This window comes from Ranitomeya imitator, chromosome 8 (assembly GCF_032444005.1).
Source record: "Ranitomeya imitator isolate aRanImi1 chromosome 8, aRanImi1.pri, whole genome shotgun sequence".
NCBI lineage: Eukaryota > Metazoa > Chordata > Amphibia > Anura > Dendrobatidae > Ranitomeya > Ranitomeya imitator.
The window spans coordinates 166,503,897-166,792,254 of NC_091289.1; the positions used below are offsets into that span (position 1 = coordinate 166,503,897).

At 42.4% G+C, this 288,358-nt stretch overlaps 1 protein-coding gene across 3 annotated transcripts; it reads left to right on the forward strand.

The window, feature by feature from the left end:
* The first annotated feature begins 20,593 nt into the window (after positions 1–20,593).
* On the forward strand, positions 20,594–205,256 carry SEC16B (SEC16 homolog B, endoplasmic reticulum export factor). 3 transcript variants are annotated; one of them, XM_069737793.1, is made up of 27 exons: positions 20,594–20,658; positions 27,942–28,038; positions 31,321–31,638; positions 41,456–41,562; positions 41,872–41,983; positions 44,754–44,829; positions 47,970–48,093; positions 50,307–50,461; positions 58,447–58,508; positions 76,498–76,633; positions 79,441–79,668; positions 83,274–83,371; positions 83,791–83,872; positions 91,835–91,952; positions 98,956–99,067; positions 100,855–100,960; positions 104,512–104,649; positions 115,219–115,332; positions 126,887–126,962; positions 127,661–128,209; positions 134,048–134,118; positions 149,669–149,785; positions 159,745–159,846; positions 160,379–160,475; positions 163,344–163,423; positions 163,505–163,579; positions 204,984–205,256. In XM_069737793.1, exons 3-27 carry the CDS (start codon positions 31,337–31,339, stop codon positions 205,056–205,058), a joined length of 3,312 nt encoding a protein of 1,103 aa, XP_069593894.1. In that variant the 5' UTR covers positions 20,594–20,658; positions 27,942–28,038; positions 31,321–31,336; the 3' UTR covers positions 205,059–205,256. The 3 variants fall into 3 exon arrangements, with proteins under 3 accessions (XP_069593894.1, XP_069593893.1, XP_069593895.1); XM_069737792.1 differs by lacking the exon at positions 20,594–20,658 and having other exon boundaries at positions 27,915–28,038; positions 79,441–79,672; positions 83,278–83,371; XM_069737794.1 differs by lacking the exons at positions 20,594–20,658; positions 58,447–58,508; positions 76,498–76,633 and having other exon boundaries at positions 27,915–28,038; positions 79,441–79,672; positions 83,278–83,371.
* Positions 205,257–288,358: the final 83,102 nt, after the last annotated feature.

The following is a 288,358-nucleotide window of genomic DNA, read 5'->3' on the forward strand; positions in this document are numbered from 1 at the left end:
TTACTACATTGCATTAATTGGAAGTTCAAACTAATATTCTAGTGTTGATGCTGGTAACCCTGTAAGTTTTTGTTTTAGTAAGCAGTAAGGCAATAAGATGTTTTTTACAATTATGAAAAGATACATTAAAATTGAAATATTTTGTAAGGTCACCCTATTAGCAATCCAAATTTTATTAGCAATATAAAAAGTGTGCAGCTAGAAACTGGAAAATATTAAACATTCTTAGCTGGGAAGAAACCATAAATCACATTAATTGAATAGTTAAGATGGAGGAAATTAAGTTTTCATTATTCTGGCAAAACAATTATTGAAGTACGTTTGTTACAGCTGGAAGAGATCTAAATATACTAACTCTTCAGATTATTTTTATGCATGTGTGTCCATATCTAGTTAATGCGTTTGGCCAGTTTATAAAGTGCTAAATAATAATAACCTAAAAAACCGATTGGTCTAATCAGTTTCTTCTGATGTTGGGAGACTTTAGGTTAGTCTACGTTCACACATTCAGTATTTGGTTAGTATTTCATGGAACGCCGGCCAGGGCCGTGGGGTACATGGTACCGGGTCCTGTACTTAAAGGGGATGAGTCACGGCGGTTAGCCGGTCCGTGGCCCTGGGTGCCCAAGTAAAAGGGATGGTCTTTAAAGGGATTTGAATAAAGTTTGTAGAAATAGGAAATGTTTGTGACGCCACCTGTGGTACTCAGTCAGGAGTGACCAACGCTGCTTAAAGGGGTCCTCTGGGGGTGATAGTACTGCAGCAAAGATGGTATCGCTTCCCACAGATGAAGCTGGGTCCCCAGGGCTCCTGGTGTGTTTGGGCAAAAATGGTGTGGTGCCAGAAATAAACGGAGTTTATGGTTCATGGTTGCAGTCTCTTTACCTGGTTTACTGATGTAGACAGTCTCAGTCCAGGCTACTAGCAACAGCAACAGGTGTTGGTGTGGTCCGGCCGGTGTGGAGGCAATGGTGGATCCCTCTCCCAGGTGAGGTTTGTAAGCCTTCCTTCTCGTGCTCTCATGCAAGGACCTTGCTGCCTGTGGTTCCCTTACAAGTTCCTCTCTCTCCTGTCCTGGGACAGTACCCCGTATTGTGGACAATGCGAGCCTTTTTACAGGGTCTCTATCACAACCGGGGCTCTCTGTGTACTGCTGCACCTTCGGGTTTGGGTGCGGACAGACTACATAAAGTCTTCAGCCCTCCGATTCTGCTGCGGGACATGGAGTGCGACACAGCCTCGGGCTCCCATTGCCTGATTCCTGCGCTTCAGCTCAGAGGGTAACCAGTCACAGTTCCCCACAGTTCAAGCTCCTTTCTTCTCCTTTGCTTCTCCCCTCATACACTTGCTATCACTGCAACCCGTCTGGTTCTCTTCTGTCCTGGAGCTGCAGCACACATGTGGCTGCACGGCCCCACTCTCTCCACACTCCTCTCTCCTTCTCTCTCTGTCACCAACTGTCTCCAACTAACTAACTCCTCCTCCAGACCAGAATACATATATCTGGGGGAAGCTCCCCTGAATCCGGGTTCAGAGCTCCCCCTTCTGGTCTGGATTCAGAATGTGTTGCATGTAGGTGTATTACCTGTTACAGGGAATCCTCCTTGCCTGCAGGCATGACATCACCCTCTCTGAAAGGAAGGCAACATCACTGTAACAACCGGTTACCTCGGGTGTTACATTTCACATCAGTATTTGTAAGCCAAAACCAGGAGTGGGTGAAAAATACTGAAGTGGTGACGTGTTCCTATTATACTTTTCCTCTGATTGTTCCACTGATATTGGTTTAGGAATACTGATGTAAAATACTGACCAAATACTGAACCTGTAAACATGGCCTTAGGCTAAAAATGGTGGCATCTCCAATCTGCAGCCAAAAGTCCCATGTCCTGTAAGAAACAACTGCGACTGTCTTTATTTTTTTATGTAATATTGCATTCCCATTATTGTCATTGGCCCACATTATTTTATGACGTTATCCTACATTAGTTGGTTGACTAATTTTTTGACTGGCCTCATTCTATATACTGTATATAAAATTGTGCCAAATAAAATAAATACTAAAACTGTCCATTTTTCATCAACCATGCCGGATCCTTGCTCGGTTCCTGCCTTGTAAATAAAGCAATAGAAGGTGCTGTCTTGTAAGGCAACGAGGAGACGAAAACTCTTTTGAGAGCCTGAGAGGTCTCTCCTTTTTCCAGGACTCTCCTAAATATTCAGGGAGAATAAGAATGTTGTTATGCCACAATTGGTGAGAAGGATTCACAAAGTTTAATTGCACAGATTTTGGGAAACATGGGCAGAAGCCGCTGGTACAGCAGGTCGATAGTTGGAACGATAGTGGCGGAAGTTTCTGAACGGGAGCAATGGCAACTGGAGTTAAAGAACAGGGATCACAGTAGCTGAAGAAAACAGAGTAAACTCAGAAATGAGGCATTGGAACAGCAGAGCTGAGTCAGCAGAGCTGGCCAAGTGATGTACCAGAGTTGACTTAGCAGTGAGGAATCAGAGTAGCAGACCTGAGTCAGCAACAAAAGTTCAATGAAGCAAAGCTGGTCAAAGAATGTTCGAGAATCTGATCAGTTGTCCCTGTAACCGTGATGAACCACAAGTATGAGTACATATTGCTTTATTAACTTCCCCAGAAGTACATTTTATTAAATGTAGCAGGACCATCTTTTCTTTGTTATATAATCTATATCTAAGGCACCTAATGTTGATTCTCATAGACAGGTTATTAAATATATTACGCCAACTACGCTGCTAATTGCACTTTGTCCTGCAGCACATACATTATCACAATTTACCTCTAGTAGATCTCTGTGGAACAAGTTGCTTTAATGATTTTTTCTAATGAGCAAAAGACTTTCATCAGCTCCGTACTTGTCATTGTTTTCCACCGCAGTCCACGGACACTTCATTGTACCAGACAGATTTATTACTATAGTAAATAGCGATGCAATTACACACCTGGTTGCTGCGTTGGTCTTCTATTGCAAGACAAATATATATATATATATATATATATATATATATATATATATATATATATATATATACATACAGTACAGACTAAAAGTTTGGACACACCTTCTCATTTAAAGATTTTTCTGTATTTTCATGACTATGAAAATTGTAAATTCACACTGAAGACATCAAAACTATGAATTAACACATGTGGAATTATATACTTAACAAAAAAGTGTGAAACAACTGAAATTTTGTCTTATATTCTAGGTTCTTCAAAGTGGCCACCTTTTGCTTCGCTGACTGCTTTGCACACTCTTGGCATTCTCTTGATGATCTTCTAGAGGTAGTCACCGGGAATGGTTTTCACTTCAAAGGTGTAACCTGTCAGGTTTAATAAGTGGGATTTCTTGCCTTATAAATGGGGTTGGGGCCATCAGTTGTGTTGTGCAGAAGTCTGGTGGATACACAGCTGATAGTCCTACTGAATAGACTGTTAGAATTTGTATTATGGCAAGAAAAAAGCAGCTAAGTAAAGAAAAACGAATGGCCATCATTACTTTAAGAAATGAAGGTCAGTCAGTCCAAAAAATTGGGAAAACTTTGAAAGTGTCCTCAAATGCAGTTGCAAAAACCATCAAGTGCTACAAAGAAACTGGCTCACATGAGGACCGCCCCAGGAAAGGAAGACCAAGAGTCACCTCTGCTTCTGAGGATAAGTTTATCCGAGTCACCAGCCTCAGAAATCGCAGGTTAACAGCAGCTCAGATTAGAGACCAGGTCAATGCCACACAAAGTTCTAGCAGCAGACACATCTCTACAACAACTGTTAAGAGGAGACTTTGTGCAGCAGGGCTTCATGGTAAAATAGCTGCTAGGAAACCACTGCTAAGGACAGACAACAAGCAGAAGAGACTTGTTTGGGCTAAAGAACACAAGGAATGGACATTAGACCAGTGGAAATCTGTGATTTGGTCTGATGAGTCCAAATTTGACATCTTTGGTTCCAACCACTGTGTCTTTGTGCGATGCAGAAAAGGTGAACGGATGGACTCTACATGCCTGGTTCCCACCGTGAAGCATGGAGGAGGAGGTGTGATGGTGTGGGGGTGCTTTGCTGGTGACACTGGGATTTATTCAAAACTGAAGGCATACTGAGCCAGCATGGCTGCCACAGCATCTTGCAGCAGCATGCTATTGAATCCGGTTTGTGTTTAGTTGGACCATCATTTATTTTTCAACAGGACAATGATCCCAAACACACCTCCAGGCTGTGTAAGGGCTATTTGACCAAGAAGGAGAGTGATGGGGTGCTACGCCAGATGACCTGGCCTCCACAGTCACCAGACCTGAACCCAATCGAGATGGTTTGGGGTGAGCGGGACCGCAGAGTGAAGGCAAAAGGGCCAACAAGTGCTAAACATCTCTGGGAACTCCTTCAAGATTGTTGGAAGACCATTCCCGGTGACTACCTCTTGAAGTTCATCAAGAGAATGCCAAGAGTGTGCATAAAGCAGTCATCAAAGCAAAAGGTGGCTACTTTGAAGAACCTAGAGTATAAGATATATTTTCAGTTGTTTCACACTTTTTTGTTAAGTATATAATTCCACATGTGTTAATTCATAGTTTTGATTCCTTTAGTGTGAATTTACAATTTTTATAGTCATGAAAATACAGAAAAATCTTTAAATGAGAAGGTATGTCCAAACTTTTATATATAAATATATAAACAAATATGTACAGTGGGGAAAATAAGTATTTGATACACTGACGACTTAAGTTTTCCCACCTACAAGGGATGGAGAGGTCTGTAATTTTTATCATAGACACACTTCATCTGTGAGAGACAGAATTTAAAAAAAAAATTCCGGATAATCACATTGTATGATTTTTACGTAACTAATTTGTAGTTTATTGCATGAAATAAGTATCTGATACAATAGAAAAACAGAACTTCGCATTTGGTACAGAAACCTTTACTTGCAATTATTGAGGTCAGACGTTTCCTGTAGTTCTTGACCAACATTGCACACACTGCAGCAGGGATTTTGACCCACTCCTCCATACAGATCTCCTCCAGCTCTTTCAGGTTTTGGGGCTGTCGGTGGGCAATATTGAGCTCCAGTTCTCTCCAAAGATTTTCTATTGGGTTCAGGTCTGGAGACTGGCTAGGCCACTCCAGGACCTTGAAATGTTTCTTTCGGTTGCCCTGGCTGTGTGTTTCGGATCATTGTCATGTGTGACAGGGTCACTGGCGTGGTATATGAGGAGAGATATGTGTCACAAAGATTGCTTTCTTCCGTGATCTATAAACCCATAAGTGTCTCTCCATCATGCCATGTTCTGAAGGAGTTAATCATCCATGTTATGGAATGGGTTTGTAGGTGAGTAGGTAAAAGATGGTCGTGATGCCTATACACCATATCTCTACTTCAAGGGTGTGGCTGGGATCTTAAATGTACAGCCACTGTTTTTTTTTCTCTGTGTTGTGTTTGGAGAGGAGATGACCCCAGGTGGAACTGAAAACACATGGTGGTCTGAGCGGGAGAAGCCCTCAGATATATGTACTTTGCTATATATTACCTTTTGTTTTGCTATTATGCCAGTAAGGCCACTTTTACTTTGCTGAACCTTGCTATGTTTTATGCTGTTCCATAATAAACCAGCAGGTGATTTACCACAAGTGTTCCTGTGCCTACCTTTGAAAGCAGCTGATTGAGTCAACCCCTCACACATGCTGGAAGACACAACCACGACCCATCTTCAATGCTCTTACTGAGGGAAGGAGGTTGTTGGCCAAAATCTCGCGATACATGACCCCATCTATTCTCCTTCAATATGGTGCAGTCGTCCTGTTCCCTTTGCAGATAAGCACCCCCAAAGTATGATGTTTTCCACACCATGCTTCACGGTTGGGACTGCGTTCTTGTGGATATACTCATCTTTCTTCTTCCTCCTTACATGGCGAGTGGAGTTAATACCAAAAAGCTTTATTTTGGTCTCATCTGACTACATGACCTTCTCCTATGCCTCCTCTGGATCATCCGGATGATCATTGGTGAACTTCAAATGGCCTGGACATGTGCTGGCGTGAGCAGGGGGACCATGCATGCCCTGCAAGATTTCAATCCATGACAGGTTCAATCCTCTAGGTTCATTGATGTTTTTGAAATGTAAGAAGTTATATTTTCCAAAATAGTATCTGGCTTGAAATCACTTTCTAGACCACAGCATAAGTGCAGAAGGGAAAAAGCCTGATTCATCATTACTTTTGCGCCTGTTTTTGTCTAGTTATGTGTGTTTTGCGCCATTTTTTCATCTGCACCCAATTCATTATTCTATTTGCATAATTTTTTAAGTTTTTTTTATGTGCTCACCTGTTTTTCTTCCGTTTTAAGGGTATAATTTCATGGTTTTCACCTGATTCATCAATTGTGACTTTTTAAAAAGTTGCAAAATTTGTCGCAACTGCACAGTTTCCTCCATATATATTTTTCAGTATGTCAAAATTTTTGGTAGAATTTTTGCAACTTTCGGTGGCAAAACAACACAAAACAAGAAATAAGTCAATTTTTTTTAAATCTTGAACCAAACTCATGATTGGTGTGTGCCATTTTTATTATTTTTGGTGCTAAAAATGACAACAAATACCACAATAAAAAAAAGAAACTGACTTAACCCCTCCCCCAGCAAACGATAAATTGGAGCCAAAGGAGTCCTGATTCATTGTTGCATATTTTCTTTGTTTGCACAAAATTCACCTTCCATTTGTGCCTTTTTTAAAGATTATTTTACATGTATTCATATGTTTGTTTGTTTTTATATAATTCGCCACTGTGAGCAAGGTTTAGGTTTTCTGAATGTTTTCGCATAATTCTTCATGTACAACTTTTCAAAAAGTGGCAAAATGTGTCAAAAAAGGAAAACCAGTTCTCTTCTGTAATAATTTCATGTACACCAGAAATTCTTGAGCATTTTTTTTTTTAATTTTCTACTTTTTGCTATACAATGTCTTAAGACAGAAAAAAATGAGCATACTTGACTGTATGCAAAATTCATTAACCGTGTGCGCTATTTTGATGCAAAAATATCAGCGAATACCATAAGATAAAAAAAGAAAAGCGACATAAAAAACTGAAAATGCTGAAATGCTCAAAACCTTCCTGACGCATAATATTTGCATTACCATACACCCTAAAGTGCACACATATGGGAGAAATTTCTCACAGTGAACTCTGGTGAACTCACTGAGCTGAGCTGCAGTGAACTCACTGACTTTTTCTCACGGTGCTAAGGTCACCGCAGTTCAGCCCGGCTGGGATAGCAGCCTCATTGATCCGTGGTAACCTCAATGATGTCACCGCTAGTCACTGATGCTGCGCTCACAGCAGCTCATTCCTCAGTGGTTCTCTGCCTGGACGGTCGCATTATGGCATCTTCCAGGTTGAAAACAGTTTAACTCGCCCTGACAAAAATTACTAATGACCTACTTACAGCCAAAGCTAACGGACAATGCTCTGTACTCCTCCTTCTAGACCAGTCCTCTGCTTTTGACACAGTTGACCACTACCTCCTACTACAGATCCTCTCCTCCTTTGGCATCAAAGACCTCGCCCTATCCTGGATCTCCTCATACCTTTCCAAGCATACATTCAGTGTCTCACACTCCCACACTACCTCCTCATCCCACCCTCTCTCTGTTGGAGTCCCCCAAGGCTCTTTTCTAGGACCCCTACTCTTCTCAATCTATGCACTTGGCCTGGGACAAATCATAAAGTCCCATGGATTCCAGAACCACCTTTATGCTGATGACACTCAGATCTACCTTTCTGGCCCAGACGCCACCTCTCTGCTCTTCAGAAACCCAGAGTGTCTATCAGCCATATCCTCCTTCTTCTCCTCTCCCTTCCTCAAACTCAATGTGGACAAATCTGAACTCATCATCTTTCCTCCATAGATCTTCCTTACCTGACCTATCTATCACTATTAACGACATCACGCTTCCCCCGTACCGAAAGTCCGCTGCCTCAGAGTAACCCTTGTCTCTGCCATATCCTTTAAACCGCACATCCAAGCTCTTTCCACCTCCTGTCGCCTCCAGCTCAAAAATATCTCCAGAATCCGTCCTTTCCTCAACTGTCAATCAACTAAAATGCTTGTGCATGCCCTCATCATCTCCTGCCTTGACTACTGCAACATCCTTTTCTGTGGCCTCCCTGCTAACACCCTTGCACCTCTCCAGTCCATCCTTAACTCTGCTGCCCAACTAATTCATCTCTCTCCTCGCTACTCCTCCGCTTTCCCCCTCTGCAAATCTCTTCACTGGCTCCCATTCCCTCAGCGTATCCAGTTCAAATTACTTATACTAACCTACAAAGTCATCCATAACCTGTCTCTTCCATATATCTCTGAACTAATCTCCTGATATCTTCCCTCACGTAATCTCTGGTCCTCCCAAGACCTCCTTCCCTCCTCCACACTTATTCGCTCCTCACCCAACCGCCTCCAAGACTTCTCCCGAATATCTCCCTTCTTCTGGAATTCTTTGCCCCAACACGTCTGACTATCAACCATATTCGGATCCTTCTTACGGAACCTGAAAACCAACCTCTTCAGGAAAGCCTACAGCATGCACAGACCCCGCTGCCTCCTCACCACTACCGAAGCTACTGCCTCACCAACACCGGAGCTCCTGCAACCCTCAACCTATTGTCTCCTTCCCCACCATCCTGTAGAATGTAAGCCCGCAATGGCAGGGTCCTCGTCCCTCTGTATCAGTCTGTAATTATTAGTTTGCTTACTGTAAGTGATATCTGTAATTTGTATGTAACTGCAGCGCCCCAGAGACCTGGTCGTTGCAGTATGGCCCCAAGGCGAGTAGCGGTACGTCCGATGGCAATAAAGAGTTCTCCTGACCAGGTATCACCAGAACACATTACACTTCACACTCCGGCCACTAGGGGGAGAAAAAGGCTTTATTTATTGGGCCACTCCTCACACTGGTAAAACTAGGGGCTGGGGAGGAAGTTAGTCAGAAGCTGACTGGGTTGGAACCAGGCAACATCCCGTGGCAGGGGGTGTTGCAGGGAGAAGACGCAGGGGGGTCCCTGTCAGGCGTGGGAACCTGGCAGGTGCCTAGCGAACAGAACGTGACGGAACCGCGCCTGCACACCTTGTGGCGGTATCCTAAGAGAGAGACAAGAGGGGAAGAATATTGTGGAACAGTGTAAACGAGATCAGCACAAAGGAGAGCCAGTAAGAGTCGTGCCGAGAGAGGAAAGCAACATCTTACTGAGGCGCGTAGTCGGTGGCCGGATCACAGTAGGAGTAACTGACATCAGGCCTTACTTCAAATTCCGCTGGACAGTTGATTATAGGTTGGCTGTCTACCTTTTACACCTACGAAGACATAGGGGGCAACATTGGGAGAGGGGCGTCTCTAGGGTCCCGGAAGACCTCCAAGCCTTCCCGTCAAACGGGTGGCGTCCTAGCCATAACATATCTGGGGGACGTTAGAAACTAGCAACATCTGGAACCAAAGAACGAGAGAGAGAGAAAGCTGTAGAGAACGAACTAAGGAGAACAGCAGTTGTGAGGACTATTCCGAATGCTCAGCAGGGTAGGACTACAACACACAGGCGCTATTGGTAGGCAACGATTTCCATCTGCGAAGGAAACTCTGGATGTGCCCATCGGACCGGCCCGTCTCTGATAGCCTGGTTGAACGTGCTCTGGACTGAGTGTATTGAAGCCTTCAGTAAAAAGGTAAAGAGACTGCAACCTGGTGTCCTCGTTATTGACTGCACCTCACACCATTATCATCCACCTTACTGGGAAGCCCTGGGGACATACTTCACCTGTGGGAAGGTATACCATCCAGCTGCTATTCCATCACCCCAGCGGACCCCACAGCAGCATCGGTCACCCTGACCGAACACCACAGGTGGCGTCACGAACCCCTGACAAACTGTACTACCACTTTCATTGGACGCCCCTTAGCAGGGTCACGACCGGGTCCAGCCACCGTGACAACCGCATAACTGAGCAGAAAGGACCGGTACCGAGTGACTAGTGGCCCTGTGTCTGGGGGCGCTCCATAACCCCTTCTCATGTACAGCACCATGGAATTAATGGTGCTACATAAATAATAATAATAATAATAATAACTCCAGAAATGGATTACGGCATGGGACAGAATGACGGACAAGTGAGGGATATTGATGTTTTTTACTTTTGTTTTATTACGGGAGACGAGGGCTTCATCGGAATGGGTGTTAGGTGAGTATAACTGTGTTTGTTATTTTTAAATAAAAAAGGAAATGTGTCTTTTATTTATATTTCAAATTAAAGACTTTATACTTGCTGTGTGTTTATTTACAATACAACTATAGGATTAGTAATGGATGGTGTGCTTAATGTCACCAGGCAATACAAAGGTAACATCAACCCCACAGATATGAACCCCACTTGTCACCACCATAGGGCAAGTTGGAAGAGCTGGTCAAAGCGCCAGAATTGGCACCATTTCTGGGCAGTTACAGGTTGTTATATTTAGGCTGGGGGCCAAATTCCATGACCCTTTACCAGCCTTAGAATACCAGCCACCAACTGTCTGTTTTAGCAAGGCTCTTTGTTAAAGATGGAAGGGACCCTACAACATTTTTTAAAAACATCTATTTTAAAAATTAAAAACCAGTGTGGGGACCCCTCTATTCTTGCTAACCAGCCTTGCTGAAGCTGACAGCTGAGGGTCGTAGCCCGCAGCTGTCAGATTTGCCTGGCTGGTTATAATAAGTACCAGTACCACGCCGCCTTTTAAAAAAGTATTTATTTATAGTGGAGGCCGCGGTAGATGAATACTCCGTCAGCTGCAGCCTGCTTTCGCTATTATCAGTTGAAATAGAACTCTCAACAGTCTCTCCTGCTAGCTAGCGCTGATCGTCATCCGTGTGTCATTCTTTGTGCACGTGTGCGGGATGTTTTGCAGCCCATGTTGCTGTTAAAAAAATCAGATATGTCAGTGTTTTTTGCACACGGACACACGGTTCATGGAAACACACTGACATGTGCACAGATCCATCACTTGAATGGGTAAGTGTCTCTGGTACGTGTGAAAACTGTCCCCACGTATACCGGACACACTGACAGCTGAAAGAGGCCTTACTGGGCACTTGCTATGGTCTAGAAGGAAAGTCGCCTATTTTGGCAAAATGATCACGCGGTTTACAAAGATGATTTTCAACTACTATGTCTGCCGAGGATCTGCGATGCCAAAGTATAAAAATCCTCCTCAAATTAAATTTTACTTTCCATTAGAATGAAACTAATAAAAATCTAAAAAAAAGTAAGATGTATTGCAACGTGTTTTTTATTTTACAGGTAACGATTTTTCACAGGAAGTCAGGACAGATCTCTCAGCGGGTCCCTGTCACTCTTTTCAGAAAATCACAAGTGAGAGGAGACGACGTGAGCTGGAGCAAAGCCGGGCCGGCAATTTACTGCTGGTGGGGCTGTCATTGCTATCATAGGCTTATCACAGCTGAAAATATCCTCGTGCCCCAGCTGTAAGCTTTGGAGGTATTAGCTGTAGAAAGACTGTGCTGTAGAATCAACCGCTTTAGTGACCGCCGTAAGGAAAGGTTTAACATACTGCAACCGCAACGTTTGAATAAACCTTATGACTTTCATCACATATAGTTTTCCAAAATTTCCATGAGCTTTTTAAAAGAACTTTGGGTTTTACTTTTTCTTTTTTCTAGAAAATGCATGAAAAACATGGCGCTGTTTTTGAGAAAAAAAAAGAGGAACCCAAAAGAGGCAGTGTTCTCACATAGTGTAAATAGTTTTTTCGGCTTCCTCGGACGTACATCCAGCTGAAACGTATTGCAGAGCAGAGACCCGTCAGGTCCGTGCACAGCAATACATGTTGGCGGCCAATCACAGAGGCCAGCAGCTGATAACGGGGTGCATGTGACTGGGCCCTTGGCAGTAGCGCTATGGACTAATGTCACTTGCACGCTGAAGTCAACTGCCGGCTTCAGAAGAGGACGCAGCGCAAAGCTGGAGAGGAGGGAAGGTGAGTGTAATGGTTTATTTTTTTTCTATGCATTAAAGAACAGCGGCAGAATGCGGGACATATATACCAGGATGAGGGATATATATATATATATATATATATCATGATGGAGGACATATATACCAGGATGGGGCCAAGATGAGGGATAAGATGTATATGCCAGGAAGGGACCCAAGACTGGGGACATATATGCTAGGATGGGGAATATATATACCAGAATGGGCCCAGGAAAAAGGACATATATACCAAGATGGAGGACAAATATACTAGGATGGGGCCAGGATGAGGGACATAATACATATACCAGGATGGTGCCCAAGTCAAGGGACATATACTGTATATCAGGATAAGGGACATATATACCAGGATGGGGCCCGGATAAGGCATATACATATCAGGATGGAGGATATATATACAAGGATGGGGCCAGGATGAGGCATATAGTGTATATACCAGGATGGGGATATATATACCGGCATGGGGCCCACGATAAGAGATATATACCTGAATGGGGGATATATATATCAGGATGGGGACAGGAAAGGAAACATATACAACAAGATGGGGGATAACTGTATATATATATACCAGGATGGGGCCTAGATGAGGGATATACAGTATATGAGGAAATATATGTATATACCAGGATGGGGACGGTCTAGTCCAAATCTTGCATCGGGGCCCATCGGACTCTACGCCACTGCTGAAAGCAATGATAAGTTACCTTCTGGGAAAATATTTTGTGTTTCTCTATGATCCAATGATCCGGAATATCTTTTACAAGATCAGCGCAGTTCTGTCTTGATGTGCAAACATATTACAAGTCAGGGAAGTATTATTACATAAGTCCTGGGCTCAGGGATAATTCAGGGAGGAATTGTATTAGGATTACAGGATAAATCTGACTGAAATCTAACAAGATCGGCATTAGGGAAAAAGGTGTCTCGTGAGAGCTGTCAGTCAGATGAGAGGGACGTGTTGCTTTGCCGACATCATAGGACAGTAACTTACCAGGGTTGTCCATTGGGTGCTGCAGGAACCATTCTTTGTGTTATCTGTGTCCCTTTTATACAAAGATTGTAAAACATCAGAGACAGCAGCGATCTGTCTCTTTCAGTCTTTTAGGATGTGTTCACACTGCATCTTTTTCAGCCGTTTTTTAAAATGTGGGTCCAATGAAAAAATGGCAGAAAACGCAACCAAACGATCAAAAGAATGGTCCTATTAATTTGTATGGAAAAAACAAATTGCACGGCATATGTTTGGAATGTGTCGGAAAGGCTTCAGGCTTTCAAGCAGACGTGAAATGTCCATTCTTCTGCTCATTTCTTTACAGTAAAAGTTAACTGGAAGCTTAAAAAAAGGCCAGAAGTCGTCTGAGCGCCTTTTTGAGCGTTTTTTCAGCGTTATTTGCTTAAAAAAAGTTAGTGTTTTTTATTATGTGTCTAATAGATTTAAAAAAAAATGTCTGGCGAATGCCAGTGAAAAAACACCCTAAAAAATGTAAAAAAAAAAAAAAAACTGTAAAAAACATAAAAAAAGTGCTCAAGAAATAGCAAAAAATATAAAAAAAAAAAATCTGCTTCAGCTTTACAAATCTCCGGAGAAAAGGGAGTGATTCTGCTTCAAAATCGGAAATTTTTTGACTGCTGGAAAAAGATGCAGTATGAACATACCTTTACTCTGTAGCTTCATTTTCTTACATACAACACCTTGGAATTTAGTAGCATTATAAAATAATAATATATTAGAAAATAAAATACTAAATCAAAAAGATAACGCTTATAATGTTACCAAAGGGTACAGGTAAAGTTTCAATTGTTTCACCATGTGACCACCAGATGGCATCTGGAAACTATCTTTTGGATGTACCTGTAGTCACCGATGACTGAGATATTACAGTAAATGTTAGGACCCACAGCATCTGAATGTTTTATAAGAAAATACTGAAAACTTCCACCTCAATTAGCTAAATATATTTATATAAAAAGTTATTTATTTAGTGTCTTACATATGAATTGATTACAAATTTCATGAAAAAAAAAACCTGACATACCGTAGGACTAGTATATCAACCAAATCAAATCTATTGAAATCTTAGATCAACACAGAAAACCAAAAAGACAAGGATGCCTAAAATATCACTTTTAATGAATAAAGTTTAAAAATATTCCAAAATTGGAGACAAAGCAACAAATATTAAAAAGTTACCATAGGGAATTAAATGTATCTCAGTAGCGTGTCCTACTGTGCCCTGCGGGTACACTATGCTGACCCCTGCCTGACAGTGGAGGTTGGCACCCTAAGTTTCAGCGGTAGCTGCCCCCACTCAGCGACGGCTCGCCCTGATGACCCTACAAGTCCCTATGGTTACTAAAATAGTGTAACAATACACACATTGCCCATGTGAAAAGAAACACAAAACAATGTAAAAAAATGTAAAAAAAAGCAAAAATTTGAAAAAATGAAAAAAAAAAACACAATAAATAGAGGGGATATTATATCCTTAACCCCTTCATGACTTTAGCTTTTTTCGGTTTTGGGTTTTCGTTTTTCGCTCCCCTCCTTCCCAGAGCCATAACTTTTTTATTTTTCCATCAATATGGCCATTATTTTAGCATGTCTTGTACTAGAAAACGGGAAAAAAATTCCAAGTGCGGTGAAATTGCAAGAAAAAGTGCAATCCCACACTAGTTTTTTGTTTGGCTTTTTTGCTAGGTTCACTAAATGCTAAAACTGACCAGCCATTGTGATTCTCCAGATCATTACAAGTTCATAGACACCAAACATGTCTAGGTTCTTTTTTATCTAAGTGGTAAAAAAAAATTACAAACTTTGCTAAAAAAATTGCACAATTTTACGATACCCGTAGCATCTCCATTTTTCGTGATCTGGGGTCGGGTGAGGGCTTATTTTTTGCACCCAGACCTGACGTCTTTAATGATACCATTTTGGAGCAGATAGGTTCTTTTGATTGCCTGTTATAGCATTTTAATGCAATGTTGCGGCGACCAAAAAAATGTAATTCTTGTGTTTCAAATTGCGATCAGGTTAATCCTTTTTTTTATTGATAGATCGGGCGATTCTGAACACGACGATACCAAATATGTGTAGGTTTGATTTTTTAAAATTTTGAATGGGACGAAAGGGGGGTGTTTTAAACTTTTATATTTCAGCATTTCAGTGCGAAACGCGCGTCGGGTATGGTGGGTTGCCCGGGTGTGCCTCCTTGGTAACTATGCCTTATTTATATTAATTTAGCTTTGTATACCTATGTCTTACCGGTGTTTCACTAGACACTGTCATTTGATTTCTTTCGCCTCCTTTGTGCAAATATGGACACGTTCTTGTTCTAGATATATTTTTACCTATGTGTTCACACTAATATTATTATTACGGTATATTAATTGATTAGTTATACATTTTTTACATTTTTATTATTTTTGATGTGCCCTTTTTTGCATACGGAAGGTGAACTATTCTATATGTTATCTTGTATGCAGCATCTGATATGATGCGTATAACAGTGTAAAACTTACTTTTTGGTAACATTTTTTAATATTTTGTACATTATTACATTTTGTCGAATACCTTGTCTTAAGGGGGTTTTCTCCGTGGGTGGCCCACCGTTTTTCTCTTGCACATGTGGTACCTGCCTTGTTTTTAATGGTTATTATATATATATTTCAATAAAGATATTTTTTTATTATAACTTGGCCTTATGTGAAGGTTTGTTGTTGGTTTTCATATGGTTTTTCTTCATGGCCTTAGAAGGGATATAATTAGGTGTTTCCATAAAAGGTTCTATGCAAAATCACAATGCATGCAGTAAGCAATTATAATGGCGTCTGATTGTGCAAGACATAGTGCAGTAACCATGTATTCATTTGAGCTATGATGGATAACAGTCGAAGCAGAGATCACCATCCGCACTGAGCCACCGGTCAGACTCTATACAAATAAGATATAAAGATTGTGCTTTTGTCTCATCATCTTAGTACATAATAGTATCAAGGACAGAGCTCCGTGAATCAACAGCTCTTTAACCATGTATTACCCATAATAGGGCTTTATACATAATCCTAATGCATGTAGTAGATGGTTGCAATGATGTTTGATTTATACCACATATATTGCAATAACCATATTGCAATATGTAATGTAATGCACCAAACCAAAGGCGGAGATCACCGTCCGAACTGAGCCACCGGTCAGACTTCATATAAGAACGACATCCCTAACAATGTCCAACGCGTCCCCCCCTCCCCCCGTGGGAATGGCGGGGGTTCATCAGGGGATGCTGGCCATCAAGATGAGAAAAGGCTGAAAGGAGGCCCACTCACCCAGTTAATATATACCTCTGTATGAATGTAAAAGCAGGCTTATCAGCATCATATTCCGGAAATAAGATCAGATGGAACGCAAATGCGTTCCACCGAACACCGGAGGTAGCGCTGCATACAACTGCCCCTGTCTAAGACCGGAAGTGATGTCGCTGGTTAGTAGCGTGGAACGCAGGTGCGCTCCACTCCATGTCGTGTACCGGACGTGAGGACACATGGAGCGCACCTCCAGAAGTAGCGCTGAATTCAAAGATCAATAACCCTAATTAATGACAAGTGACGCAAATGCGCCCCATCATTAGTACCGAAAGTAGCGCTACACACTTAAGACTAAATTAGCCATATCCTTGGTATGTGAAGCAGTACCATATTGACTCCATGGGATACAAAGCACTCCACGGTATGGGCACTAAGATATAGAGCTCTATGGAAAGAATATATATAGCCCCATTCATAATTAAAAATAATTGGAAGGGATCACAATGGACTCAGACACTATTATTGCCTCAATAGATGTGTAGGCTTTAGCAGTATCCGACATCAGGATGGCCTTAAAGCCATCAAGTTTTATCTGAGGGGTAACATAGTAACATAGTAACATAGTTAGTAAGGCCGAAAAAAGACATTTGTCCATCCAGTTCAGCCTATATTCCATCATAATAAATTCCCAGATCTACGTCCTTCTACAGAACCTAATAATTGTATGATACAATATTGTTCTGCTCCAGGAAGACATCCAGGCCTCTCTTGAACCCCTCGACTGAGTTCGCCATCACCACCTCCTCAGGCAAGCAATTCCAGATTCTCACTGCCCTAACAGTAAAGAATCCTCTTCTATGTTGGTGGAAAAACCTTCTCTCCTCCAGACGCAAAGAATGCCCCCTTGTGCCCGTCACCTTCCTTGGTATAAACAGATCCTCAGCGAGATATTTGTATTGTCCCCTTATATACTTATACATGGTTATTAGATCGCCCATCAGTCGTCTTTTTTCTAGACTAAATAATCCTAATTTCGCTAATCTATCTGGGTATTGTAGTTCTCCCATCCCCTTTATTAATTTTGTTGCCCTCCTTTGTACTCTCTCTAGTTCCATTATATCCTTCCTGAGCACCGGTGCCCAAAACTGGACACAGTACTCCATGTGCGGTCTAACTAGGGATTTGTACAGAGGCAGTATAATGCTCTCATCATGTGTATCCAGACCTCTTTTAATGCACCCCATGATCCTGTTTGCCTTGGCAGCTGCTGCCTGGCACTGGCTGCTCCAGGTAAGTTTATCATTAACTAGGATCCCCAAGTCCTTCTCCCTGTCAGATTTACCCAGTGGTAGAGGAATTCACCTTGAGCCGCATAATATGTTTTTGACTGAGCTTTTGGACTTTGTTCTTCAGCGGAAATATTTTCTCTTCAATGGAAAATTTTACCACCAGCTCAGGGGTACAGCGATGGGAGCCCCTGTGCCCCCACATATGCTAATTTACTCCTGGGCTGGTGGGAAGACACTTTTGTGATCAGAGACAAGGATGAAGTGTGGGGCCCCAGAATTATTTTCTGGGGCCGCTATATAGACGACATCCTCGTACTCTGGAAAGCGGCATTTAACTAGCGCTTCCGGCCATCGGGCCGGAAATGAGTGCATCTCTGACCCCGTCACGTGATCGGGGGTCAGCGATGCATCAGCATGACAACCAGAGTCTATTGAAAACCTCTATGGTTGTTGATGCCGGATTGCTGTGAGCGCCATCCTGTGGTCGGCGCTCATAGCAATGCAGCAATTCTACTACATAGAAGCGATCTGAGCATCGCTCCGATGTAGCAGAGCCGATCGAGTTGTGCCAGCTTCTAGCCTCCCATGGAGGCTATTGAAGCATGGTAAAAGTTAAAATTTAAAAAAAAAAATAAGAAAAAAAAATATAAACAAAAGTTTAAATCACCCCCCCCTTTTGCCCCATTCAAAATAAAACAATACAAAAAAATCAAACCTACACATATTTGGCATCGCCGCGTTCAGAATTGCCCGATCTAACAATAAAAATAGGATTAACCTGATTGCTAAACGGTGTAGCGAGAAAAAAATTTGAAACGCCAGAATTACATTTTTTTGGTCGCTGCAACATTGCATTAAAATGTAATAACGGGCGATCAAAAGATCGTATCTGCACCAAAATGGTATCATTAAAAACTCCCACTCGGCAGGCAAAAAATAAGCCCTCACCTGACCCCAGATCACGAAAAATGGAGACGCTTCGGGTATCAGAAAATGGCGCAATTTTTTTTAGCAAAGTTTGGAATTTTTTTTTACCACGTAGATAAAAAAGAACCTAGACATGTTTGGTGTCTATGAACTCTTAATGACCTGGAGAATCATAATGGCAGGTCAGTTTTAGCATTTAGTGAACCTAGCAAAAAAGCCAAACAAAAAACAAGTGTGGGATTGCACTTTTTTTGCAATTTCAGCGCACTTGGATTTTTTTCCCCGCTTTCTAGTACACGACATGGTAAAACCAATGGTGTCGTTCAAAAGTACAACTCGTCCCGCAAAAAATAAGCCCTCACATGGCCATATTGGCGGAAAAATAAAAAAGTTATGGCTCTGGGAAGGAGGGGAGCGAAAAACGAAAACCCAAAAAAGCTAGGGTCATGAAGAGGTTAAGGATAAAATATCCCCTCTAGTTATTGTGTTTTTTCATTTTTTCTAACTTTTTTTTTTTTTTACATTTTTTGTGTTTCTTTTCACATGGGCAATGTGTGTATTGTTACACTATTTTAGTAACCATAGGGATTTGTAGGGTCATCAGGGCGAGCCGTCGCTGAGTGGGGGCAGCTACTGCTGAAACTTAGGGTGCCAACCTCCACTGTCAGGCAGGGGTCAGCATAGTGTACCCGCAGGGCACAGTAGGACACACTACTGAGATACATTTAATTCCCTATGGTAACTTTTTAATATTTGTTGCTTTGTCTCCAATTTTGGAATATTTTTAAACTTTATTCATTATAAGTTATATTTTAGGGATCCTTGTCTTTTTGGATTCTGTCCATACCGTTCTAAGAAAATAATAATAGTAATAATAATAATAATGCAAATAACAATAATAAACGATGATCCAGAATTGTTGTAGTGCCCATCAGTGCCTGGGGCGACACAATTACGGTGTTCAAATGGGTTGACATGGCAGCCAGTTGCCTATAATAGACCTCCCCTCCCCCATTGCTGCCATCTTTATACTTCCATAATGCTGAGCCACAGGCTGACATATTCCAGTACATAGGACAAGCGATCAAATAATTCAATGACTCAAGACCACAATAAAAAATTAAAATTGATAAAGTGTTTTAAAAAATATTACAACATAAAAAGATTAAAAAATAAAGATTAAATCACCTCCTTTTTCCCGAAATAAATAAAAAAATAACTGATTTATTATCTCTGAGTCTGTAAAAGTCTGATCTATGAAAATGGAAAATTAATTAAACCATACCGTAAATGCAGTAAAGAGAAAAATAATCTAAATACCAGAATTGCCGCTTTTCAGACACTGCACCTTTAGGAAAAAAAAAATGCAATAAAAATGAAAAAAAAAAGCAAAAGCCGAATGTGCTCTACATGGAGGTAAAAAACAACCCTTTTTTATTTAGAAAGTTCAGAATTTATTTAATAACTAAAATATATAAAAAAAAATACAATTTTGGTATCATCATAATCGTACTGATATGAAGAATTATACCGCCAGGTCATTTTTACTGCACAGTAAATGCAAAACAAACAAAAAAAAAAACTAAAGTAAAAACTAAACCCAAAAAACAATGGTGGAAATGCATTTTTTTTATTTCACCACCATTGCTTTTTTTTTGTTTTTCAGTACATTATATCATAAAATGAATGGGATCATTCAAAACTATACCTCGTCCCACAAAAAAAAAGCAGACCTCGTACCCCGACGGAAGAATAAAGAAGTTATGGCTCTTAGTTGAAGAGCAAAAACAAAAACAATGCAGGATTCATTTTTACTCTGCAGGTCTGAGACTTTGACACAAATTACAGCTAAAATATTTTATTTTGCGGAAATTTTTGGCAAGATTTTGTCCTTCTCAAGGTTTTGACCTTCTCAAGATGGCGCTAGAAGCAGTCCGAAGTGCACAATATTTATTTGCCCGTACTGAAACAATGGTGCGCCTCTCTGTGGTTCCGGCTGATGACGTGGCAGTCAGCTAATGGGCGGAGTCAGCCGGCTGATAACGCTGCTACCTGCCGGCTGCTGGCAGATGCTGTGAGTATCCGTGGCGGCGCGGCCGCAGATCAGTGACAGCAGCAGCAGCAGCAGCAGCGCCGACTGCCCGGATCCTGCTGCTGTGCCGGGATTACACAGGAGGAGAGCGGCGCCTGCGTGCGGTGCAGAGCAATGACAGACCAATAATGCAGAGCCACGGAGAGTGCAGAGCCACGGAGAGTGCAGGAGTTCTAGATAATAAGGCAGAGTCACAGCCTGGGTATTACTAATGAGAGAGGGGAGAGGAGACACAGAGAAGGGACAGGGAAACTGATCATATATACATAGAGAGAAGGGACAGGGAAACTGATCATGTATACACAGAGAGAAGGGACAGGGAAACTGATCATGTATACACAGAAGGGACAGGGAAACTGATCATGTATACACAGAGAGAAGGGACAGGGAAACTGATCATGTATACACAGAGAGAAGGGACAGGGAAACTGATCATGTATACACAGAAGGGACAGGGAAACTGATCATGTATACACAGAAGGGACAGGGAAACTGATCATGTATACACAGAGAGAAGGGACAGGGAAACTGATCATGTGTACATAGAGAAATACATGGATACTGTAGATACAGATAGTAGACAGATAATAGATGGATTATAAATAGATAATAAATAGATGGATAATAGATACAAGGTAAACAGATACTAGATAGATAATAAATAGATGGATAATAGATAGATAATAGAAAATAGACAGATAATAGATAGATAATAAATAGATGGATAATAGATAATAGATGGATTATAAATAGATAATACATAGATGGATAATAGATAATAGAAAATAGACAGATAATAGATAGATAATAAATAGATGGATAATAGATGGATTATAAATAGATAATAAATAGATAGATAATAGATAGATAATGGATACAAAATAAACAGATAATAGATAGATAATAAATAGAAGATAGATAATAGATACAAAGTAAACAGATAATAGATAATAAATAGATGGATAATAGATAGATAATAGAAAATAGACAGATAATAGATAGATTAATAGATAGATAATAGGTAGATGACAGATAATAGACAATAAATAGATAGAACATAGATAATAGATAGATAATATATAGATAATAGATTGATAGATAGTCTAATAGATAGATTATTAGATAGATGATAGATAGATTATAAATAGATAATAGATAAATAATAGATGATAAACGGATAATAGATAGATAATAGATAGATTATAAATAGACAGATAATAGATAGATAATAAATAGATAATAGTTAGCTAGAGAATAGATACTGTAAATAACGAGAGATATATAAATGATAGACAATATATAGATAGATAATAGAAATATAATACATTTATACTATAGATAGAGAATGAGCGATAGCAGATAGATGAGAGATATATAGATAGCAGGTAGCTGTGGGAAAAAGATAAATAAGTAGATATAATAGACAGAAAGACAGATGGTAGATAGATTTATAGATATGGATAGAAACACTAAAAAGATAGCTATAGATAAATATATAGATATGGGATATAGACATAGATTGATTGATGCATAGGGGATAAGTGATTGCTGATTGATAATGAATGGACTGGTTAATAGACAGACCTGACTATGTGGATGGATAAATATGATTAGACAGAAAAAATGTTTTGAAGCAGCATAAATGATATGGTTTATGGGAGGTTCTTCCATTTTTAGATAGATATGAATAGTTTGTTGGATAAGAAGTGAACAGATATAGAGATAGATATGTGATAGACCGATCCTACCTGCCCTTCACACTTGTATACTATACATGTCTGATAAATATTAGGATTAGGGTTCCATCAAAGAGATGTCGCCATGTCATGGCTGATGGGCTCTCGTTTCCAACTTGTGCGCTATTTACCTTCATTTTCTTAATATTTCTATACAGCAGTAGTTTACCGTATATTCCATGTATTCGATGATTGCTTACATGTTAGGGCACACAGTAAGCGCTGTACTCCTTGGTTTGTCTATTAGAGATTCACAGCAGCTTGCCACCTGTACACACTTTGCCTTATTTTGTTAGGAGATGCTGATAGTTGTTTATTTTTTTACAGATTGATACATATGAATTGATAACATAGATAAAAAATAGAAATTGAAACAGCACAAGCTATATGGTTTAGGGGACTTAGCTGTGGGTGGTGGGGAAAGCTGCTTCCATTTTTAGATAGATATGAATAGATTGATGGATAGGAGGAAAACAGATATGAATAGATAGATACTTGAAAAAAAGCAGCACAGAGAAAAAAAATGGATGCAGACCATGTATCCTTCAAGCAAAGAAACAGGCAGCTGTGACGGCGTGACTGCTGGATATCAGATGTGCACCTATACTGACCCTCAGGCTAGGGGTCTCTGGCTATCCCTGTTCTAGGATTACCTCTGAAGGTGGAGAAGCCTGGGCCTCGTTCCTTCCTATGCTTCTAAGAAGCTCTAATCTGTACAGTATATGGGAAAATACAAGACAGACAGGGTAGAAACTGAAGCGTAATCACACAACACTATGCCAGGGAACTACACAGAGGAATGTAAAGTGTACAGCCCGAGGCAACAAAGTTATATAATGATGCTTAGAGGAAAAGGAAAGGGTTAACCAAACACACTTTCATTATTTGGTCAATATTTTACATCGGTATTTGTAAGCTAAAATCAGTGGAACAATCATAGGAAAAATATAATAGAAACAAGTCACCACTTCTGTATTTATCACCCACTCCTGGTATTGGCTGACAAATACTGATGTAAAATACTGACCAAATACTGAGCGTGTGAACGTGGCCTTAGGACAGTGTGCAGCTCTCACGTGCTCTCTAGCTCCCCCTGCAGCATCTTGCTCACTGGCTGCCGTTCTCTGGCTCTTCTTTGATTGCTTCCTTGTTTGTTTGTTTGCCTTCAGCAGATTCCTGTAATTGCACGTCTGACATGTTTATTATGATAGATAGATTAACTAACAATAAATATAAAATGAGATTTTACCGTCACAATGAATACAGAGTACAGGTTTATAGGAGAAACAGTGTGCGGTAATAGGAGAACGCAGCAGGAAAAGACAAGTAATGAAATTCTAATTATTCAAGCACCAACGGATTTTTCCGTGTCCCTATATATGAGGTTGGGGGTTATTTTAGGGATTATATGCAATACACCGGGAACCTGCCACTCAAAAATGCCGTAGCCTATTTTATGCAGCATGGACGGCCAAAACTACAATTTTTTTTTCTGACGATCTGACTTTACGAGTCCAGCACAATGGTTTGTGTTGATGCACTACAACATTCTGTGCACTTATAAACATAAAACTATTAGTATAGAAACGTGATAAGTCACGTCCTAGTTAAAGACGATCTGTCACCAGATTTTACAATGCAAAAAGGCATATATTATGAAATAGATCCCTGATGAGGCCGATATATTTACTTTGAAAATCCATGTCAAAAATGGTTGTTTAATCCTAATAATAAGATGAGTCCAGCTAAAGTGTGAGAGAGCTCATGAGTCCAAGTGTATTCAGGCTCCGACCACCCAGCCTGACTGACAGCTGCAGCTTGTACTGAGCAGCGTGAGATCTCAGCAGCAGCAGGGAGGAAAAACACTGAAGAACTGTCAGTCAGGTTAGGTGGGCAAAGATGGAGTTACATTTTCAGAAAGAATTATACAGTCATTTTGACATGGATTTTCAAAGTAAATACAGCAGCTTCACCAGGACAAATAAATCTATTTAGTATTATATTCGGTTTTTGTTGGGTGGAAATACAATGACTGATCCACTTTAAGCTGTTAGGGTCCCTGTGTGAGGGGCAGAACTTAACTTTTCATTAGTGGGCAGGTTTTTTTTATTTTTTTTTTATATTATTATATAGTTTTTAAAATATTTTTAGCACGTTTTCCCAAAAGGTCATAAAAGCCCTATTTGTATAGATTATCTCTATACTCCTAATTCTAGCCAGTGTAGTCAGTGATATTACACACACAGTTGTTATATGAGCAATGTATAAACGGCGTTCGGGAAGGCAGAAGCGGTAAGATACCACGTACAGTGGGTGCGGAAAGTATTCAGAGCACTTTACATTTTTCACTCTTTGTTTCATTGCAGCCATTTGGTAAATTCAAAAAAGTTCAGTTTTTTTCTCATTAATGTACACTCTGCACCCCATCTTGACTGAAAAAAAACAGAAATGTAAAAATTTTTCCAAATTTAATAAAAAGAAAAACTGAAATATCACACGGTCAGAAGTATTCAGACCCTTTGCTCAGACACTCATATTTAAGTCACATCCTGTCCATTTCCTTGTGATCCTCCTTGAGATGGTTCTACTCCTTCATTGGAGTCCAGCTGTGTTTAATTAAACTGATAGGACTTGATTTGGAAAGGCGCACACCTGTCCATATAAGACCTCACAGCTCACAGTGCATGTCAGACCAAATGACAATCATGAGGTCAAAGGAACTGGCCAAGAAGCTCAGAGACAGAATTGTGGCAAGGCACAGATCTGGCCAAGGTTACAACAGAATGTCTGCAGTACTCACGGTTCCTAAGAGCACAATGGCCTCCATAATCCTTAAATGGAAGAAGTTTGGGACCACCAGAAGTCTTCCTAGACCTGGCCGTCCAGCCAAACTGAGCAATTGTGGGAGAAGAGCCTTGGTGAGAGAGGTAAAGAAGAACCCCAAGATCACTGTGGCTGAGCTCCAGAGATGCAGTAGAGAGATAGGAGAAAGTTCCACAAAGTCAACTATCACTGCAGCCTCCACCAGTCGGGCCTTTATGGCAGAGTGACCCAACGGAAGCCTCTCCTCAGTGCAAGACATATGGAAGCCCGCATAGAGTTTGCTAAAAAAACACATGAAGGACTCCAAGACTATGAGAAATAAGATTCTCTGGTCTGATGAAACGAAGATAGACATTTTTGGTAATAAATAATTCTAAGTGTTGTGTGTATTAAAAACCAGGCACTGCTCATCACCTGCCCAATACAATCCCAACAGTGAAACGTGGTGGCAGCATCATGGTATGGGGGCGTTTTTCAGCTGCAGGGACAGCATGACAGGTTGTTATTGAAGGAAACATGAATGCGGTCAAGTACAGAGATATCCTGGATGAGAACCTCTTCCAGAGGGCTCTGGACCTCAGACTTGGCCGAAGATTCACCTTTCAACAAGACAATGACCCTAAGCACACAGCTAAAATAACAAAGGAGCGGCTTCAGAACAACTCTGTGACCATTCTTCACTGGCCCAGCCAGAGCCCTGACCTAAACCCAACTGAGCATCTCTGGAGAGACCTGAAAATGGCTGTCCACCAACGTTCACCATCCAACCTGACAGAACTGGAGAGGATCTGCAAGGAAGAATGGCAGTTGATCCCCAAATCCAGGTGTAAAAAACTTGTATCATTCCCAAGAAGACTCAAGGCTGTACTAGCTCAAAAGGTGCTTCTCCTCAATACTGAGCAAAGAGTCTGAAGACTTATGACCATGTGATATTTCAGTTTTTCTTTTTCATTAAATTTGCAAAAATTTCTGTTTTTTTTCAGTCAAGATGGGGTGCAGAGTGTACATTAATGAGAAAAAATGAACTTGTTTGAATTTACCAAATGGCTAATGAAACTAAGAGTGAAAAATGTAAAGGGGTCTGAATACTTTCTGTACCCACTGTAATATATTTTATTATATATATATATATATATATATTTTTTTTTTTTTTAACTGTTTTTACTTAGTCCCTCTATGAGTCTTTAACTTTTTTACTCCACTGATATAAAGCATTGCAATGCACCAGGAGTGCAATGATTACACCTGTCAGTGCCGCACTGACAGAAGCCTCTTACACCATGCTCTGAGCTGACGTGGAGATAGTCATGATGGCAATGATCGGGCCCTCACAATAACGTCACATGAATCAGACACAGATCTGCGGCAAGTTTTCCAGAAACAACAGTTACAGTTTTCCATAGAACTCCATAAGCACCAACTATCATCTGCGATCTCAGTCATTTAAAGGTCTGTGTTCACTAATGACAGATTTTACTTGTGAATTGCAAATTGTCTCTTCAGAGAGGAAGAGGACTAGAACTAGTGCCACCTATGGGAAGTAGCAATCCTAACAGTCAATGTCGACCCTTTAACGAGCCTTGTCACATGACTTAGGATAATAGCCAAACCAGAACCTCAATTTGCAGACACTGTGTTTCGGGGTACTGCCCCTCATCAGTGCAAAGTGGAGATCTGGTTTGGGTGATTGAGAGGCGTCTGACCGGGATCCAAGAAGTATCATATTTCCCAGAGGAGCATTGCGGCTTTAAGTCTCCTCACCTCGACATGCTTATCATGTCACTCTCCACAAGGAGAAACGATACTTCTTAGATCCCGGTCAGACGCCTCTCAATCAGCGAAACCAGATCTCCACTTTGCACTGATGAAGGGCAGTACCCCGAAACACAGTGTCTGCAAATTGAGATTCTGGTTTGGCTATTATCCTAAATCATGTGACAAGGCTCGTTAAAGGGTCAACATTGACTGTTAGGATTGCTACTTCCAATAGGTGGCACTAGAGTTCTAGTCCTCTTCCTCTCTGAAGAGACAATTTGCATGTTTCCCAGAGGAGCATTGCGGCTTTAAGTCTCCTCACCTCGACATGCTTATCATGTCACTCTCCACAAGGAGAAGCGATACTTGTGAATTGAGAATGAAGGATCAGTCCAGGAGAAAGAAGCAGATATCACTGATAAGATATATTACAAAGTTTATTATTTTCACTTGTATTATTGATTTACAGGGGAAAAAAAGTAACAATGGCTACGAAACTGAGTCTTCGTTTTGAGGTGATAGACTCCCTCACTTCAAAGTTTGCATTTAGGAAGCAAATCAAAAAATTCCATTTGAATGTGTTCATAGCATAGCGATGGGTCTATCCATTGAATTCCTATATAAAGCATTATTACAGTGTATTGCATGTTTCTTCCTATCACGCAGTCAGTCAGTAATGTACTGTATTACAGGCAGGCAGATCCTTTTACTTTCCTCGTTCATTCTTTCCGGGATTTAGACACTTTTACTCCAGTTTGTTACTCTGATGTGATGGGTCTGTGATTGAGCAGGACGATCCCCGGGAGGGTCCTCATGACGTTCTCTATTTCTTCTATGTCAGCCCAGTCGCTGAGATTCCCCTTTAGTATTTTTAGCTTCAGGCCGGCTGAATGAGTTTGTCATCATTCGCATGTACCTTGACCCTTTATTATTTCTTGTCTGTATACAAAGACTTGCAGCTAATCCATGACGCTCCGGAGCTCATGTGGCAGATGGACTTTAGCCCGGTTCGCTCAGAATCAGGCCTCCGCTGTCGTGACTGACGCAGGTGAGTCTCTTCGTGATTTATATTTTGTAGGTAACAATCCTCTGTTTTGTTTTTTGGGGGATTTTTTAGTTGCACCTCTAAGGCCCAGATTTGAGCTTTGGATCCCATAGAACTCTGTATTATTATCTACATCACCTTAATTGACCTGTAAGTGCCTGGTCTACATTGCTATGGAGGTAATGGTATACGGATAACTTCTAATATGGATATTGGGTAGGTGTACTGTTTTTAAAGGATTGTCCAGGGTTGGATACAAGTCTGCAGTCACTCTACGTGACTACAGACTTATGAGTCCTCACTACGTGCACAGCACGCACTGTTAGAATTCTCCGGTGCCGGCACTGGGAGCAGACGGACGCATGACTGCAAGTATGCAATTTGCATACATGCAGTCACATGTCGACTAGACGTGCGCGACCTTTCTAAGTACCAGGCCATTAGGTCAGATTAGACACGTCTAATCAGAATGTGTCTGGAATTATGCAAATTGGGGTTCAAGTGTGGAGTCACTCTACGTGATGGCGGACTTGTGAATCCTCACATGGCGCATACTACACGCTCTCAGAATTCTCCGGTGCTGAGACTGGGCAGGCGGGTGACAAAAATATGCGATTTGCGTACATGTGGTCACGTGCAGACTAGACGTGCACAGCCTCGCTTAATACAAGTGAATTGAGCAAGGCCAGACAAGTCTAGTCAGAATGTGTCCAGAAGTATGCAAAGTGCATGCTTGGAGTCACTTGACCAACACTCCCACCTTCGGTACTGGTGAATCCTGACAGCGCGCCATTGCACATTGTGAGGATTCACAAGTCTGCAATCACATAGAGTAACTGGAGACTTGAGCCCCCAGCCTGGATAACCCCTTTAATTAATGGACTATTCATTCAGGATCCTCATCTAGACGGGACAGAGGCTGCACAAAGAGGAGAGGACCCATCACATCTGTATATTACATTGTTTTCAGTGACAACTAGGTTCACACTTGCGTTGTGCAGTCCGTTCAACACATCCGTTAAACGGACTGCACTCGCGCAAGTGCCGACGTTTGCACAGCGCAAGCGCAGATGGAGCATCTGCTAGCTCCATCTGCGCTAGCAGTGACGGACCCGGAAACGCTGCAGCCCGCGTCTCGGGTCCGTCACTCAATGACGGCACATCGCTAGCGCACGCCCATTGTGGGCGTGCGCTAGCGATGCATCCGCCATTGAAAGTAATGGTGGCATTAACGGACTACGTTACACCGCGTTATGCCGTGGTGTAACGTAGTCCGTTAAATGGGTCACACTAACGCAGTGTGAACCCAATTAGGATAGGTCATCAATAACAGATTGGTGGGGATCCTACACCGATCAGCTGTTTTCCATTGTTACACAAAAATATGAAAAGAGAAACAAAAAAAAAATATTGCTACATCTGTAATGATAAAAATATGAAAATATTATTGTATATTTGCTAATGTAGCGTCATCATATTCCACAGCAAAATATCACATTATTTAAAAAAAAAAAAAAAAATAGTAAAAGTGATTAAAACGTTATATGGACTTTAAAATGGCACCAATAAAAGCAAAAACAAACTTGCATAAAAAAAATACCCACACCTTGACGGAAAAATAAAAAGGTCGTTATCTCAGTACCTATACTCACCTACCGAATAAGGCTGGTGGGACTATAAGGCGCTTTTGGCCGTGATGTAAGTCGTGCTGCCAAAATTCGATATATGCTGCTTTGACATTGCAGCATAATGAAAGTGCTTGGGGGTCGCATCCCAAATCCGCAATATACCAGGAACCTTGGTTATTTGCAATTACCTTGGGACGCTTGCGGGTCGCAATATAACCTCATTCATTTCATTGGCCTTGCAAGCTCCAGGCTTAAAGGGGTTGTATGATGGAAACAAGTTATCACTTATCCACATGACAGGTGATAATTCAGTGATCGGTAGAGGTCCGACCCCTGAGATTCACATCAATCGGGAAAATAGGGAACTTTTATCCCTGACGGGGCACTGTTATTCCCGTAAGAGAATGGAGCAGTAAGTTGGATGCACAGGGTTAGTGCTGTGCTTGGCAGCCTCACTGGGAGTGAATGGAGCGTTGGTCGAGCCACGTGCACTGCCTCTCCATTCTAGTGGGATAAAATTTCCCCATTCTTAGGTCCCAGCTGTCGGACCCCCACCGACCGGTAAGTTATCTCATCCTTCCCTAATTACACTATGGTATTACTTTTCTATTTTTTTGCCTAGTTCCTTTTTGATGACATTTCGATTGAGAATTCAAGTGCATACTGGAATACTCAAATGAAGCGTCACTAGCGGGGGCAGAGCCTGTGGTCACTGCTGTAGCCCCTGCATCCTCCCTGAAACGAGGCATCATCAGTGACGTTCATTTCACTGGCTGGGCTAGTGCGATGTGCACAATGACAGCACACTCTCTGTTGTCGTCTCAGATCAGTAGTGACAAGCTGGCAACAGAGCGTGTTCAGAGACCAGCACATCCCCCACAAGTGTGGTCACTGGTCTCTGCACGCTGGGTATTCTGACACCGCTCTGTTGGCAGCTCATTGTTACTGATTTAAACTGACAACAGAGAGTGCGCTGTCATTGTGCGCATCACACTGGAACTAGCCCAGCCCATGAAATTATGTCACTAAATAGATAGGGATTTAGAATTAATTGTGCCATAAAAAACTATTTGTTCCACAAAAACAATAGCCCTCATAGATCTATGTCAACGGAAGAATAATTATGATTCTTGGAAGCCGAGGATTAAAAAAACAAAAAATGTTGTGTTGCTTTTATGAAACTACAAGACCCTTAAGTTGGACCTCCAGTGTACATGGCAGTGGCTTCATCTATGAAACATGTAGGCTTTCATACCATAGAAAACAGTCTAAAACGCATCAATATTCTGCTGAATTCCCAGAAGATTATTGTTTGGAAATCAAGCTCAGCTATTTATGATTTTCTATCGCACTATTGCAAAAGGAAAACAAAGTTTATAGATTAATATAAGGGAATATCTTGCAGTATTTTAACTTACAGGGGTTATTCATGATTAGAAAAACATAGCTGCTTTCCTTCAGAAACAGCGCCACCCTTGACAATAGGTTATACGTGGTATTGCAGTTTAGCTCCTTTCACTTCAGTAGGGCTGAGCTGCAATACCAGACGTCAGGCAACAAATCAGCCATGTTCTTCTAATCCTTGACAACTACTTTAATAAATATTGAGTGCTAGGATAATGAACAAGTGACCAACATTACATTATTGAACTTACAGGTGACAGTTGACTGCAATGGACCATGGGCCTCCGCCTCCTCATTGGTTCAACCAACCTCCGAGCAGACCCCCAGAAAATATGGGCCAGTGGAGAGGAATGTATCCGCCACCACCTCCACCTCCACATCATTACAGAGATGGCGGCTATGGATATTACCCTCCTTATCCAGTGCAAGGAAGTCATCAAGCATGGCCTGCCCCGTGGAGGGACTATTATTCCCAATACCCAGCAAACATTCCTAGACACATAGATTACAGGCGGCCGGCATCTCGAGCTGAGATATACGACAGAAGTGAAGCATATCGGCCATTGTCCCGGTGAGTTTCTCCCATTTCATTACATCATAGATTCTCAGACTAAAATATTAAAAAATGTGTTGCAGTACCCCGGTATGACCACCAGAGTAGGGTACTCTAATCTATTTTATTCATAGAAAGTCAGGTTTTTTAAAGGGTTTATCTCCTGAAGGCTGAAGCCACCCTCAGCTGGTCAATGCTTCTCCATCCTGGAAAGAATTGCTTCAACTTTGCAACTGCCAACTTTTTAGGAGCATGATTGGGGCTGGGTACTGAAATGTTTTATAGCCGTACCCCTTTTTTTAGGCTCTGCCCTCCCCAACCAGTTAACCTCCCTCCCCTTTTCAATCATAGAGCATAACACAATAATCACAATAAACTTTCTGGACCCCCAACAAACCCAAAACTAAGACTCTGCCATCCGGGATCCAGGCTTTGCAGAGCCCCATCTGGAATAGAATCATAGAATGGTAGAGTTGGAAGGGTCCTCCAGGGTCATCTGGTCCAACCCCCTACTCAATGCAGGATTCACTAAACCATCTCAGACAGATGTCTGTCCAGCCTCTGTTTGAAGACTTCCATTGAAGGAGAACTCACCACCTCTCATGGCCGCCTGTTCCACTCATAGATCACCCTCACTGTCATAAAGTTTTTTCTAATATCTAATCTCTACTCCCTTTCATTCCATTGCTTCTCGTGTTTCCATGTGCAAATGAGAATAATGATGATCCCTCTACACTGTGACAGCCCTTCAGATATTTGTAGACAGCTATTAAGTCTCCTCTTAGCCTTCTTTTTTGCAAGCTAAACATTCCCAGATCCTTTAACCGTTCCTCATAAGACATAGTTTGCAATCCACTCACCATCTTGGCTGCTCTTCTCTGAACTTGCTCCAGTTTTTGATCCCTCACCCTCCGCTTCATCCATTGTCTATGGGACTACCGGAAACATCTGAATCCAGGAGTTCCATTGATAATGAATGGAGCGGAGGGGACAATTTTCTATCTTAGGATTAACTTTTATCATTTACATATCCGGAGAGGCAGTGTAGTTACAGGCGCAAGGGAATATCTTTTATTCATGTGGTACCAATCTCATTATAGCCTATGGCGATTTGTGGGGACTTCTAGGAACATGATCTCACCTAATTAATCAGATAATGGCTACCTGCATTATTTATAATGGGAGATGAGACATCTTCATTTTACCTGTTTTTTTTTAGATTATTTTCTGAATTTTATATGTGTTTAAATATAAGATTGTGGAATTTAACTCTTTTAAGCGCACAGGCAATTTTGTCCTTTAAGAGGCAGGATTTTTTCCCATTTTTGCTCATCGTATCCATGAGTCATATTATTTTTTTGTTGAGGAGCAAAGTTAAAAAAGAAGTAATCAAGTGGAATAAATTTTTTTCTATTGAATTATTGCCTGTCTTGTATCTAATAGGCACCTTCTGGTGACAGTCCTGGGGCCCTCATCACACTCTCACATCTCATCAGCACCCTGGAATGGGGTGGTAGCAAGCAGACTGCCCACCCTTTATTTAGAGTTTTAGGCACTGTGGTGCGGTAACCCATGTTACAGCCAGGGAGCGCTGTGTGTGTGCTTCAGGATTCGCTTGGAGGCATAATTATGGTGATGAGACAAAGTCCGACAGGATTGTAAATGGCCGGTATGTGTCGCAGAGGTGCTCTGCGCTGTAAGCCCAAAATGATATGGTTATGCTGGGACTTATAGTTCCACAAGAGTTTGTTGTGTTTACTTATGAGGGCGGGCTTATAGGGTTAGCTGACGAGCTGGGCGGGACTGGCTAACCACACACACTCCCATCTAGTGGAGTGGTTACAACCATGTAATGTGACGGAGGTCTGGTCACATGATCAGAGTGTATGGATCTGTTTGGTCCATGTGCAAGGTCCTGGACGGTTGGTGTTGGAAGCTCCTGTGAGTGGAGTCTTCCTGGAAGCACCTGAGAGACCGTGGAACTGGACCGTCGGTGTTGGAAGCTCCTGTGAGTGGAGAATTCCTGGAAGCACTTACAAAGACTGTGGACCTGAATGCTCAGGGTGTTGGATTGTCCTGGGATGGACTGCAGTCCTGCAAGCACCTGGTGAGAGTGTGAGTTCTGAACGCTCAGGGTGTTGGATTGCCCTGGGATGGACTGGAGTCCAGCAAGCACCTGGTGAGAGTGTGAGTCCTGGAATGGTCAGGGTGTTGGATTGTCCTGGGATGGACTGCAGTCCTGCAAGCACCTGGTGAGAGTGTGAGTTCTGAACGCTCAGGGTGTTGGATTGCCCTGGGATGGACTGCAGTCCTGCAAGCACCTGGTGAGAGTGTGAGTCCTGGAATGGTCAGGGTGTTGGATTGTCCTGGGATGGACTGGAGTCCTGCAAGCACCTGGTGAGAGTGTGAGTCCTGGAATGGTCAGGGTGTTGGATTGTCCTGGGATGGACTGGAGTCCTGCAAGCACCTGGTGAGAGTGTGAGTCCTGGAATGGACAGGGTGTTGGATTGTCGTGGGATGGACTGGAGTCCTGCAAGCACCTGGTGAGACCATGGACTGATGACCTGTGTGTTGGAAGTGCCTGTGATTGGACTTTCTGGAAGGAGAGGCTCCATCTACAGAGCCTGAGACGGTTTCTGTGTTGGGGAAGCTACAGTTCCTACTGTGGGTCTGGACTATCTGAGGTGCCCTGGTCACAAGGACGGTGATCCCATTGAGGCAGCTTTCCCCTGTGAACCAGCACTGGCAGGAGTCAGTGTGTGGAGCCGGAGCTCCTGAAAGGTAATATATGGCAGAGAAGTTTATCTGCTGCATGAACAGACTGGTGGTCGTGATAAGTTTATGGATGTAATGAAATAGACTGTTATGTGGTTTATGACGTTTAATAAACCGAAGAAGACTGTTTACGTGGAGAAACCGTGCCTGAGTGCTTAAATCCCGTGCCAAGCGAGTGTTCCCAACCCACTCAGGTAGTGTTTCACCACAGTACTGAAGTCATTATTGACATTGACATACAAGTAATGGTTTTCCACCTTTGGGGACAATTATTTTTTTTAAAACGCTTGTATTTGAGGCTAAAAATCATGTTTGCATTTGGATTTCATTACAAATATTGCACTGCTTGCCTTATATGTTCTACTATCTGTTCCTGGCTGGTGGGAAACCCCAAGATCAGAACTATTTCTGATTCCGACTGCAAATTACTGTTGATAGCACTAGGCGCAAATTATGTCTTACCTTTGTGTGCATGTAAGGTGGGGTATGTAAGGGCTCAAACAGGCACGTTAAACAATGCTAAATTTGGTGACAATGAACTTGTCATGTTGAAAATGGAACCCGATCTGCAGGTAGGATGTTATAGAGAAGGGAAAAGTTTCAGAAAAACTTGCATTTTATTCGTAGAAATCCCTGGTGTCTGTACACACGAGTCCAGTGGGCGGTCCTACACAGTGATTGACAGTCTTCCCTGTATGGCTGCATGCAGATAGCTGTCAGTCACTCGTAGGACCGCCCACTGGACCCATCAATAAAAACAGCAACGATTTCAATGATTAAATACAAGTAATACTAAAACTTTTCCAGCAAACAGATATATCATTCTGCTTGGCTTCTCCTTCTCTACACCCTGCTGTCCACAGATCGGACTGTATGTACAATGGGACAGGCTCCCTTTAAGCATGTCAATATCACCATTATTTGAGCTGAACTTGCCATATAAGTCACCTTTAGAATGAAAAAATGAGAAGCAATATAAGATTTGTTTATGCCGCCATCTCTGAACAGCGGATAATGATCAGGTTAGACTTGTGCCTTCACAGCCAGAGGGGAGCTGCCGGCTACAGAACGCTTTTTGCACACATTTACAGCTATTATAGAGATGTGCGGTGCCATCATCAACTCCTAAGATTCTGAAATATAAAAGTGCCGGGTTTATTTTTAATCTATCGATCTGCTGCTTGCTGTTCAATTTGTACCTGAAGTGCTCACTTATTCATTTAAGTGCTCAGTTTCCCACTGACATTTTGGACAGCCATTTGTGCGGCAACTTTCGGCTGGATGGATGCAACAATTTAAGACCAAGTTCAGATGAACGCTGAACGCAAATTATGGATGTGACCGGCTCTGTGTGCCCATAGCAGATGGGTGCAGGATCTGCCCACTATTCACATGCACTGGTCAGGTCCGTAGCCCAGTCCAGACTATTGCATGCAGCAAAATTTTCTTCCAAGTGGCCAAGTGGACCTGAGGTCTGTTTGGAAAATCACCCTTGTGCACTAGCACACAGACTACAATGGCTGCTTGTACAATTTATTGCACGGCACATTGCAAATACTGACAACTGACAAACCAAGATTTTATTTGTGTGACTGTCTCCTAATACAGAGTTGTAAAATTACATAGAGAATCTGTTGCAATCACAAATGCTCCTTAATTAGAATAATGTGTAGCTACCAGAAGAGACACAGATTCCAATTACCTTATATACTTGAGTATGAGCCGACCCGAGTATAAGCCGACCCCCCTAATTTTGCCACAAAAAGCTGGGAAAACTTAATGACTCAAGTATAAGCCTAGGGTGGGAAATGCAGCAGTTACCGGTAAATGTCAAAAGTAAAAATAGATACCAATAAAAGTAAAATTAATTGAGACATCAGTAGGTTACGTGTTTTTGAATATCCATATTGAATCAGAAGCCCCATATAATGCTCCATACAAAATACACCCCTTACAATGCTCCATAAAGTTTATGATGGCCCCATAAGGTTCTCCATATTAAAATATGCCCCATATAATCCTGCATAAAGGTTAGTAATGGCCCCATAAGATGCCCCATAGACACATTTGCCCAATATAATGCTGCACAAACCTTGATTATGGCCCCATAAGATGCTCCATACAGACAATTGCCCCATATAATTCTCCACAAATGTTAATTATGGCCCCATAAGATGCTCCATAAAGATATTTGCCTCATATAGAGCTTCACAAACGTTATGACCCCATAAGATACTCCAAACAGACATTTGCCCCACACAATGCTGCACAAACGTTAATTATGGCCCCATAAGATGCCCCATACAGACACTTGCCCCATATAGTGCTGCACAAACGTTATGGCCCCATAAGATGCTCCATACAGACATTTGCCCCATTTGCTGTTGCTGCGGTCAATAAAAAAAGAATCACATACTCACCTCTCCGTCACTCAGGCCCCCGGCACTTGCAATATTCACCTGACTTAGTTCTGGCGCCGCTCCATCTTCAGTGTCTTCTGCACTGACGTTCAGCAGAGGGCGCGCACTAACCCACTAACCACGTCATCGCGCCCTCTGACCAGAGCGTCACTGCAGAAGATGCTGAAGACGGAGCGGCGCCGACCCCTGGGTATGACTCGAGTATAAGCCGAGAGGGGGACTTTCAGCCCAAAAAAATGGACTTAAAATATCGGCTTATACTCGAGTATATACGGTATGTCATTGTTACCTGTGGACTTACCTTCACTCCCCTGTAGAAAGCTGACAAATTGCATCTGGGAGTCCTGAAGTCCTACAGTTCTGAGCTTAGGAGTCCAGTACATACATGGCAATATAAGGCACAGACTGTTTACCCTAAATTGTAATGCATCTTCTAAGCTCATAGACATAGAACAGTAGCGTGAAGCAAATAATTTGTTTTTTTCTTTTCCATCCTCCTTCCCAGGTATCTAACAACCCATCTGATGATCACATGACCTTGATATCACACAGGTCCTGTCAGAACTCTGCAAGAGGAGATACAGTGGACCCCCTCCCACCCGCTCTATGGAGGTCCACTAAAACCAGCCCATAACATAGGTTCCTATTAACCCTCCGAGCACTTAGCATACTGGAGGCAAAAACACTCTGGTTTTACATCACTGATCGCAGTATGGGCGATGCCCAGTAGGGCCTTGGGGTACTCGGAACCGGGTCACACAGTTCTTAAAGGGGTGGTCACAGCAGCGTTGACCCGGTCCGTGGCCCTGGGCGCGCAATGAAAATGAGGAAGTGAGGAAGTTTATAAGGGATTTTAACGTGACGCCACCTGTGCTGTTCAGCTATAGATGGCCGACGCTACTTAAGGAGACCGCTGGGGCCGATGGTGATGTAGCTGGGATGGTTCTGCTCCCCACAGGTGAAGCGGGGCCCCAGGGCTACCGGTACAGTTTTGTAAGGGGATTGTTGATGTTGTGGTGCAGGACTGAGGGTGCAGGAAATGACTAGAGGACAGAAGGGCTGCAGTTTTCTTTACCTTTAATCCCTGGTTGAAGGTGCAGTCCAGGGCACAGGTAACAGGTGGTAATGGAGATCCGGGCAGCCTGGAAGCAATTCAGAGTCCACCTAGCCAGGTGGTGCTGGACTCCTTCCTACTGCGCTGTTTTCTGGGTTCTTGGTGCTTTATGCTCTACTCAAGTCCCTCTCTCACTCTGTCAATAAAATGGAACACTACCCGCATGGCAGGTAGCTTGATCCTGTTACAGGTGTCACTCCCTCATGGCGACTCCGGGCTCTGGTATGCTGCTGTGCCACCAAGTGTCAGATGGGGCCAGGAGACCTGCAATCTCCTGCCCTCCAGATTTAGTTGCTGGGCCTGCAGTACCCACACAACCACAGACTCCGGCGTCTGGTCTTTGGCGCTCAGTTTTGGGGTGAGCTCAGTCACAGCTCCAATCCCCCAGGTTCTCCTCACTTGCCTCTTCCTCCTTCACTGTCTGCTCTCTCTAACTCCTTCTCACACACTAACTCCGCCTCCAGGCCAGAACTTATGGGGGAAGCTCCCCTGAAACCAGGTTTAGAGCTCCCCCTTCTCATCTGGAGTCAGGAAAGGTGTTGGATGCTGTGTTACCTGCTAAGTGGATCTCTCCTTGCTTCCAGGCATGACATCACCCCCTGTGAGGGAGGCAATGCCACTGTGGCAACCTAACTCCTGGGGTGCCACATATGCACAGTGACACGTATTTCCCTTCACATTCTATGCCAGTGACTCTGTCACATATTCTCCCATTCTGCCCAAAGCTAGGGGTTTTGGCACCTTCAGATATCAAGCAGGGAATTTGGGAGAGAGCATCTGCATTACCATGTATCCTCCCTGGCCTATGCTCTACGCGGAAAGTGAAGTCCTGAAAGGCTAAGAATCACCTAGTCACCCTGGCGTTCTTACCCTTCTTCTCTCTCAATCATCGCAGAGGGGCATGGTCTGAAACTAACTTAAACCTGTGGCCTAGCAGGTAGTACCTTAGGGTGTCTACGGCCCACTTTATAGCCAAGCACTCTTTCTCGGCTATGGCTTAGTTCTTTTCACAGGAAGAGAGTTTCTGGCTCAGGTTTAGAATGGGATGCTCTTCACCATTTATTTCCTGTGACAGCATGGCCCCCAACCCAACCTCTGAAGTATCGGTCTGGACCATAAATTCTTTGCTAAAGTCTGGTGCAATCAGAACCGGGTGCTTGCACAGAGCCTGCTTGAGTTCTTGAAACACCATCTCTGTGTCAGGAGTCCTTTCCACCATGGTGCGGCAATTATGGCAAAGTTCCGTATAAAAAGCCAGTAATACCCCACAATCCCAAGAAACGCCCTCACTTGTTTCTTGGATAGCGGCTGTGGCTACTTCTGAATTGTCTGTATATTATTCAACTGAGGCTTGATCTTGACTCGATGATGTAGCCTAAGTACCTGGCCTCCTCCTTCCCTATTATAGGGCAGCACGGTGGCGCAGTGGTTAGCATTGCAGCCTTGCAGCACTGGAGTCCTGGGTTCTAATCCCACCCAGGACAACATCTGCAAAGAGTTTGTATGTTCTCTCCGTGTTTGCGTGGGTTTCCTCCGGGCACTCCGGTTTCCTCCCACATTCCAAAGACATACCGATAGGGATTCTAGATTGTGAGCCCCATCGGGAACAGTAATGATAATGTGTGCAAAAACTGTAAAGCGCTGCGGAATATGTTAGCGCTATATAAAAATAAACATTATTATTTATTCTTTGGATTTATGGTAAATCCCACTTTCCTCAATGCCTCGAAGATCGCCAATACCTTGGGCAAGTGTGAACTCCAGTCAGGGCTAAAGATGACAATGTCAACCAAGTAGGCTGCGGCATATTTCTTACGTGGAGCCAAGATTTGATCCATCGCCCTCTGGGCGTTAGCTGAAGCCCCCTGCAGTCCGGAGGGCATCCTGGTGTACTGAAAACACCCATCCTGCATCAATAAGGCTGTCTTCTCTTTGGCGCTCTGGGACATGGGGATCTGCTAGTACCCCTTCCTCAGGTTGAGGGTTGTGATGTACCATGCGCGTCCCATTCACTGAATGAGTTCATCCACGCGGGGTATCGGGTACACATCAAAACCAGACACTTCATTGAGCTTGCGGTAGTCATTACAAAACCACCATCTGGTTTAACATTAGTGACCGCAGTATGCGCAGTGATACATATTTCCCTTCACATACTATGCCAGTGACTCTGTCACACTATCTATCTATCTATCTATCTATCTATCTATCTATCTATCTATCTATCTATTATCTATCTATCTATCTATCTATCTATCTATCTATCTATCTATCTATCTATCTATCTATCTATTATCTATCTATCTATCTATCTATCTATCTATCTATCTATCTATCTATCTATCTATCTATCTACAGTATCTATCTATTATCTATCTATCTAGTCTCTCTCTCTCATAATAAACAGCACAAGTCCAGAGTAGTAATTGCTGCACACCCACCAGTTGTCGCTCAAACAACTCTTACGTTAGGAAAATCCAAAGATCTAGGCAGCACTGCAGTAGACTTTTCAGATGCAAAAAATAGTGAATTATTCGCCATTGTGGAAAATAGCAATGTTTCAGCTCATAAGTCCTTGAGCCTTTGTCAAGCAGTGCAAAGAGTGTCAGGGTGGTTGAAGGCTTATCTGAGCCAAAAAGTCTGCTGGTTTACAATTCCATTGTTAGTAGTTTTACCTGGATTCACTGGGAAATTATTGGAACTGAGTGAAGGGATTGGCAGAGGCGAGAGGAGCTAGTTGAGAAATGGATTAATCGAGCAGCAGATTTAAGGACGGACTGGAGAGGTGCGAGAGTGTTGGTTGGTAGGCCACAGAGGAGAATATTGCAGTATTCCAGGCGGGAGATAATGATGGCATTCACTAACTTTTTAGATTATGAGGTTTGTTTTGTCTTTATTCAGTATTAGGAAGCATGATGAGAAGGAGTGTATGGCTGATAGGCACTCTGGTATTCTGGACAGCAGAGAGGTGACATCTAGGCCAGTAGGGAAGATCAGAGTATCATCAGCGTACATGTGGTTCTGAAACCCATGGGACTCTAGGAGTCCCAAGCCAAAGGTATAGATGGAGTAGAGTAGGGGTCCCAGGATAGAGCCTTGAGTTTTGCTTTCTTCTGGACCTGTATACGGATGGTTGCTGGGTCATGGCTGAGGGATTTACACTCACAGTGTCTATTTATCCATCTATCCCTCCATCCATCCATCCATCCATCCTTCCATCCATCCTTCTATCCATCCATCTTTTTACCTATCTATCATTTTTACATTTTCTGTCTACCATCCATCTATCTGTTTGACATATATATGTTTCAGTTGCAGATAAGATGGTGACTGAATAAAGATGACACTAAACCTTTGTTGTTGCTGTAGGGATTTAGCTTTATATGTTCATCTTGTGCCCCTGATGTATCTTGGAGTGTGTTTTTGCAGAAACATATGACTGTTACATCTAATAAGAACATAACTTCAGAAAAAAAAATCTGTCCTCTTCATGCCGTATTTGCTTGACCTCTTCCTATCTTCTCAGGCAGGGATATGATGAAAGATATGGATTTTGCGAGACTGTACATAGAGAAAACTATGGCAACAGAGAGTATAATTATGAGCCTCCAGTTGGTGTTTCTCGAGAGAAAGGTACAGTGCACTTCCTTGTGGCTGTTTTCGGCATCTTAGTGTTTCCATTGCTTTTATAGTCCTTTGAATTAGATTTGTCGAGGACATGTAACCTGCGCTTTTCCTAAAGTTTTAAAATTAGATTTCTGTTTTCTTAACTTAAGTTGCGAAAGGAAGTTCTTCTCCTCGTCTCCCAAATGTATCATGTAACCTACTTTCCTCATTAAAGAGGAACTGCTAAATATTAATTATCTTACAGTCATGGCTGCAGTCATTTCTCAGAATGATTTCTTAATCTATTTATACCTCAGATGTTTCTTCATTTCACAGATGGGAGAAGAATTTACAACAATCAGATTGAGCGCTGGGTGCAAAATTCCTCCAAAACGTGCGCCGGTGACCAGAACCTGGGGAGCGTCCACCCACAGAGAGATGTACTCAGGTAGTGCAGCACCATAATGCCTCCCATGCATCTTCTGGATGGCTGGATTTGTTTTTTCTTATACAGGACACAGCAGCCAATCTGAACAAGCAAAGCTGCAGTGTAAAACATGGGAGAGGAATAACATAGCAGCATGGGCCTCTGATGGGTCAGGTGGGGAATTTCAGACTCCCAATGTACTATAGTTGTACATTGCATAGAATGGTACAGTATTAACACCTTCACGACATGCGCCGTACTAATACTGCGCATGCCATGTCTCCCTCTTTGATGGGGGCTCCGGCACTGAGCTCACATCTTTCCCGGCACATGTCAGCTGTTCTGAACTGCTGACATGTGCCTCTAACAGCTGCGGGTGGAATTGCAATCCAACCACGGCCGTTAACCTGTTAACCCGCTGTCACACTGCATGTGATTGATGGGTCTCAAAAGCAGGCTGTGGGAGCCGGACTAGTCTAGTCACCAGATATGGATTTTTAAAGTCTATTTTGGTATTTCAGAGAAAAATATACCTGTCTGCAATCGATTGGGCAGCAGTTATCAAGTGACAGGTTAGGCTGGTTTCACATTTGCGGTTGAGTCCGCAGCGTATCATCCGCAACTGCAAACGCATGGAAAAACAAATGCAAACGCATGATAATGCTGCGTTTTTCCCCCGCATCAGCATAAGCATGACGGAAAAAAAAATGCTGCATTTGCATGCATTTTTTGCATGCGTTTGCGCTTTTTATGCGCATGCGTTTGATATTTCCAGGAGGGCGTGTCTCAATGGGCGTGTCTAAATCAAGTTCCTGAACATGCGCAGTCAGAAGAACGGAAGCTCATCGAACGCATGCGTACGCAAAGACATGCGTACGCATGCCTTCCCATAGACAGTAATGCGATTTTTTAACGCACTCATCCGCATGAGCGTGCCTGCGCATATATGATGGAAATTTGCCGCCTCAAAAATTGCAACATGGTGCGTTTGCTGCACCCAGCCGCACATCGCGAAACGATGCATGCGTAAGAAAACGCGGGCGAATGCATACAAACGCATGTACCTGCGTCTACAATGTTAAAGATATGAAAACAGGACGCATGCGGATGTATGCATCAGAAACGCTGCGGACATAACCACAGCCTTACTTGTAAGTGCGGCACATAAAGTAAAATACCACATTTACTTACCTCCTAGACCTGTGTCGCTTCTACGATGCCGATGCTGTGATATCCGAAGGTCAGGTGACATTATTATGACGACCTTTGACATGTTGATCACTAACTCTTTATGAGGTAGAGTGGTGGAGTCAGAGGTGCTTGATTCATTAAGAAGATCACTCCTCATAATAAATCAGGTTCCTCCTAAGGCCATGTTCACACATTCAGTATTTGGTCAGTATTTTACCTCAGTATTTGGAAGTCAAAAGCAGGAGTTGAACAATCAGAGGAGAAGGATAATAGAAACACCTCACTACTTCTGGATTTATCAACCACTCCTGGTTTTGGCTTACAAATACTGAGGTAAAATACTGATCAAATACTGAATGTGTGAACGTGGCCTAAAAGTGACACCTCCATGCGCCTCGCCACAAATGAGAAACTGGAGTATGATTTGTGGAGTAAGGTACTCCTCCGCAGCTCGTCATGTATTGTATGCGAAGGCGATACCATGCTGTCACGCCCCAGCTCAGCCCAAAACTGGCGTCAAAAAGCCAAAAGTTGCTTTTTTTTTTCACAGCCTTACATTTCCCAAAAATTGTGAGACATTTCATTGTGTTTTACACCAGATTTGTGTCATAAATACTTTGATAAAAATGGGGCCAAATTGTCTCATTGAAAAGACTGTGAGGCTTAGCGCAAAGTGCAGCTCTAATCGTTAGAGGCTTCTTAGATGATGATCACAATTCCAGATGGTAAATGAGAATGTATACCTCAGATTATTGTAAAGCATGATCCCATTCTCGCCCCTCACCCCCACTTCCTTCCTCGCCGCATATTCTCTGTTTAGTTTCAGAAATGTTAAGATGACTGCAGATTAGGTATTTTTACCACTTGTAGTGTTAGGTTCTTCTCATGTCACCAATTGTCATCTGTTTGTAACAGATCCAGTATAAAAAAAACTGAATCTGTTGCACATTTTGGCTTCCATTTTTCATCCATTTATGTTCCGTTCGTAACCAGAGGTTTCGTTTTAATACCTATAGTCATAGAATCATAGAATCCTAGAATGTTAGGGTTGGTAGGGACCTTTTGGGTCATCATGTCTAACCCCCCGATCAATGCAGGATTCACTATACCATCTCAGAAAGATGTCAGACTCTTGGCCTTCTTTTTCTATAGCACACCGACAGCAGCAACATAGAAGATGTTATACAGCGTACAGAGCTGTGTAGCTGTGAATCCAGCACTAAAGTGGAATACATTAGGTTCATGATTCAGCTGGATTTACCTTTGTCTGGCTGGTCTATCACTATCCTGATTGCTTCTCACTCATCCTCCCCTCCATTATCCATTAAGTTTAATAGTCTCTTTAACCTGACACCTCAGTGGAGCTGTCAGTCCATCTTTCTTTGACCAAGACATATTAAAACTGTATTTTAGAATGGATTGTGCATTCAGAGGCAGGTTGGAAAGGAAAAAATTGTTCATAAGTGGAGAAAGAAACATATTTCACTGATAAGATACATTACAATGTTTCTTATATTCACATGTACTATTGATTTTGCAAAGTTTGTTGAGTGAACAGTGACCATTTAGCTTTTCTTTAACATTTGCCTTGCTTTATAAGGTTGCGCCGCTATGAGGATAATAGGGCCCAGCACCCAGCAGAGAGAAGATGTGATTCTGCGTTGGATAGATTAGAGGTAAGAATTATTTAAAGGGAACCTGTCACCCCCAAAATGGAAGTTGAGCTAAGCCCACCGGCATCAGGGGCTTATCTACAGCATTCTGGAATGCTGTAGATAAGCCCCCAATGTGTAACTTGAAAGATGAGAAAAAGAGGTTAGATTATACTCACCCAGGGGCCGTCCCGCTGCGGTGGGCGTCCCGGTCCAGGGCCTCCCATCTTCTTACGATCACATTCTCTTCTTGTCTTCTCGCCGCAGCTCGGGCGCTGGCGTACTTTGTCTGCCCTGTTGAGGGAAGAGCAAAGTACCGCAGTGCGCAGGCACCGGGAAAGGTCAGAGAGGCCCGGCGCCTGCGCACTGCAGTACTTTGCTCTGCCCTCAACAGGGCAGACAAAGTACGCCTGCAGCGGAGCTGCGGCGTGAAGACAGATTCCCTTTAAAGGATAAAAAAAGTCTCTAGTACAATCATTAGAATTCATCATACTTTTATTAGACTTTTTGCCATCAAATTCTTATTGTGACTATAGTACAGTGTGTGAAATAAGTATCGAACTTGTCACCAATTTTCTAAGTAAATATATTTCTAAAGGCACCATTTACATGAAATTCTCACCAGATGTCAATAGCAACCCATCCAATCCACACAGGCAAATAAATCAAAGCATAGATATCCATAAATTAAGTTATGTGTAATAATGAGAAATTACACATTGAAAAAGTATTGAACGCACATACTGAAATTTGTTTAATACTTCCTACAAAAGCCTTTGATGGTGATGACAGCTTCAAGACGTCTCCTGTATGGAGAAACTAGTCGCATGCATTGCTCAGGTATGATTTTGGCCAATTCTTCCACACAAACATTCTTCAAATCCTGAAGATTCTGTGGACTCCTTCTATGAATTCTGAGCTTTAGTTCCTTCCATAAATTGTCTATTGGATTCAGGTCAGGTTCTTGGCTCAGCCACTCTAGCAACTTTATTTTCTTTCTCTGAAACCAATTGACAGTTTCCTTGGCTGTGTATTTGGGATCAATGTCTTGCTGAAATGTCCACACTCATTTCATCTTCATCATCCTGGTAGGCGGCAGCAGATTTTTATCAAGAGTATCTCAGTACATTTGTCTGTTCATCCTTCCTTCAATTACCATATTTTTTGGACTATAAGACACATTTTTTCTCCAAAAGAATTTGGGAGGAAAATGGGGAGTGCGTCTTATAGTCTGAATGCAGGCTTACCGGGGGGTTGTGGTAGTGGTGTAGCAGCGTCCCTTCCTCAGAGAAATGGCGGCGGCAGAAGTGTCGTGATGCTAAAGCTCGCTGTCCGCGGAGTGCATCATTGGTTTCCCTGCAGCCATCTTCCTGAAACCATGAGGTGCTGGAGGCGGTGCGTTTGCTCAGATTGAGATCTTGGCTGGGCCTCTAGCGCTCCAATTTCCTGAGACTGTGGGCTTCTGCAAAATGGCCGCCGGAGGTCGCGCTTGCGCAGATTGAGGTCTCGGCAGCCCTCAGCTTCAGGAAAATGGCTCGGCTTCAGGAAAATGGCCATTTGAGGCCACTTGTGAGCAGATTGAGATCTTGGCAGCCCTCGGCTTCAGGAAACTGGCCGCGGAGAAACCAATCATGCCCTCGTCTCTGCTCATCGTGAACACCGGGCCACAGCATCGCCACATTTCTGCCGTTGGTATCCTGAGATAGGACCCTGCTCCATGCAACGCACTCTGCTCTTCCTCACTGCCGGCACGGGACCCGCAGCATCGCACCGCTGGGATACCCCAGGACTGCAGCAATGCCCACTTCTGTCGCCGCAGGCTTCCTGAGGAAGGGGCCATGCCTCATGTGACCCCGCTCTACCACCGCCAGCCCTCAGGTAAGATATCTTAAATTCGGATGATAAGACGGACACCCATCTTATAAAAATCTTTTTATACTATTTTCCACACTAAAATTTGCAGCATTTCTTTTGGTCCGGTACGTCTTATAATCTGATAAATACAGTATATGAAGTTTTTCAGTGCAATATGCTGAAAAAAAGCCCCACACCATGATGATTCCCTCTCTTAACTTAACTGTTGGTATGGTGGTTTTGGGGTGATATGTAGTACCGTTTGGCCTCCAAACATGGTGTGTATTATCGCAAACATAGAGTTAAATATTGTTCTCATGTGACCAGATTATATTTTCCCGTACACAGACTTGTCTAAATATTGTTGAGCAAACTTTAAAAGCACTTGAACATGCCATTTGTTCAGCAATGGAATCTTGCATGGTGAGCGTGCACATAGGTGATGAAAATTGAGTGCATTACTTAGTTTTCTTTGAATCAATTGTACCTGCTGATTCCAGGTCTTTCTGTAGCTTTCCACATGTTGTCCTTGGCTCTTGGACAACTCAACTAAATATTATTTTCACTCTTCTGTCTGAAATCTTGCAGGGAGAACCTGGTCGTGGTCGGATTATTTAGAAATTATGTTTTTTTCCACTTACGGATTATGGCCTCAATAGTGCTCACAGCAACCTTCAGTAGTTTAGAAATTCTTCTGTAACCAATGTCATCAGTATGTTTTGCAACAATAAGGTTGTGAAGGTCTTGAGATAGCTCACTGGTTTTACCCATAATGATATGTTTCTTTTGTGTCACCTTGGTAATAACACACCTTTTTAAACGCCATCAGTTGAACCACCTGACATTATTTTTCAAGTGGCAGAATTGGTTTCTAATTACTGATAGATTTCAGCCGGTGTCATGACTTTCCATGGCTTTTTGTACCTCTCTTTCTTCACGTGTTCAATAGTTTTTCCATGTGTAATTTCTCACTATGACATGTAACTCATTTATGAAAATCTATGGATGATTTCTTTGCTTGTGTGGATTGGATGGATTGTTACTGACATCTGGTAAGAATTTCATGTCAATGGCACCTTTAGAAAAATGGTGATGTTTTCAATACGTATTTCAATATCTTATGACCTATTGAAGGCTGCATCCTTTGTTCTAGAATTTGAGGTGGTGACACGGAGATATAGTTATAAAAATCACATTCTTTTGACTATTTTTCTTTATATAAAAAATCCAGGGACTAGTTTTCAGAGCAGGCAACTTTATTCTATGTTGTCTTCAGATATTAGATATCATAGAACCTGCCTATACCTTAGTATTTCAGTTCATCTGAACCCAGTTTGCTGTCCCAGTACCGAGACTCTGGAATGTCATCCAGTAGCTATGAGTTGAGTCAGTACATGCAAGATCCAGCAGACTCCTGGAATCCATTGCAGGATGGTGAGTATTGATTGATATTTATTACGAATTTGAATTAATATCCCTATTTGTTTATGGAAAGCTATTTGCTATAAAAGAGCATTATACTTTCTAATATTATATGGCAGCAATGATAGGTTGTAGCTACTGTACATGGCATTTCACATTCACTGAATCGGCAGCTTTAGTTAACAATATAAGGTAAAGCATAGAGCAATGGTGTAGCCTGAGTTGCTGTGTTTGCTCTCCATGAGTCCCATCCACCGGTCCAGTATTGAACCCCTTATCTCTCAAGCATATACTGTATAATGTAATTTGAGGAAAATACTTACAATATTATAGTTTGCACTCTAACTTCCAAGTTTTTTTTTTTTCTTTAAAAAAACATGAAATATAAAAATTAGAAAGTTATACTTGTAATTTTTTGCAAAGTAACAATTGTATAACCCCAGCCCTATTCCTAACCCTAGCCCTGACCCTAGACATAAGCCTAACCCTAAACCAATCCCTAGCCCTAACCTTAACTCTACTTGCTATAGTTAGAAAAAAAAAAATGTAAAAGTGTCTTGTACTAATGAATGAAGTCAGTATTTAATCATGTGTAGTTGCTCATCTTCTGTCATCTCTGTTACTGTATATGCAGAGCGGAGCAGCCGAGATGAGTTTGTCAACGGCTGCTGTGCTCTACATAAACAGAAACTGAGAAGACAAAGCTTGTCTGGTTATATTGAGCTTCGTAATTTCGTTTGATGCCTATACAGAGCGCAGGAGCCTATGACAAACTCATCTTGCTTGCTGCGCTCTGCATAAGCAATTCTACGTGTGCAATCACTTCATGGCAGTATGCTGGTGCCGATCACATGACAGTGCGGTAGGCTCAGGCAAAGAAGGGGGAACAAAATTTTGAACCCCCTGTGGTAGGTCGGCTCTCTCAGCTGCACACAGTGGTAGACACAGGTACACTGTCTCTTTAGATCTTCCACAGGTTTGTTATATACATACGGCATAAACCAGTGCAAAGCGAAAATAAACTGGGCCTTCGGGCAAAACAGGAAAGCTAAACAAAATGGTGTACAGTCTCTGCAGCTGCCGGAATCCACCTGCTCAGGGTATAACAACCGGGTTCAGTACGGTCTAACACAAATACTTTTCTGGAGCTCCCAGCTCCAGACACACTGAACACCGAATGACTCAGAAGGCTGCCTATTTACCCTCTAAACCCCACCCTTTGAAGGAGATATGGTGAACAGCCTCCCACCCGCTCCCTCTTCAGCTGTTCACTAAAATGCTAAGCCCTTAAAATGGCCGATTAACCCCTCTCAGCACTTAGTGTGCTGGAGCAAACCTCTAGGTTTCAGATCACTGAAGCTAATAGCCTCCGTATCTCCCCTCCAATACTTTGCCAGTGACTTTGTCACCCCCATATACTTTGGTGGCTACTTCCCGCTACATCACTTGCAAGGAGGACTATTACCCAGACACCTTTACAAAAGAGTAAATGGAATACGCATGTGTCTCCTGTGCGTCATACAGGACACTTGAATTCTGTCTGAACGATGCGTACGAGGCTTTGATAAAAAAAAAAAATCATTTCTAAACTTCAGCTGTAAAAAGAACCCGAGCCATTTCATAATATTAAAAACAGCTAAGTGGTGTTTAATAAAAGTTTAAAATGCAATATCATTCGAACTGAAAGACATCAAACAACATTTAATTATGGAAATTAAAAACCCAGGCTATTGAGCAACATATCACAAAGCCAAGAAGGAAATGCTAGATCTCCCCTTTAATCATTACCGTTACTCTCACAGTTCTGTAATACCCAAAAGGCCTTTGCTGCTGAATTATTATACAAATTACCCAACATGCCATCCTTTTAATGAAACCGTCACAAGTCTCGCCTTTCATCTCTGCCAGTCTCAGGTTCTCACAGTAAAAGCCAAGTTAATCTAAGCAATCCAGGACTGGACAAAGCAATTTATGTTGTAGTAGTCAATGCCAGGCCCATACCATTCATTGCGAATTTAATGAATGATGATAGCGGTCATATTGGCACCATGGTGCGTTCCGGTGCATTAACTAAACATAGCAGTCTGGTTCTTACGATGGTATAATAGATAAAATGTGATTTTTTTTTTTTTCATCCTCTTCTATTATTTAGATCGTTGCAGTTTGCTGGAAGATCACTGTATTTGATCCATATGTTCTTTTTTGTTCCCATTTTTTTTTAAAAGACACCTTGGAGAAAACGCCGCAACCAACAGCTCGGATGAAGTTCTCTTTGCCCCACGTCACTGTGTGTTTTGGCGCCCGGGGGCAATTGATAAGAGTTTGTCCTAACTTTCCAGTTGAGGGTCAACCGGCACTTGTGGAGATTCACAGCATCGAGGTAACAAAAATAACATCAGAGAATACAAATCAATAAGTTATGAACACTTGTTATACGGACGTTTATTCGTCTCGGTACTGAATCCTATATACACCGCTGTATTCATTTAGCGGCATTGATTTAAAGGGGTAATTTTTTTTTAATTAAATGTAAGAGATGATTATAACAATGATCTTTCAAATTTACATGTATTAAAAAACCTGGAGTATATTTCCATTTTTTTGTCTTTTTAGCAGGGAAGCTTTGTACTTAGTCCCAAAACAAAAAGAAATATCCTGTGTAGCATGTGACCTGCCTCCTTAACCCCTTTACCCCCAAGGGTGGTTTGCACGTTAATGACCGGGCCAATTTTTACAATTCTGACCACTGTCCCTTTATGAGGTTATAACTCTGGAACGCTTCAATGGATCCTGGTGATTCTGACATTGTTTTCTCGTGACATATTGTACTTCATGACAATGGTAAAAATTATTTGATAGTACCTGCGTTTATTTGTGAAAAAAACGGAAATTTGGCGAAAATTATGAAAATTTCGCAATTTTCCAACTTTGAATTTTTATGCAATTAAATCACAGAGATATGTCACACAAAATACTTAATAAGTAACATTTCCCACATGTCTACTTTACATCAGCACAATTTTGGAACCAAAATTTTTTTTTGTTAGGGAGTTATAAGGGTTAAAAGTTGACCAGCAATTTCTCATTTCTACAACACCATTTTATTTTAGGGACCACATCTCATTTGAAGTCATTTTGAGGGGTCTATATGATAGAAAATACCCAAGTGTGACACCATTCTAAAAACTACACCCCTCAAGGTGCTCAAAACCATATTCAAGAAGTTTATTAACCCTTCTGGTGCTTCACAGGAATTTTTTGAATGTTTAAATAAAAATGAACATTTAACTTTTTTTCACAAAAAATGTAATTCAGCTCCAATTTGTTTTATTTTACCAAGGGTAACAGGAGAAAATGGACCCCAAACATTGTTGTACAATTTGTCCTGAGTATGCCAATACCCCACATGTGGGGGTAAACCACTGTTTGGGCGCATGGCAGAGCTCGGAAGCGAAGGAGTGCCATTTGACTTTTCAATGCAAAATTGACTGGAATTGAGATGGGACACCATGTTTAGTTTGGAGAGCCCCTGATGTGGCTAAACATTGAAACCCCCCACAAGTGACACCATTTTGGAAAGTAGACCCCCTAAGGAACTTATCTAGAGGTGTGGTGAGCACTTTGACCCAACAAGTGCTTCACAGAAGTTTATAATGTAGAACCGTAAAAATAAAAAATCATATTTTTTCACAAAAATTATCTTTTCGCCCCCAATTTTTTATTTTCCCAAGGGTAAGAGAAGAAATTGGACCCCAAAAGTTGTTGTACAATTTGTCCTGAGTACGCTGATAGCCCATATGTGGGGGTAAACCACTGTTTGGGCGGATGGGAGAGCTCGGAAGGGAAGGAGCGCCGTTTGACTTTTCAATGCAAAATTGACAGGAATTGAGATGGGACGTCATGTTGCGTTTGAAGAGCCACTGATGTGCCTAAACATTGAAACCCCCCACAAGTGACACCATTTTGGAAAGTAGACCCCCTAAGGAACTTATCTAGAGGTGTGGTGAGCACTTTGACCCACCAAGTGCTTCACAGAAGTTTATAATGTAGAACCGTAAAAATAAGAAATCATATTTTTTCACAAAAATTATCTTTTTGCCCCCAATTTTTTATTTTCCCAAGGGTAAGAGAAGAAATTGGACCCCAAAAGTTGTTGTACAATTTGTCCTGAGTACGCTGATAGCCCATATGTGGGGGTAAACCACTGTTTGGGCGGATGGGAGAGCTCGGAAGGGAAGGAGCGCCGTTTGACTTTTCAATGCAAAATTGACAGGAATTGAGATGGGACGTCATGTTGCGTTTGAAGAGCCACTGATGTGCCTAAACATTGAAACCCCCCACAAGTGACACCATTTTGGAAAGTAGACCCCCTAAGGAACTTATCTAGAGGTGTGGTGAGCACTTTGACCCACCAAGTGCTTCACAGAAGTTTATAATGCAGAGCCGTAAAAATAAAACAAAATTTTTTTCCCACAAAAATTATTTTTTTTAGCCCCCAGTTTTGTATTTTCCTGAGGGTAACAGGAGAAATTGGACCCCAAAATTTGTTGCCCAATTTGTCCTGAGTGCGATGATACACCATATGTGGGGGGAACCACTGTTTGGGCACATGGGAGGGCTCAGAAGGGAAGGAGTGCCATTTGAATGCAGACTTAGATGGAATGGTCTGCAGGTGTCACATTGCGTTTGCAGAGCCCCTAATGTACCTAAACAGTAGAAACCCCCCACAAGTGACACCATTTTGGAAAGTAGACCCCCTTAGGAACTTATCTAGATGTGTGCTGAGCGCTTTGACCCACCAAGGGCTTCACAGAAGTTTATAATGGAGAGCCGTAAAAATAAAACAAAAATTTTTTCCCACAAAAATTATTTTTTAGCCCCCAGTTTTGTATTTTTCCGAGGGTAAAAGGAGAAATTCGACCCCACAATTTGTTGTCCAATTTGTCCTGAGTGCGCTGATACCCCATATGTGGGGGGGAACCACTGTTTGGGCGCATGGGAGGGCTCGGAAGGGAAGGAGCTCCATTTGGAATGAGGACTTAGATGGAATGGTCTGCAGGTGTCACATTGCATTTGCAGAGCCCCTAATGTACCTAAACAGTAGAAACCTCCCACAAGTGACACCATTTTGGAAACTAGACCCCCTAAGGAACTCATCTAGATGTGTTGTGATAGCTTTGAACCCCCAAGTGTTTCACTACAGTTTGTAACGCAGAGCCGTGAAAATTAAAAAAAAAAATCTTTCCCCCCAAAATTATTTTTTAGCCCCCAGTTTTGTATTTTCCCGAGGGTAAGAGGAGAAATTCGACCCCAAAAGTTGTTGTCCAATTTGTCCTGAGTACGCTGATACCCCGTATGTTGGGGGAAACCAACGTTTGAGCGCATGGCAGAGCTCGGAAGGGAAGGAGCGCCATTTGGAATGCAGACTTAGATGGAATGGTCTGCAGACGTCGCATTGCGTTTGCAGAACCCCTAATGTACCTAAACAGTAGAAACCCCCCACAAGTGACCCCATATTGGAAACTAGACCCCCCAGGGAACTAATCTAGATGTGTTGTGAGAACTTTGAACCCCCAAGTGTTTCACTACAGTTTATAACGCAGAGCCGTGAAAATAAAAAATCTTTTTTTTTCCCACAAAAAATATGTTTTAGCCCCGAGTTTTGTATTTTCCCAAGGGTAGCAGGAGAAATTGGACCCCAAAAGTTGTTGTCCTATTTGTCCTGAGTACGCTGATACCCCATATGTTGGGGTAAACCCCTGTTTGGGCACACGGGAGAGCTCGGAAGGGAAGAAGCACTGTTTTACTTTTTCAACGCAGAATTGGCTGGAATTGAGATCGGACGCCATGTCGCGTTTGGAGAGCCCCTGATGTGCCTAAACAGTGGAAACCCCCCAATTATAACTGAAACCCTAATCCAAACACATCCCTAACCCTAATCCCAACAGTAACCCTAACCACACCTCTTACCCTGACACACCCCTAACCCTAATCCCAACCCTATTCCCAACCGTAAATGTAATCTAAACCCTAACTGTAACTTTAGCCCCAACCCAAACTGTAGCCCTAGCCCTAACCCTAGCCCTAACCCTAGCCCTAACCCTAGCCCTAACCCTAGCCCTAACCCTAACCCTAGCCCTAACCCTAGCCCTAACCCTAACCCTAGCCCTAACCCTAGCCCTAACCTTAGCCCTAACCCTAGCCCTAACCCTAGCCCTAACCCTAACCCTAGCCCTAACCCTAGCCCTAACCCTAGCCCTAGCCCTAGCCCTAACCCTAGCCCTAACCCTAGCCCTAACCCTAGCCCTAACCCTAGCCCTAACCCTAGCCCTAACTCTAACCCTAGCCCTAATGGGAAAATGGAAATAAATACATTTTTTTAATTTTTCCCTAACTAAGGGGGTGATGAAGGGGGGTTTGATTTACTTTTATAGCGGGTTTTTTAGCGGATTTTTATGATTGACAGCCGTCACACACTGAAAGACGCTTTTTATTGCAAAAAATATTTTTTGCGTTACCACATTTTGAGAGCTATAATTTTTCTATATTCTGGTCCACAGAGTCATGTGAGGTCTTGGTTTTTGCGGGACGAGTTGATGTTTTTATTGGTAACATTTTCGGGCACGTGACATTTTTTGATCGCTTTTTATTCCGATTTTTGTGAGGCAGAATGACCAAAAACCAGCTATTCATGAATTTCTTTTGGGGCAGGCGTTTATACCGTTCCGCGTTTGGTAAAATTGATGAAGCAGTTTTATTCTTCGGGTCAGTACGATTACAGCGACACCTCATTTATATCATTTTTTTATGTTTTGGCGCTTTTATACGATAAAAACTATTTTATAGAAAAAATAATTATTTTTGCATCGCTTTATTCTCAGGACTATAACTTTTTTATTTTTTTGCTGATGATGCTGTATGGCGGCTCGTTTTTTGCGGGACAAGATGACGTTTTCAGCGGTACCATGGTTAGTTATATCTGTCTTTTTGATCGCGTGTTATTCCACTTTTTGTTCGGCGGTATGATTATCAAGCGTTGTTTTTTGCCTCGTTTTTTTTTTTTTTTTCTTACGGTGTTTACTGAAGGGGTTAACTAGTGGGCCAGTTTTATAGGTCGGGCCGTTACGGACGCGGCGATACTAAATATGTGTACTTTTATTGTTTTTTTTTTTTATTTAGATAAAGAAATGTATTTATGGGAATAATATTTTTATTTTTTTTTTCATTATTTTGGAATATTTTTTTTATTTTTTTTTACACATTTGAAATTTTTTTTTTTTACTTTTTTACTTTGTCCCAGGGGGGGACATCACAGATCAGTGATCTGACAGTTTGCACAGCACTCTGTCAGATCACTGGTCTGATAGGAGTGCAGGCTGCTTCACAGTGCCTGCTCTGAGCAGGCTCTGTGAAGCCACCTCCCTCCCTGCAGGACCCGGATCCGCGGCCATCTTGGATCCGGGGCTGGAGGGAGCAGGGAGGGAGGTGAGACCCTCGCAGCAACGCGATCACATCGCGTTGCTGCGGGGGGCTCAGGGAAGCCCGCAGGGAGCCCCCTCCCTGCGCGGTGCTTCCCTGTACCGCCGGCACATCGCGATCATCTTTGATCGCGGTGTGCCGGGGGTTAATGTGCCGGGGGCGGTCCGTGACCGCTCCTGGCACATAGTGCCGGATGTCAGCTGCGATAAACAGCTGACACCCGGCCGCGATCGGCGGCGCTCCCCCCGTGAGCGCTGCCGATCGCATATGACGTACTATTGCGTCCTTGGGAAGTAAAGCCCACCCCACATGGACGCAATAGTACGTCTAATGGCAGAAAGGGGTTAAAGGCACATTTATAAGATTATCTCCCCACAGCAATATTTTTTTAAACACATCCAATTGTGGAAATTATTATTATTCCAAGATCTATTGATTAAAATAAACTTTTGTTCGCGGGACTACCCCTTTAAGTCTCCACCCCCTGGTCAGCACTGTTCAGTCCTCCCCACATCCTTTTTGTTTCACCCCTGCGCTCACAAGACTGCCTTCCCGCTGTGACCAGCGTGCAGTCATTTATATCTTTATCATTTTTTACATATTCCATGAAAATCTTGTTATTTTTTGTTGATGTTTAGTTGTGCCGCTCGTCTGTTATTCCTCTTGGAAAGGTATGAGCACATCGACAATTACTATTCCACTAGTTTAAAGGTTGTGTCCATACTATTTTTGATATTGTCCAAAAAATCGCACACACATTTTTTGCATAAATTTCCAGGAGGAATAATTGAAGTGCTCCAAATTTTTTTATTTCATGTGTCTATGGCATCAACTATTGTAAAAAGTGGGTCCTGTGTTATCTACTGTTCACAGAAGTGTTATGAATCATTGTACAGGAGGAGGAGGAGGTGAGCTGTGACAACATCACCATCATATAATGGAAAATTGAAAACAACATAAAACAAACAAAAAAAAAAACATTTAACATAAAAACTTGATTTAAAAAAACAGATAATTTTCTGATGACACATTCTTTTTAAAGGGGACCTCTTGCCCCAATAACACTATTTATCTGCAGATATAGTGGTAATCTGCAGGCAAATAACTTGTCAATCCCGTTTTGCCGGTTTACTGGAAACACAGCTGCAGCAAGAAAATGAAGTGATATTCTCCTTGCAGCTGCTGACTTTCAGTCATCGGGGCGGTGCAGGGAAGGGTAACTGTCTCTGCTCACTAAACTGTAATCGCGCCCCGGTACCGTGATTGACAGGCCACTTTGCAGCGTGTGTGTGCAAAGCAGACTGTCAATCAATGTAGCGAAGGTTGATTACAGCCAATCTGAGTATGTAATGAGCGGTGATTGTAACGTTCCTTGCATTGTTCCGATTGGCCGAGAGTGGGTGCAGGGAGAATGCGATTTCATTTTCTTGCTGTAGATGCGCTTCCATTTTTTACCTGCAGATTACCACCTGTGTTTTTCTCTGTAGGGGATCCTTACTTTAGGGAAGATGCTAATAGTCACATTTTATTTATTCAAATGGTATATAAAAATTCAGAGTCATTGGATATATTACGCAGGATCATATTAAAGAGCCTATAAACATTAACTAAGGGTTAAAAGTTGAAGAATATTTATCATCACTGTGGATCTTTATTGCTCTGAGTTATATAGACTTCATGTTAAGATAAATTCTATAATGGAAGAAGGTGGTGTCATGTCTTACCAGACCATTAAACATATCTCGCCTGTACTTAACCCCTCCAAGTAGGAGCCTAAGGTCAAATTTACATATTTAGCTCTTACTGCACATTATTACTGGTGACCTCCGGCAATATATAAATATGGCTTAATGAGTACATTCACCTTTGAGTACCATTTCCATATAGGTATAATATACTTATAAAGTCGGACAGCGTTGTAATACATTTCATTACTTAAGTTGTACTACTTTTTTTTCTCACCATTCTTTAGCCAATTGTCTTCCAGAGCTGCATTCATAATTCAGTCATTTTTCGGGTCGGGATAGAAATATATTGTGACCCGAAAGGAGACGTGATCACATTTCAGATTAATTCAGCGCAGTAAAGTGCTTAACTCTGAGCTTAGATCATAAGAAAAATTGCAGTTGGACAAAACCGAGAATAAAATAAAAAATTACTACAGTTCTACATGTTGACGCTTATCAATCAAATCACACTCACAGTGTCCGTGTCCAGCTAAGAAATTTGCACAATTTAAATTTGTTTTTATTTTTTTTTCCATTACCGAAAAACATTTATTTGATAGGAATAGTGACAAATAATCAGGACCCTTTTGTCGTGTTCACACGTTGCAGCTATTTGTGAAAAATGGTGCCGCAAAAAAAAATGCAACTTGACCATAATTTGATGGCTACATTATAATTTTGAAAATTTTGGTGTCTAATGATTCATTCCTTGAAACATTCGGCAGGTTCTGTATCTCCCATTTATTGTAATTAAGAGTTACCACATTTAGCTATAGTAACTACCTTTTTGTTGGAAATGGGAACCATTTCTCCATCTATGGGGTTTATGTTTGCGGGTGAACCTCCTCCTTCCCTTAAGTTACCTTTCCCTCTTATCTTTTATAAATCTATTATTTTTGGTTTAGGTTTTTGAATAAAGTGGTATTCCAGTTATTCCAAGTCATCGCCCATCCACAGGACAGGTGTTAACTACTAAATCCCCGAGGTCTGACCACTGAGAACTTAATGGTCACCTCAGTAAGGGAAGTTCCCCGTATTGGCTGTTGTTGTGGGGAGAAGAGGTCGGATATGTGAACATTTCCGATATCTGGAATTCTCCTTTAATTTTACATGAAGCAGAATACATCTCTTGACTGTGACTCATTTGCTTTGTCTCTAGATTCTGCTTTGTGATACTTTGGAACAAGAGGAGATGAGAGAATTTCCAGGTCCTATGCAGAGGTGAATGATTGAAGAGAATGTATTGATTACAGTGTATGCTAAAAACACCCAACCAACTAAACAATCAATCAAATAAGACAAAGAATTGAAGGGTTGTTTCCTAAGGGTTACCATTTTTGTTAGGATTCCATGACAAGAAGAAGATTAATTTCAGAAACCCAAGTAATTAAAGTGAACCTGACAGCTGATATATGGTGTCAGAATCCCGGTAGGGCGGCATGAATCAGAATCCGGCTTGGTCATTTTAGCCAGATGGGTTGTTCTATATTTCAGACAAAACATACGCTTAAAAGGCATTTGGGCCCATTCCGCTTTTGAGTGATCAGTCTAAGAGGCTGGAATCGGAGACTTCTCTCCTTCCTGCTGTCATTGAGTCTCCGTACAAATATGTAGGGAGAGACCCGTCACTCCAGGAGGGTGGGCAGATAGAAGCCACCATTGACCATCTTTTTGCACTAGTCGATCAAACGGCATGGACCCCAGATGGATTTTAAATGTATGTTTCCTACAAAACACTACAATGTTCCAGAACTGGACTTTTGTTTAAAGCTGCCCATGGTTCTGGCAGCATATATCAGCTGTCAGGTTCCCTTTAACTGTAATCGGTAAGGAAATCCATTTGGAGATGATCAGTTCCCTCAAGGAAAATATAGCACTACATATTAGTTATTGAGGATCAAAAACACGTCTGTCTAAATCTGAGACATGGTGGGTTCTCCAGAAAAGCTGTTTTTAGCTTTGTCTGCTTGGTCAACAGGTGGGTCCTAAATTAAAGACCCCCTCAACTGACTGTCAATGGGAGTTTGCCAACAGTTTTCCCGATGTGAGAGACTTGAAACACAGTTTAAACATACCTGTGGGTCTGGTTTGATATCAGCATCATGAAAGTGAAGTAGCAATCTGGCGCTTTCTGCTCCCTCAAGCGCGTTGAAGGCTCCATTCCTTCTACACTTGATTGTTGACTGTTGTGGTCTTCTGATTGGATGCTCCAGCTGTTATTCAGGAACACTGGTGAGGGTTGTGGACCACCGTCCGAGCACTGTAACAAAACATCTATTTCACAGTGATGTTGATAATTAAACCATATACTGCACAGATATGTTATAACTATGTTCTAGGTCTCCTAACTAACCCTGTGAACAGTTTTGCAGGACGAAATGTGAACCGAACAATTCCTTTAAATGGGCTGTTCTAATTGGACAAAATATTTTTAGAATTAAGAATTCTGCACTTCTGTTATAAAAACTGACCAGACAGATGGGATAAAGGTAAAATAAAGAAAAAATCCAGGGCCACCATCCCCACTTTAGGTCCTGAAGTGACTGTAAGGATGGGAAAATCATCACTTTTTGCCCTGGATCTAATCCACTGGAGCAACGGTGCTGAAACATTGGATATCTGAGGATTAAAGAGGTTGTCCGCTACTTTTTAATTGATGGCCCATCCTCAGTATAGGTCATCAATGTCTGATCGTCGGGGTCCGACACCTGGCACACCCGCCCATCAGTTGTTCACAGCGTTTGCTGTGGCGGCTGCTAGCTGGAAATACTCACTTGCGCAGCTGCTCCATCTACTGATAGTGGCCATGGCTGGCTACTACACATCCACCTTCTATTGATTTGGATAGGAAGCGCACATGTAGTACCCTGTTGCTGCCACTATCAGTAGATGGAGCAGCGCCACAAGTGAGTGTTTCTGGCCGCCAGCACAGACACCGAGAACAGCTGATCGGCGGGGGTGCCGGGTGTCAGACCAAGACCGATCAGATGTTGATGACCTATCCTAGGGATAAGTCATCAATGAAAAAGTAGTGGACAACCTCTTTAAGTAAAAGTTTTTTCTTTATTTTACTGCTATCCCATCCCTGTGGATGCTTTTAGAAAATATGGAAAGCTTTTTTAACCCACATATCACAATAGGGAAAGTGTTACATTTGAAAATGCTATTTACCTGCAGATATGGGATTAATCTGCAGATAATAGCATTACAATGTTGCCTGACAACTTTACTAAAAGTGTGGCTACCAGGAGAAAATAAACTTACTTACTACCTTCCACTATACTGTAAGCTATGGCTGTAAGCACGCCCCGGCATTGTGATTGACAGTCGCCTCTGCAGCACATCTATGCGCTGTGTGTGTTTCAGAGTGTTCATTTGTTACATTTGATTCCTTTTAACTAAAATTGAACTCAACCTGCAGTGCATCTTACAGTTTAAATCACAATAAATGAAAAAGGGATCACGATAATTCTTATGTTCTGCATGTGTTTGAGGTCTTGCAGATTTTATAATAATCAGACAGAATTTACAATGCAGCCATGAAGCTAAAGGTATAATCATGAAATGATGTCAAACAGAGCAAAATTACAATGTATAAAAAATAATTTTATAGATAACACATCTCATTAAAAATAAGCTAATGAGAAGTAGAAGAAAGCTCACGGTTGAGTTTTTACTAGGTGCATATAAAAAAAACCCCAGTCTTATGATTTTGCCTCTGGATTCTCACTTTAGACATTTGTGGCCCTTGACAAGTATAGGGTCTGTTACTCAAATTGCCATGGACACCTTCTAGACTTGTTCCCAACACCTATTTCCACCCTTTGTTAGATAGAACAGTGACATAAACATTCTGTTTGTTTCCTCTTTTGTGAAGACCATGAAGACCATGGTTAGTGGTTACTACCACTTTTAGGGGATGGAGTGCCAGGCTGACCTGGGACTCCTTTTGCTTGGTCCTACAGTAGCCAAAGGTCCATATAAGTTTCCATATGGCCATAATACATAGCTACATTTGCACAGTGGCATAACTTGAAGCTTGTAGGCCCCAATGCAAAAGCTCCAATGGGGCCCCCAACTATTAAGTCTTTAATAGTAATAGTCTTTTTATATAATCCAAAGGCACCTTTTGTGCCCCCTATGCTCAAGTGCCCTGGTGCAATTGAAAGCCCTGCTCCCAAGGGTGCCACCAAGAATTTCATAGCCCCATACTAGCAAAATTAAGCCCCCTTGAGACTTCACCCAGGCTCAAACTCAGCTCTGCCACCACCCCTTGAACATTCCACAGTCCCACCGCCCACTCGTGGAAAAACTCCACTTCTGTGCCATGTCCTCACCAATCACACATTAACAGTTCCCATCGAACACCACAACACATACATAGCCATCAGGTTATATTTTGGCCAAAAGATTTTTTAAGCCTCCACCACCAAGATATCATCAAGGTAGACTCTTTTAGCCGGGCCCTACACTAGTCTAACATATTAAACATTTGTTAAAATATCCAATACTCTTTTTAGATATATTTTTCTTTATTTTTCTTTAAGGGAATGTGTCACATACATTTTTTTTTAAAAAGGAACAATAATACTATATACAAAGGACAAATACCGCCACACCATGGCCAGACCACAAGTTACCGCCACATAGTGTTAGGGCTAGCGGAACGCACCAAATAATAAGACAGACAGAGTATGGTGCGTTCGCAGCCCGGGGTCCACCGTGCAGAGATGGAACCTGCTGCCAAGCAATGATGGACTATATGGCGGTACTCATAAGTATACACACGTGGGTTAAACTTCACCCAGCGTGAAGGAAGCGATCCTGTTGCGTCACAGGACCGCGGTACCGCACATAGAGCGCGAGCAAGTAGTCAGCGAACTCAACCCCAACTAGGATTGAAGTCCGATTAGACCCTTGCTGGCACAACACCGCAACTGGGTGTGTAAGGAAACTCAATAACAATTTTAAGGCACAAGAGTGCATGCGGTGCCGCACTGACGAACGCCACTAACCACCCAGGCTTTGGTAAGGAAAGCACAGAGGAAGTGCACGGCGCCGTACTGGCGGTCACAGCAACTGGACGCTGTAATGTGTGATTAGTGCTGTAGGCTAAGTCGGGCGCTAGATAGCAACCATACACCTTCCGCGAACAGACATTCAATAGGGTAGGGGTATCCAAGGACGACTTGCACTCACAACATACACACATTAACAATTGTACACTAGCGCATGGCCGTGCGGTCATGCGCAGTTTATATAGTTGCAGCACAGGAAGTGGCCACAGAAACTTTGCCCTTCCAAGACCTGCCAAGAGGACCAATGGAATGTGCTGCAGAGCCTGAGCACATGACCCTCGATCTCCAACGGGAGATCTTGCCCTGGGCATGCTCAGTGTGTGCAGACAAGGACTTAATCCCAGAGGAGTCCGCTCGCTGCTGACCAGCACTGGCTTTAATGGCAGAAGCTGAAGAAGCAGCAGTAACTCTCAGTACAGAGTGAGACTGAGCAAGACGCTGGGACCGACGTCCTTGCTGAGCAGACTCCACTGCGGCTGGATGAGAATGGGAGACCGCAGCGGAGATGGCTCGAGATTCCCCCTGTGCAGAAGCGGGAACTCAAGACCTAACATTACCCCCCCTCCTAGGGCCCCCCCCTCCTTGGGCCTCGCTACGCTCGAAGGCAGCAATGAGCTGTGGGGCCCGAATGTTTTCAGCAGGCTCCCATGACCTGTCCTCCGGGCCATAACCCTTCCAATCCACCAGATAGAACTTTTTGCCGCGTACCACCTTGCACCCCAAAATAGCGTTCACCTCGTAATCGTCCGTAGACGAACCCGATGTCCCGGCAGATGACTCAGAAAACCGGGACATGTATACGGGTTTCAAGAGGGACACATGAAAGGTGTCGGTGATACCCAAGCGTGGAGGAAGAGCCAAACGGTAGACCACAGGATTAACCCGTTCGAGAACCTTGAAGGGACCCAAGTAGCGAGGAGCAAACTTAGTGGACTCAACTCACAGCCTGATGTTACGGGCGGAGAGCCACACCAAGTCGCCAGGAGCAAAGGTCGGAGCGGAGCGCCGATGAACATCGGCGGAGGACCTCATTCTCTCCTTGGAGGCCCGAATGGCATCCTGCGTGCGGTCCCAAATGTCCCGTGCCTCCACAGCCCAGTCTGCCACCCTGGAGTCAGCAGAAGACACAGGCATGGGCACAGGAACACGCGGATGCTGGCCGTAATTTAGGAGGAATGGAGTCTGACCGGTGGAGTCGGCTACGGCATTGTTAAGTGCAAACTCTGCCCACGGTAGCAAGGATGCCCAGTCATCCTGCCTGGCAGAAACAAAATGTCGTAAATATGTGACCAAGGTCTGGTTGGCCCTCTCTACCAACCCATTCGTCTCGGGATGATATGCCGAAGAGAGATTTAACTCAATACTGAGTAGACGACAAAGCTCTCTCCAGAATCGAGACGCAAACTGGGGACCCCGGTCACTAACAATTTTGTCTGGCATACCGTGTAGGCGAAAGATATGCTTGACGAACAAGACAGCCAACGCCCGTGCAGAAGGTAGCCGTGGAAGAGGCACCAAGTGCACCATTTTGGAAAAATGGTCGGTGATCACCCAGATAATGGTGCAGTTACGAGACTTGGGTAAGCCCACCACAAAGTCCATCCCGACCATCTCCCAGGGCCTGTCCGCCACCAGCAGAGGATAAAGCAAACCAGCTGGCCGTTGCCGAGGAGTCTTGTTCTTGGCGCAAGAGACACACGCCCGAACATACTCTGCGACATCACGAGCCATATGCGGCCACCAGTATGTCCTCGCCAGTAACTCAGATGTCCTTTTGGTACCAAAATGTCCACCCACCCTGGACGAGTGTGCCCAAGAGAGAACCTCCGGTCGCAAACTGGATGGAACAAAAGTCTTGCCCGGGGGCACAGACTCTAGCGAAACCGGGGCCACAGTTCTCAAGCTCTCGGTGGGGACAATAAGCCGAGGCTCCTCCTCCTCCTCTGCAGATGACACAACGGAGCGAGAGAGAGCGTCGGCCCGAATGTTCTTCTCCCCAGAAACAAAATGGAGGGTGAAATGAAACCGGAAGAAGAATAAGGACCATCTGGCCTGGCGAGAATACAACCGCTGGGCTGTCTGCAGGTACACCAAATTTTTATGGTCTGTGAAGACTTGGAAGGGAAAACGTGCTCCCTCCAAGAGATGTCTCCACTCCGAGAAAGCCAACTTCATGGCTAGCAACTCCCTGTCCCCGATGGAATAATTCCTCTCTGCTGGTGAGAAGGTCTTGGAGAAAAAGAAGCAAGGATGCTTCCGACCTTGAGCATCCTTTTGGAAGAGGACTGCTCCAGCACCAACAGAAGAGGCATCCACCTCCATGATAAATGGCTTATCAACATCGGGGCGATGTAGGATGGGAGCGCTAGCGAAGTGTGACTTTATAGAGTTAAAGGCCTTGGAGACCTCCTCAGACCACAATTTGGGATTCGCCCCCTTCTTGGTGAGGGCAACCAAGGGAGCTACCAAAGTTGAGAAGTGCGGAATGAACTGGCGATAATAATTAATGAACCCCATAAAGCGCTGCACCGCTTTAAGAGAATGGGGTTCCTGCCAGTCCATCACAGCCTGTAGTTTAGCAGGATCCATAGCCAATACCTGGGCAGAGATGATGTAGCCTAGGAAAGGTAAGGACTCCTGCTCAAACATACACTTCTCCAACTTGGCATAGAGGGAGTTTGCCCGTAGGAGGTCGAAGACTTTGCAAACATCTCTCCGGTGGGAGTCAATATCTGGAGAGTAGATGAGAATATCATCCAGATAGACTACGACCGAGGTGGAAAGCATATCCCGGAAGATATCGTTCACAAAGTCTTGGAAAACGGCCGGGGCATTACAGAGCCCGAAGGGCATCACCAGATATTCATAGTGCCCATCCCTGGTGTTAAAAGCCGTCTTCCATTCGTCCCCCTCACGGATGCGAATCAGGTTGTAAGCACCCCGCAGATCTAGTTTAGTAAATACCCTTGCTCCCCGAAGCCTATCGAAGAGCTCAGATATCAAGGGCAAAGGATACTTATTTTTAACGGTGATGGCGTTAAGACCCCTGTAGTCTATGCATGGACGTAGTTCCCCATTCTTCTTCTGCACGAAGAAGAACCCTGCCCCAGCAGGTGACACTGACTTCCTAATGAATCCTCTTGCCAGATTTTCCTGGATGTACTGTGACATTGCCTCCGTCTCCGGGAGAGATAGCGGATAGACTCGACCCCGGGGAGGCTCAGCACCAGGCAAGAGATCAATAGGACAGTCATAGGGGCGATGGGACGGAAGGATCTCCGCCGCCTTTTTGAAGAACACGTCTGCATACGACCAATACTGCTTGGGGAGAGAGGAAAGATCTGCGGGTACCTCAGTAGTAGCAACCTGAACGCACTCCCTCTGACACCTACCCCCACAAGATTCGCCCCATCCCAGGATTCTGCCAGAGGACCACTCGATATGAGGAGAGTGGTACCGTAGCCAAGGTATTCCCAACAGGACCTCATCAATTCCCTCAGGAATGACGAGCAGAGATATAATCTCCTGATGAGATGGCGACATGGACAGAGTAAAAGGGATGGTCTGGTGTGTTATCTGTGAGGGCAGTGTCGACCCATTCACCACTCGTACCGTTACTGGTTGAGCTAGCATAACCAGGGGTATTGCGTGACGTTGGGCGAAGGCAGAAGACATAAAATTGCCCTCCGCCCCAGAATCCATGCAGAGCTCTACCGAGTGGGAGAATGAGCCTATAGTAATTGTCCCCTTAAAGGACAATTTAGAGGCAAACGTCGCCGTGTCTAGTGCACCTCCACCTACTACCACTAGACGCTGACGTTTCCTCGACCGCTGAGAACATCTGGTGGCTAGATGTCCCAACTGCTGGCATACATGACAGACCTTGAGTGCACCTGCGGTCCGGGACTTAGATCCCGCTTGTGACACTTCCCTGGCCTCATGTGACTCAGGAACCAGAACCGGAGATTCCAGAGGTTTGGCGAAGGTAGGAGCCAGCCGAAACCTCTGCCTACACTGGGCTCGCTCTAACCTCCGCTCGTTAAAACGGAGGTCAATTCGAATGGAGACAGTTATTAACTCCTCCAGTGTGGCAGGAATCTCCCTAGTGGCCAGAGCGTCCTTAACGTGGTCAGCCAGGCCCCTCCAAAATATGGGGATAAGAGCTTTATCCGACCAATCCAGCTCAGAAGCCAAAGTGCAGAATTGGACGGCAAAATGACTGACCAAGGACTCACCCTGAGTTAATGCCAGCAGTTGGAGCGCAGTATCATGGGTGACTTGAGGTCCTAAAAAGACTTGTTTCAGAGTGCTCAGAAACAGCGGAGCACTCTGCACCACATGATCGCCACGCTCCCACAGCGGCGTAGCCCATTCCAACGCCCTGTCCGACAAGAGAGACACTATAAATCCCACCTTAGCCCGCTCTGTGGGAAAACGTGCAGCCAGGAGCTCGAGGTGAATAGAGCACTGACTCACAAATCCCCTACAAAATTTGCTATCACCAGAAAATTTTTCTGGCAGCGGGAGGCGAGAAAATGTCGGAGCAGGGGTGGCAATGGACAGGGTTGCTGCAGCCACGCTAGCAGCCTGTACAGCAACTGCGGTAACATCCACAGCTGAGGTTGCGCTCTCAAGAGCCGCCAACCTACCCTCCAGCTGCTGGATATACCGCAAGGATTGCTGTTTGTCCGTCATTACTAGCCAGACCCTGGCGCTAGTGTAATGTTAGGGCTAGCGGAACGCACCAAATAATAAGACAGGCAGAGTATGGTGCGTTCGCAGCCCGGGGTCCACCGTGCAGAGATGGAACCTGCTGCCAAGCAATGACGGACTATATGGCGGTACTCATAAGTATACACACGTGGGTTAAACTTCACCCAGCGTGAAGGAAGCGATCCTGTTGCGTCACAGGACCGCGGTACCGCACATAGAGTGCGAGCAAGTAGTCAGCGAACTCAACCCCAACTAGGATTGAAGTCCGATTAGACCCTTGCTGGCACAACACCGCAACTGGGTGTGTAAGGAAACTCAATAACAATTTTAAGGCACAAGAGTGCATGCGGTGCCGCACTGACGAACGCCACTAACCACCCATGCTTGGATAAGGAAAGCACAGAGGAAGTGCACGGCGCCGTACTGGCGGTCACAGCAACTGGACGCTGTAATGTGTGATTAGTGCTGTAGGCTAAGTCGGGCGCTAGATAGCAACCATACACCTTCCGCGAACAGACATTCAATAGGGTAGGGGTATCCAAGGACGACTTGCACTCACAACATACACACATTAACAATTGTACACTAGCGCATGGCCGTGCGGTCGTGCGCAGTTTATATAGTTGCAGCACAGGAAGTGGCCACAGAAACTTTGCCCTTCCAAGACCTGCCAAGAGGACCAATGGAATGTGCTGCAGAGCCTGAGCACATGACCCTCGATCTCCAACGGGAGATCTTGCCCTGGGCATGCTCAGTGTGTGCAGACAAGGACTTAGTCCCAGAGGAGTCCGCTCGCTGCTGACCAGCACTGGCTTTAATGGCAGAAGCTGAAGAAGCAGCAGTAACTCTCAGTACAGAGTGAGACTGAGCAAGACGCTGGGACCGACGTCCTTGCTGAGCAGACTCCACTGCGGCTGGATGAGAATGGGAGACCGCAGAAGCGGGAACTCGAGACCTAACACATAGTGGCTGAATAATACCTTGTGTAAGGGATAAATACCACCACACCATGACAAGACCACATATTACCACCACATAGTGACCAAATAATACCACATACAAGGAGCAAATACCACCACAACATGACCAGGCCACATATTACCACCACATAGTGACCAAATAATACCGTATACAAGAAACAAATACTGCCACACCATGACCGGACCACATATTACCACCACATAGTGACTGAATAATACCACATATAAGGAATAAATACCACCACAACATGACCAGGCCACATATTACCCTCACAGTGACCGAATAATACCACATAAAAGAAACAAATACCGTTAAAAACATCATGACCAGACCACATATTGCCACCACATAATGACCGAATAATACCAGATACCAAGCACAAATACTGTTACACCATGACCAAATCACATATTACCACCACATAGTGATTGAATACTACAATATTGATCATTAATAAAAAAACAATATTAATATTACCATAAGTGCCATTATACATAGGAGCTTTGTACATAGTATACAGAGAAAAGTATCAGTGTACATGTAATACAGTGATCATCAGTGACATTATAACAGTAGCTCTGCATAGAGCATATAGTGTACAGGTAATATAGTGATCACCAGTGACATTATACACAGGAGTTCGGTGTATAGTGTATCGTGTACAGGTAATGCAGGGATCCCTAGTGACATTATACACAGGAGCTCTGTATATAGTGTACTATAGTGTACTGGTAATACAGTGATTACCAGTGACATTACTGTACACACAGGAGATCTGTATATAGTGTATAGTGTACAGGTAACTTAGGGATTACCAGTGACATTATACAACAGAAGCTCTGTATATTGTATCAGTGTACAGGTAATACAGTGATCACCAGTGACATTTTACTCAGGAGCTCTGTATGTAGTGTAGAGTGTACAGGTAATACAACGATCCCTAGTGACATTATACCCAGGAGCTCTGTATAAAGTGTATAATGTACAGGTAATACAGTGATCACCAGTGACATTATACCAGGAGCTTTGTATATAGCATACAGTGTACAGGTAATACAATGATCACCAGTAACATTATACACAGAAGCTCTGTATATAGTGTATAATGTACAGGTAATACAGTGATCACCAGTGACATTATACACAGGAGCTCTGTATATACTATATACAGTGTACAGGTAATACAGGGATCATCGGTGACATTATACCAGGAGCTCTGTATATACTATATATAGTGTACAGGTAATACATAGATCATTGGTGACATTACACCAGGAGCTCTGTATATAGCATATAGTGTACAGGTAATACAATTATCACCAGTGACATTATACACAGGAGTTTTGTTTATAGTGTGAGTGTACAGTTAATACAGTGATCACCAGTGTGCAATTTGTACAGCCCCCGAAGGATGGTATAAATATCCAAATAGCCCTTGCCAGAAAAAAGGTCCCCCACCCCTGATATATGCCTACTCTTGGTCCTGGTGGAACCAGAAACCAGAAATGCCCATTTGTTGGTGGAATTTATGTAAAGCATCCATCTCTTTTCAAGCTAGGGACACCATCAATTTTGAAGGACTGCTTCTTAAAATATCAAGACATCAGCAGAAATTCAAGACATGTCAAGTTGACTTGTACTGTATACAGAGGGTAGAGGAAATAAATGATCAATTAGATCAGCTGTATGAATGAAAAAGTTAAGAAGAACATTTTAAGTGAAACCTTTTTTTTCAATCTGTTTATTAAATATATATATTAAGAATAAAGAGAATTTGTGCTTAGATATCCATCAATAAGAATTTTAATATTATGTGTAACTGTCACAAATAACTCGACGCTCATGACTTCTGCCGACGTTCCCTTTGCTCTGCTCCCAGTAGGCTCTTTTTCCCACAGACATACATGTTAATGGAATCTTGCTTAGATACATAGCCCCTGTCCGTGTGGGCTAAGAGATAAGAGGCACTTTGGGGAACTCCTGGATTGTCTCACTGTGAACGGTAACAGATATTAAATAATGATTTCTTAATATTAAATTTTATAGTTTTTTTTCTTGCGGATAATTTTTTTAATTCAGATCCCGGTAATAGTGTCAGAACGATATAAAACATCTGTTCTTCACACCATTAATATTGCTGGTCCTCAAAAACTAAGTTATTCTGGTATGGTATATCAGAACTGAACCATAAAGCTGTCCGGATATTACTCCTTTAACCCCTTCCCTACCCAGCGATTTTCCATTTTTCGTTTTTTCTTCCCCTTCTTCCAAGAGCCATAGCGTATTTATTTATATGTCGATATAGCCTTTTGAAGGCTTGTTTTTTGGGGGCCGAGTTGAAATTTTGAATGCCACCTTTCATTCTACCATATAGTGTACTGGAAAAGGGGAAACAAATACCAAGTGCTTCGAAATTGCAAAAAAGTGGAATTCCACAATTGTTTTTTGTGGGTATTTTTTTTTCATGTTCACTACATGTTAAAACTGACCTGGCAGTATGATTTCCCAGGTCAGTTAAGGTACGCAGATATCAAACATGTATAGTTTTTTATTTTTATTTAGATGGTGAAAAAAAAAATTCGAAAATTTGTGAAAAAATAATTTTGCTTTTGTTGCCATTTTCCTAGGCCCGTAACACTTTTATTTTTCATAATCTGGGACTGGGTGAGAGCTTCTTTTTTTTTGCGCCTTGAGTTGATGTTTTTAATTTTACCATTTTGTAGTAGATACGATGTTTTGATCACCTCTTATTGCATTTTATTGCACCGATGCGGCTGCCAAAAAAAACGTGACTCTTGTTTTGAGATTTTCTTGCTATGCTGTTTACTAATCGGATTAATTTATTTTAGATTTTGTTCTGACTTTTCTGAACGCAGCAATACCAAATATGTGTATTTTTTATTTTTACCTAATTGTTTCACTTTTAATGGGGGCAAAATTTGAACTTTAGTTTTTAAAAATTGTTTTCATGTCTTTAAAAACTTTTTTTTATTTTAGACTTACTTTAATAGTACCACTAGGAGACTTAAAGCTGCGATCGTCCGATTGCTTGTCCTTTACAAAGCCGGCCGGCGTTCACAGGTGGCTTGTAATAACAGGCACGGGGACCATCAGCAGACCCCCCGGCGGTCAGGACAACCCATTAGCACTCTGCGAACATGTGAGGGGGTTGCCGATGGGTGGGATGAGTAACAGCGGCACTTAACTGGTTAACAGCTGCGGAAAGAGTTCAGCTCCACCCGTGGCTGTTAGAAAGATGCGAGCTTGGCTTATGAGCCCCCATCACAACATTTATGGGGTCCTGCTTTTTGCAGGGTGAGTTATGATTTTGCATGACACCATTCTTTTTGGCATATAATGGACTGAAAAATTGGAAACATTTCCAAATGGTGAAAAATTGCAATTCCGCAATTGGCTTTTGTTTTTATGTTATTCATTGTGCGGTATAAATGTCGTGGTAACATGGTACTTCAGATCAGTAGGTTCCTGGGATTCCAAACTAAGTTCTTTTTTATTTTAATGGTTAAAGAATTAAAAAAATTGAACAAAAAAAATTAGTTTGAGTCATCATTTTCTGAGACTTGTAACTTTTCTAATTCTTTTGTCAATGGAGCCGTTTAAGGGCATCAATTATATGTTTACCATTTTGGTATACATATAATTTTTTTGGGGGGAAAAAGCTCCTGAGCTTCACACAGTGATAGCGAAAAGCCACCAATTACCGTATGTGTTACAATGAGAAAAATATTGAGTCAAGCTTTAGAGTAAGAGATCTCATAAGTCTGAATAGTCAGTCAGTTCGTGAATTTATTCTCAACCTGACTGATGGCTGCAGCTTGTACTGAGCAGCATGAGGTCTCAGCAGGGAGGAAGAACACTGAGGAGCTATTAATAAAGTGGGCGAAAATTGGGTTTAAACTTTCAGAAAGGATTACCGAGCAATTCTGATATGGATTTTCAAAGTAAGTACACTAGCCTCATCAGGTCTAAAAAGAGCTGTTTAGTAACATACAGTTTTAATTGTAAAATCTGGTAACAAATCCACTTCAATTGTATGCTGCTGTCAAAAAGTATGATAGGTGATGATCCGTGATCCTCCCCCGATGTGCCGCAATTAGCACATATATATCAGACTAAGCAGTTTTTGATTGTCAGTGAAACAATAGAGTAATGTAAGTGTAGATCAGATGCAGTTGCAGAATGAATTATGCAATATTCCTTAAGTTCAATGAAGTAATAAAAACGGCTTCTCCATGTGTTCTGTTCATTTCATACATTATATTATCATTATCATCATCTGCCTGTAACAACTCTCTGCACGTCTCCGATACTCTGACCATAAAACATTTCTGACAATGAAATTCTGGCATGGAACCAGATCAGTTTTAACACTTATCCTGTAAATAATTAAAACATAAAATAAAATTAAAGACTAAGCCAGAACAAATGGGAAAATATGCAAAATGAGATTGTAAATGTTCGCTAATTGCATTTATCTCAATAGCAACAAAACACTGACAGCCAAAATAGAATGAAAAAGCAAAAAAAAAAGTCACAGTAATTGAGACATGACACTGGGAATACAATAAACGATAAAACATTGTTGGTAAAACATAAAATAACGTTTAAGAACTTGAGATTATAGTAATTAATGTGCACCTGTCACTAACATACTTTGCCCCTGTTGCAGTCCTGATTGTCTTTGTCAGTCAGTAGTCCTTTAATCCTGGTGGTGGGGCTAATAGAAACACCGGTCAGCACAAACACCACCGAGCCAGAATGATTGAAACTTCAAAACTCGTTAGTCTGGTTGACTGTCCAATCAAAAGGAACAGAAGGCCAATCAAGGTATAGGCTTGGCATCCAATAAGCTCCATATGCAGCCTATTTAAATCCCATGTGTCCTGACCTACCTATTGTATACTTTTTGCTTACTTCCCTGTGCACTTCACAATTTCTACTCTGTGTTTTTACCCCGACTGCCCTCACTTGTTTGACAGCCTGGATTCTGACCCTACTAACCCTAACTGGATATGGATATGGATTAAATTTTGTCCTTGTTCTTGAATCTTTGGTTTTGATGTTGCTTGCTTGTTTTTTATTTCCTCAGTCTTGCTCCACCAGCCAGCAACTGTTCCAAAGATTCAACTTAAGGGACCCTGTTCTTATGTAGAGATTTAATTTTGCAAACCAGCACACCCCTAAACCGTGATAAGTTGAATGCCTTAGTGTTATGTCTGGCCATGTAAGCCCTCTTTGGTATTGATGGTTGTTGTAACAATCCATCAAGTCAAAGAACAAAGGTTCCTCTCTGAAGCTGCTCGCTTGCTACACTACCAGGTATATCATGGTAGCAAGCGGTGGCTGCAGAGAGAGACATGGGAAGAGTATGTACCAGCCCACATTGTGTGAATGCCTGTATTGATTCCGTGTGCACACGGTTGACTCGGAGAGTGTTAGTGTACATGCCCAGACTTGCGGCTTCAGTCCAGGCAGTGTTCGATTTGGGTAAGTGAGCACCATCAATCAGAAGCTGGGGAAATTCTCAAAATTAAAATTGAGGTGGCATAATGGTGCATTGAGCCCAAGTCCCCTGTGACTTTCTCAGGCACTGTACCACTAACATGTACAGTGATTATATGATTTTTATAGAGGCTAAGTCCCCTACATCCCTGAACAGCCAGTTTGTTATATGAATTACAGCGATATGAATTCTTAGTGTGGATCTTTCCCTGATGCAACCTGCATGCACTGTTAAATAGATCCCTGAAAAGACTGATGTACTTATTGTGAAAATCTACAGTCATGGCCAAAAGTATTGACACCCCTGCAATTCTGTCAAATAATACTCATTTTCTTCCTGAAAATGATTGCAAACACAAATTATTTGTTATTATTATCTTCATTTAATTTGTCTTAAATGAAAAAACACAAAAAGAATTGTCCTAAAGCCAAATTGGATATAATTCCACACCAAACATAAAAAAGGGGGTGGGCAAAAGTATTGGCACTGTTCGAAAAATCATGTGATGCTTCTCTAGTTTGTGTAATTAACAGCACCTGTAACTTACCTGTGGCACCTAACAGGTGTTGGCAATAACTAAATCACACTTGCAGCCAGTTGACATGGATTAAAGTTGACTCAACCTCTGTCCTGTGTCCTTGTGTGTACCACATTGAGCATGGAGAAAAGAAAGAAGACCAAAGAACTGTCTGAGGACTTGAGAAACCAAATTGTGAGGAAGCATGAGCAATCTCAAGGCTACAAGTCCATCTCCAAAGACCTGAATGTTCCTGTGTCTACCGTGCGCAGTGTCATCAAGAAGTTAAAAGCCCATGGCACTGTGGCTAACCTCCCTAGATGTGGACGGAAAAGAAAAATTGACAAGAGATTTCAACGCAAGATTGTGCGGATGTTGGATAAAGGACCTCGACTAACATCCAAACAAGTTCAAGCTGCCCTGCCGAGGGTACAACAGTGTCAACCCATACTATCCGTCGGCATCTGAATGAAAAGGGACTGTATGGTAGGAGACCCAGGAAGACCCCACTTCTTACCCCGAGACATAAAAAAGTCAGGCTGGAGTTTGCCAAAGCTTACCTGAAAAAGCCTAAAACGTTTTGGAAGAATGTTCTCTGGTCAGATGAGACAAAAGTAGAGCTTTTTGGGCAAAGGCATCAACATAGAGTTTACAGGAGAAAAAAAGAGGCATTCAAAGAAAAGAACACGATCCCTACAGTCAAACATGGCGGAGGTTCCCTGATGTTTTGGGGTTGCTTTGCTGCCTCTGGCACTGGACTGCTTGACCGTGTGCATGGCATTATGAAGTCTGAAGACTACCAACAAATTTTGCAGCATAATGTAGGGCCCAGTGTCAGAAAGCTGGGTCTCCCTCAGAGGTTATGGGTCTTCCAGCAGGACAATGACCCAAAACACACTTCAAAAAGCACTAGAAAATGGTTTGAGAGAAAGCACTGGAGAATTCTAAGGTGGCCGGCAATGAGTCCAGACCTGAATCCCATAGAACAAAATGGCAGTTTGGAGAAGGCACCCTTCAAATATCAGGGACCTGGAGCAGTTTGCCAAAGAAGAATGGTCTAAAATTCCAGCAGAGCATTGTAAGAAACTCATTGATGGTTACCAGAAGCGGTTGGTCGCAGTTATTTTGGCTGAAGGTTGTGCAACCAAGTATTAGGCTGAGGGTGCCAATACTTTTGTCTGGCCCATTTTTGGGGTTTTGTGTGAAATGATCAATGTTTTGCTTTTTGCTTCATTCTCTTTTGTGTTTTTTCATTTAATACAAATTAAATGAAGATAATAATACCAAAGAATTTGTGATTGCAATCATTTTCAGGAAGAAATTGAGTATTATCTGACAGAATTGCAAGGGTGTCAATACTTTTGGCCATGACAGTATGTCATAAGGTCTATGTAATAAATTTATCATTATATTAGAATGAGCAATATATGAGTACAGCTTAAAATGTACAGACTGACAGCTCTCTGTAGTCTAACTTGTTTATTGTCAAAAGATGGCTGTGTAGAACCAAAATATATGTGGTAAAACTACAAGAATACAAATAACAGGTATAAGTATTGAGCTTAGAATATCACATATGACATTTATAATTAACAGTAAAGCACAAAGCAAGGTGAAGCTTGCACATGTGAACACATGACCTAGCAACAATCACCTGCTGATTTAACAACAACACCACAAGAACAGAGATTGTCCCCTTACCAGATATACTTTATCCAGAATAATGGAGTTTAAGTAAGATAAAAGACACACACGCAGGTGTCTGGAAAACTTCTGTATCAAAATACTTCTAGCCAGCATGCATAGGACTCTCCTGCAATGCAACTGACTGTTTTACAGAAAAACAACATACAATACAATTAAATGTCACCAGATGTTGGGATTACCACATTAGGCATCATTAACAGAGTATTACAGCTTATTAAAGTAACAACAGTATTTTAAAATCATCTTTTACCCCAATAGGCAAAACACTGTATTGTGAAATCTGGTGACAGATCAGCTTTACACATCTGTTTATTTCTAAACGTCTATGATAGTCCTGTAATATTATATTCTTTTCTGTAAATTATTAAACAAAAAGAAATAAAAAGCAAACCCTTATTCACCGAGTACTTTGTGTCAGGTATCTTATAAAAATACTGAAGATGTACGGTACATTAAAAAATAATGGTAAACTATTCCATGTGTCATCTATACCCAGTGCAAGAATCAAACAGAAATCTAAATACAATATTTGGCATGAAATGCGTCTCTTTGTAAAGTTCTCTATAATGTATAGTCGTCTTAGACTGTTTTTAATCAAATGGGATGTTATTTTTTTCCATAAAAATCCACTTAATCAACAGGCATGTAGGTATCCTCTGGACTAATATCTCTCCTCTTGGCATCCTACAGGGAGGATTTACATAAAGTAGATGTAATGAACTATTGCCAGCAGAACGTGAGCCAGTGTCTGCGCTCGCAGGGTGCAAAGAGCCGCGACAACGCATTGCTATGGCAGGTGCTGTTGCAGATGTGTCGGCAGAATGGGGTATGTGGAACACAATATTGCAAATCTGCCTTGCATTAGCAATGAACAAATGTCACTTTGCAACATCCATGGAGTGCTGTTTCAATATACATTTATAGCACAGTCGATCATATATTATGTAAATATGGTTTTCCGTAATTAACATTATGCAGATTGCTTTTATGCATGTGGTTTTCAGCCAAGAGTCCTGGTTTGTAGTAATTAATTGCTTTGTTTGTATGATAGTGTTTAAGTGTCTGGGAGGATTTAACCAATCGTTGTGCAGTTTTTAGTTAATATTTAAAGGATCTGGAGGCTCGTGGATTTCCACCACCTGTCCTCGGACATTTTACTTTAAAACTTTATAAACTTCATCTATTTAGGTTGGTAAATACATAGAAACTGTAAAAAGAAAGTCTGCTGTGTGTTGCTTCTACTCAGAATGATCTCTTAATTTTTTTTTATATTTACAGACATTTATGGGGTTGTCTGGGCCAAAAGAAAAAAAAAAGTTCCCCATGGGATTATAGCTGTAAAAAATAACAAATTAAGTGATGCCTCCCGGTAGTCATCCGGATCCAGTGTAGGCCTCTATGTAGTCTGCTCTGACACAGGAAGAGGAAATGTTGCGGCCTGTGATTGGGTGTAGCAGTCAGGTGACTTGAGCATCATCACATCACCTGACTGCTGCAACCAATCACAAGCCGCAGTGGTCCTGCTGCAGTGGTCCTGCTGCTGGTGGAACGGTGACGTTTCCTCTTCCAGTGTCAGGGCAGACTAGGAAGCTGCCTGTGATGGATCCTAGTGGGTGCTGGTAAGTGAGCATCAGTTAGTTTGGTATTTTGTACAGCTCCAAGCCCATAGAGAACTTTTCTTTTTGCTCGGGCAACCCCTGTAAAATATTGAATGATTTCCATCTTCTTTGTTTTTTTGCATTATCTCTCTATTTAGACTTTAGACATATGGAAATATACTTAAAATATTTGACTTTTAAACTGAATCATTTAGGTCCAACGTTCTGTGCTAATTTTTGTTTTTTATATAATTTATTGATTTTGCATATAGTGCTCCAAATCACCAGCTTAAAGGGAACCTGTCACCTGAATTTGGCGGGACCGGTTTTCGGCCATATGGGCGGAGTTTTCGGGTGTTTGATTCACAGGTTCCCTTTAACCATAAAGATAAAGCAGATCTGTCACCAGATTTCTAAATAGAAACTACATAGAACATTAAGTAGATAACGCTGGTGTATTTAATTTGAATCTTCATGTCAGAATTGCTGTACAGACCTTTTTTAAAGTTTTCCTTCCTTAAACGGGTAGTCTCATCTCCAAGATCCTATCCCATTATATAGTAGGTATAATAATAATAATAACATCAAATACCTCCACCTGGAAATGTAGAGTAGTTCTGTGACCTGTTACATCGCTCTTGTGTTAGCTGGGCTAGCTGGAAGTCACTTCTCAATGTAAGTCTATGAACGGGGCCAGAACAAGGCTCTCATAGACTTACTTTGAGAACTTGTGACCATTAGTTCTAACTTCTGGTCTGTCAGCACGGGACCAGAGCGCTGCCGGGGACAGCTGAAGACGGTGGCTGGTTTGTAACTTAGTTTATTAGCACCATTCCAGCGCTGACATAAAAAAAGTGGTGCTTTAAATAAAAGTGATCATTGTATCACACTTCACAGTACACACTATATAAGGCTGGAGTACTTACTTTGAAAATTCCTGGCTGAATGGCTCAAATTATAACGAGCATGTATGGCAAGGAAAATTTCACATATACAGTCATTCTGAAATGGATTTTCCAAGTAAGTACACCAGCCTCATGAGCTCCAGCGAAACTTTTTAATATTGTATGCAGCTTTGTATTATGACATCTGAAGACAATTCCAGGACTATTTATATGTAACATACTATTACACTTGTAGTAACCTATTTCCACCGATCTCCATTTTCCAACCTGTGTTCCGGGATTCTCTTTGGACCTTGTGTTGGGATTTCCTGTTGTATGGCACGTCATCAGAGCTGCGTCTAAAGGGGTTTAGCCAACTGTACATTTCAATGGCTAAATCAACTGCCTTCTCTGTTAATGTATGGGCTGTGACAGCCCAGCTAGCCACTACAAGTGCCTTATTAAGTTATATGTACCGTAGTTACAGTAGAAACACATTATTTTTTTGGGTGGTGATTGAACAACCCTTTCTACTCTCCCTATATTGTCTTCTTGTAATCTTATTGACTACGACTGAAGCCCTGTCAATTTTTGACATTGAGGTTGGGCACCCAGGGGTAATGTATGACCGCTGTAGACATTACACCCAGCTGGCCATACCCAATAGATCCATGTGGCAGCAATCTTTTATGTATGAGAACAGCTCAAGAGACTCTGGGCTTTGGTAGACAATGGAATGACAACTCTTGGTGGCTGTTATACCCTGACGCTTCCTCAACTCTAGTTGCTTATTCCTCCATTGAAAGACATGTAGTTTGGCCAAGTCTGATTGGCCATAGCCCCAAATGCATGTTCATGGACGTACTTGAAAAAGATTGCTGACGGCTGGACCAGCACCCATCAGCTCATTAATATGGGTGGCATAAACTATTTGGTATCTTACAAGATTTTTCTGTGTGATAATTGTTTAGTTACGATAAGCTGTAGACTAGGAAATACTTCCCTACCGGAAGTAACCAAAATGTTATCTGCATTGTTAGAGAAGTGCACAGTCATTGCCGCCAACTGGATAGAAATATCCTTTCCTATTTATAGTTACAGATTTGTTTTATCTATGACATTGTTTTTTCACAAGATCGTTCTTTCTTTAGTGTATTACTGGGACTGACCTGGCTGAGCTATTACTCCAAGACTGTAAGCGGGAGAGATACCGAAAAGAGCAAGAGCACAGCGAGCTCATCTCTCTGGGTGATGGACCACCTCTCATTCCTAATGGCGCACAAATGGATCTTCTAACCGGAGAGATTCCATCTAATGCTGAAACAACTGCGCAGGCTGTGGAAAAATTCACAAAGTTGCTCTACTATGGTCGAAAAAAAGCAAGTTGTCCATCTTAAATTCACAACATCATGCTCTTTATTGGCTTCTTAAAAGTCTCTTATGATACTTTAGCCTTTTTGAGGATCACAATTAATTTTATCAACCAATTTACTTCTGTTTTTGGCTGCATTCTAATTCATGAGTCAAGCTTACCTTCCCAGATACTGATCATGGATATGAGTCTTTACCTGAGGTTGTTCATAGAATCATAGAATCATAGAATGTTAGAGTTGGAATGGACCTCCAGGGTCATCGTGTCCAACCCCCTGCTCATTGTAGGATTCACTAAATCATCTCAAGATGTCTGTCCAGCCTTTCATATACATTGAACCTATTCCACATTGATGACCTTAAAGGGAATCTGTCACTCCATTTTTCGTATATAAACTGCTGCCACCGCCATTAGGGACTTATCTACAGCATTCTGTAATGTTGTTGATAAACCCCCGATGTAACCTGAAAGTTAGATTATACTCACCCAGGGGCGGGCCCAATGCGGTCCGATGGGCGTCGCGGTCTGGGTCCGGCGCCTCCCATCTTCATGTGACATCCTCTTCCTTTCTTCCTGTCGTGGCTCGTGCGTTTATATGCCCTCTTGAGGGCAGAGCAAAGTACTGCAGTGCGCATGTGCCGGGAAAGGCCAGAGAGGCCCAGCGCCTGTGCGCTGCAGTACTTTGCTCTGCCCTGACAGGGCAGATAAAATACGCCTACGCCGGAGCCGCGACAGGAAGCAAGGAAGAGGACGTCATCGCATGAAGATGGGAGGCGCAGGACCCGGACCGCGACACCCATCGGACCGGACCGCACCGGGACCGCCCCTGGGTTAGTATAATCTAACTTGTTTTTCTTATCATTCAGGTTACATCGGGGGCTTATCTACAGCATTATAGAATGCTGTAGATAAGCCCCTAATGGCGATGGCAGCAGCTTATATACAAAAAGTAGGTGACAGATTCCCTTTAAGTTGGGATATTGATTAGTAAATGATGATCACTGAGATCTGCTCTGTGGACAGAGGTTAAACTAACTTCTAAGACTTGAAGTCATCATAAGGACTTACTGTACGTAAAGCTTCCCATACACATAAGATAAAAGTTGTCCAAAATTGATAATTTTGATCATTTTGCTCAATCAACTAAGTTTTTTGGTCACAAGCAGACTATTTGTTGCCAAAAAATGTCACAGGTTAGATTTTTTTTTTCACAAACTGCACAGTGTTTTTGCATGATTGATCAATTTGCACCTTGCATAGATCCTCTGTCGTTTTTAATACTGTCTGCCTGATCTGGCATTTTTGGCTGCCATGTTGCTGGCTGGATTGATCCTATGAACGCTCCAACAGACAATTGATCAGCACACTGGGTGATTACAGTCTATGCGTGTTGCCAGCTGATTTCACAATATACTTCCTTTACTATTCTATACTTTCCAGGGTTCCTGTTCCTACTTCTTCTCTGGCCTCTGAATTATCTCTGTTGCTAAGAAGACTCTGATAATCTTTATATGTTGTTCTCTGCCTTCCAGTCTTCAGTTGGAGACACATCTAGACGCATGCCTTTGATTCTTAACTTATCACACATCGTAATTTGCAGGGCAGTTAAGTTAATTTGACTTTTTGACATAAAATGAATTGACCACACATTTTTTTCAACCATGAAGAACACCCTAAATAAAAAAATATACAGTACACGACTTATCGATCTCTTGCTGCTCTTCCTCCAATTCTTCCCAGGTCATCGTTGTTCTACATTCATGCTGTTCCATTTGGATGTGCTTGTGACCACTGCAGCCAATGATGGGCTGCAGAGGTGTCAGCAAGTCACCCCCAGTCACATGTCTATTTGTTATCTGGATCAAATAAGATATGTGAAGAACATTGGGGACCTAAGCAGCCTGGGAATGGGAGCAGCAATTTATTGATAAAGTGACTATCCCTTATTCTTTCAATTAAGAGCAGAGTTGCACAACCTTTTTCAGTCCAAGGGCCATATTGTCAGATGGAACCCAACCCAAGGGCTGCAATATTGCCACAGTATTTACCTTTTGAGTCATCTATTGCATATTAAAAGTAATCACCAAAAATGTCTAATAGATGTTGGTTCCGTTTTAGAGCTCCCAAATATCATCAAGGTAGAGGTACCTTCTCATGGTTTTGCAGTCCAGAAAGAAAGAGACCATGCATTCAGCTCTCTCCACTGTATATGCCAGAAGTTGAAACAGTCAAGTGCTTTGCTTCTTCCATGAACTACAATGTATATAGCATAACTCATGAACTGCCTCCTGGGCTACAGGGGACAGGACTCACCCATTCTGCCAAAATATAGCTGTCCCAGAAATAACCAGGCAGCACACCATTCATAATTACCTGTCCTCACGGCATTATGCAACACTAGTCTTGTCCATGACATGGAAAATACTTGAGACCAGACATTATCATGTCTGAGAGCAGATGGTTGAGAGCCACACAGAAGGGTATTGTGGGCCTTAGGTGGCCCCCTGACCGCAGGTTGTAAACCTCTGCTTTACGGCATTGTGTTTCTGAATGTTTAATGCAATGTTTTTGTAAAACTCATTAAAGGGAACCTGTCACCTGAATTTGGCGGGACTGGTTTTGGGTCATATGGGCGGAGTTTTCAGGTGTTTGATTCACCCTTTCTTTACCCGCTGGCTGCATGCAGGCTGCAATATTGGATTGAAGTTCATTCTCTGTCCTCCATAGTACACGACTGCACAAGGCAAGATTGCTTTGCGCAGGCGTGTACTATGGAGGACAGAGAATGAACTTCAATCCAATATTGCTGCCAGCATGCAGCCAGCGGGTAAGGAAAGGGTGAATCAAACACCTGAAAACTCCGCCCATATGACCCAAAACCAGTCCCGCCAAATTCAGGTGACAGAGTCCCTTTAAATTAAAGAGGTTATCCACTACTTTAGCATTGGTGATCTATTCTTAGGATAAGTCATCAATGTCTGATCGATCAGGGTCCAACACCCATCACCTCCATTGTTCTTCGTGTTGGCGGCCAGAAATGCTCACTTGCGGAGTTGGCCATCTTCTGATAGTGGTCACAGCATGGGACTACACATCTACCTACAATTCAAATCAATAGGAGGAGGATGTGCAGTACATGGCCGCTGCAACTATCGAAGATGGCCAACTTTGCAAGTGAGCATTTCTGGTTGCCAACACAGAGAGCACCTGATCGGCAGGGGTGTTGGACCCCAACTGATTAGACATTGATAGGATAGGTCATCAATACTAAAGTAGTGGACAACCTATTTAAATCAGAAAGTCTAAATTTCATTGTGATGATGTACAGGGGCTCCATTATGAAAAGTTTGTCACCTCCCGAATACTTTTGGACATAAATATATATATCTGTACAATACATATAATATACATTGTAATTCCGAACTCTCAAACTCTGTTTTTTTAAATGCTGATCACTGTCCTTGTCTTTTCCAACACTCACTAATTGCACAGATCTATAAACCTTAGGCGTTAGAAATAAACCTACTTCGCCCACTCAACTTTTCTTTTGTACTGTGTTTTTTTCTTTGAAGTATTTTGCACTTTCTTTGCTAATATGTCACATTTTACAAGGAAGCCGTTGATTGGGCGATGAAAAGTCAGCTTTGGGGGCACGCTTTGTTTCTCGCCAGCAAGATGGATTCAAGGACCTACAGCTGGGTAATGGCGAGGTAAATGCACTTTTGTCTGATCTGTTATCATCCTTATCTTCCTAACAGCCACAGACAGGAAAGTGTTATTATGAGTTGTAATTTAATAGCGGCAGAAGGGGAAGGGATTAGGCTGCCCTGCAGAGAGGATAGTAGGAAATTCTTGTAATTAGACAGGAGATGAAGCAGGGCTGTAAGACCAGCGATTACTTGTAAAGAATCTAGTTGGAGGAGGTCGCTCATTACTTGTAGGGAATGTAATTGATTGGGCCATGACTGTACGGAAAATTATTGAATAAGCATAACAGTCCGGGTTGGGAATTGATCACACATTACTTGCGGATGGAATAATCCTCACAGCGTGCACTATCTCTCATCCCATTTCCTTCTCGGTAAGGTTACTAATTTAGTATCAATGATGGTTTTGTTGCTATTTTCAGGTTTACTAGCACTTTGGCTGTCAATGACCCATTACAAACCCTGTTTCAGCTAATGACTGGTCGTGTACCGCAAGCTGCATCTGTGAGTTTGATTTTTCTTCTTGCTGCAACATACAGACTAAGGGTAGCCGATACGCCGCGGTTTGTAATGCCTGATATCCGGCAAGCTGGGAAAAATTGCCCCATGATATGGAGAGATAATAATATCTCTAAGTGCCCAGTAACAGAAAAAAAGTAATTTTCCCACATTAAAATGTTCTGCTCCGTAATCAAGATCTGTCCATTTTCACACCATGTATGAGGATGGGTCGATGTTTCATCAACAGTTGTGCCGAATATCTCGTCACTCTGGTAGAGATGAGCTGATCGATTTGTGACAAATCAAAATAGTAATATGTTACAAACAAATTCAGATTCACCTGAATCCAAATATTTCATGATTTGATTTGCACAAATCCAGCAAAATTGTGTCAGACTAGGTTTGGAAAGGCCCACCAGTAACATTGATTATTATTATTTATTTATATAGCACCATTAATTCCATGGTGCTATACATGAGAAGGGGTTGCATACAAAGTTACAGATTTACAGTAAACAAATTTTACAATGACAGACTGGTACAGAGGGAAGAGGACCTTGTCCTTGCGGACTTACATTCTACTGGATAATGGGAAAGAGACAGAAGGTCGGAGGTGCAGCAACTTCGGTGACGGTGAGGTGGCAGCTCGGGTAGTGGATAGGCGGCAGCTCGGGTGGTGGTGAGGAGACAGAATGGTTATTGCAGGCTGTAAGCTTTCCTGAAGAGATGGGTTTTCAGGTTCGGTCTGAAGGATCTGAGGGTGATGGATAATCGGACATGTTGAGGCTTGGAATTCCAGAGAATGGGGGATATTCGGGAGAAATCTTGGAGGCGGTTGTGTGAGGAACGAATAAGTGTGGAGGAGAGTAGGAGGTCTTGTGAGGATCGAAGATTACGTGAGGGAACATATTGGGAGATTAGTTCAGAGATATAGGGAGGGGACAGGTTGTAAATGGCTTTGAAGGTCAGTGTTAGTAGTTTGAACTGGATTTGTTGGGGAATTGGGAGCAAGTGGAGGGATTTGTAGAGGGGAGAAACAGAGGAGTAGCAAGGAGAGAGGTGGATTATTCGGGCAGCAGATTTGAGGACAGACTGGAGTTGTTTAAGAGAGGTAGTGGGGAGGCCACAGAGGAGGGTGTTGCAGTAATCAAGGCGAGAGATGATGAGGGCATGCACTAGAGTTTTAGTAGATTGAGGGCTGAGGAAGGGACGGATTCTGGAAATATTTTTGAGTTGGAGGCAACAGGAGGTGGCAAAAGTTTGGACGTGCAGTTTGAAGGATAGGGCAGAATCGAGAGTTACTCCAAGGCAGCGGATTTCAGGTCAGGGAGAGAACCTGATGCTGTTTACCATAATAGATAGGTCAGGTAGGGGAGGTACGTGAGATGGAGGAAAGATGATGAGCTCGGTTTTGTCTACATTGAGTTTTAGGAAGTGAGAGGTGAAGAAGGAGGATATGGCTGATAGACACTCCGGGATTCTGGATAGCAGAGAGGTGACATCTGGGCCAGAGAGATAGATCTGAGTGTCATCCGCATACAAGTGGTACTGGAAGCCATGGGATTTTATGAGTTGTCCTAGGCCAAGGGTATAGATGGAAAAAGTAGGGGCCCCAGGACAGAGCCTTGAGGGACTCCAACAGAGAGAGGGTGGGATGAGGAGGTAGTGTGGGAGTGGGAAATGCTAAATGTGTGGTCGGAAAGGTATGAGGCAATCCAGGACAGGGCAAGGTCTTTGATGCCAGGGGAAGAAAGAATCTGTAGCAGTAGGCAGTGATCGAATGTGTCGAAGGCAGAGGACAGGTCGAGAAGGAGGAGGATGGAGAACTGTCTGTTAGCTTTGGCTGAAAGTCATTAGTAATTTTGGTCAGGGCAGTTTCGGTGGTGGGGGCGGAAGCCAGATTAGAGAGAGTTAGATGAGAGGTGGGAGGAAGGTTGAGCATGGACATGCTGCTCAAGGAGTTTGGAAGTAAATGGGAGCAGTGATATGGGGCAATAGCTGGGCATAGCAGTTGGGTCAAGATTAGTTTTTTTGAGGATGTTTGTGATGGTGGCATGTTTGAATGCAGATGGGAAGGTACCAGAAGATAGCGATAGGTTGAATAGATGGGTTAGGGCTGGAGTGAGCATGTTAGTGAGGTTGGGGAGCAGGTGGGAAGAGATGGGGTCGAGTGCACAAGTGGTGAGGTGTGATTTGGAAAGGAGGTGAGTGAGCTCTCCTTCACTGATGTTGGAGAGGGAGGTTATTAGGGAAGGGCAGAGGTCTGGTATATGGAGTGGTTGGGGTGGTAGAACAGTAAAGGTTTGCCTTGTTTGGTCGCTCTTATTTGTGAAGTAGGTGGCAAAGTTCTTGGCAGAGATGAAGGGAGTTGGAGGTGGCAGTGGTGGGCGGAGGAGAGAGCTGAATGTGCTGAACAGTTGTTTTTGGATCTAGGATAGTGAAGATACAAGGTTTGTGAAAAAGGTCTGTTTAGCAGAGGTGTGGGCTAATTTGAAAGCAAGTGTAGCTTGTTTGAAGGCAGTGAAGTTGTCTGGAAGGCGTGTTTTCTTCCTACGCGACCATGGATGCTTGTCATTGTTTTTTGGGGAGATTGTTATGCCAGGGTTGCCTATTAATTTGTTGCACTTTGCCATGCAAGAGAGGGGCGACTGAGTCTATGGCTGATGTGAGGGTAGCGTTATAGAAAGCGGTGGCGCTGTCCGTGTCGTGGAGTGAAGATATGGAGGACAGAGGTAGAAGAGAGTCTGTGAATGTCTAGGTGTGCAAGGTTTCTGCAAGGATGTGCTAGTGGCTGGACATGGGGGGCAGGTGAGGCGGACAATGATAAGAAGGTGAGTAGATGGTGGTCAGATAGGGGGAAGGGAGAGGTTGTGAGATTAGATAGGGAACAGAGGCGGGTGAAGATGAGGTCTAGTGTGTATCTGTGTGGGTGGCTGTGGAGGACCACTGAGTAAGTACAAAGGATGAGGTAAGGGACAGGAGTTTGGAGGCTGCTGGCTGGCAGTTGTCAGTAGGGATATTAAAGTCGCCCATGATGATGGTGGGGATGTCAGCAGAGAGAAAGTGAAGATGTCAGGTGGAGAATTGTTCAATGAAGGCAGTGGCTGAGCCTGGTGGTCGGTATATGACAGCCATTTGGAGATTAGAGGGAGAGTAGATATGGACAGAGTGAACCTCAAAAGAAGGGAGGATAAGGGAGGGTGGGGGTTGGATAGGGTTGAAGGAGCAGTTTTTGGAAAGAAGGAAACCCACTCCTCCGCCATGTCTGTTGCCAGAGCGAGGAGTGTAGATAAAGTGGAGGTCACCTTAACTCAATGCAGCAGGGGAGGCCGTGTCGGGAGGCGTCAGCCAGGTCTCAGTGAGGGCCAGGAAGGAAAGGTTGCGGGAAGTAAAGTGATCATGGATCACGTGGAGCTTGTTGCAGATGGAGCGGGCATTCCAAAGTTCCCCAGAGAGAGAAAGCAGGGGGTGGGGTTCAGTGGCATAGATTTTAAGTGTGAGCAATTGCGGTAGTTTCTCTTAGTGTGAGAAGTAAAGGGGTGAGGATTAGTGGGATGTATGAGGTGGGGGGGGGGGCAGGATTGGGGGATATGTCACCAGCAGTGAGAAGAAGCAGAGAAAGGGAAAACAGATAGGTGAAGGAGACTGGTCGGCCTATATTATATTTTAGTAGGAGAGGTCTGAGGTTAAGGAGCAGGTCTGCAGATGAAGTGAGGTAGGGGGTAAGAGAGAGGGGGAGATAGTTATTTGGTTCGAGAGTGCAGGGGTTTGGTGATAGCGAAGGAGGATGAGGATTAGTGGAGCAAAATGGTGAGGGCAAATGTGAGCATGGTTGATGAGCAGGTGAGAAAAGAAAAGGTAAGTAAAATTAGAAGACAGTGATTAGTCTTACCGTCTGACTGATTTCTGGACTATTTCTGGTATATTTCTGATGTTACACTTAAAAGATGTAATTTCAAATTATGTCATATCTGACCTGCTCCATTCAACTTATACCATTCAAGTGTCCATGAAATGAAGCCAGGTGAAAGAGAGGGGTGGAGGAGGGAGCAGGACAATTTGCAGCAGGGAGCAATTAACAGATTGCAGTTAATAGAACATTTGACTAGCATCAAAGATGAAGACAGAGGCAGGATAAGATCGAACGATGGGGTTAGGAGCATAGATATGTCAATATGCATTCAGTAAATTTGCAGTATCATATATGAAATTAAAGGCAAGGAAGCAAGGAAAAAGCAGCAGCATACCAGTTAGAACAGAGGGAGAAAAGTACATGGGGTTCTGGGGTGCAGTGGGTATTCCAGATTAGGAGATAGTTCAGACATACCAGTTAGAGCAGAGGGAGAGAAGTACATGGGGTTCTGGGGTGCAGTAGGTATTCCAGATTAGGAGATAGTTCAGACGTACCAGTTAGAACAGAGGGAGAGAAGTACATGGGATTCTTGGGTGCAGTGGGTTTTCCAGATTAGGATATAGTTCAGACGTACCTGTGGATGAAAGCAGACGGATCAGGGCATGACAGCATGAAGGAGAATATACCTTGGGTTACCATTCTGGTATATTTCTGATGTTACACTTAAAAGATGTCACTTCAAATGATGTCACATCTGACCAAGGTCATATCTGACCTGCTCTATTCAACTTATACCATTCAAGTTTCACATTGAGTATTGGGGACCACTCTTCAGCTATAGTACATGTAAAAACCTGACCCTAGGACACAAATTTTCTTTTGCTTCTATGTAATATTAACTTGTTTAATCAATGATTAGATTATACCTTTTCCAGCAAATTGCAAATATAGTGCAACAGCGCTGCTCATCAGCACTCCTTCAAAAGACGGCCTACCGGAGGATTCTCCTGTTCTCCTGTAGGCCAGTCCGAACTTGACTACCATGTTGATGAATTCTTTGTATTGCTGGTAAAGACGTAGATAAATCATAAAAGCTTATACTCATTTTCCTGCTGCCATAGTTCCCCACCGGGACCTCCATTTGCTCCTTCCGGTCACTCTTAGGATCTTACAAAACCAGGTCTCACGTGGTCACATGGCATATGTCACAGTCTGTTGTGAATTCTGCTCTTGGGTTCCCTCCAGTGGTTGTAGGTGGGAATGCAGTTGTCTCTGAGTCGCAGTCCTGGCCAGGTGTATCTGCTGATTACAATTCTGACTGGAATATTTAGGTGTGCAGGATTCATTAGCCCTTGCCAGTTGTCAATGTTCCTTGTGAAGTGTTGGATCACTTTCTGGCTTCTCCTGCTAGCTGCCAAATTCAGCAAAGATAAGTGTTTGGTTTTTTGTGTCTGTGGCACACTGCTGTGTGCTTGTTTTTGTTTGTATTCCTGCTCTGATTGTAGGATTCGCTGGAGATGCAGATATACGCTCCTACATCTTTAGTTAGATGTAGGAAGTTTTTGTATATTCTGCTGTGGATATTTTTGAAGGGTTTTAATACTGACCGCACAGAACTCTGTCCTATCCTGTCCTGTTTAGCTAGAGTGGCCTCCTGTGCTAAATCCTGTTTTTCTGCCTGTGTATGTTTTTTCCTCTCCGACTCACCGCCAATATTTGTGGGGGGCTGTCTATCCTTTGGGGATCTGCTCTGAGGCAAGATAGTATTCCTATTTCCATCTTTAGGGGTATTTAGTCCTCCGGCTGTGACGAGGTGTCTAGGTTTGTTAGGTACACTCCACGGCTACTTCTAGTTGCGGTGTTAAGTTCAGGATTGCAGTCAGTATAGTGACCACCTTCTCCAGTGAAAGTTCTCATGCTGCTCCAAGGTCACCGGATCATAACACAGTCCATGTGACTGCTTTGGGTAACGTTTGTAGTGCCCAATGTAACTGCGTGATTCCTAGTGCCAGACGATTGAAAGAGAGGATGAAGACTGGTGAAAGATTCAAAGAGTAGCTGACAGAGTGAGCAGAGGACGGAGTATCTGGGAGAAGAACAGGTAAGGACTTAGGGCAGGTGAATATGAGGTATAATCATTTTTTTCCCGTTTCTGGCCCTAAGTTTATTATTCTTTGGGGCCTGGAGAGACCATAGCAATTTCAGACTGGCCCACAGGAAAATAGGTGAATCCCTCAGTGGGCCCCTGTGCAGCAGTGGGGTAGTTAGGGCAGCCTGGTGGCTCAGTGATCAGCACTGTAGTTTTGCAGCGCTGGGGTAACAAACTACCAAGATTATATAGAAGCAGAGGTAAATTTGTGAACAAGGGTAGGTAATGTTGAATAGTGGTTCCCCAGATTCAGTGTCACTGGTGGGCCTTTCAGCAGTTTCGATTCAGCAAAGTTTTATTCAGATCAAGTAGAATTTACCGTCCTGAAACGAATTTTAGTAAATTTGCTCAGGAGGGTAAACACAACTGTAACCAGTTATAAATTAAATCACACCCTCTGACTTTACAAGTATTGTAAGAATAGTGAAGGGATTGCAGGTTCTTTCAGGGGATTCATCAGGTTGAAAATGCCGTCCTATATGCATGTAGCATGAAATAGAGCAGGAGGAGCTGAGTATATTGATATAAGGTTTTGTGGGAAAAGATTTATTTATATTCGCATAATATTGATCTAAAACTCTGATAATTTTAAGGGTTGGATAGTGAATAGTCTTAGGCAGTGTACGCACACGAAATGCAGTCAGTCATTGAGTGAGACCATCCACCGGACTCCTAAGCTCAAAATTAGCAAAGTTAAAAAAAAATTGCAAGAAATATAGATTGTTTCCCAAAAAATGAATAATCAATCTGCTTAACTCTTTCTGCTCAGTCCTTTCAAAATTTGGAGCCCACTATGATGAGACATGTTTGAATAAATTTTCTTACAAAAAATGGGAAAAATTAGAACAATTTCTTTTAGTAAATAAAGCTAAATGATAACTTTGAGAAACAATAGCATTTTTTTTCCACTTTTGACAAACGTCCTTGCCAGCATTTCCTTTTAAATTTCCTTTTTTTACATTATGGCAGATGAGCGCTAATTTCTGATCGTGACCTTACAAAGTTATTGTACTTTTTGCAGCTAAGCATCATAAGCCGGGTCTGTTTTTTTTTTCCTTTGTCTTTTACAAGCGTGACCTTCATAGACAATCACGTTGAAGGGCTTAGCAGGGACAAATATTCTAAAATACGGTATTTGTAGGACTTTTTGTCTATAAGAAACTATTCTGTTCTCATCCATAATCATGATTCTGTAAAATATTGGCTATAGATCTCTTATAAAAATAAAATTTTGTAGATTCATAAGACTTCTGGCCTTAAATAGGGAGAAATTAAAGAACATGTGTGTGTTGGAGGCACCAAAATTTTTTTAAACCCCAAGGTGTCCAAAATGTTTCTTAATTACAGTTACTTGGCAGGTTACGTGGATAACACAGTTGGTCCTTAAAATACATTGGAGCACAGATGGTAAACGCAGTAGAAGTAAAGCCAAAAGGTTCCCATGGTCATTTGAAAAACAAATACTTAGCTAAAGTATCCTTAGAAAACAAAAAAGTTACTTCTTTAACTTTTTTTTTATTACAAACTAATGAGTAGAAGTGAGCCTTCACCCTCGAAATGACATATGGATCCATTGTCTCCCCAGTAACCTTCTTAAATTTCACATTTGCCCCAACTATTGTTTTGCAGTGTACCAATAACTAAAATGGAAATGAAAGGTTATTTCATCCTAATTTAAGTTTTTCTCTTGGTCTCATGGGACAACCCTCACCCATTTGACCTAGCAGATCTTTTGGATAGAGGGGCATCCCAATCGGAAGATTTGATGCCTCCATGTGCTACATTTCATCTTAATGTTTGCCATATAATGCCACATTTCCCATGTTGTTTAGATTCTTTTAGGTTTGGCTATATACACTGAACTTTCTGGAAGAAACCAATATTTATATACTGTAGGATGCCATATCTACCATTTATGAATTCCACAATCTTTGACAATAATATCATATTTTATGTAAAACAGTTCGGTGGGGATAAAAAGTGGGGAGACTGGAGACCTCATTTGGCCGTGATGCTGTCCAACCCAATGTCAGATCCAGAGATGAACCAGCGGGCTATTATTGCCATGGGGGACAATCTAGGTAGGTTATGTCCTCAATTCCCTAACTTTTGAAGTGAAGTGTCTAATGAACATGTACAAAGATCGTTGTGACGGGAGGAGAAGGAGGTCAGTTGTGACATCATCTATTGTAATTTGTGGATCCTATTTTATCAAGTTTGTATAGAGGTCCTACCTGTGATTATTTTGCCTTGCCTGATGAAGGGACCTGTGTAGTCTCGAAAGCTTGCAATTTGTTACCATCTTTTCAATTAGCCATTAAAAGGTATCAACCACTGAGGACTCTCACGTCTAAATATGTTTCTATCTACTGGCTAACACGGTACGAAGTTATATATCTTTCCTGTATAAGGGTCTGGTTAGACAGGTCGACCAGCAGCACAATATGACCGGCGACTGGTAAACTCTACCGATCTGTGGTTATTTCAATGCCTGTTTACACAATCAGACCTAATCAAACTGAGCAATGTATACTAGATCGTTTAGTACGACTAGGCTGCCATAGTTCTCAGCAGCTCACTCGATGAACAAATGTGTTACTCGTCCATCGTGTGATTGGCAATCGTGAAACGAGGTTTTTAACAATGCTCGTTCATGATTATCTTGCAGTGTAAATGCCATTTAAGTTAGTCCAAGTAGCCAATAGGAAAATATCAAAATTTCGTGATATGAAAAAAAAACCCAAAACATTTGCACTTTAAAAAAAAACAAAAAAAAACATATACTACAGAAACCTGACTTAAACATTTGGTAAATTTCTGATGATAGCTTCCTTTTAAGTCAGTGTCTGACCCGTTAAAGAACCTTGACACGTGAGTTAGAGATAGAAGCCTATCCGGAGACACCCATCCACCGACGGCCCGTTTCAGAGTTCCAGATCCTAGTCAATGCCGAGCATAGTACCTATTCTGAGTCTGTGACTAGGCTGCGACTGTGGCGCTCTGGAGACAATATTTCTATTGATGTCTGTATTGACCATTACTCACACCAAGAACTTCATCAGATAGCTTCAACTCGACTGTGGAGGCATGTAAGAAGATTCCAGAAGAAGTTTATTCTCATGATGAATTCTTGTATTATGTTTAATAGTAACTGCAATAATTGCAGTAGGTAAAAAAACAATTCTGAACCAGAGATGAGCCTGGAAAGATGGCTGACAAACACTAACTGGGGACGAAGGATGGGGTTACATACATCAAAGCTCGGATACAGGAAGAGAGACAGGACAAACTTCTAAAGGCAAACCTGACTATACAGCAACGACAAGGCAAGGATAATGAAATACTGTATGATTCCCAAGTTTTGGGACATGACAATAACTTTTTGGTCACTTGAGATGCTTTTAATGCACCTGCTGGAGAGGTCTCCATGAGGACATCCTGATATTGTAGGAAGCTTTACAGGCTATGCTTCTTAGAGAAAAATGCTCCACGAGTGTGTGATCCTCACCACCCTTCCAGATTCTTCTGTGGGTGCTGTCCTTTATATCCACTAAAATAAAAGCCTATGCGATAGCTGTTTTAAATGTTCAGGGAGGACATAGAGTTCAGGAGAGTTATCAGAGAGTTTTAAGACAGTCTTTGAAAATGTACCTCTGAAGCTTTAAAAGACATTTCATTATGCAGGAACTAAAAATATGAAAAAGGACATCTTTGAGATCCTGTTATTAGATGGTTTAGGATTTGTGAGCTTTTAAAGATGTCAGGAAAAACTCCTCTGTCCTGAATTTAGTGAGTAATTTATGCAGTGAAAGATGGCGGAAGAGCTGCAGCTGCCTTTATAGTCCATACTATACAGAAATAAGGGACACCTCTACGAATGAATTCCAGATCTAACGTATAAAAATCTCTGGCTGACAATTAGGGAAAGTGCACTATATGTGACACAGATTTTTCTACTGCCAAAAATAGAGTGTTGGGACCAAACCTGTCGATAACGGCGAGTTCGACCAATGTTCTTCTAATGTGCATGGGACCATAAGGTTCACTGATATCCCTAGACCTAGGCAACTTGGGCCCCTGCATAATATCCCTCCCTGATAATAATATATATTCATCTTTTATATTAAACCTCAATATAGTTAATAAAAGTTCTGTCTCAACATGGACATCCCCTTTCAAGATGCAGGCCTCATGGCCAACCAAGCACTTGCCTTGTAGTAGAAAAATGTAGACTTGCTTGGCCGTCTGTGTAATAAAAGGACAGCTTGAGCCTGCCAGAATGGGAGCAGCTTTTACTGAACGACTCCTCTTGTCTGACTTAGGCTGGATTCACACATCCAAAATTCATGGTCTGATAGTGGATCGTGATGTCCAGACCAGCCACAAGTCTGCTGGTCCAAACACAACATCCTCATAGGTATAAGTGAGGCTGTTGGGTTTGAGTCAAGAGACCAGCTACTGTTTTTGACATTGTGGTCCACATTCATACTGTGAGTTTTAGAACAAAAAAAAAAGGAGAGTCCATCAGTAAAAGGAGCTCTGGTTCTGGCGGACTCAAGCTATCCTTTTATTGTCGGACCAGCTTTATAGAGGAGGGACCAGGGCATATGGACAGTGATTTGCTGATATATGTAGCGTGGTGAATAATTATAAATGTGTTGTGTTACTTCTCTTTCACTGATCCTTATTTAGAACCAGAATTATATGTCAGAGCTGAATTCACAATTCTGCAGGCTCCAGAGCTTAAATCTACCATCATTCCCTTCTGGTACAATATAAGCTTGTTCTAGTCAATTGCATTTTCAGTATTTTATTCCTTAACATTCGCTATACGATAATTGCCTCTCAGTCCTATTTACTTGAATAAGACTAAACTTCAATACCAGACATTGACACTAGAGAAGAGTGGTGCTGTGTCTGGAGGAAAAAAAATATTTTTTTTTATTATAATCTTAAACATTGCAGTTCACTGTTAGTAAATTCTGAAAATGAATAACTTTATTATCTTGGGTCCTCGCTGTACCTAGATACGTTGATTAAATCTCTAATGTCATTGGAATATCCTTTCTCTCAATAGATTGGATAGTTTTGCTAATGGGTTAAACTCTGACCTTTTTTTTTAAAAGTTTTAATATTTTTACTGTCCTCCCTTGCGATCAGAAAATGGGCATCAAAACTATGGCAACCTGATGGTGACCCCTAGAAAAAAAACAATTACCCCGGAGAATAATTAGCGGCCTATATACGATGTTTGTATCCTGCGCGTCTGCATCGAATATGCGCTATCTATAGGTCAACTGGGGACATAAAGCTACCTGATTATTTTTTTTTTCCTTACAGTATTAATTGGCTTTCAGATCACATCTAGGAATAAAAAAAAAAGTATAAAACACGAGCAAACGCATTTACATGACTGCAGTTTGGACCAAAATACATTAGCAGCACTTTTGATCTAATCTATGAATCAATTTGCATCTGTTTGCTAGCAATTTGCAAGAGTTCTGTCCTGATGCTCTTCTTTGCAGCATAACTTTTATGTAAAAGAGCAAAGCTAAATTTTCCCAGTGTTCTTTGCCAGAATACCATAAATCGGCGGTCATTTGGGTTAGATGTTAAATGTATTTCAACAAGGTATTGAAAGTATTGATTTAAGAGAACCTAACAGAGTCATATTAGGCTACGCTCACATTTGCGTCTTTGGGCGCAGCGTCGTCGACGGATACCGACGCATGCGTCATGCGCCCCTATCTTTAACATGGGGGGGCGCATGGACATGCGCCGGTATGCGTTGTGATGCGTTGTACTATGCATGCGTCATTTTGGCGCACCAGTTAGGGCGCGGGCGACGCTACATGTAGCATTTTGCCTGCATCAAATTTCCAATCAAAAACGCATGTAATGCACTTGCGTCGTACATGCGTAAAAAAAAAACACATTAGTGTCTATGATATACGCTTAGGGCTCAGGTGCCTGCGTTGACCTGCGTTGTACAACGCATGCGCCTTTTGAGAAAGAACCCATTGATGAAGTGTCTACACATAAAAGCATTTGAGGACAATGCATGCGTCAAAAAACGCTGCATTGTGTATATGCGTTTTGCGTTGCGTCGACGACGCTGTGCCCAAAGACGCAAATGTGAAGGTAGCCTTAGGAACACCCATTGTACATTTTTCGTTTTATCCCTTGTGCCCGTGATATGGGTCACTTGCAAGTCAGTTGGAAGTCCATGGCAAGAAGAAGTAGAATAAAGCAGCAGGTTGCACAGGCGACCTGATGCCCCACTCAAATCTATGGCAACTCCATTCAACTCCTCCTGCCCACGGTCTTAGGCTTGGGGGAAATATGGGAGATGAATTCCCCCTTTCTTTGAGGATTCCACCAATCTAACAATTAATCACCAAGATGATGATTATTGTAGTTGATAATTTGTCCACGCTGTTTTATTTTTTAATGGGATTTTGTGTTAAAAAACTCATTTTTTAATACTCTCCCAGTTCTTGATTTTGATGCCACGCTTGTTTGCACGTGAAAAAAAGAAGTGTTTTACATCCACAGCAAAATGAATGAGATTTCCAAAATCTTATTCACAAGGTGCTTTTTCTGTTCCTCGTGTTTTTTTGTTCTGTGATGCATTTTTTTTTTTAAATTTTCAATTGAGATCAAATTTTCTTAGCAACAGAAAATGTGTAAAAAAAACCCCCACAAAAAACTGTATAGGCGCTATAAACTTTATATATTTGTTTTATAGGCAAAAAGGGTGGAGGGATGTAGAGGGAAAACAGGAAGTTGGGAAGGTCCACTTTAATATTTGGCCATGCAAAGGGTGCACAGAGTGCATGTGCTTGGTTTGAACAGTCATTCTGTGCTGACAAACTTTAAAGTGTATTTTCAGGTGGAAGTTTTCAAAGTCTACAACAGAAAACTTCCTATGGGTATATTCACACTGAGGTTTTTTATGTGTATTTTTAAGCTAATCCACTTCAAATTCCACATCAAAAACTGCCCCAAATATTCTTTGAATACTCATTGAGATGGATTTTAAAGCAGATTGGCTTCAAAACCCATGTAAAAAAAAAACCCTGTGTGAACATAGCCTTAGAATGAATTTAGAAAGCTCATTCCTGATTACCCATGTAAAAATGGTGGTGATCACCCGACAAACGAATAAAAAGCTGATTCATAAGGTGATTAGATCATTTATGCTGGCAGAAAATTCATAATTATCAGCAGCACATCACCCAGTGTAAGCAGGGCATGTGCTGCGATAACATGATGTACGGGGGCAGAGCAATCGTATTAATGATCATTCTCTTTCCAGTAGTACTCGTCAGCTAGCATACGCCAAACAGCTTGTATATAGACAATAGATACTCGTTAATAGGCTGAAATCGGCCTATGTAAATGAACCTTAAAGGGAATGTGTCATGAGAAAATTATATATTGTTTATATTATGTTTTAATTTTACAGGTTTTGTTATATTAGGTTTTTGTTATTTTTTTTTTTTTTTACAAATTTGGGGATTTGTTTTCATGCCATGATCTGTGTTTAAAATTAGTAATCTTGCTGCTTTCCTTCCTGTCCTTTCAGGAAGAGTTTTCAGCACTCTCATTATGATAACAGACAAAATTACAATGACTGATAACACCTCTATACACAGCTGATAACATAGTATCCGCCAATCACAATAGGTGATGTCTCACCTGACCTTGCTCTGTGGCCCCCAAACAAGGAATCATGATTACAACTATTGTGTCACACCTTTAATTGTGGGTATAGGGGAGCCTGTTACTGAAAATAAATCTCCACACAAGACCCAGTACTAATATTACCACCATATAGTGACCATATAGTAGTAGATATCAGTTTTGCAGATCATATAGGAGATTACAGTACAGTTATAGATGGTGACTTACAGTTGACGTTCTTCCTGATGGTGTTGTTAACTTTTCCTTCTTTTTCATCTGGCCCAGACCGACATGACAACTTCTCCAGCCAAGACTCGTCGGCAGAGATTACAACAAAGACACATTTCACTTCTCAATTTCCAGCCATCACCATCTATTCCCAACCTGCACAAATTCCTAATTCTGTTGTCACCCCAACACTGAGCCGCTGCTGCTGTATGTGACCCTGTTACTGCACCTACTTTGTGGTCCAAAAAAACGTGCTCCACCACTGTGCCTCTTATATAGTAATAGTGGCTCCTTTGCGCCCTCTAGATGGTAAAATTGCCCCCTAGAAAATATTAATGCGCTGTTCAAGTGCCCAGGAAAACAATGTCAACATTTTGACCATAGAAAGTGACAATGCCCAATGTGCACCATTGATGGTCACAATACCCTAAGTGCCCCCATAACAATAATGGTTCTTAAGTGTCCACTTAACTGTTAATAATGTCCCCTGAGTCCATGTACAGCTCCCCTATACACAATGTGATCCCCCTACACCTCCACAGAACAGTAGTACATAGAGATCGTGTTTGCCTGCTCTATTGCAGAGATTAACTATATTGGCATGCCAATGTGCATGTCAATATAGTTAACAGCACAAGTAGCTCCGAGTGCGGGGCCTGAGACAAAGACACCCTTTGCCTCCCCCCGGTATCTACGCTTCTGCCCTTTTCCCTTCACAATGACCTTTGCACACGCTCATTACGGTAGATCAGTCAATAAAAAAAATAAGGTTGAGGTATTACCTTTGCGGCTATGTGCATGTGTTGTTTCCTTAAACAACAAGAAGTTGGATTCTAGGATAGCCCAGGTGGCCAGTGTGAGAATTTCAAGATCTCAAAATGTTGTATTATTATAAAAAATATTGTATTATATAAAAAAGTGTATAAAATATATTACATATACAGTATATATACATATTGTGATATTGAAAAAAAAACAAAAATATAAAAGAAAATATGTTTAATACAAAAACCTTATTTAAACAGTAGTCATTTTCTGATTCCACATTCCCTTTAAAGGTGGGATTTGCTACACAGCTTGCAAAAGTACAATAAAAAAATATAGCGCAATGAATACTTTCTAACTGTTTTCTAACTGAGCACAACACTTCTTATCTTTTTATATACTTAGTTCTTAAGGGTCTTACAGAGGCAGGACACTGCTGTTATCTGACAGCTGGCATCTCCCTTGGCAAGATCTCTGAGAAATCAGACCGTCTAGTTCTGCTGGGCAGTAATCAAAAGTAAGTCTGCGACTGTACTGCGAAAATAACAATCACATAATGTACTTGAATGCTCGAGTATTTACTGCTTAAAAGGGGCTTATAGTTTTTGATCAATAATGCGAAAAAATAAAAAGTCAGAAATGTCCAAGATCACTAAAATATATCATATGCTTCAGTTTGCCACCACGGTCACTGATATCAGCCATTGGGTTCCAGTGCTTATTTACATACATATTTACATATAGACCAACGTATAGTTTAACCCATTAGCGACTGAGGAATTTCAATTTTTGCATTTTTTTCTTCCTTTTCTTCCAAGAGCCTCAATTTTTTTGTTTTTTTCTGTTGACATATAAGGCTTTACTATACAATTTAATGAAAAACTGGAAAAAATATCCAGGTGTGGTGGAATTGCTAAAGGAAATGAAAGGAAGTGAGCGGCCACCCGCTGCTCTCACTTCCTGTTGATTGCTTGTAGGTCCAAAGGCGGGGACAGTGACGCTAGCGCTGATTTGTCATAGCGCTCACTTGTCAAAAGAAGTGCACAAGAGACCTGGGAATGTGAGTGCTGACAGCGCAGGAACGGCGCCGGCACAGGAGGGAAGTAGAAGTGTTTTTATTTTAACGGGGGCAAACATTCATATTGAGAAGGGGCTGTCTTATTATGGAAAACTGCTTTAATACCAGGATTTGTAGGACTGAGTTAGGAAGTAGTTGCAGATTATTGAATAGTAGGAAGGAGTTTACTGGAGAGATGAGATGACACCGAGAAGTGAAGTGGATGATGAAGCAAACTGCAATAATGCATGTGGTAAGTGAAAGCTATGCTTCCTGAATACTCAGGCAGCACATGGCTGCCTGAGCCAGCCTTAAAAAGTCTGGGAAAACTAGTAAATTTGCATGGACTAGTACAATGGGATCCAGCCATAGAGAAAGGAAACAAGGTCCGTCGCCTGAGCCTGTAGAGGTGACTAACATCAGTAGGGCAACTAATTTATGCCTTTATTTCTTATTTTCTTTGCATTATGTTTATATTATTAGCTACACAGGTTACAGAAAGCGTTTCCAATGATTTTTGCAATCCAATCCCATATGCTAAGTGTTAAACTATATTTAAATTGACCCTATGTTATAAAATCATTCATCGCCGCCCAAAGTTGCTCTGGCAGCACAATCACAAATCATCTGAAATAATTCAGATACTGTTGTGTGTCTCTTTGAAATAAACGCAAGCGGAGAAAGGTGTGGATGCGATCCAAGGCCGTTATTGTTGTCTGATGGACCGTTCTTCACAGCGTGGTGTCTGCATTGTCGGCCTCCGTCTGATGTAATTTCACATTGTATCTCACAGGTGGATTTTCGACTGGAACAAAAATAACGATCTGGGTTGCTTTCAAATGAAAACTACAATTAATTTTATCCCCCCAAAAAATGATTGAAATGTCAGTTTTATAAATTATAGCATATGAACGACAGGAGAAACATAGAGGCCCAAAATGTGAGGAAAATTACATGTTTCATATTTATTGTTTGACAAATTATACAAATTCCGACAAAATATGGAAACTCAGAGTATGAAACATGTAAAGAATGTTTACCCAGTACGCTACGGATTTTCCACTGGGGGGCAATGTCTTGCTTTAGATTTGCTCTCACTATAGGAATATTATTAGATCTATGTCATATTTGTATTTTTCCTGTAATTTTTTTTTCTTGGATTCTTTGTGTGCGATTCAATGTCTGCAGCCTCTGCTGTGCCCTTTGTACATCTATGTGATAACTATCTTTTTTCTGCTCTCTTTCAGCCAGAGCTTTAAGAAGTTTGCCAGCACGGCGAACATCCAGCGCGCTGAAATTTTGGAATACTGCCAAATTTTGGGAAAAATCAGTCATTTTAGCCCCTCGTTCCAGGTACTGATTTCCTGTGTAACCCTCAAAGACCTTATTTTTATAATAATTTTCCATACACAAAGAATTTCAGGTCGTTTATGACTGCTTGGTTTCTACGGCTTCTTTATCTTATTTGTATCGTGTGTCACACCTGCTTCTTAGACAGAAGAGTTAAAGATCTGTTGTATGTGATGTAACTTCTCATATGTTTCGCCTTATGCTTTTCTTTGCCTGCTTAGAACAGACACACGTTCTTCAGATTTGTTGTAACATCTTAATTTTGGCAGCAGTGGATAGACTTTTTGTTTTAGATATATTTCACTTGCTTTGTGTTGGGCGTATTCGTTGAGATTCTCCTTCCTTTTTGGTCTGTTGGGTCAAAATTTCTGATAGAATCCAATGGAAAATGTTTGACCGGAGGTCCAACAAACAAATATTTTTCAAAAAGATCAAAGTTACATATGAACTGATCAAATTTTAAAAACAATGTCAGTAACGCTAGTCTCTCAACTTACGATGCCATGGATCGTGCCGATGTGGTAAAGTCAATCATCACATTGGTTTGGGGATGAGTAGACATCCATCAGAATTATGGACTGTAGACTGGAGTTGACCAAATCCGAACATATTCACTCAACTCTACTGTAGACATCTATCACTGATAATCTTAATGACTCATTACGATTTTCCAATGTGTCCGTAAAATTTTTTTTTCCGTCCATGATATTTTGATAAGCCGTCCAGAAAAAATAACAAAAAGTCAAGTTGACAACTTTAATGCATGCGCCAAGAATATATCTGCGTCTACATGCCGATACCTATATGTCAAGCACAAACCAAAAGCGCCTGCCCGCTAATTTTACATCTGAGTCTTTTTTTTTGTTCTACTCAGAAAAGTATTGCCTGCTATGCTTTTTAAACATCCGATCTGAGCAGCACAAAATTAGTATTCAGCATAACACAGTGATTTTTCAAAAGTGTAGCTTATAAATGAAACAAGTATGATTTATGTCAGGACTCTATGTTTGGTGCGTGAGAAAATTTTTTAGACAAATGTACTGAATGTGGATTCCAAACTCACAGTGAACAGAGCCTTATATTATTGTTCTCATCCTGTGCTAGATATGCCTGGGGGAATGTTAAGTGTGTAGATCCCCACTCTAAAAAAAATAAATAAAACACTAAAAAGGGTTAAAATGTATTACCATTTACAAAGACCACACTACAGCTACTTGGTTTGCCAGTACAGCATAGAGTACATACAGTACAGTAGATAGTGGTGTTAAATTCTGTACTTTATATCCATGTACCCTATAACCTACCTGTTGTGCCCTGCTCAGATGTATGCTGGCAGACACCACTCCTATATTCAGCGACTTCTGTCAACGTCACGTCGATGGGGCTGCAGCTTCTCAACCTCTCTTCTCCATTGATTGGGCGTGACTGCTGTCATGCTGATTGACAGCCAGCTTCCCATTGCCTAACTGTGGGGAGACAATTGTCAATCAGCATGACATCGGCAGACAACCTGTGTCGACAGATCACCCCAGAAGAAGAGATGTTCTGTTGACATGGAGCTGGTAGTTGTCGTTTAACCGGGCTCTTTCTCTATTACTGGGATATAACAGCCATCTGCAGGAGAGTGTTTCTTTTGTGTACAGGTATTTGTGTGTGTGACATGTATGTATGTGTGTGACATCCCAGGAGTTCAGCCATCACACTGATATTGCCTTCCTCACAGGGAGGGTGATGCTATGCTATGGAGCGAAGAAACATCCCTGTGGCAGGTAACACATACATGCAACATGTTCTGACTCCAGGCCAGAAGGGGGAGCTCTGATCCACTTTGTGGGTGGCTCCCCTATACGTATATATTCTGGCTGGAGGAAGAGTTAGTGCAGACTCAGGAAGAGAGGGGCCGTGCAGGCTTGAAGATCTGCAGCTCCTGTGAGGAACGTTGGGGCCGTGCAGACACGTGGTTCTGCAGCTCCTGGAAAGGAAAGAGAGGAACAGAACAGTTTGTAGAGAGTGTGAATGAGGAAGGAGCAAAGTAGAAGTGAAGAGCTGGAGGGGAGTTGCGACTGAGCTTCCGCCTCGTTGAAGCGCATTAAACCGGTGGCCAGAAGATCGAAGTTGTGGGGGTAACTGTATGACCCACAGCAGAAACCGGCAGGCAGGAGATTGCAAGTCGCCTGTCCACCATTACACCTGAAGGTACAGCAACACATAGAGCCCGGAGTCATCTTAGAGACACCTGTAAAAAGGCTCGAGTTGCCTGCCATGCGGGTAGTGTCCTACCTAAAGGGACAGAGATAGAAAGTGAGGACCTGGTGTGAAGCCTTAGGCAGCAAGGGACTACAGTAACACAGCGCACTAAGGAAGGCTCCCAACCCCACCTGATTTGGGGGGTCTCTAAATCGCTTCCAGGCTGGCCGGATCGCACCATCACCTATGTTCTGTACCCTGGACTGTGGCTGCTTTTCATCACAAGTAAAAGGTAAAGAGACTGCAACATTGTGTCCTCTGATTCTTTCTGGCACTACACCATCTGTCATCCTTGCCTTCTACACTGGGAGCCCTGGGGACTAAGCTCCACCTGTAGGAAGTCATACCATCCCTGCTTCAGAACCATCACCCCAGAGGACCCCTTTAAGCAGCGTCGGTTATCCCTGAGCGAATACCACAGGTGGCGTCACGAACAAATAACTTTCATAAACTTTATTCCCCATTCACATCCCCTTTCAAGGGACTCCCAGGGCCACAGACCGGGTCACAGCCACCGTGACACATCCCTTTAAGAACTGGCTCGTTTCCGAGTACCCCACGGTTCTAGCGGGCGCTCCATTTGCATAAGTATATATGAGTGTTACTAAATGTGTGGGTATGTGATGTGTATATAAATTAATGACAGGTATAGCAGGGAATAAATGAATATTTTGTGACTGTGGCACCTGTTAAGAGGTGAGATACATTAGGCAACAAATGAACAGTGAGCTCTTAAAAGGAATCTGTCACCAGGCTTCTACCATCTATTCAAAGAACAAAATGGTGTAGAGACAGATACCCTAATTTCAGCAATGTGTTACTTACTAGGCTGCTTGCTGCAGTTTTTATAAAAGGAATGTTTTATCAGCGGCAGATTATCACTAAAGGACAAGTAAAGCTGCTGCCATGTAGTCCTCCAGATTCATAAGGTCCGTATAACTCCGCCCCCACTACTGATTGGCAGCTTTCTGCCTATGCACAGTGTATGCAGAAAGCTGACAATCAGTGGTGTGGGAGGGGTTATGCAGAGCTCAGCAGTCAGAGACATATTGGCAAATCCAAGGATCTGAGCCAAATTGTGATGGCCGGACAAGTGGACCTGAACATTTCCAAAACAGCAGATCTTGGGTGTTTGAGGTGTGCGTTGGTTAGCACTTCCAAAAGGTGGTCCCAAGAACTGGTGACAGCATCATGGCTATCCGGGGCTTATCTTTGTGTGTGGGTAGTGAAGGCTAGCCTGTTTGCTTCTTTTACATATTTATTATTCTAAGCATTGAGGATTTTTTTTATGCTTTTTCCCATTTCAGACCTACAAGTTTGTGTATGCCTCTCGGCTAGTGGATTACGGTTTGACATCCGTTGCCCTGCATTATTGCGAGTGCATCGCCGCCGCCATCCTCCTCTCCAACTCTGGATCGTTGGTGTTGATATCGGAGTTAATCAAGGTGACTTAAGCCTTCACACACGTCTTAGATATCCGAGTCCCGGCACTATGGCTCGGGAGATTATTGGCTTGGGAGATTATAGCCCTTATTCCGTATGAGCAGAACAGCCGCCATGGCAGTTTTCTTCTTTATTTCCACCTCCGTCAATGGGAGTTAGCTGTAGAAAACCGTTCCATCTGTTTTTCTCCCCGTATATAACGTCCAACACGTTTCAAGCTAAACATTATTTCAGAGAGAATGCGGAATGCTCATTTTAGCAGGAATTCTGCCATTTCCCTGTTGACGTAAAACTTCTGGGAATAAACATTAATCATTAATGACTTCTCTGCTCGAATCGCCTGCAGTGAAATGTGTTTAACGCTTCAAGCAGAAGAACTGGAATTTTATTTTTTTTTTTTGCTTAAAAATGGTAAATGATAGCTTCGGGTCTCCAGGGTGTATTTCTCTTCATGCCTCTAAACCGTGCACATTGCATTATTATCACATTTGCTGGAGATGGTAAAATCTTGCATTGTTTCAGAGCAGAAGTCTGCACCTTTTCACATGCAAATTGCAATGAAATCTCATACTCTTTCCCTGCCGATCGTGCGCAGGGAAGATGGAAAGAGAACCACAAAAAAACACTGTGGGCAAAAAAAAAAATGATGCATATATTTCTTATGCTTGGATTTATATAGAGCGATGCATAATAAAAGCTCTCTTAAAGGGGCCCTGTCATCTCTCCTGACATTTTTTAGTAAGCAATTGCATTCCCGGTGTGGAATAAATATTTTTTTAGAGCCGTGCATTACACTGTTCATATGAATGAGCTGACAACTGAGCATTTTTATCAATCTTGGCGATAGGGCATGTCCCAACACAGTGTACAATAAACAGTGGCTAAAGTGACATTTAAAGAGGTTTTCCTCTTAAAGGGAATCTGTCACCAGTTTTTTGCTATGTAATCTGAGAGCAGCATGGTGTAGGCAGGAGACCCTGATACTAGCAATGTATCACTTACTGGGCTGCTTGCTGCAGTTTTGATAAAATCGCTGTTTTATCTGCTGCAGATCTAGCAGTTCCCTGAAGGCTGAGCTCTGTATAGCCCCGCCCACACCACTGATTGGCTGCTTTTGTGTACAATATGCGTAGGCAGAAAGTTGCCAATCAGTAGTGGGGGGCGGGGTTACAGGAGGAGCAGAAGGGCTACATGGCACTAGACACATAGTCGTATAGTGATAATCTGCTGCTAATAAAACACTGATTTAAATGAAACTACAACATGCAGCTCAGTAAGTCATACATCCCTGAAATCAGGGTCTTGGCCCCTACATCATGCAAAACCTGGTGACAGATTCACTTTAAAGAGAACTTTTCACACCATTCAAGCTGCCCAAACCAAAGCAAGAATTCATCAGTCATGTAGCCCGATTGTAGTAAGGTATGTTTTTCTCAGAAACACTCCAACGTTTCAGAGAAAACATAGTTTGAAGAGCCAGTTAGGGACCATAGGAAGATCGGGAAAAGTCTGCAGCCACCAGCCGGCTTCTCTCCGCACCGCTCTAGTTGATTGACAGTTCTCTTCCATGTGTGAGAGACCTGTCAATCAAGTAAAGCTATGCGGGGTGAAATCGGCTGGGGGCTGTGCCGGACTGACCAACTCTTCAAATTATATTTTCTCTGCAATGACTGAGTGCCTTCAGGTTCTGTTTCATGCTGCCAGTGGTTTGGGCAGCGTGAATCAAGTGGCTGGTTCCCTTTAACAACTTTTATCACCTATACCTGGGATAGGTAAAAATGTAGGGTTGCTGTAAGCTCCGACATCCATGAAAATGGGGGTTCCGAACTCCCTTTTGAGAATGGAGTCGTAGTGCTCATACATGTGCAGTTATGAAGTACTAAAAGAGATAGCTAAGCTGGGGTGGAACCTCCAGTCACATGATCAATGCTTGACCTCAGCGATCATTGTCTACGGGAAACCCCTTTAAGGCCCAGATCACTCTTACCCTGCTCTATTTACAAAAAAAGTTTGAAAAGTATGGAAAGGGCACAAACATTTGAGCAATTCCAGCTTCTGTAGGAGCTCACATGCATTTGCTTTCTTTTACTTCTCTAGGATGTTACCAGATTATTTGTAACTATTATTGACTGCCATGTTGGGAGTGTCTTGAGGTTTTGGAAATTAAGATACATGTTTTTTTTTTTGTGTGTGTTGCTCCCAACTTTATCCCAATGGCATATGTTGGGTGGAAAAAAAGATAGGACATGCTGGAATTCGGACATGCTGGAATTCAACATGACCAACCTTTTGTTTCTATGGGAAATAAACCATAGTCAGAAGGAATCGTGCAACATCTATTGCTCACTCCTCATTGAAGTAGCTTTTTCGCTCAAGAATTATTTCTCGTTTATGGTCACCTTTAAAACTTTTTATTAACTAACTGTGCAAACCTGCTTCTTGAATGATAAGAGGAATCTGGATAATTCAGGATGTAAGAAAATATTTTTAGGAGAAGTTCAAGTAATGAAAATTACAATTCTAGGTGATATTCTCAGAATGAATAATGGCCATAGGTTCAAGTACTTAGTTGTCAGCCTATACATTCAACTGGATGTTTTTGCAGTGACCTAGCTCGCTTTATAAAAGAAAGAGCGGTGATATGAATGTAAGAAGGACATTAAAATTTACAAATGTGACACATCAAACGAGGACAGTTCCTAAAGTCTCCTTCTTCTCGTAACTTATTTATGGCCTGAATGAGACTCGAATGAGCAGTATTTGAGGTGAAAAATGTAAGTTGTAATTATTTAAGGTTTTTTTTTCTACGACTGATAGTATGCGTGACTTTCAAGTGACATTTTTAAATCCGCACACGTGTACCTATATGTGCGTCTGGGCCTCTGATGAATAACTGCACAGAATGTCTGTAAGGAGAGGTCTTTCGAGAACGGAACATGGAACAATCTTGGTTTATGCAAAGGAAGGTGAAATACGCAAGAAAGCTGAACGTAAAGCTCTCTTCCAATATGTTTTAGGGTTTCTATGTTTTATAAAAAAAAAAATTTCAAATATCCTATTAGCACTTTATTTCCAAAAATAGTTATTCCAAACAGTGAAAAGTTATCACCTATCAATGAGATGATAACTGGCCGCCTGCAACAACCATCACCGATCCTATGAACGAGGTTCTAAAATAAAGAACTCAGTGACCATCCCTCTATTCCGAAGGACAATTAAGAGCCCCCTTTTTCGGTATCGGGGGGGCTGAAAGGTGATAACTTTGAATGTCGGGATAACTATTTAGAATGCTTAGAAAATGTATTATTATAGCTAATCCAATATAAAGATGTGATACTTCCGTCAACGTAGTCCTTTGTCAAACTTAATTGTCACAGGATGGAATGATTAAATGCACTGTTGCAGTGCCAGATAGACTAGGGGTAAATCCTAGCTTGGCAGGCTTTTATTAGCCGCACCTGTCCAGATTTGCATAAAACAGGCTAGGTGTTCATCTAAGGTAGTCAGCTGGAGGGAAGCTGACCAGGGTGGATTTGTGTTGGAGCTAAAGAGAGGGACAAGTTAGATTGCGGCGTTGTTTATTTAGCACCTGGACAAGGCTAGGGATTTATATTTGTGATTATATTTTAGTGCTGTGCAACCTGTGGAAATAAACATGACATTGTTTGATAATAGAATCCAGTGCCTGTGTGAACGTTACCTACCCTGAGATCGTGAATCCCTACAGGACCGTGGCATATTGACAGCCACCAATGATGGTTCACTATACCAATAAGATTTTTTTTTTTAAGTAATTTTGGAAATGCGTCCATTTTTTAATGTTATTTAGGGCTGGGACCTTATTAATGCTCGCCCTCCACCATGGCAAAGTTGTTTGAACCTCAAACTTTGAATGTGTTTGTTGCAAAACTGATAAAAAGTGTGTCTTGCACGTGATTCAACAAAATTTAAGTGCTTTTAACCCCTTCCCGACCTTTGACGCATACGCTGCGTCATGAAAGTCGGTGCCATTCCGACCCATGACGCAGCATATGCGTCATGGAATGATCGCGTCCCTGCAGATCGGGTGAAAGGGTTAACTCCCATTTCACCCGATCTGCAGGGACAGGGGGAGTGGTAGTTTAGCCCAGGGGGGGTGGCTTCACCCCCTCGTGGCTACGATCGCTCTGATTGGCTGTTGAAAGTGAAACTGCCAATCAGAGCGATTTGTAATATTTCACCTAAAAAAATGGTGAAATATTACAATCCAGCCATGGCCGATGCTGCAATATCATCGGCCATGGCTGGACACACTAATGTGCACCCACCCCACCCCTCCGATCGCCCTCCCAGCCCCCCGATCTGTGGTCCGCTCCCCTCGGTCCTGTGCTCCGCTCCCCCGTCCTCCTGCCCGCTCCCCCCGTGCTCCAATCACACCCCCCGTGCTCCAGTCAAACCCCCCCGCACTCCGATCCCCCCCGCACAGCGATTCCCCCCCCCGCACAGCGATCCCCCCCCCGCACAGCGATCCCCCCCGTGCTCCGATCCACCCGCCCGCACAGCGATCCCCCACTCCGTGCTCCAATCCCCCCCCCGTGTTCCGATCCACCCCCCCGTGCTCCGACGCCCCCCCGTGGTCCCCCCCCACCCCATCATACTTACCGATCCAGCCGGGGTCCCGTCCGTCTTCTGCCTGGGCGCCGCCATCTTCCAAAATGGCGGGCGCATGTACAGTGCGCCCGCCGAATTTGCCGGCCGGCAGATTCGTTCCAGAGTGAATTTTGATCACTGAGATATAACCTATCTCAGTGATCAAAATAAAAAAAAAAAGTAAATGACCCCCCCCCCCTTTGTCACCCCCATAGGTAGGGACAATAAAAATTTTTTTTTTTTTTTCCACTAAGGTTGGGGTAAGAACTAGGGTTAGGGTTAGGGGTAGGGTTAGGGTTAGGGGTAGGGTTAGGGGTAGGGTTAGGGTTAGGGGTAGGGTTAGGGTTAGGGGTAGGGTTAGGGGTAGGGTTAGGGATAGGGGTAGGGTTAGGGTTAGGGGTAGGGTTAGGGCTAGGGTTAGGGCTAGGGTTAGGGTTTCGGTATGTGCACACGTATTCTGGTCCTCTGCGGATTTTTCCGCTGCGGATTTATGGCGGATTTACCATGTTTTTTCTGCGCATTTCAATGCGGTTTTACAACTGCGATTTTCTATTGGAGCAGTTGTAAAACCGCTGCGGAATCCGCAGAAAGAAGCGACATGCTGCGGAATGTAAACCGCTGCGTTTCCGTGCAGTTTTTCCGCAGCATGTGTACAGCGATTTTTGTTTCCCATAGGTTTGCATTGAACTGTAAACTCATGGGAAACTGCTGCGGATCCGCAGTGTTTTCAGCAGCGTGTGCACATACCTTTAGAATTAGGCCATGTGCACACGGTGCGGATTTGGCTGCGGATCCGCAGCAGTGTTCCATCAGGTTTACAGTACCATGTAAACATATGGAAAACCAAATCCGCTGTGCCCATGGTGCGGAAAATACCGCGCTGAAACGCTGCGTTGTATTTTCCGCAGCATGTCAATTCTTTGTGCGGATTCCGCAGCGTTTTACACCTGTTCCTCAATAGGAATCCGCAGGTGAAATCCGGACAAAAAACACTGGAAATCCACGGTAAATCCGCAGGTAAAATGCAGTGCCTTTTACCTGCGGATTTTTCAAAAATGGTGCTGAAAAATCTCATACGAATCCGCAACATTGGCACATAGCCTTTAGGGCTAGGGTTGGGTTGGAATTAGGGTTGTGGTTAGGGTTAGGGGTGTGTTGGGGTTACGGGTGTGTTGGGGTTAGGGTTGTGATTAGGGTTACGGCTACAGTTGGGATAAGGTTTAGGGGTGTGTTGGAGTTAGAATTGAGGGGTTTCCACTGTTTAGGCACATCAGGGGGTCTCCAAACGCAACATGGCGCCACCATTGATTCCAGCCAATCTTGTATTCAAAAAGTCAAATGGTGCTCCCTCACTTCCGAGCCCTGACGTGTGCCCAAACAGTGGTTTACCCCCACATATGGGGTACCAGCATACTCAGGACAAACTGCGCAACAATTACTGGGGTCCAATTTCTACTGTTACCCTTGAGAAAATAAAAAATTGCTTGCTAAAACATCATTTTTGAGGAAAGAAAAATGATTTTTTATTTTCACGGCTCTGCGTTGTAAACGTCTGTGAAGCACTTGGGGGTTCAAAGTGCTCACCACATATCTAGATAAGTTCCTTGGGGGGTCTAGTTTCCAAAATGGGGTCACTTGTGGGGGGTTTCTACTGTTTAGGCACACCAGGGGCTCTGCAAACGCAACATGACGTCCGCAGACCATTCCATCAAAGTCTGCATTTCAAAAGTCACTACTTCCCTTCTGAGCCCCGACGTGTGCCCAAACAGTGGTTTACCCCCACACATGGGGTATCAGCGTACTCAGGAGAAACTGGACAACAACTTTTGGGGTCCAATTTCTCCTGTAACCCTTGGGAAAATAAAAAATTCTGGGCTAAAAAATTATTTTTGAGGAAAGAAAACGTATTTATTATTTTCACTGCTCTGTGTTATGAACTTCTGTGAAGCACTTGGGGGTTCAAAGTGCTCACCTCACATCTAGATAAGTTCTTATCGGGGTCTAGTTTCCAAAATGGGGTCACTTGTGGGGGGTTTCTACTGTTTAGCCACATCAGGGGCTCTGCAAACGCAACGTGACGCCCGAAGAGCATTCCATCAAAGTCTGCATTTCAAAACGTCACTTCTTCACTTCCGAGCCCCAGCATGTGCCCAAACAGTGGTTTACCCCCACACATGGGGTATCAGCGTACTCAGGAGAAACTGGACAACAACATTTGTGGTCCAATTTCTCCTGTTACCCTTGGGAAAATAAAAAATTCTGGGCTAAAAAATTATTTTTGAGGAAAGAAAACGTATTTATTATTTTCACTGCTCTGTGTTATGAACTTCTGTGAAGCACTTGGGGGTTCAAAGTGCTCACCTCACATCTAGATAAGTTCCTTTCGGGGTCTAGTTTCCAAAATGGGGTCACTTGTGGGGGGTTTCTACTGTTTAGCCACATCAGGGGCTCTGCAAACGCAACGTGACGCCCGAAGAGCATTCCATCAAAGTCTGCATTTCAAAACGTCACTTCTTCACTTCCGAGCCCCAGCATGTGCCCAAACAGTGGTTTACCCCCACACATGGGGTATCAGCGTACTCAGGAGAAACTGGACAACAACTTTTGGGGTCAAATTTCTCCTGTTACCCTTGGGAAAATAAAAAATTGCGGGCTAAAAAATCATTTTTGAGAAAAGAATTTTTTTTTTTTTTTTCATGGCTCTGCGTTATAAACTTCTGTGAAGCACTTGAGGGTTCAAAGTGCTCACCACACATCTAGATTAGTTCCTTTGGGGGTCTAGTTTCCAAAATGGGGTCATTTGTGGGGGATTTCTAATGTTTAGGCACACAGGGGCTCTCCAAACGCGACATGGTGTCCGCTAATGATTGGAGCTAATTTTCCATTTAAAAAGCCAAATGGCGTGCCTTCCCTTCTGAGCCCTCCCGTGCGCCCAAACAGTGGTTTACCCCCACATATGGGGTATCAGCATACTCAGGACAAACTGGACAACAACATTTGTGGTCCAATTTCTCCTATTACCATTGGCAAAATAGGAAATTCCAGGCTAAAAAATCATTTTTGAGAAAAGAAAAATTATTTTGTATTTTCATGGCCCTGCATTATAAACTTCTGTGAAGCACCTGGGGGTTTAAAGTGCTCAGTATGCATCTAGATAAGTTCCTTGGGGGGTCTAGTTTCCAAAATGGGGTCACTTGTGGGGGAGCTCCATTGCATAGGCACACAGGGGCTCTCCAAATGCGACATGGTGTCCGCTAACAAATGGAGCTAATTTTCCATTCAAAAAGTCAAAAGGCGCGCCTTCCCTTCCGAGCCCTGCCGTGTGCCCAAACAGTGGTTTACCCCCACATATGAGGTATCGGCGTACTCGGGAGAAATTGCTCAACAAATTTTAGGATCCATTTTATCCTATTGCCCATGTGAAAATGAAAAAATTGAGGCGAAAAGAATTTTTTTGTGAAAAAAAAAAGCACTTTTTCATATTTACGGATCAATTTGTGAAGCACCTGAGGGTTTAAAGTGCTCACTAGGCATCTAGATAAGTTCCTTGGGGGGTCCAGTTTCCAAAATGGGGTCACTTGTGGGGGAGCTCCAATGTTTAAGCACACAGGGTCTCTCCAAACGCGACATGGTGTCCGCTAACGATGGAGATAATTTTTCATTCAAAAAGTCAAATGGCGCTCCTTCCCTTCCGAGCCTTACCATGTGCCCAAACAGTGGTTTACCCCCACATGTGAGGTATCGGTGTGCTCAGGAGAAATTGCCAAACAAATTTTAGGATCCATTTTATCCTGTTGTCCATGTGAAAATGAAAAAATTGAGGCTAAAAGAATTTTTTTTGTGAAAAAATAGTACTTGTTCATTTTTACGGATCAATTTGTGAAGCAGCTGGGGGTTTAAAGGGCTCACTATGCATCTAGATAAGTTCCTTGGGGCGTCTAGTTTCCAAAATGGGGTCACTTGCGGGGGAGCTCCAATTTTTAGGCACACGGGGGCTCTCCAAACTTGACATGGTGTCCGCTAAAGAGTGCAGCCAATTTTTCATTCAAAAAGTCAAATGGCGCTCCTTCCTTTCCAAGCCCTGCCGTGCGCCCAAACAGTGGTTTACCCCCACATATGAGGTATCAGCGTACTCAGGACAAATTGGACAACAACTTTCGTGGTTCAGTTTCTCCTTTTACCATTGGGAAAATACAAAAATTGTTGCTGAAAAATCATTTTTGTGACTAAAAAGTTAAATGTTCATTTTTTCCTTCCATGTTGCTTCTGCTGCTGTGAAGCACCTGAAGGGTTAATAAACTTCTGGAATGTGGTTTTGTGCACCTTGAGGAGTGCAGTTTTTAGAATGGTGTCACTTTTGGGTATTTTCAGCCATATAGACCCCTCAAACTGACTTCAAATGTGAGGTGGTCCCTAAAAAAAATGGTTTTGTAAATTTCGTTGTAAAAATGAGAAATCGCTGGTCAAATTTTAACCCTTATAACTTCCTAGCAAAAAAAAATTTTGTTTCCAAAATTGTGCTGATGTAAAGTAGACGTGTGGGAAATGTTATTTATTAACTATTTTTTGTCACATACCTCTCTGGTTTAACAGAATAAAAATTCAAAATGTGAAAATTGCGAAATTTTCAAAATTTTCGCCAAATTTCCGTTTTTATCACAAATAAACACAGAATTTATTGACCTAAATTTACCACTAACATGAAGCCCAATATGTCACGAAAAAACAATCTCAGAACCGCTAGGATCCATTGAAGCGTTCCTGAGTTATTACCTCATAAAGGGACACTGGTCAGAATTGCAAAAAATGGCAAGGTCTTTAAGGTCAAAATAGGCTGGGTCATGAAGGGGTTAAGGTCAGTCCTTTGATTTTGATAGTCAGTGGTATAATTTATTGCTTAATATTTCATATAGTCGTGCAGGAGTTGAAATGAATATTTGTTTCCAGATTCTATTCTAAAGATGCCCATACACATGAGATAGTTGTCAGCCGACGGTTATCTCCCACATCTACATGAATACTTTACTTGGCTGAATGGTAATGTGTCGTTTTGACAGCTCTTGGTATGGCTTATCACCCATGTGAACTAAAGGAGGGGTATTTGGATTCAAACTGGCCAACCTCTTTCTCCCCTAGCATTGGTGGCTCAGTGGTTAGCACCGCAGCCTTGCAGCGCTGGAGTCCTGGGTTCAAATCGCACCAAGGACAACATCTGCAAAGAGTTTGTATATTCTCTTCGTGTTTGCGTGGGTTTCCTCCAGGCTCTCCAATTTCCTCCCACATTCCAAAGACCTACTGATAGGCAATTTAGATTGTGAGCCCCAACGGGGACAGCGATGATAATGTGCAAAACTGTAAAGCGCTGCGGAATATGTTAGCGCTATATAAAGATTATTATTATTTTCATCTATGGAGAGGTGACCATACACATTAGGTGGTTTTGTCTAACGTGTATGGGAGTCTTAAAAAATATATATGACCATTTTCTACTCTGCTGAGACCACCCACATACACATTCGATTAATGTTGGTCGAACCCACTGACCAACAGTCTAATATGTATGGGGCATCGGCCGACTGATCATGATGAAGATGCGGCTGGGGTATATCTGATTTTGGACTGCCAAGCACATTACTTTATGGAGATAAGCCGCTACCAAATGTGTAGCCACTACTTTCTCATAGAGAACACAACGGCCCTCAGCCAAACTAACACTTCACTGTATGGAAGAGCTGGTAGCTGATGGCCAAACGATCAGCGAAAGAATCGTTTGTAGAGCAGCCCCCTATTGTGTATGGTGAGCTTTATCATGAAATTTTCTCCCCTGTTGAAGCTTGCCTGTCTAATGATCATGCATAGGCCATCCATTCGTAGCTTTTATTGATGGACTGGACCTAAAGTACATTTTATATTCACATTGAAATGTTTTTTTCTGATTTCAGTTGTCAGAACGCTTGAAATACTCAGATCCCCAACTTCTAGAACGGCCAGAGCCAGAATGGAACCAAGACCCAACCTGGCTTGTCCGGCTTCGTGCTCTTGACTTGCAGTTACAGGTAAACAACACCGGAGATAAGTTTTAAATCAATTATAAATCCAAAGAATTGAAACTCACTTTGGCACTATCGGTACACTAGGAATAGCTTAACCAGCTACTTGGCTTCAATACTCAACAGTCACAGTGGTGCATTGCTTAAAATTGTGTCACAAGAACGCTTCCAGAAAAAGTGGCACTCACCATCTGTAAAATTGATCAGCTTTATTGTAATCCATTGAAAACCAATTAAAAACTGATTAACAGGCGATGGGAGATAGAAGGATGTGTGTAGTTGACGACCGTTCCGCGTATCAAGATGCTTCTGAGGGCTTGAATCAGATCATCAGATCATGCTTTACAGCTGAAAGGAAATATTTCTAGCTATAAAGCTTCCTGGTGTATCGTATCTCTAGTTTATGGCTGGTATGTAAGTACTGTATATGAAAGGTAAGGAGCGGACTTACCGTATTCACATTTCCACCTCCGTTGATATTCTGCTATTGATGCATGCGGCACTATTCTTCCAGTCTAAAGGAGACCACAATAACATCGGTAAAGCAGTTAAATCATTCCATATCATTACATTTTATACAGTTGTGTCTTTCTATTACTGTTTTTCTTGGCTCAGCCTATTCCAAAATTGAGAGGTTAGACTAGTTTTGGAAAAAAGTATATACCGGTATATATATTTTTGTAATACCCTGTCGCGATATGTTTATACAATAAGTGGTGTTTGTAACATAAGTTGTACACTGTCACACATTTTACTAGCATGTCACAATATTATGTTTCTATCAAAGGAAATTGGAATCCTTAAAGTAATTTACTAAAAAGTTAACGTAACGATGATCGCATTTATAGAAATTAACAAACAGCACTTGTGTACACATAGGCTATGGCCCCAATTAATCAAAGCTTTTATGCCAGAAAATTGTCGTAAAAATATTTGAGAAGTCACAAAAATTATTGTCCTCAAAGTCCCAAATTTTTTTGCGCCAAAATTTGAGACTTTTTAAATTTTGATGAATCTGGGTTAATGTGTTGCTTGGAAGCCCAGTATAGAATTACAAGCAAATATCAACAAGAATCAATTATACAAACTGTAAACTACTTGTGAAGATCAACAGGAAAGTGTGTGGGGGGTAATGGAGTTAAAAGAGACAAAATTTATTAAAAGGGAAAGGTGTAGAGAATAGGGAGGAAGGTGTTTATGGGGGTCATTATGAGGGTACTCAATGGACTTATCGGCATTTACCTATCCCCAATGCACCCCTGGAGCATCTAATATGGTAAAATGGGATGGTAAGCCAACGAATATCAATTTGTATTTGGCTATTTCTTGATATTTGAACTGCTAGTGTCATGTCTTGAGGAAGACATCATGACGATTATGCAGTTGGGATGTCGGATTCTTCATCAATCTGAAGTCCTAAACTTTTATCAGCACTATTTTTGTTGTTAAAAACTCGGAATCTCAACTGAGGGACCCAATTTGGGTCAATGGAGTCTATCAAGATGAATTGGGATCGAGTTAAAAACTATTAAAATATGACTAACTCATATGGTTCTTATCCAAGTGGTAACTGTCAGTGGTTTGCCCCTGACTCCGAAACCAAGTTCTGATAATGCTATGATGTTAATATTGCACAATAATATATGGAACCACTAAAAGTTGGAGCGTAATATGGAGGACACAACTTCACATCTGCTTCTTAGGCACTTAACTGGGCAATACTATACTCCATTTATTGAAACTTAATTGTGATATATAATAAGTCTTGCAAAATGTGCTCGCATGAAAATGGAAGATGATCCAAGAACCCACCAGCTTTCCTAACAAGTCCACCATACTCACATCCATGACTTGGGCTAGCTATCTACAGTATGTCTTTGGCATCTCTCTGTCTTAAGGATCAAACTACTGCTGTGCTTTTTTATATATCAGTTTTATAAAATCTGCCCTCATGTGAAGGTAATCTTGAGGACAGACAATCTCTTAAAACTATCGGAACTTTTAGGGTTTGCTCTGCAGCAAAAACCAGGGTGGTGGCAGGAAAAGCGGTGCATACGAGAAGTACATTTTTCTTTTCTTTATTTTGTGTTTTTTCCTCGCATTTTCGCAGAGTTTTTACTTGCATTTTTCACTTATTTGTGAGAATGAGTGGAAAGCGCTGTAAAAACGAAGCAAGAATTGACACGCTATGTCTCGGTAAAAATGCAGCAGGGTTCAAAATAGAAGCGCGTATATGAGGTCTCAGAAATCTCATTGATTATGTTGGTACTGTAAAACATATTTTAAATACCAAATATGCAATGAAAAATACTCAGCAAAAAGCCCATGTGTGAACACACCCTTAGGCAATGTTCATACTAATTATTTTTTCAGCATTTTTTTTTTCTGAAGCAAAACCTGGTCTGTTGGCATTAAGACACTTGCCTCAAAAAAAAGCAGAGTTTGCTTGTTTTTTGTTGCATATTTTGTGTGATTTTTTTGCTGGGTTTTTGTCATGCTATATTTAGTGCAAAAAAAAAAATCTGATTCAACTTCATAGGGTTTTGGTACAAAAAAAGGAGCCAAGCCTGATGCCTGCAGTTTTTTCAGCGTTTTTTTCACCGCCCATTTCTTTCAATGAGTGAAAAATGCTGAAAAAACGCTGAAAGAAGTGACATGTTCTATTTTGCAAAAAACAAACAAAGCACAAAATACTGGGGACAGAAAAAAACAAGATGTGTGCATGAGATTGTAAAACGCAGCTGAAAATTTACATTAAAAAAAAAAGCATTAAAAAAATGCCTAGTGTGAACATACCCTTATGGAGAATATTACTGCAGACTAGGTGGGCTACTTTTTTCTTCACCTATCTACCGTTGCTCGATCTTGGATGTTCCTATCACCTTGCTTACTTGTAGGAGACATAAGTTTAGTGAGACTGTTTCAACAGAGGGTGTTTCCTATAGAGATGATTAATAGATCAAGCTAAACACTTGCTTGGCACAAACACGAGGCCAAGAGCCTGATTTCAGCAGAGAGATAAGAAGAGAAACTGACCATAAATAAAGGACATTATTCACTTTAAAGTACATGGCTGGTACTAAAATCTGAACACTTTAATATAATGCTGATTTATTGTTACTGTTTCGGTTTATGCAGATCAGCATGAAAGTGATTTAACAGCTAATTGCTCTTTGATGGGTTTTTCACCCAACTCCAATACCTTATGTTAAAACTTTTTTATGTGATGCTTCTTGGTGGTATAGCAAACTACGCGGATATTTTCCAGAGACTCCTATATATTAGAGCCACTGAATAAGAAGTTCTTAATGATGATATTAATGTACAATATATTAATCTTAGCAATAATTCCCAGATTTTGTCTAATCTCTCAGTCACTTGTACTTGTTCTGCAAAAAAAAGGATAGACATACCGTTACAAATAAGCAGAAGAAAATGAGTCAAGGGAAAAAAATTCTTTATAGTTACTTTGATCTTACTTTACAGATTATGTGATAATTAGGCACACTGCAAATCACTTTATTAAATAGTTTTTTTCACCCCTGAAAACTCACTGCACTGCATAACTTACTGCCCACTGCCTGTTGTCAAGTGTAATCCTTCTTCAGTATCAAAGGCTTCTTATTTTAGAAAGTGGAGGCGGCTCTTTATTTCTCTGCTCCTGCTATCCTGTCTGTCACACTGTATACAAGTATAACAGAGAGGTGGGCCAGTCAGACCATCCATTGGACAATAGCAGGGGGAATGAATGCTAAAAAGTGAGAAAAAGGAAGTTCCTGCACTCATAGTATGGCAGAATACTGATCACGAGAAATTGCCTGCTCTAAAAACGTGTGGATGGGATTCTGTAAAACATGAGAAGTAGAGATAAGGGAATCATTTTGGAGCAAATTTCGTACACCTCAAATTTCAGAAAAATTTAGATTTGCCAGAATCCATTTTTTTCCTATTGGATTCGCACAAATCCTACAAAATTTGAGGCCAGCCGGCTGCCACTTTGCTAGATTCAATAGGGCTAGAAATTAATGAAAAAAGTATAAAAATCTAATACTCGCCTGACCCTCACCTGTATTCTGCAGGCCAATTACCAGCACCATCTTTACTGGGCCATGTTCAGTGTTTTCCAGCACCTGGAATCTGTTTTTAACTTAGGGCAGCATAAAGTAGGGGCAGATATTCTAATTGTATGATTGGGTAGCTTAGTGGAATTAGTTTTGATAAAATAATGTTTTATGTGCTGCAGATTTGCTAGTCCTCTCAATGAAAAGTTCCTTTACAATCCTCAGTATTCCTGAGATCTATCTATCTATATCTTCAACTATTGATTAGGCAGCTTTCTGCCTATGCACAGTATACTCACAGTTCTATGTGGGGTTAGGCAGCTGCATCCAAACAATAAGGGGAACATGAACGACAGTCAGTAATTGTGGTACATTGTAGTTTATAAAATGGGTCTGGCTCTCCTCCCTCACATATAGTCACAGTTCTATGCATAGTGTAGCCAGAAAGCTGTCAATCAATGCAGCAGGCTGGGTTATATAGAGCTCATCATTAAGAGGACTAGCAGAGATGCAGCAAAATAGTAATTTTATCCAAAATATAGCAACAATCCCAGTATATGACACAGCGATGGAATCAGGATCTCTCTTTCTAGGTCGTGACGCGCACTACGCAGCATAGTGGTGTGCAACGTCATAACGTTGAGGCTTAATCAGTGCAGTAGATGTCAAATCCGGGGCATAAAATGGAAAAGACAGAAGATGTAGTGTACTGACGTCGTCAAAAATGCCCTTGGTGATTGGACCAAAAAGATAACTGGACCGCCACCGTGCCGCATGGTAGGACAGATGATTTTTCAAATCAAATTTCCTGACGGAATTCGCGCGAACTGTCGAATTCTAATTTCAGATTTCTTCATCACTAATGAGGATCTGGAGGGTTCCTTTACATATTAGACTGGCTGTGCACCAAAGGTAGTTTTAACCTGTTGAGATAGTTTACCAGCAGCTGGAAAGCCACTGGATAGATACCGGTTCCGTAGACCACAAATCTCAGAGAGGACTCGAGAAGACAACTCAAGGACTTCCACGTAATTTTTTCATTTTAAGAGAAAATGCTCTTTAATATGAACACTTGAGGTTTAATTGGGTTCCAGTGATTCTGTGTATTGTAAAATATACTAATGGCCACATTACGTTATAGAATATGCTCAGAATGTTCCCTAAGAACACATTATATTAAAAATAGGCTTATAAAAGTGCAAAGTATCACAGCGTTTAAGACCATCTTGAATAATGAATAGCCAAGTACACCATTCAACATGTCAACAGTGTAACAATGAAAGCAGGCACTTGAAATATAATAGGACTAATTTAGTTATGTGGAATCATGGTGACGACAAGAACGGCATCTGATATTCTCGGTTGCAGGGAGCAGAATGTAAGATTAAATTCTTTAAAGGGAATGTGTCTCAAGGTTTATGCTTCATAATCTGAGAGCAGGATAAAATAAGGACAAGGACCATGATTCCAGCACTGTATCACATACTGGGCTCTTTACTGTTGCTTTGATAAAATCACTATTTTCTGCAACTCTGCTAGTCCTCTTAAAGGGAACCTGTCACCATGGAGATGCAGTACAATCTGCAGGCTCCATGTCATAGAGGAGGGGGAGCTCAGTGGATTGATACATACGGTAATTTTGTGAGAATTGATTCAGTAATCTGAGTTTCCATCATTTAGTCCTCTCCCCTTTCTGGGATTTTAGGTCAAATGGGCGGTCCTATCAGTGACTGACAGCTTTCTCTACATGTATACCTATACAGGACTGTGTAGAACAGTGAGTATACTGTGCATAGGCAGAAAAGCTGACTAATCCATAGTAGGAGGTGAGGATAGATAGAGCTCATGAATACTAAGGACTACATAGCAGGAGTATTTCATTGAGAGTACTAGCAGAGCTGCAGAAGATAAAAGTGTTTATCAGACTACAGCTAGAAGCCCAGTAAGTTACCCAGTAATAGAATCAGGGTCTCTTCTCTTACTTGGTCGCAGTCTCTTGATCAGCTTGCAGTTTATCTTCACTTGTAATGGTACAAAGTAGAATTAATAAGCTGTCCCACATCCACTAGCGTTTCAAAGGAAGACACTTAACTATCAGTAGGTTTTGGAAACCGGCAGACCAATGGAAATCCATACAAGCAAAGGGAATATGTGCAATCTCTATATAGAATCCAGGACCTCAGTGATGCAAGGACTTTCTATCGTGAGAAATAATTTGTTGGGCCAGCTTTACAAAATAAATGGGTAAAAATGATGCAAATTAACTCTCTCCAAGAACAAAAGGACACTATCTCACGAGTGCTACCTGGTGGGGGTATATATGGCTCAAAAGATCATGCCAAATATGCAAGAAAATGTTTCACCGTAGTCACATAAACCATGTTCCATACTGGTTCTGTTCTCTATACAAATGGAACCTGTGTTCTGTATAGTGATTACAGACTTGGACGTGTTTTCTTATTCCCTTTGAAAGTAGAATACATTCTAGGGAAGTTCATGCTATAGGCTTGTGGCTGTCCTATGCTACCACTCTACAACCAAAGCAAACCAGAAGGAGGAGAAAAAAGCAATAATTCTACAAATGTAACAGCAAAGTGTGATACATGTAATTATGTGACTAGTAGAAGGCATGTTATATCACATGACATCATTTCTACACGCTCATACATATAGGCCCTTCCTTATCTTTCCTCTTAGATTCTGAGATGATGCCAGATGTCCAAAAACACAATTTTGTGATACATTGTTGGGAGATGTTTACACTATATGCTTCTACATGTGCCACAAAGTGGTTGTTGTTGTTCTGGATATTGTAGACTTTTGAGAGTTTTGCCAGTATGTTGTAATATTGTATCAGGCTTGTATTGTGAGAAATTGTAGTCTTTTACCAAATGTGCAAAAATATAAGGATGAACACATCTGTTCTAGCAGGCATGGCCTGTGCAAAAAAACATTAAAATGTATTATAGGTTTATTCCCGACAATTAAAGCTATCAAATACCATCAGGATTAGTAAAAATGTGGATCAGTGAGTGTCAGACCACCATGGCCTTCATTCAGCCCAAGAATGGAGCTCTGTAATGCCCTATTGGAATTAAGTGATGGCCAGGGGCGTAATGCCCGCAGTCGCAGAGGTCGCAACCGGGCCCATGTGGGTAGGGACCTGACAACACCAGCAGAAACTTCAACTGGATGTACATCCTCAGACGCACGTCCAGTTGAAGTGTATTGTGAAGCACACACGCATCAGGTTCGTGCGCCGCAATGAGAGGCCAGCAGCACATTAGCGTGCATGCAGCTGGGGGCGCATGGCATTGATGTCATGAGCTCCCATCGTTTGCATGCTGAAGTCAGCTGGCGGTGTCAAGAAGATGCCACGCTGTGAGGGAGTGGAGGAAAGGTGAGTATAATTTCTTTTCTATGCATTAAAGAGCATCGGCAGAACAGGGGGACATATGTATCAGGATGATAGATATACATACCAGGATGGGGCCCAGGATTAGGGGCATATACCAGGATAAGAGACATATTATCAGGATAAGGGACGTATACCAGGATAAGGGACATTTTACCAGGATGGGATATAAATACCAAGATGGGGCCCAGGATAAGAGACATATATACAAGGATGGGGGATATACAGTGGGTAAAATAAGTATTTGATACACTGCCGATTTTGCAAGTTTTCCCACCTACAAAGAAAGGAGAGGTCTGTACTTTTAATCTTAGGTAGAAACAGAATCTAAAAAAAAAAATTAAAACTCACATTGTATGATTTTTAAATAATTAAATTGCATTTTATTGCACAAAATAAGTTTTTGATCACCGACCAACCAGCAAGAATTCTGGCTTTCACAGACCTGCTAGTTTTTCTTTAAGAAGCCTCCTACTTTGCACTTATTACCTGTATTAATTGCACCTATTTGAACTCGTTGCCGGTATAAAAGACACCTCTCCACACACTCAATCAATCACAATCCAACCTCTCCACAATGGCCAAGACCAAAGAACGTTCTAAAGACACCAGGGAAAAACATTGATGACCTGCACAAGGCTGCGATGGGCTACAGGACAATAGGCAAGCAGCTTGGTGAGAAGGCCACAACTGTTGGCACAAGTATTAGAAAATGGAAGAAACACAAGATGACTGTCAATCTTCCTTTGCTTTGGGCTCCACGCAAAGTCTTGCTTCGTGGGGTAAGGATTATTCTGAGAAAGGTCAGGAATCATTCCAGAATTACGCAGGAGGACCTGGTCAATGACATGAAGAGAGCTGGGACCTCAGTCTCAAACATTACCATTAGTAACACAGTACGCCGTCATGGATTCAAATCCTGCATGGCACACAAGATCCCCCTGCTTACGCCAGCACATGTCCAGGCCCATTTAAAGTTCTTTAATGACCATCTGGATGATTCAGCATAGGCACCGGAGAAGGTTATGTGGTCAGATGAGACCAAAATAGAACTTTTTGGTATCAACTGCACTTGCCATGTTAGGAAGAAGAGGGATGAGTACAATCCCAAGAACACTGTCACCATTGTGAAGCATTGTGGGGGAAACATCATACTTTGGGGGTGTTTTTCTGCAAACAGGACAGGATTACTGCATTGTATTGAAGTAAGGATGGGTGGGGCCATGTATCACGGCCAACAACCTCCTTCCCTCAGTAAGAGCATTGAAGATGGGTCATGGCTGGGTCTTCCAGCATGACAATGACCTGAAACACACAGCCAGGACAACTAAGGAGTGGCTCTGTAGGAAGCGTTTCAAGGTCCTTGAGTGGCCTAACAAGTCTCTAAAACTGAACAGAATAGAAAAAGTTAGGAGGGAGCTGAAACTCAATGTTGCCTGGTACCAGCTCTGAAAACGTAAAAGTTGGCAATCAAATCAAATACTTATTTTTCCCACTGTATATGCCAGGATGGAGGACATATATAAATACCAAAATGGGGGGCCCTGGTCTAAATCTTGCATCGGGGCGCATCAGACTCTAGTTACGCCACTGGTCAATTCCTTCTTTACTGAACTGGTGAAGATAGGGAAGTACTCGGTTCTAGTATAATAGACAAGGAACAGAGTATGCACAGCCACCATTTCATATTCACAGAGCATTTAAGAGCCCCATTCTTCAGATCAATAAGGGTCCCCACGGTTGGACCACCACGAACTGCAAGTTATCACCTACGGTATTCTACGATACATGTAAATTCCATCTTTTATTCTGGTTTACCATACATTACTTCATGCAACCCTTCTAGTATCGGGCCAGATCTTTAATTTGGGCATATGGTTGGGAGCACTGTGTAGTAACACGACGAGCATTGCAATTATAAATCTAAGGCGCGTTGACAGTCTGAGCTAATAAAAGATCGTTTCTTGTTGTTTGTGTCATATGTTAATCACAGAACACACTTCTCACAATACACTAGAAAGCTGTAAAAATGACTTCATGCAATGACGGCTTGTTAAAAACAGAAAGATCACCCTTAATGTATTGCTAGAAGTGATTGATACTGATTGCTATAGGTTCTAGTGCAAAGCGGCCATTAGTGTTCTCCCAGTTTATGCAGTTTTCTTGTAGATGCTGTAAATGGAGTCGAGAAAAGCAGGCCATTTAACAGACCATGGGAAAAAATTTTACTACTAATTCCTTTTTCCCCCCGACACTTTATAAGTGTTCTCCAACTTTTGTGACTCTAAAACAAGAAAAATGAAAGGAGAAAAAAAAAACATATTTCTGTTTCGTAAAAATGGAAAAATGGTTTTCTTTCTCGTCCATCATCTGATATTCTCTGTGGTTCTGTTCTCAGCTATAAAAACCTGTGATTGTGCAAGGGCCAGGGGTCCACGTGTGCTGAGAGGATGTGCTTGTAATTGGCACGCCGTATCACAGACTTTTCCTTGCTTTCGGAATCAAGCAATTACAGAAGCATAAAAGGGCCTCTGACAGGAAGCTCAGGGACAGTAGGTGAAGCGGTTTCGGTGGAGGCCGCCACAGCTACACAGCTATATTGAAAGTCTTAGAGAAGATTTGTTCTGAGTCTCATCTGGAACAGTAGAATGAGATGTTTGTGTTTCAAGATGTGAAACAAGCATTATGCCGAGCTTACACTCCGTTTCTATAAACCAATGCTCCCGGTCTAATTAAACTGCATATGAACTCTTTTTAAATGCTTCTCTCGGAAAGACGAAAAAAAAATTCGGATTATTCATAGCTTATATGCGTAGCATAGCTTAATTGGAAAATATATTTTACATACAACTCAAACACACGTGTATATATATATTATGAGGGGTTGAGTCACTCGGTGGCTTTCGGAGGTAGACACAGGAATGCTCCTTGTGTAAGTCACCTGCTGGTTTTGTTATACGACAGCATAAACCATGGCAGGGTTTAACAAAATAAACATGGCCTTTCTGGCATAAGGGCAAAACAAAAGATAGAGTATAGCAAAGTCCTTATGTTGGCCGGATTCACCCACAGAGGACACCACAAGTCTTCAGCTCCACCTGGAGCTATCATCTGCAGTCTTCTCTCCAAACACACAACACAGAAAAAAACCAGTGGTTGCACATTTAACTTCCCCAGCCACACCCTTGAGGTGGAGATGGGGGAGTAGGCGGCCCACCCATCTCTCACCTACTCACTAAAAGCCTGACCCTTGTAATGTCTGGTTAACCCCTTCATCACATAGCAACTGATACTTGTGGTTCTCTTCACACGGCCTGAGCAGACTCTTCTCAAAGAGGAATTCTGGCCTGTGTATCTGTTGAACTCCAAGATGCATCCAGTTTGGTCAACTTCCCTGTTCTGACTGACTAAGGAGAACACTGAGCCTAGTTATATGCAGGCTAGCCAGGTGATCTAATCAGATCCTGTGCAGCTAGGATTTAACCCTAACTTTCCTTTCTTTGATACAATATATGTACTGTATATGCTGTCCATGGATCAGGCAGCATATATCAGCTGTCAGGTCTCTTTAAAGCCACACCAGTACCGTACGTTATTGGGTGTAAGTCTCCAAACTAAACACTAATAGCCCTATTAGACAAAAGGCAAACAAATGCTGATCTCCAGGTAGATTATGAGCTTGTTATATTAGCTAATATATATTAGCCCTTATGAAACTGCGATGTTTCAGCTCTATATACTAATCTTTTCTCTAGCCTCAGTATACGACAAACTCTGTATACCATTGCTGCAAAAAAGCACATTGACCGCACATCCGAAAATCATACATTGGTCTAATGGTGCTAGGCAAAAATGTACAAAACGGAACATGAGGCTCTTGGTTTAACATTCTGATCAGACTGTGTGAAGCCCACTGTCACATTACAGTAAATCTCTCAGTGGGTCCTTAACCTATAAGATGTGGCGTCATGCTCCGACCACCCGTGAAGCAGCAGCTCACCAGCAGGGAGAGGACCTGGTGCTGCAAGGACGTATTTCAATTGCAGATATAAGTTACATTTTGTTTCTCGTTTTTTTTTTTTAGAAAAACTGCACATCAGGTACAAATAACCCCGTCATCTCTGAAGGTCAAGGAAGCAATACAGCATCTAACACTACAGGTGGGTTTTCACTGGAAGATTTCTGACCTTAATGGGTATTGACCTATGATATAACCAGTTGATCTTTGCTCGTTTAAGTAATGCCAACCGTGTAAGGACCAAACGTTTGTTAATTAGAGTATTCAGTCACCAAACAGTTTGCATACTGTCGACAATACGCAATGACCATATTAATGCCGCATTATTGATCCAATCAGCCAACAACCAAGAACCTGATTGTTTGCTGTTCATCAGCTGATCAGTGTTGTTATTTTTGAACTGGCCAATGATCAAATGATCATGAAGAATCTTGTTCTGCCGATTGTTGGCTCAGGTAAGGAAGCCTTGTAGGGGGTTTCCCTGCTTTGAAAGTTTTTGTCAAAGTGCCCAAGGCTAGGCAAGAAAGACTAATTTCATCCTCACCTGATATCCTATTTACATTGCACTTATCCTAATATATGCTCCGGCTTATTTTTTTGGTTTTGTTTAAGTTTTTTGTACTTTGTACGTACAGGGGCATAGCTCCCCTTTTGGCCTGTCCATTTTGTTAGGTTCTATCTGTTAAATGGCCACAATGTGAATGTGCACCTATGCATTGCACTTATACCAACATATGCTCTGGCCCAATTTTATGCTTTTTTCTTCAACATTTTCCAATGAAATAAATCAATAAATGCAGTGCATTTGCTTCCAATAATTTGCTTCATGTCTCCCCTTAGAAGTTTCCGCTATAAATGATGCTCAACAAGTAAGTCAAGACCACAACACAGGAGCAGATGTGCCCAATACAGGAGCCTATGTAGTCAACACAGGAGCCAATCTACACAAGACAGGAGCTGATCTACAAAATACAGAAGCTGATCTACAAAATACAGGAACCCATCTACAGAATTCAGGAGCCGATTTACACAACACAGGAACCCATCTACACAATACAGGAACCGATGTACACAACGCAGGAGCCGATGTACACAATACAGGAACCGATGTACACAACACAGGTGCCGATGTACACAACACAGGTGCCGATGTACACGATACAGGAGCCGATCTACACAATATAGGAGCCGATGTACACAACACAGGAGACAATCTGTACAATACAGGTGCTGAGCTTGGTTGTGTTGGCAGCCAGCCTCCTCAGTACACACATCTCCAGCATGTGGAGCCACAGCATGAACATAATTATGAATGGGGTGTTCAGCAACCAGCACCAGTCTCTGAATTGTCCTACAACTACAACGCCTATGACAGGTCACAGGAAAAAGGTAAATTGTGCATGTCTTTATATTACCAGTTTAAAATGAACCTTTCACCTCTAAAAATGCTCTTTACCTGCATTGTCTTACTGGAGCAGTGGCTACGGGAAGACGTTATATTTTCCCTGCAGCCGCTCGCTTCCAGTCTTCGAGGCGGGTGCAGGAAGCGGTTACAGTGACCCTCAGTACACAATCACCTCAATACACAATCACTCCCTAGCACTTCGATTGATAACCTGCACTACACACATAAGCTGCACACACTGCAGGTCAGGCTGTCAGTCATAGTGTCAGGGAGTGATTACAGTGCTCACTGTGTAGTAATTGGTGATTGTGAAAGCTCCCTGCACCTCCTCAATGACTGGAAGCCATTAGCTGCAGGGATAAAACTTCATTTTCTCCCTGTAGCTGCCACAAAAGTAAACCAGCTAACTAGGATTCATACACTATTTATCTGTAGATTACCCCCATATTTGAAGGTAAATAGCGTTTCTCAAGGGGACAAGTTTCCTCTTGTGAATTTTGATAAAAAATCCTTGATTTGTCCTTATTAGATTTGTTGTTTCAGTTTTAGAAGATATTTTTTTTAATATTGTAATAATGTTATTTTTTAATTTTAATAAAACCCTTCTTGTTGGAAGCCATATTGGAGGCACACACTTTCTTCTGGTATTGTCTGTATAGACTGTGGAGTGGGTGTTTGCTCATATGGTCTCTAAAAAGGGAATGAATACAGTTTCCCTCCAGAGTGGAGATCTAGAGACAATGAAACTAGTAAAGTGGTCAAACCATTTTAAGAAAGAAATCATTTGAATGGATTGACAACTTTATCTTTATTTTATTTTTTTATTGTTCGGGAGTTTTATCCTTGATGGTGTATCCTTAGGATAGGTCATCAATGTCTGATCGGTGGAGATTAGTGATGAACGAGTGTACTAGTTACTCGGGTTTTCCTGAGCACACTTGGGTGGTTTCCGAGTACTTGTTAGTGCTCGGAGATTTAGTTTTCATCACCGCAACTGAATGATTTACAGCTACTAGACAGCTTGATTACATGTGGGGATTCCCTAGCAACAGGCAGCCCCCACATGCTCTCAGGCTGGCTAGTAGCTGCAGCAATGAAAACTAAATCTCCGAACACTAACAAATACTCGGAGACCACTCGAGTGTGCTCAAGGAAACCCAAGCAACGATTATACTCGCTCATCACTAGTGGACATGATCAGCTCTTCCCGTTGTCAGCGGCAGCGGGAATGGCTCAGTTGTGGATCTGCACGGCATAACTCCGTCGACTGTTTAGTGGCTTTGGCCGGGTAGTGCACATCTGCCCACTAATCAAATCGATACGGTGGCGAATGTGGAGTACCCGGCAGCAGCCACTATACAGTCGAGAGAGCTGTGCAGCTCTGTAAATGAGCAGTTCTTGCTGCCACCGACATGGGTAAAAGCTAATCAGCACCGTGCCGGGTGTCTCACACCCACCAATCAGACATAGATGACCTATTCTAAAGATAGGCCATCAATGTTAAAGTCCCAGACAACCTCTTTAACGTATGTATTGGGACATGATTATGTAGCACTTACTAATATATAAGCATTGCAGGCAGTGGCGTAACTTTAGTTTTGTGGGTTCCAATGCAAAATCATCAAAAGGACCCCCCAGCTATCACAGGTTTTTAGTTGCATTATTTCTCTCATATAGGCCAACTAGACCTCACGGGCCCCTACCTGCGCTCCATTAACCTGGGTGCAACTTCACACATGTCTCCAACACATTACATTCCTACTTTCTAATGATAAAGAGATGGCTCTGCTGACATAGCCCCAGTCTACACAGCAATATTTCAGATTTATTTTGCAACATCAAAAAATAAATTAACTAAAAAGCTATTTTTTTCTTAATATTGTGTTCCCTTCTATTGGGTTCTCTCAAGTTGTTAAATGAATGAAATTGCTTCTGAAAACAAACAATTTTGCATTTCACCCTTCTCGAGAACGGACGGATTTTTAATTCCAAAGTTTACTGCTCACGGCCTAAGTTATTGGCCTCCACTGCTTTCTGTCACAGGTGGCCAGTCTCCTAGGTAAGGAGCACGTTCTTGTAAGCTCTTTTCATTACAGACTGCAAGCTCTGCTCAAAAGTTGCATCTGGCCAGCTCCGACGCCCGTGCCTTTCTCTGGTGCTGCAGAGGAGATGTTATCTGCTAGCAGCATGATAGAACACACAGTTCAGACGTGCATCGCAGCCATGCCGCTGTTCTGAACTGTCAAGTCATCAGGAGTGCACTGCCCCCAAGCAAGCAGGAAGTCAGGAGGCAGAGGAGCAGTGTGCTCCTGAAGATACATATTTTATTTAGCCATTTCATGGTTACATTTGTTTCTCAAAATGCTGAGATTATAAATGTTCATCACAAAGCATTGATCTACCATGCTGCTTTACTGGAAAGAGTTACCATCAAGATATAGCAAAATCTAGTTGACAACCCAAGTGGGAATTGAAGTGTTGGACACACTGGTTGTCAGAGAGCTTTTTCCAGAAACAGATTTATCTTACAGATAACTGAACACCAGACCTCTTCAGTTCTTGACAGAAGATATCTTTGTATGAAGTTATTATGCATAATGTTATTTACTCCATAAATATGTAGTTTAGTTCTTCCTGATGTGAAAATCATGTTATTTGCATGCCGTTGCCTGTTACTGTGGTAAAGAAATGTTTTATCTTGTCGGCGCTCGACCATAGAGCCGCACTGAAGAGCTGTTTTCAGCTGCGTTGAATAGGACTAGACAGATGCTTTGGTATTGAGATGCATTTCTTATCTCTGAACTCATTTCCGTCACTCACTTTCATTGCTCCCGAGAACAATAGGTGGTTGCTACTAATAAGCCAATAACTTGACCCATTAAATGAATAGAGTAGAAAATACCAGCAGGTGACAATGTAGTGCTTCTCAATTTGTAGGAGTTAAACGTGCCTCCTATGGAGTCTAAATGGACCCGTGTATATCAGAAAATACAGGAATGTCACTTATAACATAGCTAAAAACATTTCTCTACCTTCTTAGAAGACGTTGTAAACAGTGGTTGTCCTTTCCCACCCTGTCATGCATTCATTTACTCTCAAAATATCCGTGAAAGACAAATCATTGAAGTCATCAGAAAGGTTGGTTGCTGCCATCAAAAGACAAGCAGAAACATTTTTATTATGTAATATATCAACAGTACTTGAAATTTGATGTTTATACTTCTGATACAACAGCAAACAATTGAACCCGAAATACAAAAAAATAGTAATTATAGACCCCGAATCAGCGTATTGCGTTGACTTGTATATTATTATTATTATTTATTATTATAGCGCCATTTATTCCATGGCGCTTTACATGTGAGGAGGGGTATACATAATAAAAACAAGTACAATAATCTTGAACAATACAAGTCACAACTGGTACAGGAGGAGAGAGGACCCTGCCCGCGAGGGCTCACAATCTACAAGGGATGGGTGAAAATACAGTAGGTGAGGATAGAGCTGGTCATTCAGTGGTTTGGTCGATCGGTGGTTACTGCAGGTTGTAGGCTTGTCGGAAGAGGTAGGTCTTCAGGTTCATTTTGAAGGTTTCAATGGCAGGTGAGAGTCTGATATGTTACGGTAGAGAGTTCCAGAGTAGTAGTAGTGATGCGCGAGAGAAATCTTGTATGCGATTGTGGGAAGAGGAGATAAGAGGGAAGTAGAGTAAGGAGATCTTGTGAGGATCGGAGGTTGTGTGCAGGTAAGTACTGGGAGACAAGGTCACAGATGTATGGAGGAGACAGGTTGTGGATGGCTTTGTACGTCATGGTTAGGGTTTTGTACTGGAGTCTCTGGGTAATGAGGAGCCAGTGAAGGGATTGACAGAGGGGAGAGGCCGGGGAATAGCAGGGGGACAGGTGGATTACAAAAAGGCACAAAAGCTGCAAAACAGCTCTTACCGCTAGGCGTCGAGTTTCCTCTGCTGCACAGGGGGAATCTCGATCTGTCTCCGCTGCGGTCTCCCATTCTCCTCCAGCCGCAGTGGAGCCTGCTCAGCAGGGACGTCGATCCCAGCGTCTCGCTCAGTCTGACTCTGTGAGAAGAGTTACTGCTGCTTCTCCAGCTTCTGCCTGTAAAGCCTATACTGGTCAGCAGCGAGTGGACTTCTCTGGGACTAAGTCCTTGTCTGCGCACACTGAGCATGCCCAGGGCAAGATCTCCCGTTGGAGATCGAGGGTCATGGGCTCAGACTCTGCAGCGCATTCTATTGGTCCTCTTGGCAGGTCTTGGAAGGGCAAAGTTTCTGTGGCCGCTTCTTGTCCTGCAACTATATAAACTGCGCATGACCGCACGGCCATGCGCTAGTGTACAATTTAATACGTGTGTTTGTTGTGAGTGCAAGTCGTTCTTTAAATACCCCTACCCTATTGTACGATTGTTCGCTTATGGAGTATGGCTGCTATCTAGCGCCCGACTTATCACTCAACGTGTCACACACATGTCAGCGTCTACTGCTGTGACTGCCAGTGCGGTGCCACGCGCCAGTGTGCGCTTCCTGACCCACGTCTGGGTGCTTAGTGCTGCCTGCCAGCACGGCACAGTTCGCACTTCGGTGCCTTAATTATATAATTCCTTTCACGCCCAGTAGTGGTGTAGTGCCAGCAAGGGTCTAATCGGACTACAATCCCTGTTGGGGTTTAGTTCGCTGACCACTTGCTCGCGCTCTATGTGCGGTACCGCGGTCCTGTGATGCAACAGGATCGCTTTCTTCACGCTGGGTGAGGTTTAACCCACGCGTGTATACTTTTGAATACCGCCATATTGTCTGTCATTTCCTAGCAGCAGGTTTCACCTGCACGGTGGACCCCGGACTGCGAACGCATCTATATCATCTCTCTTGGTGCGTTCCGCCAGTCCTAACAGGCACTTTTAGTGTGGCCTAAATAGGACTATAAGAAACAAAGAGGCACGTAGAATACTGGCGGGGAGAGAAATGACAGACACAGCTGGGATGGGGAGAGAAAGGGAGAACACAAGTGCTAATGTGCTATTGGAAACAAGTGGGCATATTGCATATAGGTGGGGTAAGATATAGTGGGCAAGCCTGGGATGAAGACAACAGAGCAGAAAAGAAGTGCAAATGTACTATAAGAAACAAGAAAGCAAGTGGAAAACATGTGGAGAGTGAAATGGCAGACAAGGGAAACCTGTGAGGGAGGAGAGCAGTGGAGAATAGGAGTGCTAATATGATATGATGAATGAGGCAAATGAAAATAATAAGAAAATCCCAGATCCAGGCATAATAAAAAGTCCATCCGCTCATGACTGTGTGCTGGGCCTAGCTGTGTGCAGCAAGGAGGTTGATACACACTGTCTGTATAAGACATTTCCCCTCTTCCTGTAATTCCTCCTGCTTATCTGTAAGTATGAACTGATCAGTCTTAGCGACATGCATTGAAGAGCACATTTCAAGGAATGGAGACATCTACTATCAATTAATTTAGCATTTTTTCACCTGAAAAACAACATACTTGATTAAGAAAGTATACTACACTTTTGATATTGGTTGTAATTTAAACAAAAAAATATATCATGCACATGTGTTGACTGACCATTTAGGATTCTGTTGGATTCTTCTAGCTCTCTCCCAGCAGATGATTTCTAAATTTCTTTTGGGGTAATTATTTCCGCTGAGCACCATGGTCACTTGACACATTGTTTTTTCCTAAAAAATAAAGAATTTAGTAAAAATAGGAAATTACTTGATTGTTATTCTTAGCAGGTGTATATACTTATAATGCATTTCACTGGTTTCTTCCCTCCCCACCTGCATACAGAACGCTTGGATGAGATCTCCGATTCCCCTTCTCCGAGCAGCAGTTTCGGCAACAATGCTCTAATGATGAAGGTAAGCCAATTAGCTGAAGTTTATTTAATCTCTACACTCTCTTGGAGTTGGAAAAGACCTCGTATGTCTAGTGTGTATTTCTTGATTAAGAGCTGAATTAATCAGCTTGGATGGACTTAAAGCAATGTTTAGAGGAACTTTAATGAAGAAAATAGCTGGTGGGAGATGCCTTTGGGGTATGTAGCAGAAATGGAACACAGGTCTCTAACACTGGCTTTTAAATAGAAATGTTGCCAGGAATATTCCATGAAATTATATTCGTACGCAAAGTCAACTGTCTTGAGTATTTTTGGAAAAAATCCAGTAGTGAATGGAAATTTGGTTCTAGACAAAGTAGAAATACCCATGAGGAACCCTACAACTTCAGATACGACGGATCCCATTTATATAAAATGTCACAGACTGTGCATAGATAGGGAACAGTGAAAAAAAGGATAAGTATGCCATGTTTTGTATATTTTTGGTTAATTTCCTGGGCTCATGATCTAATGTTTAATTTGAACCAGATTTACAAGGGCACCATTTTCTGCTTACAGTCAGATCAGACCAGTCATATATTAGGATGATTTAGCCATCCTATTATATTTTGGTTTTTTTATTTAGAAAACTGGAAAGAAAGAATAAGTATGCCATGTTTCGTATATCTTTGATTAATTTCCTGGGTTCGTGGTCTAATGTTTGCGCACCAGATTTACAAGGGCACCATTTTCTGCTTGCAGTCAGATCATAACAGTCATATATAAGGATAAATTAGCCATCCTCATATATTTTATTTTTTTATTATTTTTCTTTATTGTTCAGCTGCTTGGACCAGGAAGTTCAGGTCCCCGGCAAACATTCAAAGTTGCCATTAGCTGCTCATTGAACCATTCCACGCCTGAAACTCATACCAATCATGACAATGGGAGCCTTGTGTACCATATTTGAATGTGTTGAATTATGATCATGTATGATCCACTATACTCAAAGTGTATTGAACCAGCTAAGATAAGATAAGTTTTAGGCCATTTTCACTTGTGCTGATATATCCAGTACCGGAAAAAACAGTACCGGAGATATCAGTGTCCATTTGTGTAATTCTTGTGACAATCGTGTGCCAGCCATGTGCCGCATCATGCCACACGTACAGGTTCCTGGGATGCAGAGGTACAGTCAACGCTGTTCCCCTGCACCGGGTGCTGAAGACCGCTCTCATCATGATCTTTGATCTGGAGTGAACTCACTGTGCTAAACTGCAATGAACTCAGTGACTTTTTTCTCATGGTGCTGAGGTCACCACAGTTCAGCCCGGCTGGTAATTCCACCTCAGTGAGCCGTGGAAACCTCCACACTGACATGTGTTGGCTATGTTGGAATTTATGTGAATTTAGATGCAGGTTTTATGCAGTTTTTTTTTTTTTTTTAGAAAAGTCATGCAATTTTATGAAACATTTTTCAGATTCAACCAAAGGATTACAAATCGGCCGGAATTCTGTAACACAGGTGTAGGGCTTTTTCACACATAGCAGGTTTTTCATTTTGTTGTGAAATTTTATTAACTGCTGAGTAAAACTCTACAGCAATGTACAATCTGCGACAGAATAGTTATGTGTGGTTCTGTGAATGTGCTCTTGGACTTATTATTGTGGCTGGTTTAAGCACCAGCTTACTATTATTTCAGAGTTTTTGAAACTTTAATGGATCTATTCATTCTACTATTGTCTAAAGTTTTAATGACATCCATTACCACTTCAGCTCACCACTTGTTGAATGTACAGTGCATCTGTATGACAGAAATTATCAGGCTGAAATACAAAAACAATGGTTGAAGGCCAAACCAACAAAACAGAGAAGGATCACCTGTGGGTGCATATCTGTAATCTACTCTTAATTCAAAGAAAATGTAATTAGAGGAAGCAAAACACTCACTTTATATAACCTTCAGCCTAAAATCTTGGGCAGCACTAATGTGTGCTATTGTTATTGTATGCTCGGTAATAAAAGTAGCCATGACCTGGGTAATTTAAAAGCAAACAAAACCATTATCCAACTTGAAGTGTTACTGCAAATGCAAGTAAATCTCTGTATCTCCATACTGGGCTTCTGTACGACACCATATTACTCCATACTGGAGTTATATGGAGATCTAAAAAAGCGGCTTAGACCTGTTTGAAGCTGGTGTATGGCTTGGTGTTTGAGGGCTAAGGCTGGATTCACTCATTTGAGTGTTACCATCCCATAGAAACATAACCAATTTTTTTCTCAGATGTTGTCTTAAGGTACCGTCACATTTACCGACGCTGCAGCGATCTAGACAACGATCCCGATCGCTGCAGCATCGCTGTGTGGTCGCTGGAGAGCTGTCACACAGACAGCTCTCCAGCGACCAACTATGCCGAGGTCCACGGGTAACCAGGGTAAACATCGGGTTTCTAAGCGCAGGGCCGCGCTTAGTAACCCGATGTTTACCCTGGTTACCAGTGTAAACGTAAAAAAAAAAAAACACTACATACTTACATTCCGGTGTCTGTCCCCCGGTGCTCTGCTTCTCTGCACTGACTGTGAGCGCCGATTCAGCGATGTCTGCGGGAGTCCAGAGACGAAATAAAGTTCTGGCCTTTCTGCTCCGACCAACGATGGCACAGCAGGATCCTGATCGCTGCTGCCTGTCAAACTCAACGATATTGCTAGCCTGGATGCTGCAATGTCACGGATCGCTAGCGATATCGTTCAGTGTGACGGTACCTTAAGCTGCATGCACTTTTTTCTCATCTGTTTTTATCACTAAGGCTGGGGTCAGAGGAGCGTATGGCATCAGATGAGATATGCTAATGACCCTCAGCTCCTGCTCTGCTGAGAGCGGGAGCCGAGTGTCATGCATCTGTGCTCCGAGCCTCTAACATAGAGAGGATAGGATCACAGCTGCGGAGGAGGCAGAGAAATGAATTTCTCCGTCTCCTCCATTGCCGGGGTCAGCGTATATCGCACATCACTCGGATGACATGAGTGCGAGTGAGCCGAGACACGGCCGACAATTTCAGCATGCTGCAATTTCACTCACACATATAATACTGCCGAGTAAAAAAACAGTGATGGGAGCTACCCCATAGATGAAGACTGGTCCGAGTGCTATGCGATGTTTTATTACATAGCACTCGTCCGTATTCATCGCTAGTGTGACCCCGGCCTATGGCAGGTAGACTCTCTGAACTTTCTTTATCCGTTGACTCTTAACAATGTATCGGTTAAAAACATATGACACTTGGATAAAAATCTGAAGTACAAAGTATCATCCGGTTTGAACGGATCCCCATAGACTTAAATGGCCAAGTCTGATCCGCAAAACGGATGAGACTAGGACATACACACACATGTGAATGCAGTGTTAGTAAAATTTACAAGTCCTCTCAAAAGGCACGAAACAAGCCCAACTTATTGTCCATAGTCAGTTACAACAATTTTGAAGGATGCATAACTAGGATTCATTGAGCAGCATGTATGCTAACTCTCCTAGAATGTCCAGAAGGCTCCTGGAAAAAAGGGGAAATCTCCCAGACTTCTTTAAGTGGTGACGAGTCTCTTGAGTGGCACAGAAATCTTGGAAATTCAGTTTCCGAGAAGTGATGCCTCTTGAAGGTCTACTGTGGTTGGCGTTGGTATGCTTCAGTTTTCCAGACGCACGTTTAAGGCCTACATACGTATTAGATTAAACTTGGCTAAAGACTCTTGATTTTGGTGTATCTTCCGATCATTTCACATGTATGTAGCCATTCTGACTCTCCTTGACTGATGAGGTCAGTATAGAGAAGGATTCCTCTGTTGGCATTTCATTGATCAATCTTTTTGTTTGGTGGGGAAATAACCTCCTGCCAGATGAGTCTGGAAGAGCGAGGGTTATCCTGCTGAGCTGTAGGTATGCAGTATCAGAGTTGGAAGACAGATGACTGAGCACACGAAACACAGGACATTGAAGTTTTAATACCAAGACACAGGTGTGTGTCTTAGTAGGCCTTAAATAGACCTAGGCAGATGATGTAATGGCAGCATGGCGAGCCATTTATAAAACCCAACAGGGAGTACAGCAGATGGCTGCATCCATAGGGGATGGTGGTGAAGCCCTGCTGAGGCAGGTACATAACACAGTGTTCATAGACTCATAGACTGTTAGTTTTGGAAGAGACCTCCTGGGTCACTGGTCCAACCCCCTGCTCAATGCTGGATTCACTATCTCAATCCAGACAGATGTCTGTCCAGCCTCTGTTTGAAGACTTCCATTGTAGGAGAACTCACCACCCCCTGTGGCAGCCTCATTGATCACCCTTACTGTCAAAAAGTTTTTTTCTAATATCTAATCGGTGTCTCCTCCCACTCAATTTGATTCCATCGCTTTTGCATTTCTCCCTATTAAAAACCATTTTGTCAGGTGCTGCCCACAGTTTATTTGTTTAGATCTTTTTGAATCCTTTCTCTCTCTTCTCTAGTATTAGCTATCCCTCCCAGCTTTGTGTCATCAGTACGTTTAATCAGTTTGTCCTAAATTCCTTCATCTAAATCATTGATAAAGATATTGAACAACACAGGACCCAGGACAGAGCCCTGTCGTACCCCACTTAAGACATTCTACCAGCTGGATGTGCAGTCATTTATGGCCACTCTTTGGGTCTTGATCACCAAGCCAGTTATGAATCCATCTAACAGTTGCCTTATTTATTTCACACTTGGTCACTTTTTTCAGTAGGGATAATGTGAGATACTTTGTCAAATGCCTTGCTGAAGTCAAGATATACTATATCTAATGCGTTTCGCGGATCCACTCAGTCAGTGATTCTGTCCTAGAAGGAAATTAATTTAGTCTGACATGACTTATTAGTTAAAAACCCATGCTGGCTCTGGTTAATCATTTCATTCTCATTCAGGTACTTGCATATATGTCGTTGAATAATTTGTTCAAAGATCCTTCTTGGTATAGAAGTAAAGCTCACAGGTCTATAATTTCCTAGGTCCACTTTTCTCCCTTTTTGAAGATATAGACAACATTTACTCTTCTCCAGTCTTCTGGGACTTCTCCTGTTCTCCAAGAATTTTCAAAGATTTTGGAGAGTGGTTCAATAATTTCCTCTGCTATCGCCTTAAGAACGCTAAGATGTAATTCATTTGAACCTGGAGACGTGAATTAATTTAAGTTAGCTGAGTGTTCCCTCACCATCTCTCTGTTTATAGATATTACGGATTCTTCTATTCTTTCAATAGCCCAGTGAAGATCAGTTGATGTTGCATTTACTTTTTGAGAGAAAACAGATGAAAAATAGGAATTTAAAAGTTCGGTCTTCTCAACATCATTTTTTACCAATTCACTATTTTCATTCTGTAAAAATCCTATTGTATCTTTGACTTTTCATTTACTTTTTACATACCCCCTGTCACGATCAGCTGCAGCCGCGGATGCGGCCCAGCCCATAGATGCCCCCAAGATGACCAACCTCAGAAGGCGTGGGGCGTGCGTCCCCCGGGGACGAAATACGGACCCTTTAGACTGCAGAGGAGGACCCGGGCCTACCCGAACAAGGGGAGGGCAGCGACCGGGTTTCTGTGGCAGCTGAGCATGTGGACAAGGAAAGAGACACATAGGACTTGATTACACCGATACTTCAGGTATAGAGAAAGTAAGGTTTACTAAACTAAAGTCACACAGTACATAAACAAAACATGACGATGTCAGGCTCCCAATTCCACGTCTCAGAAGGGTACCACCCAGTGGACCCCAAGGCACCAACGGATCACCGAGGCACAGATAGGCGGGACATCAGGACCCAGGCAGGACATCAGGGTATATGAGGACATCAGGGTACAGGCAAGACATCAGGATACAAACAGGACATCAGGACATCTGGACCCAGGGTCACCGGCAAACATCAGACAGGAGTTGTTCAGTTCCGGACATCCGACACGACCTACAGGCACCACCAGAGTCATCAGGCTCCAAGCTCCAGACAGCGGTCATCAGGTTCCAGACTGCGGTTGTCAGGCTCCGGGCATCGGACCTAGGAAGGAACTCAAGCGTGATGGTGCAGACACCGCCGTACTGGACATGAGCCAGACGGGGTTAACACCGCATGGTAGTCAGAGCACAGAGTAGTAGATGCTTAGCAGAAACACCGGTTTCAAGAAACTCAAAGTCACTGGGAGTGAGGCTCCAGATGCAGAGGGATTCCAAGAACATAATCACAGCAGACACAGTTCAGACAGGTTCAGGTACAGGATCAAGGATTCGGGCCTGGATATACTGCCTCCAGGACAGGCGCCAGAACAGGACAAAACAGGATTCAAGGCAAGGACTTTGGTACCAACACATAGACGGGAGAAGTGCAGGAACACAAACACACATAGCAAAGTTCAAGAGCTTTGTGAGTGTAGCTCAGGCCCCGTCCATAGGGCAGGGAAGCTTTATATATGAGCTGCCCCTCAACAATTGGCTGGGGACAGCATTTGAAGTTCACACCCTAACCCTGATAAAAGCAGGGGAGGTGTGGCCGTGCACGCCCTAAGCACACACAGAAACCATTACAGCACCAACAGTGCAGGTTCTGAGGCTCAGGGCACCTGACTGAAACTGCATGCACTGAGCCACATGGAAAGTCATGCACCAGCCGCAAATGACCTCACAACCCGCGGACAGCTTCACAGCAGCAACCAGGGACCGCACATGAGGAAGGTATGCAGCAGGGCAAATACCTAAATGCACATGTACGACTGCGCAGCAGAGCAGGGAACTGAGAAGGCTCCATTCAGGTAAAAGCCAACAGTATCCTAGCTCAAATTAAGGGGAAAAGAGTAAAGGGTTAAAGCAAACATATGCATTGTCATGCCAAAAACCAGAAACAGACAGAATGGCATGACACCCTCAAATTCTTTATCATCGCTTCTGACATCTCTTGCAAGCCTTACTTCATTGTCAGCTTTACCTAATCTGATGTGTGACCTGCAGGTTCTGTAGACAGCATTATATTCTTATTTAGATATGCCTCCCTCTTTCCATTTGATAAACATTTCTTTCTTCCTTTTTAGCATGTGCTTAAGTTCTGTGTTCATCCGTTCTGGTTTCCTTAAATGCTTCCTATTCTTCACTCTTTTAGGGATTGTTAACAATTGTGCTTTGAGAATTTAATTTTTCAAAACTTCCCATCCTTCCTGGACATTTTTGTCCTTAAGGACATCCAGCCATTACATCCCTCCTATCCTCTGTTAGGAGTCGAGTTTCCTCTGCTGCACAGGGAGAATCTCGATCCGTGTCTACTGCGGTCTCCCATTCTGCATCGGCCGCAGTGGAGCCTGCTCAGCGGAGACGTCAGTCCCAGAGTCTCACTGAGACTGATACTGTGCAAAGGGTTACTGCTGCCTCTCCAGGCTCTGCTATTGTACCCTGCACTGATCTGTGGCGAGCAGGCTTTTCTGGGACTAAGTCCTGCTTTGCACACACTGAGCATGTCCAGGGCAAGATCTCTCAGTGGAGATCTAGGGTCACATGCTCAGGTATTGCAGCAACTCCATTGGTCCTTCTTTGAAGGTCCTGTGTGTGCTGCAACTATTTAAGACTCGCATGGCCGCACGGCCATGCGCTAGTATCTTCTTAAGTTATGTGCTTTGCGCCAGTGTGGTCATGTGTTTGTATGTGTTCAGGGACCCGGCTGAAATAAGCCCCTAGAATGCTGGCACCTGTGGCGAGGAGATTGTGTTTATGTGTATTCAGGGACCTGGCTGAAATAAGCCCCTAGAATGCTGGCACCTCCGGCGAGGAGTTTTGTGTGCATGCATGACCACTGACTGCTCTCATTTGGGTAGTTAGCCTGTGCCTCTGTGAAAGTCTAACAGGGCACAGAGCCTAGCTTTCTCGGCTGCTCTGTGAAGCTAACAGAGCTGGTTCATACCGCCATATAGTGCCGCCATTTACTTAGCAGCAGGTTCTTTCCTGCGCGTTGGATCCCGGGTTGCGAGCGCACCAATCCCATCTAATAAATATATATACGGTGCGTTCCGCCAACCCTAACATCCTCTTTTTGAGTCCCTTAAAATCTTCCTTTCTGAAATCCGACCTTGAAGTCTGAGTCTTCACAGGTCTGCCTCCTCTAGTTATCCAAAATTCTGTGATAACATGATCATTGCCTCCTTGCCTCCTTGTTCTTAGCATCTCTTTATGACAATTCAAACTTTTTTTTTAAATGATAAGTAACTAATAGGGGAGTTCAAAGTTCAGAACGCACATTATTAAGGTATATCCACACAGGATGGAAGTGCTATGGAGTTAGTAGGGGGGAAGAAAATATCTATTAGTAATGATATATGTTTTAAAAGCTACTAACTGTGGTTATTGGATTTCTAAGCACCCCAAACCAACCGATATCTCTGGAATTGTCTGACAGTATGTGTATGAGGGTCTCCCCACTCTTCCCTGACAGATGATGTCAGGGTAGAAAAGGATCCGGCCTGTTGAATTTCAACCGCACATGGAGTACTGTGTCCAGTTTTGGGCACCGGTGCTCAGGAAGGATATAATGGAACTAGAGAGAGTACAAAGGAGGGCAACAAAATTAATAAAGGGGATGGGAGAACTACAATACCCAGATAGATTAGCGAAATTAGGATTATTTAGTCTAGAAAAAAGACGACTGAGGGGCGATCTAATAACCATGTATAAGTATATAAGGGGACAATACAAATATCTCGCTGAGGATCTGTTTATACCAAGGAAGGTGACGGGCACAAGGGGGCATTCTTTGCGTCTGGAGGAGAGAAGGTTTTTCCACCAACATAGAAGAGGATTCTTTACTGTTAGGGCAGTGAGAATCTGGAATTGCTTGCCTGAGGAGGTGGTGATGGCGAACTCAGTCGAGGGGTTCAAGAGAGGCCTGGATGTCTTCCTGGAGCAGAACAATATTGTATCATACAATTATTAGGTTCTGTAGAAGGACGTAGATCTGGGTATTTATTTATTATGATGGAATATAGGCTGAACTGGATGGACAAATGTCTTTTTTCGGCCTTACTAACTATGTTACTATGTTACTAATGGGTGATCCATTTTGTTCAGCCTGGACATAAGCCGCCGTCAGTCTGCCAGGAGCTCTCAGAGAACACAAAAACACTCGGCAAATTTAAGCGAATGGGGAAATTGGGAGGGATGGCAGCGGCTTTCTCATAGAAAATACAGGAACACTCGGCCGAGCTAAGCATTCCTTTGTATGGTGAGTTGGTATAGATATATCGCTGAGATATAACGATCATTTGGATGACTGCTATCTTCTATGTTTAGGGGTATTTAGTGGGTAATGGGGAGTAGCCTGTAAATTGGATGTGTTTATAAAAATAATTTCAATGCCGTGCTTTGCACGCAATGCTTCGAGATTTCCCTGAAGAATTTTTCTGAATGTCGGTAAATATGACATAAAGCTTAAAATATAAATTGATGTAATACCCTGTCTTTTATTTAATTTCTTCTGACAGGTCATAGAGACACTTATGAAGCGTCCAATTGCCCTTTAGTCTGTGAGTCAAAACCCTCATATGAGTTTTTCACTACAGATGGGCTAAGATGGTTCTCAAAGAAATGAATGGTTATCTCGGGGTTATCTTGGTTTTATTTGTTTTTATATTAGTGATTGTATTTTGGTCTCAATACAATTTGTATTTTTTATAAATTGTAATTTTAATTGTAATTTGTAATTTGATAAATAAAATTATTATTATTTTTTATTATTATTGTGTATTTTTGATACAGGTGTGTTTTTTTTATCATTGTAATACTTTTTTCTTTTGGCTAAAGAAATGGATGGTGGCATTGGTTTCTGTCTTCCGATAAGTCACTCCTAATTGGTTTAATGAGGGCCATGTAATTGGATTTAAGGAGTTCTCCTTTTACCAGGAGTTGTCCAAAACAGAAAACGACCTTTAAAGTATCAGTATTATCTAGGCACCAATAAAGAATCTGATGAGTTGTGTTTTCCCCCATGTTTTATTGACTGTGATTACCTAGTTTAATGTTTCCACTGTGTAAATAATGGCCTTTTATATTAGGCTTTTAAACCAGTGACTATTGAGGTCAGGTCATTGTTTAAAAAAAATCTGTACATGTCCTTTTCACAAATAAAACCATTTAAGAAAATAATTAGCCATTGATAATAATGTAAAATGCAGGAAATTATCACTCGTTCTTAGGAGTGAGACATATAAGATAGTAATGAGGAAGCAATTTTAAAAGTCCAGTATTTTTCTAGTTCCTGTAATAAGTCAAAATCTAAAAAGTACATAGTAATGCCTTTCATACACATTAGATAGTTGTTAGACAAACGATCATTCAATTGACAGCCATCCCTCCCAACTTCCCCATCCAATCAACTTTGCCAAGTGTTTTTGTGTTGTCTGAGAGCCCCTGGCAGACTGACGGCAGGTTATCTCCAGGGTAAAAAAAAATGGATTGCCCACTGAAACTCAACAGTCCGGACCCTTCTCTACCCCAACATCATCTGTCAGGAAAGAGTCAGGAGGCCCTGATACACATACTGTCAGCCAATACTGCTGATATCGGCTGGTTTGGGGCTCTTAGAAATCCAACAACCACAGTTAGTAGTTTTAAAAATGTATACCATTACTAATAGATATTTTCTTTTCCCCCTTACAACTCCATAACATTTCCATCCTGTTTGGACATACCTTAATAATGTGGGTCTTGAACTCTGGACTCCACTATTGGTTAAATCATCATTTTTAAAAAAACATTTAATGTTTGACTTGTCATAGAGAGATGCTGAGACCATTGTGTTACGCACCTGCCTTAGCAGGACTTCACCACCTTCCTCTATGGCCACTGCCCTCTGCTGTTCTCCACATTGGGTTTTACTAGAGGCCCGGCATGCTTAGATTTAGGGCCCACCAAGACACACACCCACATCTTGGTATTAAGACTCTAATGTCCTCTGTTTGATGTGCTCAACCATTTGTGTTCCAACGCTCTGATCCTCCATACCTACAGCTCAGCAGGTTAACCCTCGCTCTGCCATTTCTGCATCTATCCATTGGTTGCAGCAAACAAAGAAACGTCTACTGGACTTAGTTCATGTTGCATTCAGCCTTGCTTTGTTCCACTTCACTTGTTCGTCTGGTCCTGAATTTCCTGCCTGTGCCAAGTTCATTCTTTCCACTTGCCTGCCTGATGCACCAACACCGGGGAATGGATCCTTGTGCCCACCCGGACCTTGGGCGATTCCACCTCACTAGGTGAGCCTAAAACAATCACTAAAACCAAAGGGTACAAGTGGCCCTTTGTGACTGTTGCGTCATTTTGGTTTTCCTAATTCTCCCCACTGAGTATTGAGCAGTATACAGATTCGTCTGAGACTTGAGTAGTTTTGCCTCTTCGTTTTAGGAATCAGAGGGAAATCTCAGCACCCAGATTCCCTCAATCAAAACTAATATGTAATAATTACTTCATGTTAATTTTTTTTTTAAATTATAGGTAACATTTAACTAAAAAATCCTTTATATACTATACTATATTTCAATTTTAGGTTATGTTTGTGGTTGTAAGTTGCTGTATTTGTGTGTATGCATTTGTATTTGTTTTGTGTTTCTGCGTGTGTGCACATTTACAGAAAACTTTCTCTGCATTTTTCTTTAAAACAGATAGAACAGAATATCGTAGAGACAAACGCCTGTGTGAATGAAAGTTTAGAAAAGATTGTTTACTTTTAACCGTATTGGTGCATTTCCCGAATTTAGTATGTGGAAGCAACGGCATTGTGTTCCAAGGAAACGGAAGAAAATAGCCATGCCTGATAATGTAATTACATTACTGGGAGACACAATAGGCAGGCGGAAAGATAGCGGAAGGCATTCAGTAAAGGTTGCAGGAGGCATCTACAAGAAAATATATTAATGACATATAAAGGTTGAACAGTCCTTTAAAGAAAATATCGACAACTAATTACTCTTATTATAATAGCTTTGGAAATATGGATAATGTCAGTATGACGGTGATACTCTGGGAAAAGTGTTATGTGAATCATTTTACTGGCAATCTTCCATTCTAAAAAAAATGACATGGTACTGAGACGGTACACGGTCTTAGGATTTCTACCGTAGCTTATTCTTTTGTTTTGGTTTCACATGCAAACCTGCACACCAAATGAGAAATCGCACTAATATTCCTGGAAATAGTATGCAATAGATGACGCATTGTTCACTTAATTGTGCCCCAGAGTCTTCTTTATTTCTTTTCCCTGGTAGAAAGACAGATTTCTTGTCTCAGAACTGAAAGGAGTAATCAGGATTAGAATAACATAATTATTATTTTTCAAAAACAGTTCCAAATCTAACCAATGGTTATGTCAATCTACATATTTTTGGACATTTTATCACTCCATGCTTATTTTTGGACATTTTATCTCTCCATGCTTAAAGAGAAGCTATCATGAGAATATGATATATTTTAAATCTCACAGACACACACAAATACACACACACACATATATATATCCACTATTCACAAAAGGCGATGTCACAACTGACCTTGTTCCCATCCTTTCTCAAAGACTTTTGCACAGGCTCATTAGACGCTTCAATACAAAAGATGGGATCAAGCATTGACCATTGTGGCCATGTACATGTGTTGTTTCCTGAAAGAACAGGAAGTATGAGTATGAAAAAGCCCCAGTGGCCATTGTGAAATTGTAAGATTTCTATTTTTGTAATACAAAATTAAATTTGTTAAAAAAACCCCACAAAAACATACAAACAAACAAAAAAGCATTGTCAATAAAAAATGTATTTAACAAAAAAACCTGAGCTAAGCAATCTCGTTATCTGATGATACCTTCCTTTTTTTTTAACATTGCTACTACTTTTTATTCCATGCATCCATGGTTGTACAACAAATCCAGGTGGATGGCCAACATACAATGTCCTCAGTCCTCAAAATCCCAATCTGAAATTGGTAGTTCCACTGGCCCCGTACCAGGCGATACCCACTGTTTCCTAACTTTTGGTTGGCCCACAGACTTCATATCTCCAGCTGGTATAGAGTGCAGTCACAGCCTATGGTCCTTCAGATGATGGATATTCTGACCGTACCTCATGGATACCCCTCCAGCCAATAATCAATCTCCAAAACTCCATAGATCATCCATCCCAGCTTGGATCCTCTTCCATCGAAATCCCGCCAACGGCTGCCTGATTCAACCCTATGTGTTTTTCTCTTGTCCCCTTAAACATTTCCTTTAGCTCTCAAAACAAAACAAAGCATATTCCATCAGCTGGGACTGTATGTGAGACCTCCCATGGTGACGGCTTCCCTATGTCTACTATACCCCAACCATACAATGGGCCTAGGTTAGGGAGTATAATGGGAGTGAGACCTTGATACAGATGAGATTCATTGAGGCTGGCCTTAAGGCCCCTTCACATTAAGCGACGCTGCAGCGATACCGACAACGATCCGGATCGCTGCAGCGTCGCTGTTTGGTCGCTGGAGAGCTGTCACACAGACAGCTCTCCAGCGACCAACGATCCCAAAGTCCCCAGGTAACCAGGGTAAACATCGGGTTACTAAGCGCAGGGCCGCGCTTAGTAACCCGATGTTTACCCTGGTTACCAGCGTGAAAGTAAAAAAAACAAACACTACATACTTACCTACCGCTGTCTGTCCCCGGCGCTCAGCTTCTCTGCACTCCTCCTGCACTGGCTGTGAGCACAGCGGCCGGAAAGCAGAGCGGTGACGTCACCGCTCTGCTTTCCGGCTGACCGACGCTCACAGCCAGTACAGGAGGAGTGCAGAGCACAGCGCCGGGGACAGACAGCGGTAGGTAAGTATGTACTGTTTGTTTTTTTTACTTTCACGCTGGTAACCAGGGTAAACATCGGGTTACTAAGCGCGGCCCTGCGCTTAGTTACCCGATGTTTACCCTGGTTACCAGTGAAGACATCGCTGGATCGGTGTCACACACGCCGATCCAGCCATGTCCACGAGAGATCCAGCGACGAAATAAAGTTCTGGACTTTGTTCAGCGACCAACGATCTCCCAGCAGGGGCCTGATCGTTGGTCACTGTCACACATAACAATTTCCTTAACGATATCGTTGCTACGTCACAAAAAGCAACGATATCGTTAACAATATCGTTATGTGTGAAGGTACCTTTAGGTTTACATAAGATCTAGCCTGCTGTACCTTCCTTCCAGTTGTGCTGTGTCCTGAATTAAAGTGATTGGTTGCTCTTCCACACTTTTCACAGCATGCAGTCTCAGCATGAGAAACTGCAGCAGCCCTTCCTTCCTTCCTTCCTTCCTTCCTTCCTTCCTTCCTTTCTTCCTTTCTTCCTTCCTTCCTTCCTTCCATCCTGCTTTCCTTCCTTCCATCCTTCCTTCCCTCTCTTCTTTCCTAAATTCCTTCTTTCTTTTCCTCTTTTCCTTTTCTGCCTCTTTTCTTTCCCTCCACCTATTCCTTCCTTTCCTCTATTTTATTCTCTCCCTCACTTCCATTTCAACCCCTTTTTCTTCCTTCTCACAGCATGTTGTCTCAACTCGAGAAACTGCAGCAATTCTTTCATTCCCTCACTTTTTCTTTTCTTTCTTTCTCTCTTTCTTTCTTTCTTTCTTTCTTTCTTTCTTTCTTTCTTTCTTTCTTTCTTTCTTTCTTTCTTTCTTTCTTTCTTTCTTTCTTTCTTTCCTTCTCCCTTTTCTTCTCCCTTTTCTTTCTTTTTTCTCTTTCTTTCTCTCTCCTTCCCCTTTTTTCCTTTTCATTTTCTCCTCTCTTTCTTTTTCTTTCCTTCCCTCCCTCACCCTTTTTCTTCCTTTCTCTTTCTTTCTTTCAAACTCTTTCTTTCTTTCTTTCTTTCTTTCTTTCTTTCTTTCTTTCTTTCTTTCTTTCTTTCTTTCTTTCTTTCTTTCTTTCTGTCTTTCTTTCTTTCTTTCTTTCTTTCTTTTTCTTTCCTTCCCTCCCCCTTCCTTTCCTCCTCCTCCTTCCTTCCACACTTTTTTCCTTCTCTTCCTCCTTCCATTCCTTCCTTCCCTTTCATACATCCCTCTCTTCATTCTTTTTTTTCCTACTGCCTGTCTGTGTATTTTCCATTATCTATGTTTGAATTAATCAATTATTTGGAGACTTAGAGATATCCTAAAGTTTGCAGTGGCTGCAGGTAAGAGGAAAACAAAGGTTCTTAAATGGTGAGAAAGATGCTACTTTCCTCAGATAAAATACGGTATAATAAATTACTTATGATGACATCTACGCACATCATAGGTATTAAGAAAGTGGAGTTTAGCCATAACATACTAAAAGTGAAAATGCAAGCTCCGACTACAAAGAGTTTGTTTGTAGTCTGTAGCCATGGAAACCTATATGCCTGCATGGGAACTGGATATTATTAAGTCTATATTTATAGTAATTTTATTATAGATGGAGTCATAAACCTATGTACCTTTACATGCTTATATGATTTAGTATGCAGGCATGAAATCAAATACTTCATATTAGCTGCTATTGTCAAGATACCTCTTACAATCTTTTTCTGTTTTTAATACAATAGAATATGTTAAGAAGGGTTAGCACAGTCTCGGAAGCCTCCACTGTTTCAATGGATGATGATGAAGGCGAGGACAGATCTAGTGATGAAGCTCAAGCACACAAGGCTGAAGAGAAGAAGGTAATCTACGGCCCTTATTGTCGGAGTCTACGTTCCTTTCGATATATAGATGCACCTTTTCATCTTCCTTATTTGATAATTTCTTGGTATACCGTACTGCTTCATAGAAGTCGGTAAATTAAAGCTTCTAGTACCTGCATTCACTCCCGTTAGCTAGCCTTCTTCTTTAGGCTAAATTAACATTGATTATATTTTCCCTGGAGTTAGTCTTTGTTCTGTACGTAGCGTAGTGCCTGTGATTAAATTTTAAATAGCCTTGCGAGCGTTACAATACAAGCAAGCATCAACACCGAGAGGGGAGATATGAGCGGGATAAATCTTTAAATTCATCTGTACTGTTTTCTGTTAAATGGAATTGCTGCTTTTATACAAAACAAGCTCATAGGGAATCATTAATCAAAGACTTTGAACTGAAAAACTAGCATAAAATAGCAGCAACAGATGTATTGCTTTTTTGTGATCTTTGTTTTTTTTTGTGTGCTGGGAAATTAGTTCTGGTGCCAGAAATGACACACTACTCCCTGACTCTCTGATTCAGCATTTTTATGCCGCACTTTGAAAGATGGTGGATTAACAGCCTGATTAGGGTTTGCTGTGGTTGCTAGAAATTAGACTGAGGGAGTAAATGACATAAAAATACACTGGTACATTACCTAAGAAATTCCCTACTGCTCTGGTGCTACCATTCTGTCGCTCAATGCTATACTTTTTTTTAACCTGCTCTGCAGTGGCCTCAAGTCATCTATTCATGTGACCACTGCAGCCAATCACTGGCCTTAGTAGTGGACAGCATAATAATGGTGAGGCATGTGATTGGCTGCAGCAATAACATACAGTAGGTAAACTGTTTGGAATGTTGCCAGGAGGACAACTGCAGCCAATTGCTAGCCTTAGTGCTGGACAGCACAATAGTGGTGACACATGTGATTGGCTGCAGCAATAACATGAGTAGAGTGTTTGAAATTAGGCCGGTAGGACAACTGTAGCCAATCACTGGATTTAGTGGTGGGCAGCACAATAGTGCTGAGGCCAGTGATTGGCTGCAGCAATAACATACAGTAGGTAGACTGGAATGTTACCGGGAGGACAACTGCAGCCAGGTATGGACTGGGGCTGAAATTCAGTCCTGGCATTTGAAATCACACAGGCCCATGCTGTCCCCATCACCAAGCACCAGATGGGATATATTACTAATATTTCCCTGGATGGTGAAAAGTAAGATTTACTACAAGACCAATATACTAATGATACCCTTGACCTGCTGGGGTAAGTGATGGAGTCAGCGACTTTGTGCTCCTTCACAATTCTTAGCAGTATGGGTGTCTTGAGAGCACTGATTCTGTTAACACCGTAGCAGACAAGGCAGCCCACAACCAGACAGGCCCTTCTGGCATTTGCCAGAATTGCCAAATGGCCAGTCCGGCCCTGCAGCCAATCGCTGGCCTTAGTGGTGGACAGCACAATAGTGCTGAGGCCAGTGATTGGCTGCAGCAATAACATGAGTAGAGTATTTGGAATGTGATCGGTAATATGCATATCTCATACTTGCAGTTATATGTGCGCCGCTCTCGGTGCCAGCACCGTAGAATTCTCACAGCGCGCACTGCGCACGATATGAGGATTCACAGGTCTGTAGTCACATAGAGGGATTGCAGACTTGTAGTTTAAGACTGGACAATGACTTTAAAGTTATGTGCACATAATCTTTTTGCTATGTTTTCAGAGCACGAAAAAGTTTTGGAGGAGAATTTGGAGAGTTTCTGCTCAGTTTCTGTTCCAAAACTCCTTTTGAAGTTCTGTGTACACTCAGTCAAATCATGTAATAATACACCCCTGGCCTGGTTTGTATTGACCCGGTGGCAGACACATCATTGGTGCAACGTGTGCAGCTGCACAGAGGCCAAAGAGGTAAGGGGGCCCACCTCCACCTCTAAAGCAGGTGGAATTTTGCATTTGCATTATGATGAGCTATTAGACTACAAGGGGGTCATATACTGTTCTTGCACAGGAGTCCGCATCTGTTTATGTCCATCAGTACATTGAGCATGGACGAATCTGCTAAATGTAAACAAGAGGCTCTTACGTTATCAAAGCATTCATTTTTGTCACAAACTGATAACACTAAGAAACATCTAAGTAGAAGTTTTGGAAAGAGCACCACAACCTATAGAGTGGCATGTAAAAGTTTGGGCACCCCTGGTCAAACTTTCTGCTAATGTGAACAATTAATGAAGTTGAAGATGGAATGATCTCTTAAAAGGCCTAAAGTTAAAGATGACACCTCTCCTTTGTATTTTATGCAAAGCAATGTATATATACTTAGGGACTATGCAAAGGTTTGGACACTATGCATTGGTAGTACATAGTAGCACCCCATTTTCAAAAGTATGACAGCTTGTAAACACTTTTTTGTATTCAGCCAGGAGTCTTTCAATTTTTGTTTGAGGGATTTTCATCCATTCTTCCTTGGAAAATTCTTCCTGTTCTGGGTTGTATTGCACACACTGCTATTTTGAGGTCTAGCCACATAGTTTCAATGATGTTCAGATCAGGGGACTGTGAGGGCCATTGTAAAACCTTCTGCTTGTGCCTTTTCAGGTAGTCTATTGTAAATTTTGATGTGGGTTTAGGATCATTATCCCTTTGTAGAAGCCATCCTCTTTTCAACTTCAGCTATTTTGCATATAGTGTTATGTTTGTATCAATAATTTTTTGAAACTTTATTGAACTTATTCTTCCCTATACCGGTGAACTTCTGACGCTAAATCTTAAGGTGAGGACACAGGAGAGGTTCCCTTCTAATGACTCTTCCATGAAGGCCTTATTTTTGCAGGAGTCTCTGAACAGTAGATCAATGTACCACAACTCCAAAATCTGTCGTGTGCAATCATGCTTGGGTTCTTTTTTTCCTCTCTAGCAATTCTACAAGCTCTCACTGAAATTTTTATCTTGACCTTCACTGTTCCTGTCAACTGCCATTTCTTAATTATATTTTGAACTGAGGAAAGTGAAACTAGAAAACTCTTTGCTACCTTCTTGTAGCCTTTTCCTGCTCTGTGTTCCTCCACCATTTATTTTCAGCGTGCTAGGCAGCTGCTTAGAAGAACCCATGGCTGCTGTTTTTTGGCACAAGGTTAGAGGTGGTTGGGTTTTTATAAAGCTGGGAAATTTGCATCACCTGGCCTTTCCTAATGATGATAATGAACAAGCCATAACCCTAATAGGCTAATTAAGGTCTGAAACCTTGGTCAAAGTTATCTGAGCACAGATCTCCAAGATTGCCAAAAGTTTTCCATCGGCCCATTTTCCTTTTTGCAATATTAAAAATGACAACATACTGTATATACAGCTCTGGCAAAAATTAAGAGACCACCACATCAAAAACCCTGTCATGGGCAGCCCAATCTCCAGACCTGAACCCCACTGAAAACCTCTGGAATGTAATCAAGAGGAAGATGGATAGTCACAAGCCATCAAACAAAGAAGAACTGCTTACATTTTTCCACCAGAAGCAGTGTGAAAGACAGGTGGAAAGAATGCCAAGACGCATGAAAGCTGTGATTAAAAATCATGGTTATTCCACAAAATATTGATTTCTGAACTCTTCCTGAGTTAAAACATTAGTATTGTTGTTTCCAAATTATTATGAACTTGTTTTCTTTGCATTATTTGAGGTCTGCAAGCACTGTTTTTTTTATTTTGACCATTTTTCTTTGTCAGGAAAAAATACTAAATTTATTGCTTGGAAATTGGGAGACATGTTGTCAGAAGTTTATAGACTAAAAGAACAATGTACATTTTACTCAAAAATATACCTATAAAGAGAAAAATCTGACAAACTGAACATTTTGCAGTGGTCTCTTAATTTTTTCCAGAGCTGTATATTTTTTTGCCCAAAATACCGTATTTTTTGCTCTATAAGACGCACCCCCAAATTTGGTGAAGAAAAAGAGAAAAAAATATTTTTTTTATGTTAAATGGGGGTGTGTCTTATAATGCCAGTGTCCGTCTTATAAATCATATATATGTCCCTCATCCTGGTATCTATATAACCCCCATCCTGGCATATTTCCCCCTTGTGCTGGCACATTGCCCCCTCGTGCTGGCACATTGCCCCCTGTGCTGCTGGCACACTGCCCCCCTGTGCTACTGGCACACTTCACGCCATCCCATCCTGGATATAGCCCCCCGGTCACTATATGCCCCACTGCTGGCACGCACATGATAAAATAACAAACACTTAACTCACCTTCTGATGATGGCTCTGTGCTCCCAGCTCCTCGGTTGCACTTCCTATTTCCCGGGCATCGGATCATGTGACTTGGGCACACAGTGATGTCATCACTGTGCTGTGCCATTCACATGATCAGATGTCGGCACAGACACAGGAAGAGCCACGGGGGAACTGGGAGCACTGAGCCATCATCGGAAGGTGAGTTAAGTGTTTGTTATTTTATCATGTGCGTGCCAGCAGGTGCATATAGAGTGACCGGGGGGCATATCCATGATGGGATGGGGGAAGAGTGCCGGCACATGCAGTATGCACCACTCCCCTTTTAACCGACTCGACGCGGCTTCAGCACCGAGGTGATGGACAGCGGGTGCAGTGAATATTACATAAGGCTAATGAATGGAAGCACCTGACCTCCCGCTGTCTCTGCAGCCTGCAGCCTGCCCACTCCAGCCCCCTGACACCACTCCAGAGCCGCCCCCCTCCTCTACAGCACAGCACATAGAATCGGATTATAAGACGCACCCCTCACTCCCTCAAAATTTGGGGGAACAAAAGTGCGTCTTATAATCCGAAAAATACAGTACAAAAGAAATGTGTCTTCTTTAACTTTAGGCCTTTTAGAGATCATTTCATCTTCAACTTGCTTAACTGTTCACAATAACAGTAATTTTGACCAGGGATGTCCAAACTTTTACGTGTCACTGTATTTACTATATGTATATATACTAGACTAGATTGTGGCCCGATTCTAACGCATCGGGTATTCTAGAATATGCATGTCCCCGTAGTATATGGACAATGATGATTCCAGAATTCACGGCAGACTGTGCCCGTCGCTGATTGGTCAAGGCAACCTTTATGACATCATTGTCGTCATGGCAACCATTATGACATCTACGTCGATACTGTGCCCGTCGCTGAATCAGAAACGTGGGATTTCTACGTCCTTTATGACATCATCGTCGCTGTGCCCGTCGCTGATTGGTCGAGGCTGCCAGGCCTCGACCAATCAGAGACGCGGGATGTCTACGTCCTTTATGACATCATCGTTGCTGTGCCCGTCGCTGATTGGTCGAGGCCTGGCAGCCTCGACCAATCAGCGACGGGCACAGCGACGATGATATCATAAAGGACGTAGAAATCCCACGTTTCTGATTCAGCGACGGGCACAGTATCGACGTAGATGTCATAATGGTTGCCATTAACGCATTGGGTATTCTAGAATATGCATGTCCCCGTAGTATATGGACAATGATGATTCCAGAATTCGCGGCAGACTGTGTCCGTCGCTGATTGATCGAGGCAACCTTTATGACATCATCGTCGCCATGGCAACCATTATGACATCATCGTCGCTGTGCCCGTTTCTGATTGGTCGAGGCCTGGCAGCCTCGACCAATCAGAGACGCGGGATGTCTACGTCCTTTATGACATCATCATCGCTGTGCCCGTCGCTGATTGGTCGAGGCTTGGCGGCCTCGACCAATCAGAGACGCGGGATTTCTACGTCGATACTGTGCCCGTCGCTGATTGGTCGAGGCCTGGCGGCATCGACCAATCAGGGACGCGGGATTTCCAGGACAGACAGACAGACAGACAGACAGACAGACAGACGGAAAAACCCTTAGACAATTATATATATAGATGATATATCATTTTTGAGGGGAAGTCAGAATAATTTCAAGGTGCAATATCTTTAGGAGACCATGCTTGAAACTCTACATTCATCTTTGTTGTGTATAGCCTATCACAACATTAGATAAAGGTGACCCAAAATGTAGAAGACTTTTTTTAACAATAATTTTCAATGATAGAACAGAGACCTAGAGAAAGCAAAAGATGGCATTATCAACAGTATGAGACATCAACAATTAGAGATCTTAAAGGGAACCTGTCACCAGTTTTTGAGTCTCTGAACAAATGCCACCACCTTTATCTGCTCTTGTGCTGCATTCCACAAATGTGTCTGTCATTTCCTAGCTATCTATGTATACCCTAAAAATACCATTTTAATCGTGCTGCATTTATATGAGGATTGTCCGATTCGATGTGCATCCTCCCTGAAGTGTCTGTGCTTCCTTTCTGCTCCTAATCACCATCATCCAGCTTTGATTGACATGGATGATGTGTCGTGCATCATACACACATGGAAGTGTCATTTCGCGCCTGCGCAGTAGGCTTCCAGGCTTGTCCAGGTGCACTTTGGCGGACAGAGCATAAAACATCACAGCGCAAGAGCCTAGCATGTTATTCTGGTTATTTTCGGTGGCACGGCATGTTGGAGCCAGAATCACATCGCTCGGTGCTTTCGCAGAGATGTTTTATGCTTTGCCCACAGTAGGGAAAAGCAAGGTGCGCCTGCTCGGGCCTGTGTTTCGTCATGTGGATGAAGCAGGGTGCATCATCCACGTTAATAAAATCAGAAGATGGTGATAACGAGCAGAGAGGAGGTGCAGACACCACAGGATGGACCCTATTGGACCATCCTCATTTACATACTGTGTGGGACCAATTTAAATGGTATGTTTGGTGGTATACAGGGGGAGTCAGGAGATAATGGACACGTTTGTGGAATACAAAACAGGACCAGATAAAGGTGGTGGCATTTGTTCAGAGACTCAAAAACTGGTGACAGGTTCCCTTTAATAGGGTAGCGTGTGTAGAAGTGATGGGCACACTGTGTGTGAGAATCATGCATTGATGTTCTCAGCTTGTTTCTAAATGTTACTTTGCATCTGTACTTTTTTATTATCATAATTGCGAGTTACTCATTAAATATTGATTGCAAAAGAATGCGCAGTCATACCTATCATCATGTATAACATTTGTCGTGCAATTAAATGACCACCTGTCACCCAAGTTTGTGTTATAATAACTGATAGCTTGTAAAATAAGCTATTCATTTAAATAATGTACTGTATCTTAAAGGGATCTTGTCAGCAGATTTTGCTGCTATAAGATGCGGCCACTGCCTTTCAGGGCTTATCTACAGCATTTTACAATGCTGTAGATAAGCCCCCGATCCAACCTGCAAGTGAAGAAAAATAAATTATATTATACTCACCCGGGGTGGGCGGTCTGATGGGTGTCGCAGGTCCGGGTCTGGCACCTCCCATCTTCTTGCAACACCGCCCTCCTGCCTCTTCATCGCTCCCCAGAATTGGCGCTCCTGCGCAGGAGTACTTTGTCTGCCCTGTTGAAGGCAGAGTAAAGTACTGCAGTGCGCAGGCGCTGGGACAGGTCAGAGAGGCCCAGCACACTGCAGTACTTTACTCTGTCTTCAACAGTGCAGAGACGTACACCTGCGCAGGAGCACCGATGCTGGAGAGGGATGAAGAAGCAGGAAGGCGGCGTCACAAGAAGATGGGAGGCGCCGGACCCGGACCTGCGACACCCATCAGACCGGACCACACAAGACCGACCCCCCGGGTGAGTATAATATAACTTATTTTTCTTCACTTGCAGGTCAGACCGGGGCTTATACACAGCTTTATAGAATGCCGTGGATAAGCTCTGAAAGGCAGTGGCCTCATATTATAGCGGCAAAATCTGCTGACAGGTTCCCTTTAATTTTTTTTAGCATCTCATTGTGCAGTATGTCAGAAAACTGAATATGTAAAATTATCCAGGAGTTGCCTATCACTCAGTGAGACGATGGCAGGGAGCTTCTAGCGCTGTTCAGACTGTTGCTCAGTAATAAATGACAGGACGCATAAGAAGGCAGTCAGGATCTAAGATTTTAAGGGCCTCATTTGTTAAAACTATTTAAACACAAAAACTGTCTTTGTTATGTAAGGTGCACAGGTCTTTAGTCATGTGTAAGGGGCTGCTGTGTTCTCACACCCTGGCATCCTACAAATAAATGGTGTCCCAATGCTCCTGTGCTATGTGTGTGGTGCATAACACTCATGTTTTGGTCACAGGTCTCTTCTGTCTCCGGATTTTCAATTTCAGGAACTGCCGCACACATGAGGGGACATCAAGTTTATAATAAATACGTTTACTTTACTGTCCATGTTCAACATATTGAAGCACACAGTATTGGGCAAAAGCTTTTCTGTTTTCAAAGTCCATAGCACAGCACATTCTGAAGTCCTCTGTTCACTCGCCTTGAGCTATCCCTTTCCTGTTTGGCATCTCTGACCTCTGGGATACTCTGTCCGGCTCTTCAGCTCCTATGAGTCCCATCCCAACTTCCTTATGCGATTCCCTGTCCTACTTCCTTTCCTAGGAAGATAGTGAGGCACGCTTCTCGGTGCCTCAGTTGGACCGTAGACCCCAAATGTCCGCTCCGAGTTTATGGCTGATGTTGTCTTGCTGCTAAACAGTCCGTGCTCCTCGTGACCTCAGACCTCCAACTACTGCTCTCTCCATCTAATCTCTTACTCTCAAAGAATGATCCTGGAAGTGTTCCTCTTGTTAAATGGCCCTAACCCTCCCACACTGGGGCTGTTCCTGAACACATTAACTGTTTGTATCCTAAACCTGTCTATTTCCTGAACTTATTGTTCCCACCAATGCACTGTTCACAATCCTATCATATGGATAAATCTTAGCCTATGTCCTATGCACTAATCTCATCTGTCCCCTATATCTAATACATTTATCAGAACACATTGAGTCATCCGTAGACAAATATTCTCATCACAGCCATGAATATTTGACGTGAGAATATCCCTTTAAACAGTGGTGTTGGTCGGTGTAAGAGTGTATTAAAACCTGTCTTTTACAAGTGATACTGTGTGCCCGGACCAGCATTTAGACTGGGGCCAGTTGGACAATATTCAACAATGTCATTAAATCTCACTTGATTAATAGCTGAGAAAACATGGTGTGATTCAATCAGACTTTTATACATCTAATACCATGTTCTTAACATAATAGTTAGAAAATGAGCGATTACTGTTACAGGATTAATCACACTGAGCCGTTAGAAATTGCCCAAGTAGCCGGGCCTTTAAATACAGCTTAGCAGGAAAGCAGTCCATTGGAGTGGAGACAGGACTATAATGAGCTAACAAGCTTTTAATATCATATTCTGCTGGAAAATGCTTATTAAAGAATTCAGGCGATGGCGGATGCTAGGAGGCATAATGTAGTCAGCTCGGTATGGCCTATTATTTACAGCTAAAAAATATATTAGTACAAGTTACAACACTGTGTGATGGAAGATATGTAGATTTTTTTCTTAAGTAAGGCAATGGTATTATATCTTAAAGAGCTTGTCTGGGCATAAGGATCTGATGACCTGTCTACAGGATAGGTCATGAATAGCAGGTCATTGGGTGTCCACCACGGGACGCCCCCACTGATCAGTTGTTTTTTTGGTCTAGCGGCAGCCAGATGTAAACACTTTGAATGGAGCTTCTTTCTTTCATTAGACTGCTGACCTACTCAAGTCTAAAGTGCATGCAGTAACATCAGACATATGAACAATCTAATTGGTTACTCAAAGAAATTTAAAGGCAGCTTGTTGTTTTTTTTCATTTCCTTTGTCCGAAACCCAAAAGGTCATACGTGGCCAACTACTTCTCATGCCAGCCCTGACTCCTGCTCTTGCCGCTGAAAGTTGGCTGGTTAGTCTTAGTTGCACTCTGCCTAGGTACCCACCTTCATAAGAAAATAGGTTCCAACAAAGAGAGACAAGTTGTTTGCTTTGGCCATGAGGGTTGTTAGCCATCTTGTGCTTTCATTTATTTACGATTTACCTTGTTCTTTCATACAGGGATCTTCTTTTGGATGGTTTAATTGGTTTCGGTCCAAGCCAGCAAAAGATACCACAGTCCCACCAAGAGAGGCACAAGTTCCACCAAAATCTTCATATCTGGTAACAATATAATTACATATGGCTCCTTTTAAAAATCGGATTTTTGTGTTGTAGCTTCTGTATCAAGAACATGCACTTATGTTGAGAAAGGGGTTCTCTTGATTCCATTCCCACCCGATGGGGTGGACTCCGCCACCCATCCAACAAGAGAACGAATAAAGAGGTGGCGTCTTACTATTCACTTTCATGGGAGTCACAAAAACAGGGTGCATACAGTAGCACAGCAATCATACAGGTCCTTGAGGTAGAACTTTCACCTGTCAGATATACATGGCATATTCTATGAACATGCTAGGAATGTCAAGATGGGAATACCCTTTGATGTAAAGTAGCCATTGTTTCTCAGCAGTAAAAAGAAAAGTAAGCTAGACGAACATATCCCAAAGGGAAACTCTTCTGGCAAATGTATGGCTAATGAAGTCCATGAGCATTTTATTGGATATATATCAATGTATTCCCACGGTAAATAGCGAATGCATATCACAGAGTTGAATTTACGGTTGCTCAACTTGACCTTAAATTATATTCTTAGACTCAACCTCCAGTAGGACATAGCAAGTTCCAGCCACCACCTCCATTGACATCAACTTATCAATTGCCAAAAGCCACCAGTAGCTCACTTTATACAGGTACGGGTAATTTTTGTTATTAATGTCCTCAATAAATGCCAACATGAATAAAAAACAACAACATTTCAACTAGACATTTTATAACTTTTGACATATTAGTATCACAGAATGTACCAAGGAAATAGTGAATGATAAATCGCAGCTGTGCTGGTTCGCAATGACTTTCATATTCTATCCTATGGACAATAATATTATTGTTCACGAGAGCCGAATTAATGCATTCCATTAGTGGATAAGTAATAAATGCTTTTTTATATGTAGAAATATGTGGTAATGCCTGGCATAGGATGAATAAGAGATTTCGTAGAAATTATTTCTTGGAGTGGAAGAAAGTAAGAATAGGAATTGCTCTCTCAATGCGGTTTTGTTAACATTGGCTGAAGTTGTTTCAGGTCTTCTGTAAGAGGGGTTCTTTGCCTGTGTCCCTACGAATCCACTTTTTGCTTTTTGTGCATATATATGAAAATCACACAAGAAATCTATCTGATAATGCTGCTAGGCTTTTGTTCCCAAACCAACAGTAAATAACCAGAACCCAGGTGTAGTAGGTGTTTTGTTGGACAATGAAGCTTGCCTTTTGAAGACATTGCCTTTGCCTACTGAGAAACAAAATCATTTTTTTTGTTAATTTTTGCATATATTAGGTAAAGTATACAATGTGCTTATGTCTATAGTTCAGCATGTGCTTCACAAGGTATATGTTCCACATTGTCCACAGTCTTGATGGAAGCCATGACACCTGACCGCCATAGAGCTCCATTGTAGAAAAGCGTATATGATTGTTACTTATTGCACTCAATGTGATATTAATTTTAGTGACATACACTATGTGGACAAAAGTATTGAGACACCTCTTAATCATTGAATTTAGGTGAATTCCATACATAGTTTGGTCTTTTCAGTGGTAACATAAGAATGCGAAACCTGAACAATAAAGAAACAAGACAAAAGAAGAATTGATGCCTTCAAAATGTGGCACTGGAGAAGGATGTTATCAATACCATGGATGGCGAGAAGAACAAAAAAATCAATTTTGGAACAAATCAAGCCATTCATGTCACTTGAAGCAAGGATCACCAAACCACTACTTGCCTACTTTGGATACATCATACAAAGAGAGCAATCAATGGAGAAGAACTTCATGGTCGGAAGAATAGAAAGAACAAGACAAAGAGGAAGAGCAGCTACTCTATGGCTTGATACTAGCAAGATAATTGCAGAGAAGACCCTGGTGAACCTATCTCGGCTGTACAAGATCAATCTTCCTACGGATCATTCAACCATCAAGGTACTATGGCTTGTGATCGTGCCAAAGGCCATTAAATAATAATAAAAATTCCAATAGATGTATTCAGACGCCGATGGATAATACGGGTTGACACTGTTGTACCCTCGGACTGCAAGGCAGCTTGAACTTGTTTGGATGTTAATCGAGGTTCTTTATCCAACATCCGCACAATCTTGCATTGAAATCTCTTGTCAATTTTTCTTTTCCGCCCACATCTAGGTAGGTTAGCCACAGTGCCATGGGCTTTAAACCTCTTGATGACACTGCGCACGGTAGACACAGGAACATTCAGGTCTTTGGAGATGGACTTGTAGCCTTCAGATTGCTCATGCTTCCTCACAATTTGGTTTCTCAAGTCCTCAGACAGTTCTTTGGTCTTCTTTCTTTTCTCCATGCTCAATGTGGTACACACAAGGACACAGGACAGAGGTTGAGTCAACTTTAATCCATGTCAACTGGCTGCAAGTGTGATTTAGTTATTGCCAACACCTGTTTGGTGCCACAGGTAAGTTACAGCTGCTGATAATTACACAAATTAGAGAAGAATCACATGATTTTTCGAACAGTGCCAATACTTTTGTCCACCCCCTTTTTATGTTTGGTGTGGAATTATATCCAATTTGGCTTTAGGACAATTCTTTTTGTGTTTTTTCATTTAAGACAAATTAAATGAAGATAATAATACCAAAGAATTTGTGTTTGCAATCATTTTCAGGAAGAAACTGAGTAATATCTGACAGAATTGCAGGGGTGTCAATACTTTTGGCCACAACTGTATATAGTAACATAGTCCCTACGAATATAAAGGGACATTATAACTAACAGTTGCACCAATGTGTCTAGCTCTCCATAAGATATTCTCATTTTAATGCAGTCAGAAGAATATCTTAGATTATTTATAAGCAGTACACAGTACAAAGAGCTGTTTTTCTAAAAAAGATTAAAAAAAAAACTGCTTTGTGTCAGCGGGCATAAATGTTGGCTAGCAATTTATGTTCATCACGGTGAAGAGGACAGAAAATGGATCAACACCGTAAAATAAACGCCCGCGTGCCCTTTTCTGTACATTGATCCTCCTGCCCCAGTGTATTGCTCGAGCAATCTATCAATGGATATACACATAAAAACAGACTACAGGCTTCTTAATTATTGATTGACCACAAACCAAAGTCTACACTTAGCAAAATGCAGAAGCGAAGTAAGAAATGATATTTATCAACCTGTAAAGTGAGAATTAGAATGTGGACCGCAGAGGCATGAAGCTGAGAGCAGCACCACTTGTATAACAGTATCCGTCATTAGCTCCTATAATGAATCACTTGTGGATTACTGCATGGATCCTGGGCGCATAGATTAATAATTTGACATAGGTTGATTAAAGAAGGATTCTGGCACATAGCTCCAGATTTGCAGGCTTGATGTCGACTTGTAAAGGGTTTGATTTGACTCCTTGAAACTCCTTAATCCCACCGGGAATGAAATAATGACACGGTGTTCACAAACTACCATCTCTTGAAAGCAGTGATGCCCTCAAATCAAAGCGAAGTCACCGATCCTTTATATAATGCATTCTACCGCAGGAATTAAAGAAACCGAAGATCTACAGAAGATGAGAAGGAGTTCAGTGTCATCAGAGAACCAGGGTCAGCAAGAGAGTATGGTAAGGTACCAGTCTGGGGACTGTATGGTTAAGTCGTGAAAGTTCTTTTATGGTACATCTAATTCTTTTCCATTTTTTAAGGTCACTTATCCAAATGTCCCCGGAAATCAGATGAACCAGCCTACTGGAGCAATTCCTCTTTACAACCCCTTAAAGGTGATTTTTTCACACATTGACCATAAAACATTGCTTAGATATCAAAGGCAATCTGTCAGAACTAGTGAAGAGCGAGTGTGCTCATTACTAGAGTTTTCCGAGCATGCTCGGGTGTTCTCCGAGTATCTTGGGCATACTCATAGATTATGTTTTTGTCTCCGCAGCTGTATGATTTGCGGCTGCTAGACAGCCTGAATACGTGTGGGGATTCCCTAACAAACAGGCAACCCCCACATATACTCAGGCTGGCTAGCAGCCGTAAATCATGCAGCTGCATCGACAAAAACTAAATCTCCGAGCACTATCAAATACTCGGAGACCACCCAAGCATGCCCGGGAAAACCCAAGCAATGAGTATACTCTCTCATCACTAGTCAGAACACAATGACTGCTCATTGTATAGGGTTGTGTTTCCAAACATAGCATTTTGTCTGTGTTGCACAAGGGCCATATTCATTCAAAACCCACATTGCAACCTATTCCATTTGCAATTTTTTTTTTTTGCATTTATGTAAAAATCAAGAATATTTAATGCCATAATGTCAGAGTTTAGGTAGTGATTTTTAATATTGTGCATTAGGAAACATTGGTTTGGATGAAACTAATCTGGTATAATAAAGTTTACCGTGTGAAGAACTTTTCTAATACACCGTACGTACTTCTGCGTTTAGAATCACTGCTTGCAGAAGTAGAGTAATGGAAAATCAAACTCATAGACTGTCACAGAATACAGCTGTAGTAAATGGTGATCTGTATTCCGCTGGTGAACATGTTTGCGAATCTCCCAGGTTAAATCCTTGCTCTCAGAAATGATTACAGCAACATAAGCATTGTGGAAGATTAGCCGCATAGTGGTAGTCAAATTGGAACAAATGCAGTCAGAGCCACTGACACAGAAGTTCAATTAAAACAGAAGCGAAAGAGAAAATAAAGAGCAGAATGTCGGTTTCATTATGTTCTTTATGGTTGGTGTACAAAACAAATGCAAGGTCTTTACATCCTGGCACAAAACACAGAATAACCCCTGTCTGGCTGAACACTAACTACACATCAGATTCTCTGACTACACAGGCGGCATACTAGCAACCTTGCGAAAAAGAAACTATAAGTTGTGTGTTACCCATAACTCTCCCAACTTTATAGAACAGAAAGAGGGATAAACCATGCAGAATGCGTAGAAAATAGCATTTTTGCCATTGTTTATCTTTATTTTTTAGTAACCTTGTAGGAAAAAAAATATGATTTGTTTTCCCACTAGAATACAGGTACATAGAAATACAATGCTATGTACAGATGTATCTCTATATACCAATAAAATCTGCCTGTGGATTCAACATCTGCAGTGCAGCTTCAGGTATATTAAATTCTCCTGCTCTGATCAGTGCAGGCTGTGGCTCATAGCTCTAGCTGCTGCTTGCATTGATAGAGGTTGTGGGTTTGATTCCTGGGAGGACCAAATCACAAGAAAAGAAGAGAATTGTTTATTTAATTAATGTAAAGGTACCGTCACATTTAGCAACTTACCAACGAGAACGACAACGATCCGTGACGTTGCAGCGTCCTGGATAGCGATCTCGTTGTGTTTGACACGCAGCAGCGATCATGATCCTGCTGTGACATCGTTGGTCGTAGCTAGAAGTCCGGAACTTTATTTGGTCGTCAGGTCGACGTGATTTGTCATGTTTGACAGCAAAAGCAACGATGCCTGCAATGTTTCTTCATGGAGCGAACAACCAGCGAGAACGATAAGTACGTCACTGGATCGCTCTTGCATCGTTCTGCGTTGCCGGAGTTTAACGTCTCCTAGTGACCTAAACAGCGACGCTGCAGCGATCGGCATCGTCGTTAAATGTGACGGTACCTTAAGTGTGCACAGAGATGTCGGCCCATCTCCCTTCGAGGACGAGGTCCTATGGGGTCAATATTGACTTTTAGGATTGCTACATCCAGTAGGTGGTCCTAAAGTTGAAGTCCTCTTTGTCTTTGAAGAGCGAATTTGCATATTTAATTTCCTAGAGGGTCATTGCATCATCTATAAGTCTCCTTATGGTGGCATGACACTCTCAACAAGGAGAAACGTTCCCCAAAAGTCAATAGCAAGCTATACTTTTCTACATATATCCAGCTTTCCAGGATTTCTTATCTTTCACCCAGCTTTTGCTGAATGACATAGAGTACTAGTCAAAACTTTGCACTCACATATCATCAATCATTTTTCTTTTCTTTTTGAAATGCACATTCAGACTGAAAGCAGCAAAACCTCAAAGGAAACAAGGAGTGTAGTAACGTGTGAAATAAACCAAAATGTGTGTTAAACCATAGATTCCTCAAGGTACTCTCCTTTTTCTCTGATGACATCTTTATATCTCCATGGCATGTTTTGGAGGTAGAAATGGGCCCCTTTGCGGCCTCACAGGTTGCACCAATGATATGTTTGCCCCTATTTAAGACATGACAGTCAATAAATCCAGAAAAGTGCTTGAGACTGAATCTACAAGGTGCACATTCCACAAACAGGTGCATCCAAACTTTTTAGTGGTACATATGTCCTTGAACCTAGTATGGATATTAGGGGCATCTTAGGAAAATATAGCAATCCCCGGCCTCTTGTCATGTCACTATTTCACTGTTAGGAGTCGAGTTTCCTCTGCTGCACAGGGGGAATCTCGATCAGTGTCTGCTGTGGTCTCCCATTCGGTATCGGCCGCAGTGGGCTCTGCTCAGCGGAGACGTCGCTCCCAGCGTCTCGCTGGGGCTGATTCGGTGCATAGGGTCACTACTGCCTTTTCTGGCTTTCCTATGGTACCCTGCACTGATCTGCGGCGAGCGAGCCTCTCTGGGACTAAGTCCTTGTTTACTCACACTGAGCATGCCCAGGGCAGGGTCTCCCATTGGAGGTCGAGGGCCACATGTTCGGTCACATGCTCAGGTGCTGCAGTACATTCCATTGGTCCTTCTGGAAGGTCCTGAAAGGGCAAAACATGCTCAGGTACTGCAGCACTTTCCATTGGTCCTTCTGGAAGGTCCTGAAAGGGCAAAAACTTCAGTAGCAGCTTCCTGTGCTGCAACTATATAAACTGCGCATGACCGCACGGCCATGCGCTAGTATTGTCTTATGTTATGTGCTTTGCGCCTGTGTGGTCACATGTATGTGTGTTCAGGGACCCGGCTGAAATAAGCCCCTAGAACGCTGGCTCCTCCGGCGAGGAGATTGAGTCTGAGTGTATTCAGGGACCCGGCTGAAATAAGCCCCTAGAATGCTGGCTCCTCCGGCGAGGAGTTTTGTGTGTTTGTGTGACCACTGACTGCTCTCTGTTTGGAGACTGTGGAGTCTAACAGGGCACAGTGCTTTCCTTTCACGGCTACTCAGTGAATTAACTGAGTTAGTCTATACCGCCATATAGCTCCGCCGTTTGCTAGCAGCAGGTACTCCTGCACGGTGGACCCCGGGCTGCGAACGCACCAATATCAATAAACATCTCTATTTAGTCGGTGCGTTCCGCTAGCCCTAACATTCACATCATAAAAATATACGGTAGTCATTCTTTTTACCATCTTACTTTATTTTAGATGGTAACATTATCGTTTTGTTTTTATAGAAAAATACATCATTTTGTTTTTAACTTATAGTAATTTTTTTTAAAATGTTAATCATAAAAAAAAATCTTTTGGGAGTCCCATAGAAGGAATTGAGTATAACAGAAGCATTCATCTCCTGTTGCGTCTGTTGAGCTCTCGGACCACCTTCTCAACTACGGATTACCGCCAGCAGCAAGGAGAAAAGAATTTAAACTACTGCTTGACCCTCCATCCAGATGAACTGTATTCGAAGCTGTGTACACAGGGTTAGGATGTTAATCTCTATTTCTAGCTGCGGCTTACTGTGCTACCAGCTAGATGCACTGGGTAAATAGTCACCAGGGGTAGATATACAGTATATACTTACACTGCTGCTTCCACATTTACAAGTTTATTTTTCTTTAACGACGTAATGGCCGTAGCCATTTTCTGGCTCATCTCACACAACATAAAAGTGATTTCTTATCGTAGGTGTATTGTAGATATAGGTGCTATGAATGCATTACTTCCTTTAAGCAATAACAAAAAAAAGGTGATTAAGAAAGTGAATTGATCTATATGCAACAACTGTCCATTCTGTCAAGACTCAGAATCCCAGACAATATATAAACCACTCTTCGCAAATCTTTCTTTCTTTTTCACCCATTAAAGGATCTCTCCAAGTAAAACCCATACACTGTGTTATGCCTAGTATAGAGACCTAGGGTCTCTTCAAAAATCACCAAGGAATACCATCATGCATCACGCCCTTGACTAGGCGCTAGTCATAGCCTTAGTATAGTTCTGCCTAAATACAGATGATTTATTTTCTTGTTAAGGTCATTGGCTATACTTTATACTTCTTGTATCTGGTCTAAAATAATTTTCATGAAATTACATGTTCTCTAGATACCAATATAGCTCCTAATGAGACCAGATCCACTGGGATCTTCTCATATGCCCTTTCTTATGTAGAACAATAAAATATGGAATTACAAAAGAGATAGCTCTAGTTGTGAGGTATTAAGACCAGTGGTTAAGGAGTTTGACCCCTATCCATAGGCCCTGTTAAGGCAAATAGTCAAGGATCTCAATGGACGAAAGTTTCCTCAATCACAGCATAAAGTCTGTCAGTGATTATTAGCTCTAAAGGACTACCTCAGACAGACTTGGCGCCAGCCACTTCATCTGGCAGATCCTAGAGGAAATTCCAGTCTTCACCCTTTGAGCCCCTATACAAGGACCTGGACTTACATCACCGTTCCATGGGTTGCTTCCATACAGTGCTAGCTGGCCGGAGGAGCGAGCCTGAGGCAAGGATCATCAAACAAGCCCAGTCAGTATCAGAACTTCAGAAGGTATGGATAGGGACAAAATTATCAGGCAAAAAATGGTTAGTAAATGACTTAAGGACTGAAACAGAATATCACTAGAGTAACAAGAGCTGAGGACTGAAGTGAACCAGAGCAAGAAATGCAATATCTTACAACTCGCAGCAGTAAGCTTAGAGTTTAGTAGGGTGATTTAGTGATGTCCCATTGGTCAAAGCAGGGAGCTGATTACTCCAGATAGGCAGCAGACACACACCCATACTGCCAGTGGGTTGATGGCACTAGAGTTCCATGCCACACCAGTCTCTGGCTGGTCAAAGCCTTTACTGCCCATAGCTTCTGGTCCTGATGTCTTCTCCATCACCTGCAGAATCAATACGGCGGTGCCTGGTGACAAAAGATGATGTTGGAAGTGCGTGTACTGCAGGAGATGTCACACGCAACAGCTGGTGTTCCACCTCATGGGTCTTTTCAGTGCAGCCTTACAGTTTCTATGAGTCTTCCTGTAATTTATTTTCTATATCTGTGTTAATTTGTTTCTATAGATAAGTCAAATCCTCCCAGATCATGATTCCCAAACTGATCTCGTCCGGTAAACTATACTTGGAGCCGCATTTGCTTAGTGTATGCTAGTAGTTGTTGGATCCTACGTGGGTCCATTATGGGATGGGGTTCCTTGGATCTACCAGAGGTATTGAGACCTTTTTCACACGTCAGTATTATTGGGAGGTATTTCATCTGTATTTGTAAGCCAAAACCAGGGCTGGCTCCAGAACGCAGATAAGGAAGGAATCTTTCCGTTATTGTTTTTTTCTGTTTAGGTTCTCTTCTTAATTTTGGCTCACAAACGCTGGTGCGGAATACCGACCAAATACTGTCTTGTGAGTAAGAACTTACTCCGCATGCTCCTCTGAGCTCAGTGTTTGCGCCACCATATTCCAAGAGCCATAACCTCTGTAATATTCAATTTGTAGTGTTGTATAAAGTTTTTATTGGTGCAGGATGTGCTGTAGATTGTATTGTTATATTTTTAACACATTTTTTTAAATAATTCTAAATGTTTTTTTTTTTTTACTAGTCCCAATAGGGTTCATGAATCTGCTATTGCAGTAGTATTGCAGCCCATTGTATAAGTAATAAATTAAATCTTTATAGCTGGATTTCATTGAACTTGGCAAACTGGTTATCGCGATTGATGCAGAATCTAAGAAGTTAAAGGGGTTAATCTCATTGCAATCTTTGGTTCTAGCTTTGCATTTACAGGACAGATCATTATATAAGTCAAATAGGTGATTTTTTTAGTCAACCTTCCACATGTCCATCATTCACTGTCTGAGTAAGGACTACAATGTCTGGACAAGCCACAGATAATAATAATAATAATCTTTATTTATATAGCGCCAACATATTCCGCAGCGCTTTACAGTTTAACAGTTTCAAACACAAAAGTCATAAGTAGCAACGTTAACAATACAATAATTAAAGCAAAATAAGACGACCCTGCTCGTGAGAGCTTACAATCTACAATCTCATGACCTAAATCCAACAGGCTCTTGTTCCTACGAGCCTGGTCCTGACATCTTGGTTTGTACTCGACTTGTGAATATTGGACATTAAACCAGAATGAGTAAATATTTTTTGGCAATTGGTTGGCTCTGTAGATACAAATTGAGTTTTTTTTGTCATTATTGTATTTGTCATCTGGGCTTTTCAGATAATTTATTGGGACTAAGGTAGGCCAGCCTAAGGGCAGGTGCAGACGAACATAGAGTCTCTCATCCGATAGAATCGGGCAAATGCAAATGACACTGCTCATCTGTACCCGCCCTTTCAGTCATGACTTTCTATCACTTTCAACAGTTCCCTCATATCAAGAATTCCCCATGTTTTATTTTTTGGAACAACAACGCTTTTACTGATGTTACTGTATCTGAAGATCTGTAAGAAACTCCATGTCTTAAACCCAAATCTACGCACATATACAACGCTCTCATAAGCAGACTCCATGCCCCTGCTACGAATGTTTTCTTATTCTGTTTACAGCCAAGTGATTTGATATTGTTTCTTTTCATATGTTGTACTTGCTTTATCGTGTCGGTATCATTTTTAAGAATCTTTACTTTATTCCAGCACTGAGAACCTTTTTTTATCTCCTCATCCTTGATCTTGCCAATACTTTGAAAAGTTTGGCTTTGAATGACACGCAACTTTGCTCGGCTTGGGTTCCTTATTAAGTTACAAATCATATTACCGCACCTTGTGCTGGGATTTCAAACTGCTGGAGGACAGAACAGTAAATTCTTTGAAGAATGGGAATTTTGCACTTCCCAATGAATTTTACATTATACAATAAATCACACAAGTCGGCATGGCAATATAAGCTGAAAAAAAACAATAACTTAGCATAAGTTATATAGGTAACATTCTCATTGCTTTTACTCATTTTAAATTCATCTTGTCATGTTCTTCCTTAATTAAATTGCATCCGGCTATAACTTATACGTATCACTGATCTATTAATTATCTTCTTATTTGCGCTTCCAAATTTCGCTTTGTCTGCTTCCACAGAAATGATGTGCAAAGTAAAGGAAAGAAAAACTGCCTTAAACAGAATATAGGAAATCATAATATATTTAAAAATATCCGGCCATGCATCACAAACATTTGCTTTCCTTGGTGTCTGCCCTACCAGGTGGATCAATTTTATTTTTGGACAATAATCTGCTTATGGACCAATGGCCTTAAATGCAGTATGTAATAATATACAAAGTTTTCTTTATTTTTTTCCTCTTTTATTGTTAATAGTAAAAGAAAACCTGAAATCTTGCAGTTTTCACTGAGCGCTGAGCCTCCTAATAGACTGATACTTTTTATTCTGTACAGATTTGAGATGAGCGGCTCAATTTGAATAAAAAACGAATTTGTTTCAGTTAAAAAATAATCACAAAAATTTCACAAAAAAAAATCAAATTTAACAATTGTGGCCAGTCACCTGCTACATTGCTAGATTTGTTCTAGGGCAGGCAAGGCGTAAAAAAAATAAATATAATACCTCTCCCTGGCCAGCGCCTATCCTTGCTCCCAACTCTCTATCCAGTGCTTGAGACAAAATTTTATGGCTTCGACTAAAGCTTGTCATAGCATTACATCATTGGGCGACGCATGTCATTGACAAGTTCTAGTCAACCCTAAATGTACCAAAGTGTCCTGAAAGGTGACCGGAGAAGGAAGGAGCTAGGAGGTGTCTCTATAAGACCCTCAGTGACACACTGACAGGAGACAATGGCTCCAGCAGTGCATCGCTGAGGTTACCTTAGAAAAAGTCTCACATTATGGCAATTGCTGCGTGGGAAAATTTCTCATACAGCAATGCCAAAAGTGAGACTAGGGACTATTTTTTTTACAGCGGCGGAGGAATACAGTGTGGAAGGATACCTTCCTCCCGTCATTATGTTCCTGTAGCCCCTAGAGAGCGGTCGCATCAGCTGATGCTGCAGTTCTCCACGGGAGATCGTCGTGGGGCACTCGTGGATTTATGTGGACAGGGAGTATATTGGTTGTTTGTTATTTTCATATTTTTTTACAGATGGCACTGGCTTCGGGGAACAAAGTGACAAGTAATGGTGAGTATGAACTCTATGTTTAATGTACTGTATGTCTGTATGTATGTACTGTATGTAATGTATGAATGTAATGTATATAGCATGTATGTATGTATGTAGCATGTATGTAGCATGTATGTAGCATATATGTAGCATGTAGCATGCATGTAGTATGTAGCATGTATGTAGCATGTATGTAGTATGTAGCATGTATGTAGCATGTATGTAGTATGCATGAAGTATGTACAGTATATATATATTTTTTTTTCATTCAACACATTAGCCAGATGATGGGACTACTACTGTCCCATCATTGGCTAATGTGTCAATCACTGTCACTGTAGTAGGCATCGTCCGATGGGACTTGTAGTCCCATCGGATGATGCCTACACACAGGCACAGAGCCTTTTTAAGTATTTTTCAAAAACATCTGTGGAGCTTGCACTGTGGCAAGGCGCATTATTCTACTGGAAGAGGCCAATGCCATTAGGGAATATCTCTGCTATGAAGGACTGTATAATGTTTAGGTAGGTGGTACATATCAAAGAAGCATCCACATGATGGCAGGACCCAATGCCTCCAAGCAACATATTGCCCAGAGCACCACTTTGCTTCTAATGGGTTACCCTTTTCTCATAATACGTCTTCCCTAAGTAACTCTAAGGGGGCACATTTCTCGTTGTGGAGAGTGCCAAGTTGGCATAAGGATGCTTTTATGCGGCAAGGCTCATTAAAGGGTCAATATTAACATTTAGGTTTGCTACCCCAATAGGACCTATTGTTCTAGTCCTCTTCCTCTCTGAAGACGATACTTGCGTATTCCTTAGGTAACACACATGCACCCGGTCATCCTCATGATGCACACCAAAACACAATTTTCAGATTAGGCCATCTTGTGTCCTTGCCTCAGTTCTGATTTATATTATGTGCTTATTGTAAGCTCTTTCATCTGTGAGCAGGGATCAACATTGCATTCCCCATACAGCCCCATACACAACAAGTGGTGATGATCTATGTGAACTTTTTTCAGCAATTTGGACATCCATAGCTCTTCTGTGCTCTTCAGTGGTATCGGACCACATGGGCTAGCATTCACTTTGAATGTCCATCAATAAGATTTGTGGGCTCATTATGTGACTTGCCTTTTGTCAAGTACAAATCACTGAGTATTTGGAAAACTTTATAAGACTTGACATTTTTGGAGTTGCTATGATCCAGTGATCTGACAATCACAATTTGATCCTAGTCGTAAGTAGGGTTGAGCGAAACGGGTCGTTCATTTTCAAAAGTCGCCGACTTTTGGCAAAGTCGGGTTTCATGAAACCCGATCCGACCCCTGTGCGGGGTCGGCCATGCGGTACGCGACTTTCGCGCCAAAGTCGCGTTTCAATGACGCGAAAAGCGCCATTTCTCAGCCAATGAAGGTAAACGCAGAGTGTGGGCAGCGTGATGACATAGGTCCTGGTCCCCACCATCTTAGAGAAGGGCATTGCAGTGATTGGCTTGCTGTCTGCGGCATCACAGGGGCTATAAAGGGGAGTTCCCGCCGACCGCCATGTTACTGCTGCTGATCTGAGCTTAGGGAGAGGTTGCTGCCGCTTCGTCAGAAGCAGGGATAGCGTTAGGCAGGGTCCATTAACCACCAAACCGCTTGTGCTGTAGCGATTTCCACTGCCCAACACCACCTTCGGTGTGAAGGGACAGTGGAAGCTACATTGTTTTTTTTTTTCCCCCCTCAGCGCTGTAGCTCATTGGGCTGCCCTAGAAGGCTCCCTGATAGCTGCATTGCTGTGTGTACACCGCTGTGCAAACCAACTGCTTTTTTCAAAGCACAAATCCTCTTGTTCCTTCCATTCTGCAAAGCTATCTTTTTGGTTTGTACACACTTTTTATTTAATTTGTGCATCAGTCCACTCCTTATTGCTGCCTGCCATACCTGGCTGAGATTACTGCAGGGAGATAGTAATTGAAGGACACTCCCTGTTTTTTTTTTTTTTTTTTGTGGGAGATTAAGATTGACATTTCTGCTAGAGTGCCATCCCTGTCTGTGTCATCACTCACTCAGTGGGCTATAGAAAGCCTATTTATTTTTTTGCTTGATTTTGGTTCTAAAATCTACCTGAAAAAATCACTACATCAATCAGTGGGAGAAAAATATTGGCCTCAGGGCTTGTGTGCCACTCCTGACTCCTGTGTGCATCATCACTCACTCAGTGGGCCATAGAAAGCCCATTTTTTTTTTTTTTTTTTGCTTTATTTGGGTTCTAAATTCTACCTGAAAAAATCAATAAATCAATCAGTGGGAGATTAATATTGGCCTTTGGGCTTGTGTGCCAGTCCTAAGCGTGCCATCTCTCTCTCTCAGATAGTGGGCCATAGAAAGCCTATTTATTTATTTATTTTTTTATTGGGTTTATAAATTTTCCCTGGAAAAAAAAAAAAAAGTGGGAGATTAATATTGGCCTCTGGGCTTGTGTGCCAGTCCTGAGCGTGCCATCTCTCTCACAAATAGTGGACCATAGAAAGCCTATTTTTTTTTTTTTTTTGGTTTTATAAATTCTCCCTTAAAAAAAAAAGGGAGATTAATATTGGCCTTTGGGCTTGTGTGCCAGTCCTAAGCGTGCCATCTCTCTCTGTCTCTCAGATAGTGGGCCATAGAAAGCCTATTTATTATTTTTTTTATTGGGTTTATAAATTTTCCCTGGAACAAAAAAAAAAAAGTGGGAGATAAATATTGGCCTCTGGGCTTGTGTGCCACTCCTGACTCCTGTGTGCGTCATCTCTCACTCAGTGGGCCATAGAAAGCCTTTTTTTGTTTTATTTGTTTTCTAAATTCTCCCTGAAAAAATCATTTTATTTTATTTGGTTTCTAAATTCTTCCTGAAAAAATCATTTTATTCTATTTTTTTTTTTTTCCTAAAGTCTCCCTGAAAAACAAAAAAAAAACAAATCAGTGGGAGATTAATATTGCCCTTTCTGCTTGTGTGCCAGTCTTGACTCCTGGGTGTGCCATCTCTCTCTCTCTCTCCAATTGTGGGCCATAGAAAGCCTATTATTTTTTTAGCTTGATTTGGGTTCCAAAATCTACCTGAAAAATCACTACATCAATCAGTGGGAGATAAATATTGGCCTCTGGGCTTGTGTGCCACTCCTGACTCCTGTGTGCGTCATCTCTCACTCAGTGGGCCATAGAAAGCCTTTTTTTGTTTTATTTGTTTTCTAAATTCTCCCTGAAAAAATCATTTTATTTTCTTTGGTTTCTAAATTCTTCCTGAAAAAATCATTTTATTCTATTTTTTTTTTCCTAAAGTCTCCCTGAAAAAAAAAAAAAAAAAAACAAATCAGTGGGAGATTAATATTGCCCTTTCTGCTTGTGTGCCAGTCTTGACTCCTGGGTGTGCCATCTCTCTCTCTCTCTCCAATTGTGGGCCATAGAAAGCCTATTATTTTTTTAGCTTGATTTGGGTTCCAAAATCTACCTGAAAAAATCACTACATCAATCAGTGGGAGATAAATATTGGCCTCTGGGCTTGTGTGCCACTCCTGACTCCTGTGTGCGTCATCTCTCACTCAGTGGGCCATAGAAAGCCTTTTTTTGTTTTGTTTGTTTTCTAAATTCTCCCTGAAAAAATCATTTTATTTTATTTGGTTTCTAAATTCTTCCTGAAAAAATCATTTTATTCTATTTTTTTTTTTCCTAAAGTCTCCCTGAAAAGCAAAAAACAAAAACAAATCAGTGGGAGATTAATATTGCCCTTTCTGCTTGTGTGCCAGTCTTGACTCCTGGGTGTGCCATCTCTCTCTCTCTCTCCAATTGTGGGCCATAGAAAGCCTATTATTTTTTTAGCTTGATTTGGGTTCCAAAATCTACCTGAAAAAATCACTACATCAATCAGTGGGAGATAAATATTGGCCTCTGGGCTTGTGTGCCACTCCTGACTCCTGTGTGCGTCATCTCTCACTCAGTGGGCCATAGAAAGCCTTTTTTTGTTTTATTTGTTTTCTAAATTCTCCCTGAAAAAATCATTTTATTTTATTTGGTTTCTAAATTCTTCCTGAAAAAATCATTTTATTCTATTTTTTTTTTCCTAAAGTCTCCCTGAAAAAAAAAAAAAAAAAAAATCAGTGGGAGATTAATATTGCCCTTTCTGCTTGTGTGCCAGTCTTGACTCCTGGGTGTGCCATCTCTCTCTCTCTCTCTCTCTCTCTCTCTCTCTCCAATTGTGGGCCATAGAAAACCTATTATTTTTTTTAGCTTGATTTGGGTTCCAAAATCTACCTGAAAAAATCACTACATCAATCAGTGGGAGATAAATATTGGCCTCTGGGCTTGTGTGCCACTCCTGACTCCTGTGTGCGTCATCTCTCACTCAGTGGGCCATAGAAAGCCTTTTTTTGTTTTATTTGTTTTCTAAATTCTCCCTGAAAAAATCATTTTATTTTATTTGGTTTCTAAATTCTTCCTGAAAAAATCATTTTATTCTATTTTTTTTTTTCCTAAAGTCTCCCTGAAAAAAAATAAAATAAAATAAAATCAGTGGGAGATTAATATTTACATTTGTGCTTCAGTGACAGTCCTGCGCGTGTGGCATCTCTCTCATTTGTTGCCACCAACAACAGAGTGTGTAACATTGTGCCTGATTTTCGTTGTGGTCTCACTCACCTGTAAAGGGGTAGCTAAATCATACTGAAGTTATAGCTCACCGTGTAATTTGTGTGACAGCAACAAATACCGTTAGTTTGTTTACGTTTTTAAAACAATGAGGAAGTATGGTGGAAGAGGTCGTGGCCGGGGGCGTTCATTGTCAGCTGGTAATGAGGGTAGTGGTAGTGGTGGAGCATCAGCTGGTCGTGGGAAAAAAAATATTGCACCTAAGTCTGGAGCTGTGGAGCCAGGTTCGTCGTCTGGCTACACAAGGCCTCGAACGCTCCCTTTTCTGGGAGTAGGAAAACCGCTTTTAAAGCCGGAGCAGCAAGAGCAAGTTTTGGCTTATCTTGCTGACTCAGCCTCTAGCTCTTTTGCCTCCTCTCGTGAAACTGGTAAATGTCAAAGCAGCGCGTCGTTAGTGGATGTTCACGGTCAGGGACAAGTCGCTTCCTTGTCCTCTTCAGCAAAAACAACAACAGAGAAGAATGCAGCAGGCGACACAACGGGTTACTCCATGGAGCTCTTTACACATACCGTCCCTGGCTTAGAAAGTGAAGCAGTTAACAGTCCATGCCCATTACAAGTTGAATCTGACATGGAGTGCACTGATGCACAGCCACAGCCAGACTACTATGCTGGTCCTTTGACTCAGACCACAACATTGCCCTCGCAGGGTGCTGATCAAGAATCAGACCCTGATGAGACTATGTTGCCCCATCACGAACGCTATACCACCGACCGACACGGTGACACAGACGAAGTTGCACACGAGCTACAAGAAGAGGTAATAGATGACCCAGTTCTTGACCCCGATTGGCAGCCAATGGGGGAACAGGGTGCAGGCGGCAGCAGTTCTGAAGCGGAGGAGGAGGGGCCGCAGCAGGCATCAACATCGCAACAGGTTCCATCTGCCGGGCCCGTATCTTGCCCAAAACGCGTGGCAAAGCTAAAACCTGTTGGAGGACAGCGTGGCCATCCGGTTAAAGCTCAGTCTGCAATGCCTGAAAAGGTATCCGATGCTAGAAAGAGTGCAGTCTGGCATTTTTTTAAACAACATCCAATTGATCAGCGCAAAGTCATCTGTCAAAAATGTTCAACTACCTTAAGCAGAGGACAGAATCTGAAAAGTCTCAATACAAGTTGCATGCATAGACATTTAACCACCATGCATTTGCAAGCCTGGACTAACTACCAAACGTCCCTTAAGGTTGTAGCACCCTCGGCCAATGAAGCTAGTCAGCAACGCAACATCCCTTCCGGCAGTGTAGGGCCACCATTTTCCGCACCACCTGCAGTATCTGTGCAGGTTTCTTTGCCAGGCCAAAGCCGTCAGGGTCAGGGAATCACCAGTTTCGTAGTAGGAAACACTGCATCTAGGGCACCGGTGGCAACAATACCATCTCCCACCGTCTCTCAGTCTGCCATGTCCACCGGCACCCCCGCTAGTTCCACGATCTCCAGCTCTCCAGTCCAGCTCACCCTACATGAGACTATGGTTAGAAAAAGGAAGTACTTAGCCTCGCATCCGCGTACACAGGGTTTGAACGCACACATAGCTAGACTAATCTCGTTAGAGATGATGCCCTACCGGTTAGTTGAAAGCGAAGCTTTCAAAGCCCTGATGGACTACGCTGTACCACGCTACGAGCTACCCAGTCAACACTTTTTTTCCAGAAAAGCCATCCCAGCCCTCCACCAGCATGTTAAAGAGCGCATCGTCCATGCACTCAGGCAATCTGTGAGCACAAAGGTGCACCTGACAACAGATGCATGGACCAGTAGGCATGGCCAGGGACGTTACGTGTCCATCACGGCACACTGGGTAAATGTGGTGGATGCAGGGTCCACAGGGGACAGCAAGTTTGGGACAGTTCTGCCTAGCCCACGGTCTAGGAAACAATTGGCTGTAGCCGTTCGCACCCCCTCCTCCTCTTCGTCCTCCTGCAGAAGCGAGAGCTCGTCCACAGACCGCAGTCGCACAACCACTCCATCCGCAGCTGCCACTGTTGCACACCAGGTCTCCCATTATGGGGCAGCTACTGGCAAACGTCAGCAGGCTGTATTGGCTATGAAGTGTTTGGGCGACAACAGACACACCGCGGAAGTTCTGTCCGAGTTCTTGCAGAAAGAAACGCAGTCGTGGCTGGGCACTGTAGATCTTGAGGCAGGCAAGGTAGTGAGTGATAACGGAAGGAATTTCATGGCTGCCATCTCCCTTTCCCAACTGAAACACATTCCTTGCCTGGCTCACACCTTAAACCTGGTGGTGCAGTGCTTCCTGAAAAGTTATCCGGGGTTATCCGACCTGCTCCTCAAAGTGCGTGGACTTTGCTCACATATCCGCCGTTCGCCCGTACACTCCAGCCGTATGCAGACCTATCAGTGTTCTTTGAACCTTCCCCAGCATCGCCTAATCATAGACGTTGCAACAAGGTGGAACTCAACACTGCACATGCTTCAGAGACTGTGTGAACAGAGGCGGGCTGTTATGTTTTTGTGGGAGGATACACATACACGGGCAGGCAGTAGGATGGCAGACATGGAGTTGTCAGGTGTGCAGTGGTCGAAGATTCAAGACATGTGTCAAGTCCTTCAATGTTTTGAGGAATGCACACGGCTGGTTAGTGCAGACAACGCCATAATAAGCATGAGCATCCCCCTAATGCGTCTGCTGATGCAAAGTTTGACGCACATAAAGGATCAGGCGTCTGCAGCTGAGGAAGAGGAAAGCCTTGATGACAGTCAGCCATTGTGTGGCCAGGGCAGTGTACAGGACGAGGTAGCGGGCGAAGAGGAGGAGGAGGACGAGGAGGATGATGGGGATGATTATATTTTTAATGAGGAAGCTTTTCCGGGGCCACTGGAAATTGGTGGCGTGGCAAGGACGGGTTCTGGTTTTTTGAGGGACACAAGTGACGTGGATTTGCCTGAAACTGCCCCTCAACCAAGCACAACCGCAGATTTGAGAACTGGAACTTTGGCCCACATGGCGGATTATGCCTTACGTATCCTCAAAAGGGACACACGCATAACTAAAATGATGAATGATGACGATTACTGGTTGGCCTGCCTCCTTGATCTTTGCTATAAAGGCAAATTGCAAAATATAATGCCACATGAGAACTTGGAACTAATATTAGCAACCAAACAATCAACTCTTGTTGACCGTTTGCTTCTGGCATTCCCTGCACACAGCGCCCGTGATCGTTCTCACACGAGCTGCAGGGGCCAGCAGACCAGAGGAGTTAGAGGGGCAGAAATCAGAAGTGGCGTTGGCCAGAGGGGTTTTCTGACCAGGTTGTGGAGTGATTTTGCTATGACCGCAGACAGGACAGGTACTGCAGCATCAATTCAAAGTGACAGGAGACAACATTTGTCCAGTATGGTTACAAACTATTTTTCATCCCTTATCGATGTTCTCCCTCAACCGTCATTCCCATTTGATTACTGGGCATCAAAATTAGACACCTGGCCAGAATTGGCAGAATATGCATTGCAGGAGCTTGCTTGCCCGGCAGCTAGTGTCCTATCAGAAAGAGTATTCAGTGCTGCAGGTTCAATACTAACAGAAAAAAGGACTGGCTACCCAAAATGTAGATGATCTAACCTTCATTAAAATGAACCACAACTGGATTTCGAAATCTTTTGCCCCACCTTGCCCGGCTGACACCTAGCTTTCCTATGAAAAGGTCTTGCCTGTGGACTATTCTGAATGCCTTTTCCAATCTCGTAATTTTCTGCACCTGATTGTCCAGCATACGACATGTTTACACCTCACTAAATGGCCAAACTCCCCACACAGGGCCGTGGTATCGACACTTGGCGACAGCACCCGTGAGAGTGCAGTTTGTCTGAAGAGGTGGGTGAGCCCGCTTTTGGTCGACGGCACTGCCACTGGGTCCCTCCTAGTACAATAAAGTGTCTCTGGCGGTGGTGGTGCGCACCCAACGTCAGACACACCGTTGTAATATGAGGGGCCCTGGGCCTGTACCGCCGGCCACAAGACAGTTTCCCCCCACCCCAGCTCAAACAGTGCTCTACCACTTGCAAAATTATCTCACAGCTCCACCAATGTTTAGTCTATGCGCTGACATCCTTCAATGCCTGCCACTGACAATACCATTGTATTGACATTTTTGTTATGTTAGGCCTTCGATGCCTGTCTGTGGTCACTCCTTCCACTAGGCCTCCACTGACCACACCACTGCTGCCCGTGTACCCCTGTAACCAATTTAAAATTGCCTACAGCCATGTGTTATTATTTTAGGCCTTCGATGCCTGTCTGCGGTGACTCCTTCCACTAGGCCTCCACTGACCACACCACTGCTGCCCGTGTACCCCTGGAACCAATTTAAAATTGCCTACAGCCATGTGTTATTATTTTAGGCCTTCGATGCCTGTCTGCGGTCACTCCTTCTACTAGGCCTCCACTGACCACACCACTGCTGCCCGTGTACCCCTGTAACCAATTTAAAATTGCCTACAGCCATGTGTTATTATTTTAGGCCTTCGATGCCTGTCTGCGGTGACTCCTTCCACTAGGCCTCCACTGACCACACCACTGCTGCCCGTGTACCCCTGGAACCAATTTAAAATTGCCTACAGCCATGTGTTATTATTTTAGGCCTTCGATGCCTGTCTGCGGTCACTCCTTCCACTAGGCCTCCACTGACCACACCACTGCTGCCCGTGTACCCCTGTAACCAATTTAAAATTGCCTACAGCCATGTGTTATTATTTTAGGCCTTCGATGCCTGTCTGCGGTCACTCCTTCCACTAGGCCTCCACTGACCACACCACTGCTGCCCGTGTACCCCTGGAACCAATTTAAAATTGCCTACAGACATGTGTTATTATTTTAGGCCTTCGATGCCTGTCTGCGGTCACTCCTTCCACTAGGCCTCCACTGACCACACCACTGCTGCCCGTGTACCCATGTAACCAATTTAAAATTGCTTACAGCCATGTGTTATTATTTTAGGCCTTCGATGCCTGTCTGCGGTGAGTCCTTCCACTAGGCCTCCACTGACCACACCACTGCTGCCCGTGTACCCCTGGAACCAATTTTAAATTGCCTACAGCCATGTGTTATTATTTTAGGCCTTCGATGCCTGTCTGCGGTGACTCCTTCCACTAGGCCTCCACTGACCACACCACTGCTGCCCGTGTACCCATGTAACCAATTTAAAATTGCCTACAGCCATGTGTTATTATTTTAGGCCTTCGATGCCTGTCTGCGGTGAGTCCTTCCACTAGGCCTCCACTGACCACACCACTGCTGCCCGTGTACCCCTGGAACCAATTTTAAATTGCCTACAGCCATGTGTTATTATTTTAGGCCTTCGATGCCTGTCTGCGGTCACTCCTTCCACTAGGCCTCCACTGACCACACCACTGCTGCCCGTGTACCCCTGGAACCAAATGAAAATTGCCTACAGCCATGTGTTATTATTTTAGGCCTTCGATGCCTGTCTGCGGTCACTCCTTCCACTAGGCCTCCACTGACCACACCACTGCTGCCCGTGTACCCCTGGAACCAATTTTAAATTTCCTACAGCCATGTGTTATTATTTTAGGCCTTCGATGCCTGTCTGCGGTCACTCCTTCCACTAGGCCTCCACTGACCACACCACTGCTGCCCGTGTACCCCTGTAACCAATTTAAAATTGCCTACAGCCATGTGTTATTATTTTAGGCCTTCGATGCCTGTCTGCGGTGAGTCCTTCCACTAGGCCTCCACTGACCACACCACTGCTGCCCGTGTACCCCTGGAACCAATTTTAAATTGCCTACAGCCATGTGTTATTATTTTAGGCCTTCGATGCCTGTCTGCGGTGACTCCTTCCACTAGGCCTCCACTGACCACACCACTGCTGCCCGTGTACCCCTGGAACCAAATGAAAATTGCCTACAGCCATGTGTTATTATTTTAGGCCTTCGATGCCTGTCTGCGGTCACTCCTTCCACTAGGCCTCCACTGACCACACCACTGCTGCCCGTGTACCCCTGTAACCAATTTAAAATTGCCTACAGCCATGTGTTATTATTTTAGGCCTTCGATGCCTGTCTGCGGTCACTCCTTCCACTAGGCCTCCACTGACCACACCACTGCTGCCCGTGTACCCCTGTAACCAATTTAAAATTGCCTACAGCCATGTGTTATTATTTTAGGCCTTCGATGCCTGTCTGCGGTCACTCCTTCCACTAGGCCTCCACTGACCACACCACTGCTGCCCGTGTACCCCTGTAACCAATTTAAAATTGCCTACAGCCATGTGTTATTATTTTAGGCCTTCGATGCCTGTCTGCGGTCACTCCTTCCACTAGGCCTCCACTGACCACACCACTGCTGCCCGTGTACCCCTGTAACCAATTTAAAATTGCCTACAGCCATGTGTTATTATTTTAGGCCTTCGATGCCTGTCTGCGGTCACTCCTTCCACTAGGCCTCCACTGACCACACCACTGCTGCCCGTGTACCCCTGGAACCAACATCAGAAAATATAAAACTAAGTATTTTGCCTATAAAAAAGAAAATACTGGAGAGATATCAAATGCAGACATTTTAACATTAAAAACAAACACATACAACAAAAATCTGGTACAGTACTAAAAATGGCCACCAGCTACAATAACTTTCTCCTGCAAGTAGTTAACTGAAAGGTTTTTTCAATTTTAAACACAGATATGGCATCCACCGAGTGTTGTCCTGTCGCGTCTTCTTTATATTATTGCCAAGAAGATGCAAAACAATGAAAATAATAAAATCATTATTTACCAAAAAAATAGAGTAAGTCAAAACCACATTGCAAATAAACATTCATTACAAATAAAGAAGCAGGGCGCGTCCGAGGGTGAGTATATACCTAATAAGAATATAATCACCCTCGGACGCGCCCTGCTTCTTTCCGACAGCCTTCCTTCCTAAGAATCAGCCCTTCCGTGGTGTAGAGAGAGGGTTTGTTACACTCCAAGGTGTTCCCCAGGTTGCCTTTCCTGAGCTTCGATCTTCCGGCTCTCGTTTAGTAGTTGTTGGAAACTACGCTGCATTAGGCCTACAAATTGGGTATGGGGTGTAGAGAGATGGTGTGTTCCACTGTAGAGAGATGGTGTGTTCCACTCCAAGGTGTTCCCCAGGTTTCCTCTCCATTGCTTCGATCTTCCGGCTCTCGTTTAGTAGTTGTTGGAAACTACGCTGCATTAGGCCTACAAATTGGGTATGGGGTGTAGAGAGATGGTGTGTTACACTCCAAGGTGTTCCCCAGGTTTCCTCTCCATTGCTTCGATCTTCCGGCTCTCGTTTAGTAGTTGTTGGAAACTACGCTGCATTAGGCCTACAAATTGGGTATGGGGTGTAGAGAGATGGTGTGTTACACTCCAAGGTGTTCCCCAGGTTTCCTCTCCATTGCTTCGATCTTCCGGCTCTCGTTTAGTAGTTGTTGGAAACTACGCTGCATTAGGCCTACAAATTGGGTATGGGGTGTAGAGAGATGGTGTGTTACACTCCAAGGTGTTCCCCAGGTTTCCTCTCCATTGCTTCGATCTTCCGGCTCTCGTTTAGTAGTTGTTGGAAACTACGCTGCATTAGGCCTACAAATTGGGTATGGGGTGTAGAGAGATGGTGTGTTACACTCCAAGGTGTTCCCCAGGTTTCCTCTCCATTGCTTCGATCTTCCGGCTCTCGTTTAGTAGTTGTTGGAAACTACGCTGCATTAGGCCTACAAATTGGGTATGGGGTGTAGAGAGATGGTGTGTTACACTCCAAGGTGTTCCCCAGGTTTCCTCTCCATTGCTTCGATCTTCCGGCTCTCGTTTAGTAGTTGTTGGAAACTACGCTGCATTAGGCCTACAAATTGGGTATGGGGTGTAGAGAGATGGTGTGTTCCACTCCAAGGTGTTCCCCAGGTTTCCTCGCCAATGCTTCGATCATCATGCTCTCGTTTAGTAGTTGTTGGAAACTACGCTGCATTAGACCTACAAATTGGGTATGGGGTGTAGAGAGATGGTGTGTTCCACTCCAAGGTGTTCTCCAGGTTGCCTTTCCTGAACTTCTATCTTCAGGCTCTCATTAAATTGTGGTTAAACGGAACAACTGCATTTGGCGTACTAGTTGGTTTGGGGCCTACTATCGGTGTCTGCCGCTCCTTGCTGTTCTCCTGGTTTCCTGTCCTGAAATTCCGTTTTCAGGCGCTCGTTAAGTAGTTGTTAATGTTAGACTGCATTTGGCCTACTAGTTGGGTTGGGGCCTACTATCGGTGTCTGCCACTCCTTGCTGTTCTCCTCCACTGAACAAAGCTGTGCCGCCTGTTTACTACTGTTGCCAATTTTGAACTGCATTTCGACTACTTACTGATTTGGGCCTACTCTCTGTGTCAGCCTCTCATTCCAGTTGTCCTCCACTGCAATGCCCCCTGATTAGTCCTGTGTTACCAATTTTGAACTGCATTTAGCCCACTTTATTCTTTGGGCCTATATCTGTGTTTCCTCCTCATCCTGCCCATTGCCCAGCCAGTGATAGATGAGTCTGCTGGTACATTGACCCATAACGCAACATTTCCCGTGCACGCTACACTGCAAGATTGTGACCCTGCTGAAAGTCAGGTCCCCCTTCCCGCATACCATACCACCTTACACGGGGACAAACAGGAAGGTGCAGATGAAAGTGCAGGTTCCTTCATCAGGTGGGGGGAGGAATACTAGTTGGCGACGTCACTGGCACAGGGCCTCTCATGGTACGCAAAAGTGTTGCTGCCGGTGGGAGGCGCCCCCGCCGTGCAAACACACCGCTGTACTTTGAGGGGCCCTGTGCCAGTGCCAATGCCAACGAGTGGGCCCCCCCTGCTTGCTCAGGTTCACAGCACTTGCAAAGTTGAAATACTTACCTCTCCCTGCTCCACTGCCGTGACGTGGTCCAGATTTCCTGGGCCCACTAATTACTTGAACCAGCCCTACCCACCACAACTTTAGCCAAATGACCCCCAATTTCAAATGCCTTCCAATTATTATAAGGTAAATTACGCTTGACAAGCTTCATTAAGAAGAATGGATGGTTTTGACATTAAAATGGGCACTCTAGGTGTTGGGTGTTTTCACTAATAAAGCAAATAGATTGTAAAATAACCACGACAAACATTTCAGGGCTCCAGTCCCTAAGATGAAATCAGATTTTGTTTCTCGTAATTTAATTTATAATCTCTTTGATGTATCTTCTGTTTTCTATTTTCCTCTTCTTCCCACTGTGGTTCTTCATTAGGCCCCGTGAGTCCACATGGAGGCACCACGATTGTCATTGATGTTAATGGTGTGCATCATGCCGCGGTCACATTACGAATTCGATTTGCTCATCTCTAGAGCTGAGAAGACTGTACACGAGGCTGAGGTCTGTCTAATACTTGTGCAGACATCAGAACTGAACACTTACTAAATGACAAAATGTCCAGATCTCCTTTCATAATTCATAGTAAAAGAGTACTTCGCACTTCATACTGTGGCACAGGAAATGCTTTTCCTTTTCTTCGCGGCTTTACCTTAATGTCCAAAAACAACATAATCAAAATAATGGCAGAAAATTGCTCCGAAGTTACTTCTTTGCAGGAGAATTATATAACATGTATACAAAAATAAGAAATCTGATACCTAAATTGAGTACATTTCTTGTAATAACATGCATTGAAAGACCAGCGGGGAAAATCTCTCAAGGCATGTGAGCCATTTGTACCTTTTGAATGATTGAGATGGAAAGTAACTTGGGTATTACGCGATGATCAGTGTAAAGTATTGCTTGTTCGAAAACAGGATTTAAAAGTCAACACTACTTATTCATGTACTTTTAATGCATAAGAATTATATTTTAGATTGAAATTGAAGATTTATTTTTTGAGTGCATCTCCCAAACAGCAGAAATCAAATGTACCATGCCCAGTGCCATACAGTGCGCAAATAGTAATATTCTTTCACCTAGATTGCCAAATATTTCATTACTAACTCAGATGACCAGAACCAGTTGTTGATCATTTGTCTAGACCTTCGTAGAACCATAAACTGGGTCACGCAATAACATCTACAGCTTCGGGAGGGATACTTGTCACTTATACAGTAGGTGTAGTCAACTGCCGGCATGGCAGTTCAGAGTGGTCACTGGAGAGCTTGACTCACGGCAGAACAATCAGGTAGTTAGCAGCTACCTGCTGATAAGTGCTTAGCTCCGCAGGGAAAAAAGTTCCCAATAACCCCTATAATTAATTTAACTGACTCCCCGCTACTTCACGCTGAGCCATCTGTCAATCAACATAATGTCGGCAATGACGCGCCATCAACAGAGCAGAAGAGAAGGAGTTGCTCTGTCAACGTGACGTAACATGAGGCAGAAGAATCTCCATCTTGAGTGGTCCATGACCGCTCTACGCCAGGAGAGATCTTCGCAGTCCAGCACAGGCAGGTAGTTATTAGCAACTACCTGCTGATAAGTGCTTTACTTCTCAGGGAAAAAAAAGTTGCTAATAACCCCTTTTAAGTAGATGTTGTCCACCCAGAATTCCAGGCTCAGGCAATGACTCACTTGTTCAGACAGTGAACACATTGAACGTTATCGATTCACGCAGATGCTCCAAATAGAAAAATTAGTAAAAATGCTTAGAAAAAGCTTTTTTTCACTCTTTCGCTTGTTTTTTTTTCTTTAGTTTCTTGACCCTGTTTTTCTTTTTTATCAATTAAAATTAAGAGAACTATTGGAAGGCAAAGAGTCTTATGTTTGGTATAGATTAGGGTGCACAACTATTTCTAGTTTGAGGGAAACATCATCAGATTGGACCAATCTCAAGTGCTGAAATGAAAACAGGACCACCAAGGGCCAAATATATAATAAGGTGCCAAAAAGACTAGTCCCCATATGGATGTCTAAAAGTAGATACACCTAATCGGACACTCCCAATAAATAGAACAAATAGGAGTAACAACGCCCAATAGAGTAGAAAAAAGGTAAATTTTATTATTTATAAACACAATAGGGCGGACTGCGATCAGGTAGTGAAGGCTACCAATGTCCAGACAATCAGATACACAAATGGGCAAATACATAAAGTGCTTAGTGCATATTATATCAAGGGGAACCAAACAATACTGGGCAAAAACAGTGTAACACCACAGCAGCAGTGGTAAAAATGCGCGCACAGTAAATAAAGCTCCCGTTCCCCCATCTTTAACCTTGCTTACCCATAGTGTAACTGAGTCTGGACACGCGCCACGCCAACACCGACGCGCGTTTCGCTCAGCTTTCTCAAGTGCTGCATTAAAACTTAATGACATATTACCATCTGAGACCTTTGTGGCAGATCAAAACACGGTCAAGGCTTTCCTGAAACAAATTCTCCTTTAAAATATGAAGGGTATGCTAGCGTCTAAAATGATGCCATGTGAACATACCCTTTTATTGTCCATACCCATTAGACTTATGTTGGCCAAACCCACCGATATCAATGGGTTCAGTTGGCGGTCTAATGTGTATGGGGACTCTGTCCAAAAGATGTCAGGGAGTGATGTCGATTAGGTATGCACGATTTCGGACTACCGATTGCATTGTTCTCCCTGAGAAAAGCCACTGGCCGGCCCATCAGTTTTTGGCTTTCTCATAGGGAACACAGGAGCGGTCATCCGAACAGGTGTTCCTGTGTATGGGAGAGTCGGTTAAAAGGGCTGTCAGCCATCTTACGGTCAATGAGTATGGCTGGCTTTATGGTGGTTTCAGACATGGAAGGAAAAGTGAGTAAGACTTAGGAAAAGGGACTGTGACCTACTGCCATGCAACAAATGTACCACAGTGCACACAAAAAAGTGGCATAAATTGTTTCATTTTCTGATGCACGGACAGCTCAAAGATGCCCAAAACCGATTAAGAGGCGTTCACTTTTTAATAAAATTTCCACACCTTACTCCCAATTTTCTATTCGTTAAACACTGGCATTAAAACACCGATCTTGATAAATTTCCTTCATAGCATTTTTTTTTTTTAAAATGCAATTTTTTTTTTCAATATTCATCCTTGCATTTTTTTTAATGCCGCATCTAAATGTTAGTTGTAAAGCAATATTAAATATTAAATTTAAAGAATGTTAAACTTAAGCTAAAAACAGCTGCCCCAAAACCGAGAGCGTGAATCCAGTTTTTTTTCCTTTCCCAGTCCAATCTAACTGGCTGGTGCTGGTTGTAACTGTACTGTATTGCTCCGATTATTCGCAGTCTCACATATAGTGCTGGAAAAAAAATCAAAAGAAAATGTTCTTGTTCAAATAATTGACGATTAACCGTTTGGCATATGGCTGAAAATATTGCTTTCAATCATTTTCACATTGTTTTAATTTGCTCTGCGTCTTTACATCCCCAGAACCGTGTAGCTCTCAGATAATGAATAGACCCTAATGAATGTGTTTACCTTATATAGCGCCACAAACAAGGTAAACGTGTTGTTGTTTCCTTACCCCGATCCTAAGCTTTAATTATTTGGTAGCTTTTCCTAAGCATTCAAACGACAACAAATGGTGATTTTATGTGCGGATCAAAAATATGCAGTGATAGCAGTATTATAAATGCTAATCAAGCCATCACTAGATGTGCAAACATAATTAAGAAATCAAGAAAAAGCAATCATATTAAATTAATAGAAAAATAATCATTCGGCTAGGAAAAAAAAATGCAATCTGGTGTGGGGGGGAAATGCGGCTTATCATTACTAATCACAAGGTCCATTAATCACGGAGAAAGGGTCAAATGGGCTTTATATTCAATAACCCACTTATTTTCGTTCAAAATTAGACATTTCTTCATAATGTAACATAATTAGGGACACATTTTATTAAAGCCCTTCATCTTCTATTTTAGATAATGAAACAAACATATTCTTAATTCATATTGTTGTTTTTAGCGCTCCGTTGCTTTTTACCTTCATTATTTTGCAGTTTTTTTTCCTGATTTAACTAATAGGGAATGTGTGTGAGTGATAATATTAAAATATGTTAAAGCTTAGGACCAATTTTGAAAAGATTTTTATTTATTTTGATCTGAATTTGAGGTGTACTATGTCTTAAAGCTTTTTTTTTCCAGCAGGACAAACCCTGTTGAAACCCTACTGTGGAATATGGTTATCTAAGAAAGGGGGTCGTGCCTTGCTTTGGATCCTATAATCTGAGCTACTAATTTGGCAGAGAAAATGAAACCTTGATATCTGCGATCCGTCTTACTCCAGAGAAATCCACAATGTAATTATATGTAAATGTTAAGATCTACTGGCCAGACGTAGATCTCCCTGAGAATCTGCCTCCAGAGCTTATCTCAAATGAAAGGGGATGTTACCAGTGTGAGACATGTAGATCAAGAGAGCAGACTGTCAGTCATTACATGTCTCACACAGGTAATGCCCCATTTATTTAAAATAATCTCTGGAGGCAGATTTTCGAATAGATCTATGTCCCACCCATAGATCTCAACAGCTCATTTACATATTAAGAAAAGTGTGGATTTCTCTGGAATAAGACATCGGATCGCAGATATTACGGTATCATTTTATTCAACTTTCTATGACCTGTGTGCCCATATAGATGGCTTAGTAGGGTTGATCTTACTGATAAATTCTCTTTACAGGGATTGTCCACTACTGGACAACCCTCTCTTAAATTCACAATGCCCTCCCCCCTCCAAAAAAAAACCAACACACATAGATGATGGGCAGAAGACTCAACTTTGACCGTTGTTTGGCTGGAGTGTTCTCATAACAAAACAATGTCATGTGAGTGCAGGCAGACATAGCGCCAAAATCACTGGAACAACGCCATTACACCAATTTTTACAAAGTAAAAAACTGAAAAAAGGACCTTAAAAGACCGCAACAAATGGAGACCTGGTGGTGTTAACCCATTCATAGGGCCGTGCTGTAATATGTACCCATTGTTTCATCCATATTCTGAGCATTTCTAGAGTTGATCTTGATGGACAGATTTTTTTTATTAATGTAACACTTACCTATTCCATTGTCTATGTCGGTTACCTGCTGTTCATTATGTAATTGCTCGTAACATTCTTTCCTCGCACTGATATTGTGTATGAAAGATCTTTTCGAGAAACAGAACAAAGGGTCTATCGGGCACCAATACCTTCATCCCATATGAATGGAGAGAGCACAGAAGTTCATCTCATGCATAAATGCATAAGTGCAACCTAGTCATCGGTGGTATAACTTGGATTTTAAAGGCCATCCCCCAAGAATCTTAAAACAGAAATATAAACTTCAAAGTTCTCTTATATGTTCTGGTGAGTTCGGCTTCTCATAAAATGTCTTCGCAAACCATTCTCGCCCCCGAGCTATGTTTCATTCTCTACATCACATCCAGCTTTACATATCATTTGTGATCAGCACCACCTTTAATATATGCTTGTCCACATCCCTTAGTTCCCATTTCGTCTCTCCTTCGTTTATCTTTTCCATTTATCGTCTAAATCACGTAACACAAGGTGCGCAGTCACATTGCAGTTGTGATAAGGTTTCATGTGTTTTGCGTCAATGTGATCCAAGAATAAAAAAATATTTAAAAACAGAAAAATTCTCATATAGCGCTATGCTATCTTGTTGTACATCCTCACAATGCACAAATACCTGCTCCTCTAGATCCAGTGGCTTCCAAGCAGCACACTGACGAACTCAGGATCAGCATAGACTGGACATTCGAGGTTCTATATTGGTAATTGAAGGCCCCTTATCCTGTCAATTGAAACATTTTACCCTTGCACACAACCCTGTAGATACCTGTAGATGTCCCGCCACCGACCCCACTCACATCTCGCTGCGGAAGTCAGTAGAACTGGATTACTTCTTTCATTATAGGAGTAAACATTGACAGTAGATCACCAGATTTCACAATATAAACTGTATACATTATTAAATAGATATCTTGGACCTGATGAGGCTAGTCTACGTACTGTAAAATAAACCATACCAGATTGGCTGTATAAGATTGGCTGTATAATCCTTTTTTTGAAAGTTTAAGCTCCATCTCCTCCTCCTCCTGGCCCGATTGACAGCTCCTCAGTGTCCCTCCTCCCTGCTGCTGCGGCTGAAATTTCAATTGCTAAGTACAAGCTACAACTCAGTCAGGATGGGTGGGCAGAGACTGAATACTTTGGCTCATGATGTCATGAGCCCTGTCTATAGCTGAACTCATAAAACGCTAATTTTAATATCAGGATTGTATAGTCATTGCGACACGGAATTTCAAAGTAAGTACATTAGCCTCATTGGGTTGAGGAGATCTACTTCAATATGCCGCTTGTTTTGTGAAATCTGGTGACAGATCTGCCTGATGCTTTCTGAGCATCTAAGATTGGGGTTTGGTTAAATGCGTCTGATAGGATTGATGCTTTTCAGCTGCTAACTGGTGCTGCGAGAGGGGGATAGAGAGCTGCGTTATTCACCGGCTAGATATTTTTGGGATAAATAATGTAGATTTTCTAGACTTTTGGAATGCATCTATAAGATAACTCAATTTGTGTTTATATGTATGCATATACTGTTGGATATATAATGCCCAGGGGTCATATTCTCCTTTTCCTTGCTACTCGTGAAGCTTACGCAACACATCCCGCCCCTTCTTCTCCTTCACATCCTGTCTCTCCAGCAATTCCTTGTAAGTTTCCCAAATGCTAATTTTTCCAGGACTCATGTACAATACAGATCGGAGGAAGCTGCAATAATCCAAATTCCTCATACCATGGCCATGTTGGAGCATTCTCCTGCACCTAGAAACGTGATGTCATTATATGACGTCATATAGCATGCCATTGCCTATCCTATATATTCCACTATGCATGAAACCATGAAAAAATGCTTGCAATTATTATTTTAATGACCATAGAAACACAATCTAATTCTCATGGTGGCCGACCGGCAAAAAAAAAAAAATCTGCGGTAGAGCTTTGCTTCGAATGTCCTTGCCAAAATTAACTACAGCTTACATGCACACAAATGCACGTAGTGCACAGAATTATTGGACATGTATGAAATCAATGGGAAATTCCAATATTGTACGGCTCCCAAGGGTCGGAGATTATCCAGTGGTTGCAGTTTTATTACCACTGAGCTCTTACAGATGGGGGTGGGGAGAGTGTTCATTAAAAGAGAAGTTAAAGCAGATAGAAAACACCCAGCGGTGCCATACATCTCTCCTGCACTGTCCGGGGTTCGTATTATTTCTGCTGAAGTGCTGCAGAAGGTTCCTAATGGTCTTGATGAAATGTTCAGCTCGTTTCACTAAAGCCAGACCCATTGCGGAGAAAGTAGGTTACCCATTCCAAAAGTGTATGATCAATGCCTTTAATCAAAATGTGCAATAAACACGATTGTCGCATCCATGGGGCTGCGGAATATACAGGGCGAAACGGTGAAATGCTTACTGCATATACTATGATATATAGAGTTACCATACTTTTTTGTAGGGTCATATACATTTATATATTTCAGTTTTTCTTTTTTTAATAAATTTGCAAAAATTACTACATTTCTGGGGGGGGTTTCAGACAAGATGGGGTGCAGAGTGTACATTAATGATAAAAAATGAACTTTTTTTTAAATTTACCAAATGGCTGAAATGAAACAAAGAGTGAAAATTTTAAAGGGGTCTGAATACTTTCCGTGCTCACTGTATATGATATGTGTGCGGCACAATCTGAGGCAGGCGTGGTACAATTCTATCAACTGCAAATTTACTCGGGCAAGAAGCTAGTTACAAACTGTGGTACTTACCAATTATGGTAAATGGTACAGAGACAAGATGGGTACAGCGTATGGTAAAGAGGCTCACTGGTTACAATATGTAGTGCAGAGAATGAACTGTAACAAATTATGGTACAGAGGTTTGGCGGTAACAACATATACGGAGGTTTGGCGGTAGCAGTATATGGTACAGAGGCTTGGCGGTAACAGTATATGGTACAGAGGCTTGGCGGTAACAGTATATGGTACAGAGGCTTGGCGGTAACAGTATGTGGTACAGAGGCTTGGCAGTAACAGTATATGGTACAGAGGCTTGGCGGTAACAGTATATGGTACAGAGGCTTGGCGGTAACAGTATATGGTGCAGAGGCTTGGTGGTAACAGTATGTGGTACAGAGGCTTGGTAACAGTATATGGTACAGAGTCTTGACGGTAATAGTATATGGTACAGAGGCTTGGTGGTAACAGTATGTGGTACAGAGGCTTGGTAACAGTATATGGTACAGAGGCTTGGTAACAGTATATGGTACAGAGTCTTGGCGGTAATAGTATATGGTACAGAGGCTTGGCGGTAACAATATGTGGTACAGAGGCTTGGCGGTGACAGTATATGGTACAGAGTCATGGCGGTAACAATATATGGTACAGAGTCTTGGGGGTAACAATATATGGTACAGAGGCTTGGCGGTAACAATATATGGTACAGAGGCTTGGCGGTAACAATATATGGTACAGAGGCTTGGTGGTAACAGTGTATGGTACAGAGGCTTGGCGGTAACAATATATGGTACAGAGGCTTGGCGGTAACAATATATGGTCCAGAGGCTTGGCGGTAACAATATATGGTACAGAGGCTTGGTGGTAACAGTATGTAGTACAGAGGCTTGGTAACAGTATATGGTACAGAGGCTTGGTAAAAGTATATGGTACAGAGTCTTGTCGGTAATAGTATATGGTACAGAGGCTTGGCGGTAACAATATGTGGTACAGAGGCTTGGCGGTGACAGTATATGGTACAGAGTCTTGGCGGTAACAATATATGGTACAGAGTCTTGGGGGTAACAGTATATGGTACAGAGGCTTGGCGGTAACAGTATATGGTACAGAGGCTTGGCGGTAACAATATATGGTCCAGAGGCTTGGTGGTAACAATATATGGTACAGAGTCTTGGCGGTAACAATATATGGTCCAGAGGCTTGGCGGTAACAATATATGGTCCAGAGGCTTGGCGGTAACAATATATGGTACAGAGGCTTGGCGGTAACAGTATATGGTACAGAGGCTTGGCGGTAACAATATATGGTACATAGGGTTGGCGGTAACAGTATATGGTACAGAGGCTTGGCGGTAACAATATATGGTACAGAGTCTTGGCGGTAACAGTATATGGTACAGAGTCTTGGCGGTAACAGTATATGGTACAGAGTCTTGGCGGTAACAGTATATGGTACAGAGTCTTGGCGGTAACAATATATGGTACAGAGTCTTGGCGGTAACAGTATATGGTACAGAGTCTTGGCGGTAACAGTATATGGTACAGAGTCTTGGCGGTAACAGTATATGGTACAGAGTCTTGGCGGTAACAGTATATGGTACAGAGGCTTGGCGGTAACAATATATGGTCCAGAGGCTTGGCGGTAACAATATATGGTACAGAGTCTTGGGGGTAACAATATATGGTACAGAGGCTTGGCGGTAACAATATATGGTACAGAGGCTTGGCGGTAACAATATATGGTACAGAGGCTTGGTGGTAACAGTATATGGTACAGAGGCTTGGCGGTAACAATATATGGTACAGAGGCTTGGCGGTAACAATATATGGTACAGAGGCTTGGTGGTAACAGTATATGGTACAGAGGCTTGGCGGTAACAATATATGGTACAGAGTCTTGGCGGTAACAATATATGGTCCAGAGGCTTGGCGGTAACAATATATGGTACAGAGGCTTGGTGGTAACAGTATGTGGTACAGAGGCTTGGTAACAGTATATGGTACAGAGTCTTGGCGGTAATAGTATATGGTACAGAGGCTTGGCGGTAACAATATATGGTACAGAGACTTGGGGGTAACAATATGTGGTACAGAGGCTTGGCGGTGACAGTATATGGTACAGAGTCTTGGCGGTAACAATATATGGTACAGAGTCTTGGGGGTAACAATATATGTTACAGAGGCTTGGCGGTAACAATATATGGTACAGAGGCTTGGCGGTAACAATATATGGTACAGAGGCTTGGCGGTAACAGTATATGGTACAGAGGCTTGGCGGTAACAATATATGGTACAGAGTCTTGGCGGTAACAGTATATGGTACAGAGGCTTGGCGGTAACAGTATATGGTACAGAGGCTTGGCGGTAACAATATATGGTCCAGAGGCTTGGCGGTAACAATATATGGTACAGAGTCTTGGCGGTAACAATATATGGTCCAGAGGCTTGGCGGTAACAATATATGGTCCAGAGGCTTGGCGGTAACAATATATGGTACAGAGGCTTGGCGGTAACAGTATATGGTACAGAGGCTTGGCGGTAACAATATATGGTACATAGGGTTGGCGGTAACAGTATATGGTACAGAGGCTTGGCGGTAACAATATATGGTACAGAGTCTTGGCGGTAACAGTATATGGTACAGAGTCTTGGCGGTAACAGTATATGGTACAGAGTCTTGGCGGTAAAAGTATATGGTACAGAGTCTTGGCGGTAACAATATATGGTACAGAGTCTTGGCGGTAACAGTATATGGTACAGAGTCTTGGCGGTAACAGTATATGGTACAGAGTCTTGGCGGTAACAGTATATGGTACAGAGGCTTGGCGGTAACAATATATGGTCCAGAGGCTTGGCGGTAACAATATATGGTACAGAGTCTTGGCGGTAACAGTATATGGTACAGAGTTTTGGCGGTAACAGTATATGGTACAGAGTCTTGGCGGTAACAGTATATGGTACATAGTCTTGGCGGTAACAATATATGGTCCAGAGGCTTGGCGGTAACAATATATGGTCCAGAGGCTTGGCGGTAACAATATATGGTACAGAGTCTTGGCGGTAACAGTATATGGTACAGAGTCTTGGCGGTAACAGTATATGGTACAGAGTGTTGGCGGTAACAGTATATGGTACAGAGTCTTGGCGGTAACAATATATGGTACAGAGTCTTGGCGGTAACAGTATATGGTGCAGAGTCTTGGCGGTAACAGTATATGGTACAGACTCTTGGCGGTAACAGTATATGGTACAGAGTCTTGGCGGTAACAGTATATGGTACAGAGGCTTGGCGGTAACAATATATGGTCCAGAGGCTTGGCGGTAACAATATATGGTACAGAGTCTTGGCGGTAACGGTATATGGTACAGAGTCTTGGCGGTAACGGTATATGGTACAGAGTCTTGGCGGTAACAGTATATGGTACAGAGTCTTGGCGGTAACAGTATATGGTACAGAGGCTTGGCGGTAACAATATATGGTCCAGAGGCTTGGCGGTAACAGTATATGGTACAGAGTCTTGGCGGTAACAGTATATGGTACAGAGGCTTGGCGGTAACAATATATGGTACATAGGGTTGGCGATAACAATATATCGTACAGAGTCTTGGCGGTAACAATATATGGTACATAGCCTTGGCGGTAACAATATATGGTACAGAGTCTTGGCGGTAACAGTATATGGTACAGAGTCTTGGCGGTAACAGTATATGGTACATAGGGTTGGCGATAACAATATATCGTACAGAGTCTTGGCGGTAACAATATATGGTACATAGTCTTGGCGGTAACAATATATGGTACAGAGTCTTGGCGGTAACAGTATATGGTACAGAGTCTTGGCGGTAACAGTATATGGTACAGAGGCTTGGCGGTAACAATATATGGTACATAGGGTTGGCGGTAACAATATATGGTACAGAGTCTTGGCGGTAACAATATATGGTACAGAGTCTTGGCGGTAACAGTATATGGTACAGAGTCTTGGTGGTAACAATATATGGTACAGAGTCTTGGCGGTAACAGTATATGGTACAGAGTCTTGGTAGTAACAATATATGGTACAGAGTCTTGGCGGTAACAGTATATGGTAGAGTCTTGGTGGTAACAATATATGGTACAGAGTCTTGGCGGTAACAGTATATGGTACAGAGCCTTGGTAGTAACAATATATGGTACAGAGTCTTGGCGGTAACAGTATATGGTAGAGTCTTGGCGGTAACAATATATGGTACAGAGGCTTGGCGGTAACAATATATGGTACATAGGGTTGGCGGTAACAATATATGGTACAGAGTCTTGGCGGTAACAATATATGGTACAGAGTCTTGGCGGTAACAGTATATGGTACAGAGTCTTGGTGGTAACAATATATGGTACAGAGTCTTGGCGTTAACAGTATATGGTACAGAGTCTTGGTAGTAACAATATATGGTACAGAGTCTTGGCGGTAACAGTATATGGTACAGAGTCTTGGTGGTAACAATATATGGTACAGAGTCTTGGCGTTAACAGTATATGGTACAGAGTCTTGGTAGTAACAATATATGGTACAGAGTCTTGGCGGTAACAGTATATGGTAGAGTCTTGGCGGTAACAATATATGGTACAGAGGCTTGGTGGTAACAGTATATGGTACAGAGGCTTGGCGGTAACAATATATGGTACAGAGTCTTGGGGGTAACAATATATGGTACAGAGGCTTGGCGGTAACAATATATGGTGCAGAGGCTTGGCGGTAACAGTATATGGTACAGAGTCTTGGTGGTAACAATATATGGTACAGAGGCTTGGCGGTAACAGTATATGGTACAGAGGCTTGGTGGTAACAGTATATGATACAGAGGCTTGGTGGTAACAATATATGATACAGAGGCTTGGTGGTAACAGTATATGATACAGAGGCTTGGCGGTAACAATATATGATACAGAGGCTTGGTGGTAACAGTATATGGTACAGAGGTTTGGCAGTAACAGTATATGGTACAGAGGCTTGGCGGTAACAATATATGGTACAGAGGCTTGGCGGTAACAGTATATGGTAGAGTCTTGGCGGTAACAATATATGGTACAGAGGCTTGGCGGTAACAATATATGGTACATAGGGTTGGCGGTAACAATATATGGTGCAGAGGCTTGGCGGTAACAGTATATGGTACAGAGTCTTGGTGGTAACAATATATGGTACAGAGGCTTGGCGGTAACAGTATATGGTACAGAGGCTTGGTGGTAACAGTATATGATACAGAGGCTTGGTGGTAACAGTATATGATACAGAGGCTTGGTGGTAACAGTATATGATACAGAGTCTTGGCGGTAACAATATATGGTACAGAGGCTTGGCGGTAACAATATATGGTACATAGGGTTGGCGGTAACAATATATGGTGCAGAGGCTTGGCGGTAACAGTATATGGTACAGAGTCTTGGTGGTAACAATATATGGTACAGAGGCTTGGCGGTAACAGTATATGGTACAGAGGCTTGGTGGTAACAATATATGATACAGAGGCTTGGTGGTAACAGTATATGATACAGAGGCTTGGCGGTAACAATATATGATACAGAGGCTTGGTGGTAACAGTATATGGTACAGAGGTTTGGCAGTAACAGTATATGGTACAGAGGCTTGGCGGTAACAATATATGGTACAGAGTCTTGGCGGTAACAGTATATGGTAGAGTCTTGGCGGTAACAATATATGGTACAGAGGCTTGGCGGTAACAATATATGGTACATAGGGTTGGCGGTAACAATATATGGTACAGAGTCTTGGCGGTAACAATATATGGTACAGAGTCTTGGCGGTAACAGTATATGGTACAGAGTCTTGGTGGTAACAATATATGGTACAGAGTCTTGGCGGTAACAGTATATGGTACAGAGTCTTGGTAGTAACAATATATGGTACAGAGTCTTGGCGGTAACAGTATATGGTAGAGTCTTGGTGGTAACAATATATGGTACAGAGTCTTGGCGGTAACAGTATATGGTAGAGTCTTGGCGGTAACAATATATGGTACAGAGGCTTGGTGGTAACAGTATATGGTACAGAGGCTTGGCGGTAACAATATATGGTACAGAGTCTTGGGGGTAACAATATATGGTACAGAGGCTTGGCGGTAACAATATATGGTACAGAGGCTTGGCGGTAACAATATATGGTACAGAGGCTTGGCGGTAACAGTATATGGTACAGAGTCTTGGTGGTAACAATATATGGTACAGAGGCTTGGCGGTAACAGTATATGGTACAGAGGCTTGGTGGTAACAGTATATGATACAGAGGCTTGGTGGTAACAATATATGATACAGAGGCTTGGTGGTAACAGTATATGATACAGAGGCTTGGCGGTAACAATATATGATACAGAGGCTTGGTGGTAACAGTATATGGTACAGAGTCTTGGCGGTAACAATATATGGTACAGAGGCTTGGTGGTAACAGTATATGGTACAGAGGCTTGGCGGTAACAATATATGGTACAGAGGCTTGGCGGTAACAATATATGATACAGAGGCTTGGCGGTAACTATATATGGTACAGAGTCTTGGTGGTAACAATATATGGTACAGAGTCTTGGCGGTAACAGTATATGGTACAGAGTCTTGGCGGTAACAGTATATGGTACAGAGTCTTGGCGGTAACAGTATATGGTACAGAGGCTTGGTGGTAACAATATATGGTACAGAGTCTTGGCGGTAACAGTATATGGTACAGAGGCTTGGCGGTAACAATGTATGGTACAGAGGCTTGGCGGTAACTATATATGGTACAGAGTCTTGGTGGTAACAATATATGGTACAGAGTCTTGGTGGTAACAATATATGGTACAGAGTCTTGGCGGTAACAATATATGGTACAGAGGCTTGGCGGTAACAATATATGATACAGAGGCTTGGCGGTAACTATATATGGTACAGAGGCTTGGCGGTAACAATATATGGTACATAGGGTTGGCGGTAACAATATATGGTGCAGAGGCTTGGCGGTAACAGTATATGGTACAGAGTCTTGGTGGTAACAATATATGGTACAGAGGCTTGGCGGTAACAGTATATGGTACAGAGGCTTGGTGGTAACAGTATATGATACAGAGGCTTGGTGGTAACAGTATATGATACAGAGGCTTGGTGGTAACAGTATATGATACAGAGTCTTGGCGGTAACAATATATGGTACAGAGGCTTGGCGGTAACAATATATGGTACATAGGGTTGGCGGTAACAATATATGGTGCAGAGGCTTGGCGGTAACAGTATATGGTACAGAGTCTTGGTGGTAACAATATATGGTACAGAGGCTTGGCGGTAACAGTATATGGTACAGAGGCTTGGTGGTAACAATATATGATACAGAGGCTTGGTGGTAACAGTATATGATACAGAGGCTTGGCGGTAACAATATATGATACAGAGGCTTGGTGGTAACAGTATATGGTACAGAGGTTTGGCGGTAACAGTATATGGTACAGAGGCTTGGCGGTAACAATATATGGTACAGAGTCTTGGCGGTAACAGTATATGGTAGAGTCTTGGCGGTAACAATATATGGTACAGAGGCTTGGCGGTAACAATATATGGTACATAGGGTTGGCGGTAACAATATATGGTACAGAGTCTTGGCGGTAACAATATATGGTACAGAGTCTTGGCGGTAACAGTATATGGTACAGAGTCTTGGTGGTAACAATATATGGTACAGAGTCTTGGCGGTAACAGTATATGGTACAGAGTCTTGGTAGTAACAATATATGGTACAGAGTCTTGGCGGTAACAGTATATGGTAGAGTCTTGGTGGTAACAATATATGGTACAGAGTCTTGGCGGTAACAGTATATGGTACAGAGTCTTGGCGGTAACAATATATGGTACAGAGGCTTGGTGGTAACAGTATATGGTACAGAGGCTTGGCGGTAACAATATATGGTACAGAGTCTTGGGGGTAACAATATATGGTACAGAGGCTTGGCGGTATCAATATATGGTACAGAGGCTTGGCGGTAACAATATATGGTACAGAGGCTTGGCGGTAACAGTATATGGTACAGAGTCTTGGTGGTAACAATATATGGTACAGAGGCTTGGCGGTAACAGTATATGGTACAGAGGCTTGGTGGTAACAGTATATGATACAGAGGCTTGGTGGTAACAATATATGATACAGAGGCTTGGTGGTAACAGTATATGATACAGAGGCTTGGCGGTAACAATATATGATACAGAGGCTTGGTGGTAACAGTATGTGGTACAGAGTCTTGGCGGTAACAATATATGGTACAGAGGCTTGGTGGTAACAGTATATGGTACAGAGGCTTGGCGGTAACAATATATGGTACAGAGGCTTGGCGGTAACAATATATGATACAGAGGCTTGGCGGTAACTATATATGGTACAGAGTCTTGGCGGTAACAATATATGGTACAGAGTCTTGGCGGTAACAGTATATGGTACAGAGTCTTGGCGGTAACAGTATATGGTACAGAGGCTTGGTGGTAACAATATATGGTACAGAGTCTTGGCGGTAACAGTATATGGTACAGAGGCTTGGCGGTAACAATATATGGTACAGAGGCTTGGCGGTAACTATATATGGTACAGAGTCTTGGTGGTAACAATATATGGTACAGAGTCTTGGTGGTAACAATATATGGTACAGAGTCTTGGCGGTAACAATATATGGTACAGAGGCTTGGCGGTAACAATATATGATACAGAGGCTTGGCGGTAACTATATATGGTACAGAGTCTTGGCGGTAACAATATATGGTACAGAGTCTTGGTGGTAACAATATATGGTACAGAGTCTTGGCGGTAACAGTATATGGTACAGAGTCTTGGCGGTAACAGTATATGGTACAGAGGCTTGGTGGTAACAGTATATGGTACAGAGTCTTGGCGGTAACAATATATGGTACAGAGTCTTGGTGGTAACAATATATGGTACAGAGTCTTGGCGGTAACAATATATGGTACAGAGGCTTGGCGGTAACAATATATGATACAGAGGCTTGGCGGTAACAATATATGGTACAGAGGCTTGGCGGTAACAATATATGATACAGAGGCTTGGCGGTAACTATATATGGTACAGAGGCTTGGCGGTAACTATATATGGTACAGAGTCTTGGCGGTAACAGTATATGGTACAGAGTCTTGGCGGTAACAATATATGGTACAGAGTCTTGGCGGTAACAGTATATGGTACAGAGGCTTGGTGGTAACAGTATTTGATACAAATGCTTAGGGATTACAGTGTATGGCAGGGAGGTTGGAAGTAACAGTATTGAGTATAGAGGTTTGTGGTTACAGTATAAGGTAGGGAGGTTTGGTGGTTATATTATGTGGTACAGAGGCTTAGCTGATATATATCATGCAGAAACTTCTTTGATTCAGTATGTGGTATAGAGGCTTGGCTTATAAAGATTATCATCCAGAGGCTTGGCAGTTATAGTGTATTGTCAGATATTTGGGCATTTATACAGCAACTCACAATAAATAACTTCTTACAATCCCCGTCCTCCTACTTGCTTCTTGTGGATGACGCGTCCCTGCATCATCCACACAGGCTCCCCAGAATCACGCTCCTGAGCAGGCGTACTTCTCTGTCCTGTTGAGGTGCACAGGTGTTGACAGTGCACAGGTGATGGAAATTTCAGAGAGGGCCAGCGCCTGCGCACTGCAGGACTTTGCTCTGCCCTCGACAGGACAGAGAAGTACGCCTGCACAGGAGCGCAATGCCGGGGAGCCTGTGTGGATGATGCAGGGACGCGTCATGCACACAAAGCAAGTAGGAGGACGGGGACCGTAAGAAGATGGGAGACACTGGACCAAGAAGAGCGTCACCCCTCAGACCGAACCGCCCCACAGGTGAGTATAATAAGTTATTTTTCTCCTCTTGCAGGTCGGGTTGGGGGCAGATATACAGCATTATAGAATGCTGCATATCAGGCCTCAAAGGTGATGGCCATATCTTATATCAGCCAAAACTGCTGACAGGTTCCCTTTAGGTTGAGGTTGCAAAAATATGGCTTAGTTCACCCAAATACATATCTGATTGTTCTCTATATAACTTTTGCAAAAGTGGTCAGCTACTTTTTTCCCCTGAGTATTCCGTTATTTAACTTTTTTATTTATTATAAATCTGTCACAACATTCCGGCGATACAGGCCTTTTTATTTACTTCCCCGAATATGTAAATTTTTGATGGTCTTTACCAAGGTGGACATTGCTCATGGGCTGATAATGCAGAGCAACCCAAAGGCACACCCCCAAGGAATCCTGTAAGCAACGCCCTCTTGGTATAAACCCTGAAAATTATCATATTGGGCGCACTAAATAAAAAAAAACCATATCTCTAGAACAGTTTGGCGGATAAAAAAAAAATGAAATACTCAATAAAGCATCAGTAATAAAATCGGAGTCATACCTGGAAGCTTTTGACCTGGTTACAAGGACCTTCTTATCTTGTACACTGGGAAATAAACTGTTAGGAGTCGAGTTTCCTCTGCTGCACAGGGGGAATCTCGATCCGTCTCCGCTGCGGTCTCCCATTCTCCTCCAGCCGCAGTGGAGCCTGCTCAGCAGGGACGTCGATCCCAGCGTCTCGCTCAGTCTGACTCTGTGAGAAGAGTTACTGCTGCTTCTCCAGCTTCTGCCTGTAAAGCCTATACTGGTCAGCAGCGAGTGGACTTCTCTGGGACTAAGTCCTTGTCTGCGCACACTGAGCATGCCCAGGGCAAGATCTCCCGTTGGAGATCGAGGGTCATGTGCTCAGACTCTGCAGCGCATTCTATTGGTCCTCTTGGCAGGTCTTGGAAGGGCAAAGTTTCTGTGGCCGCTTCCTGTCCTGCAACTATATAAACTGCGCATGACCGCACGGCCATGCGCTAGTGTACAATTTAATATGTGTGTTTGTTGTGAGTGCAAGTCGTTCTTTAAATACCCCTACCCTATTGTATGATTGTTCGCGTATGGAGTATGGCTGCTATCTAGCGCCCGACTTATCACTCAACGTGTCACACACGTGTCAGCGTCTACTGCTGTGACCGCCAGTGCGGTGCCACGCGCCAGTGTGCGCTTCCTGACCCACGTCTGGGTGCTTAGTGGTGCCTGCCAGCACGGCACAGTTCGCACTTCGGTGCCTTAATTATATAATTCCTTTCACACCCAGTAGTGGTTTAGTGCCAGCAAGGGTCTAATCGGACTACAATCCCTGTTGGGGTTTAGTTCGCTGACCACTTGCTCGCGCTCTATGTGCGGTACCGCGGTCCTGTGACGCAACAGGATCGCTTTCTTCACGCTGGGTGAGGTTTAACCCACGCGTGTATACTTTTGAATACCGCCATATTGTCTGTCATTTCCTAGCAGCAGGTTTCACCTGCACGGTAGACCCCGGACTGCAAACGCATCTATATCATCTCTCTTGGTGCGTTCCGCCAGTCCTAACATAAACTATCATTAATGCTTACGGACTTGTAATATAATTGTCATTAAGTTTTATCTCTTGTCCTTTAGTTTTCCCAAGACGCTGGTCCAGCCACAAACAGAATGGTCCGTCCTCCGCGGGGACGATACCCGCTGCAGCGCTGATGACCAATGACCTCAACACTTTCCACTCAGGGAGAGCCGCATGGAAAGTCATTACATCACGTTTTCTAATCTTCTTCATCTCGCGGGGCTTAAAGTAAAGACATTTATGTTTGTTCTTTAAGAAACTGACCACAAAAGTTCATATAAATCAATGATCCCATTATAACCCTGCACAATAAAATTACAAACTGTTTAATACTCGGGGCATAATGAATTGTTTTGTTTGTCTGCTGTGTGTTTTTCATTGGGAGATTGTTAGGAGGTTAGTAGGCGGACACAGACAGAAGGGGGCCCTCGTGTAAGAACAGGATAAGGGCCCTTTGCAGTCCAATAGTTTTGCTATGTTAGAAGCTCCTTGCTGTTTTGGGGGTGGAAGTGGTCCCCTTACCTCTTGGCTGCACCAATGACTTGTCCATCACTGAGCGGCCAGGACCCTGGATTTCCCTGATATCCAAAGAACATGGCATCTTTGATATAAAAAAGCACATTAATTATTTCTATATTTTTTATTAGATATCATCTAAACATAATTATTTTTACTGCACATTCCCATTAAAATGGAAACTGTCAGCTGGATTCTGCTAAGTAATCTGACAGCAGCATGATGTAGGGACATAGATCCTGATTCCAGCGATGTATCACTTAGTTTACTGGGTACAGCAGTTGTGATAGTATCACAGTATTCTCTCTGGCAGATCTAGCAGAGCTCGGAATGCTGAGCCCTATATGACCCCGCCCACACCACTGATTGCTAAGCAGAGGTGAGGACGTGATTGGACCAGGAGGCACAAGACACACAGTCGTCTAGTGATTATCTCCTGCCGATAAATCACTGAGAGCAAAACACAAGCTAGTGAGTGACACATCGCTGGAATCAGGGTCTATACCCCTACATCATGATGCTCTTAGATTACATATCAAAAGCCTTCTGACAGAGTCCTTGTACTCATTGGAAAAAGCTTTTATGCCAAGATGATGCAAAAATATTGATTAAAAATGGTGTAAGAAATTGATGCTTTTCGTATTAAATGGGTGTATAACACTACATTGTATATGACACAAGGAGAAAGAGCAGCTTCCTTGAAGAGATTTGTGTGCTCCATTTCTGCCAAGCTCCAAGTTTAATAAATGGTCCCAGTTCATCCATATTTATCATTGTTTGCTATCCCCTTCATAATTACGCCCCATTAGGATGTCAACATGTCCACTTTAGCTTAGGATACTGGCAATGTAAAAAGCCATCTAGCATTTAAATACAAGGAGCCGAAAGTAAAGAAAAGCAATGCTCTAAATAATATATAGCTATCTGTATCAAAGCAGAATATAATATCTCTTCTCCCCTGCATGCTCTACACAGCATGTGCTGAATGACCTAGTGCAGAACATACTTTCCAGTATTAGAAGAGGTCATTTGAGGTTAGAAAAAAAAGGGTCTGGAAAGAAAGGGTCAAACAAAAGTGGACATCCAGGGGTTAATGCAAAGAAGTCAGGAAAGAACAATCCAAGGCATCTGTAGTAAGATGTATGAATAAAGTGCACAATCCACAGCCCAAAACTAAAGGTAAATAACGACCTACAAAACGTAGCAGACTTACGAATGACCACAATGTAGTATAGAAATTAGATTTTAATAAACTATCAATAAAAAGATGGTGAATACAGAATATGAAAGGTCCATCAAAGATGGATCCATACTGTACCCATACCCCACACAGGGCTCTGTTCTGGGCCCTGTGTTGTTCTACATCTTTATCCATGATTTAGATGAAGGAATTGAGGGTAAACTGATTACATTTGCTGAAGACACAAAAGTAGGAGGGATAGCTAATACTAGAGAAGAGAGAGAGGATTCTAAAAGATCTAAACAACTGGAATTGTGGGCAGCAACTGACAGAATGGTTTTATTGGGGAGAAATGCAAAGTTCTACATCTGGGAATGAAAAATGAAAAATCATATACAGAATGGTAGGAATAGGGCTAAGCAACAGCACGTGTGAAAAAGACATGGGCATACTAATAGATCATAGACTGCACATGAGTCAGCAGTGTGATGCAGCAGCAAAAAAGGCAAACACAGTTCTAGGATGAATTAAGAGAAGCATAGAGTCTAGATCACGTGAAGTAATTATCCCCCTCTACTCATAGTTACATTGGTTGAATATGACCTAGTTCCATCAAGTTCAACATTTCTCTACCAACTGTACATTTCGTCACTAATCTAGCTATAACCCGCAATGTTATGTGCATCAAGGAAATCATCCAGCTCTTTTTTAAAAGCTGTTATAGTGTCGGCCATTACTATCTCCTGTACTCGGGCATTCCATAGTCTGATTGCTCTAACTGTAAAGAACCCTTTCCTGTTTAGCTGTCAGAATCGCCTTTCTTCCACCTGTAATGATTGCCTCCCCTAGTCTTCAGTATGGTCCTTGGAAGGAACATGTCATGTGCCAGTGTTTTGTTCTGGCCACACATATATTTATACATGTAATGAGATCCCCTCCTCATTGGTCAGGCCACATCTGGAATACCGTGTCCAGTTTTGGGCACCGCATTTTAAAAAAGACATTAAAAAATGGAGCAAGTTCAGAGAAGATTTATCAGGATGGTGAGCGGACTGCAAACATTGTCCTATGAGGATTTGGGAATGTTTATCTTGCAAAAGAGAAGACTGAGAGGAGACGTAATAGCTGTCTACAAATATCTGAGGGCAGTCACATTGTAGAAGGATCATCCTTATTCTCATTTGCACGTGGAAAGACTAGAAGCAATGGAGTGAAACTGCAAGGGAGAAGATACAGATTAGATATTAGAAAACCTTTTTGACAGTGAGGGTGATCAATGAGTGGAACAGGCTGCTATGAGAGGTGGTGAGTTCTCCTTCAATGGAAGTCTTCAAACAGAGGCTGGACAGACATCTGTCTGAGATAGTTTAGCAAATCCTGCATTGAGCAGGGTGTTGGACACGATGAGCCTGGAGGTCCATTCCAACCCTAACATTCTATGATTCTATGTGTATAGGGGAGCTGTGGGCCCATCATACTGTATATAGGAGATCTGTGGGGACATTATATTGTGTATAGGGGAGCTGTGGGCCCATCATACTGTATAAAGGAGATCTGTGGGGACATATTGTGTATAGGGGAGCTGTGGGCCCATCATACTGTATAAAGGAGATCTGTGGGGACATTATACTGAATATAGGGGAGCTGTGGCCCATCATACTGTATAAAGGAGATCTGTGGGGACATATTGTGTATAGGGGAGCTGTGGGCCCATCATACTGTATAAAGGAGATCTGTGGGGACATATTGTGTATAGGGGAGCTGTGGGCCCATCATACTGTATAAAGGAGATCTGTGGGGACATATTGTGTATAGGGGAGCTGTGGGCCCATCATACTGTATAAAGGAGATCTGTGGGGACATATTGTGTATAGGGGAGCTGTGAGCCCATCATACTGTATAAAGGAGATCTGTGGGGACATTATATTGTGTATAGGGGAGCTGTGGGCCCATCATACTGTACATAGGAGATCTGTTGGGACATTATATTGTGTATAGAGGAGCTGTGGGCCCATCATACTGTACATAGGAGATCTGTGGGGACATTATACTGTGTATAGGGGAGCTGTGGGCCCATCATACTGTACATAGGAGATCTGTGGGGACATTATACTGTATATAGGGGAGCTGTGGCCCATCATACTGTTTATAGGGGAGCTGTGGGGACAGCATACTTTGAATAGGGGAGCGATGGGTCCAGTATACTGTATATAGAGAAGCTGTGGGACCACGATACTGTGTATAGGGAAGCTGTGGGGGCATTAAATTGTGTATAGAGGAGCTGTGGATCCATCATACTGTATATAGTGGAGCTGTGGTGACATCATGCTCTATATAAGGGAGCTGTGGGCCTATACTGTGTATAAAGAAGCTGTACATTGGGGGACTCAGTGGACATTATGAAATGTCACGTGGCCACTTAAGAAATATTATTGTTATAGGGGCACTCAGAGTATTGTGGCTGTCAAAGGTGCAAAATGTGGACACACTGTTTTCCAGGGCACTTTCACAGCGCATCAATATTTTCTAGGGGGCAATTTTACCATCTAGAGGGCACAAAGGAGGCATTCTTACTATGTAAGGGGCACAGTGGTGGGCATTATTATGTGGGGTAGTAAGATGAGCGCTGTTATTGTACCACACAATTGGTGCAGTGTTAGGGTCACATACGGCAGCAGCGGCTCAGTTTTGGGGTATCATTAGGATGAGGGGTTTGTGCAGATTGGGAATAGATGTGGACGGTGCAGGAAATGTGAGGAGTCAGATGTGTTTTCATTGTAATCTCTGCAGACGATTCATAACTGGAGAAGTTGTCATGTCGGTCTGGGCGAGATGGAAAGATGGGAACAGTGAACAACTCCATCAGGAAGAACCCCAGCTATAAGTCACCATCTATAACTGTACTGTAACCTCATATGTTCTGCAGCTCTGGTTTCTACCACTATATGGTCACCATATGGCGATAATATCAGTATTGGTCTTTGTGCAGAGAATTATTTTCAGTAAGAGCATGGTCATCTGCTGAGGTTCCTCTTTACCCATGATTACGTTTCACCACTGCAGTTGTAATCAGGATTACCTGGTTAGGGGCCCACACAGATATTTCACCCTACCTCCTTCCTGAGGTGAACTCCTAGCTACACCTCTGAAGGTGGCGGTTTTGGGAGCCTGGGGAAGCTGACAGGTTCCCTTTAACAGGTAATTGCAAACAGCTTATACAATACACTCAATATTAAAATGGTCTACAGTAGCTCCCTCTAGTGACAGCTGCTTGTTTCATCATTTAAACACTACTTGGTTTTAATGGGAACCTGTCATCAGATTTTCTCAATATAGACTAAAACCACCATCTTTAACACATATTTTATTGCAGTCCAGCAAACTGTATATAATCCCACAATCACCCCCTGTATATCCCAATAAATACCTTTTCTAATTCCCCCATAGAGCTCGGTCCCACCCGTTGGGCTTCGCTGGTCTTGCTCGACACCTCCTCTATCCCGACAATTGCCCTTATCCTGCCTTGTTTGATGTGGATGAAACTTTTTACATCACACACACAGACCTGTCAATCTTGCTCTGCCAAAATCCTATAAGGAGCATGCGGTGGGAGAGGACAAAGAGTGCCGATGATCTAGAAGATTTGCTGGCGCATGCGCATTACAGCCCATTATTCTGCACTCAGGAGAGCGAAGCGAACCTACGCTGAAGCGAGATTGGCGGGGCTCTGTGGATGATGTAGGACACATTCACTTCAAGGAAGGCAGGAAGACGGCAATTGCTTAGATGGAGGAGGTGTCGAGCAAGGATCAACAGCGCTCTTTGGAACTGACCGCACCGTATGGAGGAATTATAAAATATATTTTTGGGATATGCAGGGACATTGGGGGCTTACAGACAGGTTGCAAATGTTACCAGTATTGGCTTTAGGTTATATTTAGTAATGAGCGAACGTGCTCGGATAAAGCGTTATCGGCGCATGCTCGGGTGCTAACCCAGAGTCTTCGGTGTGCTCGGCTATTATGTTCAAGTCCCTGCGGCTGCATGATTCATGGCTGTCACAACATATGCAGGGATTACCTGGTTGTTAGTGATCCCTCCATGTGTTGCGGCTATCGAGCAGCCATGAGACATGCAGAAGCCGGGACTTAAACATATTTTTCGATCACGCTGAAGACTCTTGGTTAGTACCCAAGTATACTCCGATAACGCCTTATCCCAGAACGTTCGCTCATCACTATTTATATTGGGGATTCCTGTTGCCAGGTTCCCTTTATCTCTATGTCTACACTTAATAGAAAAAAACAACTACCTGTATAACAAATACCGTACACTTTTTCCCAAACAGCAAGTGGTGCAGTATGACGCCATTGACATCACTGGTTCCCGTACACTTTTTCCCAAACAGCAAGTGGTGCAGTATGACGCCATTGACACCATTGGTTCTCTTGGTTTCCTCCTTAATAAATTATTCATCCAGTCATATTACCCCGAGAATTATCAAGGGTCTCCGCTCCCTTCAATCTTATCTTCTGACTTACAGCAATGACATTTAGAAATATCACAAAATATTATTTGGTTTTTTACCCTATGAATAAATCACAGCCGTGTGACTTTCCTAAAATGAAACATTAAGGGTACACTGCTTGGAAACAAGACCTTGCTGGAAACAGTGCATCTACAATTATAATGACATTTCTTTGCACAAGATTAACAGCCAGAGGAATTTAATAAGTGTCCTTCCCCGTGTGATTATTACATATTCATATTTGTACAGCTGTCATCACTCGCACGTTCGATAAGAAGACAGAAGAAAAAAAATCAGTAGAACTACTGAGTTTTATTTAGAGCCTTTTCTGAAAGGTTTATTAAATGTATCCCCGATTCTTAGAGACTATCCCACTGCACAATGTGACCTGCTCCATAGGAAATAATGGTGGCCGGGGCAGCCGCGTTATTCCCGATTATTCATCAATTACTTTGACAATATCAACAAGACATTTGTAAGTGCAAATAAAGGCAGAATTCACATCCCAGCTAACAATGAATTAAACATGGTTTTATCCTTTGGGTTTTTCTTTTCTTTTATTATTTATAGCATCTGCCCTGTAGATGGCAGACAACAAACTATGTTTCTGTAGACTTCTAAAATAAAACCCTTATCAGAATATCATTTTTCTGCCTTTTGCTTTTTCAAGCTCTGAATCTTAAGAGACGTGAAAAAAGTAAATAAATCGTATTTGTCAACTCAACATTCAGTTTGGGTGAAATTTATTTATTTCTTCTATTTTATTTTTTCATTATTTTATATACCGATATTTACTAGGGGAAGGCATTATACAAATAGTTCTGTAAATGTATTTGCACCTTCAGAAGCTATGTTGTTTTTTTCATTTTTTTTTTTTCATTTATACTGGTGAATATTACAAAATATACAATGTAAAGGGAAAACAAACCGAGCTCATGGTTATTGTTATTTCTGCATATCAGTTATCTGCAAAAATCAGTCATTCCTTTTAATCGACCTTCTATGACCTATAATAGAAAAATACCAAAATATTCTATGCAAATGCTTGCTATGTTTGGTGTAAATCATACTTCACCACAATTAAAGGGTTTGTCCCAATGTACTTTTTTTGGAGTGCACTGCTGCACTGCCTCTCAGCTTCCTGCTTTGCAGGTGGCGGTGCACTCTCGATGATTAACTTTTTGGACCTGTAGAATGGTTGCGCCTCTGGCCTGAACTGAGCACTCGCCAAGGCTTCTAGCAAAGATTAGATTGCCTTTGCAGACTGGGAAAAGCATTGGGAGGCTCAATCTGGCCAGTTTCATAGCAACATAAGGAGGCCGTAAAACACAAGTGGTGCATGCCTCTTATCTAGGTTACCAGAATCTCCAAGACTGCTGGGTGGCAGGCATTGAACGCAATGAGCTACCTGTACACTATAGAATAAAAATTACTCTATTCTTGGGAATGGAGAGAATTTTTAATAAGAAGTAAATTGCAAAGTTACTTGTCTTTACAAGCACTTTGCAATTTTACACACATAATAACTTGAGGCAGCAACTTTAAAGAAGCACCCCACGCCTAATTGCTTATCACACTCTCCACTTCTGTTATTTATATTGCATACTTATTTCTATATAATACACCTGCCTGTTTTCCTCCCTTCAGCCACATCTTAATTTCTTGCTCTTATCCTGCATTTTACTCCTTAATGCTCCGCTATAGACCCCATGTTACATCAATACAGCATTACATGACAAGATAAAGCCAGAACCATCTGTTATCTGTTGGGATAATGCTGTAACAATCCTTCTCTCTGTATTCTTCATAAAAAATGTATAGAATATAAGTGTATAAGGGAGGCTAAACTGTGATCTCCTACATTATAATGGGTGACAGGAACTGTGGAGTCATCATCATTATCTGTGATATGCGGTTCTTCCTCCTCACCCGCAATTTTGGTGACTGACATGATGACCCTCTTCATAGAACATAAAGCCATGTAATTCCAAGATGAGCCACCATGTAATTACATGACCTAAGGGAAGTATACCATAAATTTCGAGATAGAAACGAACAACTAAGTAAGGTAGTGCTAGCTGAATTATATATAATGGGGAGCTAGTGACAGAATACATTAAAACAGCCACAACAACACAAAAAAACCCATACAAGCTCTTTGCAGATGTTGTGCTTTGTGCGAATACAACAAAGGACCTCAGCCCTGCAAAGCAATAGTGCAAACCACTGAGCCACCAAACTACTCTCTTGAAGAAGTTGCAAAGACCTACTAATAGGGGTTCATGTTTGGACAAAGAAGACTTTCACGGTCACCTGCTTTTGACACAAAATTATCACGGTAATAGGAGACGTTTCTCTATTACCCTTTCTGGACTTTTTAGACCATAATGGAAATTTTACATCTTTGGCCTGAAGTGTGCTATAACTGGTAGCTTTGATATTTTTTTTAATCTTCCACGTGAGCCTTAAAGCCCCTTTCACACATCATTTTTTTTTGCCATCAGTCGCAATCCGGCGAATTTAAAAAAAAAACGGATCCGGCGACTGATGCAGCCAGATCCATTTTTTTTTCATAGGCTTGCATTAGCGACGAATGGCCTCAAGTTTCATAGTTGAAAATTGTTTGTCCGGTGGCACAAAAAATTGCACAAAACAACAAAGCCTTGACGTGGTGTTTTGATATTTGTTGCTCCACCTATTGTCAGCAGTTTGGTTGCCATGACTGAACATTGTGTTGCTATTTTGTTGAAAAGCTAACAGGACTTGATCTCATTAGCAATTTCTTCTCTTCTCATCCCAAGGCAATAACATTATTGGATTTAATCAATTCTCCCATTATCTAATAGTTGAGTATTGATCATCTCTTTCCATAGTCCCTGTTCATACAGTTCCAAAAAAACCCATGTGCAATCTGTGTTCGTAGGAAGCTGCACAGAGTAAATCTTATATAAAAGTGATGCAAATTCTGTGGGCTTAAATTTGAAAAGCATCTAAACATCTCAGTGACTCCAGTGGCTCTTTTTTCATCTTCTACTTCAGTACTCTGTGGTTTTGTCCCAATGAAGAAGCAGGTGTGCGGCGAAACGTTTGAAAAAAGACCTACGTCCATCAAGTTCAACGTTTTTCCACCAATTGTACATTTCGTCACTAATTTTGTCCGGCCACATCAAAGCCGGGACATGTCAGCAATTAACAAACGCTTCCGGCCATCCTGCCGGAAATAAGCGCATCGGTGACCCCCGTCACATGATCGGGGGTCATCGGTGCATCAGCATGACAACCACAGGTCTCCTTGAGACCTCTATGGTTGTTGATGCCAGATTGTTATGAGCGCCACGGGCACATGGTGCATTGTACATTGACAGAAGCTGCTAATCAGTGCAGGGGGCGGGGTTACACAGCAGCAGGACTAGGAGGCACAAGCCAGCTAGTCCTGTAATGATAATCTTTTGCTGATAAAACATTTCTTTTATTGAAACAGCAGCACGCAACCCAGTTAGTGACACATTCCTGGAATCAGAGTCTCTGCCCCTATATTATGCTGCTCTCAGATTATAAAGCAAAAAAAGGCTGATAGATTCCCTTTAAGAAAAGTAAAATTCACTTTAAAAATGCTGACTGGTGAGGTATAGAGTGTCTGGAATCACGATGCTCTAAAACTAAATGATATAAGATAAAAATATAAATTAATAAAGTAATTAATATAATAACTAAGGAAATAGTGGTAGTAAAACTGATAGAAAGTTTATGTACCTCACGTACAACCATTCTGGAACCACTTAAACAATGAATGTCACTTTGCAATTTTCTCTGTCACTAATTCTATTGTTGTTACACCACATCTTTCAGTATGGGCAGCTCAAGCAGTAAATAAGTTAAACAGCTAATAAAATATAAATTATATGTATGAAAAAAAAACAATCCATGGACAATTCCCCAACCTGCCAGACGGGCCCTAATTAGCTGCTAATAGATGTCTGCTGTTGGCTTGCATAATGCTGTTCTTGGCACTAAAACCTATTTATCATGAAAATAAACATAGGCTATTTACATGGGCATAGGAATAAGCAAAAGTGACTGTTTGATGTGTGGACACAAGGTCAAATTGGGTGAGATGCAGGAAGCTGAGGCTAATGAATCTGATGGGCTGGTCGTGCTGAGATTCCTAAGAGATCCCAACTCGGCAAGTATCCCAATCATTGTGCTATCAGTTCTGTATGAAGCAAGCAGTCAAGCATGACGTTCCGTCTGTATGCCTTTGTATGATATTTAACCCCTTAGTGACTGCCAATACGCCTTTTAACTGACCTGAGATATAAGAGACTTATATCCCCATACAGGTGACAATCCAGTAGCTGTCAGCTGTCCACTATAGCTGACAACTTGCTGCATCAGCCACGATCAGTGTTTGCACCGTCCAAATCTATTTAACCCCTTAGATGCTGCTGTCAATAGTGACTACATCATTATAAACGGTTAACAGACTGTGGGGGCTTCCTCTTTATCCCAATTGGTGGTCTCAGATCATAATTGTGTGGTCCTGATGTTTGCCATGGCAATTCATGACCAAATAGCGGCCTTAGAGTCTGTCGGCTGTAGTAATCTGTTCAGAAGTTAGTGACATTTAGGTGATAAAAATACACATTTTCATTTTTGTCATGCCACTTTGCATTAATTCCTGAAAATCACCCGAAGGGTTAACAAACGACCTGACTGCAGTTTTCAATATATCAGGGGGTGCTGTTTTTAAAATGGTATCACTTGTGGGGATTTCCCTATAAATAGGACCCCCAAATTCACTTCAAACATGGATAGGTCCCTAAAAAAATACATTTTGTAAATTTCCTTGAAAAAAATTTAAATTGTTGCTACATTTTTAATCCTCCTAAAATGCTAACAAAATAAAATAACATTTTGCAAATGGTGCTGATGTAAAGCAAACATGTGGGAAATATTATTTATTAATGTTTTGCTGTGGTATGACTATCGGGATTAAAGGGATAATCATTCAAAGTTTGCAAATTGCTAATTTTTTAACATTTTTTTCAAATTTCTGATATTTTTTATAAATAAACATAAAGCATATCAACCTAAATTTACCATTATCATAAAGTATAATGTGTCACGAAAAAACAATCTCAAAATCACTGGGATTTGTTGCAGCATTCCAGAGTTATTACCACATAAAGCAGGGGTCCCCAACTCCAGGCCTCGAGGGCCGCCAACAGTGCAGGTTTTCAGGATTTCTTTAGTATTGCATCGGTGGTAATGTGATCATCTGCACAGGCGATGATTCCATCCCCTGGGCAATACTAAGGAAATCCTGAAAACCTGCACTGTTGGCGGCCCTCGAGGCCTGGAGTTGGGGACCACTGACATAAAGTGACACTGGTCAGATTTAAAAAATTTGGCTCTGTCACTAAGGAGTCCTACCAAGGTACATTCTATACTGTATACTACTATGGCCGGACTGGCCATCGGGCACTTCTGGCAAATGCCAGAAGGGCCGATACCAGGAATGGGCCGCTGTTGCTATCAGCAGCGCCAGGGCCGACTCCTCCTGCCTGCGCCCACTCACCCCCCTGATCGCCCGCCCCGCATTCAACTATATCGGTGTCTATGACACCAGTACAGTTGAATGCAATGATGGAGGAGAGAGCGTCCGCTGTCGCTCCCTCTCCCATCATTTTTCGCTGTGCCTCGCGCTGACACTGCGGGTGCGCGATGACGTCATATCATCGCTCACCTGCTGTGTGGCCGGGCAGACTGCAACTGCTGAGACCGGAGTCAGGAGCAGCGCGGGGCACGAGGAGAGGTGAGGAGAGTGTTTTGTTTTTTTAATCTATCAGTGAGTGATAACTGAATTGTGGGACAATTGGAGGGGCTGTATTACATTCTATGGGGGCTGCGCTGTATTACATTCTATGGGAGGGGCTTTATTACATTTTATGGGGGCTGGCTGCATTACACTCTATTGGGGGGACTGGCTGCATTACATTCTATGGGGGCTGTACTGTGTTACATTCTATGGGGGCTTGGCTGTATTACATTGTATGGGGGCTGTGCTGTATTACATTCTATGGGGGGCTGTATTACATTCTATGGGGGGGCTGTATTACATTCTATGGGGGCAAGATTATATTCCATGGGGGGTTGTATTATATTCTGTGGGGAGGTGGGTTGTATTACATTCTATGGGGTGCTGTATTATATTTTATGGGGGGGCTGTATTATATTCTTTGGGAGGGCTGTATTACATTCTATGGGAGGCTGTACTATATTCTATGAGGGGTGATTGCATCATACTCTTTGAGGGGGCTACATTATATTCTATGGGGAGCTGCATTATACTATATGAGGAGGGCTGCTTTGTATTCTATGGAGGGGCTACATTATATTCTATGGGGGGCTGCATTATGCTCTATGAGGGGGCTACAATATATATGCAGGGGCTGCATCATACTATATGAGGGGGCTGCATTATATTCTCTGGGGGTTACATTATACTCAGGGGGCTACAATATATTCTGTGCAGTGGCTGCATTATACTCTGGAGTGGCTTCATTATACTATATGTGGGCTGCATTATACTGTATCAAGGACTATGGGGAATACATTATACTATATGAAGAACTATGGGGTGCATTATACTATGGGAAGTGAATTGTACTACATGGATGACAATGGTGGTGCATTATACTATATGGAGCACTATGAGTAGTGTATTATACTATTTGGAGGACTGTGGCAGTACATTATACTATATGGAGGACTGAGGAGCATATTATACTATATGGAGGACTGAGCAGTGTATTTTAATATATGGAGGACTATGAGGAGTGTATTATACTATATGGAGGACTGAGGAGTAGTGTTGAGCATTCCGATACCGCAAGTATCGGGTATCGGCCGATATTTGCGGTATCGGAATGCCGATACTGAGATCCGATATTTTTGTGATATCGGGTATCGGTATCGAATCAATAGGGATGTGGAAAATAAAGAATTAAAATAAAAAATATTGATATGCTCACCTCTCCGGCGGCCCCTGGACTTCACGCTGCTATCCGGGAGGCTTCTTTGTTTAAAAAGCGCGCCTTTCGGACCGGTGAATGACGTCCCGGCTTCTGATTGGTCGCGTGCCGCCCATGTGACCGGCACGCGGCCAATCAGAAGCCGCGACGTCATTCTCATTCACAAAACTGCTAATTATAGGAATTGAGGACCTGCGAATGACGTCGCGGCCTCTGATTGGTCGTGTGCCGGTCACATGGGCGGCACGCGACCAATCAGAAGCCGGGACGTCATTCACAGGTCCGAAAGGCGCGCTTTTTAAACAAAGAAGCCTCCCGGTTAGCAGTGTGAAGTCCAGGGGCCGCCAGAGAGGTGAGCATATCAATATTTTTTATTTTAATTCTTTATTTTCCACATCCCTATGGATCCCAGGGCCTGAAGGAGAGTTTCCTCTCCTTCAGACCCTGGGAACCATGAGAATACCTTCCGATACTTGATGTCCCATTGACTTGTATTGGTATCGGATATCGGTATCGGCGATATCCGATATTTTTCGGGTATCGGCCGATACTATCCGATACCGATACTTTCAAGTATCGGACGGTATCGCTCAACACTACTGAGGAGTGTATTATACTATATGGAGGACTGAGGAGTGTATTATACTATATGGAGGACTGAAGAGTGTATTATACTATATGGATAACTGAGGAGTGTATTATACTATATGGAGGACTGAGGAGTGTATTATACTATATGGAGGACTGAGGAGTGTATTATACTATATGGAGGATTGAGGAGTGTATTATACCATATGGAGGACTGAGGAGTGTATTATACTATATGGAGGACTGAGGAGTGTATTATACTATATGGAGGACTGAGGAGTGTATTATACCATATGGAGGACTGAGATGCACATTATAATATATGGAGGACTATGGGGTGTATTATACTAAACAAGCAAAATGCTGCCTATTCATCGAGTGATTGGATTGTTTATGTGGGAACAGAAATCCTTGTTCTCAGCAGCACATCGCCGGTGTAAACTGTAGATGTGTTGCTGATACCATGATACTGTATGGGGACAGATTGATCTAAATGTGATTGTTCTGTCCCCATCATTCTTTCTCAGTTGGTGTAAAGAGGCCTGGAAACAAGCGAACGACTTCAATATTGTCGATCACACTCATTTAGCGGCTTGAGATCAGCGCATGTAAATACAACAGAAATGCTTCGCAGGGAGACCAGGCAAGGATGATGACAGTTGTAGTTAGCACCCGGTGCCTGGGAATAGCGCTAACCCTACTGCTTTTCCCAGCCACCAAAGCATTTAATTCTGGTATGTGTAATGATTTTTAGGGTTGATGTCTGCTGTGTAATGTCAGCTTCTATCAATCCCTGGTGTAAGTAATGGAGAGGTGTCTATCGGACATCCCCACTACTAGCCCAGACCTGGCCAGACCCAGAGACTCTGAAGAGCGGTGACGGTAGTAACAATACCGCTCTTCACAGTCGCCGAGCTCAGCGCAAGACCCGGAATATCTGAAGAGTGGTGACGTTACTGATGTCACCGCTCTTCAGAGTCACTGGGTCCCGTGCTGCGCAGCGGAACCAAAAGTGGCTGTAGGCAAAGTTTATGGAGCATCAGAATGAGGTTCCACAGCCTTTGGTCAACTCAATCCCTTCATTATCTAGGAGATCCAGTTATGTAGGTAAAGTAGCGGCTTTTCTTGGTACCGCAGCTAAAAGCAATAAATAGGACTGAGCTGTAATGCTGGATACAGCTGTGATTATATGTTATATAGTCGTGTTACACTCCCCTCACTTATTGTAACCTACAAGTGTACAAAGAGATTATACAGTCACCATGTGACAAGTGGGCCTGTATAACTTCAAATGCCAGGGCTGAATTTTAGTCCCAGTCCGGCCCTGGTGCAGAGTCATAATTCGTCAATGGAAATGAGCAGAGATTCGCTCCAGGGGTGGCTCTGGTTCTGAAAGACTTGGCAACATTCTACCTAGACTTTCCTTTACAGACATCTCCTGAAGATTTGGAGATAAAGGCACAATACAAGAATCGGGTACATACTTTAGTTTCGAAGGCGAAGATTCATGGTAGTGGACTTAAGGGAGAGTGGGAAGGATAGGGGAATTTTTAAATTGCTGGTGGAAGGTCCGACCAGCGCTATGATGTGGAAACCTTCACTTTATTTCTTTTTCACTGTTGGGTGTTCACATTTCAGGTGTGTCTATCACTTGGATGATAATGTAGTGTGTGGAGTGGTGAGTGTAATGGTTTGTGTTTTAATGTTTTCTGAAGGGGCCATGAATCCGGGAGGCTGAGGAGTAGCGCAATCCTGATGAAGAATGTGTGATAACTCCTTTATGTGTCCCTCCATATAACATCCATTTCTCAGTGCTCATGCGTTTCTGGCCCTCCTCCAAGCTACACCAGTAAACTGGTCTTCCATGACTGGAAATTTTAATTCAGTATATGATAGGTCTGTCTGATCTCCAGTATGTCCATGCACACTATCGGCAGCAATATCCTCTGTAAATTACACCCATCTGGGTCATGTATAACACTGAAACATACAGTACATATTGAATGAGATTATCTTGCATTTCCCGCCTTTAATTTCAGCCCATCCATCAGGTACACCAATGTGGTACAGTTAACCTTAATACATTTTCTTCATGTTCCCCCCGATACAAACTACTAAAGCCAAATACTTGTTAAATAAATTACGGCTTCTTAATAGGACGAAGGACTCGGCTAAGTAATCATTGTCCCTAACAATTTCTGGTTCTACAAATATTTGTTTTGCAAAGTACATAGCATGGGAGGATTTATTACGCTGGCAAAGGTAATGACATTTATAATATACAGCATATAAATGGGGACCCAGCTATGAGGGAACAAATAGGCTCTGATGCTAGAGATCCACATGGACAACTGGATTTGAGGTAAGATCCTGAAGGTTTTTCGCTAGCTCTCCCTTGTCGTCGCTGCAAGAAACCAGAATTACATTCTATAAATATGGCTTTTTCTACTATATAAAATTTCAGATCACTAAAAGAAAGATTTGACAGAATACCTTGAACAACAAACTTTATGGTGAACTTTTTGCTGATTTGTTGACAAATCAGCCAACAAGATGCCACCTATTTTCCTCGCACATGGCACCCCCGCCTGTGTTCGGCACTGGCTTGAAACATTATCGTGGTTAGTAGAATTGAGCATAAAGATTTGTAAGACCTTAGTCCAGCATTCAAGTCATACAAATCAAAAACTGACCGTCATAGCCAAACATGTACTAGGTGTGAACAGGTGCCTACCTAAGGTAGCACTCTGTAGCTCTATTGCATGCAAACATGAAATATGAAAATTGAATTGCATTATTGCACTAGAAATATGAAAAATTGAGAATGCTTAGCACACAAATTGGCCAATTCATGTGTACCTGGAAGCCACGTTAAGGCGATTCTCGTTTCCAGGACCAACTTAGACAGTCTATAACTCTATGGAAACCTAATGTGAATTCTCTCCTAGACTAAAATCTATATTTCTGTGGAGGGGTAGTGATCCTGATTTTCATATTTCTAGTGCAATAATGCGATTCAATTTTCATATTTCAGGTTTGCATGCTATAGCGCTACAGAGTGCTGCCTTGTTTGTTGACAGCATCCAAGTCAGTAATCTGCTAAGTTGAGTTGTGTAAATTTCCTTTGCAAACACTTGAATGCTGGCATCCTGGGCTCCCAGGATGACGGTATTCGGGTGCCAGCCAAGGAAGTTTGTATGAAATATTCTATCAGGTGCCAGACCAGGGTCCTGGAAATCTTTTTGCTCAACTCTAATGGTCAGTTGTCTGTTTAAAGAAACGTCTCTCCTGAACTAAAATTTTAATGACACGCGCAAGTGAGAGTCATCAAGACCCGATCTTGATGAGGGAGTGTTTTGGAGCAGATGATGATGCTACTCAATGAATCAGGCAAGGAGCGTAGTGGTGTGCTCCGCTATGTGCGCCCTGCCACAAATCTTACTCCAGCCCCTCTGAACAACATCGCCTGTCATGAATTTGACAAGGAAGGGTCGCTACGCCCTGTCCCGCCACACTTTGTTGGAGCTGGGGTGAAAATGCTGGCAAAAAAGTTTTGATGAATTGCGCCCAAAGTATTTTTTCACATGGATTTTGGAGTGAATTCTGACCTAAAATCAAATGAAAATGCCCCAAAAAGCCTCCCATTGTTAATAGGACATCCACATTGACTTTAATACGGTCGTGGATTTTTGTTATGTGGTTTTCGAGACATGTCACTTTTTGAAGATTTTTCCATGTGGATTTGGACACGGAAATCACAAGAGTCTAGCCAAACGTGGATAAGACCAACGGAATATGGCTATGCTACCTGTGGACCCACTAAAGTTCGGACTGCAAATTCATGATTGAAATTTGAGACTTCTTCAACATAGGAAAACACTGTGTGAACATACACAATCACTATTGTCAAAAGTCATAGCAGCTCCTCTTGATCATAAGAAGACACCAGTATTATAAAATGGCACATGGTTGACAGATCTATAGCTTGGTATTCTTTAACCATAGGTAAAGCACCAGTGTCTACCTGTTTCCTGTATCAAAACAGCATAGTATTGTTGCTGTTGTTCCCTAGCTAAGCCCATATAGTGGCTGGAGGCCCCACCGAAAATTATACATTGGCGCCCAGAAGATGCAAGTTAGGCTTCTTTCACACTAGCGTCGGAATCTCCCCGTCGCAATGTGTCGGGGAGAGATTCCGACGCTAGCGTTTGCTGCATTGCACAATGGGTGCAGCGGATGCATTTTTCCGGCGCATCCGCTGCCCCATTGTAAGGTGCGGGGAGGTGGGGCGGAGTTCCGGCCGCACATGCGCGGTCGGAAAAAGCGGTCTGTCAGGAGAAAAAAACGTTACATGTAGTGTTTTTTTGCTCCCGACGGTCCGCAAAAGCACGACGCATCCGTCGCTCGACGGATGCGACGTGTGGCAATCCGTCGCAAATGCGTCATCAATGCAAGTCTATGGGGAAAAAACGCATCCTGCAAGCACTTTTGCAGGATGCGTTTCTTCTGCAAAACGACGCATTGTGACGGATTGCAGGAAACGCTAGTGTGAAAGTAGCCTTACATGTCTGCAATTTAAAACAGATCTATCTACTAAATGAAGGGATATTATAAGAGCACTGTGCCTTTAAGTGAAACAGTTGAAAAGATCAGAAATGAAAGCATTTTAATAAAGCACACACTACCTTATTTCATTAAATATGTATTATACCTCTGAATATGGATGCTCTCCTCTCCTCCGTGTACTGACAAAACGTTTATTTTTAAATTAGCTGTTCTGGTGCAAATGCGATTTATTCTGACCCCGTCCTGGAATGAAGGTATTAAGAATGAAGGTGAAGTGTAGGTGTATGTAATATATATGAGACTCATTGTGATGAAAATTTATTTGAAAAATATCTAATTAAATCATTTGAGACTTACTGTGAAAATACCTTTTTTTCCAGATGGAATGATAGCAGTTTTTTGTTTGTTGTATGTGAAAATAACCCATTATAGAAAATTCTTAGAAATAAATTGATCTGGTTTATATTAATATAAGCACACATCTCACAAAAATTGAAACCTATCCATATCAAAGAATATTTACAAATATCAGTTGGTTTTTTTTAAAAACAGCAAAAGGACCTAATCCCCACCGATCAGAGACACTGTTCATCCCCTATTACATACTAAAATAATACTTACCCTTTAAGTTTACATATGGACTCAATGTAGTAAAAAAGTAAGAAATACTATAAAGCAGATACTCACCTTTCGATCCTCTACTGCTCCTCCATCACATTGGCTTGTCACCAGCCGGTCTCTTCTCCTTCACTTCCGGTGTAGTTAACATGTGACTGTACTGTAGCCAATCAAACACCAACCAGGCCAGACGAGCGAAGGAAACCGGTGCGGGACATGACCACTGGGACGAAGGGCCAATAATGGATCGATAATGAGTATATGCTATTTTTACCACACTGTGGACAAATGTAAACTTACAGAAAGTGGTGGAAATCCCAAATGCTTATTCCCAAATGGTCAAGTTGGACATCTATCCAGTGTATAGGTGATTATAATGTGCTGACCATTGGATCGTCATACCCAGGGTTGGACTGGCCCACCAGAGAACCGGAGAATCCTACGGTGGGCCCTGGCATCTCATTCAGGAGAGTTCATAGTGCAAACCTTGAAGTTGCTATGGGGCTCTTCAGTGGGGGAGAAAGGTGGGCCCTCAAAATCAAATCCTCTGGTGGGCCCAATGTTCTTCAGTCTGACACTGGTCATACCAATGGGTTCTGCCAACAGTCAATATGTAAGGGTGTCTCCAAAAAAAGTATTGTCTTGGAGTCAAGGAACTGGCATTTCAGATTTCGGACTACCGATCCTTTTGTTCTCCGGAGATAAGACTCTGCCAGAGATATCTGGCAATGGTTCTGTCTTAGGAAACACAAGTAAAATTGGAGAATCGGGTGAGATAGCTGCTGGATGAACAATAGTCCTATCCATTTATAGGTGGACAGATATCTAAAGTGTATGGAGGGGCTGTAGATGCAAGATAGAAACAAAAGTGTACAGTATGTACTGGAATCACAACAGTGGGGTACGCATTATTTTCAGGATTATCGAATAACCAAAGGAATAACTGTTCACAAGCAATGCAAAATAAACTCTAATTTATATAACACAATACCCTAAAGACCAGCAAGTCTAATTAATAAGCCCAATATTCTATAGTAAATAGGTAATAAAAAACAACTATTTTGCACAATTGCCCAATAAATGAATAGTATTTTACTATCATGCTATACAGCGTCTCATAGATTTGGTAAATCGCTTGCAAAATTAGATATAAATAAGACAGTATAATAAATAATTCAGGGTTAAATACCCTGGAGAACAATGAAACAGCCTTTAGCCTATACAGAACCCATGGAGCACAATGCTGCTGTCAAAAAGTAAATAGTATTCCCGGTGAAGCTGGATAAAATAAAGTCTCACCCTAATATGTTGTGGCTGCCTTGCTGCATTTTTCATGGGGTCAGCAGTTTTGTCAGAAACATCTTGATGCTGCAGCTGCAATGAAGAGTGCGGCTTGATGAAGTCTTCCTTATCTCTGAATGTTTTTATAGTGAGCTGTCGCCAAATGTTTACAAAGGTGCTGCTTAGACACAAGGGTGGAGGCATCTATTATTCTCTCTATGCCAGGACATTAAAAAGTAGCAAAATTTGGTAATACGCCTTTAATCTAACTACTGCGACAAAAAGAGAGTGCTTCTAATGTAAGAGACCCCCATACAGATTAGATTAAAGTCAGAGTCGACCTGTCAGTCTTCTGTGAATAGGGACCTCTCATGTCATGGATTTACAGTGACAAAGAGGAGCCATAAGACCAGAGCTGTCTAATTTCTCCTACACCTGCACTGATTAGAAGCACTTCACCTTCATATTAAAAAGTGCAGGTTTCTTCTAACAGTGCAAAGGTTAATCTGTTCAGTTGAAAGCTCCTGGAAATTTACCTGCATTGATGATCTCAGCTGTTCAGTGTTGGCCACTCCCCTCTCCTATATATATAGGCCTCTGGCAAGTAGGCATTGCCAGAGCTAGCTTAATTGCTGCATGGTTAAGGGGCTGAAGGAGTTTTGCTTTTTGATTTGTTTGTCTAAAGACTGTTGTATTTTAGAATTTTTTAGAATTGTGTGTAAATCCTCTTGTTTTCCTACTTTGGTTTTTCCCTTCCTTCACTCCTTTGTTGTTTTGAGAGCATATTTGTATGATTGGTATTTTCCTTTATCACTGTACGTATTGCCTTGTTAGTCTGGTTTCCATACACTACTACTCCTCTCTTCCCTGGGTGGGGTGAGGGAACAGACTTAGGGTGGATTCAGGAGCTCAGCAAATTATGTGGCCATGGCATCTTCACCTTTAGAAGTAATATGGGGAGTAGTGATAGCTAGGGCACACCTAGTGCTAGGGGCAGGAAACGAACCCATGGCCCAGGATATCAGACAACAGAGCCATGACATCTCAACTATTCCACGACAGATGATGTAAATTGAATTTCAATAGCTGATTCTTTAGTTCTCTGGAACATAGTCCTCTGCCAAAGGAGTCTTCCAGTGATTCTCATATAGAAAAATGAGGAGATGTAATCCGAACCGAGAGTTCCTGTGTACGGATGGTTGGCCTGGAAATAGTTAACTAAACATACAATATAATAGTAATAATAAGGCTGTGTGCACTCGCTCAGGATTTTTCGCTTTGTTGTGTGTTTTTTTTCGTGATAAAAATGCATACATATGCATCCCATCATTTATAATGCATTCTGCAATTTTTGTGCATATGTTGCGTTGTTTTCTGTGAAAAAAATGCATCGTGGTAAAAAACGCAGCATGTTCATTAATTTGGCAGATTTTTACGGATTTCCCACTATATTATTGCATTGGGAAATCTCTGGGAAAAACTTAAGAAATCCGCCCAAAAAAAAAAGCGCAAAAAATGCGATAAAAACGTGAAGAAAACGCATGGGGATTTCTAGCAGAAAATGTCCGGTTTTGTTCAGGAAATTTCTGCAAGGAATCCTGACGTGTGCACATAGCCTAAGGGGGCATTTAGACGGCTGTATAAATCGGACCGGAATCTGAACCCAGTGCACGGACTGGCTGGCGGCTCTCCCCACCTGAGTGTGACAGCTGCATAGAAGTACATGAAGCTGTAACGCTTGGGTAGGGAGAGCCGCCGGCCAGTACTTGCACCGTGTTCCTGTCTCCCTCCGATTTATGCATCCATCTGACTGCACCCTATATAAAAGGATATAATACGCTGGAAGCTTAGATCTGCCTTACAATGGCTACCATTAGAACCAATGGATTCCTTAAATCAGACTAAAATTTTAACAGACCCCCCAAATATGAAAATAGTGTAACGCTTGAGAACATTTGTACAGATAAGTGCAAATGAAAACTTCCTTGACATTTTCCAAATTCTGCACCCTATGTTTCACCTCAAGATCCCATGAGCATAAACTATGACAATGACATCATGCCAACCATAACTTTTTATTTTACATCAAAATAGTCATCTAAGAACTTGGTTTTTGCAGGACGAGTTGTAGTGTTGATTGATGCCATTCACTTTACAATCATAAATAGTAAAAAAAAAACAGAAAGTTGGATGAATTGTTAAGATAATCGCAATTCTGCCATTACTTTTGGCGTTGTGTTCTCACAATGTTCATTATTTACTAAAAATGGCCTGACGATATGATTCTTCAGGTCAGTATGATTATGGCAATGGCACATTTGGATGTTTATATTTTTTACCACTTTCGTGGCTTAAAAAATTCTGAGCTTTCAAATAATAATCTTTTTTTTCCCGACATTTTCTGTTACTCATAATTTTTTTATTTTTCCATCGATGGAACTGTGTGAGGGCTTGTTTTATTCTTTGCCGAGCTGTAGTTTTCAATGTTACTTTTTGCCATACATAGCAACCTATTGACACCCCGTAATCATGCTGGGAGGTGGGATGGGGTTGTGATGGGTGCCCAAATGGATGTGCCACCAGGATTGCTCCACTTGAATGCTATCAGTGATTGAAATCAGCGATCAAGGTGTTAAAGCGCTAGCTTTGATAGTTGTTGTTAAAGGCAAGTGATGTATAACACATATAACGCTAATTAAGGGATCCATTAAAACATGACTTTTATTATTAATTTAAAAAAAGTGAGTCTGTATTATTTCTCCATATATAAAGTATGATATGATAAATACATTTTGCTTTTCAATTTAAGTACGGTATCTTCCTAAGACTATGCTAACTATATCATGGCTGCAGACTTTGGATTGATAAAGCTTACTCAGAATAGATACAGCCTGGGATATATACAGGTTTCACTGCTGCTGTCTAAAATAATCACATAGCAACCACAAGAAGTTTCACCTCAATAGGCTTCCTCAGGTAATTGGGGCTGTAATGAATAGACAAATGGAGGTTCTGACCTTTTAAAGCCTTTGCTTAAACACCATAGGTCCCTTAGAGACCAATAAGATAACCTCTACTGTATCCAATCAAGCACATCATTCTAGTAAACCAACCATGGCTCAAGACATTCCCATAGCCAATCAGAATCACATAAATAATCATATAGTTAACTTCAGTGCTCAGTAATCTTACTTCTATACAATAGTGAATGATAATACATATACCACTGCACCTTGAGATGTCTTGTCTAAAACACTTTATTGCCATTACACTTTTTTCTGCTTGCTGTTTTATTATTATTATTATTATTATTATTATTAGTTAAGCTATTGTTTAATTATATGCATATGTACAGTACAGACCAAAAGTTTGGATACACCTTCTCCTTTAAAGATTTTTCTGAATTTTCATGACTATGGAAATTGTACATTCACACTAAAGGCATGAAAACTATGAATTAACACATGTGGAATTATATACTTAACAAAAAAGTGTGAAACAACTGAAAATATGTCTTATATTCTAGGTTCTTCGAAGTAGCCACCTTATGCTTTGATGCCTGCTTTGCACACTCTTGGCATTCTCTTGATGAGCTTCAAGAGGTAATCACCGGGAATGGTTTTCACTTCACAGGTGTGCCCTGTCAGGTATAGTAAGTGGGATTTCTTGCCTTATAAATGGGGTTGGGACCATCAGTTGTGTTGTGCAGAAGTCTGGTGGATACACAGCTGATAGTCCTACTGAATAGACTGTTAGAATTTGAATTATGGCAAGAAAAAAGGAGCTAAATAAAAAAAAACAAGTGACCATCATTACTTGAAGAAATGAAGGTCAGTCAGTCCGAAAAATTGGGAAAACTTTGAAAGTGTCCCCAAGTGCAGTGGCAAAAACCATCAAGCGCTACAAAGAAACTGGCTCACATGAGGACCGCCCCTGGAAAGGAAGACCAAGAGTCAACTCTGCTTCTGAGGATAAGTTTATCCGAGTCACCAGCCTCAGAAATCGCAGGTTAACAGCAGCTCAGATTAGAGACCAGGTCAATGCCACACAGAGTTCTAGCACCAGACACATCTCTACAACAACTGTTAAGAGGAGACTTTGCGCAGCAGGCCTTCATGGTAAAATACCTGCTAGGAAACTACTGCTAAGGACAGGCAACAAGCAGAAGAGACTTGTTTGGGCTAAAGAACACAAGGAATGGACATTAGACCAGTGGAAATCTGTGCTTTGGTCTGATGAGTCAAAATTTGAGATCTAGGGTTACAACCACTGTGTCTTTGTGCTATGCAGAAAAGGTGAATTGATGGACTCTACATGCCTGGTTCCCACCATGAAGCATGGAGGAGGAGGTGTGATGGTGTGGGGGTGCTTTGCTGGTAACACTGTTGGGGATTTATTCAAAAGTGAAGGCATACTGAACCAGCATGGCTACCATAGCATCTTGCAGCGGCATGCTATTCCATCCAGTTTGCGTTTAGTTGGACCATCATTTATTTTTCAACAGGACAATGACCCCAAACACACCTCCAGGCTGTGTAAGGGCTATTTGACCATGAAGGAGAGTGATTGGGTGCTACGCCAGATGACCTGGCCTTCACAGTCACCAGACCTGAACCCAATCGAGATGGCTTGGGGTGCGCTGGCCCGCAGAGTGAAGGCAAAAAGGCCAACAAGTGCTAAGCATCTCTGGGAACTCCCTCAAGATTGTTGGAAGACCATTCCCGGTGACTACCTCTTGAGGCTCATCAAGAGAATGCCAAAAGTGTGCAAAGCAGTCATCAAAGCAAAAGGTGGCTGCTTTGAAGAACCTAGAATATAAGACATATTTTCAGTTGTTTCACACTTTTTTTGTTAAGTATATAATTCCACACGTGTTAATTCATAGTTTTGATGCCTTCAGTGTGAATTTACAATTTTCATAGTCATGAAAATACAAAAAAATCTTTAAATGAGAAGATGTGTCCAAACTTTTGGTCTGTACTGTATATTTATTTATTTATTTATTGTGAAAGTATTTTTTTGGGGGGGGGGATACAATGCCTCTCACATCAGATATCATGACCTTTTTGTAATTATTGTAATTACCTAATAAACTTTGATATACTACATTGTTGTAATTGATTGCCAATATGTCCTTTTTACCTATATTTTTGTCTACCATTTATTTCTATACTTATGTGATTATTCCCATTGAAATATCCTTGGTTGGTCTTATGTAAAGAAAAAAATTAATTCTACAATGTGTTCTTTTTTTAAGGCTGAGTTCACATGACAAGTTTTCACGGACCATATACGGACCGCAAAGCCTGGTCTCATATATGTTTTTTTGGCTATAAGTTCGGGTCAGGAGACCTGTGGTCAGTCCATATGATGAACGTTAGATATGCTAGCCTTTTAGTAAATTTCCTAAAATGTACCTGTCTACTCCCCTGACGTATATATTTGGCATGTTTTAGTACACATACCTATATTATGTAGGAAATAAATATGCTAGATTGTCTATGTGACGGGGTGTACGGCAGAGCAAGAAGGGACAACAGGCCAAGGGATGATTCCACAGATTTATTATCAAGAACGCTGGAACAACACATGCAGGTAGATCTACAGAGTCCACAATTAGTCCAACGGAACAGGTTCGGGGGCGCCTCCCGATAATCCTTGTGCCAGGTAACAAAGCAATAGTCCACAATTAGTCCAAGGGATCCCAAAACAATCTCACGAACGACGAGATATGTCCTCAGCTCAAGTCTCGCCCCGTTCGCTTCCACAGTCCTAGATGGGCATGGGGTCTTGCCTCAGCTAAGAATCCCCACTCCTTCTCCTTCAAGGATCAACTCACATCTGATCTCAAAATAAGAATGGATTGTCTGAGCTCCAGGGATCTGCCCAAGAAGGGGGGTAGAGGTCACACCTTCTATTCAATGGTTGGGTCCACCAGAAGATTCTAGACTGGTGGCTCCACTTAGTCTATTCATTGTGTGCATTTGACTAGCCACCTGCTGTGAGGAAGAATGGCTATTCCTTCCCTAGTGGTGTGGACAAAGCTTAATTACATTATAGCTCAGGGCTGCAAGTATTGGGGGAAGGAGACAGGTTAGTTACATGCACCCCATGACATTGCAAAATGTACAGTAAATACAACGAAAGAGAAGTCGCATCACATCATGACATATTATACAAAATACAGGACAGGAAAAAAAGTACAGATCATGACAATCCCTTCCCCTCCCAATTTGTGTACGTACCAGGGACCTCTACAGGTCGCTGGTTAAGTACACACAGGCAGAGCGTAACTTACATGTGGCTTCATGCAGCCACAAATTGGCATCTTAGCTCTCCCACATCATTGCCCAGGAGAACATCTGCAGGCAGACCACGCATCACCCCAACCACACATCGCCTGACCCCAAAACCAAAGTTCAGATCCACAGTGGCTGTGGGAATAGTCCTCCATTGTCCACCAGCCAGTTCAATGACAATCCCAGGTCCTCGATGGATTGCCTCAGGCCGAACCACTCGGGGATCAGCCAGTGTGAGGAAAGCCCCTGAGTCACAAAATCCAATAAGTCTCTGTCCATCCAGCACGACCTCCTGCAAGTGCTTACCTTGATGAGCAGAAGTCGTCATAGCTGCAGGTCGCACACCATAAACTCCTAGTGGTGCAACATGGGTGGGTGAGGCACTAGGCCAGTCCTCACGTAGTGGTGACACGTCGTCCTCCATGGCACTTGGGTGTACATAATTAATAATACGACTGGGTACAGGATTAATCCTCATTTGAACAGCTGGGCAGGAGGCTTGCAGATGCCCCGGCTGTCCACATCGATAGGGGGATTTGTTATGATGGAATATAGGCTGAACTGGATGGACAAATGTCTTTTTTCGGCCTTACTAACTATGTTACTATGTTACTATGTTACTATGATAGCATCTCTGCTGGGTCTCACTCCATCTAAGGCGTCCTCTTGGGCGAGGGGTAAGGGAACCTGGAGGCCGGCTTCCATCTGAAGGTGCTGTAGGGGTTTGAGGACGACTTCTCCATGAGCTGGCTGGGCATGAGGCCTGCAGATGCCCCAGATGCCCACAACCATAACACCTGCGCTCTGCTACTTCCTCTCCTCGTCGTATTCCAGAAAACGCAGTAGAAGCAACTGGAGGCACATTTACATGGGTATCAGCATGAGGTGGTGGCTTAGAGGAACGGGGAACAATGGGGACAGAAGAACAGGGGGCCACCGGTGTTGTGGAGCTGGTAGGCCTCTCTCCATCCTCCAACAGAACCCTCCACTGAGGCTTGATGGTGAGAGCCTCATCAGCTAGAGCTGCAGCTTCCTCCACAGTGGCTGGTCTCCTCTCACGCACCCATTCCCGGATCTCAGCAGGGCACTTGAAGTAAAACTGCTCTTTTAAGATAACCTGGAGGAAGGTCTCCCAGGTTAAGGCCTCCTCTGCCTCCAGCCAGCGATGACATATTTGTTTGAGTCTGTGGGCATACATCTTGAAAGACACTTCCTCATCACAGGCTAAAGTACGGAACTGAGTCATGTAAGTGTCTGGGGTAACAGCATAATGTTCTAGAATAGTCCGTTTAATCTCCACATACTCACAGTTCCCCTGAGGGTCCATAGCTCTATAGGCTGCGGCAGCTTCACCCTCTAAGAGCTGTTGTGAATTCTGTGGCAGAGCTCCCTCCTGTGGTCACAAGTGGTACTTCGGCTGATTCTCTCTGTGAGCTTCCGTTGGTGGAGGAGAGTGGTACTGCGGCTTCTGAGTTTCCTTCCTCAGGTGATGTGGTGAAGTCGTTAGGTGCTGCTCTATTTAACTCCACCTAGTGCTTTGATCCTGGCCTCCAGTCAATGTTCTAGTATTGGACCTGTTTCCTCCTGGATCGTTCCTGTGGCCTGCTGCTCAGCATAGCTAAGTTCCGCTTTGCTATTTTGTTTGCTGTTTTTTCTGTCCAGCTTGTCTATTTGTTTTTTCTTGCTTGCTGGAAGCTCTGGGACGCAGAGGGTGTACCTCCGTGCCGTTAGTTTGGTACGGAGGGTCTTTTTGCCCCCTTTGCGTGGTTTTTGTAGGGTTTTGTGTTGACCGCAAAGTTACCTTTCCTATCCTCGCTCTGTTCAGAAAGTCGGGCCTCACTTTGCTAAATCTATTTAATCTCTACGTTTGTCTTTTCATCTTAACTCACAGTCATTATATGTGGGGGCTGCCTTTTCCTTTGGGGTATTTCTCTGAGGCAAGGTAGGCTTATTTTCTATCTTCAGGCTAGCTAGTTTCTCAGGCTGTGCCGAGTTGCATAGGGAGCGTTAGGCGCAATCCACGGCTGCCTCTAGTGTGGTTGGAGAGGATTAGGGATTGCGGTCAGCAGAGTTCCCACGTCTCAGAGCTCGTTCTATGTTTTTGGGTTATTGTCAGGTCACTGTATGTGCTCTGACATCTATGTCCATTGTGGTACTGAATTACCTTATCATAACAGTACTGGAGGCCCAAAGTACTAATGATTCTCAATAGAGGGAAAAAAGAAGTTCTGAGACCATTTTTTTTTCTCTGCACTGTGTTTTGCCTTTTTTTTCCCCTAGACATATGGTTGGTTCAGGACACAGGTGTAGCGATGGACATTAAAGGTCTGTCTTCATGTGTGGATCAGCTCACCGCAAGAGTACAAAATATTCAAGACTTTGTGGTTCAGAATTCTATGTTAGAACCGAGAATTCCTATTCCTGATTTGTTTTTTGGAGATAGAACTAAATTTCTGAGTTTCAAAAATAATTGTAAACTATTTCTGGCTTTGAAACCTCGCTCCTCTGGTGACCCAGTTCAACAAGTTAGGATCATTATTTCTTTTTTACGTGGCGACCCTCAGGACTGGGCATTTTCTCTTGCATCAGGAGATCCTGCATTAAGTAATATCGATGCTTTTTTCCTGGCGCTCGGATTGCTGTACGATGAACCTAATTCAGTGGATCAGGCAGAGAAAAATTTGCTGGCTCTGTGTCGGGGTCAGGATGAGATAGAGGTATATTGTCAGAAATTTAGAAAGTGGTCCGTACTCACTCAATGGAATGAAGGTGCGCTCGCAGCTATTTTCAGAAAGGGTCTCTCTGAAGTCCTTAAGGATGTCATGGTGGGATTTCCTATGCCTGCTGGTCTGAATGAGTCTATGTCTTTGGCCATTCAGATCGGTCGACGCTTGCGTGAGCGTAAATCTGTGCACCATTTGGCGGTATTACCTGAGCTTAAACCTGAGCCTATGCAGTGCGATAGGTCTTTGACCAGAGTTGAACGGCAAGAACACAGACATCGGAATGGGCTGTGTTTCTACTGTGGTGATTCCACTCATGCTATCTCTGATTGTCCTAAGCGCACTAAGCGGTTCGCTAAGTCTGCCACCATTGGTACGGTACAGTCAAAATTTCTTTTGTCCGTTACCTTGATCTGCTCTTTGTCATCGTATTCTGTCATGGCATTTGTGGATTCAGGCGCTGCCCTGAATTTGATGGACTTGGAGTATGCTAGGCGTTGTGGGTTTTTCTTGGAGCCCTTGCAGTGTCCTATTCCATTGAGAGGAATTGATGCTACGCCTTTGGCCAAGAATAAGCCTCAGTACTGGACCCAGCTGACCATGTGCATGGCTCCTGCACATCAGGAGGTTATTCGCTTTCTGGTGTTGCATAATCTGCATGATGTGGTCGTGTTGGGGTTGCCATGGCTACAAGTCCATAATCCAGAATTAGATTGGAAATCCATGTCTGTGTCCAGCTGGGGTTGTCAGGGGGTACATAGTGATGTCCCATTTCTGACTATTTCGTCATCCATCCCTTCTGAGGTTCCAGAGTTCTTGTCTGATTACCGGGATGTATTTGATGAGCCCAAGTCCGATACCCTACCTCCGCATAGGGATTGTGATTGTGCTATCGATTTGATTCCTGGTAGTAAATTCCCAAAAGGTCGACTGTTTAATTTATCTGTGCCTGAGCACGCCGCTATGCGGAGTTATGTGAAGGAGTCCTTGGAGAAGGGGCATATTCGCCCATCATCGTCGCCATTAGGAGCAGGGTTCTTTTTTGTAGCCAAGAAGGATGGTTCGCTGAGACCTTGTATAGATTACCGCCTTCTAAATAAGATCACGGTTAAATTTCAGTACCCCTTGCCGTTGTTATCTGATTTGTTTGCTCGGATTAAGGGGGCCAGTTGGTTCACCAAGATAGATCTTCGTGGTGCGTATAATCTTGTGCGTATTAAGCGAGGCCATGAATGGAAAACTGCATTTAATACGCCCGAGGGCCATTTTGAGTATCTAGTAATGCCATTCGGACTTGCCAATGCTCCATCAGTGTTTCAGTCCTTTATGCATGACATCTTCCGAGAGTACCTGGATAAATTCCTGATTGTGTACTTGGATGACATTTTGATCTTCTCGGATGATTGGGAGTCTCATGTGAAGCACGTCAGAACGGTGTTTCAGGTCCTGCGTGCTAATTCTTTGTTTTTGAAGGGATCAAAGTGTCTCTTTGGTGTTCAGAAGGTTTCATTTTTGGGGTTCATCTTTTCCCCTTCTACTATCGAGATGGACCCTGTTAAGGTCCAAGCCATCCATGATTGGACTCAGCCGACATCTCTGAAAAGTCTGCAAAAGTTCCTGGGCTTTTCTAATTTTTATCGTCGCTTCATCTGCAATTTTACTAGTATTGCTAAACCATTGACCGATTTGACCAAGAAGGGTGCTGATGTGGTCAATTGGTCTTCTGCTGCTGTGGAAGCTTTTCAAGAGTTGAAGCGTCGTTTTTCTTCTGCCCCTGTGTTGTGTCAACCAGATTTTTCGCTTCCATTCCAGGTCGAGGTTAATGCTTCTGAGATTGGAGCAGGGGCTGTTTTGTCGCAGAGAAGTTCTGATTGCTCAGTGATTAAACCATGCGCCTTCTTTTCCAGGAAGTTTTCGCCTGCTGAGCGAAATTATGATGTGAGCAATCGAGAGTTGCTGGCCATGAAGTGGGCATTCGAGGAGTGGCGTCATTGGCTTGAAGGAGCTAAGCATCGCGTGGTGCTCTTGACTGATCATAAGAACTTGACTTATCTCGAGTCTGCCAAGCGGTTGAATCCTAGACAGGCTCGTTGGTCGCTGTTTTTTGCCCGTTATGACTTTGTGATTTCGTACCTTCCGGGCTCTAAAAATGTGAAGGCGGATGCTCTGTCTAGGAGTTTTGTGCCCGACTCTCCGGGTTTATCTGAGCCGGCGGGTATCCTCAAAGAGGGAGTAATTGTGTCTGCCATCTCCCCTGATTTGCGGCGGGTGCTGCAAAAATTTCAGGCTACTAAACCTGATCGTTGCCCAGCGGAGAAACTGTTTGTCCCTGATAGGTGGACGAATAAAGTTATCTCTGAGGTTCATTGTTCGGTGTTGGCTGGTCATCCTGGAATCTTTGGTACCAGAGAGTTAGTGGCTAGATCCTTTTGGTGGCCATCTCTGTCGCGGGATGTGCATTCTTTTGTGCAGTCCTGTGGGATTTGTGCTCGGGCTAAGCCCTGCTGTTCTCGTGCCAGTGGGTTGCTTTTGCCCTTGCCGGTCCCGAAGAGGCCTTGGACACATATCTCTATGGATTTTATTTCAGATCTTCCCGTCTCTCAAAAGATGTCAGTCATTTGGGTGGTCTGTGATCGCTTCTCTAAGATGGTCCATTTGGTACCCTTGTCTAAATTACCTTCCTCCTCTGATTTGGTGCCATTGTTCTTCCAGCATGTGGTTCATTTACATGGCATTCCAGAGAATATCGTTTCTGACAGAGGTTCCCAGTTTGTTTCGAGGTTTTGGCGAGCCTTTTGTGGTAGGATGGGCATTGACTTGTCTTTTTCCTCGGCTTTCCATCCTCAGACTAATGGCCAGACCGAACGAACCAATCAGACCTTGGAAACATATCTGAGGTGCTTTGTTTCTGCTGATCAGGATGACTGGGTGTCCTTTTTGCCTTTGGCTGAGTTCGCCCTTAATAATCGGGCCAGCCCGGCTACCTTGGTTTTGCCGTTTTTCTGCAACTCTGGGTTCCATCCTCGTTTCTCTTCAGGGCAGGTTGAGTCTTCGGACTGTCCTGGTGTGGATACTGTGGTGGACAGGTTGCAGCAGATTTGGACTCATGTAGTGGACAATTTGACCTTGTCCTTTGAGAAGGCTCAACGTTTCGCTAATCGCAGACGCTGTGTGGGTCCCCGACTTCGTGTTGGGGATTTGGTTTGGTTATCTTCTCGTCATATTCCTATGAAAGTTTCCTCTCCTAAGTTTAAACCTCGTTTCATTGGTCCGTATAGGATTTCTGAGGTTCTTAATCCTGTGTCTTTTCGTCTGACCCTTCCAGATTCTTTTCATAACGTATTCAATAGGTCATTGTTGCGGAGATACGTGGCACCCGTGATTCCATCTGTTGATCCTCCTGCCCCGGTTTTGGTGGAGGGGGAGTTGGAGTATATTGTGGAGAAGATTTTGGATTCTCGTGTTTCAAGACGGAAACTCCAGTATCTGGTTAAGTGGAAGGGTTATGCTCAGGAAGATAATTCCTGGGTCTTTGCTTCTGATGTCCATGCTCCCGATCTTGTTCGTGCCTTTCATATGGCTCATCCTGGTCGTCCTGGGGGCTCTGGTGAGGGTTCGGTGACCCCTCCTCAAGGGGGGGGTACTGTTGTGAATTCTGTGGCAGAGCTCCCTCCTGTGGTCACAAGTGTACTTCGGCTGATTCTCTCTGTGAGCTTCCGTTGGTGGAGGAAAGTGGTACTGCGGCTTCTGAGTTTCCTTCCTCAGGTGATGTGGTGAAGTCGTTAGGTGCTGCTCTATTTAACTCCACCTAGTGCTTTGATCCTGGCCTCCAGTCAATGTTCTAGTATTGGACCTGTTTCCTCCTGGATCGTTCCTGTGGCCTGTTGCTCAGCATAGCTAAGTTCTGCTTTGCTATTTTGTTTGCTGTTTTTTCTGTCCAGCTTGTCTATTTGTTTTTTCTTGCTTGCTGGAAGCTCTGGGACGCAGAGGGTGTACCTCCGTGCCGTTAGTTCGGTACGGAGGGTCTTTTTGCCCCCTTTGTGTGGTTTTTTGTAGGGTTTTGTGTTGACCGCAAAGTTACCTTTCCTATCCTCGCTCTGTTCAGAAAGTCGGGCCTCACTTTGCTAAATCTATTTAATCTCTACGTTTGTCTTTTCATCTTAACTCACAGTCATTATATGTGGGGGCTGCCTTTTCCTTTGGGGTATTTCTCTGAGGCAAGGTAGGCTTATTTTCTATCTTCAGGCTAGCTAGTTTCTCAGGCTGTGCCGAGTTGCATAGGGAGCGTTAGGCGCAATCCACGGCTGCCTCTAGTGTGGTTGGAGAGGATTAGGGATTGCGGTCAGCAGAGTTCCCACGTCTCAGAGCTCGTTCTATGTTTTTGGGTTATTGTCAGGTCACTGTATGTGCTCTTACCTCTATGTCCATTGTGGTACTGAATTACCTTATCATAACAAAGAGCCCCACCAGATGTCGGACTCGGTCCCTTTCCGGGACTTCCATTAATCGAAACTGATTCTTAAAGTCCTGGAAGAAGCCCTCAATGTCGCCTGTAGCCTCATTAAAGGGCTTGAAGTCTTTGCGGGACACTCTGGGGAGTTCCCTCATGGTGGGTGCTGGGGTTACAGTCTGTCTGGAGCTTCTAGCTGCTTCCAAAGCGATCTGCCTCTCCAGCAATGCCATCTCCTGAGCTCTGTCCTCGGCTCTGTGAATGGCCTCCCTCTCCCTCTCCTCGGCTCTGTGAATGGCCTCCCTCTCCTGAGCTCTGCGAATGGCCTCTTTCTTATAGTCTATGGTGGCCTCTTCTCCCAGCAATGCCAACTCCTCCTCGTACCACATAACCCACAGACTTTTTTGGGTATTTACCTCCGGCTGCAGTCTTTCCTCCATTTGCTGTGAGGGTCCTTCCTCAGCGTCACCTTGCAGGCGAACTCCTTCCAAAGCCTCAATAAGCTGCTCCTTGGAGAGTCCCTTAAAACGGACTCCTACTTCACGGGCCTTTGATTGTAGGCTCCCCAAAGTCCAGTTCTTGTACTCTGCGGTGTTGGTTCCTGATGTTGGGCCATTGTCCTCCATTCCTTCTGCTCTGATCCCACTGCTGCCACCAGTTTGTGACGGGGTGTACGGCAGAGCAAGAAGGGGCAACAGGCCAAGGGATGATTCCACAGATTTATTATCAAGAACGCTGGAACAACACATGCAGGTAGATCTACAGAGTCCACAATTAGTCCAACGGAACAGGTTCGGGGGCGCCTCCCGATAATCCTTGTGCCAGGTAACAAAGCAATAGTCCACAATTAGTCCAAGGGATCCCAAAACAATCTCACGAACGACGAGATATGTCCTCAGCTCAAGTCTCGCCCCGTTCGCTTCCACAGTCCTAGATGGGCATGGGGTCTTGCCTCAGCTAAGAATCCCCACTCCTTCTCCTTCAAGGATCAACTCACATCTGATCTCAAAATAAGAATGGATTGTCTGAGCTCCAGGGATCCGCCCAAGAAGGGGGGTAGAGGTCACACCTTCTATTCAATGGTTGGGTCTACCAGAAGATTCTAGACTGGTGGCTCCACTTAGTCTATTCATTGTGTGCATTTGACTAGCCACCTGCTGTGAGGAAGAATGGCTATTCCTTCCCTAGTGGTGTGGACAAAGCTTAATTACATTATAGCTCAGGGCTGCAAGTATTGGGGGAAGGAGACAGGTTAGTTACATGCACCCCATGACATTGCAAAATGTACAGTAAATACAACGAAAGAGAAGTCGCATCACATCATGACATAATATACAAAATACAGGACAGGGAAAAAAGTACAGATCATGACAGTCTATACTTAGGATTCTATTACACCATTCTTCTGTTATTCCAACTGAAAATGTATAAATAAATTTTCAATTGGATGTTACAATTCCCTTATCAGTAGAATCTAAGTCTACATAGTCCGAACCCGTCAGCCCTTATTGGACAGTGTCATCATTCACAGATCGGTTGCCTCTCACCCAGCTAATGCGCTAATGAGGGGCAACACCCAGAAACACAATGTCTGCAACTTGAGATTTTGGTTTTGGCTTTTATCCTAAATCATGTGACAAGGCTCGTTAAAGGGTCAACATTGACTTTTAGGATTGCTACTTCTTATAGGTGGCACTAGAGTTCTGGTCCTCTTCCTCTCTGAAGAGATAATTTGCATATTTCCCAGAGGAGCATTGCAAGGCTTAAAAGTCTCCTCACCTTGGCATGTCAAGCTTGACATGTCACTCTCCGCAAGGAGAAACGTTACAGTTACAAGGAGTTCTAGTCTCCTTCCTCTCTGAAGAGACAATTTGCATCATTCACAGAGATACACATTCTTTAACAAGTGAAACGGTATCGCCTGACCATAAAGTTACTCACACATTTCCAGGAGAAGCAGTGACAGAAAACAGATGCTTGCGAATATTTTTTTTTCATGGTAAATACAAGTATTTAGTAAAACAAAAGAAATATTTGGAGAGTTGACACATTCTTTTTAACTTCTAAACGAGGAACAATTTCAAAAGAAATACAAGAAAATTACAGTTAAAAAGGTGAAAATTTCAAACTTTGAAATTCAAAGGAAATTAATGACAATTTCCTAACGCTCAGATTCCACGTTTATTACCAGTGACAGAAGGAAGAATTCGGCACACACTCCGCATCCAGTCATTAGCAGGATAATTGAAGTGGAGATGTTTGCCTCCACCGCGGAGAAGACAGAAATATAAGGCTCTAACAATAAGATTCTTTTTTTTGAGCCGGTCTCCCTTGCCTTACATCCCCGGCATCGACACATACTCATAGTTCATTCAGATTTATTTCTCTGGGTGTCAGTGACTCTTGACTCCGGACATGTCAAACAATTTCCAAGACAACAAGAAGCAGATAATGAACTCCATGGGGGAAGCTATGAACATAAAGGATAAAGGCCGGGGATAGAGCAGGAGCAATGGACGGTACAAAAGTGGAGAGAAACTGCAACAAGAGGTCACGCTGTGCAGCGGGAGGATAAGAGAATCTGGGAAATTACTCTTAAGAAATAGATTTTAATAGCTGGAAAGGTGGATTGAAAGTAGTCGCCAAGCAACACTGGTCAATGATGAACCGTTTTCTTTCCTTTTTGATTTTTTTTTTTGTTGCTAAATTTAACCTAAATGGTAACATAAAGCAATATCCAATATCACATGCCGATTATGTTTGGAATAAAAAGGTTAATGTAGATATCATGAAATTTGGGTTTGATACACATCAACATACTGTACATATCTTTATATGCTCTTCACTCCTTCATTTTGTACTGGGCCAAGTCTTCTGTTCCATGTTGCTCGGTACATGGAGTGGGTCTGTTGTTCCTTTTTGTGGGCCCACAGTTGGCGTAGGGTGCAGGCAATGCCTCCTGGGAGAATGGTATGCAAATTAGCTCTTTTCCAGGTGAAAGAAAGCTGTCTCTCTAATGCCGCTTATTGAGGTAGCTACCATATAAATCAAAGTCCGAACCTTGAAGTAGTATATCAGAATCTATAACAAACCAGTCTCCTCCAAAACAAAGTGATATTCATCTGTAGTCAGCTGTTTCAGGGTTCTTGATCCTCATCAGTGCAAGGTACCAGTTGGCAGGGTGAAATGCCTTTGAGGGGGTCTGAGGGTTCGTTTTTCTGTTATGAAGACCATCTGCTGGAGTAGGGAGTCTTATAGGAGAGTCAATGCTCCATGGGAAAAAGGGTAGGCAAATGAACTGTTTTGGGGTTCTTGACCCTCATCAGTGCAGAGCAAAGAACCAGTTGATGGGGCCAGATGCGTTTGATGTGGGTCTGAGGGTTCTCTTTACTGTTGTGGAGACAGCTGCTGGATTAGAGAGTTTTATAGGCCATTCAATGTTCCCTGAAAAAAAAAATCTGTTGGGAGTTTTGTCCCTAAACAGTGCAGAGCAGGATACTAGTTGGTGAGATGAGATGCTTTTGATGTTGGTCTGAGGCTCTGTTTCCATTAGTGGAGACCCCTCACTGGATGTGGGAATCTTATTGGCCAAGCAATGATCCCAGGGAAAGGTATGCAAATTAGCTCCCCCCAAGGTGACAAAAAATTGCCTCTTCAGTGCTCCCTATTGGGGCAGATACCTTAAAGTCAATATTTGATCCTTTAATAAGCCATTGCATATAACTAAAGATTTAAGACAAGCATTGCTTAGCTTACAAAACTCTTACCACCAGATGGGGTCTCCAAATGGAGAATCAATGCCATCTCAACTCAGGTCAGTGGCCACCCAATATCTTTTTGAGTGGGCAAGAACCCTAAAACAGTTATATACAAATGGTTGTTTCTTTCTTTTGGATTACTCTAGGTTTTGCTTATATTCTTATCAATGCTGCTTGATAAAGAACATTGATTTATAGAACATTGATCTATAGGTTTATAGCTTACTTTCACCTGCTGGAGAGCTAATTTGCATAGGTACATGTCATAAGTGGCCATAGAATGTTCCGTTTGAAGTATAGTAGACTTCCTCTCAGTGGTACACAGGCGTGCTCGAGGGCCTCACCATTCCCAATGGTTCAACTCATCCATGTCATGCTTTAATGGTGCAAATAAAAATATATTATGGTTTGTTAAAAGCTCACTCAAGGACTCCTTTAATAAAAAAAAATAGGATTCTAAAGCAAAAATCTTGGGGAAACTGTTTTCCTATTTTTACTGATGATATTTTAATCTAAAATGTAAAAAATGTGGCAATTGGTTTTCTGAGAAGAAACAGCTTTCATCTCTTCCGGAAAATAAGAATCGACATCTTTAAATAAATGAACTATTGCAAATTAAATCAAATAAAATATCTAATAATTCATGTAAGGGATTTTTGCCTGTATTACAAAATGTAATGTCATTCTAAATGGATCACAGTAGCCATGTAAAGAGTGTTGTCAGCAAATAGGTAATTATGGAGCTGGCATTCAAAAATCCCTTATGGCTACTATCCCACATTGATCCATGCCCTGATGGATGTCTTGCATTACTTAACCCCTATCTTTGGTGAGAGAATATTGAAACTTGTCAGGGTAAAATGCCAACTTTTATCCAGTCTAAAGACCTAGAGTTTGTATCATTCCTTACTACTGGCTGATCAATGTGTGATTGGTGTAGGTAAAGCCTCTGAGACACTCAATAATCAAAAGAATGAATGAATGAGGTCATTTAGGACCTCAGTGGCAAAGTCCCACACTCGAATTTATTCTATGAATAAGTGATCAATGGATATATAGGAAAAAACTATTTTTATAAAATCTCATTTAAGGTCCCATCAATATGTTGTGCATTTTTCCAGCCTAGGACCCAAGAAGGAAGATTGGATAATAATTGAAGGAATTCCAAGGAAATTGCATACATACCCCAATAATGTTCTTCTAATTGGTAAAGCTCACTCTATGTCAGGAACAGTGTAGGAAAGACCACGTGCAACACAAAGGGATGAGGGGAAGGGAGCCTATCACTAGGGAAGGGTGGAGTGGAGACGCATAGGCAGATATAAAGTCACCCTATCTACCCTAAATGCCGAGAAGGAACCTAATCCCTGCCTGACCCTGGTAATAAGCCCTTTTTAGGGAAGGACAGGGTACCACTAGTCAATCCCCACTACCACTAAAGACAGCTGGGATAGACAAACAAGGGGAACACTTATCTTGAGTAGACTCTGAGATGCAATACAGACGTCCTCCAGCAACACTAAAGAGGAAGATAGTTGGTTGCTATAGCTCCAAGCTTCAACAAGGGGAAATGGAAATATCACTGGCAACTCCTAGCAGCAGGCTGGGAGTCTATAAACACCCAGGTCCAGGTTTGTCAATTAGACTCGGAGAAAGGTTACCACTGGGTCAAATAGTCAGAAGGGTTAAGAAGGTGTCTGCAAAGCCAAAATCAGAGACTTTCTGCGGCCAGATGCAGTGCGACTGTCTGCAGCTTCTGATATACAAGTGACACTGTAGCCTGTTGTGAATTCTGTGGCTGAGTTCACTTCTGTGGTCACAAGTGGTATTGCAGTCTCTGGGCTTCCTCCCTCAGGTGTTTTGGTGAGCTCGTTGGCTGCCTTGCTATTTAGCTCCACCTGAGTCTGTCTTCCTTGCTCCTTGTCAATGTTCCAGTGTTGGATCTGAGCTGCTGCATCTTTCCTTGGGCCTGCTGCTCTGCTAGATAAGTGCTTCTAGTTTGTTTTCTGTTTTTTCTGTCCAGCTTGCTATTAACTTTTGCTGGAAGCTCTGAGAAGCAAAGGGGTGTACCGCCGTGCTGTTAGTTCGGCACGGTGGGTCTTTTTGCCCCTTTGCGTGGTTTTCGTTTTAGGGTTTTTTGTAGACTGCATAGTTCTCTTTGCTATCCTCGCTCTGTCTAGAATATCGGGCCTCACTTTGCTGAATCTATTTCATTCCTACGTTTGTCTTTTCATCTTGCTAACAGTCATTATATGTGGGGGGCTGCCTATTCCTTTGGGGTATTTCTCTGAGGTAAGTCAGGCTTGTATTTCTATCTTCAGGCTAGTCAGCTCCTCAGGCAGTGCCGAGTTGCATAGGTAGTGATAGGCGCAATCCACTGCTGCTTATAGTTGTGTGAGGATAGATCAGGTACTGCAGTCTACAGAGATTCCACGTCTCAGAGCTCGTCCTATTGTTTTTGGTAATTGCCAGATCTCTGTATGTGCGCTGATTACTGCACGCTGTGTTGCCTGATTGCCAGCCATAACAGTACAAGGAGCCACACCAATGATTCCCAATAGAGGGAAAAAAGAAATCCTGACATCATTTTTTTTTCTTAGCTCTGTCTTCAGTCTTTTTTTTCCCCTAGACATTAGAGTGCTTCAGGACACAGCTGTGGACATGGATATTCAGGCTCTGTGCTCCTCAATGGATAATCTCGTTGTAAATGTACAAAAGATTCAAGATACTATTGATCAGAAATCGATGCTAGAACCAAGAATTCCGATTCCTGATTTGTTTTTTGGTGACAGAACTAAGTTCCTGAGCTTCAGAAATAATTGTAAGCTATTTTTGGCCTTGAAACCTCATTCTTCTGGTAATCCTATTCAACAGGTTTTGATTATTATTTCTTTTTTGCGCGGCGACCCACAGGACTGGGCGTTTTCTCTTGCACCAGGAGATTCTGCATTGAGTAATGTTGATGCATTTTTCCAGGCGCTGGGATTGCTTTACGATGAGCCTAATTCAGTGGATCAGGCTGAGAAAAATCTGCTGGCTTTATGCCAGGGTCAGGATGATGTAGAAGTATATTGTCAGAAATTTAGGAAGTGGTCAGTACTCACTCTGTGGAATGAATCTGCACTAGCGGCTTTGTTCAGAAAGGGTCTCTCTGAAGCTCTTAAGGATGTAATGGTGGGATTTCCTATGCCTGCTGGTTTGAATGAGTCTATGTCCTTGGCCATTCAGATTGGTCGTCGCTTGCGCGAGCGTAAATCTGTGCACCATCTGGCGGTATTGTCTGAGAGTAAACCTGAGCCTATGCAGTGCGACAGGACTATGACTAAAGTAGAACGGCAAGAACACAGACGTCTGAACAGACTGTGTTTCTATTGTGGTGATTCTACTCATGCTATTTCTAATTGTCCTAAACGCACTAGGCGGTTCGATAGCTCTGCCGTTATTGGTACTGTACAGTCCAAATTCCTTTTGTCCATTACCTTAATGTGCTCTTTGTCATCGTATTCTGTCATGGCGTTTGTGGATTCAGGCGCTGCCCTGAATCTGATGGATTTGGATTATGCTAAACGTTGTGGATTTTTCTTGGAGCCTTTGCGGTGTCCTATTCCGTTGAGAGGAATTGATGCTACACCTTTGGCCAAGAATAAGCCTCAGTACTGGGCCCAGCTGACCATGTGCATGGCTCCTGCACATCAGGAAGTTATTCGCTTTCTGGTACTGCATAATTTGCATGATGTGGTCGTGTTGGGGTTGCCATGGCTACAAACCCATAATCCAGTATTGGATTGGAACTCTATGTCGGTAACCAGCTGGGGTTGTCAGGGAGTACATGGTGATGTTCCATTTTTGTCTATTTCGTCATCCATTCCTTCTGACATCCCAGAGTTCTTGTCGGACTTTCAGGATGTATTTGAAGAGTCCAAGTCTGATGCCCTACCTCCGCATAGGAATTGTGATTGTGCTATCGATTTGATTCCTGGTAGTAAATTCCCTAAGGGTCGTTTATTTAATTTGTCCGTACCTGAACACACCGCTATGCGCAGTTATGTGAAGGAGTCCCTGGAGAAGGGACATATTCGCCCATCGTCGTCACCATTGGGAGCAGGGTTCTTTTTTGTAGCCAAGAAGGATGGTTCGCTAAGACCGTGTATTGATTACCGCCTTCTTAATAAGATCACTGTTAAGTTTCAGTATCCCTTGCCATTGATTTCTGACTTGTTTGCTCGGATTAAGGGGGCTAGTTGGTTTACTAAGATTGATCTTCGTGGTGCGTATAATCTGGTGAGAATCAGGCAGGGAGATGAATGGAAAACGGCTTTTAATACGCCCGAGGGTCATTTTGAGTATCTGGTGATGCCGTTCGGACTTGCCAATGCTCCATCTGTTTTTCAGTCTTTTATGCATGACATTTTCCGTGAGTATCTGGATAAATTCTTGATTGTTTACTTGGATGACATTTTGATCTTCTCAGATGATTGGGAGTCTCATGTGAAGCAAGTCAGAATGGTTTTCCAGGTACTGCGTGCTAATTCCTTGTTCGTGAAGGGATCAAAGTGTCTCTTCGGTGTGCAGAAAGTTTCATTTTTGGGGTTCATCTTTTCCCCTTCTACTATCGAGATGGATCTGGTTAAGGTTCAGGCCATCCAGGATTGGACTCAGCCGACATCTCTAAAAAGTCTGCAGAAATTCCTGGGCTTTGCTAATTTTTATCGTCGCTTCATCTGTAATTTTTCTAGCATTGCCAGACCATTGACCGATTTGACCAAGAAGGGTGCTGATTTGGTTAATTGGTCTTCTGCTGCCGTGGAAGCTTTTCAGGAGTTGAAGCGTCGTTTTTGCTGTGCCCCTGTGTTGTGTCAACCTGATGTTTCTCTTCCATTCCAGGTCGAGGTTGATGCTTCTGAGATTGGTGCAGGGGCGGTTTTGTCACAGAGAGGTTCTGGTTGCTCAGTGTTCAAACCATGTGCTTTCTTTTCCAGGAAATTTTCTGCTGCTGAGCGTAATTATGATGTGGGCAACCGAGAGTTGCTGGCCATGAAGTGGGCATTCGAGGAGTGGCGTCATTGGCTTGAGGGTGCTAAGCATCGCGTGGTGGTTTTGACTGATCATAAGAACCTTACTTATCTTGAGTCTGCCAAGCGCTTGAATCCTAGACAGGCCCGTTGGTCGTTATTTTTTGCTCGTTTTGATTTTGTGATTTCATACCTTCCGGGCTCTAAAAATGTGAAGGCGGATGCTCTGTCTAGGAGTTTTGTGCCCGACTCTCCGGGGTTATCTGAGCCGGCGAGTATCCTCAAGGAAGGAGTCATTGTGTCTGCCATCTCCCCTGATTTGCGGAGAGTGTTGCAGAAATTTCAGGCTAATAAACCTGATCGTTGTCCGGCCGAGAAACTGTTCGTCCCTGATAGGTGGACTAGTAAAGTTATCTCTGAACTTCATTGTTCGGTGCTGGCCGGTCATCCAGGAATCTTTGGTACCAGGGAGTTGGTTGCTAGATCCTTCTGGTGGCCATCTCTGTCACGGGATGTGCGTGCTTTTGTGCAGTCCTGTGGAATTTGTGCTAGGGCTAAGCCCTGCTGTTCACGTGCCAGTGGGTTGCTTTTGCCCTTGCCGGTCCCGAAGAGGCCTTGGACACATATTTCGATGGATTTCATTTCTGACCTTCCCGCTTCTCAAAAAATGTCGGTCATTTGGGTGGTCTGTGATCGCTTTTCTAAAATGGTCCATCTGGTGCCCTTGGTTAAATTGCCTTCCTCCTCTGATTTGGTGCCTTTGTTCTTCCAGCATGTGGTTCGTTTACATGGCATTCCTGAGAATATTGTTTCTGACAGAGGTTCCCAGTTTGTCTCGAGGTTCTGGCGAGCCTTTTGTGGTAGGATGGGCATTGACCTATCTTTCTCCTCGGCCTTCCATCCTCAGACTAATGGCCAGACCGAACGAACCAATCAGACCTTGGAAACATATCTGAGATGTTTTGTTTCCGCTGACCAGGATGATTGGGTGTCATTTTTGCCGTTGGCTGAGTTCGCCCTTAATAATCGGGCCAGCTCGGCTACCTTGGTCTCTCCATTTTTCTGCAATTCTGGGTTCCATCCTCGTTTCTCTTCAGGACAGGTTGAGTCTTCGGACTGTCCTGGTGTGGATTCTGTGGTGGACAGGTTGCAGCAGATCTGGACTCAGGTAGTGGACAATTTGACCTTGTCCCAGGAGAAGGCTCAGCTTTTCGCTAATCGCAGACGCCGTGTGGGACCCCGACTTCGTGTTGGGGATCTGGTTTGGTTATCTTCTCGTCATATTCCTATGAAGGTTTCCTCTCCTAAATTTAAACCTCGTTTTATTGGTCCATATAGGATTTCTGAGATTCTCAATCCGGTGTCTTTTCGTCTGACCCTCCCAGACTCCTTTTCCATACATAATGTATTCCATAGGTCGTTGTTGAGGAGATACGTGGCACCTATGGTTCCATCTGTGGAGCCTCCTGCCCCTGTTTTGGTGGAGGGGGAATTGGAGTATATTGTGGAGAAGATTTTGGATTCTCGTGTCTCTAGACGGAAACTCCAGTATCTGGTCAAATGGAAGGGTTATGCTCAGGAAGATAATTCCTGGGTTTTTGCCTCTGATGTCCATGCCCCAGATCTTGTTCGTGCCTTTCATGTGGCTCATCCTGGTCGGCCTGGGGGTTCTGGTGAGGGTTCGGTGACCCCTCCTCAAGGGGGGGGTACTGTTGTGAATTCTGTGGCTGAGTTCACTTCTGTGGTCACAAGTGGTATTGCAGTCTCTGGGCTTCCTCCCTCAGGTGTTTTGGTGAGCTCGTTGGCTGCCTTGCTATTTAGCTCCACCTGAGTCTGTCTTCCTTGCTCCTTGTCAATGTTCCAGTGTTGGATCTGAGCTGCTGCATCTTTCCTTGGGCCTGCTGCTCTGCTAGATAAGTGCTTCTAGTTTGTTTTCTGTTTTTTCTGTCCAGCTTGCTATTAACTTTTGCTGGAAGCTCTGAGAAGCAAAGGGGTGTACCGCCGTGCTGTTAGTTCGGCACGGTGGGTCTTTTTGCCCCTTTGCGTGGTTTTCGTTTTAGGGTTTTTTGTAGACTGCATAGTTCTCTTTGCTATCCTCGCTCTGTCTAGAATATCGGGCCTCACTTTGCTGAATCTATTTCATTCCTACGTTTGTCTTTTCATCTTGCTAACAGTCATTATATGTGGGGGGCTGCCTATTCCTTTGGGGTATTTCTCTGAGGTAAGTCAGGCTTGTATTTCTATCTTCAGGCTAGTCAGCTCCTCAGGCAGTGCCGAGTTGCATAGGTAGTGATAGGCGCAATCCACTGCTGCTTATAGTTGTGTGAGGATAGATCAGGTACTGCAGTCTACAGAGATTCCACGTCTCAGAGCTCGTCCTATTGTTTTTGGTAATTGCCAGATCTCTGTATGTGCGCTGATTACTGCACGCTGTGTTGCCTGATTGCCAGCCATAACAGTAGCCATAAGAGCTAATTCAGAATAACCTGCAAAAGCTTCATTAAAATTCGTAGAGGGCCCAGATCACATCTGCCAGTAACATGTCACTGTAGTTGGCCCTTTTCCCCCTGTAACTAGTGATCATATGGATGCTACAGTTACAGTGGGGAAAAAATGATCAATAAAGGAAAAATTAATGCTCCCCACAGACATTTTATGATCACTTGAGAGAGCAATTAAGTAGAAAAAATATAGACATACTGTATAAAACATCTGATAAAAAATAAAATAAAATGCAAAAAATCCACATTGAAAAGAAATAATTAAACTTTTTTTTCCATATAAAATGCATATTACAACAAGACTAACAAAAACCAAGATGTTGGGTATTCACGCATCATAATAACATGGGAGACATGTGAAATATTCAATATTCAATATCTGGTGCAAAACATGAATATTGTAAAATATAAACAAAAAATTAAACCCAAAATTGCTTTTTTCTATATTCACGTAAAAAAAATTGTAAAATTTATATCTACCCCAAAACAACGTTAAAAAAATAATACCATTTGTTCTGCATAAAACAAATCCCCACACAGTAGTTTCAATGAAAAAAATAAAAATTACGGCTGATAAAAAGAAGAGAGGAAAAACTTGGAGAGTTATTAAGGTCTTTTCTGGCCTGATCAACCCTTTTTAATGAGGTTTTTGTTTGAATTACAGTAGCAGGGAATACAGTGGCTCAGTGGTTAACATTGATTTTTTACATTACCAGGGTGCTAGTTTTGAATCCGACAAAGTACAATATCTGCATGAAGTTTGTATGTTCTTGCTAAGTCTGTATAGGTTTCCTCCCACACCCCAAATACATGCTAAGGTTAAAATCCCACGGTGCAAAAACAGAGGATTTCCCACTGTGTATTCGCTTGCATAAAATCTGCTGCATTGTGAAGTGCTGACAAAGTACATGAGATTTTAAGAAATGTCATGAACATGCTGAGAAATATATTCGCAGTGTTAACTGACAGGAGCTGCGGGTTTCAGATCTACAACGTGTCAATTTATGCTGCAGACGTAGGTGCGAGTTTCATTCTTTGCTATGCTTCCTTGCATCAACAGTAAATAAAAAAAATTCTATACACCCCTGTTAGATACCATTTTTTGTCATCTAAAAAAAAATCATGCCTCAAAAAATAATTTCAGAAGTTTTCCCAATTTAATATCAAATATATAATCCGTACAAATCCATTAAGAAACAAGCTGAAAATAAAAAGCAAAACTAAAATTATTTGGTTACATAAGTATGAACACACTTTAAGGGTTCACTCAAACGAGCGAATAAATCGGACGAGTGCAATCTGAAAATAAATCGGACCGCATTCGGACCAATGTTATTCAATGATTCAGTGCTCATCTCATATTTTTTTGTCAGCATGGATTGGTTTGCGATCGCATTAATAAAAAAATCACAGTATGCTGCGAGTGGATGCGAATTTCGGATTGCAATCGCCAATAAGTCAATGGTTTAATAGCCTAGGAAGGGGCCATGGATACTGAGAAATTTCTCACACAGCGAGCGGTGACGTCAGTGAGGTGACCAGAATACTTCGGCTGAGAACGCCAGTCACCTTATTGACATCAGTGCTCGGCACTGAAGCTGCGTTCTTCACATTTTTTGTGATCGCTCAGCAAAGCATCCAGATGTAGCTGAGCTGGGGACTCACCATGGGACAAATTGATTATCGGCGGACAGGTGAGGATTTCTTTGCTTATTATTTTTCTTTGGATATTAATAAATGGGAAAAAGAGGGTTGGGGAGTTTTTATTTCAAATAAAGGATTTTACTCTGTGTGTGTCTTTATTACATTTGACAATAGGGTTAGTAATGGGGGTATCTTATAGATGACGCTCCATTACTAAGCCCTGGACTTGATGTCAGCTGACATTACAAACCAGACATCAAGCTCAATACTATTACTCCACTTGCCACCGCAATAGGACAAGTGTGAATAATGGAGGCTAAGCGCCAGAACTGGCGCATCTAGTGAATGCACCATTTTTGGAGTGGGTAAGTTTTAATGTTCTTAGTCTGAAAGGGGCCAATATTCATAGCCCCTTCCTAGGTTATTAATATCAGCCAGCAGCTGTCTGCCTAGACTTTGCTGGTTATTAATTATAGTGGGACCTCAAGTCATTTTTTGGGGGAGTCACCCTTGTTAATAAGCAGTAAGGACTAAGTAGACAGCTGTGAGCTGATATTAATAGCCTGGGAAGCTCCAAGCTTATTACCCCCTTCCGAGACTATGAACATCAGCCCCCAGAATCGACTTTCCTGCAGCTGGTTAAAAAAAATTATGGGGGACCCCATGATATGTTTTTCTTTTATTTTAATTTTTAGCTAAATACATGTACAGTAAGCTACACATGCACTGCACTGATTATATAACTCAATTACATCTTTCTATCCATCTATCTAATCCAAAAATTTGAGACAGCACACCATAAATTAGATGTAAAGTGCTATTTATTAGCCCATGTGGTTACGTTTTGGTCCAGAAGTGTGGACCTTTCTCAAGCAATACAAAAGTGCAAGTGCAGAGTATTTAAGGCAACCTAATTGTTAGAGTATTTACCAGCAATTACTGTACATGATTCTAAAGAATATCACAATGATATACACTTCTAGAAATCTGCTAAATACTGTAGAATGATATTCTTTAGAAACATGTAATTGCTGCTAAATAATCTAACAATTTGGTTACTTTAAATACTCTGCACTTGCACTTTTGTACTGCTTGAGAAAGGTCCACTCTTCTGGACCAAATAGTCGCCACATGGGCTAATAAAAAGCACTTTATATCTAATTTATAGTGTGCTGCCTCAACTTTTTGGATTACGGTATATTCACTGGTAGGCATTGCACCCTATACATATTGGTGCTGCTTTTTACTCTCTTTTCTATCTATCTATCTATCTATCTATCTATCTATCTATCTATCTATCTATCTATCTATCTATCTATCTATCTATATCCATTCATCCATCTATCAATCTATCATCTATCTATATCATTGAAATGACAAAGAATTACTGTATATAAAAGCTGATGTTAAAAATGCATTGCATACGGATTGCATATGCATGTCAGATCGATGTCAGACGGATGCTAATTGCTAAAAATTGCATCGTACTCGCATGACACTCGGCCTACTTTTCTGGATTAACATAGTAGTCGGTACACAGCTGCCATCATTTGCAGGGATTCTGATTAACCTCATATAAAGTTTCGCTGTTCTAGTAGGATTTTCCTGACATTTTCTTACTCGCATTTTACAGTAAAAAAAACATGGTCCATAAGCTGCTTACAACAAAGCAAAGGGATCTCATTGTTGAAAGTTATGAGACAGGAAAAGGATACAAAAGATTGCCATGGCCTTAGATATACCATTCAACAGTGTGAAGGTTTCAACAAGAATTTGCTTAAATTCAACACTACAGTGATATTGTCTAGAACTGGAAGTCCCTGAATAATTGCTGAAAAGATAAGAAGAAAATTGATCCAGGAGGATGCAGAGCCAACATTAATGGAGCTGCAGGAAATTCTGGCAGGTACTGGTCAGGCACAGCAAGTGACAACATTCTCCTGTATTCTTCTTATGTCTGGTATGTGGGGTGGGTTAGTTTTCTTAAAAACAAATAGATCCAAACATGGCTATGTTTTCCAAAACCTACATTAAGTCTGCCAATAGCATGTGGAAAAATGTGTTATGGTCTGATGAGATGAAGGTTGAACTTTTTGGCAACAATTCCAAAGGGTATGTTTGGTGCAAAACCAAGACTGTGCATCACCAAAAGTACACCATACCCACAGTGAAGCATGCTGGAGGCAGCATTATCTTTTAGAGATGTTTTTCAGCAGCTGGAACTGAGGCTTTATTGAAGGTAGTGGGAATAATGAACAATTCCAAATATTAGTTAATTTTATAACAAAACTTTCAGGTCTCTGCTTAAAAGCTAAACATGATGAGGAATTTCACCTTTCAGCACGACAACAGTCATAAGCATACCTCCAAATAAACAGGAAAATAGCTGCTCCAGAGATGATCATAATTTTGGGATGGCCCAGCAAGAGCCCAGACATAAATCCAAGTGAAAATCTGTAGATTGACCTTATAAACTCCTACCCAAAAAGACTGAATGCTGTCATAAATTCAAAGAGTGCTTCAACTTATGGAACCACATTATTTTAGTTCTTTAATTTTTTTTCCACCCAAAAGTATTTCAGTTTATTTTTTAATTGAGTTTTACAGATTATGGGGCCATTAAAGATGGAAAAAGTTTTGAAATGATTCTTCTTGGTATGATTTTTTTTACATGACAAAAACCTGACATTTTAACAGGGGTGTGTCAACTTTTCATATGCACTTGATGTGCAGAGGTATATACTGCTGTGGGTATCACTCCTAAACCTCAGCTGCAGCAATTATTTTCTGTGGGAACACAGCCTAAAAAGAAACTCAAGGCAGCCATACACATTAGGGAAAAGTCGGCAAACCTGGTGGGATCGGAGGCCATCTAATGATGATCATTTTGTTCAGCAGGAAAATAAGTCTAGGAGCTGCTCTCATAGAGAACACAAGGGTGCTCAGCCAACCTGGGGATAACAGGATATGGTAGAGTCGAGAGCGATAGTGAACAATCGACAACTATCAATTGTGAGATCGACTGTGAGTTACGACAATTTCGGTAAAACATTCTGTCACCGTATAAGCAACAGAAAAAAAATAATTATAACAAGTAAAAGAAAAACTCATTTTTTAGGATCTTTACGGCAGCATGTTGTTTACATGCATAACCTATAAATATTGCAATTTAAAAACACTCCCTGACAAAGGACGCAATTCTGAAACGCGCGTCGGGGTGTGCTCTGCACTGTACTGGGGATTGCCATTTTCCTGCTACCAGGTATTATTTTATCTCCTTTTCACATTATCTCCCTCATGGTTTTGGGTTGCTTTCACTTATTTTGCACATGATATTTGCAGTCAGCCCTCTTCAGCCATGTTCTCCTGATCAGGAGATTTATGATTACTATCTCTACTAGTGTTCAACCATTTGGGAGTGTGATTGGATATAGTATTCTATAGCAGGCAGTATACTATTTTTAATTTGATTGATTGATGGTTCAGCATTATTTATTATTGGATATATTTTTGTGATTTATTTATATTCTATATTCTAATATTCAGTTATCTATTATCACCACTCTCTAATCCAATATATTTATTGCTATTTATCTCTATACAATTTTACGGTATTATTTCAGGATTCTTTTTGGGCGGTCCCTGACTTTTTAACAGTTTATGGTATTATTTCTAATACGATTTTATTTTATTCTTGTGCGGGCACTCTTGCCCTTTGTATCAATTTGCCATTCACTTCAATAAAGGCATTCTACAATATTTATTTTCTGTTTCTTATCCCTTTCATCTTATTTATTTGGTATGTCCTGTGGGCTCTTTTTTGGTGTTTAATCCGAATGGTCTGCCATTCAAATTAGTGAACGTAGTCATCCACGTTATTTTATATTTATTTTAAATAAGTGTTCTGATTAGAATTTTGCTTTTATGAGCTGTTACGTCTAGTTTCTGTTTGATCCAAATTAAAAAGAGACCTGAATGATCCATCCTCGGAGATGTTTCTTTTTCCCTTGAGCAAAATGGAAACATTTAACTAATGTTGTGTCAATGATCGAATACATACTTACAAGTCAACTTGATGAGTTACGTTGGCCAACTAGGGTTCACCGAATACCGTTATTTCCTCCTATAACTATTTTAATTAGCATCTGGTGGCTTATTAAGCCGTCAGTGCTGAGATATGTTACCGATCCCCGTACCACGACTACATGATACATAAGAAAAGTTGTGAAAATTATTTACGTTGAGTTGCTAGGAGACAGCTCGCTCCTAATGAAGAAGCTTTAAGAACGGGGACCTCACACGTTATCTAAGAATGGACAGGAGAGTCACAACCTTGTCACGTTACAATGGGAATCTCGGCTATTCTTTCCTAAACACAACTGCAGCTGACACTATATGCAATTCAGTGGCTATTTAATCACTGCAATGATGTTTAATTAATACCTAATTAAAATGAAGAGCTCTGACAGCTGGAGGATTGGGGGATAATTCTGTCACAGGCACGGAGCAAGAATAAATACGCTCTTACTATTTTGGGATAATTTATCATTTCCATCATGGAGCAAAAGATTTCTCTGGATGGAGAACGATACGTTGGGGTCATTCAGCCTAGACGTCAATCCTTGCTGATTATACAAATTTTTTTTTTTGCTTAGCTTCACTATGTCGGATGGTTAGCTTTTCTGTAAAACAGCGAGATTATCAATTCTGGAGGCAATGGCTGGAAACCAAATGTCCTTGGTAAAGTCACTTTATTCCCTGTCTTCAATAATTGTGATCTTGTTAGGGCAGGGTCCGGAATTCATCATTTTTTCTAAGGATTTTATATCAATTTATGATCACAAAATGAAAACATAAACTACAGTATATATATATATATATATATATATGTATATATATATATATTTTTTTTTTGTGAAAAATTAGAATTTAAAGAAGCGCTCCCGTCGATATTTTTATTCTCTCAATATATTGCAATCATCATATTATATAGCACTGTGTACTTACAATTGCTCATTTTGCCTTTCTACCCAGCTAATTCTTCTCTTTTCTCCCTATGTAGAACAGGAAGTCTCTTTTCCCAGCATAAATCATTCCCCTCTTCAACTCCTGACCCAGCATCTCCTTTCTCCCCCTTACCAGGGACTTTTGCAGTGACTTATGACTCATGCAGGAAAATTGACCTCTGGTTTCTACATAGAGCTTAGAAGAATTCATTTAGTCAGTTATTAATCACGTGATGTCATAGACCGAATGTAAAAGAGAAGAATTAGCTGAGTAGAAAGGCAAAATGAGAAATTGTAAGTACACAGTGCTAAATAATATATAATATGATGACTGCAATATATTAAGAGGATAAAAACATTGGTGGGAGGAAGAGGGCTTCTTTAATGGGATTGTCCTGGCATGTAAGGATGATAACCTATCTTCAGGATAGGTCATCAATATCAGATTGGTGAAAGTCAAAGACCTGGCATCCGGATAGCTCCAGACATGGCTGAATGTAACCACCGACTAAGAGCTGATCTGCAGTACCCTGCAATGGAGTTGCGCAGTGCCATTTACAACTGGCCACCACCACAGCTAATGCCAGCTGATAAGAAGGGGTGCCAAATGTTGGACCTTCTCGGATCTAAAATTGATTACCTATCTTGAGGATATTGATGCCCTTTTAAGTGTATACGTACAGTACGTATATGGAGTAAATACACATCAGAAAACTATTACATGTATTTGGTACAGAATCCACAAAGTAATCCAAAGCAGAATTTCAAGGTTCTGCTTCATAATTGCAGTTTAAGCTACTGTAGTGCGGGCTCAGGTGTTAGCCTCAATCGATGGGGCTAATCAACAGATACTAACAGCGGAATCTGCCTGGGCAGCGCTTCAATATGTGACGTCAGACCATTCAAACAAACCCTCGCAATAAGGTTAGGTTCACACAAATGAGAAAAACTGACTGATTGTTTGGATCAGAGTCGCATCAGTTTTTCTCGCACATGGAGATCAAAAAAAGTTTCTCCAGCTTGTCCTTTCGATCAGTCCTTGAATATTGGAAAACACTCAGATGTTATCCGATATGGAAAGCACTCGTCCCAGAAAATCGGTAGTGTGCCTAAACCCTAACACAACCCTAATACTTTTAAATCTTTAGCCACTTTTTGGTTTTGCGCAGACTGAGGCTTTGTACACACGTAGCGTATATGCTGTTTTTTTCTGCTGCTATTTATCCGCATGTCTTCTGTCGGTGCTCGCACTACAATACACAACACCAATCTTCTCTGATTGCATCGTTTCTGCTTTGTTTATGGGTTTTCCCCTTTATTTGATGCCTTTATTTTTAAATAAAAGAAAAGCTTTGATTCTGTACCCAATAACTGCATTTTTTGTTTTGTTTTTACATGCATTTTTTTATATCTATTTTTTTTCAGAAACCTATAGAAAAAATGCACCAAAAAGCGCAAAACTCAACAGCGTCTTTAAACCCACAGTGATCACGTTAGTGTTAATGAAATCCAATACATTTTGCTTGGACAGTTAAATGCAGCAGATTGTCTGCACAAAAAAAAGATTATGCACAGAAATAACGCAACATTTATGCCATGTGGGAATATGAACATTAAAAAAAATGTATGTAATTATCACTGGTGGGTGGGCTAATGGCTGAATGATAAGTCTGTTGTGCAGCAGCAGACTAGATAGGCAAGATTACATTATAGATAAATAGCAAAGTTATACAGTTAGGGCCAGAAATATTTGGACAGTGACACAAGTTTTGTTATTTTAGCTGTTTACAAAAACATGTTCAGAAATAAAATTATATATGTAATATGGGCTGAAAGTGCACACTCCCAGCTGCAATATGATAGTTTCCACATCCAAATCGGAGAAAGGGTTTAGGAATCATAGCTCTGTAATGCATAGCGTCCTCTTTTTCAAGGGACCAAAAGTAATTGGACAATGGACTCTAAGGGCTGCAATTAACTCTGAAGGCGTCTCCCTCGTTAACCTGTAATCAATGAAGTAGTTAAAAGGTCAGGGGTGGATTCCAGGTGTGTGGTTTTGCATTTGGAAGCTGTTGCTGTGAGCAGACAACATGCGGTCAAAGGAACTCTCAATTGAGGTGAAGCAGAACATCCTGAGGCTGAAAAAAAAGAAAAAATCCATCAGAGAGATAGCAGACATGCTTGGAGTAGCAAAATCAACAGTTGGGTACATTCTGAGAAAAAAGGAATTGACTGGTGAGCTTGGGAACTCAAAAAGGCCTGGGCGTCCACGGATGACAACAGTGGTGGATGATCGCCGCATACTTAATTTGGTGAAGAAGAACCCGTTCACAACATCAACTGAAGTCCAGAACACTCTCAGTGAAGTAGGTGTATCTGTCTCTAAGTCAACAGTAAAGTGAAAACTCCATGACAGTAAATACAAAGGGTTCACATCTAGATGCAAACCATTCATCAATACCAAAAATAGACAGGCCAGAGTTAAATTTGCAGAAAAACACCTCAAGAAGCCAGCTCAGTTCTGGAAAAGTATTCTATGGACAGATGAGACAAAGATCAACCTGTACCAGAATGATGGGAAGAAAAAAGTTTGGAGAAGAAAGGGAACGGCACATGATCCAAGGCACACCACATCCTCTGTAAAACATGGTGGAGGCAACGTGATGGCATGGGCATGCATGGCTTTCAATGGCACTGGGTCACTTGTGTTTATTGATGACATAAGAGCAGACAAGAGTAGCCGGATGAATTCTGAAGTGTACCGGGATATACTTTCAGCCCAGATTCAGCCAAATGCTGCAAAGTTGATTGGACGGCGCTTCATAGTACAGATGGACAATGACCCCAAGCATACAGCCAAAGCTACCCAGGAGTTCATGAGTGCCAAAAAGTGGAACATTCTGCAATGGCCAAGTCAATCTCCAGATCTAAACCCAATTGAGCATGCATTTCACTTGCTCAAATCCAGACTTAAGACGGAAAGACCCACAAACAAGCAAGACCTGAAGGCTGCGGCTGTAAAGGCCTGGCAAAGCATTAAGAAGGAGGAAACCCAGCGTTTGGTGATGTCCATGGGTTCCAGACTTAAGGCAGTGATTGCCTCCAAAGGATTTGCAACAAAATATTGAAAATAAAAATATTTTGTTTGGGTTATGTTTATTTGCCCAATTACTTTTGACCTCCTAAAATGTGGAGTGTTTGTAAAGAAATGTGTACAATTCCTACATTTTCTATCAGATATTTTTGTTCAACCCTTCAAATTAAACGTTACAATCTGCACTTGAATTCTGTTGTAGAGTTTTCATTTCAAATCCAATGTGGTGGCATGCAGAGCCCAACTCGCGAAAATTGTGTCACTGTCCAAATATTTCTGGCCCTAACTGTAATTCTATTCAGACACATGCTGCTTGTTGTGCGGAGTCGCAGCCGGAGTAATACTTTTCCATTTCTTCACAGAGTCCGAATGAGACAGTAGGAAGTTTTAAAGAACACTTCAGCAACTTTCTATCTTTTAGAGCTTGTACAGCAGCAAATCCAGTTTCTATGGTCCAGTTTTACCAACCACTAAGCACTCTGTCTGCTGACTTAGGCCTCTTTCACACTTCCGTCTTTTCTGATCCGTTGCAATGCGTCGTTTTGGTAAAAATAGTCCCATAGACTTGTATTAGCGACGGATCGCGACGGATGGCCACACGTCGCATCCGTTGTGCGACAGATCCATCGTGTTTTGGCGGACCGTCGTCTGGAAAAAATGTTCAATGTAACGTTCTTTGTCTGCGTCGGGAAAACGTGTCGCGACGGATCCTGCGGCATACGTCGTTGACTAGAATGGAAGCCTATGGACACAGGATCCGTCGTGACACGTCGTATGACGGAATCCAGTGCTGGAATCCGGTTTTTTACACTGAGCATGCTCAGAATCAGGAATTTGTAGCCAATTGGCCAGACAGGCCCCAAATCTATATAAACCTGGCCTGGGGCGCCACCCCCAAATGTGCCAGCAAGAATCCTGCCAGCCTGAGGACAGCCAGCCAGTCAATATATTGGTTTCCCTATTTTCCAGTAGCGAATCACATTTGGGAGACTCACATTTTTAGGCATGGAAAACGGATCCGTAAAAAAAACCAAATGAAACGGATGGAAAAACAGACAAAATGGATGCAACGGATCCAGTTTTTCGATGGATGCGTTTCATCCGTTTTTCACTATTTTTGACGCATCCATCGATACGTCGCGCCGACGCATTGTGACGGGATTAACAAAAAACGGAAGTGTGAAAGTAGTCTTATGCTGCTCCTGTGCAGCTTAGTTTCCTTCCATACAACCAATTACTGTTTTATCTTATTTGCTTCTTAAAATGTTAAAAAATACCTTTTATTAAATTATTCAAAAAAATCGTAACCAGTGCAACAACCAAAACCATCACCATTTTAAAATACATACAACTGCACTATATGTACCCTACCTAACAGCGGAGGTTGGCACCCTACACCTGCGCAATTGGTGCCCCCGCTCACCGTCGACTGTCCCTTCTACCCCATATAACCCTATAGGATGGGGTAGGAAAGCCAGTTACATACATACGGTGTACCCAATAGTGTAGGTAGAGTCTCGTCTCTTGCAAATAGGGGGCTAATAATAGGCTATCCCTGCTATGACCCTACCTGTCAGCAGAGGTTGGCACCCAATTATTAAAGTTGACGCAATTGGCGACCCCGCTCCTCGACGACTGTCCCCAATGTGTCCCTAAGCAAAAATAAACTTGGCCCTCAAGTTGACGAAAGATGAGGAAATTTCATTTATTTTGTATCCAGACAAAAACAGAAGAAATAACTGAACGTTTTCGGTCTCACATTGGACCTTCATTAGAGTATCTTGCTGGTTCAGAAGGATAATACAGTGTGCTTCAATTAAGCTGGAAGTCTGATAAGAGGAAAATGCCTGGATGCTGCGTAGGGAATCAGAATTCAGTTCAGCATGTCCTTTATAGGTAACTACTATCGCTGTGACCAAGTGCTGGTTACTGTGTATGTAGATCAGATTATGAGCAACGCATCCATGTGAGGCGACTGTGGTCGCTGCTTCAAAGTGCTGCGTGTGTGGAGGTCCTGGGCTCTGGACAGGAGGACGCTTCAAGCTTCACGCTTCAATTTCCTCATCTTTCATCAACTTAGGTGCCAAGTTTATTTTTGCTTAGATTACGGGTTGTATACCCTACTTGAGCACCATCCACAAGTCATTTTTGTTGAGTGCCTTGTTGTTTTCTACTTTTCTCCCAATGTGTCCCTAATCAGACAAATGTGAAGAGGACCTTTTTTTTTCAGTAAGGTGCTATAGTGCTTCAATGTGCAAACTAAATACGATGTTGCTGGAGTTTTCTAGAAAATAATACTACATGGGTCCCCCTAGTGTCCATTCAAACAAATTAATTAATTCAAAAAGATATCAAATATCCCATTTAAAATGAGTTGTTAAATGTGATTTGTCAAATAGCCAATAATTATATCCATAACAAAAAAAACTCAACAGCCAGTATGTCCAAAAAAAAAACTCGACCCGTTTCCCCTCTAAGCATCAAGTTCATCAGGAGTAAACAGGTATATCATGTAGGACTACTTAGCTTGTCCTTAGGTGAAGCTAAGTAGTCCTATATAATATACCTGTTTACTCCTGATGAACCTCATGCTTAGAGGGGAAACGCGTCAAGTTTCTTTTTAATGAATCAAGGCCAATGTATCCAAGATGTGGTCAAACACTGTGCATTCATGCTGTTGGCTCAGTTTTTGCCATGTCTTGGGGGCCCGCTATACCCTTCCGTGCTGTAAAAGTAATGTAATGCTTATCTGTCATTATGTGAAGAGTGAAGACTAAAGAAAACAGTTAAAAAATGTTCTCAGTAAGATGGAAATGTACAAATCTCGCTGACTGTTCCAACCCTGCTAACAAAATTACTGAATATAGAAATTTTCATAATTACTGTTAATGATATAGTAAGAAATTTGGCAGATATCCACAGAAAAACAAAATGATGTGTTTTCTTTCTTACAGTATCGCTCTACACTTCTATTCTTCTCATCACCGTATGTCTTTTATTAAGGACAATAAATCATCGTTGATGAAATCTTCACCGAAGAAGATGACAGGTCCATTGTGAACCATGTCTAATTGCACCCAGCAATGTCACCGACTCCTGTGTGTGCACTTGGCAGTATTTTTACAGTATATTCTTGGCATTTTTCCCGTACTGCTATAGAGGGTAACAGTCATAGTGTAGTTGGAAAAACATAATTTGTATCTCTATAGTAAACTAATGAGCTGCCTGCATTGACTTCATCAGATGATTCAGTTTTAAGAGTTTTAAATGAAAAAAATACATTCTTAAAGAAATATTCCCATTTTAGAATGTTATGACATGCAAGTGTCAATTAAATGCTGGATGGAGGAGGTTGGGAAAATCAGCCCACTCTTTCCCCATAAATAAGTTAATTTTAGCACATTCTTGCAATTTTCTTGCTTGATATAGGAAAAACATGTCTTTAAGCCCTGCTATTAACCTGTAAACACAGGAGAGGTTTTCTTCTGATGACTCGTTCATTAAGTCTCTATTTGTGCATGGGTCTTTGAACAGTAGAACAGTGTACCACAACTCTGCTAAATATTTCTGAAGGTATTTTGCAGTCAATTTGGGATTCTGATTTGCTTCTCTAGCAATCCTACGATCAGCTCTCACTGAAATTTTGCTTGGTCTTCCAGACCTTATCTTGACCTTCACTGTTCCAGGTAACAGCCATTTCTTAATTACATTTCGAATTGAGGAAAGGGCAACTTAAAAATGCTTTGCTATCTTATGGCCTTCTTCTGCTTTGTGGGCCTCCGGCATTTTCATTTTCAGAGAGCTGAGCAGCTGCTTAGAAGAACCCATGGCTGCTGTTTTTTAGCACAAGGTTAGAAGAGGGTGGGTTTTTATAAGGCTGTATGCACACGGTCAGGATTTTTCGCGTTTTTTTCCACAGTTGTTCGCTATAAAAAGGGATAAAACCGTGAAAAAAACGCATGCATTAAGCATCCTATTATTAGAATGCAATCTGCAATTTTTGTGCACATGTTGCGTTTTTTTCAGCAGCGGAATCACATTCCAGAAAAAAATGCAGCATGTTCATTCTTTGTGCGGAATCGTGGGGATTCCGCACACATAGGAATGCATTGATCCGCTTACTTTCCCCATGGGGCTATTCCCACCATGCGGGAAGTAAGCGGATCATGTGCGGTTGGTACCAGGGTGGAGGAGAGGAGACTCTCCTCCAGGCCCTGGGAACCATATAATTCTTTAAAAAAAAAGAATTAAAATAAAAAATCATGATATTCTCACCTTCTGGCGTCCCCGGCAGTCTTCCCGCACCTCGCGATGCTCCGTTCCTAATAATGCATTGCGCCGGACGCCAGAAGGTGAGAATATCATGATTTTTTATTTTTTTAAATATTTTTAACGTTCTATCTTTTTACTTTTGATGCTGCATAGGCAGCATCAATAGTAAAAAGTTGGTCACACTTGTCAAAAACTATGTTTGACAAGTGTGGCCAACCTGTCAACTAGCTACAGATCGCTTCCGCTTGGAAAACGCTAGAATTCTGCAAGCTAATTATGCTCGCAAAACGCTAGTGTTTAGCTGGAATACGCATGCCAATTCCGCATGCGGTATAGCCGCAGCAGGAGTTGCGGAATTGCCGCAGAAATTTCCGCTGCAATTCTGCAACATGTGCACTTAAAGGTGAGAAATTTGCATCGCATGGCCTTTCCTAATGGTGTTAGTGAACAAGCCATAATCCTAACAGGCTAATTAAGGTCTGGAGCCTTTGTCAAAGTTATTTGTGCACAAAAATCTCCAAGGGTGCCCAAACTTTTTCATCGGTCCATTTTCCTTTGTGTAATTTTTAAAATGAAAAAAAGACAAAATATATTTATTTTTGCCTAAAATACAAATTAAATGTGTCATCTTTAAGTTCAGGCTTTTTAGAGATAATTTAATCTTCAACTTGATTAACTGTTCACGATAACAGTACTTTTGACCAGGGGTGCCCAAACTGTTATATGCCATGAAAAAAACGGATACAGCACGTACCCATGGGTCCAAAGCGCTACTGCATCCGGATGTTGGGAACATAGCCTCAAGGTATGTGCACACATTTTAGGTACAAGAGTGTTGACAGGAAAAACACTGTAAAATATGCACACCTCTGCTGTGTTTTTGCTTGTGTTTTTGATGCGTTATTCCCCCCCCCCTTTATTTGAATAGGGAAAAGCGCTGCAGATTAAAACTGTCGATCTGAAACTGATTCAAATCTGTGAAGAAAAAACTAAGAAGCTTGCGCATGATAGTTCAGAAATATTCACTTTGCTGTTACGGTAAAAGAAAACCTAGAATAAAAAAATAGTTACCCTGCAGCAAGTAAATAGTAATAGTACACATAAATAACATAGGGGGCTTAGTAGACTCTATTTTAATTAAAAAGCGTAAAAGCCATCCCACCGCGACAAGGTGTACCCAATCAGGATGGTCCCTATCTCTAATATCTCAAATCGCTATGTGCCAGCAAGTTAAAATAAATGGGAGGCAGCAAAAGGTTGCATTTTTTAACTGAAAAACAAGCAGAAAAAGCACTACAAAAACGCAGCGTGTGAACATACTAAGCCAAAACCTGATGTCTTGGCAGTAAAAAAATGCAGAAAAACAGCAGGTTTCGCTGTTTTTTAGTGTTTTTCTTGCTGCGTTTTTGCTGCGTTTTTAAGTATCCCAAAATTTAGCTTTTCTTCCACCATACATGAATGAACAATGCAAGGTGTTAGGGCACCAATGTAACGTATGTGAAAGTATAAAACGTATTTGACAAAAAAGGGCAATTTGATTAAATTATTTATTGGAAAAAGTTTTTCATGTGTGAAAAAATAATGACAATTCTGAACAAAAAAGTTCGTATGAGTTCATGAAAAAATAAACAACTGCAGAAATTCAAACAACGCGGGGAGTTGAATTGGCCAGGTATAGTTTACCTAAAACATTGGTAGGGCATTGTTTACTTTTACACACTAGTAGGGCATTGAGCTGGTCAGGCATTGTTTACTTTAACATATTGGTAGGGCATTGAGTTGGTTGGGCATTGTTTACTTTAATAAATTGGTAGGGGATTGAATTGGTTGGGCATTGTTTACTTTTACACACTAGTAGGGCATTGAGTTTGGTTGGACATTGTTTACTTTTACACACTGTTATGGCACTGAGTTGGTTAGGCATTGTTTACTTTTACACATTGGTAGGGCATTGAGTTGGTCAGGCATTGCTGACTTTTACACACTGGCAGGGCACTGAGTTGGCCGGGCATTGTTTACTTTTACACCTGGCAGGGCACTGAGTTGGCCGGGCATTGTTTACTTTTACACCTGGTAGGGCTCTGAGTTGGTCAGACATTGTTTACTTTTACACATTGGCAGGGCACTGAGTTGGCCGGGCATTGTTTACTTTTACACCTGGTAGGGCTCTGAGTTGGTCAGACATTGTTTACTTTTACACATTGGTAGGGCACTGAGTTGGCCAGGCATTGTTTACTTTTACACCTGGTAGGGCTCTGAGTTGGCCGGGCATTGTTTACTTTTACACATTCGTAGGGCATTGAGTTGGTCAGGCATTGTTTACTTTTACACCTGGTAGGGCACTGAGTTGGCCAGGCATTGTTTACTTTTACACACTGGTAGGGCACTGAGTTAGTCGGGCATTGTTTACTTTTACACATTGGTAGGGTATGAAGATGCTCAGACATTGTTAACTTTAATACATACTAGCTGAAGAGCCCGGCGTTGCCTGGGCATAGTAAATATCTGTGGTTAGTTATAGCACGTCACTTCTCTTATTTTCCCATCACGCCTCTCATTTTCCCAATCACATCTTTAATTTTCCCCCTCACATCTCTCATTTTCTCCCTCACACCTCTCATTTTCTCCCTCACTCCTCTCATTCCCCCCTAACACTTGTCATTTCGACCTCACATCTGTCATTTTCCGATCACTACACTATTTTCCCTCACTCCTCTCATTTTGCACTCACATCTTTTCATTTTCGCCTCACACCTCTAATTTTCACCTCAGTATATACATGTTTGTCATTTCTTTTATATATAGTATACACCTGTATGTTATCTCCTGTATATAGTATATACCTGTATGTCATCTCCCCTGTATATAGTATATACCTGCTGTGTGTCATCTCTGTTATGTTTGCTAATGACAGGTGTTATGAAGGCAATCCAGAGACACAGTGTGCTTAGCGATCAGAGCGCACACAGTGATCTGACAAATACCCAAAAATACAAGAACGAGCTCTGAGACGTGGAAACTCTGTAGACTGCACACCTGATCCTATCCTAAACACAACTAAAAGCGGCTGTGGATTGCGCCTAACAACTACCTAGGCAACTCGGCACAACCTAAGAAACTAGCTAGCCTGAAGATAGAAAAATAGGCCTGACTTGCCCCAGAGAAATTCCCCAAAGGAAAAGGCAGCCCCCCACATGTAATGACTGTGAGTAAGATGAAAAGACAAAACGTAGGGATGAAATAGATTCAGCAAAGTGGGGCCCGATATTCTAGGACAAAGCGAGGACAGTAAAGCGAACTTTGCAGTCTACAAAAAACCCTAAAGCAAAAACCACGCAAAGGGGGCAAAAAAAACCCACCGTGCCGAACTAACGGCACGGCGGTACACCCTTTGCGTCTCAGAGCTTCCAGCAAAACAAAAGACAAGCTGGACAGAAAAAAAGCAACAAAATAGCAAAAAGCACTTAGCTATACAGAGCAGCAGGTCACAGGAACAATCAGGAGAAGCTCAGATCCAACACTGAAACATTGACAAGGAGCAAGGATAGCAGCATCAGGCGGAGTTAAGTAATGAAGCAGTTAACGAGCTCACCAGAACACCTGAGGGAGGAAGCTCAGAAGCTGCAGTACCACTTGTGACCACAGGAGTGAATTCAGCCACAGAATTCACAACAGTACCCCCCCCTTGAGGAGGGGTCACCGAACCCTCACCAGAGCCCCCAGGCCGACCAGGATGAGCCGCATGAAAGGCACGAACAAGATCGGAAGCATGAACATCAGAGGCAAAAACCCAGGAATTATCTTCGTGAGCATAACCCTTCCATTTAACCAGATACTGGAGTTTCCGTCTAGAAACACGAGAATCCAAAATCTTCTCCACAATATACTCCAATTCCCCCTCCACCAAAACCGGGGCAGGAGGCTCAACAGATGGAACCATAGGTGCCACGTATCGCCGCAACAACGACCTATGGAATACATTATGTATGGAAAAGGAGTCTGGGAGGGTCAAACGAAAAGACACAGGATTGAGAACCTCAGAAATCCTATACGGACCAATAAAACGAGGTTTAAATTTAGGAGAGGAAACCTTCATAGGAATATGACGAGAAGATAACCAAACCAGATCCCCAACACGAAGTCGGGGACCCACACGGCGTCTGCGATTAGCGAAAAGTTGAGCTTTCTCCTGGGACAAGGTCAAATTGTCCACTACCTGAGTCCAGATCTGCTGCAACCTATCCACCACAGAATCCACACCAGGACAGTCCGAAGACTCAACCTGTCCTGAAGAGAAACGAGGATGGAACCCAGAATTGCAAAAAAATGGAGAAACCAAGGTAGCCGAGCTGGCCCGATTATTAAGGGCGAACTCAGCCAACGGCAAAAAGGACACCCAATCATCCTGGTCTGCAGAAACAAAACATCTCAGATATGTTTCCAAGGTCTGATTGGTTCGTTCGGTCTGGCCATTAGTCTGAGGATGGAAAGCCGAGGAAAAGGATAGGTCAATGCCCATCCTACCACAAAAGGCTCGCCAAAACCTTGAAACAAACTGGGAACCTCTGTCAGAAACAATATTCTCAGGAATGCCATGCAACCGAACCACATGCTGAAAGAACAAAGGTACCAAATCAGAGGAGGAAGCCAATTTAGCCAAGGGCACCAGATGGACCATTTTAGAAAAGCGATCACAGACCACCCAAATGACTGACATCTTTTGAGAAACGGGAAGGTCAGAAATGAAATCCATCGAAATATGTGTCCAAGGCCTCTTTGGGACCGGCAAGGGCAAAAGCAACCCACTGGCACGAGAACAGCAGGGCTTAGCCCTAGCACAAATCCCACAGGACTGCACAAAAGTACGTACATCCCGTGACAGAGATGGCCACAAAAAGGATCTAGCCACTAACTCTCTGGTACCAAAGATTCCAGGATGACCAGCCAACACCGAACAATGAAGTTCAGAGATAAGTTTATTAGTCCACCTATCAGGGACGAACAGTTTCTCCGCTGGACAACGATCAGGTTTATTCGCCTGAAATTTTTGCAGCACCCGCCGCAAATCAGGGGAGATGGCAGACACAATGACTCCTTCCTTGAGGATACCCGCTGGCTCAGATAAACCCGGAGAGTCGGGCACAAAACTCCTAGACAGAGCATCCGCCTTCACATTTTTAGAGCCCGGAAGGTACGAAATCACAAAGTCGAAGCGGGCAAAAAATAACGACCAACGGGCCTGTCTAGGATTCAAGCGCTTGGCAGACTCGAGATAAGTCAAGTTCTTATGATCAGTCAATACCACCACGCGATGCTTAGCTCCTTCAAGCCAATGACGCCACTCCTCGAATGCCCACTTCATGGCCAGCAACTCTCGATTGCCCACATCATAATTACGCTCAGCGGGCGAAAACTTCCTGGAAAAGAAAGCACATGGTTTCATCACTGAGCAATCAGAACCTCTCTGTGACAAAACCGCCCCTGCTCCAATCTCAGAAGCATCAACCTCGACCTGGAACGGAAGAGAAACATCTGGCTGACACAACACAGGGGCAGAACAAAAACGACGCTTCAACTCCTGAAAAGCTTCCACAGCAGCAGAAGACCAATTAACCAAATCAGCACCCTTCTTGGTCAAATCGGTCAATGGTTTGGCAATGCTAGAAAAATTACAGATGACGCGACGATAAAAATTAGCAAAGCCCAGGAACTTTTGCAGACTTTTCAGAGATGTCGGCTGAATCCAATCCTGGATGGCTTGGACCTTAACTGGATCCATCTCGATAGTAGAAGGGGTAAAGATGAACCCCAAAAATGAAACTTTCTGCACACCGAAGAGACACTTTGATCCCTTCACAAACAAAGAGTTAGCACGCAGGACCTGAAAAACCATTCTGACCTGCTTCACATGAGACTCCCAATCATCTGAGAAGATCAAAATGTCATCCAAGTAAACAATCAGGAATTTATCCAGATACTCACGGAAGATGTCATGCATAAAAGACTGAAACACAGATGGAGCATTGGCAAGTCCGAACGGCATCACTAGATACTCAAAATGACCCTCGGGCGTATTGAATGCAGTTTTCCATTCATCTCCTTGCCTGATTCTCACCAGATTATACGCACCACGAAGATCTATCTTAGTGAACCAACTAGCCCCCTTAATCCGAGCAAACAAGTCAGATAACAATGGCAAGGGATACTGAAATTTAACAGTGATCTTATTAAGAAGGCGGTAATCAATACACGGTCTCAGCGAACCATCCTTCTTGGCTACAAAGAAGAACCCTGCTCCCAGTGGTGATGACGATGGGCGAATATGTCCCTTCTCCAGGGATTCCTTCACATAACTGCGCATAGCGGCGTGTTCGGGCACGGATAAATTAAATAATCGACCTTTAGGGAATTTACTACCAGGAATCAAATTGATAGCACAATCACAATCCCTATGCGGAGGTAGAGCATCGGACTTGGGCTCTTCAAATACATCCTGATAATCAGACAAGAACTCTGGGACCTCAGAAGGGGTGGATGACGAAATCGACAAAAATGGAGCATCACCATGTACCCCCTGACAACCCCAGCTGGATACCGACATGGAATTCCAATCCAATACTGGATTATGGGTTTGTAGCCATGGCAACCCCAACACGACCACATCATGCAGATTATGCAACACCAGAAAGCGAATAACTTCCTGATGTGCAGGAGCCATGCACATGGTCAGCTGGGCCCAGTACTGAGGTTTATTCTTGGCCAAAGGTGTAGCATCAATTCCTCTCAATGGAATAGGACACCGCAAAGGCTCCAAGAAAAACCCACAACGTTTAGCATAATCCAAATCCATCAGATTCAGGGCAGCGCCCGAATCCACAAACGCCATGACAGAAAACGACGACAAAGAGCATATCAAGGTAATGGACAGAAGGAATTTGGACTGTACAGTACCAATGACGGCAGACCTAGCGGACCGCTTAGTGCGCTTAGGACAATCAGAAATAGCATGAGTGGAATCACCACAGTAGAAACACAGACCATTCAGACGTCTGTATTCCTGCCGTTCAACTCTAGTCATAGTCCTATCGCACTGCATAGGCTCAGGTTTAACCTCAGGCAATACCGCCAAATGGTGCACAGATTTACGCTCGCGCAAGCGTCGACCGATCTGAATGGCCAAAGACAAAGACTCATTTAAACCAGCAGGCATAGGAAATCCCACCATGACATCCTTAAGAGCCTCAGAGAGACCCTCTCTGAACAAATCTGCCAGCGCAGATTCATTCCACTGAGTGAGTACTGACCATTTCCTAAATTTCTGACAATATACTTCTATATCATCCTGACCCTGGCACAAAGCCAGCAAATTTTTCTCAGCCTGATCCACTGAATTAGGCTCATCGTACAGCAATCCGAGCGCCAGGAAAAACGCATCGACACTACTCAATGCATGGTCCCCTGGCGCAAGAGAAAATGCCCAGTCTTGAGGGTCGCCGCGCAAAAAAGAAATAATAATCAAAACCTGTTGAATAGGATTACCAGAAGAATGAGGTTTCAAGGCCAGAAATAGCTTACAATTATTTTTGAAACTTAGAAACTTAGTTCTATCTCCAAAAAACAAATCAGGAATAGGAATTCTTGGTTCTAACATAGATTTCTGATCAATAGTATCTTGAATTTTTTGTACATTTATAACGAGATTATCCATTGAAGAGCACAGACCCTGAATATCCATGTCCACACCTGTGTCCAGAATCACCCAAATGTCTAGGGGGAAAAAAAAAAGTGAACACAGAGCAGAAAAAAAAAAAATGATGTCAGAACTTTTTCTTTCCCTCTATTGAGAATCATTAGTTTGGGCTCCTTGTACTGTTATGTTTGCTAATGACAGGTGTTATGAAGGCAATCCAGAGACACAGTGTGCTTAGCGATCAGAGCGCACACAGTGATCTGACAAATACCCAAAAATACAAGAACAAGCTCTGAGACGTGGAAACGCTGTAGACTGCACACCTGATCCTATCCTAAACACAACTAAAAGCGGCTGTGGATTGCGCCTAACAACTACCTAGGCAACTCGGCACAACCTAAGAAACTAGCTAGCCTGAAGATAGAAAAATAGGCCTGACTTGCCCCAGAGAAATTCCCCAAAGGAAAAGGCAGCCCCCCACATGTAATGACTGTGAGTAAGATGAAAAGACAAAACGTAGGGATGAAATAGATTCAGCAAAGTGGGGCCCGATATTCTAGGACAGAGCGAGGACAGTAAAGCGAACTTTGCAGTCTACAAAAAACCCTAAAGCAAAAACCACGCAAAGGGGGCAAAAAAAACCCACCGTGCCGAACTAACGGCACGGCGGTACACCCTTTGCGTCTCAGAGCTTCCAGCAAAACAAAAGACAAGCTGGACAGAAAAAAAGCAACAAAATAGCAAAAAGCACTTAGCTATACAGAGCAGCAGGTCACAGGAACAATCAGGAGAAGCTCAGATCCAACACTGAAACATTGACAAGGAGCAAGGATAGCAGCATCAGGTGGAGTTAAGTAATGAAGCAGTTAACGAGCTCACCAGAACACCTGAGGGAGGAAGCTCAGAAGCTGCAGTACCACTTGTGACCACAGGAGTGAATTCAGCCACAGAATTCACAACACATCTCCCCTGTATATAGTATATACCTGTATGTAATCTCCTCCTATATATAGTATATACCTGTATGTCATCTCCTCCTATATATAGTATATACGTGTATGTCATCTCCTCCTATATATAGTATATACCTGTATGTCATCTCCTTCTATATATAGTATATACCTGTATGTCATCTCCTCCTGTATATAGTATATACCTGTGTGTCATCTCCGCTGTATATAGTATATATCTGTGTGTCATCTCCTCCTGTATATAGTATATACCTGTATGTCATCTTCTATATATAGCATATACCTGTATGTCATCTCCTCCTGTATATAGTATATACCTGTAGATAATCTGCTCCTGTATATAGTATATACCTGTATGTCATCTCCTCCTGTATATAGTATGTACCTGTATGTCATCTCCTCCTCTATATAGTATATACCTGTGTGTCATCTCTCCTGTATATAGTATATATCTGTGTGTCATCTCCCCTGTATATAGTATATACCTGTGTGATCTCCTGTATTAGACCTCGTTAACACTTTATTTGCTCAGTATTTTTACCTCAGTATTTGTAAGATAAATTGGCAGCCTGATAAATCCCCAGCCAACAGGAAGCCCTCCCCCTGGCAGTATATATTAGCTCACACATACACATAATAGACAGGTCATGTGACTGACAGCTGCTGTATTTCTTATATGGTACATTTGTTGCTCTTGTAGTTTGTCTGCTTATTAATCAGATTTTTATTTTTGAAGGCTAATACCAGACTTGTGTGTGTTTTAGGGCGAGTTTCGTTTGTCAAGTTGTGTGTGTTGAGTTGTGTGTGGCGACATGCATGTAGCAACTTTTGTGAGATGAGTTTTGTGTGGCAACATGCGTGTAGCAACTTTTTGTGTGTCGAGTTGCATGTGACAGGTTAGTGTAGCAAGTTGTGTGCAGCAAGTTTTGCGCATGGCGAGTTTTGCGCGTGGTGAGTTTTATGTCTGGTGCCTTTTGAGTATGTGCAAGTATTGTGTGAGGCAACTTTTGCATGTGTTGCAAATTTTGTGCATGTGGCAATTTTTCCGCGTGTGCAAGTTTTGCGTGTGGCGAGTTTTCCATGAGGTGAGTTTTGCACTTGTGGCGAGTTTTGCGTGAGCCTAGTTTTTGCATGTGGCGAGTTTTGCGCGTGGCGAGTTTTGAGCGGCGACTTTTGTGTTTCGACTTTTATGTGGCGAGGTTGGTGTATGTGTGGTGAAATGTGTGCTGAGGGTGGTATATGTGTTCAAGCACGTGGTAGTGTGTGGCGCATTTTGTGTGTGTGTTCATATCCCCGTGTGTGGTGAGTATCCCATGTCGGGGCCCCACCTTAGCAACTGTACGGTATATACTCTTTGGCGCCATCGCTCTCATTCTTTAAGTCCCCCTTGTTCACATCTGGCAGCTGTCAATTTGCCTCCAACACTTTTCCTTTCACTTTTCCCCATTATGTAGATAGTGGAAAAATAGTTTGGTGAATTGGAAAGCGCGGAGTTAAAATTTCACCTCACAACATAGCCTATGACACTCTCAGGGTCCAGACGTGTGACTGTGCAAAATTTTGTGGCTGTAGCTGCGACGCCTCCAACACTTTTCCTTTCACTTTTTTCCCCATTATGTAGATAGGGGCAAAATTGTTTGGTGAATTGGAAAGCGCGGGGTTAAAATTTCACCTCACAACGTAGGCTATGACGCTCTCAGGGTCCAGACGTGTGACTGTGCAAAATTTTGTTGCTGTAGCTGCGACGCTTCCAACACTTTTCCTTTCACTTTTTTCCCCATTATGTAGATAGTGGAAAAATAGTTTGGTGAATTGGAAAGCGCGGAGTTAAAATTTCACCTCACAACATAGCCTATGACGCTCTCAGGGTCCAGACGTGTGACTGTGCAAAATTTTGTTTCTGTAGCTGCGACGCTTCCAACACTTTTCCTTTCACTTTTTTCCCCATTATGTAGATAGGGGCAAAATTGTTTGGTGAATTGGAACGCGCGGGGTTAAAATTTCACCTCACAACATAGCCTATGACGCTCTCGGGGTCCAGACGTGTGACTGTGCAAAATTTTGTGGCTGTAGCTGCGACGGTGCAGATGCCAATCCCGGACATACACACATACACACATTCACACATTCAGCTTTATATAGTAGATCACTAATTTAATTAAACTGTATTAATACTAAGATCTATGCTCAGGTGAAGAGACCAAGACATTATGATTTAAACTTAGGAAACTCACAAAATGGGTTTCACATCCTTTTTTCACTTAAAATGCTGTGAAAACTGATTTCAACATTTTTGCTGCTTTTTTGCACTTACTCATTGTTTTCTATGGGTGAAAAAATGCTGCACACATGCTAAAGTATTGACATGCTGCAGTTTTCAAAAAAGCAACAGTTTTCTAATCTAGTCAGGAAAAACAAACAAACGTATGCATAAGTTTTCTGAAATTGCATAGCTTTTGTTGGTACTGTAAAAAAACAGCTTTTATTTGCATTAAAAAAGCAGCAAAATTCAACGTGTGAACATAGCCTTAAAGTTGGATTTAGGGCTCATACTCACTTGCGAGAAACTCTGATGAGTCTCGCAAGTCAATACCCGGCACTGCCGGCGGCACTCAGGAGTGGAGAGTGCGGCTGCATGTATTGCTCTGCGGCCGCACCCTCCGATCTGAGTGCCGGCGGCAGTGCGAGACTTATCCGAGTTTTTCGCAAGTGAGTATGAGCCCTTATAGTTACGTTTCAGAAGCTTATTTATTTCAGGTATAGACTATGGCGCTGTGTATAAGGATGGTAAAGTTGGCACAGTCCAATCCTGGAAAGTTCGGTGCATTGTTTTTCTAGCTGATTAGGAAGCAGCGTGCAATAATCGGGCGTCGTTGAATGCATTGTGCGTGGCTGGCTGCTGACCAGGAGCAGGTGCATGTAGTTAAGTTATCAGCGTGTTACTGAGTCTTATTTATGTGTACAGTGCTGGCGGCAGACCGGCTTAAGTTGTCATTCTAAATTATCAAGGAAGAATTGATTTGTTTTTGCGCAGAACAATGTCCAGAATATGGCTCATAAGAAATGCATTACACCTGGATCCAAAACTGCATCGTCCAATGCATGGTTTTCAGCACTTTTTTCCCCTTTGAGTGCAGTAGTTTGCTCAATTCTCAGCCTCACTCAATGTCCCCATCTGAACTTACCCTCACTTTTCAGATACTTTACAGCGATGCGGCGAATAAACGGCTTCTTTTGAAATAGAGGATTTATTCCAAACTAAGCCCAAACATTATATGTGAAGCCTGGTGTTATGAAGCATTCAGACGGAACACAGGTGGCCTGAAAATGTTTCAATTTCCAGCAGACCCAGGATCAGTCACAGGTAAAATGATAAGCACAGTATGTCTCCCCAGTGTTATACACTGATAATTGCAGAATATACAGTATACAGGTCTAAGCATCTGCACATCTCGGGTGAACATGTGCTGAAATTACAATATTATATTAATGTATCCCAGCCTGGCTTTGTTCTGGAGTGTATACCCAGTCCGACTGCTCCCGTGTTTAAATATCATCCTTTATTTATTTCTTGCAAGCAAATTACAACATTTCACCAAAGCATGTAGATTGAACCCGGGCTAATGCGCTGGGAAGTTACTGAAAGCAAACATTCTAATCTAGAATTCTCGTGTTTACAGCACAAAGACTCTTATTCCCAAAGTATGTATGAATAATATTGTGGAATGTATGTGTGATTTTCTGGGATAACACTCATACCCGTGATAGTTTATGGGGCCATTCACATGTAATTTTTTTTCCTGGGACCAAATGGTCCATGGAAAATATTTGAGACGTCTATTTTCATCCGAGGGTCGGATCAAAATAGTCAACGCAAGTCAATGGGTCTGTGAAAAAATCGAACTGCACTCGGATCACATGTGAGCATGGTCCTATTTTCATGGACTGTCAGAATGAAGAAGGTAGAGAAATTGTTTTTTTTTATTGCTCCACGTACGAGAAAATCGGATGACACTCTGATCCGAGTTTGATCCAAATAATCGATCTGACCTGGCCAATGGTAGCTCATGCTGGGGTTCAGCAGTGGCCTATAGGGTTACTTCTTCCAGCCGCATGATCTGAGGGCCTTCCTTCAATGTTAGGGTCACCAACACTTCATACCACCCTTGCGGCCCTGCCTCTTTTATGAAGTGGAAGCAATCACATTCATGGAGGGTTGGCCCTTAACACAGTGACCCGTCGTTCAAATAAACCAAGTCACCCATTACCGCCTCTCAGATGAAGCCGTAGCCTTTTTTGCCATCAAAGTACTTAACGACCCCATTCGTCATCCGATCACTAACTGCTCTGCCCCTGGGGAGGTTCAGTTGGGACCACACTCTATTCTCTCCCTCAGTTTTCTACTTAATCACTTTTGCGACCAACCGGGACTTATTTGGGTGTGGGGTCAGGGTCTCCTCCTAATACATCGGTGGCCAAGGGGTGGGGCTGTTTCCCGGGTCGGTATCTCTTTAAGGGGTCAAGGTATACTTACTGTCATAGCGGATACCAATGCTCTCGGTCGCTTTGTCCTTCCCCAGGGCCTTGGAAATACAGACTCTGTCACCTCTGCTTTTAGGTCGGATCACGTTTCTTGGACCTTCATTAGGGCCTCAACTGGAGCAGCTGCAGGGACCACCACTGTTCTCAGTCCTTCCAGTCAGTGTTCTTCCTCCAGCCACCCCACCCTCTGCTTCCATTCATCCCTGGCTTCCACAGACTGCGACAGTGTTCCATTATGTCTTGGTCACCAACAATTGTGCCAGCCCGCTCTTCCGCAGGTGCACTCTTCCGTTGCTCTGCCCCATACTGGATGGAGATACTTACAGCTTGCTTCCAGTTTTCTATGAGTCCCTGCCCCTTCTCAACTGACTCGCTGCAAAAGGCAGGGTTTCTTTTTCATCCGCCGGGCCCATTGAGGGCAGGCATTGCTCACCAAATGCCGGACTCTCAAGACAAGATACTTCCTAGGCTGGACGGATTTTCACATTCTTACACTTTTTTTACGCCCACGATGGGCAGGGCCATTTCATGCCACTCACGCCATCTTCTAGTCTGTGTTCAGCGCTATCATTATTTTCACCAGATCCTCCCTGCATTTGTCAAGTTTTCTTGATGCCAATGTAAAGTGGCTGAGAGTGATAGTCCTGTCCGAGCTGCTGTCCTGTTATGCTCTGGCACTTTACAGTAAAACCATGTCCCAGTCTCAGTGTGCTGTGAGGAATGGGGTATATCACACTATCTTGTAGGCCACAGGCCTCTGCTGTCTTCAGGCCTCCATCGTCATGAGCCTCTGCACACAGCTCAGGGGACACCAAGTTCTTTTCAACCAACAGAAGATTACTGGGCAGTTGAAGTTGATCAGATTGTAAGATGTGGGATAGGGCACAATTTCAGCCCCACCATTAATTTCTCCTGGGCTATCCCTATGCCCACTGGTTCCATCAGCCCCAGAGATTTCCTGTCTAGTTCAGCAGTGCACCTAGGATCTGCTACCTTCCCTTCACGCATTTCCACGTCCATCATCCCATGTGCGCCAAAGGACATGATGGAACCTTTAGCCCCTATGCCGGACCATAAGCTCTTGACGTTATCAGAATGTCAGCACTGGATTCTAGTACGGCCTCCCACTCCCTTGAACGATAGGTGCATACTGGCTCTAGCTGCCCATTGTACTTGAACTTGACCTTGTGATTGTACTTCCATATCTGACAAACATGAGGAGAGTCCCTTTTCTAACCTTGCTTACCTCCTCCCACTGTGGGCTAGTCCCAAACATTAACTGTATTTTATCTTATGTCCTATCCTTATGCTATACCCCACTAACATGTCCTATACCGCTACCACGTACTAGGGGCATGAACTGGGCAATACAGCCCACACTCTTACAAAATGACAAATACAGTAAATACATGTTGCCTTGGTTGCTTGCATTTTATAATCAAGCTATCTTCGCTGTCATGGAAATTATTGATCTACGTAAACGTGTGGAGGGTTTGGTCTCATACGGAACGGCCAATCTAAAAAGACAAAGAAGCAGTCTAGTTGGTATGGTGTTTGCCAAAATAGCCGAGCAACATGAGCCAACATTGACACAAGGATTTCAGCCTGCTTTATGCTCTCATTATAAAATGTCGTCAGTCACAGATCTGAGTTCTGCCAATGCTAAATAGCGTAGCAGATTTCATCTTTCAGCAGAATCATCAAATTCAACATTCAAATTGTGGAAGATTGACAGCAACCATAATCTTCATCGTCACAACATGGAAGATAATGGGAGACAAATGTTCTACATACAGTAATAAGAGAAGAAATCTGCAACAGTACGTGGACCCAGATACAAGGAGCACGGCACAGCTTGGCAAACAGACTGATACCGGAAATCTCCTTAAGAATTTCAGCTCCTGTAAGTAATAAACTCAATGTATAAATGAAATGAAGAAAAATATGGCCATCAGCCTAAGGGCTTAAAATGTCCGTCTTCAAACTGAATAATGACAATTACCAGCTATAGAAATTTAACGCGGAAATGTTACTATAGGCGACTTGTGTTACTACTACAGAGAAACTACACATTGCAGAAGTCCCCACAAAATTTAAATTTCTTAGTGTCCTAATTACTTATGTAATAATGTGTTGGGTATTATCATACTTACCAATTGTCCTCTTCAGTTTCCAACGTTGTTCTGATGCCACCAGTGTTGCCAATTTGACTTTTTATTTTTCTGGACAGCTTATCAAAAAATAACGAAACAACAATATTTTTAATGGACACATTGGAAAACCTTAATAAACCATTATGATAATAAGTGATACGTGCAATGTCAGACTGAAGAACATTGGGCCCACCAAAGGATTTGATTCTGAGGGCCCACCTTTCTCCCCCTCTCAAGAGTCCTATAGCACTATGAATCCCCCTGAAGAAGAAGAAGCCAGGGCCTACCGGAGGATTCTCCGGTTCTCTTGTGGACCAGTCCAAACCTGGATACGTGTCTACTAGTGATGAGCAAATATACTCGTTGCTCAGGTTTTTCCGAGCACGCTCAGGTGATCTCCGAGTATTTGTTAGTGTTCGGAGATTAAGTTTTCACCGGAGCAGCTGAATGATTTACAGCTACTAGCCTGCTTGATTACATGTGGGGATTCCCTAGCAACCAGGCAACCCCCACATTTACTCAGCCTGGCTAATAGCTGTAAATCATTCAGTCCTGGACCCGTCAAAGCACTTACCGTGCGAAACGGCCGTCGTCCTTACTCCATTACCGCACCCTCCAGCATACCTGATGTCCTAATGGATGTATTAATATATTTTTTCCAATAAAGAGCACGAAATCACAGCTACAATAAGGGTGAGTGCCGCATATTCTTCTTCTGCTTCATTGTATAACTCATACATACCATCCGAACCCAGGTCTGAAACCAGCGAATCCTCACAGCGCGCAATGGGCGGGATTCATAAGTCTGCAATCACTCAGAGTGACTGCAGACTTATCGGTTTTGACTGGAAAACCCCTTTAAGGCTTGGCTCATATATATGAATTCTCCACTCTCTCTATAGTACGTCTTCAAGATAAATGCATGTCTGTCAGAGGAAAGAATCCCAGCATGCACGATTTGCATCAGTAAGTCAGGTCGCACTCGGCCGTGCAAGTCTATGAGTCTGTGGACAAAAATCACAGGCTACCTTGCTCTGTGCATATAAGCCATTGTGCACATAAGTCACCGTTTGTGCATATGTGTTGTGCTATTTATGCTACATCTTTGTATCTTAGATTTACGAAAGTACCAGCAGTGTGTTGGTGGCGTGACTCACCATATATTATTGTATCTTTAGCTGTCTCCATATATTGACTCTGTATAGGACCATTGGTGTGTTGATTGTATTTTAATATATGTTTTTATTGGTGTTTTCTGTCTTCCCCATTAATAAATACATTTTTGTATTTTTGCAACTTAATTGTATTCTGGGTGCGCGCCCTATATGCATAGTCTCTTTTCTTGTTTGTTTGGTGTGGACAAAAATCAGACAGCACTCGGATGACATCTGAGCGCTGTCCTATTTTCACAGACTGAAAGAATGGAAAAGCTGGGAATAGAAGTAAAAAACAGAACAAGACACTTCCACTGTGGTGAATCTAGACAAAATATTGGATAAATAAAAAAAAACAAAAAAATGTAAAACAAGGGTAACAGAGTAACCTGCTCTGGCAACATATATTTTATTAAAAACCGATACGGTTTTAAAAACACAACGCGTTTCAGCTACAGCGAGCCTTCATCAGGTTTTACATAGAGCAGGTTGCTCTGTTACATTTTTTTGCACGCTTTTTTGATTTTTTTTCGATAAGAGGATAAAAACTTTGATGGGAGCGCTTCTTTAAAAATGTCACACTTGTGTTGTGGCGGTTTATAATGGAAACCATGATCTAGTGTGGATCCACAATATTAAATGTACTCAACAGACAGCATTGAGTTATCCAAGTATCTTGGGTATCGATGAGAAAAATAGTTTTGCATGCAATGCCATCTAAACATCACATTTTATGGATACTTCCAACCCAAATGTGAACAGAGCGCAAAGCTAACCAACATTCTAGAACTCTCTTTCGGCCAACATCTTTTTATCTCGACCCCCTTCCCATTGCACAGAATTTCTGATTCGGTATAACATACATGTGTTTTGAATTGAGAAAGTGGAGCAATCCACGGTCAGAAGTTTCTAAAAACGGCTTCTCTCCCCTTAGTATAAATTGATTGGACATATTGAAATCCAGCAACCCAATCTTTTTTTTTAAACCCAACATCTATTAGTGAAAAATCGGGCCATCTCCATACACAAAGCATGGCTGGATGGCTGATATTGAAAGATTATGGAGATGATATTCTTACCATTCTAAGTTGTATTACTTTAAATAATGGATTATATTTTCCTTTGTATCTTGTTTCTAGCATTACAACAAATGTGACAGAACAGATGACCACCAGAAACATAGGAAATTTCTAATCTCATTAGTCAATTTTTTTTTTGCAGTGTGTTTAGAAATCATTTTCAGAATATGCAATTTACTGTATAATTTGCTCCTGTGACTTATTGCAATGGACTTTGTGCATTGATTAATTTGTGTCTAGTTGTGCGGCACCATGCTACTGTCTTATTGGAATTCGTGCCAGGGTGACTTTGCACTATATGAATAAAGGACAGCAATAATGTGCGAGAGTTTTATATAGATTGAAAAGGCGTTGTTTTCGTCGCAGTATTTTTATTAGCTTTTTTAATGGCATAACTATTTACAATAATGCAACGATTTACAATAAAAAGTAAACACACTGAATTTATGGTCTTTAGACACGTTAATAGAAAAGGTCTAACAGCAATACTTCATAAGAGAAATAAATGCAAGCGCTCATGCAAAATTTACTTACATATGCTGCTAATAAATAATTTTTTATATAACAGAACTTGATTAGTTTCCTGGTGCTTAGATATGCCTAAAATAAGCTAGATATTCTAAAAAGGATATTTACTTAAAGGGAATCTGTCGCCAGGTTTTAGGTACCTAAACTGAGAGCAGCATAATGTAGGGAAAGAGACCCTGATCCTAGCAATGCATCATTTACTGGGCTGCTTAATGTAGTTCTTTTTTTTATAAAATCATTGTTTTATCAGTAGAAGATTATCAGTAGAGGACTACTTGGCCTGCTGCTGGGTAGTCTAACCACTCCTCCACCACAGGCAGCTTTCTGCCTAAGCACAGTGTCCACAGAAAGCTACCAATCAGTGGTACAGTAGCATGAGGAGGTGTCTACAACCCACAGAAGTTGTTCATGTTGTGTAGCTCTTCCAGGATGGCACATCAATGCGAGCTGTGGCAAGATGGGTAGCTGTGTTAGACAGCACAGTGTCCAGAGAATGGAACAGATACCAGGAGACAGACCAGTACACCAGGAGTTGTGGAGGGGGCTGTAGGAGGGCAACAACCCAGCAGCAGGACCGCTACCTCCACATTTTGACAAGGAGGAACAGGAGAAGCAGTGCCAGAGCTCTCCAAAATGATCTCCAGCAGGCCACTAACATCCATGTCTCTGCTCAAGCTGTCAGAAACAGACTCTATGACTCGATTTCCACAAGTGGGTGTTGTTCTTACAGTTCAACGCCATGCAGAGTTATTGGCATTTACCAAAGTATACCAAGATCGGCAGATTTGACATTGGGCCCTGTGCTCTTCATAGATGAGAGCAGGTTCACACTGAGCACATGTGACAGATGTGACAGAATCTGAAAAGGCTGTGGAGAACATTTTGCTGCCTGTAACATAGTAACATAGTTAGTAAGGCCGAAAATAGACATTTGTCCATCCAGTTCAGCCTATATTCCATCATAATAAATCCCCAGATCTACGTCCTTCTACAGAACCTAATAATTGTATGATAAAATATTGTTCTGCTCCAGGAAGACATCCAGGCCTCTCTTGAACCCCTCGACTGAGTTCGCCATCACCACCTCCTCAGGCAAGCAATTCCAGATTCTCACCGCCCTAACAGTAAAGAATCCTCTTCTATGTTGGTGGAAAAACCTTCTATCCTCCAGACGCAAAGAATGCCCCCTTGTGCTCGTCACCTTCCTTGGTATAAACAGATCCTCAGCGAGATATTTGTATTGTCCCCTTATATACTTATACATGGCTATTAGATCGCCCCTCAGTTGTCTTTTTTCTAGACTAAATAATCCTAATTTCGCTAATCTATCTGGGTATTGTAGTTCTCCCATCCCCTTTATTAATTTTGTAACATCCTCCAGCATGACCGTTTTTGCAGTGGGTCTGTAATAGTGTGGGGAGGCATTTCTTCGGAGGGCCATATAGCACTCAATGTGATAGCCAGAGTTACCTTGACTGCCATTAGGTACCAGAATGATATCCTCAAAGCCATTGTGAGACCGTATGCAAGTGCATTGGGCCCTGGGTTTTTTCTGATGCATGACAATGCTAGGCCTCATGTGGCTGAAGTGTGTCAGCAGTTCCTGCATGATGAATGCATTAATGCTAAGGCCTAGCCTGCCCATTCCCCAGACCTGAATCCAAAGAGAACATCTGGGACATCATGTATCGTTCCATCCACCAACACCACAGACTGTCCAGGAGTCGATTGATGATTTAATCCAGGTCTGGGAGGACATCCCTCAGGAGAACATCCGTTGCCTCATCAAGACCATGCCCAGATGTTGTAGGGAGGTCATACAGGCATGTGAAGGCCACACACACTACTGAGCATCATTTCCTTGTTTTGAGGCATTTCCACTGAAGTTGGACCAGCCTGTAATTTGATTTTCCACTTTGATTTTGAGTATAATTCCAGTTCCAAACCTCCATGGGATATTAATTTTGATTTAGCTTGATCATTTTTTTGTTTTATTGTTCTCAGCGCATTTCACAATGTAATGAATACAGATTGCAACTGGAATATATCATTCAGTGATATTTAGGATGTGGTATCTTATTGCTCACTTTATTCTTTTGAGCAGTGTATATGTGTGTGTGTATATATATTCCATGCGTTGAAATTGGAGGTGTATATACCATATGCTCACTGTGAGTTCCCCAATATCAGGCCTAATAGGGAAAACAACTGTAGCCCCATCCATCTCTCATCACTCAATTGCATAATTGTCCTGATGATTGTAAGCAGCGGACTGTTAGGTGTCGAGTTCCCGCCGCTGCACAGGGGGAATTTTGAACCACCTCCGCTGCGGTCTCCCATTCTTCTCCAGCCACAGTGGAGCCTGCTCAGCAGGGACATCGGTCCCAGCGTCTGGATCAGGCAGATACTGTGCGCTTGGTTACTGCTGATCTTCCAGGCTCAGCCATTGTAACCAGCACTGTTCAGCAGTGAGCAGACGCTCCTGGGAGTAAGTCCTGCTTTTCCTCTACTGAGCATGCCCAAGAGACGACCTCTCATTGGAGGTCGGGGGTCACATGCTCAGGTCTTGTAGCAGCTCCTATTGGACCACTAGGAAGGTCCTGGAGAGCTTCTTCTATAAAAGGTTCGCATGGCTGCACGGCCATGCGCTAGTATAAATCAGTAATTGTGTGTGTGTGTGGATGTATGCCTGTTCTGGTGAAAGCTCCGAATCATTCCCATCCCTAGAGTTGATGAATGTTTGCGAATGTTGGAGCTATCTAGCGCCACATAGTGCCATCCAGCACCAGGCACAATGTATACTGCATCTAACCAGCAGTGACCGCCAGTGCGGTGCTGTACGCACTCTGTGCGGCTATCTCCAGTGTCTCCTGACAATCCGTCAGTGTAGGGTGGGAACTCCCGCTTGATCCCAGCATCTGACTCAGGGCGTCCTCAGGTGCGGGCTAAAAAGCCACCGAGGGTCAGAGCGGGATCAATCACAAGTATAGTGGGGGTGAATTGCCGGGAGTATCCATGTGTTGCACCCGGTGACTGCTAACAGGGCAGAGCATTATCTTTAATCCCAGCGACTCTGTGAAGAAACAGCTCCTATACAGACCGGGTGACGGAACCCGTGTCTATTCTGGCGTAGTACCGCCATATAATGCTGCCATTAACTAGCAGCAGGTTCCACTCCTGCACGGTGAACCCCGGGCTGCGAATGCACCTATACTATCTTTATATCTACCCGGTGTGTTCCGCCAGCCCTAACACGGAGTTGCGTCACCTGACAAACTGGTGGCAGCGGTTGCATCTTTGTGATCTCTCCGGTGTTGTCCTTGACACTCATGCATATAATATCCATTTCTAAATGCATAATTGTAATTTATAGCATCCAATTAAATACTTACAAAAATGTACAATGCATAATTCAGTATGTTTAAGTCTCACCCCAGATATGCCAATGCAATACACTCTTTGGCTGAGTTTTGCAGAGTTCTACCCATTCATAGTCTATTTTATGCAACGGTCCTGGCAATCTAAAATTAGGGCTGTTGACAATTATGCATACCAAAATCTAATAGGGCTCCGCTCCCATCTTTCATGTGTCGCACAATCTTCATCAATGTTTGATGTTGTGTTACTAAGATTTGGCTGGCAGGAATGGATATTAACACCCGTAAGAGCTGTAATGAAGGCCATGTAGACTGTGACCCAGTTTTCCCTGAAACTGGCAAGATTTTCCTTTTACAGTATTTAAGCTACAATACAGATTTAAGCTTTTGTTAATTTATTTCGCTTTTACAATAATATTCAGTCTTAATGAAGAAAAATATAACAAACGTTCCAGGAATTGCATTTAAAGAAAATCCTTTACCATATGAATATTTTATTTTGTTTTCTACTTGAGTCTGTGCAACAAATGGCATAAAAACACAGCATGAAACTTTTTTGGCCTCTCTCCCCCTTCCAAAAATCTCCCCTGAAGAAGGTAACGCACTCACGGCCAAAATTACACTTAAAGAATTAGAAGACATCCTAAAAACCATCCCGAATGGGAAGGCACCTGGCCCCGACGGTTTCCCGGTGGGCTATTACAAAAAGTTCTCTGATATCCTTCTTCCCCACCTAGTTGATCTGTTTAATTCCTTTCTAGAAGGGAAGCTCCCACCTCGCCAGGCACTTGAGGCCTACATTGCTATTATACCTAAGGAGGGGAAAGACGACAGCCTGTGTAGCAATTACCGCCCTATCTCATTGCTCAACACTGACCTGAAACTGTGGGCTAAGGTGTTGGCTTCGAGGTTGAATGGTGTCTTGTGCAGAATTATTCGGCCTGACCAGGTGGGTTTCGTGAAGGGTCGCGAAGGCAAACATAATTCTACTAAAATCCTCCACGCTATTTCATATGCAAAGAAGACTAAGACTCCATTGACTATTCTGTCAACTGATGCTGAAAAAGCATTTGACAGAATTAGCTGGAGATACATGGTCTGTACGCTTCAAAAGTTTGCCTTCCCACAAGCCTTTATAGATGCTGTAATGTCCCTCTACGTAGATCCGTCTGCTAGGGTCGGTGTGAACGGTATTTTTTCCGAACCATTTAATATAACTAACGGTACCAGACAGGGCTGTCCTCTCTCTCCCTCCCTCTTTATCATGGTCATGGAAACCCTGATGGAAAAGATTAGACAGGATAGTGAGATCATAGGCCTTAAGATGGGTAAACTTGAGGTCAAAGTAGCTGCTTTTGCCGACGACCTCTTAATCTTAACCTCCAATCCCAAAACATCTTTCCCGAAGTTAATGTCCCTGTTTGCCGATTTTGGTGAGATATCTAACTTTAAAATAAATGCAAATAAATCTGAAGCATTAAATATCTCAGCAAAAAACTCAGATATACTGGATTTAAAAGAAAACACCCCCTTTAACTGGCCATCAGAGAAACTAAAATATCTTGGAGTTTATCTAACGGCTGATCCTTCCTCCCTATATAGATGTAATTATACTCCCCTCCTGACAAGGCTTCAAACGGATTTAAAAAACTACAACATACCTTATTTATCTTGGATGGGCAGAATAAATGTCATTAAATCTTATATTTTCCCTAAAATATTTTATACCATGAACATGGTTCCCATATCCCTTCCCAACTCATTCTTCCATTCAGCCAACCAACTGTTCTCCCAGTTTATATGGAAATACAAAAGAGCCAGACTCCCTTTTAAAATTCTTTCTCTTCCTAGAGGTAGCGGCGGTCTTGGCCTTCCAGATATCAAAACATATTACAAAGCCATACATATTGCTAGATGGTTTAACCTGGTAAAACCCAATCCAGAAAATCTCAATACATATCTAGAACTTGCTATACTAGGGGATGAAGCTGATCTCTATCTTTGGTCGTCTTTTAATTGCACACGCATAAAATCTAATGAGATCCTATCTAACACCCTATCCATAAAACGTTCCCTTATACCAAACCAGCTTCCGTATTGCCATTTTCTAGACAATATTCCAATTAAGATCATCCCATGGTTGGTGGACCCTACCTATCAAGACATTTATGGACTCTGGACATCCCTACCAGACGCCCCAATTTCTCAGTTCCTTTCAAACCGAATACCTTGCATTGATAATTGGCCGATCAGTGCCATAAAACAACCTACTAATTTTCTCCAGAAATATCATATACACCGTATAATGACCGCGTTTAGAACTAAGATAAACCAATCTACGGATTGGCTCTGGCTTGACTTGCTAGTGAGGTTGAAAACTCCAATCACTAAACTGGTTTCTAAGCTATACGTGAACCTCCTTAAAAGTTCAACTCAATTTAAACCCTTATATCTTTCTTCCTGGGAGATGGAGTTGGGTCTGACGCTTTCCCCTCATGAAACTCAGCGGGTACTAGCCAATTCCCATGGGTTCTCCAGATGCATCCTATTGCAGGAAAATGCATTTAAGATCCTTTCCAGGTGGTATCATACCCCAGAAAGACTGTTTCATTTGGGATTGGTGGATTCCCCGCAGTGTTGGAGATGTTCTCGATGTGTGGGGTCCTTAGCGCATATTTTCTGGCTCTGTCCGGAATTGAAACAATTTTGGGCAGATGTAAATATATCTTTACAAGATATGGGCCTGATGGATCGGGATCTAACTCCCCAGGAGGTGTTGCTCTCTCTTCCTTCTTCCTCTTTTAACCCAAAGAAACACGACTTACTACCCATTTTATTAGCGGCCGCAAAACACTTAATCTCAATACACT

Bases quoted from the DNA above. Each gene is read 5' to 3' on its own strand.
- SEC16B (XM_069737793.1), top strand. From the start codon at position 31,337: ATGGACCATGGGCCTCCGCCTCCTCATTGGTTCAACCAACCTCCGAGC. The intron at 48,094-50,306 runs GTGAGTATTGAT...TTTTTTTAAAAG, and splicing joins CTGGAATCCATTGCAGGATG to ACACCTTGGAGAAAACGCCG. The intron at 83,873-91,834 runs GTGAGTTTGATT...TATGTAAAACAG, and splicing joins GTGTACCGCAAGCTGCATCT to TTCGGTGGGGATAAAAAGTG.